Genomic DNA, 207,182 nt, shown 5'->3' with positions numbered 1-207,182 from the left:
AATAAATAAAGATGGTGTTCTTAGTTGATATATTTAGTCCTTCCTTTGCTCAGATGCAGTCTGTCATTCACCATCAAACATAGGACTAGCCGGTATTTCCCTTTATTCTTTGGATGAAAAGCAGAATGTTGATAGACACATCTATATAAATAATGAAATAGTTTTTAGCCCCAGCTTGTCACAACCGGTGTGGATTTCCACTTCCTGACTTGCAGTTGTTCATAACTTCCTTTCGCACAAAATTACAATAATAACAGAAAAAAGCGACGGCTGGAAAATGCAAAAAGTCGCCAAATCTCCGATTCTGGAGGCTCCTCCGCCAGCGATGTCTGCGCTTTGGGAATTTAATTTTTTTTTTTTTTTTCTTCTCTTTCCCTTAGAAATAGCCGGGCGCAGAGGGAAGCGAGCGCGGTGCCGGTGGGGCCGGCGGCTCCGGGAGCGCAGCGGGGCAGCGGCGATGGAGCCTCCGCCGCTCCGCGCCCGCTCAGCGCCGCCGAGCCGCCCGTGACATGGCCAGCCACGCACCGGCCCGGGGGGCGCCGGCCGCGCCGCTCCCCTTCCTCCTCCTCCTCCTCCTCCCGCTGCTGCTGCTCCTCCTCGGCGAGCGGCTCTCCGCAGGGGTGTCCGACCTTCCTCCTCCTCCTCCTCCTCCCGCTGCCGCCGCTGCCGCCGCTGCCGGGCGAGCCGGCTGTGCTCAGCCCGCGGGGCTCATGGGCGGGCTCGGCGGGGCTGCCCCGCACACGCGTGGGCCCCGCGGGGCGTCACAGCATCGCGGGGAGCCGCGCCGAGCCCCGGCCGAGCCCCGCTCCGCGCTGCGGGGGCGAGCGGCGCGGGGCGGGGGGAGCCTCCTGCTCGCGCTCTCTCTCTCTCTCTCTCTCTTTTTTTTTTTTTCTGTTGTCGGTTTTTTTGTTGGTTTTTTTTTTTTTTTTTTTCCCCCCTTCGGCTCTCTGCTGGCTGCCCGGGGAGGTGAGCGGAGCAGGATCGGTGCCTCCGCCTCCCGGCTGCCGCAGGCTTCCTCTCCCGCAACACATTCACGCACCCGCGGAGCCCCGCCGGGGGAGCGCGGGGGCGCGGGGGGGCTCCGGCTGCGCTCGCCGCCGCAGCATCAGGAACGCGACGGGGTCAAACTTTGCCGAAACTCGCTCGCAGCCCCTCGGTGCCCCCGGGCGCTCCCCGCTGCCGCCGCCGCTGCCCGGGCACGCAGCGCCGCATGCCCGTGGTGCCCGCAGCCCCCGGCGGCACCGGCTGCCGGTCCGGGCTCCCCCCGCAGCCCTGTCCTCCCTCCTTCGCCCAGTCCCATCCCTCCCCCTGTATTTCGCTTTTAAACTGCAGCTGTTGAGGCTAAACCTCCTTGGCAAAAAAACCCAGCATTTCCTCCCACATATCCGTGAATTGTGGGTAATGTAGTTTTTATTTTAATTTTAGAAAAGCCTAATTTTTTTACCTCTTTATTATTATTATCTTTTATTTCACTGCTATGTTCTTTTTCTCGGATTAAGATTTTCCTCTCCCGGCTGGAGCCTGCTGGGTAGATTCGGTGCCAACCAAAGGGCAGCAGAGGGAATGGTCTCCTTATTTGCAGAACTCATAGCCCTAGGTTGGATGGGCTGTGATTCCAGCAAGGAATAATGTACAGCTCTCCATAGCAGCAGTGGGACTGGGGAGCAGCTGGAATGGGGAGTGAGAAGTGTCTGAGGCAGCAGTGGCCTGTGGGAAAGTTGTAAACTTCTATTTACAGGCAGTTCTGGGAGTAATGCTGCCAGCTGGTCCTGCTGGCCATCACTGGCTGAGAATCTGAGTGCCAGGGAGGTGAAACTGTCTGGCTTCTCAGCAATAGCTGATGGACATCAGGCATTGGGTGAGTGTGTGCTCTGCCACTTGTTTCTAAATAAGAAACCTGGAGGAATGAGAGGTAAAAAGCTCTTTGGCAGTGCTGCTTGTGGTGTGGCACAGCAGTGCAGAGCTGCTGTAAATGCCTTTTAGACCTTCCCACCCTGCACCCTCAGCAGGCTGGGTTAGCCCCTAGCAGGTAGGAGAGACCAGAACTACCAGGTGATCCTAACAAGTGAATGTCACTGGATGAGGGAGGTAGATTTGCTCCTTTCCACCCACAGCAAGTGAGGAAAAAAAACAGTTTATTGTCATGTTTTTCCTCCTCACGTGTTTCTTGAAGCATTGAGAAGTATTTATTTTAAACTTTCCAGTTGCTGTGAAAGGCACAATTTAGTCACTAGTCCTATGACAGAAACACTAAGAACTCACTGAAGTTACAAGCCACTTACTATCACATAGTACAAGGGAGAATGAAATTAGCATCTTCCGAATGAGATATCCAGCAGCCTCCAGAAGGTGCTGAAATCCTTTGACATTTCCAAGACTCTTTCACACTTTTCAAACAAGCTTGTCACAGTTTCCCAGAGCACCATGAGTCTGGTGAAACTGCATATTCTGCAACTCCAGCTTCACTGAAGCTTCAGCCAGGTCTTGCTTCAACTTGGCTGTTTCTGGTGCTCTGGTCAGCTAGAAAATTGCATTATCTCATTCTAATGAAATCAGCTTTTCATCTTCAGCTGGAGTTTTCCTTGGGTTTTGGTCGTGCCTGTCTCCATCACGCTGCTGTGAGTGATTAAGGCACATCCCACCCAGCTTTCTTGTTTGTCCCTAGAAGAATCCCATGCAGGGTTTGCTGGGCTCACTTTGGCTGCAAGTGCTGCTGCTTTGGCCAGAGATTGGGATGCACCAGCACTGCCAGGAGAATTGCAGAGAAAGGGGATGGGGCTCTCAGTCCTGTCCCACCCCATTCCAGCGTGGTTTGCCTGGCCATGCTGGCCACTGACACCAGTGTGCTGCAGGGAATTGTGGCCACAGCCCTGGGCCAGCAGCCCTGCAGGCAGGGTGGCCAGGACAGGGCTGGGCACAGGGATTTGTCTGCCTGGGCGTTCTCCCAGGTGCTGGATGACCCCTGTGGATCATGTGTCAGGACTGGAATAGCCCCTGGAGCAGGGAGCCTGTCTGCAGGGATATTTATAAACCCCGGGGTTAGTGGCTGTTTTGCAGGATGGGTCTTTTCATGGCCTCAGTGAGATCAGGGATTTTCCCCTCCCCAGCTCAGTTTCTCCAGCTGGGACTGTCAGTGACAGCCCACCTGGCTGCTGGAGAGATCAGGCAGTTTTCCTTTCCCCCTCCACCACTGACAGGGGTTTTCTGGCACTGCATCCATCCCATGCTGCCCTTCCTCCTCCAGCCCCTTCCTGCTTAGGACTGAGCAGCAGATCAGGGAGGCTGGGACAGAGAAATTCCCTCATATCAGTGTCAGCAGAAGAGACAGGCATCAGATTAAATTCACTCCCAGGGCTTTCAGGGTATTTTTCAACCCGTGACAGCTCCCGAGGAACATGTTAAGTTGTAGTTCAGCATGCCCAGCACCAGACTGGGCAGGAGTCTCCCTGTTTTTGCAGAGTCCTGGCCACCAGTGCCTTTATCCCTCTGCCCACTGATATCTGCAGAGCCCCAGACAGCAGCAGCCTTGCACAGAGTGGGAGAACCCAGCCAAGTGGAAGCAGCTCTGATGGTTCTCTGCCTGGCCAGTGTCAGCTAGGCTGGGATTTTCCACACTCTGGGCAGTGGGATGAGGGCAGGCAGGTAGGGATGGGGGGCTGACTGCCCTGGTAGTGGCAGCACAGCCAGGGATCAGGCAGGAGTTGGTGAGGTTGGTGGTGTGGCAGCTCCTGTGTGATTTAAGGGCTGCCACAGCCCCATGTGGTACCTGAGCCAGGAGAGGTTGTGTTTATGGGCAGGGTAAGGGTGCCTGAGAAGGGAACAAGCTCTTCCTCCAGCTGGGATCATAGAATCACATGGTTTGGGTTGAAGGACCTTTAAAGGTCATTTAGTCCAACCCTCCCAGTCACTGGCAGGGACACCTTCCACTATCCCAGGCTGCTCCAAGCCCTGTCCAGCCTTGTCCTTGAAAACTCCCAGGGATGGGCAACCACAGCTTCTCTGGGAACCTGTGCCAGGGTCTCCCCACCCTCATGGTACAAACTGTACCACCTAAGCCTGCTCTCTGTCAGTGTGAAGCCAGTCCTGCCACTCCATTTCCAGCTCTCCTGGAGCCCCTTCAGGCGCTGGAAGGGGCTCTAAGGTGTCCCTGGAGCCTTCTCCAGCTGAGCTCTCCAGCCTGGCTCCAGAGCAGAGAGTCTCCAGCCCCTGGAGCATCTCCATGGCCTCTTGTGTTCTCACTCCAAGGTCCATGTCCTTCCTGTGCTGGGCACCCCAGAGCTGCATGCAGTGCTGCAGGTGGGGTCTCACCAGAGCAGAGTAGAGGGGCAGAATCACCTCCCTTGAGCAGGGATAAGTTCTGGGAGATATGAATCAGAAATAAATGGATGTGTTTTATTTTTGTGTATTATTTTCCCTTGAGGGAGGAAAATATGAACAAAGCCCAGGAGTGAGGGCTCCTCAGGACCTCAGGTATTTGCTTGTCCAAGCAGTGCTGCTACCTGGATGGTCTGTCAGTCAGATGGGCACAGTCTGGATGTACAGTTCACTGAGAGAATTTTGAGAGTTATGCATAAAAGTGCAAAGAAAATGTAAAATTTGTGTTATTATCTTTGGTAGCCAAAGAACTACATTCCATTTAGCACTTAAACTACCCAGTGCAGTTTGGACAGAACCTTTAAAGGTACCTGGGTGCCCAATTCCCAGGGTTACCTGTGCAGCCACTGACCTCTGTAACTGGACAGTTGTGTAGACAAATGTCACTGGCACCAAGAGGCGTGGCTGTTCTGCTCCTCAATGTAATATCCATCCTCTCCAGTTCTCCATCCACGGGGATTTCCAGCCTATTTGCATAGGAATAACCCTGTTCCTGGAGCCTGTGGGTGCTGTGGAGAGCCCAGTGTGCAGGGAAGGTGATGGCAGTGCAGGTGAGCTGGCTCAGGGTGCTGCAGCAGGACCAGCTGAGATGGATGGTGACTCCCAGAGGGGCTGGAGGCTCAGATCCACCCAGCTGCTGCTCAGGGACTGTGATGATCCATCAGCAGGGAGCTGGAGCTGCAGGCTCTGATGGATGCTCCCAGCGAGATGTCTCGGGCGGGGAGCTGGGAGGTGACAGCCATGGAGCACAGGTGAGTGGCAGGAGGGACAGCAGGAATTCCCTGTCCTCCTCAGGGCCTGGCACAGCCTTCCCATGCTGCTGTGGGCAGTGGCTGTGCTGCTTTTGGGGGATGTGGCAGTGGCTGTCCCTGCTTTCAGCCCGGCTGGGGACACGGCAGCGACACGTGCGCTATCGAGGCCACGCACAGTGCCAGGAAAGGAGGGTGGGAATGCATCAGCACCTCCTTCCTGGGTGAGCAGCAGGCTGGGGATGCTTCTCCTTCATCCAGGAGCGGGGTGAGTGATGGAAGCAGCTCCAGGGGCGCATCCTGAGCAGGCAGGGAGGATGGGGTTAGTGGGGATTGAAAGGTGTCCATGCCAGGAGAGGAGGGGGTGCCCAGGAAGTGGGGGAGAAGTTGAAGAACAGATTAATCTGGAAGATTTGGGGACAGCCCCGTGAGGGGAAGTGCCTGAGCAACACCTGGTCTTGGTGCTGCACAGCCAGGCAGCACAGCCCTCCATGGGGTGCCCTGGGGAGGGGATGCCATCATCTCCAGCTCTGACTCTGGTGCTGAAATGTGAATTGCAGCACACGAAGAACTACATTTCCCAGTCTCCCTTGCAGCCTAGAGGAATAAGCAATTGGAAGATTTAAATAGACCAGGCCAGAAGCAACCAACCTTTGGCACAATGTTTTTCCCTCCTCTTCTTCGTATCTATTGGCTGTCCAACCTTTTTCCCTGGCACTGGACTGGCTGCCAAGCCTGGCATTAATTTTCCTTCCAAGCTTGCTAGGCCCATGAAGTAAACAGCCATGTGCATTCCTTACTCTATATTTAACAGCTGCAGTCTGTGCTGGGGGCAACTGCAACAGAGGGGAACCTTTGTAGCTTCCCAAATTCACAGCTTGTGAGGGTGGGAGTGGGGGAAGCTTTCTGCAGGGAGAAGAGGGATTTCTCTCCTTGCCGGTATTTGCAAAGCAGGTTGCGTTAAAGAGAGACTGCAATGCCAGCATCCCAGCCACGGGCCAGGGCCAGAGACAGGAACAATGTCCTCAACAGGGCTGAGTTCCTCTCCCTGAATCAGCCCCTGAAGGGGAACCAGGAGAGCAGGAGCTCCAGCAGGAAGCAGAGTGGCCAGGCTGGGGCAGCTGGTGGCCAGGGCAGCGGCCCCAGGGAGCGGCGGCAGTCGCAGCAGCTGCCCGAGGAGGATTGCATGCAGCTCAACCCCTCCTTCAAGGGAATCGCCTTCAACTCGCTGCTGGCCATCGACATCTGCATGTCCAAGAGGCTGGGGGTGTGTGCCAGCAGAGCCTCCTCCTGGGGAGGCGCCCGCTCCATGATCAACCTGCTGGGGATAACGGGGCACGGCATCCCCTGGATCGCGGGCACGCTCATCTGCCTGGTGAAGAGCAGCACGCTGGCAGGCCAGGAGGTCCTCATGAACCTGCTGCTAGGTGAGTGCCAAACCTCCCTCCCTGCTGGGAAAGCCCAGCCCTGGTCACAAGGGACAGCGGCGCTGGGACTCCTCCTCTGGCTGCTCCCAGCATCAGAAGTGGTTGGGAAGCAGGGAGTGACCTTTAGGGTAGACGCTGCACTTGTTGGCCCTCTTGGTCCCCCTCTTAGTCCCAGGTGCTGTGGGTGATGGGTGTCACAAGAAGGTGTCTAAGAGGGATGGAGCTGGGGGCAGCCATGGAGCAGGGGCAGGCCCCTGGTCCTGCATGGGGCAGTCAGACCAGGGGAGTGTCTGTGCTGGGAGGGTGGATACCAGCACTGATGTCTTTTATTATCTGTGGTCATCTGCCTTGGAGTTTGATAAGTGGGAAAAACATAAATGTCTTTAATTTAATATCTGGATCAATTCCTGAGGATGTTGTTTCCATCCCCTTGCCACCCTCTTGACCAGACCCTGGCTCCCCATGATGGAGTCCTGTCACCTTCCCTGCTGCAGTTTGCTCACATCCTCCTTCCCTTGGGTGCCTTTCTCTCTGCTGTCCCCGTTTCCATGTGCTAATTTGACCCAGAGGCTGTGCAGACAGGCTGGGATGCCTCTGGCTCTCCTGCTAGTCCTCCCTTGCATGGTGGTGGTCAGTGTCCCTGTTTCTGGAGATTGGGATGTGTCGAAGGGTTTGGCTTCTCCACTGATGTCCCACCAGTGGCCAGGATGAGCTCTAGCTGTGACTTGCCTTAGATCCTGGCCCCAACTTGCCCAGGCCATGCATACCTGAAGACCTTGCTCTTCTTGCTCTTCTGCCTTTGGCACAGGGTCCAGTTATCCTATTTTTCCTTGTGACTAATTACCCTCTGCTCTGGCTGTGACCCACCCTGGTGTTTCACCACCCTAAAAACTCAGGAATCCCACTTTTGATTGGTAGGAGAAACTGAAAACATTGGATTTAGACACTTTCTTCTCAGGGAGCATTTTGAGAGGCTGTAGGGACACTTTTTTTTCACAGGCACCACAGGAAAGGGACGTCCTGTCTGCATGGGCTGACTGTGACGTGATACAGCTCAGCAACGTGGCCCCACTCTTGAGTTGTTTTTTTTTTTTTTCACAAGTCCATCCTTCAGAGAGGGCAAAGACTGAGCTGGACTGGTTTGAAAAGCACAGTGGTAGCTGCCTGTTCTGCCCTGTGCCTTTGGAGGAGCCTGTCCTCGTGCTGTGCCGCTCACGGGGAGGCCGTGGCAGGGAAGGAGCCAGAATAGCAGCAGATGATGCAGAGCTCAGCAGTTCCTGAGGGGCTCCTGGGGGTCAGCCCCTCACTGGGAAGGGAGGATCTGTTTAAAAGGGCACGAGGATGAAATCGGAGGTGACCAACAGCGAGGCACCGTTTCCAGATGTCCCTTGACCCAAGAGCCTCTGTCAAACCGACCGCTTTGATTCTGAAATATTTGAGGCCCTTGCAAAGAGATAATGCCCCTTTTGGCTTAAAAGCAGGGAAGATATTCTCACCCTTCTCTTGCCATATGAGGAGGCCAAATGCAAAGCCACCTCGGGGTCATGTTCTAACTTTGTGGAGTGGTGGCAGGGAGAGCTCATCCCTGCCTCACTCCCCTCATCTCCAGGTCTCCTGAGCTCCAGCGTGGTGCCCAGGGACAAACTGGGGGCTCTGGAGTCTTGCACCCCTGCCTAGATACACTACTGCCACCCCTCCTGTCCCTCTGCCCAGAAAGGAAATGGTTAATTGGTGTGAAGGACCAGTTCCATGGGTCTGGCAGCCTCTGAAAAGGCAGCACTGACTGGTGGCACTGGCCAAGGTGCCCTCAGAGCTTCTGCAGCAGGACTTGTGTCACCCCACAGAGCAGATCTCTGCTGTGAGTGGCCTTGGGCTGATATTTAAGATTGCAGTCAGAAACTGTGAGTGTCTGAGGAGCTGCTGCCATGATATCTGCAGTGCTGGTGGAGAAGGGGCCTGCTGGGAGCCTGGGGCTGCTGGACCTCAACAGGTCCCTGGAAAAGTGGGGACTTGTGTAGGCAGGAAGGTCATGGCAGCACTGCTGCATCTGGCATCCCTCTTGCTGCTGCTTTCCTGGGGTTCAAATCCACCAGGATGTGGTGAAAAGCCCTCCTGGACAGGCACAGGTCAAAGGGAAGGGAACCTCCTGGTGCTTCCCTGCTGGAAGAGGGAAGCTGGGAAGTTGGGGTGTGTGTGCACCCCTTCCACACCTCCCCAGGCTCTGCTCCCTTCCCCCTGCTTGCTGAGGGCTTGGTACATCAAGCAGAATTTCTGATGCAGTCTCTGGGCAGGGAGCCAGCCCATCACTGAGCACTTGTTTAGGATTTGCAATCAGGTTCCAAGGCGAGGAGACTGCTGAAATGGGACTGGGAACCTGCAGGAGCACCACTGCAGATGGAGGAGGAGCTCTCACCAGGGGCTTTGCCAGCACATGTGGGAGCATTTCGGGTCAGGGGTCTGACCCTGGGGTGCCCCATCCATCCCCACTGCAGATGCTGATTAGCAACCCCAAGCAATGTTTTCCCTCCGTGTTTGTCATCTGTGATGGAATTTATTGATTCCCCTTCTCACAGTAATCTTTCCCAGCAAATGCCAAACAGCCAGAGAAGCACACACAGGCTGTTACTGAAAAGATGGGAGAAGCCAGATGTCTGTGCCCACTGTAAAAATCCCTCTGCCAGGACATGCTTTCAGGAAGATTGTCTCAGCATCACCAGCCCTGGCTGAGCAAAAGTCAGGGAGAAGGTCCACAACCCCTTGGCTAAATTGAGAAAATCATAACTCAGGAAATCCCCCAGTTATAAAGTTGATTTTATTTGTCTGCCAGTGTTGGAACTTTTAGGACCGTGCAAGCTTTTCTTTGCAATCACAAGGGTTTCATGATAGCTAAGGTGCTTAGAAAATAATTTAAACTTTGCAATTGGGCTTGCAGGGGGAAAGCAGTTATAAAACTTTTCAGTAAAATGCCCAGATCTGCTTCAGAACCAGACACAAATTCCATTAAACCCTGGGGGCAGCAGCACCTCGGTTTCTGGTTCTGATCCATCTGGTGAGGACGTGGATCCAAATTTAGTGATTCATTGACTGTAGAGCCAGCAAAGAACATTTGGATCATCGATCTAACCCACGGCAAAATACAGGCTGTAGCACATCCCTTAATTTATTCCTGTTCAATTTGTTGAGGGAAAAAACCCAAACACTCAATCTGATGTACAGTTACAAGTGAGGGTGAACTTGTCAGAGCCATTTCTGTATTACTGCAGTGGCAGGGATTCTCACAAGTGCTTTTAGCTGGACTCTTCCCTTCATTGCATCCCCATACCCTTCTCTCTCCAGCTCTTTCAGCCAGCATCTCTTCTGCCTTTCAGTATTTTGGATAGTGCTCAAGTAATTTCCTCACCTCCTATTTATTAAGCTAAACAGATTGATCTTGTTAAACTGATGGTCTTTGCAGATCCAGGCACCTTCTAACTGCAGTGGAGGTGGAATGTGGTCACTGGGGATGGGATATGGTTGCCCACCCAAAGTAAGGCCCCTCTTGTGTTTACAGCCAAACCACTGCTGTGTTTGGTTATTTACTGTTGGGAGGTACCTGCTTGGGTCGTCCTTGCACACCAAATTGTGTTTGTGCTTTGTTTGGAGTGCCAGTAGCTGGTTCTACTGTGGCCATGGCTCTCTGGAACAGGTAGGAGAGAAAGCCCTTGTGCTGTCTGCTTGCTGTCTGTGACCCTGCTCCCAGTGCCATCTCCAGGATGGCTCTGTGGTGCTGTCACTAAGCATTTATCCCATTAAGTACAGCACTGCCTCAGGGCGTGGATGTATCATCCAGCAGTGTCAGGCTGGGGATGGGTGAATGCCACAGGAGGAAAGGAGGGAGCCCAGGGCTGCTTCTCCACTCCTGGAGGTCAGCAAGGAGGAAGTTCTTGCTCTGTCCAGCCTTCTTGCTGAATACTGACATAGCTTTACTCTGACTAGGAACCAGGCTGTGATATTCTGAAGCCTAGTCCCTGGAGACCCCCAAAGAAAGAAAATTACAAATACATATATATGGTCAGAACTCTCTGATCCCATCCTGGCAGCTTCTAGGCAAGACCAGATTTGCAAGAAATTGGTGGATTAGGAAGGAAAGAGAGGAAGAAATGCTTTCACCAAGCCCCTGGAGACCCCAGTGACCCTGTTCTAGCAATACAGACGTGCTTCAGGTATTGTCGTGCTGCTCTTTGGAGGATGTGTGATGAAAATCCAGACAGCACAGCCCATTGCTGGTAAAGGTCAGGGGGTAGATGAAATGCCCAGGCAGTGCAGGCAGTGATCCTGTCAGCCTCAGGGCAGCCCAGACCCAGCAGAGCCGGGGAGCTGCGTGGCAGATGGATCAGTCTGTATGCAGCACAGCTTGCTCAGCACAGAGCCCCAGAGATGGTTTGGGGCCAGATGTGTCCATTTTTTCCCCTTTCATTCTTCCACTGTGAGAGCTGTGATTTTCTGGGCCAGGCAGGGCAGAGGACATTCCATCAGGGATGGGTAGAGCAGTTTGGGAGCTGGTGCCCTGTGGAACCATCCCTCCTTGGGCAGCCTGGCACATGGAGGGGGCTCAGCCACTGTCCCACCCTCCTCCCAGCCCTGCCAGTGCCCACCAAGGTCTCACTGAGCCAGCAGCACGTCTGCCCAGTGAGGTGGAAACATTTAAATGCCAAATAACCCAACATGAGTGACCCATGGAAGGTGCCAGGCAGAGGGAACAATGCAATGCCCACCCCCTGAATCCAGCAGTTAGACACAGGCCCAGCCTGGTATTAAACATTCCTCTTCATCACTCCAGGCTGCTAATCTGCCTCTGTTCTGCCCAGATACAGCCGTGGTCCTTTGGTGGGTGCTGTGCTCAGCCTTCATCCCTTCACAGCTGATGAGCTCAGGCATCTCTGAGCAGCCAGCCCTGCCCAGCTCCCCCTGCTTCCCTGCCCCTCCTGCACAGGAGCGTGTCCTGCTCGGGTAGAGGACAAGGACAAAGGGCAGGGGGTGACAGGCTGGGATCACCTGTGTGGCTGGGGCAGGCACGGGGCGTTTCCTGGTGTGATCAGCTGCGATCTGCTCAGCTCCTGGGGATGCTGCGAGCATCCCTTGTGTGCAGCCCTGGGGAATGTGCAGCGAGCTGGAATCCAGCCCTCGCTCCGCAAACAGCGAAACGCTCCCCTGAATGCAGAGCGAAAGGGAAAAGGAGTGCGAGGGCTGCTGAATGGGAAGAGGGGGAATAAACATGGGAAATGAGTCATCCTTGTGTCTGTCACTCCGGGAACAGCTTCCCCTTGCCCCTGCCTGCACTGAGAGGGGACAGGAGTGTTTCACAGCAGGCTGGGGAGCAGAGCCAGGCTCTGCCCGAGGGACATCCCGGACACGGGTGAGTTGTTGGGCTCTAACACGCCCTGACAGCAGCAGGGCTGGGAGGAGGAAGGTGCGGACTGAGAGGAGCTTTGGGAGGAGCAGCGGGCAGGGAGAGCCCGCAGAGTCTCCTGCTCCGGGTCTGCATTGGTGGAGGGTGGGGTGGGAAAGGGCGATCAGGTGAATTCTCCTTTTTTCCTCCCCTTTGAGGAAACCTCTGTGTTTTAACCTGGAGCAGAGAACCATCAGAGCCATTTCCATCTGCACAGGGATGTGGCAGGTGTAAGCTGGGTCCACACTGTGAGGTGTGATGGTTGGAGACCCTCTGAGCATCACAGAACCAGACCCTTTTTTTCAATTTTATTTTTGTTCTTTTCCAGTTTGCCTCTCTGAAAGCAGTGGGGTGTAACTCCAAGCCCAAACAGCAAGGAGCCCAGCCTGTGTGGGGACCTGCTGGTGCTCAGCCCAAGGCACTGTTCTTCCTCCAGCTCACCCCATACAGTGCTGCTGGTGATGCTGGTGTGGTTCTGGGGTGTGCTGATGGTACCTGTGCTGCTGCCATGGGGTACAGGAGCATTTCCAGCTGTCAGAGCCCATCTGGGAGGCAGATGAGCCATCCTTGGGGCTGTTCAGCTCCTCTTCCCCAGCAGCACGAGCCCTTTTCACTGTGCTCCCCCTCTTGCCTGCATCTCCCCCCAGTGAAGCAGCCCTGCTCAGTGTTTGATGCTCAGTACAAATTTCCCAGCTGCCAGGGCACAGTGCTTCCAAGGGGAGAGCTCCAGGCAGCCTGTGTTTGCACTCAGGGCTGCTTCTAATCATCTAGAATATAGCAAAGCTATTTTTAGTTGTTGTGGGTTTTTATTTTAATTAATTGCACAATTCCGCTTTCCACCATTTTATCACCTCCCCATGACCGCTTACCCCATGCTGATGCTTGTTCAGCCAAAAAATAACCCCCCCCAAACACCAGCATGCCTGATTCATTGGCTCTTCAATGTGTCATGCCATCTGTGCTTTCTGTCAGCTCTTCCAATAGTGCCACATTTGGGGAGCAAAATGGAATGGAGGGGTTAATTTCCAGAGTGGACCTCTTCCAGATGCTGCTGACTCCACTGGAGAGAGGGTGAAGATTCTTTTGAAACCTGCATCTTTCATTAATGTCAACGAGATAAGGCTGCAAAGAGCTCATTTTCCAGGTCAGGGAGCCTAATGCCTGCAGGAGATTTGGGAAGTCCAGAAGGAGTAGGAGGGGACACACAAGTAAAAAGAAAAATGGGGGAAAAAATTATGAATTCTAATTATGGAGCTAAAGAAACTGTTTCCTGGGACTGGTTTGTCCAGAGTTCACTACTGGGTGAGGAAATCCAGGCAATACAGCATCTTCAAAGCCTCACAGCTGCAGGGGGGAGCACATGCCACCTCCAGCACGGTGAGTTTGAAGCCTGGACAATGAGTTGTCACCAGTTTGGCTCTGCTTTTGTCTGAGGAACATCTGCTCCCCCATTGGGACCCTCCTGAGCTCATGGAATGGGCTCACCCCTCATTCCTGGGCATTTTCCTCCCTGTTTTCCTCTCCCTGTGTGCTCAGCCGTGGTTCTGGGGGGCTCTGGGGGGCTGAGCCCAGCTTGTGGCTGTTTCTGGTCCCAACCTCCAGGCTGGGCTCTGGAGAGCAGCCTTGTCTCATCCAAGCAGCCCCACGTGTGTGAAGTCACGTGGATCTGCAGGAGCAGATGAGGCCAAGGGCTTTTTTGGCTTTCTCCTCTTTTCCTCCCCCCCTGCCCCTAGAACTGCACCCAGGTTGTTTTTCAGCTGTGGTTTTGATATCATGTTTATATAAACATCCCACTGGAATCTGCTGCCATCCCTGGAGACACTGCCTGGCTCCAGCCTGGAGCAGACCCAAGGGTGCTCTCACCATCCTCTGCCTCCTCCAGCCATAAGGGATGGCAGCAGAGATGCCACCTCGGGGACAGGAAGGATCTTATGGTGGCAGGGGACATCCAAAGGTGTTGATTATCTCAAATACAAGCTTTGGGGTTTGGTTTGGTTTGGTGTGGTTCTGCTGACAATTCAGTTCAGTTTGTCCTTGTGCCCTGCCTGCACAGGGCTCCTCTCTGCTCACCTCTCTGCTCCTAATGGGCTCCTAAATTTTGGTGGTAGGAGCAAGGCAGATAATTGTTTTCCTTTCCTTATTAATAGATAAAAAATGCCTGCCCAGGGGGCTCACTTTCAGCTCATTTACTGTGCATCTGATGCCAGATGTTGGCTTTTTACAATACCAAGGTGATCTCTGATGCTAAAATAGTCACAGGCAAGACAAGACTTGCTCTTTGGTTTTGTGTTTTAAGGCAGTTTTAGATGTTAATGTAGAATTTGGAGATTGGATGGTTTTGCATTGGAAATCTGAAGGATTTTTTCCCTTAACATCAGGTCAACAGGGAAATTCTGATCTTTTTCACAAAAATGTGAAAGGAGCAAGAATGGACAAGAGCTAATCCTTCTTTTGCTCTTAAATCCAGCACTACCTGGATTTTACATCCAGTGATGCCTCTGGTTTAAACCCAGTGCTACCTGGCTCTGGGGGGTAAAGCATGATGGAAAAAATGTTTCATATTAAAATTTCTTGATCCTCTCATCTCAGCCTCAGTCAGATGGCACTCTGCCATCCCTGCTGTGCTTTTGACAGCCCCCAGGGTCCCCAGAGAGCAGCCAGTGCAGGCTGGTACATCAGCACAGGCTCCTTTCCCTGGGCTCTCCTGGGGCTGTTTGCTCCAGCCTCCAGCCAGGTCAGCCTGCAGGGTCTGCAGGGCTCTGTTCAGGGAAGGTCAGAGCCAAGGTGGTGCTGCTGGTTTGCAGCTGCAAGGCTCAGGGGCTTGGGTTCAACAGCAGCAACAGTCCCCAGTGCAGAGACACCCACCTGCAGCTGGGACACCGAGGGGACCCGTGATAAAATTAACCCCTTACCTGCCTGGTGCTGTGCTCATGTGAAGAGGGAAGGCATTAAGAGATGGGCATTAAGGGCAGGAAGGAAGTGAGCCAAGGTCCAAGCTGGTATGTAGTCATGGCATTGAAAGGAATAGGGCTGGGGATGGGGCTGCTGGGCAGTATCTGTTCCTGAGGGATGGGCTGTGGCACTGAGGGATGGGCTGTGGCACTGAAGGATGGGCTATGGCACTGGAGGATGGGCTGTGGCACTGAGGGATGGGCTGTGGCACTGAAGGATGGGCTGTGGCACTGGAGGATGGGCTGTGGCACTGAGGGATGGGCTGTGGCACTGGAGGATGGGCTATGGCACTGAAGGATGGGCTGTGGCACTGGAGGATGGGCTGTGGCACTGGAGGATGGGCTGTGGCAGTGTCTGTGTCTGTTCCTGGAGGATGGGCTATGGCACTGGAGGATGGGCTAGGCACTGGAGGATGGGCTATGGCACTGGAGGATGGGCTGTGGCACTGGAGGATGGGCTAGGCACTGGAGGATGGGCTATGGCACTGGAGGATGGGCTGTGGCACTGGAGGATGGGCTGTGGCACTGGAGGATGGGCTGTGGCACTGTCTGTGTCTGTTTCTGGAGGATGGGCTGTGGCACTGAGGGATGGGCTGTGGCACTGGAGGATGGGCTGTGGCACTGAGGGATGGGCTGTGGCACTGGAGGATGAGCAGTGGCACTGAAGGATGGGCTGTGGCACTGGAGGATGGGCAGTGGCACTGTCTGTGTCTGTTCCTGGAGGATGGGCTGTGGCACTGAGGGATGGGCAGTGGCACTGTCTGTGTCTGTTCCTGGAGGATGGGCTGTGGCACTGGAGGATGGGCTGTGGCACTGGAGGATGAGCAGTGGCACTGAGGGATGGGCTGTGGCACTGTCTGTGTCTGTTCCTGGAGGATGGGCTGTGGCACTGAAGGATGGGCAGTGGCACTGTCTGTGTCTGTTCCTGGAGGTTGGGCTATGGCAGCACCAGCAGCAGTGCTGCCTGCTCATTCACCCTGCCAGAGCCAGCAGCAGCAGCAGAGGGAAGGGGAGCAGCAGAGACCCAGAGATGGGAGAAGGCAGTGGGACCCCCCATGCCTCAGGGCTGGCTGCTGGGGCTGCTTCATGAAGAAATCTCCATGAAAGGAATGGAAAGTGCAAGGGGAAGTGGCAGAAGAAGCACCAGACGGGGGATCTTTGGTGGTTTTTTTCCTTTTAATGGTAAATTAACCCCTGGTTTTAATGCTGTCATGCCTTCTGATCTTGAAATGTGGGCAAACGAGGCTTTTTGCTTTCTGTGCATCATTTGATGAAAATCAAAGCTAGCAGTACTGAAGGCCCATTTTATTCATCTTCTGAATGAAAGGATTATTAGAACTGCTCTTTGGCTTGGTCTCCATGCTCTCCATGCACACATGCCTGCATCCCTCAAGTTGCCCTGACATCACCTTTGACCATAAAAAAATATTGCCAATGCAAAATCCTGATGGGCAATGGTGAGCACCACGCATTGCTAAAGCACATGGCACTGGTGCTACTGATCCATGGGCAGGTTTGGGGGAGAATGATCTCTAGGGAATTTCCTTAACACTGTGGAGGAGACACTGGGATCTGTTGGGGTGCTCAAAATTGTTCCAGAGCTCTGGCTGGGTTTCTCAGCAATGCAATAGGTGCTGACTTCAGCAGAGCAGCTTGGGCCAGAGCCTTCCCTTGGCAGCTCTGGTGCATCATCTCTCTGATGCTTCTGGGTTCCCGAGAATTTGATGAGTCTGGGTTCCCGAGAGAGCATCGTGGAGCTTCAGTTTCACACAGTTCTTGTCCAGGGTGAGATGGGGCTGGTGGGAAATGCAGCTGATGAGCTCTGAAAATCATCTCCTGCACTTTGCTGGAGCAGGGCTGCGGAGGGGGGCACTTAGTGGGTGAGGAATTGGGCTGGGGGTGGTTTAGGAAGCCCAGATGAGCAGAGCTCTGCACAGCCCTGTAATGGTCAGCCAGGCCTGGGCTGCCAGCATTTGACCTTAACAGGGAGCCAGGGTGAGTGGCTGCTCCAGGGCTCCACAGCCTGTCTCTGAAATCCCTCCCTGCCTTTTCCTCCCAGCCAGACCATCAAAAAAAAAAAAAAAAATCAGCAAATTGCAGACAACCACTCTGCTGAGTGTGGGGGTCCTGGTGGGCTGCAGGCCTCCCCCTGCTCTCTCCCTGCTGCCAGTCACATCCAGCAGGAGCTGGGCAGTCCCTGCTTGTCCTTGTCCTCCTAAACCCGTTGCTGCTGCTCCAGACCCAGTGGTGTGAACAGCCTCCTTGCAGCCCCTTGCCACCTGCATCTTTGTTCAGGTGCCACTCATGAACCTCTACTCTATGTCAATCTCCTGCTTTTTTTGTCTACCCTGGATTCCTGCTTCTGTCCATGCCAGGGAGGATCTGGTACCCAGATATTTTCCTCTGCTCCATCCGCCCTCCCCAGCTCTGAGACCTTTGGGCAGAAGGCCCAGGGAGGTCCTGCTGTCCCACTTCCCCATGCAGGATGCTGTGTGGATGAGGGACAAAAGCAGCCTCCCATAAGGAGAGGGTTTGGCCAGGATAAATCCCAGCCCCTTCCCAAAGCAGTTTTGGGGGCTGGGGGTGGCACACAGGGAAGGTGGGTGAGCAGAGCTGCTGTGACAGCTCCTCACTTCCCAGCTCCTGCAGGTGCTGAGCAGGCAGGTGGAGCTGCCTCCGTGTGCTGTCTCATTTCCCATCCCCACCACCACCACACTCCCATCCATGCTCCTGAAGCCTTGTCAGCTCTCAAGGAATGGTCTGCACCAGGCCTGGGAACCAAACAGCTGGCCCCTGGCATTCCTGCCAAGGGAGCAGGCTGTGCTCATGATGGCAGATATGTCCTTGTCATTGCTGCAGGGAGCTGAAATCAGCACTCTGACTAATTAGGAGGGTTGGGGAGAAGCAGATGAGGGGATTAGAGAGGAATAAAATTGATGCTAGGAAATAGAAATGACAGTACCTGTCGGCTGGGACGAAGCGGGTGGGCTGAAGAGGAGGCTGATGTGGATAGGTGCTGATGGGTTTCACTGCTGCAGCTAAGGAGGAAAGGTGGTGTGTGGAGAGCTGCAGGTGCCTGGGATTGCTGGGCTGGGAGGTGTGGTACCCCCAGAGCATTGCACAGGGAAGGGGCTCTCTGGGGTGACTCTCAGGGAGAAAGAGGTGAGCAGGAACAAACGGCTCATGGGTGTCTGATGCTTTGGCAAAGGAGGAAGGGGGGTAAGGGATATCCAGGAGGATGTTGCCCACCCTCCAACACACCGTGGTGCTGTTTCTAATGGTGCTGTTTCTAACACAGGAGCACATTTTTCTTCCTTGTGTGGCTTTCCCCTTGGCTCACTGGCTCCTAATGCTCCTTTCTTAGTGAAATCTGTCAGCGTGGTGTGAAATCTGTCAGCGTGGTGTGATCCCCTGGCTGCACTGGGCAGGAGGAGGTGGTGGACTTGGGAGAGGATAAGGGACAACACTAGAAAGTGCTGTGGGATGCTTTTCTGCTGCACTTTTTTTTCTGCTTTTCTGCTCACTGCAGCCTGGTCACCCTGGCACAGACCCTAGGCAGGGACCTTGCTGCATGAGGTTTTTAAAGCACAGGGTGGAGGCAGCAAGAGCAGCACCCAGAGTGGTGGTTTGAGGGCCAAAAGAGTTTCAATTTTAGCTTTGCCAGTTGCTTTCTTCCTCCCCAGGTGTGTCCCTCGCCTCCGCGGTTTGGGGCTCTCCTCTGTCACATGGTGACAAAAGCAGTAATCAAAAGTGGTATTTGCCTCCTGTGTGGGCAAACTGGGAGGGTTGATCAACATTTGGGTGGTGACCTGAGATGGGGAAGTTGTGTGCATGTGCACCGTGGACATCTGACCAGAACCAACCCCAAATTTGTATTTAACGACAATGACAACCCTTTAATGTTACACCTTGAAATTGCCCTCAGCTCTTCTTCTGTCTCTCGCTGTTCCCTCCCTGCAGCCCTGCTCCTGGATATCATGATTGTGGCCGGTCTGCAGAAGCTGGCCAAGAGGAAGGGCCCGTACGACATCACCCCCGGCCTGCTGGACTACCTGACCATGGACACGTACGCCTTTCCCGCCGGCCACGCCAGCAGGGTGGCCATGCTCTCCAAGTTCTTCCTCAACCACCTGGTGCTGGCCATCCCCCTGCGCATCCTGCTGGTGCTCTGGGCCCTCTGCGTGGGCCTCTCGCGCGTCATGATCGGCCGGCACCACATCACCGACGTGCTCTCGGGCTTCGCTTTCGGCTACCTGCAGTTCAGGCTGGTGGAGTTGATATGGATGTCTTCCAACACGTGCCAGATGTTGATATCCATCTGGTGAACCTGGAGGACTTGGGAACTAGAAGATACTTTGAGAGTCCCCCCCCCCCCACCCTCCCAGTGTTTTCTACGTGTTGTTTGTTGGAAGCTGTTGTAGCTTCCATGAGTAGTGGTGGTTTTTAATGTCGCTTCCCCACCTTTAAAAAAAAAGTTTCTTGTAATGGATTGGGTTTTAGCAATCAAGGGCCATACCTGTGTTTTGGCCAAATTCTCAAGCTGTGTTTGGACAGCAGCCTAAATAAGCTTTACAGGTGAGAGAAATGAGCTCCATGTCTGCCTTCTTTAGGTGGTTCACCTTGAAATGTCCTCAGGATGGGCAGTGCCTGAGAGCTTCCTGAGAACACGTTCGTGAACTTTTTAGAGGATAAATTATTTTGGCCACAGTGCTTTTTTTTTTCTTTTTGTAAGCCCAGCAGTTGTGGCTTGTACAGAGTCAGGACACTGCTGGTGCTTTACAGATAATAAATAATCATAAAAATCCTGCCCTGTTTGGTTCTTATCATGAGGGAGGGGAGAAAACCAGCCCAGTGTGACAATGAGATACACATTCAGCATGTAGCAGGTCCTGCAGTCTTGCTGCCCAAGGGGATGCAAACTTTTGCTTTGGGTGGGGTGGGCATAGATGGGTGCTCAGTACACTGAAGGAAAATCTGTTCTGTGAAGGTGTGTGAGGAGTTTTTGGTCTGGTAAGGGACACACAATGCCCTGACGTGGTGCTGTTTCTTCCCGTTATTGACAAGTGGCCTCCTTGAAGCCTGGTGGATTCTTATCCAGGTGATGGCCATGCTCAACGTGCTGTCTCTGAAATGGTTCTCCCCTCACAACTGCCATAAGAAACTCCCATACTTTGAACAGAATGTGCCAGTTCTCTGTGGTTTAGCTGTCTCCAGAAGACAGTTTGATATTTGGCAGGTGATGGATACTATCAGACATAGCTAACTGGATTAATCCTGCAGAATGGAGGGATCCTATCATCCCTGTCCTCCTCTGGATCCCAAGTGAGCAAAATACACCTGGCTTGCAAGTTCAGGGAGGAGTCAGCTGGGTCCTGTGCTGTCATCCCTGCCAGCATGTTCCTCTTCCTGCAGGGGCTGGTGAGAAGAAGACATTCAGCTAATGACTTTTGCAAGCTGCTGACATTTGTTGCTCTTTGATGATTAATACGAAAAGAAGCTAAACAGAAAATCTATCCCTGGCGTGCGTCTGCAGCTGGGATGTCAGCGCAGAGCCCTGGGAGGGCATCCCTGTGCTTCCAACACCAGCCTCCCATGGAGCCCAGATATGAGCTGTGCCCTGGGAAGGGCTGTCTGAGCCTGTTGGGGAAGGGCAGGGCTCAGGGCAGGGCTCAGGGCAGTCCCTGGAGGCTGCAGCAGCAGCAGGCAGAGCAGTGGGGTGGCGGGTGCTGTCCTGCTTCCCTGCGTGTGGGAGCAGGGATGTGCTGCCCTCCCATCAGGGTTTTCCTTTGCCAGCCTCCTTCTGCTGCAGAGGTTTCTGTGAGGAAGTGAGCTGTAGTGCTTTTTCTTCCTTCCAGGCATTATTACATGTGGCAGAGTTTATCCTCATCCCTAGCAAGGATGGCAGCACATTCTGAGCTCTGATTGTGGCTGATGCACCAGTGTGTAGCTGGAGGTGCCAGGTTCCTGAAGGAGAGCAGGAGATGCCTTCTCTCCCCTGGCTTTGTGGGAAACTCTCACTTTGTAGCTCCAGCATTTACTGAACCTTTGCAAATAGATTGGATGATTCTACAACTGTGTCACCAGGTCCAGGTTTCCTTGCACTTGTGCTGTCTCCTCTTGGTATATCCAGGGTGGCAGAATGGCTTTGTAGGAGCTGCTCCTGATCTTTGCTGGTGTAATCTGGAGAGCATGGCCTGGAGAAGCTGCCAGGGTGGGTTAGATCAGCTGAGCTGGCCTCATCCCAGCACATGGTTGCAAAGCAAGGCAGGAGAGCAGGAGGAGGTGAGCTGGGGCAATTTTCAGGGGTAAATTTGGATTCACAGGCAGGGGCTTTCTCCCACACAGAGTTTCTCCAGGGACTCCTGCTCCTCAGCCCCCCTGCAGCCTGTGCCCCTTCTCTCCCACAGTACTTCAGTGCTCTGAGCAACAGAAGGGAATGTTTTGGGAGACCCCCCCACAAGAGGAGTGTGGATTTGGGCACAGAGGCACCAGGAAAGGCTGGCAGAGCCTTGCCTCAGCCATGGCTGCTCTCCCAGCAAGCCAAGATATCCCTGATGCCTCTCTCCCTGCCTGCCACACTGAGGGTACCACTCAGAAACAGCAGCATGGCTGTGAGAAAAGCAGCTTCTGTCTCTATAGCAACAGCAAGGGATGGTGGGTGCTGTGCCCCCTGTCCCTGGGAGCTGGAGCACGACACTGGGGCTGCTCTGTGCTGATGCTCACCGTGGCAGCGTGGAGACACAAAGGTCAAATGGTTTGAGCTCCTTCAGGATTGCCCAGGAGTTTTGCCTGAACCTTCAGATCCCCAAATTCAGCCACACAGGGCTCAGCCTGGGAGGCTTGGGAGGAGGAGTGGTCCTTCCAAGCCAAGACCTGTTCAACCAGAAGGAATGAAGAAGTCCTGACCATGGCATCTTCTGCCTTTCAGTTCATCTAACTCATTAATTAAGAAAAAGGCCAGGAGGAGACAAGTGCAGTGTGTGGGCTGGGGACTGCTGCCATCAGCACTCCATGGTGCCACTGGGAGAGTCCCAGGCTGCTGTAATGATGATTTCGTGTCTGATCCTGCAGGGCACAGTGAAAGGCCCCTCCTCCGCTCACCCTAATTCTGATTATGCTCAGCAGCAAAAAGAGATTTTAATTTATTAAAAGAAAAAAAAAAAAAAAAAAGCAGGGTGCCAGGGCCAGGGCAAGTAGCAAATCTGGATTATATCTCTGGGCATATGTGGCAATCACGCCTGGGGTGTTCAGTTCTCCTCTCCTCAACATAAGCTGGTGTTTTTTTCCTGACAAGCTGTTTTGTACATTTGTGGCTGGGGCTGTGCTGAAATGAAGGCAGGACAAATCCTTTCCCACATCAGCTCTGTGCTGCCCTCCCTGCCATGGCAGGGCCCCCTCTGTCCCCAGGAGGGGGTGACTCCTTGCCATGTCCTTCCCAGGATGAGGCAGCTGGCAAGGAGGGACCTGCAGAAGGTGCTGGAGGGTGGGTTGGCAGATCTGAGGACTGAAAATTAGAAAGGCTGTCACATGAGGTCTCCCAGCAGTAGCACAGGTGTGGCTGTGTTCACCCCAGGCTGGGTTTTCTTGGGCAGACACTCTCCTTTTCTTCACTCAGGATGTTTCTGAGGGGGGTGAACAGACACATGGGTTTGTCTGGCTCCCAGGAGCTCAGTGCAGCAGCCCCAGCTCGTGTCACAGCCCTGACACTGCTCCCTGCAGCACCAAGCACACAGGACATCCCTGGCAGCCACAAACTCAACTTTTGAAGCTCCAAGGTTTCATTCCATTTAGGGGCAATCACCTGCATGGTTTTCAGTTAAGATTTTTAATTAAAGTGATAATTAACCATGTAATTTCCAGGCTAAAAGTTTAATATATTGGGCAAAGCCTAAGGAAGCAGAATGGTGTCTCCACTTCACGTACATATATTCCAGAGGGTGCTGCAAAAGATACATGAACACAGATGTGCCTTTTATGTGGTTTTGGCCATCTGAATTAGAGATGTGGCCAGTTCTTGTCTCAGCACACTGGATTTAAGGCAGAGACAAAGACATGGAGGCTGCAGGGTGGGAGCAGGTGACAAAAAGGTATTTTTCTCTGGTGCTGACCCAAGTGTCTGGCTGGTGTGCCTGTGTCTGCATACAGTGCTGATTTAGGGGTGATGCTGGGGCTCTGCCCCCCAGCCAGGCAGGGATGGGGTTGTTCCATTCCGTGCCTCGCTGGGACTGGGAGCAGCAAAGATCTCTGTGCTCGTTCGCTCCCCAGGACACAGGAGTCAAAGCGGATTAAAGGTCCCTGGCTGATCACATTTATTTCATTATTTGAGTGAAATCCCTTGTAAATACCGCCTCCCTCCCTTTTCTTTTTATAAAAATAGAAGGCACGAAAGAATTGGAGATTTAGGAAAAGTTAATCACAGGAGTCGCTTGAAATCCATTAACCTCACACAGCCTGAGCGAGGCTGATCCGTGCCAGATCCCTGCTGCAGAAAGGAGATGCTGAATTGTCTGGGGGGCCCCAACCCTGCCAGAGAAGAGCTTTCCCTGGAAAATACCTGGTTCTTAGCAGGCTGGGTGGTATTATAGCCTTTGTTCACAGCCTGGACATGATGAAGTGCTAATTGCAGTGTTGGAACAAATTGGCTGAAGCTCCCAGGAGGCTGCAGAGCTCTGGAGAGCAGGATCACGTATGGGAATCCTGCAGCAGATGCTGCTGGCCAGCCTGTGGGCTCAGGGCCATTGGAAATGCCAGTGCTCTTCCCTTTACCCTGTGGTTCCTCTGAGCTTCTCTGGAGCACGGGATTTGGGCTTTGCATAGGGATCCATCCTAGTTTTTCTAACAAATTTCAAACAAATGCAGCTGGTTTCCATTCCCAGAAACTGCCCTGAGTCCCTCCAATATCCCCAAGCCCTTGGGACTCTCTCTGACTTCCTCTCTTCTCCCAGGACCAGCAGTTTTGTGCAAGACCATCAGTGCTAGTAAGCCAGACCCGCAGAAATTAATTAAATGAAAAGCAATGGGAACAGAAGCTGAGAGCTAAAATGATGTATGCCCAAAGTGCTCTGGGCATTTGGTGATGTTTGCTTCCAGCCAAGGAGCTGTGCAATAGCTAAACACACTCAATGCAGTGGTGATTAAGGAATCAGCCTCTGGTATCTGGGTGTGGTGCCCTCTCTCCATCGGGATTTGCACCTTGGAGCTGCCAGCACTGGTTTGTCATGGATTGCTTCTCCTGGTTGTGGAGGGGTTTATTTGCCTTAAATCCTAAACCTTGAGTTGTGTATTAATAGCACAGTAATGCGTCGCTTTTGTGTCCAGCACAAGCCAGGGGTTTTATAAAACACAGATTAATGGGAATCAGCAAAATGCAGGAGCATGTGGAGGGATGCCATGAGGATGCCTTGGAAGGGAGGCAGGAGGGAGGTGGCAGATCCAGAGGGTAGAGAAGGTGGCTGAGTGGGTTCAGAGCACTTCCTGGCAGGATTTGCTCCAGTAATTGTTCTGCAGCCCCCAATTCAGGCCATTTCCTGAACCAGCACATCTGTGATCAGGGGTCTTTTGTCCCTGGGTGATAACAAGAAGGCAGAATGGGGATCTGGGAATTTGAGTGGAAATAGCTGCTTTTTGCCTTTTTGGTTTTTTCCTAGCTGATATGCATCATTTCTGCAACTGCAAAAAAAGCAAACATAGTACAGGCAGGAAGATGAATGAACAAGCAATCATCCAAAGGAAAAGCACATCTTTCACTAGGGGTAAATGAACCTCCCTCCATTCACATCATGTCTCATTTCTCCTCTCCCATCTCAAAAAGCAAGGCGAATCTTGGGTTAAGAAAGGCTGGGAATCCTCAGAAACTCTTTTCTGTTCTTGCAGTGATCAGTAGAGATCAGTGCTGGTTTTCAGGAACCCCATACACAACCCAGAACAGCAGTTCCTCAGTTTTGGGCAGAAAAGCTCCCTCTTGTAGACTCCGTAGCCCAGAAACATTCAAGATGTGCTGAAGGGCCAGCAGGGACCCTGATCCAAACCCCTCCTGTGTGTTCCTCAGAGCAGGGGCAGGGCAGGAGAGAGGGAAAGCAACAGGTTTTTGGGCACCTGCCTGTGATGTGACCTTCCCTGGGAGAGCATGACCTCGGCAGCTCTGCCCTCCCCAGGAAGATTCCTCCCACCCCGGGAGGAAGGCACAGCTGGACTCCAACCATCAATCACGTTCCTCCGGGAAGGGCTTGTATGGCCTGTGGGATTCCTGGTGGGGTGACTTTTTTTTCAAAGCCTCCTGCAATAACAGCAACCGTTGCTCAGCTTCCTTTCTAGATAACCTTTTTCCTGCTGCCCAACATGCTTATCTGCTGCAGACAGGCTGGCAAGATGAACCGGAAAGCTGATACCTTATCTCTGCCTCTCAAGGAGCCTATTTAAGTGCTGGAATGTGTTGAGATGGTTAATGATTGTTAAAATCCAAGTGAGGAACATGGACCTAAGGACAGGTCCTGCTGGGAGGGAGCACTTAGTCAAAAAGGAGGCTTTCCAGGCTCTTCTATACTTTATCTGCCAAAAGATGCATCACCTAAAATATAAAATACTCATTTGAAACTAAAAGGTATAGACTGGATTTATGTCTAATCTGGAGGTTACCACTGCAGGCTGCTCCCAACTCAGTGAGGTTTGCTGTGTCCCTTGGATATGTTTTTATCTGTGTCTCAGTTTACTCTCTGCAGGAAATACACTGCTGTGGGTCTGCCCTGCAAGGGATGCAGCGTGTGATTCCTCGCTCACCCTTTAATCTGGCTGCTGTAAGAAGCAGTAAGATACTCACACATTCATAAAGGTAAATAGGATTGGAGAGCTATCGGGCTAATTGAAATGAACGGGGCTCAGCAGCTCAGACAGCCTGGTAGAATGAAATGAGACCTCTCCAGGGACTCAGGAGTCAAGCACAGCTTCAGCACTTCACTTATTTCAGCCACTGCAAGTGGCAGCTACAGCAACAGCAATTGCAGGTGCCGGGATTTGAGCGCTGTGACAGGAGAGGGATCAGGGAACACCAGCGTGGCTGGGGTGATGTCTGTAACAGCTGCTGGGGATGGGTGAGACAGGCTTATTTTGGTCCTGATCTGGGTGAAAAAATAGCTGTTGGAGATGTTGCCAGCCTGAAACTCTCTGCCAGCAAGAGCCAGAGTGCTCTCCTTCCTGATAGGCAACTGTGTTCCAGCACAACTATGGGGTAGGATGGGGAAAGGGTAGCAGGGCCAGGCAAACCCTCACAACAGTGGTTTGTGTGGCCCTGAGGAGCTCTGGGGGTGCCCAGAGCCCAGCACACAGAGCAGGAGTGATGGGAGCTCGTGTGCGTGCGAGGGGCCTGCACCCCCCTCCCTGACAGCACCCCTGAGGGCCAGGCTCAGACCTGGGGATGGTTCCTTGCCACTCCATCTGCTCTTGGACTGTGTTTGAGAGAGAAACTGCTCAGCTGCAATGCTACCATGGGCTGCTGCATCTGAAAGTTAATCTGTTCCACATCACCGACTATTTTCCATAGCGATGCATAAGGAATCACCCCAGAGCAGAGCTCAGCCTGTCTCAGCCAAGAGCTCCAGCAGAAGCTCAGGTGATCCTGTGGCAGCCAGGCTGGGACAGTGTGCTTTCTGGGAGGTCTGATCCCATCCCAGAGCTGCCCTATCCCCTGAGGCTTTTCATCCCCTGCAAAACGCTTGAAATTAAATACTGCAATGTGCATGTCTGCAAGATCCTCCAAATTCTTTTTGCATCTTATGAGGTCCTTGGCTCCATCCTGTTGGGTAGGAGCAGGATGCCAGCCTCAGTCACAGCCTTTTGGGGGGTGCAGAGAGGACTCTGCAGGGAAGCAGGGCTCATTTTCTCTCCATGATGTGATTTGATTACACTGATGAGCAATGGGGCTGTTATGCTGCTATGTCCTGACACAGCTGATCAAACCTGTGTGTCTCGGCCCCTGGCCTCTCTGTTTAATTCCTTTAGGACAGCACTTGTATTTTTGGGGTCATTGCAGCTCCAGTCCCCACCCTGCATCCCTGCTGGGTTCAGTGACTGTCAGGATGGGGGCTGAGCTGTCCTGCAGATAGAACGAGGCCACCTCAGCAGTTGTCCCTGTCAATGTAAAAAGTAGGAATGAGGGAGATCCATCTGAGCTGCTCGGCGCCTGTCTTGTGATCCTGAAACCCAAGAGCCCCCCCTGACTCAGCAGGTTATTAATAACCCCCTGGCTGTGCTCCCGCCCAAGCGCCTGCCAGCCCTGGCACCGCCTGCCTCTCCTCCCTGCTGAAGGGAGCTGCACATCCCAGGCAAGGGCAGAGCTCCTTCCTGCCAGCCCCTGCACCCCACGCTCGGCCACAGGGCTGGGCAGGAATGGTGTGAGGTTCATGGAGGGGTCTGGAGAGACCCAAGGCCTCTGCAGCTCCTGCAGCACAGGAGGGGTCCCTGCTGAAGTCAGTCTCTCTGCATCCTTGTCACACGTCCTCTGGTTTTTATGTCTAAAATCAGTCCCAGTCTGCAGGACAGGTGAGTTTGGCGTCCTGGAGTGTGGCATCAGCAGTGCCACCTACCCCCTCCCCAGGCTGGGACACACTGGGTGTCCCCAGGCTGCTGCAAACCCTGGTGGCACTTGTCCCCTGTGTCTATTTGGACAGGACAGGCTCTGCCAGCCACTGAGTTTCCATCTGTCTCTGCTGAACCTTTCCTGTGAACCTTTGCCTATGCTCCTCTTCCCAGGCTTGTGAGGGCAAAGCAGATGCCTCAGATCCCTTGGAGATGAGAATGGCACCTTCACCCAAGCTGTGGAGATGATGCAATGGGACTGCTCTGTTCCAGGGGGAGTGCCCGGGCTGCAGGCGCCCTCCTGGCGGTCCCTGGCCAGCACACACCACAGCTGCCCGGGTTGCCTCGTGCCCGGGGTGGGCTGTAGCACACCCACATCCCACCACCGTGCACAAACAGCCCTGGTCCCAGGGGCTCTGCAAAGCTGGGGGGTGATTTGGTGTGAGGGTGAGTCCGGCTGTGCTCGCCAGGGCTGCTGCTCACTAGCCCCATTCATTAGCGCTCCCTGCGTTCTAAATAGCAAAGTGGAGGTGCCCATAGCACCAAGAAAAACCCACTCCCACGTGGCAAAGCATCTCCTCGACACCTCTTAGAGCACCAGAGCGGGGTGTGAGCCCAGCGCACCGCGGGGACCCGGGGCTGTCCCCCGACACAGAGCGTGGAGGTGCGGGAACGGGGCTGGCCACGCTCCGAGCCCCCCGGCCACCGGGACTGGGGACACTGGGGACAGCGGGGCTGGCCCGCCGGCGGCTCCAGGCTGGGTTTGTCGCTCCATCTAGCGGGGACGAGGCGGGATGTCACCGCCGCCCCGGATCGCAGCCCCCGGGATGCCCTGAGACCCCCCCGCGTCCCCGGAGCTGCGCTTTGTGTCCCATCAGCAGCCAAAGTCCCGTGGAAGTTCCTCCGCGAGCCATGTGGCCGTTCCAGAAGGGAGCAGGGACACAGCTACAGAGAGGCAGGGGGTGGATGGAGCTTTTGGAGCTGATGCTGTGTTTTCCCTGAGCAGAGGTAGTTAGCACACTGAAATATTTAGGAATTGTGTTAATAGTTGGAGAAGCTGAACTCAAAACTGACCACTCAAAGCTGACCACGTGTGATCTCCTGAGACAGAAGGGACAAATCTAGTCATGAAAAAAACCACTCACTAGGGAGTTATTTCGTGAATTCCCCAAGAAAAAGGAAAAGCTGAAGCTCCAGAGGTGTTCCAAACAATGGCACTGGCTTCGGGGCAGTGGAAGTGCATCCTGCAGCCTGGTAATTGCAGCTACCATTTGTGTCTCTGCACGTGTGCAGGATTCACACGCTGGCTGGGCTGTGATCATCCTGTCACTGATCAGAGCCACGCTCGGCAGGGACAGCGAGAGCTGGCTTGTTTACAGCAGGGGCTGAAGCTCTACCAAAATCCACCCATTCTCATCAGCTCCAGCACATTCAGAAGCAGCTGATAGTTCCCTTTGTCAGGGTGAAGCAAGATATTTTTGAACTGAGAAACAGCAGCTGTCTCGCCACGCAAGGAGGGGAGGAATCAGATTGTTGTGATGGAAGGTTGGAACCATGAACCCAAATGGAACCTTGAACTCACATCCTGACCACAACTATAGTCATTATGAGAGTTTCAAGGTAGGAAAGAAAGTTACTTTGTGGTTTAAATCTGGACTGACCTTCAGATTTAGAGTGAAAGAAGTTTGATATATTTATATTATGAGTTGTCATAAGAGTTAGGTTGATCTAACACAGGAATGTTTTGCCTTCCTCAGAAATATTCCTTCTCTTTTGAGATACACTTTGTAGGACTCTATGTTAAATAACTGAATCCCCTTATTTGTCTTGGATTTTTTTTTCCCAACCTCTTTGAAGAAGGGGACTCTGATAGAGGAAACAGAGGTGCTAACTGGAAAAACCCCAGGTGCTTCTGTAAGTGTTTGTCTGTGTGTTTTGGAAGTGAGTGCTATGTTGAAAAAACACCCAAGTCTTTGCCTGACAAAACTTTAGCACTTGCACCTCCATCTCCCTGTTTCCCCCTCTTTTCTGAATGTGCTGAAAACTCAGCATGTCACCAACAATCTTTGGAGTCTTTTGAAGAACACAAGCTGTCATGTTGTAAGAAAGGTGTGTGATGTTTCTTGATTTTTTTTTTTCTTGAACCTCTTGCTATTTAAGCAACCACGGTTTTGTGAGGGCTTCCAAGTGGATGTAGCAAGAAAGGCTGGGCTTTAAAATCTGCCTAAAGAACAGCCTTGCTGTCTTCTGAACAGCCCAGCCAAAGGAAAAATCACTGAGCTGGGATGAGCAGAAGCAGTTGACTTGTTTTGCAGTTATGCACCAGGAAAAACTGAAGTCATGGCCAATGAAGTGCCTCCAAAATACTTGCACTATCAGACAACTGGTATTTGTTTTTTGTTGCAAGCAAAGCTCCGTGCTCAGGCCAGCTGAAAGCAATTCACTTCTCATTGGAAGAATAGTTTCTTCCTTTTAATCAAAATGATTTCCATTTTTAGTGCCTTAAATAGTCATTTTGGTTTGTCCTTCAGGCAGCCAGCATTTTCTCATGAAGAATGGAGTGGGTCTGCAGCCTTTAAAAGGACAAACAATAGCCTGGCAAACAAATACTTCCATGGCATCTTGTTTTCATACAGAGCCTGCAGCTCCCATGTGCTACAAAGGAATAAAAATCAACAGCCTCTACCTGTTCCAGCACTTTATAAATAACACAATTATTGCAAGTAACCCAGTTTGGAATAAAGGCCAAGATTCCTGAGTTTTCATGCTCTTTTCCCATTCCCAGTATTTCAAACTTTATTTCAGCTTAGACAGGTGACACACTCCAGCTTCCTCTCTCATCAGAACATCTTTTTCTTCTTAAAAAGCCTTTCTATTGATATTAGGTCTTAAATAAGAGGGGGAAGAAATCTTTTATATTTGAGACCCAATGTCCCTTTGTTCTACTTGAGGTCTGGCTTTCAAAACATTTCCTTATATTTGGATAACACAGCCTCATACGTGGGATTACAGAGAGCTGCCAGAGCTACTCATGTCTTCTCTCCCACCTCTCAAATATGACAGCTCAACTCTATTGATGTTCTTGCTGACTGGGTTTTGGGTCCTAAGGCCCTGCTCACTTAGTTGCATGCTTGAATTTCCCTGTAGCTGTCTCAGATGAGCTAATGAAGTCAGTGCAGGCATGAGGCATTCTTGATTTAGATGCAACTGAATTTGAAATTATTTTCATGCTTCAGGGCATGCACAGCTCCTACCTCATGGAATTGTAAAGCATATTCTCCCGTGGACAGGTTATTGCACAACTGACCATTGAGTGTTTCTCCTGCAGCAGCTGATGTTGGCTGCTGTCTGAGACAGGTGGAAAACTGGAAGGACTATGACCTGACCCACTAAGGTAAATGTGTACTCTGTGGTGCCAAATGGCCTCTGGATGGGGAACAGAGAAGAATCACTTTGCTTTTTCCAAGTGTGTTGTGGAGTTTTGTGAATGACTGTGAGGGCAGTAAGGCCCTGTCCTGTGGTGCAGGCTGCCATTTACAGCTGAACAAAGTGATAGCAAAATGGCACAAGAGCACTGAGCCTGTAAATCACCCTGCTTGGTGCAAGGCAGGGGCAGGGATTGATGGATTCAGAGCAAATTTTTGTAGAAGCTGTAGAATATAATAGAAATTCTATTATTTCCAGGAGGCTTTATACCAGAAGACATTTCTGTAGATGTATATCCTATACTAGACCTGTAAGTCCTCTGTAATAGATATTTTGTGTTTGGCAGATTTCTCACTAGTGGAAGGATGAAGCACAGCAGGATTTCTTCTCTCACTTATAATTAGTCCTGCAAGAAAGAAGCAGAACACTCCTGAGCTTGGATCTCTTGTCCAGGGGATAATTTGGTATGGACTCTGGAACAGGTGAAAAATCATAGTGGGTGAGCTGTTTTTCCAGAATAGATCCTGCATAGAGCTATGCACTGAATTTCATCCAGATGAAACCTGTTCTTCAGTCTCTGCCCAAACCACTTCTCATTGTTGACATTCCTCCCTCACAGTCTGTTGTGGGTCTAATCCTACCAGCTCTCACTTTACACCAGTAGTTTTGATTTATACACAGGCTGGTGAGAGGCGGTGCAGGTATTTTAAAGAGCACCAGAAGAAATTCCTCACCTTATGCCAAGGTCTGAGCTGTGGATGTCCCCATGGACCACTTGCAGTTGACCAGAATGTAGAGCCACACACTCCCCTGTGGTGGTAGAGACAAGCTATGTCCTCTGACTATCCAGATTGTGCCCAGCTTTGAACAGTGAGGGGGTGGAAAATCCAGCCCTAATGCAGTCCTGAAGCAGACTTGCAGATTTCCAGAGCTGGTTCTGGCACACTGCTGGGCACAGGTGGAAAAGCCAGGAGCTTGTGGGTGCTGCAGTGTACACACCTGGTAATGAATGTACAATTGTCTTTCATTTGTTTACTTTGGCCTTTTGATCGCCACAACAGTTTGCATTAATTTTTCCTTTAATTGCTGCATCTATTCCCTTGGCCTTGGATCGTTGCCTTGGAGATGCACAGGAGACCTTCAGAGAACTGCTTATTACAGCAGCAGGTGTGGATAGTGTTGACCTGGACAAACCTGTGTGAGTCACCTGCAGATGGTGGGGGTTGTAGGTGTCTGCATGAGTCACTGGAAGTGAGGGGATCCCACATTCCTGATCTCCCAAAGGGAAATGTGAATTCCTTTGGGTGGCTTCCTGTGACTGTGCACCTGTAGCTGCTCCTGTGGAGGTTTGCATGGGCAGGAAGCAGATTAGAAGAGCTGCTTGTGTGTGTACTTGTCTGACCAAAAGAGAAAGAAAGAAGTGGAACAGACTAATGCCCCAGCTGCCAGCGAGTTGGTGAGAGCAGAGTTTGGGAATGTCAGGAAGGAGGGTGGGCTGGAGTAGGAGAGAAGTGGAGGGCATTGGCCTCCTGTCTCTAGAGAGGCAAAACACTTCTAGAAAGATAAGACACCAAAGGGGCAGGAGTGGTGTAATAGTTTGATATGCAGAAAAAGACATCTGACAACCAGATGATGGTTTTCAGCAGTGCTGGTGCATCTCTTGGTAGCTCAGTGCCTGGCAACTTCAGTAGCAGTGCAGATCAACTGTAGGAACATCCCATATGGTCCAGAAAGCTGTTCATGCATTTCTTCCCTCTGCATTACTGTTCATGACTGTTTGAGCCCAGGCACATCCCCCACGAGCAGTGATCTGGGTGCCTGGCCTTACGCTGTTCCTGTAATGTGGAGAAAGGTGGGAACTGCTCCTCCTGAGGCATTGCCTGCACCAGGGAAATGTGCTGCAAAATTCCTCTAAAGCCACCTTCCCTTCATGGGCACAGGGTGTGGGGTGGCAGCATGTGACTGGTGACCCATGAATAAGCTAAAGGGTGTGTTTGCATGAGACCAGCAATTGCCCAAGTGCTTGTCCCATATATAAAAAAAAATATATATATATATATATGTGTGTGTGCACCATTTTTCTGAACTGCTGAACAGTCCCTAAGAAATAAATGCATGTGTGCAGTCTGGCCTTCTGTCACCAAATGTCACACTGACAGACACCTGTGTGTCTTACAGGACAGGGAAGGAGAGTTAAAGAGAGGCTGCTCTGTCCTTGGGTGCAAGGAGACCACATCTCCAAAGCTATAAAAGATCCACTGGGCAGAGGAACTGCAATTTGCAGTAATTTTTACAACATTATCTTTAGTGCCAATTTCTTGCCAGTGCTGCTGCTCAGGTTGTGTTGACCTGAAGCTCTTTTTGTCTGAAGCAGGGACTGTGTTTGCCAGTGAGGCTATTGGTATTTTATGGCTCTGTAGTTTTTTTTTTTTGGGAGAGAAGTGACTGCCTTGCTCTACTGCATTCATTTCCATCATCCTTAATGACAGAACAAATGAAAAGATATTTCTGGACTGAAGTCCTTCCAAGGGGCAGCTCCTCCAGGTTGCCTTTGAACCTGCTGCCCATGAAACCATGGGGGAGCAGCAAGCAGCCTTCAGTGGTGTTTTCTGGTCCCTCTCAGGCTGGACAGGAGTCCTCATGGGCCTGTCATCACCCCTGTCATTGCCCTATGGCTCTGGGGTGGTAAAAATGTGAGGGAAAATTTCCAGTACCCCCTCAGAGACATCATCCCTGGCACAGAGGGCTCAAGCTGGGCTGGCTGTAGCAATGAACCCTGCAGTGACAACCCTTGCCTCAAAGAGATGCTCCAGTTCCCCAATCATCCTTGTTTCCTTCCCCCTGGACCCACTCCAGCAGCTCTGAGGGCAGCTCAGAGAATCATGGATTGAGGTTGGAAGGGACCATTGGAGATCAAGGCAGGGTCACCTGGGGCAGGTGACACAGGAACAGGCCCAGGTGGGTTTGGAATGTCTCCAGAGGAGATTCCATGCCCTCCCAGGGCACCTGTTCCAGAGCTCTGCCACCCTCAGCATAAAGAAGTTCTTCCTCATGCTGAGGGGAAACTTTTTGTGTTTTAGCTTATGGCCATTGCTCCCCATCCTGTCACTGGGCACCACTGAAGAGAGTCTGGCACTGACCTGACACCTTGGAGACATTTACACGGATTGCTGAGATCCCTCTGAGCCTTCCCTTCTCCAGACTAACCCGGCCCAGCTCCCTCAGTGTCTCCTCATCAGAGAGATGCTCGGTGCTCTCCTCAGGCCCCTCTCCAGCCCCAAATCCCCCCTGTGCTCTCCTCAGGCCCCTCTCCAGCCCCGAATTCCCTCGGTGCTCTCCTCAGGCCCCTCTCCATCCCCAAATCCCCCCTGTGCTCTCCTCAGGCCCCTCTCCATCCCCGAATTCCCTCGGTGCTCTCCTCAGGCCCCTCTCCATCCCCGAATCTCTCGGTGCTCTCCTCAGGCCCCTCTCCATCCCCAAATCCCCTCGGTGCTCTCCTCAGGCCCCTCTCCATCCCCGAATCTCTCGGTGCTCTCCTCAGGCCCCTCTCCATCCCCAAATCCCCTCGGTGCTCTCCTCAGGCCCCTCTCCATCCCCAAATCCCCCCTGTGCTCTCCTCAGGCCCCTCTCCATCCCCGAATCTCTCGGTGCTCTCCTCAGGCCCCTCTCCATCCCCAAATCCCCTCGGTGCCCTCCTCAGGCCCCTCTCCATCCTCAAATCCCCTCGGTGCTCTCCTCAGGCCCCTCTCCAGCCCCGAATTCCCTCGGTGCTCTCCTCAGGCCTCTCTCCAGCCCCAAATCCCCTCGGTGCTCTCCTCAGGCCCCTCCCCATCCCCAAATCCCCTCGGTGCTCTCCTCAGGCCCCTCTCCATCCCCAAATCCCCCCTGTGCTCTCCTCAGGCCCCTCTCCATCCCCAAATCCCCTCGGTGCTCTCCTCAGGCCCCTCTCCATCCCCAAATCCCCCCTGTGCTCTCCTCAGGCCCCTCTCCATCCCCAAATCCCCTCGGTGCCCTCCTCAGGCCCCTCTCCAGCCGCTCCTTGTCCCCCTGAGCGAGCTCCCCTCAGCGCCGCCCCCGCGCTGCCGGCGGCGCCCTGCAGGTGGCGCTGCGCGGCGGGGCCGGGCCGGCACGGGAGGAGGGGGAGGAGGAGGAGGCAGCGAGTGCCCGGATCGGCCGCAGCCGCCGCCGCCGCCCCGCGCAATCCGCCGCCATCCGCCGCTCCCCGCGCCCATCGCCCCTCCGCACCCGGCTCCGCAGGCACCCCCGGCTCCCCGCCACCACCACAGGTGGGTATCGGGGGCCGGCGGCGGCGGCGGCCGCGGATATTCGGGGCGGTGAGTGGGGCCGGGGGGGAGGAGGAAGGGGAGGGAGAGGGAAGGTGGGACGAGGCAGCGCTAAAATGGAGCCGGAGCCAGCGGCTGCGGCACCCCGCGGCCTCCCGGCTCGGGCGGGTCCCTCGGGGGGAGACTCACCCCAATTTCGCGCTGCTGTAGCCGCCGGTGTTTATTGTGCGAAGCGCCCCCTTCTCCCTGCGGGGCCGGGGCCTGGCCGGGCCCATCCCCGGTGGCGCTGGCGGGGCCGCCCGGGCTCGGGGCCCCTTGTCCGGGCTCCGGCCCCCCGGGCCGCGCTGCCCCCGCCCCGCTGCGCTCCCCTCCGGCTGCAGCCGGGGCTGGGGGCTCCCCGCCGCAAAGGCAGGTTGTTTTTTTATCGTCGTCTGGAGTGTGACACAAAGATATTTTTGTCGCGCCGTGTGTGTGTGTGTCTCAGCAAAACAAGGGGGGGGTGGCATCCAGAAGGCTCGGCCGGTTTGTTATTGTGCGGGAGCTACAAAAGGGCCGCTGAGGCCGAAATGCGGCTGGGGCGGGGGGGAGCGAGGATGGAGTTTGTGCGCTGGGAGAGCTCGTTTGGTAGGTTTGGAAAAAATGTTATAGGGCTTTTTTTTTTTTTTTTTTTTTTTTTTTCCCCTTTTTTTTTTTTTTTTTCAAGGAGGAGTTTGTAATTTCTGTGTAGGAGCAGCTGTGCTGCAAGCTGGGGAAACCCTAATGCAGGTCCTGGGACACGTGCTGAGCATCTTCTTCGGTGGGTAGTTTTAGTCATGTTGGTTGTGAATCTTTTTTTTTTTACAAAAAAACCCCGATCTCCAGAGTCAAAGCTGCTGAATGAGCTGGGAATTGTGGGGTTTGTTAGGAAAGTTGTTTTGTTTGGTTTCTGTCTTCTGGGTGTGCAAAGGGTGAGTTACACATTGAGTAGCTAGTCATCAGATAGATATTGGTATATTGATGTTACTGGTGTTTGGGGTGATAAGGTACAATAAACATAAACTTTTAGGGATTTAGTAGTTTTGTTTCTTTCTAGGAACAGGTAGAAAGTGTAAGCACATTGCAGTGTCTGCATCATCTCCTAGGGGGAAGGCATCCCACCCTTCTAGCTTTGAATTCAGGTTTATAGTGGAAGTTTTGGTTTTGTTAAGCCTTGCCTTACAGATTCACTTGAGACCTGCACTGGAATGGGCTCTTCCATGAGAGATATCCCTGTTTGGAGAATCAACTCCCGATGAGTAGGTTTCTCAGATATAAACTGGCCAGGACATTATTTTGTATTTTCCATGTTCAGTGGTCACTGGGGTAGTGAAACCCCAGTGTTCCCAAAACCAGTGCTCTGAGCCAGGGACTGGGCTGTAGAGTCACCTGGAAGAGGTAGGGAGGCTAAGGCCATATTCTGAAAGTTGAATTTAAAGAGAGGATGGAAAGTGATGTTTTCAGGCTGATTTCTGGCTGAAAATATTGAATAAGTACAGGCATTTTTCACTCCCAATGAAGTATTGGAGTAAATGAGCCTAGGTTTTATCAGGAGCTCATCTGTGCTCCATGAAATCTTTGTGGGCCCATCATGGGTAATGCTCTTTCTTTTGGGTTTCTGGCTTAAGAAGTTTTTCCTAGTTAGCAGAATATTTTGGGGTTACAATAAACAACACTTCTCCCATAATGTTTTTCTTGTTAAATTTTAAAAGTTCAGGTAAAAATCAGAAAAATTGCATGTACTATTTGGAGTTGCTGCTTTGTTTTTGCAAGCCAGTGTATGTCTGCTGTTAGCTTTATTTTGATTTTGTGCTTAATTTATTGAGTGCCTTAAGTACAAGTTGATTCCTTTTTGTTGTTCATTAGTCTGGTATGCTTTTCTGGTTAAGTAAACTAGGTATCACACATTTGAGGATGCTTTCAGCAGTCTTCACTGTTAAGAAAACAAATTTTTACATGATTTGACAGATACCTTTCTTAAAAAAAAAAAGAAAAAAGAAACCACGTGTTTGGTGTGGGTTTCCAAATTTGTCATTATTTACTGCCTTGGTGCCTTGTTTTTTCTGAATTCGGAGAATTTTCTTTGGTCTTACTGTGCATTTTTTGGATGCACTCTGAGCTTTTTTTTCTTTTTTCTCTGTGTGCATGAGAGCTTAAAAAAGGGCAGCTCAGCCAGCTGGCTGAAACTGGAAAAGTGAGTAAATAGTCCATGAAGATGCTGGAAGAGACATGCAGGATTTAAAAGTATTTTTGTTTCAATAAGTGAGTAATATTCCTAAATATTTTGTATTAAAGTTATTTCACTTCATAGTGACATCTTAATAAAACCTTTTAATAAAGCTTTGTGTACAGCCTGACTTCAAAGGGTGATTTGTTTGAACAGCCTCCTGAAGGTAGTGCTGGCATGAGAGGCTGTTTGTGTGACGCAGCTCCCGTGGTACCTGAGTGATGGTGCAGGACAGACAGCCCTCAGTGCCCGTGTGTGTGCCCCCCTCTGTGCTGGGGTCACACCTGAGGTGTGCCTGAGCTGTGCAGTGCAGCCTGCGAGATGATCCAGAGCAGAATTACCTGCCTGTTCAAGAGTGCCTCTTGCTCAAGGCCGTCATTGTGCTTACCTGAGTAATTGGAAGTATTTAAGGGCAAGCCGTGCTAGGTTTAAGTGCTGCTGAAAAGAATAGTAAACCTTTTGTATTCCTTACTTTTTTTTCATTTATGATGGTAGTCTTCAAAGAGGTTTTGCTCTAGTGGCATTTCCATTTAAAACTGTGTTTTCATGTTGGAGGAGTAGAAGCAGTATGAGCAGGAGAAACTTAGTGATACAGGATAGTAACTTTAGGAGAGAGGGCTGGACCTCTCTGGTTCCCTGTTTCTTTTTACTACATTCCTCATTTATTCTGCATCTTGGCACTGAGCTGTTGTCTCAGTATCAGACCTTGCTCTTAAAAGCTGATCCTGCCTTCTTAAGTGGGTTTTGTTTTTCCGTGTGTCACTGACTCATTCTCCTAATAGGTCGATAATTTCACAGCTCCTTATCGCTCATTTCTCATTTGGAGCAGAAGAAATACAGCGATGGTTCTGTCAGGTATCAGACAGTGAGGTGAGAGCACAGAGAACAGGTAAAGGTTGGGGAGCTGCAGCTCTCTCCACCACAGAAGGGCCTTTTCTAACTTCTGAAATTAAGTGACTTTGTTACTAGAGGGAAAGCACCCTCTGAGGGTGGATTTTGCACACATCTGGGTTGGTTAAAGGTTTTTTCTTCCTCCACAAGGATAAAATGGGGCTAAAGGAGGACATAGCATTATATTCATCCTCAATGAAACACAGCTTGGGCTCATGTTTTGTTAGTAACTTGTACTAGAATTCAGGATGTTCCCTGCATGCACATGTACTTCTTGTGTAAAAGTAACAGAGCAGTTGGAGCTTATGAGCTGTTTATTTCAGAGCGAAACTGTTCAGCTACTGATCTGTATAGCTGTTAATTCCTGATATTTTTTTTTTATCTGGGAGCATTTGGAGTGAAGTGCACTGGGGGCTGCTTGAGTAGCCTTGTGTTGTTCTGTAATTCCCTGTAGCATTGGTGGGTTGTGAAGCTTCTTGTCTTGCCCTGCTGTGGGATGTATGGGGAGAAAAGGTGTTAAAAGGTGTGTATGCAGTTCTGCAGGGGGTAATTTAACTTGCAGCCAAAATACAGTGTCTTTGTTTTGATTCCAGCACTTAAATTTTCGGGAGATTGTTAGGCTGAGAGGGGTGAAAAGGTGAGAAGGGGGATGAGCTCATTGTTCCATCTTTAGGAGACTGCAGGTATTAATTTGTGGGGGACTGATGAAAAGTCATACCTTGGGTAAAAGGGAAGAGATAATGATTGGGTTTGAAATGGGCAGCTGAGCCAGGCTTAAGTGTGAAGAAATGTGGGGAAAATAAGCAGAAAGGAAGCAAGGACTTGCTAACAGCCCTCTAATATCTGGCCAACAGGCTCACTCTGTTGGACTGGAATATTTCAGATGTGTGCCAGGCTTTAATTGGCTGTTGGGAGCATCCTCAATAGCCTTCGGATTTCAGGTGGGTAGCACTGAAGAGGAGTAAACTGCTGAGTATTTACGCAGTTAGCACCCTTACTGAAGAGGTTTGGTGGAGGAAACCTTCCCAGATAGCCATTGAGACATTTAGATGGGAGTTGTAGTGATGGTGCTCCAAGGAATGCATAGAGACAGATTTGAAGAGCTTGCACTGGGACTTTGCCTCCCCCAGGCACTTATTGTGTGGGAATATAGTGATTTTTTTGGAAGAGTTCTGCTGCGGGGTGAGTTTTTCAGCTCTTCCTACCTGTATGTGGGCTGGGAGGCTGCACAAAAGCCTCGAGTGATCTTGTTCAGAGTTGGGAGTGGGCTGTGAGGCAGGCAGGGGAGTAGGGACATGTTCAAGAGGTGCTCCTGCTTTGGCTGCAATAATAACTATGGTTTTATCTTTTATTGAAATAACCAAGCTTCAAGAACCGTCATTCAGAACCAGATTCATGTGATCCTGAGTGTTGTTGTGGTGTTGGTGTTCTGCATCTGAGCTAAGTGTTGCCTCTGATGCCTGTGATCCTGTTGCAGTGAAAGCAGTATATGGGGTGGTTCAATTAGGAGGTGTTTGCAGCATTCCCTACCCCAGCATGCAAGGACCTGCTCCTCCCAGAACTCCTCTGGAGCAGGGCTTCATGCTGCTGCTGGCCCCACAGCATCAGGCAGGCAGTGTGATTCAGAGGGTGGTTTTCAGCCCCAGAAGGTGGGAGATGAAGCCTCTATTTCTTGCTCTGCCACTTAGCATAGCTGCAGAGTTCTGCGGTGTCGTTTTCCTATCTGGAAAATAGAAGTGATGACGCTTACACACCTTGTCAGTTATGCACTGCAAATATCTCTGTAAATTAAAGCATCTGTGAAATGTTTTCACTTCCTGTCTGGCTCAGCATAGTCCAGATGTCCTGGGCATAGGTCCGAGTTGCTTAGCTCTCCAGAAAACCTAAAGCTTCTTCAGAGTACTGAATCACAGTTAGGTGCTTTCTTACCACTTTGTACCTGTGTCTCTCTCCCATCACATTGCTGTTAACATCCTTGGCACTCGTTTGTCCTGCAAATGGCTCCCATGAATAGGCTTCCTGTAAGGAGAATTGCTGTGCAATGCTGCATTGCCCTAGTGCTGTTCAGATTGGGGAACCTGGAGGAAGACTTCCTTGGAAGCTTCAGCCTCTGCAGTGTTTATGAACTGCAGCCTTGTCCGGACTGCTTGTCATCTTATTAATGGCTTGAACCAGCTGCATCAGGCTTGATGGCTGTGGGAATTGGGAGAGATCTGATAGAGCAAGAGCTATTCAGTCCTTGCCAGGGCAGCTTTGTACCCTGCAGCATGTACCTGCCAGGGGAGCTCCCAGCAGTGCCTTGGGGAGGAGCAAGGCCAGAGGGATCTGCTCAGCAGGGGTGTAGAGGAACCTCTCCCTTGCTTGTGCAGTGAGGGGTTGACATTTGCTGCCTGCTGATCAATAGCATTGGGTTTTATCTCTTCATAAAGAAAACCTGTGCATGACCTGAGCAGGAGCTGAGGCCCTGAAGTCAGCAGACAACCTGAGAGAGTGGAGAGGTCTTACCAAATTCCAGATTTTGTTGTGAGGCTCATCAGGCACAGGGTAAACATCCACATCCCCATTCCAGTGTGATCCTTCCTGAGACCGCAGAGAAGACAGAGCAGCTTACTCAACAGCTGATGGCATTTGTGTGGAAAGAGCTGTTTCTGTTCCTGAAAAAAGGACTGTTAACCCAAAGGACTGCCAGCTTTGCTCTGATTTCATCTCTTGGAGCTGTGACATCTCTGCTTTTCTTTTTGCTTGTTTGCAGTAAAATTTATGTTCGCTGCTGAGAGGTGGAGTAAGTTGCTGAGCTTGGGACCTGCTGAAGGATTTGTGAAATGTTTGACGGAGATGCATTCTCCAGTGGCCAGTGGTGGCCTTGGATGGGTGGTGCTCTCCAAGATAAGCTACATGCAAATGTTTGGAGCCTTATGTTTGGGTTCTGGCCCTGGCAGCACAGGTGTTTAACCTATGCTGCTCTTGCTGTCTCATCTGGTTATATGGGTATTGTGGTTGTGATGACTTTTAAAAGTCTGCGTAGGCAGAAGTATCAGGACTAAGGGACTTTCACAACCTTTACTTGCAGTGGTGTTTATTTTTAGTGAAAGAAGAGTCTTTGCTTTCACCTATCACACCTAAGGTGTGATGCACTGCCTGAGAAAAGTTTGTGCTTGTGTGGGTGTGTCCTGCCCTTGTGGGCTGCTGGGGAGCAGAAGGCAGGATTGGTTGCACTTTCTGTTCCAGTGGACAGTCTTTCCCACTGGAAGGGAGTGTTCTGGACATGGCAGGTACTGCTGCAGTGCATTTCCTCCTCGTTTGAGTCTTCTTCGCAAATTACTTTTTTGGTGAAGAGCTGCATTTCTCTCTGAGGGTCTTGGCACACAGATTTGGGAGGCTAAAGTAGGCACCTGGGACTTTTTGCTGTCTACAGTCTTAATTGAGCAAACTGTTCCTCTGACTTGGACTGATAGTGCCAGTCCTGTTACCCATCAGGAGATCCCTACCACCTACTCACAATCTGTTATTGTTGCTCAGATACCTAAATGCCCAATTTACCTTACAGTTCAGCTGAACGTTGCCAGGATCTTTTTGAACAAGTTTTGCCAACAGAGCATTATGCCAGGTATTTCTTTTGTATTTGAATTTAAATTGCTTGCTTTTGATGAGCCTCCTTGTTTAGGTGTTGAGGGGGCGAGATGCTGTATCTGTGTGTTGCCCTGGACACTGAGATCTCAGAGGAACCTCAGCAGGGCAGAGTAGAAGGCAGAATCTATGTTGGAACTGGGGGTTGTGTGTTTCAACTCTGACCCTTGGTTGTAGAGGAGGCAGAGTGAAAGTACAGCTCTTAAGGGTAGAGATTTGCACTTGAATATGAGCCTTGTTGGGCAGGCAGCTTGTGGAGATCACAAGGTCACTTCCCTTTCCTCTTGTACCAGAGAGGTTGGGATCTGGATCTGTTAAGGCCACAGGTGATCCTTCTTAAACTGAGCTGCTTTGTCCTCCTTGGGTTTTGCCTCTGAAAGAAACAGGCTCTTCAATTTGTGCTGAGCCTTGTCTCCTTTGACACCTCCTGGGCCTGGCTGAGAGGGTAAGGAGTGTAATATCAGTAGCTGGTACCTCCAGGTTGTTCCACATGAGACACCTTCCTGCTTCCCTGCAGCTTGTGAAAGCCCTGCAGCACTTCCTCTTGGGTTGGAGATAAGGTTATACCTTCCTGACAAGCTGGCACCAGTGGGTCACTTCCTTCTCTGCAGCATGGTGGGGCAGATGGGTGGAACTGGCTATTGTAAACAGACACTCCTTTCAAGGGAAGAATTAACTGCACACCTTGGGTTTTCTGGTGCTTGAAAAAAAGGGGGAGTTTCATGAGCACAGGATCTCATAAGTACTTTCTGTGGGCTGTGGACCAACCTTCTGACTGGGTTTTTTTTGCTGTGTGCCATAGTCTTGCATACTCAGGATGAACTATTTCTTTGTCTGCATCCTCAATTACTGGAGGTCAGGGCTCCTTTCCAGGGTGTGGTATTGTCTGTCCAGCCTGCACAGAAAGGACCACAGAACTCATTAATGTTTTTGTGTAAATACAATTGAGCTATTCTCCAGACTCCAGTCTGTTTTATCTGTTTTGCAGTAAGTTTCAATTCCAGCCTCTCTGGCTGCCTTTGCCTTGCCTGCCTTCCCAGCACTGCAAAAGCTGTTTAGCAGAGAGGTGAACCTTCTGTATTTTAAGGCCAAACCTGACATTGTGAAGACCTGTTTTCTCTAGAATGTGCAGTGATTCACTGATGGTAGTTATGATTCTCAACCTGTTGGTACATTCAGAAGAGGGGGCAGCAGGTTAACTTGGTGAAGGCAGAACTGAGGAAATTATGTCAGGTCATCAGACAGGACATGCCCTTTCTGTTCCCTTTTCCTGTTTTCATGTTCTACCACTGTCTGTAGAGCTCCACAGTGTGGAGTTAATGATAGATCCACTGTCCAGAAGACTGCCTCTCTTCATAGTCCTGCTCTATGGTACAAATCCCAGGAGGCTTGGCTTACAGGTCTGAGGATGGGGCTGGACAGCAGGCAAGTCCTCTGGCAGACAACTTCCAATAATACTGCATGGCTAACAGCATACCTCTGCAACAAACCATGGCAGATGTGATCCTGGTCTCTCATTCCCTGAGCCAAGGTTCATGGGAGATGGAGAGAAGCTGGAATTGTGCAGGATTAAAAGAACTGGTACCACCAAATATGCCTATTGAGCTAAGCAAGGAGGGTATCTCTTGTAAATCAGGAGCTTGGTGCTGAGGTGTTATCTCTTCTCTGCACTGCAGATTCCTGACTTGCTTCTCCCTGTCTGGCAGGATTTGGTGCAATTTTCTGGCACTACATTTGGTGTTACATCCAGATCTTGGCAGGGCCTTTTTCAGGTGTACCAGCAAATCTTGGCATCTCCCTCTGGAAGTAATGCAGTAGAATGACAGTGAGGGTTTTTTTTTGTGGCTTAGGCTCCTGCTACAGCCTCTGCCTGCTGCACAGCTCTTCTGCATTGATCCCATTGACTTTGTACTTGGATGCTGATACTCTCCTGTTGCTCCCTGCCTTACTAAGCAATCTCTGCTGGGAACTGAGTGCTCATCTTGTCTCTTCCTTGCTAGGCTCATGAACCCTGCATGGCCCAAACAGGGCTTCTGCAGGATAAAAGTGGATCTGACAGCAGGTCCTGGGCAGGTGATGACAGTGTCTCAACCAAAGCCCTCCCAAGGACAGCCAGTGGTGTCTTTCATCAGTGAGGCAGGTGGTGTTTCACAAATAGGTGGTTCTTGGTGGGACATGTTCCAGAAGTAGTGGTATCTCTGTGTTGACAGATAAATGTTCAACTGTGGAAGTACGAGTAAAATTGACCTGTGTGTGTATTTAAAGAAGAGTGAACATCATTAATCTCCTGTAAAACTATACTGTGTTTTTTAAAAGGATTCACATTGCTGGTAACATTAGGAACCACAATGTATTTCAGTTTAAGGTAACTCCAGGCGCTTCTCTCATCTGAAAGTACTGTTCAGCTTTTCCAGCGTGTGTATTTCTGAACAATTTGTATAAAATGACGTGTCAGAAATCTCCCGGCTTGTGGAGAAAAATCTTTTCTCTGTTAATCTCTATCCTGTTGCTTTGTTTTGTGTTGGTGACTGCTGCTGTGAAGTGAGCAAGGAGTGAAGATCTGCAGTAGTCAAGACTGTGCTCAGTGTAGAGCTCTGTGGTGTGAGTAGCTGAAGTGATTCCTTCTAGTATGTGTGTTACCTTTCATAAATCTGTTTGCCCTGCTTAGCTAAGGCTGGCTGACTTCCAGATACTCCAGCTCCATTGAAGTCTTGTGAATAAAACACCAGCAGCCCAGCCTCCTGCATATATAGGTTTGCAAAAAGCTTTGCAGACAATCCTGTTTGTCAGGAGTCCCTATTTTGGCTGTGTTTTCAGCTCAGGGGTTTCCAGTTGTTACAAGTGCCAGTAACTCAGGGTTTTCTTGTGGGTTTTTTTGCTGGACAGGCTCGGTAGATTCTTCGTGTAGCTCCAAGACTTGCATGCTTGTAAGTCTGATGTCTTAAAAGACATTAAAATGTCACTATTCCTTTCTGGGTTAGAATTTACCCCTTTAAAAGGCAGTTAGACAGGGTCAATACCCAAAAACTGGATTCAGGGTAGTACAATGTGGACATGAGTGTGCCTGGGCAGTGGAGCTCTCTGCTCAAGTGCTCCTGGTGCAGTTATTTGTATCCTGGGATCTCTAATGGAATTGGTCATACTGCAGTGTTTTGTGATTGCTCAGACACTCAGTGTTTTGCTGTCTGGTGCTGTCCCTGGATATAGTAGGAGACATTGCAAGTTCTAAGAGCATGAGTACCCTCCATGCTGAAACTGATAGCAAACCTTCCCCTACAGACCTCTATAAACCCTGAGAGAAACCTTGCAGAAATGCTGGTGATAGATTTTTTACGATTTCTCTGTAGCAGGGGATATTGCTTTCTTCAGGGTCAGCTGTGGGGCACGGGAGCCCTGAGCACAGGTCAGAGGCTCTGCTGAGGCTGTCAGTTTTCACTTGTCAGCATCAGCATGTGCCTGCTGGTTCCAGCTCTGCTGATAATGAGCGTGCAGGCTGGCACTTCAGTTCTAAATAAACCACGATTTTTATCAGAAATGGCTTTGCTCTTCAAGACTAGAAGGCCTTTATGATCCCTGCCTGGGTTCCTGCCTAACTGTGTGATGGGAAGATAGTGCAGTGTTGTCACAGTCTCGGTAGTCTCTGTGGCCTCTTTGAAGTGCTGTGGGTGAACTGGGTGCTGAGTGTTCTCCCTGGCTGATACACCCTTGGAGTAGCTGGGATGGGCAGCAAGGTCCTGCCAGTCCAACAGCTCTGACCCAGCTCGGTGCCACTGCAGCCTCTTTGCACAGTGACTCTGGAAATTGCTTCACCTCTCCATGGTCTCATTTTCCCCTTTGGAGCACGCACATAACACAAACAAAGCTGTGCTTCACATCTTCAGAGCATTGAAGGAATTGAAAGTAAATTACATTTATCCAGACAGCAGTTTTGTCTGTCCCAGAAAGTTTGACAAGGGGCTTTATCCGGACATGTCCCCAGCTCCTCTGCTGTGAAGTGATTGTTTATTCTTCCTGAATCCTTTTAATGATAGAAGATGTAATCAAGAGGCAGCTGAGACCTGGTTACATAACTGTTGTCAGGGTTTCTCTTTGGCAGCTTTGCCCTGTGGGCTATTTGCACACTGACTTTTAGGAATTCAGGGCTTTTCTGTTAACCAGATAACTCCTGAACCTGATCTGGGTAGGTGGTTTGTTGTTGTTTGGTTATTTTTAAACACCTTCTAATTTAGTCTGGTTTGAGCTGTCTAAACTTCAAAGTAGATTTTACTGCTTTTGTTGTGAGGTTGGTACAGGTTGACAGGGTGTGGATAGGCCCTGAGCCAGGCTCCCTGTGCAAGGCTCAATATACCTGTAAAAACAGGTGGCTGTGCTCTTGCCAGCACAGCACCCTTGCTCTTTGTTGTGCTCTGGGGCTCCCCACAACTCTGCCCCTTCAAAAAGCTCATTGTTCTCAGTCCAACTTGTGCTTTCCTGCCAAGTTTATGCTAATCAGTGTGTTTTCTCCCTCTCTCTTTTATGTCTGTCCTACTAATAAAATACAGTGCAAATGGGTAAGTGAGGGAGGAGCTGTTGTTTTCTTTGGCACATGGTGACCATCTGAGCAAAGATGAACTAGGCTGGAGCCAAAGATCTGTTTGCTACTCTGCAGGAAGAGGTGCCTCAAGGCTGCCAGCCAGGCCTGTTGCCTCCACAAAGCATTCATGCTGCAGCCCTGTGTGGTGGTCCAGCAGAATTGCTGTGAGGGGTTTCTTGGGGAGCCTGGTGATTTTCCTGAGCATTTCCTGAGCTGTTATTGAGTGACAGAAGCCATTTTTCTTTCTCTCTCCCTGACCACCTAGCACAGAGTCCGTGGTTTCTTGCTCCTGACAAACCTGGTTTAAATCCTGCAGTGCAGAAACAAATGCTGTGTAGTGCCAGGCTTATTGGTCAGACACCTGCCCCCAGCAGCAGCAGCCTTTAGATGAGCTTTACTAGGCCAGTTGTAGTTGGCACTGCATTCCTAGTCTGGCTCTATCCAGCGTGTTCACAATCTGTGCTTTAATTTGTACATAATATTTGATGGACTAATCCTCTTACCTGCAAATCGTGTTTGATAAGGCATTGCTGATGGGAATTGTAGCCTTTGGTCAGATACAGTTTCTTTCAGAAAGAGTGATTGCTGTCTGTTGAAAAAAGGTTTTCAGAAAGCTGGGTGAGTTTCAGAAAGTGTGAGATGTGGGAAGATCTGAGATGTGTATGTGTGTACATATATATATATATACACACACACATGTATATAGTGTTTTGTTACTCCCAACACGGAGTTGAAACCCTAGAATGGGATCTAGCAGATGGTAAAATGAAACTGCCAGCAGTTTTGGGCTTGAACTAGAGGCTTTACAACAAGAAATCTGGAAATCTAAATTATGTGCAAAAAGGTTAGATGAAGCTCCTAGATTTGAGAAAATTTAGACCAGAATGATGCTTTTAAAAAATGAAAGATAGGTCCATTGAAAGTAAGCAGAGTGTCTTTTCTGATGAAAAGTTGATATACAGGGTGAGCATTGCATGTTTCAACTTTATCCCAGGCTCCAAGAGCCAAAGGATCAAGGTAGGGAGATTGCCTGCATGATGGGTGTTACTCACAGCATGTTGTGCCAGCAAAGTTTAGGTTAAAAAATTAACAAACCACATCCATTACAGAAAGTAAGTGTATTTCAAACTAAAAATTACGTTCAAGATGCCAACAACAGAGGCATGTCATTTTTGGTAATGTGTTTGGAGAACTCATAGTAAAACAGCTTAACTCACAGGCTTAAGAATCTGAATCTGGTATAGTTGAAGAGATCTTTTTGTGACTCCTTAACTCTCTTTCCATGGCCAGCTGATGGGAGAAGGGAATTTGGAGAAAGAGTTCTGTTGCTTTCCAGTGATGCTGTCAAAGCATTAATTGCTGGTATATCTGTGGCCAGTGTGGAACCCTAATCTAAACATTACAAACCCAGTGCTTCAGGGGAAATGCAGTGATAAATTCAGCGAGGTTTAGATACAAAGACACAGTGCTTTTCTGGCATTTATGTTTAGGAATCCTTGTGTTTAGCTGTTCATTGTCAGCCTTACTCTTTTAAAGCATGGACTTGTTGACCTCCCTCTATTGTGTTCTTGTACTTAAAGAATCTCACTTCTTTCAGCAGTGGAGTAATAGAAAAAAAGATGCCACGAAAAGTCTGTTCCTTTTTGTTCATTTTGTGAATCTTAAAGCTCAAAAGCTTCTTGTCACTAAAGAGGAGGGAGTAAAACTTGTAATTTGTTGTGTGTGCTCACTGAGTATGTTCAGTTCTTGCTGTTGTGTGTGTTCTGTGTTTTGCTTGTCTGTGGCTGAACAATCAGTTTGATGGGCTTTTCCTGGTTCTCTTGCATTAAAAGGCAGATCGGGAGCGGCGCAGAGAAATTTCCTTACTAGATGACATTTCATCGCAATGTCCGATCGTTTGGGGCAAATAACCAAGGGAAAGGATGGGAAAAGCAAGTACTCGACTCTCAGCCTGTTTGATAAGTATAAAGGAAAGTCAATAGAAGCTATCAGAACTACAGGTAAGAAACACCTCCAGAAAACTCCTTTTGATGTCTCCCAGCAGTATTGTTGCAGAGCTCATTCGGGTTGTTGACCCTTTGGGACACAGCTGGGTTGCAGTGTTGGTGCAGGTGTCAAAGTCTGTGTTTCTTTAAGACCTAGAGGAAAATGTTCATGGCTCTTTGTGCTGCTGTTATTGTGGAGGCATAGAGGAATTACACAGGACAGCTGGGGGTCTTGGCCTTTTTATTTAGCCTGTGTCCTTGCTGCAGAGGGGGTAGGTAGCAAACTTGAGTGGAAGCCTTACCAGGGCCTTAGTCTGTGCTAGGGCAGGGCACCTGAGCTGACTGAAGTGCCTTAAGCTGGTCAGACCTTGTGTGAGGTGAGAGTCAGGGACTGAAGGCCACTGGGAAAGAACCTGAGTTGGTTTTGCAGTGGAAATATGATTAAAAGTAGATAGTGGGTCAGAAAAATAACCTTACCTGGACTGGCTCTAGATTTGGTGTGAGAACAGAAAACAGAAAATAAAATACTTTCTTAATAAATGTAATCAGGTGGATAAAGCTGGAAAGTTGAGACCTCAGGATTTCCAGGTTAGGTCACCTGTTTGTCTGCTAAGAGATGGACTTGGGTGGCCATTTCCCCAAGCTGTAAAAAGGTGGTGCTGATTCTCCTTGGTGAAATGAAAGAGCTACCTGTGCAAATCCTCCTAAGAGACTCTGTGAGCACTTTGTTAGGTAGAATGATTTTTCTCCCTCCTGCTGTAGGAGCTGTTTGCCAGCTGCTGCAACAGACGGCTGCATCTGTGGTCCTGTGGGAAACAACCTGTGTGTTGACATAGCAGCAGCACTTCTGTTGGGGCTGCACCCAGCCACAGCTTCCTAATTAAGGTTACTTATCTGGCAGGATACAGCCCTCTGACCTGCTGCTGTTCCTTTCTCACCAGTTATTCCTAGACATGGCTTACAGAGTCTTGGGAAAGTTGCTGCTGCCCGGCGCATGCCACCTCCTGCAAATTTGCCTAGCTTGAAGTCTGAGAACAAAGGAAACGACCCCAACATCATTATAGTACCCAAGGACGGTACAGGATGGGCAAACAAGCAGGATCAGCCAGACCAAAAGAGGTGGGTAGAGTGAATCTTTGGTAGGTTTTATCAGGCAGGCAGCAGTGATTGTGCACTGATGTGCTTGGGTGTCAGACCTCACAGGGATTGGTACTCTGTTGTCTGTGCCAGCACAGAGCCAAGTTTTGGCTTGATCTTTAGTAACTGCCATATTACCATGAGTTGTTTTCTTGCCTTCCTTCCCCTTTGGTCTCACCTCAGTGTCTCTGCTCAGTTCCAGTGCGACGGCTGCACAGCTGCAGGAGTCGCTGCCGCAGCAGGGTTTGCAGAAATCTGTCTCCAATTTACAGAAGCCGACACAGTCAATCAGTCAGGAGGTAGGTGCCAGCAGTCTCTGACTGCCACCCTGCTCCCCCTGTCCCCAGGCAGCTTGAGGGCTTTAATTGCTTGTGTTGCCTTGTGCTTAAGAAAAAGCTTCTGTATAATCGGTTATTATGGAAGTGACGCTCTTGAGTCCAAGCTGCTGTGCACCAGGAATGTTGTGCTGCAGTTGCAGAAGTAACATACACAGAACTGTATTTCTCAGATGGGTGCAGTAAGTCTATTTGCAGTCTAGGAAAAAATGGATGGAATGTGGGATGGCTGGTTAGCACTTTTAAACTCTTCTACTTTGGTTGTAATTCAAAAGTTGCTTGGTGACAGCAGATCCAGCTCTTGCTCCCACCCTGATGAGACTTGATGAGAAGAGATTTGGTCATGTGGGAGAAGTAGCCAATGTTAGGACCTGATAAAGCTACTGGCGAGTAAGAACGTGTCCCAGAGAGTGCAAGGACCTGGCCCTGTGTGTTGCAGCTTTCACACTTCTGGTTTAAAAAAAAAATTCCCAGTCCTCGAGGTTCAGGGAAATCAGGACAGGAGTTAGGTTTTGAAGAGGAGAAGAGTGGTTAATGCATGAGAAAGTAGAGTAGCCTTCAAGCTGAGGTGTAACATGGAACAGATCTGGAAGATTAAGGAGCAGAACAAAAGGAAAGCTTGATGAGAGTACAAGTTGAGGAAATAGTTGGTGAAAATGGGCAGAGGATTTTTACTGTAGCATTGTAGTACACTGGAGTGGGGAGCAGCTGACTGTAGCCCCAGCTTGAAGCTGTAGAGACCTGTGGGAGCTGGGTGATCTGGAGGCCTGAACTATAGCAGGTGCCAGAAAGGAAATAAGAAATAATCATGAATCTTAACTGATTCATGTTGGGATTTCTTTTTGCTTTGTTTTGTTTTCAGAGTACAAATTCAGTGCCAGGTGGACCAAAGTCATGGGCACAGCTGAATGGAAAGCCAGCAGGACAAGAAGGTGGTGAGTATGATAAACAGAACTGGTATGTGGCTGCTTTTCCCAGACAGGCATGAGGTGGGGTGGACTCCATTTCTTCCTGGCCTCCCTGTCAGCCTGGTGCAGAATGGGAGTGAGGCCTTCCGAGTCCTGTTTCCAGTCTGTGGTGTGGTGGTTGGAATGATTCTGCTGAATCAGTTCAGGGCTGCCAGCACAAGACAGGGCTTGAACAGAATGTGTCTCATGGCCACATTGTACCAGAGCAAGTCATACTCTTGGGATGCAGCAGGGAGTTCTGGGAGGCGAAGGTTCTGAAGGAGAAATGAAACATTTGGCCCCTTTGTGAGCATCTTCAGTCAGCCCAGAGCAGTGTGTAACAAAGGTGCAGTAAACACAGTGAAATAGGGGAGGGATTGGTTTAGAAGAGAAGAAAGGAGAGGGGAAGTGTAGGCATCTCCATGGGCAGTAGCAAGGGGGTCTTCACCTAACTGGGTAGTCAGAAGTGAGGCTGGAATGTTGTTGTGCAGTGTCCATGATCCCAGGGAATTGTGGTGTCCGTGGGTGGAAGTGGCAGTGCAGCTGCTGCAGGGTGCTCTCGCCTACACATTGGCTCAGGCCTTGCTATTAAGTCTCCCTCAGTAACTGCTGCTAATGGCTTCTGGTTGACTGAGAATCCTGAAGCAGTGTTAACATGAATTGGGAGTTTAGCTGTCTTCAGATGCATCCATTTCCACACAGGAGGTGGTTTCCAGCTGCACTGAGTAGTGCCATTAAAACTATAGTGAGAATAACAGCTCAGTTCCACTGTTTTAATGTGAACAGACCTGGAACCATTCACTTGTCAAGTGAAATTGCAGAGAGATTTGAAAGAACTGAGACAGGTGGTGATTGCAGAAGCAGAGGGGACAAATTTACCCTAAATTAAATGAGGCCCTTATTGAGAGGGTGTTTTTCAAAGGCTAAATGTTAAAGCAGAAACTTGTACTTGCCTGATGATGGTGGCTAGTGCGAAGACTGTCTTGTTTGGTTAATTGGTACTTTCTTGAGTCTTGCTGTGTAGACCTCCTGTACAGTCATTTTGAAATCTGATCATCTAACAATGTTCTTAAAGAATTTTTTGAAAACTCATTTTGGGTCACACTTTATTATATAGAGTTCTCAACCCAAGGAAACAGTTGCCTATATGGTTAATTAGAAGGTCATTGAATTACAGAAGCCTCAGAAATCTGTCTGAAAGCATTTCTTCAGCCATCTCATGCTTGTATCTCTTCTGTAGTGGTACTGAGCAATTACTTTTCCTTCTAAACTAATTCAGATATTGTAAAGAGGAGAGTCTCTTGCTTTTTGCTCTTTTTAAGTCTTAGAGGTGTAAAATCTCTTTTGGAGGGCGTGTCCTGAAGAAACGTGGTCTAATAGGTTAATTATGGACTTTTGCATCCCTGTGTTTTCATATAAAGGACATTTGGAGGAAAAAAAGGGGGCACCAAACTTTTTCTCAGTATGATGCTGCTTAAATTGTTAATGGCTGCACATAAATAGCCCTTACATAGTGCAGCCTTACTGGGGGTGGATATCTCCCCTGCAGGACACTTACCTGTGCCATTCTAGTTCAGTAAAAATCAGAGCTCTTCAGCAAGTCTTAGTTGCTTTGTGATATATTTAGGCAATGTCCATCTCAAGTATTTTCATCTGTCTAAAATTGAAGGTGTTTCATGCAGCTGTTGCAGGATCTTTCCTGGAAATTTCTTATGGGAGGTCTTGTGCAGTGTGCCAAGTTCCAGAAAGTAAAAATTACTTATGCCAGTCCATTGTGACTCTTCGGGAAGGAGATAGATGAGACTCCTACCAAGTCTTCAGTACTCATTGCTGATACTTCTAATATAATTCTGAAATGCCCTTTTTAAGAGAGCTTCAGCCAAGTAACACTAAGAAACAGTTCTCAAAAAAAGCAGTTGTTTTAATGTATAATAGTACAGTAATGCTTGTGATTTCTATTTATTCAATGTTATCTTGCCAACAGATTTAGGAGAATTGCTGTGTTTCGTGTTCCAGTCACTGGTAGATCTTTAGAATTGACAGAGAGCTGTTGTTCTGGGGTGACTGATGACTCAGCAAGACAATTTGCCAATGACTAGAAATGAACCTGGCCTGATCTGGCCAGTGATTTGCATCTTGAAAATGCTGAAGCAGAGAGGAGAGCGTAGGACATCTGTCCCTACCTGTGGTGTTCACTGATACATCGACAGAAGTTTTAACAATAGACTTCTCTGGCAGAGTGAGGTCTGAGCAAAAAGAGTCTGAATAGAAATGTCAAATACTTGATAGCAGGATGTCATTTATGAGCGATCTTGCTGAATTTCTGTCTCTGCCTCTGCCTGAATTCTGTACTTCACAAAAATAATTGGAAGCTGAGAAGGTTCACTGACTTGGTTGAATGTGAGAATTTAAATGAAGATCCCGTGTGTGGGAGTGCTGGGTGAGGACATGTGTTGTTGTGTTGGTGACAGTGTCTGAGAGTGTTGGGAATGTGACGTGAGGTGCTGGTATGATAGTAATTTGGGTTTAAATATGCCAGAGACTCAGATTCCCAGGAAACACATTTCCAGACTGATCTCATAAGGGAGTTGAAACAGTGGAAGGATCTTCTCTGAGTCCCACACTTATTTGTCTGACAGGTTCAAGGGCCTCAAGCCGACTGTTATCCTTCTCTCCCGAGGAATTTCCGACGCTGAAAGCAGCTGGCGAGCAGGACAAGGTTGGCAAAGAAAAGGGCGCCTTAGATCCGTCGTATGGGCCAGGACCAAGCCTCCGCCCCCAGAGTGAGTCAAGGGTTGTGTCTTTCTGCCTGGTCCCCGATCAATAACCCCATTGCCTCTGTTTTGGGCAGGAGGTGCCAGTTCACAGTAGTAACAAGAGCTCCATCCTTATATTTTATTTTATCTTATTATGAGCCTACACGTGTCATGCTGCTTAGGAAATGGTCACAGATTGGCATGTGGTGCTGGTGTTATGTGGTCCAGACAGCCAAGTATGGACTGTCATCTACTACAGTGTTTAATAAAAATTGCTGTGTGGTGTTGCAAAGCAGGCCCCTTCCCAAGCTGAGTGAGCCACAGTGAAATTAGGGTGTGGTGTAGTGTGGCTTCTCTTTGAGTGTTTTTGCATCTAATTGGCCTTAATTCTGCAGGGTAATGACTGTGGAGATGGGGAGCACTCTGGTAGGAGTTAGGTTTGTTGGCAAATAAGGACACCACTGGTGCAGCAATTACTTAGTAATAGCTGATGCTTCTCCTCTCTTAAGATAATAAACACAGTTGGAAGTTTTCCTTGGTCCTTGATATTTTTTACAGCTCTGGGGTAATTAGGGCTTGACCAGAGTACTTGAAGTTCCGAGACTTTCTGTCCAAGTGGCCACCTGCATTTACAAATATTAACGTGATTATGCCTCCTTTGCAGATGTCACCAGTTGGAGGGAGGGCGGTGGGAGGAACGTCACCTCTGCCACATCTCTGACCGCCTCCCCTGCTGAGCTGGGCAGCAAGAGCTCGAGCACTGGAGACGGGGCCCCCTCCTCCGCGAGCGCCGGCGATGCCAAGGAGCCGGCACTGCGCCCAGCCCAGCCCGTCCGCAAAGGGGCCTCGCAGTTCATGGGAAACGTCTACCAGCCTCCCACCTACCATGACATGCTGCCTGCTTTTGTGAGTCACCCCTTCTCCACACCTTTGGGATGGCCTTCATTCGTAATGTCAGGCTGGGGTTGAAGTCAGCTGAGATGTGTTTTCTGGATTGTCAGTTGGCTGCTCAGGGATCCTTTGCTTGACATGTTTTTAGTTTGTGTAGCACAGCCTTGCTCAGCCCAAAGAGAAGTTGTCCCTTTTCCTCTGGAGCTAGAGAGGGAACCATCAGCATGTGGCCTGTTGGGCAGCCAGATGTGAAATGTTTGTTTGCCCTTTATGTGGGTGCAGCTGCCGTGCATGTGCTGTAACCGAATCTGGGTAAACCTTCCTGTGGCAAGGAGAAAAACCAGGTTGTTCTGCTTCTCCTCATTCCAGATGTGTCCACAACAGCCATCTGAGACCCCTGCATCACTGGACCGAGGGTCTTTCCCTGTTCCTCAGCTTCGCCTTGAGCCCCGAGTACCTTTCAGACAATTCCAGATGAATGACCAGGATGGGTAAGGCTGCCATCACTTTCCCACTTGAGAGGCGGGTTCAGGGTGTGAAGTGTTGCAAAGCTGTGAGCACTGTGTGTCTGAAGAACAGGTGGACATGGGAATTGTGGACTGGAGGGGTTGCAGCTTTGATCTGTAAGTTTTAGGAAGTGGGTGCCAGGTGGACAAAGGGAAGAAACTGCTGGACAGGGAGAGAAACTGGGATGCTTTGTATATAAGTGCGTAGTAGAAAAGGGCTGATTCAATGTTACAAACTCAGCTCTGCACTGATTTGATTTTCTTTTTGCTGTTTCTGAGCAGTTCTGTGTTTTCCTGCAGAAAAGAGAACAGGCTCAGCCTGTCTCGCCCCACACGCCCAGTCCGGCAGCCGATGGAGCGCGTGCCTCGGCCCACCATCATCAACGCGGAGAACCTGAAGGGGCTGGATGAGCTGGACAATGATGCAGATGATGGATGGGCAGGTAAAGTGCCTTCATCCTCCAGCTTTGTGTAGTTGTGACATTTCTGTTGGTGTAAATGATGACACAATGGATCCTTCTGATCCTTCCATCACATTGTGCTCAAGGAACCGGATCTGAAGACTCCTAAAATCTGAAAACACCAAGCACAGCAAGAGGGATAGCACCGTGGGTGCTGGGAAGGAGAGTTAGTCCTGCCTTTTCAGTCATGGCATCCAGTTGCACACAGTCTGGCATGGTGACTGTCCCCTCATTTGCAGTCCCCACTCCCAGGCTGTTTGCTGCTGCTCCTCTGGGACCAGCCCAGCTGTTCAGTAGCATGTGTCCACATCATTTCTTGCTTGATCTAGTTGAAGTTATCCCTGCTCATTGAGGGAGGTTGGTAGATGACATTAAAGGTCCCTTCCAACCCAAGCTATTCTGTGATTTCCATGACCAGTGCTGGACATTTGGCTTTGAGAGTAGTTCAAGCCAAGCCTGTGTGTCCTGTAATTTAGTGCTAAAGGGAGGCACAGGAGAAACAGGACAATGGACCTGTTTCTTTTCTCTCATAAATCCATTCTCCCTTGCTGCCTTTGTAGGCATTCATGATGAAGTGGATTATTCTGAGAAACTAAAGTTTAGTGAAGATGAAGAAGAGGAAGAAACTCTTAAAGATGGACGACAAAAGTGGTAAGTAGTCACTCTATTTGCACCTACAGTTGTTTCAGTAAAAATGAGCAATATCAAGATCTTTAAAAACTTGTTCTAAATGTGGAGTCTTGATCCCTCTGATTTGTTGCTGTTACTTTGTTGATTTTACTCAGCAGTGTTTTGAGTATTGTTCATGGATATGTGTAGGTCTGGCAGCTGACTGCCAGTTTACCAGGCTTTTTTCCTCTTCTTTTCTCACCTTTTTTTCTGCTACACAGTAGTGGAGTTGATCCTTATAGACCTTAGGAGAAGCACATCACTTGTTCTGGTGTTTTTCTGTGATGTTTCCTTTTTATTACAGTCAGTTGCCTTTGCCACTTGATCGGGCTGCAAGTGCTTTTTGAGCAAACACAATAATAAAGCTGTTTATGTGCCAGGAACAGCTGGGATCCCAGAAGGCAGCGACAGTTGTCCCTGAGCTCTGCAGACAGTGCAGATGTCAAGCACACCTTGGAGGAGGGAAAGAATTGGAATGATTCAGTAGGCTTGTCCCGGCCAGTCCGGAAAGCGCAGGATTCGCAGCAGCCTCCAAGGAAGCTGAATGGCTGGAGCTCTGCCTCAGAATACCAGGTGGGTGAGCTGGAAGCCCATCACTGTCCTTAAGAGGCCAATTTGACATTTTCTTGGAAATGGGATGCTGATGAATTTCTCTAGTCTTAGTTTATATCCACCTGGAGAGAAATCTATCTGCATAACACTTCCACTAGGGAAAAGAAATTGAAGCTGGTCCAGAACAGTGGGGTTGTCAGTGAGGAAATGGAGTTACTGAACCAAATAGTAGTAACTCTTCCCAGTAACAGGGGGATTTGTGCTTGAGGATGGAGGGGAGGGAGTCAGAAGGGGATATTGTCAGCATGGGATGCGGATTTCAAGATAGAGGAGCTGATTGGGTCATGCTTATGGAGGAATGTTTTTTTTCCCTCTGGCAGAAGCCAGCGCTGGGAAGTGTTCTCAGACAGCAGTCCCTCGAGGATAAAGAAGAAAAGGTGCCTGTGAGACAGAAGTTTGTGCACTCTGAGATCTCTGAGGCTGTTGAGAGAGCCAGGAGGCGACGGGAGGAGGAGGAGCGGCGAGCCAGGGAGGAGAGGCTGGCAGCCTGTGCTGCAAAGCTCAAGCAGCTTGATCAGAAATGCAAACTGGCTCAGAAGAGTGGGGAGACACAGAAACACCCAGAGAATGAAGATGTGCGACCTCCCAGCACAGAGAAAAACACTGCACCAGAGAATGGCCACGCTTTCCGTAAAGGTACAGAAACACTGCCTGCCTCACCCTGCAAAACTGCTGTTTTTTGCAGTTGTGCTGGTCTCTTACCTGGAGTGGAAGAGTTCCTGGGAGGAAATTTCTGTTGGTGTAAATGATGACACAATGGATCCTTCTGATCCTTCCATCACATTGTGCTCAAGGAACTGGATCTGAAGACTCCTAAAATCTGAAAGCACCAAGCACAGCAGGAGGGATAGATAGCACTGTGGGTGCTGGGAAGGAAAGTTAGTCCTGCCTTCCTGGGAGGGAGTGTTCAGAGGGTCCTTCAGCTGCCCTTGAGAGAACAGCTGCTGCTTGTATTCTGCAGAGTATTTTGCATTGTTCCCAAAGGTTGATTAAATTTAAAAAAGCTATTAAAATAAATGCAGACTTCTTTAGTTGCCTTTATCTGTGCTCAGTGAGCTGTGCTAGCAGAGGCCTTGTTAGAATGGGCCTCATGGGCTTCTCATGATTGGATGATAATATTAAGTGCTTGTGGCCATAGATCAGAAAACCAGTAAGTGCTGGCAAGTTTAAGGACTCACAGGGGAAAAGGACTTTCTCCCCAGTGCTTAAGCAGAAGGCTGAAAGCAAAGGAGAATCTCAGAATTTATAATTCAAACAAGATGGACAAAACTCTCTATAGGGCTGTCAAGGTAAAGGATGTGCTGTATATGATTGTAGTGAGGTTCAACCATGTATTGCAGTCAGGACATGCCCACACCTGTGTGTGTTGTGTGATGATGGTGCACTCCCATCTCTGTCCTGAGCAGGCTTTTGAGGGCTTGTTTTCTTCTCTGCAGCAACCCCTGAGTTTCACACGCAGGATGCTTCTGTTGGCTATCTGGAAGAGGAGAGTCCTGCTCCAGCAGCAGCAGCCCAAAGCAGCAGTGAAGAGGAGCTCAGAGAAGCTCCCTCACCAGCACAAGAATTCAACAAATACCAGAAGTCTCTTCCCCCACGATTCCAGAGGCAGCAGCAGCAGCAACAGCAGCAGGTAAATGGCTCACAACCCCTTTTCTGGACCCCCACTAAACCATTGTTTGCTCAGTTCTCATCACCATCAGTCTTTGGGCTGGGAGGAGATAAATGGGGTTTCACCCTGAGCTTCTTCAGTACTTCTGATAATGGAAAAATCCTGTCTGGTTGGGTAAAAAGGCTCTGTGTGGGCCATATGAGTTTTCCTGTGATGCTGGAGCTGTTGTGGGTTGGACTCAACCAGGTTTGTCACTTGCCTGGGAGAAAAATACAGTGCTGTCAGAAATGTTGACTTGACTTGCATGGTTGTCTGGGCATCTCCTGACAGTGGGAACTCTTAGGACTGTGTGGTTTGTGGTAGAGCTCTGGTTTGCAAATGTGCATGAGCAGGAGCAGCTGGGGATGTTCCCACATGCAAAACCATGAGCACATCTGTGACTGTCTTGGTGCTTGTATAGGCTTGGCCCAGGGAAGCTTCTGTTCTTGGGTTAGCTTTGAACCTGAACATCTCTGGCTGCTGTTCTTCAGCACTGCTGCAGTGCCTGAGCACACAGGACAAGGGAAGGGAAAACTCTTTGGGTTCAGCTGCTTCCATGTCACTCAGCACTTGCTGTGTCCTTACCATTGTAGGTATGGGCAGCCATTTGCTTCCAGGGTCAGACTGTGCTTAGGTTGGCAAGTTGCTGGACTGCTGCTGGAGTGGCACACTTCTCATTCCACCTCATGCCTTTGCAGAGGGCCAGTCCTTTGCTCTGCTCTCATCTAATACCTACTCAGGTCTTTTTCTGTGAGGCTCTCTCAGATCATTGTTTTCTTTGCACCATAAAAATGTTTGGTCTTAAATGTTTCATTTTTGTTGCATTGAAAATTCTTCTGGGGCACTGAGACATCAGCTGAAGTGCTTTGTGCATCTTGGCTCTTGCCTGACCTTCTGTGCTGTATGTGCCATACGTGCTGTGCAGCTCTGCTGCCAGATGCAGTGAGCCTCTGTAGGGCAGCAAAGCCAAACCAAGGGACAGAGTATTCAGGCTTCAGATAATGTGAAGTTAATTGCCATTCTTCATAAAATAACCACTTGAAATGGGATATAATCAACGCTGCTGCAGATCTTAGTGAGGAGCTCACAATTGGCTTTTGCTCAGTAATTGCTCTTTTATGGATGCTCCCCGTGCTCATTGCTCGGCAATTGACATTTTCATGATTCAGATGTACAGCAGCAAACGCTGCTTAATGTTACTCTTGAAAGAGATGCTCTTAAACTAAAAAGAATTGGATGTCTTTGTTGTCATGCTAATAATACCACAGGTCATCACTACTGGAAAAACATGAAGTTTTATTTTATTTCCTCTTACCCTCTGTGATGCTAGTATGTATGAGGCAGTGCATGTTTTGGCTGGCTTTTATTGCTGCTTTAGTAGCTCCATGAAAAGAATAAAATTGGAAAGTGTTGGTATTGTGAAGGAAATATTTTCTGCAAGGTACCAGAAGACTAGATAATGCAGATATAATCTGTATTTATCAGAGCCTTCCTTGCTGTAATGATGTCGTATTCAGATTTCAAGGTGTCTGTTTTGCTCTGCAGTTGAGGATTAGCTTTTTTAAACAATACATGACACTGTTGTAAGCTTAGCAAAAAAATACGGTGGCACATTTGACAAGTAAGTAGATGCACTTCATGTTAATTGGAGCTGTTTAGTGTTTGAGAGCTTTCTTCAGTATGCAGAACTTCCTTCAAATATATATTCTTTTTGGACCTTCAGCAAAAGTTAAATGTCAAATCAAATTAACATCATGACAGTCCTCGGCTAAGGGAAGGTGGACTGGCCATGTGTGAGATAGGGAAACAACCTGCAAGTACCATCCTGTCTCTGAAGGATGACCAGGAAACACTGTAAAATATTAATAGCTCTCTTGATGTGGTTTAGGTTGTTTTTATCTAATCTGTTAAGCTGATAGGGGTGGAACTAATACATATATATATATATATATGCACACACTAAATAAATTAGAGATGCATTTCCTGAAAAATGAAACATTTTCTAAAGTATTTGGTTCCAGTTATGAAGTGGTGTTTAAGAGGAAGCTGTCCTGTATTCATTGGTGTGTTGAGAAGATGCAAATTGTGGTCTTGAAGCTGATCCCTTGTGTTTGGCCACACAGCCTGGCCCACAGTGGTGTGATAGTCTGGCTGCTCTGGTATTTTCAGAATAACAACTGCCACATTCCCAGCTGATAGTGAAATACCCCTCTCTGCTCCACCCTCCCATCTCATCAGGGATTGAGCCCTTGATGGATGGCATGTGCTTTCCTTTGGCTGAGCAGTGTGATTCCTGGCAGCACAGCCGTGTCCAATGGCCCCTGCTGTTCCCTGCAGGAGCAGCTGTACAAGATGCAGCACTGGCAGCAGCAGGTCTATCCTGCCCCGTCGCACTCCCATCCCCAGCGGACGTTCTACCCGCCGCCCCCGCAGATGCTCGGCTTCGATCCCCGCTGGATGATGATGCCCTCCTACATGGACCCTCGCATGGCCCAGAGTCGCACCCCCGTGGATTTCTACCCCTCAGCCCTTCACCCTTCAGGTGAGCTGTTGTCAGTGTTGATCTGGGCTCTTGAGTGGTTCATAGCTGGAAATCTGCTGTGTATCTTAACCTCTGTCCAGACTTTGCATTCTGGCTGGTGTCTGTTCTCTGGGGGTGAGAAAGCTGATTTGTGGGTAGTGGTGGGAGCCTGGGACATGTCTATCCATTCTCTGCACTGTAGTGGGAGACCTTCTGTGACTGCATTGTGAACTTAGTGGGTGTGACTGATCTTGCCCCTTGGAGGAAAGGGTAGCAGATCCACTGATCTTCCCTGTTGGAGAAAGACGTGTTCTGGACTTACTGTAATCATTTGAAATCTAAATAGACGCCCTTTAGGAAATGTGATGGAGAAACCCTGTAGTTTCTGAACTATGTGCACTTTGCACCTTCGTATCTTGTTACTAATCTTCCGAGGTGTGAATGTAAGCATTAAGATGTATAAATCATTTCCTGGAGTTTGTGGATTGCTTGATCCCCAGCCGGTGGTGCTGTGTAGTGTCTGTGTGGGCTGGGCTCTGAGAGCTGTGTCATCTTCTGCATCACTCCAGGCGTATTTCCCAGCTGTGCATTTTTTAAGCACAGTCTCCCCTTTACAAGGCAGGTTTCCATGGCTGCAGTCGCCTGCTGCCCGAGAAGGAAGGGGAGTCAAGCTAGGAGATTGTTAAATTCTTCTTGTCTGTGAAATCCTAGTGCTAATGGCATGAACTCTGTTGTGAGCAGGAATTATGAAGCCCATGATTCAGCAGGACTCCATTGGTGGGAGCAGCTGTCGGTCTGAAGATCAGAACTGTCAGGCAGGGCAGGCAGAAAGGAAAACTGCTCCCTTGGATCCTGTGCCAGTGTGGGGCCAGGACAGCTACACATCCCTGCAGAGCAAAGGATATTCCCTGTCACATCAAAAACAGGCTGACAACATGAGCATGGAGGGGCTGCATGCCAGGTGAGTGCAGAATTTCCCTGTCCTCATGCATTCTGGGATGGGAGGTGCTGCTGTAAGTCTTCTGAAAAGCAGGTGTAGCACTGGCCTGGAAGATGTCTATGAACAGGCCCAGGTACTGATCTGGGAGCACCCTTCCACTCCTGAGTGTTTTAGCTGTGGAGGTGTTTATAGACTGAACTATTCAGAAGTTTCAATCTGAACAGCTTGGAGCCTGTTTGGAGGGAGAGGGGGAGTCTGATGCTTTCTAGTTTGTCTTGTACTTTTTTTGGGCATTCTAAAACCAATACTTCCTTTTCAGATCTCCACATCAAAGAAGGTTAAATCTCCCTTTATTTCTTAAGTTTGCTGCCCACTGTAGAAAGTGTTTCTTTATCATGTATTGATTTCACAAATCAGGCAGTACAGCCTGGGACTGTAGCAGCTCTGCGCCCAGCATTTTGGTATTTATAGGTTCATTGCCTCATGATTTAGCATAAGCCTCAGTTTATTTCTTTTCACCTCTTGTATCCTGCCTGGGCTCTTGAAGATGTGCTGTGCATTACCTGACTTTGCTTTGTTTGTTGTTTGTTTTGTTCTCAGGAGTGAAAGTTACTCTGCTTCTGGAAGGCCGGAGAGTCTGAGCAGTCAGCGAGATCTCTTTGAGGAAAGAGGGGAGGAGTATTTGAATGCTTTTGACAAGAAGGCCCAAGCAGACTTTGACAGCTGCCTGTCTTCTCAGAGGATAGGCCAGGATCTCTTGTTCCAGCATCAGGAGAGTGTGCAGGAAGCCTGTCCTGCTGGTAGCCGCCATGCAAACCTGAGGCGTTCACCCCTCGAGCCTGATTTTATCCAAGCAGAGAAGAAGCCTGAATATAATGGTTGGGATATCAGCCACCATCAGAAACCTGCAGAGACAGCAGCAGAAGCTGCTGAAGAAGTGCCCCGGGATGAGCAGTCGTTCAGTGCTGACCCATGGAAGAAAGAGGGAGCCAGTACCAAACAGGCCACTGAAGAGACACCAGAGTGGGCTCCTGAGAGCCGCAGCACCAGCGGGCAGCACCAGGAGCAGATGGGCAGGACACGGCGGTCAGGCCCCATTAAAAAACCAGTCCTGAAAGCCCTCAAGGTGGAAGAGAAGGAAAAGGAGATGGAGAAGGTTAAACTGGAGGGAGAGGACAGCTCACGGCCGCTGAAGGAGAAGGCAGCTGCTCAGAAGGTAGAAAATGAGTCAGATGACTCTGCTGCCTTGCTGAACTCCACACGTTACCTGCTGGATGACAAAGGTTCTTCCCAAACCAGCCTTGCACGAGAGGCTGAGAAATCCCAGGAGGAAGAAGAGGAGGAGGAGGAAGAAGAGAAGCCAGAAAGAACCTGGGAGAGCAAACTATCCAGAGAGAGCAGTGATCTCCCTCCCACAAAAAGAAACAACTGGATCTTCATTGATGAGGAGCAAGCCTTCGGTGGCAGAGGCCAAGGGCGTGGGCGAGGGAGAGGCTTCAGAGAGTTCACTTTCAGAGGCCGAGGCACGGTGGTGAGCAGCAGGGGGGTCTACAACAACAACAACCAGAGGAGCAGCCGGGGCCGAGGGCTCCGGGAGTTCAACCAGCCAGAGGACTTCCCCAGAGGCAAGCCCCGGCGCCGGATTGCCAGCGAGACACACAGTGAGGGGTCGGAGTACGAGGAGCTCCCCAAGCGTCGCCGGCAGAGGGGCTCGGAGAACGGCAATGAAGGCTCTGTGCTGGACAGGGAGGACAGTGATTTGAAAAAGGGAGACTTCAAAGAGTCTTGGAGGTCCAACAAAATCTATTCAGATGATCACAATAGCCTGGATCCTAAGATGAGGGCTCCAAGAGCCTTTGGGAGATCACTGCCACCAAGGCTGAGCAACTCTGGCTATGGGCGAAGGGGGTTCATGGGTAAGGAGCCCACCCAGTGGCAAGGCAGGAGTGGGGGAGGAGGCTGGCAGGAGTACAGCCACACGTCTCCATCAGACACTTTTGGGAGCAGGCAGCAGTCTGACAGGGACTACATTCAGGATTCTTACAAACACACGGATTCCTTCTCCAGCCGGGTTTTTGATGAGAGTCATCTGGATGACAAAAGGCACTTTTTCCAGGAGGATTACTCAGCAGATCAGGAGAACATCGAGAACAGGCCCTTCAGGAGGCGACGTCCTCCCCGCCAGGACAAGCCCCCGCGCTTCAGGCGCCTCAGGCAGGAGAGGGAATCAGTTGGGCAGTGGAACCCCGAGGAGGGAGGCCCTAATCTGCTGCCCAGCCAGTGGCCAGGCAGAACCAAGCTGAGCAGTGCAGAGAAGAGCAGCATCTCGGGCAGACGCTCTCCTGAGCTGTCCTACCAGAACTCTTCAGACCATGCCAACGAGGAGTGGGAGACGGCGTCTGAGAGCAGTGACTTCAGCGAGCGGCGGGACAGAAGAGATGGAGCTCCAGAGAGTGAGGGCCAGCTGGAAGGTGGCCTTGGCACTGGGAGCTTGGGAGAGAAGAGAGAACTGGCAAAGAGGAGCTTCTCAAGCCAGAGGCCACTGGTGGACAGGCAGAGCCGCAAGGCTGAGCCGGCAGGGTTTGCAGAACAGTCTGTCAGGACTGGTGTGGGAGCAGCTTCCAGATATGAGAGCCAGCAGAATGGGACCCTGATAAAGAGCAAAAGGTAAAGTTGTTTTCTTATCTGTGATACCTGCAGATAAGGAGAGGACATAAACCCCATGTATTTTCTTGTTGTCACTTTTATTCACATTCTAGTGACAAAACTAAATCCTTTCCCTTCTTTCTGTGTAGGTCTCCAGAGGAAGGAGGAGGCCTTGGCAACACCAGTGGTGGGAGCAGCCACTCCATTTATAGCTTGGATAGGGCCTCCCACGTGAACTCAGAGAATGCAGAGGGGCCAGGTAAAAAGCCAGAGAAGGAGCACAAATCCACTGCACAAAGAGCAAGTGAGAAGGGAGAGGCCTTGTCACAGTTTGAACTGAGTTATGGAAGTGAGTGTCTTGATTCATTTGTTTAAGAGAGTAACATACTATGGCTGACTTAAAGCCAGACTGATTGAATCCAATGCAATTTTTAATACCAGGTTAGGAACTTTTTTCCATTTATTTACAGAAACAAGAAAATTCTTGTGCATCTAAATAGAAAAACATGGAAGGTAAAATTGCTAAATTTTAAACACAAGCTTTTCAGCCAGATCTGACAGTGTCTCTAATGTTACTTGTCTAGAAAATTTGTGTTTAGGGAGAATATTTCTGTATTTCTCTCTAAGATGCTAGCGTATTTTTAGGCTTGAAATTCATATTGTGTGAAGGAAGTGCTTAGAGGCTGAACTAATGGCAGGGAGGCAAGAAATTAATATCTCTGAAAAGAGAATTACTTGAATTATCACATAGCTCCCTTTCCCAAGCTTTCTAGCTGAAGTGTGCTCTTCTTGAAACACAGGAGACAGCAAAGTCCTGCAAGATAAAGTGTCTGGTAGATGTCAGCAGTCTACATGATTTTATTTTCAAAATGTAGCTGTGATGTTGCTGGTGAACTTACTGTGGCATGGATCCTCTTTGGAACACACTGTTTAAATTATTGCAATTATAAAGCTCTGTGTGCACACACATGAGTGCTGTATTCTTCCCTGTGTGCTTTGTACAGGTACCATTATTGATAATCGGGTGTCAAACACAGCAGAAGAGAATGAAGTTGGTTCCATGACAGGGGAAGGCTTCATTGAGGTTCTTACTAAAAAGCAGCGTCGTCTGCTGGAAGAGGAGCGAAGGAAGAAGGAGCAGGCTGCTCAGGTGAGGAATGGGAGGAAGAAAAGTTGGACCTCTTACATGGTTTGGATTGCAGTCAGAGAAACAGGGCCCCAGAAGGTGTTTGTATGAACAGAAAACACAGTTGACAGTGCCAAAAAGTAGTACAGATCCTGGGCCCCAGAAACATACCTAGGGCTGCTGGTCTGAAAAGGAGAGTTTGATTTCTGACTATTCTTGGCTTGCAGCAGAATTGTTAATTGGGAGTTAAGTTTCTAGAGTGGTCTTTAGCCAAAGCAGCTTGGCTCTCTAAGCCAGCTGCTGTCTGTGGTTGGTGGGATATTAGGCAGCAGGAGCACTCTGTGTTGTTGCCAGAAGAAAATCTCACACTGCAGAGGGCAGCTCTTTCCAGTCTGGTTAGACTGGGACCCTCCCAGTCTGACACCTGTGCCTTTGCTGTCACAGGCACCAGCCAAGGCCCGCGTCCTTCAGTCGCGCATCCCGCCGCGATTCGCTAAGAAGCAGAACAGCCTGTGCTTGGAGCAGAGCGATGTGACAGTGGCTGGAAACAGCCTGGGTACAGAGATCTGGGAGAGCAACAGCCCAGGTAGGCTTGGTTCCTTTTGTTCCAAAGGGTTTCACAGAGCTGGAGTCCTCTGGGATGTGCAGCAAGGATGGGGTCCGTGGTTCAGAGGAGACAATCCTCTCTTGTCCGCTGGGACTGGGAGGGGAGCTGGTGGAGGTGTGGAGTAGCCTCTGTTCTAAGATCCACTGTTCAGCCATCCTGCTCCTATTTCTTGGGTCTTTGTTTCATGTCAAAATCCTACTATACAGCATTTTATGGCTAGTGGGGCTGGATCTACTTGAGACTTTTTGTTATTTTGCTTTCCTCATTTTCTCATCTCTAGCCCTGAACAGCTAATGCCTCCCTTGTTTCTCTCTGACCGTTCTCCCTTTATTATGTTCCCTGAGAAATCTCCTCCCTGTTCTCTACTCATTCCTCATACCCTGTGTTCTCTGCTGCATCATGTCTCAGATGTCTGGGCAACACTTAACTTCCTGAGGTGGTGAAAATACCCTTTCTCATGTCTAGAAATGGAAAGTTGATGGTGTAATGTGTACAGGGTGTGCTCATAGCTGTGTTTCAAGCAGCTGAACCCTGCCCTCCATTCTCTTCCAGCACTTTCTGTTCAGTCTCCTGGCAGTGATTCCTGGAGCAAGCCTGTAAATACCTTTAATGGTACTGAGTCTAGCACCGAGGTAAGTGGCACCTAAGGTGCCCCTCAGGTATTGTGTGTATAAAGTATTAATGCAGGTGGCTTTTATGCTTCCCATTGCTCCATCTGTGCTTAGTGACTCTCAACTCTGCTTGTGCCATTTTAAAGTCTTTGCAGTTTTAATTTAAGCTTGATGCTGTTCAGATCTTGACCTAGAGAGCTGAGCACTGCTTGGTGGTGTTGTGGGTATAAATCTGGATTAACTGTGTGATAGAGCTATTCCAGAGTTATGCTCATCACTGGGTGCAGACTATGGTTGAAGAGGGTGGAATCCCATAGGTCCTGTTTGTGTCTTATGCCTGTGAGCAGCGTGTAGCTTTAGCCTTGATGCAGGGAGGGCAGATGAGTTCCTGAACACCTCTGGAGACCAAGGGTTCAGATTTGGTTTGGGTCACATATGAAGCAAGTTTGGCAATCTCAGCCTAGTTGTTCTGTGGGACACATTTCCTTACTCTGAAGCCATGGTCTGGCTGCTGCCTCAGTTCATCTGTCTCGGGGCTGGGTAGAGCTGAAGGAGCAGCCAAGGGGTGCTGCAGGTCAGGCACAACTCCTTTGCAGTTAACCAGGATAGTGATTTGAAAAAGTGACATGATCTTGCTATTTTCTGGGGTGTTTTTTCCTTGGTGGTTGGAGTCTGGGACTTTAACACATTTTGTGCTTTGCATAGCAGGGATTTAAGGGCAGCCAGGGGGACAGTGGCATTGACTTGAGCGCGGAGTCTCGGGAATCCTCTGCCACCTCCTCTCAGCGCAGTTCTCCATATGGCACCCTCAAACCAGAGGAGATCAGTGGGGCTGGCCTGGTGGACCCAAAGCCTGACTGCCAGAAGGAGCAAGTGCAGAAGCAAACTGATAAAAAGGTAATCTGGATTGGCAGCCAAACCAGAGTGCAGAGTGAGAGACCTTGTGAAGTGGTTGTGTTGTTCTTGATAGTGTTTTTAAGGCTTGAGGTTGGGTTATTTGGTCTTTGTGTCTCAGCCTCTTTGCTTTCCTGTTAAGGATTCAGATCAAGGCTCAGGACAGAACAAGGAACACAAGCCTGGACCAATCGGCAACGAACGCTCCCTGAAAAACAGAAAGGGTTCGGAGGGAACGGAACGGCTGGAAGGGAATATTCCCCCTGTCAATGGGGTGGAAATTCACGTGGATTCTGTGCTTCCTGTGCCACCCATTGAATTTGGAGTAAATCCTAAAGTGAGGATTGAATTTCATTTTATCTTCTTGGTGATTTGATCTTGTTGAGATATGAAAGGTGGTTTGAGGCAGAAGGATTGTTTAGAGGAAGCTTCCAGCTGTAGGTTTGCCTTAGATTTCATTACTGACACAGACCAGGATGTCCTGGCAGGCATGTAGTATCCACTTGGAGATACTGTCCCAAGGACCAACTGGGGTGGTAACAGAGGTGAGGGACAAAATCACAGCCAAGCTGTTGTGTGCCTCTGGGGATTGCCTGCTGCTGAGTACTGAGAAGTGTTTTCTGTTTCCAGGAAGGCTTACTGGAGATCAGACTTTAGTTTGTAGTGTCATAATTCAGGCTACAGTCATTAACCATGAAGAGCAGAGGGGGTGGCCCATGGACCTGGATTTGAATTTTATATGTTTTGCTTTTTTCAGGACTCTGACTTCAGCTTGCCACCTGGTTCTGCCTCTGGCACTGCAGCTAACCCTGTCACCAAACTGCAGGATGCCTTGGCCAGTAATGTAAGTATTTTTTTTCTTTTGAATTGATTCATTGGACATACTCTTTCGGTAAACCTCAGATGCCTCCAAAGAGAACCAAGCATGTTTGCATCTGGTCTGGTCTCATATTTCATGCTTAGGCAACATGTCGCTGAAATCCAAAATGGGAATCTCATGATACCTTGGTGAAATGAGTGTCACAGCCTCAGATGTAGAAATCAACTTTATTATTATTGTGACCTGTGTAAAGCCATCTCTGGGATCACCAGTCTTCCCCTGAGATGCACAAGTGCTAGACATGGTCATGATTCAGAAAGCGATATGTTTAGACCCAGACTGCTCAGCTTCCTCAGAAGGTTTCATCTGCCCCAGCAAGGCAGAGAACTGTAACATGGTGGACAGGCCTTTTTGGAGGTTTCCCAGCTTATTCCAGCCATCTGGGTATTTCATCATTCTGTATGAAAGAGTGAGCACACTGAAAGCTCAGCTGGTAGCTCAGCTGTAGGTAACAGTGTGGGACACAAACAAAGCTGCTTTTGAAATGTCTTCAAGTTTGTAGGCTGTTTGGTTTTGATTTTGGAGATTTGCCTTAAAGAGTGTTTCTTTTCAGAAACAGGTTATGTCTGAAACTTAGGTAGTTTCTAAATATGGGACAGGAAGAACTCTTCTGCAAATGAAAGTTACTGGATCAAACTGATGTTTGAATGGAGGCTGGTATAGTCCAGCATAGAGGAGTGTCTTTGCACATAACCAAAGCTTCCTTTATTGCAAGAGCTGAATGGATCCCAGTTGAACGTGGTACTTGGCTCCTGCAGTACCACTGGGGACTGAATTCTTAGACATGCAGTTACTGGAGCTGCCCAGCTGAACCTCTGTCAGCCTTGGTGGCTCATAATGTTTTCCTGAGAGTTCCAAATACTCACCTTCTATGACTCTCCCCTCAGGCAGGGTTAACACAGTCCATTCCCATCCTGCGAAGGGATCATCACCTCCAGCGCTGCATCGGCCTGAACCCCATGTCCTTCCCCACTGCAGACCTTACTCTTAAGGTAAGGAAGCTCAGGGTGTGTGGATACCATGTCTCTCTGAGCAGATAGTGAGGGTGGGGAGATCTTTACCAGAGTATTTTGCTGGGTATTGCTAAACTTTATTTAGCTTTTGTAAAAGTTGTGCATATATGGGCTATTCAACATGAGTGCATTCAGGTTTTAAATCCTGAATGCAGGAAGTCCTTGCCAATTGTGGAACCTATGCAACAGAGCTTTCCTATTTCAGTACTGGGTAAGGTGGCTGCTCAGGGATCCTGGGAAGCCTGATGGTGTAAAGAGAGGGGAAAAACCAAACAAAGCTCAAGTATACAAACAAGAACAGCAACAAAACCAAATAAGCCAAAACAAAAACCACCTTGACCCCAAACCTGAGAAGCTCAGCAAATACTAAGGGGTTGGAGTGTTTGTGAAGGATTCTTGTCCATTAGAAATGGTTATAGAATCCCCTAACCTCAGACCTGTTAGCTTTCCACTATGTGCAGTGAATTTGAGCTCACAGGAACAGAGGAGCAGCTGTAGGCTTTGGTAATGCCCTCCCCATTTGAACTGTCTGTAGTTAATGTTCCTTGTTTCCATAGATGGAGTCTGCTCGTAAAGCTTGGGAAAACTCTCCGAGTTTACCAGAACAGAACTCCCCAGGAGGTGCAGGCTCAGGCATCCAACCTCCTTCCAGTGTTGGAGCTTCCAACGGTGTCAGCTACAGCTCTTTTGGTGGAGTTTCTATGCCTCCTATGCCTGTGGCATCTGTAGCACCTTCTGCATCTATTCCAGGTACCTGCAAACTGCAGCAGCATTTGCATTGTCTGATGGTTATCTGGAAGTCATCCTCTGGTTCTAATAGATGAGAGCATGGAGAGCTTCTGTGTAGAGTAACTGGCTGCCTGGTGTTTGACAGATTGTTAACTCAGGCAAGACAGAAAGAGGGAGTGTTCCCTCTTTCAAGAATGTGAGTGGTGAAAGCTTAATACAAAGACAGCTTTCCCTGTGTAGTGGCAAGTCTCTGATGTCTCAATAGATCTTGCTTACCTTTTACTGTGTGCCCAGTAGAATAGAAAGAAAGAGACTGTGGGGCTTCAACAGTCCCAATGTCATTATCAGCCATTCCTCTGCTTGCTTTATCATTGAAGTCACAGGTTCTGGGCACCTTTTGCTTATAGCAGAACAGCAACTGGCTTATAGCTCATAGAACTCTGGGAGGGGGGAAGGTGTTGCTGTATTTTAGTTAAAGAAAAAGCTTAACTCAGTCATGTTAGTGTGTGTCATTAGGGTGAGCATCTGGAAAGAGGAAATATACTGGGATTCTCTCCATGGGATGACTCTTGGGTCCCAAAGGGCTTCTCATGTATGCACTGTTTTTCTCCTGTCTCAGTTCAAGAACAGAGTGAAATGTGTAGTGACTGTGTTATTAGCTTTCACTTGATAAACAGATTGTTCCAAGTCAGGTGATTTCCTTCCTCACCCACCCCTAATCTTTCTGCTTAATCCTGTGGTTCAGATCTGCACAAAGGCACAGGAGTGGCACAGCAGTTAGTAATTGGTGCCACCCTTGGGGTGAATATGGCTTCTAGATCTCATGTGTCAAGGCCTTAAACACCGTGTTTGCTCTTAGCTGCAAAGATGAGATGATTGCAGAGCAGATTTCTGGCATTTAGTTCAGAGTACAGGTTACCAACTTCTGAACTGCTAGTGTCTGACTCTTCTGTGGAGGTGGGAAACCTGGGTTTACATTTAGCCTCTTACAGAAAGGTATGATTAATTCTCAGCAATCCTGCTACTGCTGATGTTGGTATGTGGATTTAGGAGCTTTACAGACTCTTCTGAATGGGTGCTATGTTTGTGTTAACTTGCTGAGAGGTAGGAAATAGTCCTGACCTGAAGATCTGTGCAGTCTACTGTGCCTGTACCTTGAATTTACAGCCTGCCTTTTCTGATGTCCAGGTAACCATATTCCACCCCTGTATCTGGATGGCCACGTGTTTGCCAGTCAGCCCCGCCTGGTCCCTCAGACGATACCTCAGCAGCAGAGCTACCAACAGGTAAGGGAGCAATTCAGCTTGCAAGTGGTATTTCAAGGATTCTTCATGGTGACATTTAAGAAACAAGGAGTAATTTTTCACTTTCATAGCCCAAAGGAACCTAGATGTGGCTCCCTTTAGGTTCTTTGAATGCTACTTCCCAGTGGGTGTCAGAGTTTAGTGAAACTGAAGGGAGGGAATTGAGTTCTTCCCCTTCTGTACCAGAGCCCTCAGACTGGTTTTAGCTGAGGCCTGTGTGGGACTTGATAGGGCTGGGGGGAGCTCCTTCAAGGTAGAGTACAGGCAGATGAGAGCTGGGATTGTCACTGTCTGCTCTGTGTGAGGAGCAGGTTGGTTCTCTCATGTCCATCAAATGCCTCTTGCAGGCATAAACCTCCGGGTGCCTTTGCAGTGTCTTCTCTGGCAGTGCTGCTGTTCTGGGGAATGATGCAGGGCTGGGTAAAGGCCCAGTGTTGGTAATTGTCACTGCAGATTGACTCATGCAGGAAACTGATGGGTTTTTAACAGCCATGGAGAGTTTTTTGCTCCATTGTACCTCTCATTAATATTAATTTCTTCTACAGGCTGCTGCTGCTCAACAGATTCCCATCTCCCTCCACACATCCTTACAGGCCCAAGCTCAGCTTGGACTGAGGGGTGGTCTGCCTGTTTCCCAGTCCCAGGACATGTACAGCTCCATACAGCCCTTCAGGTAACTGCTTCCTGTTTTCCTTTTCTTGTGGCTTGCTCTCTTATGTTCCTGATGTCTGATCAGATCAGATACCCCACACTCATCTTCCCTTTCCCCTTTGTTCAAATGCTGTTTCCTTCCCCTTGTAACAGTGCCAGTGTAGGGAGCATGAGACTGAAAAATCTGAATTAGCACTTAGTGCCTCAAAAGCCTAAACACTGAGGTTTAAAAAATAAAATCTTTATTTGCTAGAGCTGTTGGAATATTTAACGTCTGATTTTTTTCCTGCTATGCAAAACTGCTGCAGACTTTAGGTAACCTGAATCTTCCCTTAACTGCGAATCCACAGATTGTTGTATGGGATATTGAAACATAAATGTTAGATACTACACAATGTTGTTCTGTTGAATATTCTGGCAACACAAGGACATGTTTGTAAAAGCTTAAGAGTGGATGTAAAAAATCCTGGTAACTAAAATGGAAAGTGGTATCACAGCTTGTATCCAAGCTGTCAGTTTAGTTGTCTGAGAGCTGATGGCAGGCCAGATATGGCTTGGCAGGGTGTGTTTGTACAGTCTCCAAAGGTTTTGTGCATAATGACTGAAGCATGTTTTTATTCCTGCAGGTCTCAGGTGTACATGCACCCCAGTCTGTCCCAGCCCAGCACCATGGTCCTGACAGGAGGCACTGCTCTGAAGCCTCCATATTCCGCCTTCCCAGGCATGCAGCCCTTGGAGGTGGTGAAAACCCAGTCTGGGTCCCCCTATCAGCCCATGAACGGCAGCCAGGCACTGGTTTATGAGGGGCAGATAAACCAGGCTGGTATGGGAGCCTCCCAGATGATGGACTCTCAGCTCACACAGGTTAGGAGCAGGACTGGCGAGCCACTCCTTTGGTCCAGGCTAATTCACAGCCACTTGTTTCTGAGAATGGGTTGTAACATGTCTGTCTGAACTAAACTCTTGGTAAAGAGGCGGAAGAATTCCCGAGACACTGTTCTGTGAACCATGGTTTCACATATGCAGCACCTTATTTGATGAGATGGTTGCTAATACCTTGTCTGTCCCTGCTGAGATGTCGTTTTGTCACTTGGAAGTCAAACCTTCCAGTGCTGCATGCATAGGAGGCCATGATGCAATGGTTGTCCTAAAAGCACCTCTTCTGAGAGCCAAATCCCAATCATCTCTCCCATCACCTCAGCTTCCAGGGCAACTAGGAACTTGTATTAAAGGCTCATCCGTCTTCTCAGTTCATTTGTCGTCCAACTCTTATTTACAACTTCAGCTGATCTGTTTGGCAGAATCCTAACAGGAATTTCAATGTGTGAAAATGTTTTAATAAAGCATGGTTCACATAAAAACATTGAATTCTACTGTGAGCATAGCTGTGTTTGTGGGCATGTGCTCTGATTTTCTGGACAAATTTGATAATTTTATTAAACTCATCTTACGTTTATCTTGTGCAACTTGTTAAGGTTTATTTTTTGTTTCAGAGGGATTTTTATGTTGTGACTGACGTAAAGAGTTAATCCTGAAAGTAACTTAGGTGAGGAAAATACAGAGAACCCCTGGCAAAGTAAATATTTGAAGAAATGCTTTATCCATCATAAGCAAGTAACTTGGTTTCTTTTGCCAGCCTTAGATCGGTTATTTATTTATTCTAAACTGTTGATGGAACCTCCCAAATCCAGCAATTGTGAGAAAATCAGAGGGAACAGGAGGTGCCTCAGCACCTCAGAGCTACAACAGTTTTTGTAATTGCTCTTGATTATGTCCATCATTGGTTTGAAGCTGCCTGTGAAACATGGGGCTGAGGTCCAATCCTCAACAAGTTTTGGTGTAAGAGTGTAGGAGATTTTCAAAGGTGAAAACAAAGCACCTGACACTGCACTGTCTGACACTGCCATTGTATGAAGGGAAAACAGACCCATGAAGTGACCAAGAGGAAGACTGGGAAACTGGGCTCTAGCAATGGAGGAAAGCCCCCATCCACGGGCAGTTAGGTTAACTTGATGTCATGTTAAAAACCCAGCTGGTAAGGGTGTTGGCAGCACTGCCAGAACATCCATTTCAGGGTGAAAGTCCCTCTGCTACGGTCATGTGTGTTTATTCCGTGCCAGGCTGCGCTGTTTGGGAGCTTCCTTTTGGCAAGGCTGTGCTTTCAGGGTATTGGGAGGCAGCATGTCAAACACGAGACTGTTACTGCCATTGAGGTAACCACATGTCCTTGTCACACAGCTGACAATGCCTGTGCCTGGCTCCCAGCTGCCTCTGCCCCGCTACGGCTCTGGCCAGCAGCCCCTGCTTCTGCCACAGTCCATCCAGCTTCCTCAGGGGCAAAACCTGCCTGTAGGAGCTCCCCGAAGAATCCTCCCTCCTGGATCCCAGCCTTCTGTTCTTGCTGCCAGCAGGGAGGTAAGGATTAACTCCTGGTGCTGCTCATGGCATTCAGTAACCCCTCCTGCGTTGAAGTTTTACTCCTTGCTTGTCAAAGGGGAGAATGGCTTGTTTGGGATCCTTAAATATCCAAGCCAAGGATTGCTGTTAAAATGAGGGAATCCTTTTTCCCTCATCTCCAAAGTGCAAGCCAGCAGTTTTCAGGGTTTGTTGCTGGTCATCATTCTGTTTCCAGGGAGCCACATCCTGCTTTGATCCAGTTTGGAGTCTCCAGTTTTATTACATGTTTACACAGGTTTCCCCAGAGTGCTTGAGGGGTGGTGAGCTCCAGACACAGTTGGAATACTGCCCAGATATTTCACTCTGTTGTGAAGCTTGTCCATTTGAGTAGGTATATTAATGTCATGTCTGGTTTGATGGATTCATATCATAAGTTTGTCTTACTATAGGGGAGAGAGAGCACAGCAGTTAAATTCCAGGTTCTGTATTTGCTTGTGCTGCTGGCTTGGTGCTTTAATACAAACAGATTATTTCACTTTCTTCACCTGAAAAAATATTTCTTCTTTTAATGGGCATGATGGGGAGAAGGGCAAAGATTTGGCTTAAGTGTTTATATGAAGTAAAGAGTGATTTGTGAATGCAAAGATGATACTCTCTCTCACTCATTTTCCTCTGTAGTCCTCCCAGATGGAAATGAAAGGGTTTCATTTCTCCGATGGTAAACAGAGCATGTCCTCCGGAGGGTCTGTACCATCCCCACACACGTACAGGTGAGACATTCACAGAACTTGTGCTCCTTAGGATGGGAGAGAAATGTGTGGTGCACCCATCATGCCTGTACAAGATCCACCTGGGTTTTCATGCCTCACTTCAGTCCAAATACTCATATCTAAGTGCATGGTCATGGCTTTCATTTTGGGTGTGGGCCAGTGTGTGTATTCGACCTGGTGCTTTGTGGGAAGTGCATGAAGTTACTTGTTCACTGAATCTGAGAGACAGGTTGGAATTGGTGTGTGCTTTTGTTCCTCGTGGAGGTGGCAAATGTGAGGATCATTGAATAAATGTTTATGGTCCTGAAGATGGAGTGCTCATATCTACACACATCAGGTCATTGAGGCTTTTGAGACACTAATTTATTTTTTTTCTCCTAACCGACCCGTGTGTTGTCATTTGGAATGTGGAGCTCACTGATCTGCACAGCACAGATTTGTGCCCTGTCTATTGCTGCTTTGCTGTCTTTTTTTTTCTTTCACACATGAATAAGGCTCTCATTCCATTGTAGAATTTACTCCATGAATGTTGTCGACTCTTCGATTTCCAGGCCTAGCTCTGCCAGCCCCAGCGGGAAGCCGTCGGGACCAGCAGTGAGCATGGGCTCTGTGCAAGGACACTACGTACAACAGGTAGTGCACCCGAGTTCTTTGTGCAGCCCAAAAATACCTGCTCTTCTGCACTGTTGTGCTCATGCCTTGGGCTGCAGAGGAAAGGCAGAAAGGCCTGTGTAAATGAAGCTCCATGTGGGAGCTGGTATTTTCCCCTGGGTAGGTAGGTGTTTTACTGAGTCCAGGAGTAATCCTGTATGATTTGAAAGTCAGGAGAGATTAGTTCTGCTAAGTTCTACTGTGGAATTTTTATAAGTTACTTGCATTGCCAAATATGTGAGACACTGAGATTCTTAAATGTGAGGTGGTACAGGAGCAAATCTGATGTCTTGCATGAATGCTGGTCACAGTCTGCTTGTTCTGCCTGCCTAGAGGTGTCTGTCCTAGCTAATGCTTTGGTTTTTGTGTCACAAGGCAAAGCAGCGGGTGGATGATAACAAAGCCAGTCTGGGAGCAGTGAAGCTGCAAGAAACAGCCTCCACAAACCAGATGAAGCCAGTGCGCACAGGAGCGATCAAACCTCAGGCAGTCAAAGTGGAGGAGAGCAAGGCCTAGGAGCACCTCTGATGCCCAGCTGGTCCTGCTGCCTGAGAGGCACCACAGCTTAGACTGGACCCCACTGGATCTCCTGAAAATCTCACCAGATCTATCCCCACCCCACACTGACTGACTACAGCGACATCATTCAAGCCCCTCTCCCAACAAAGCAGTTTGAAACAGTGGATGTGACATTGACCTGCTTGCTTTAAAACAAACCGATCATGTGACTTTTAAGTGGCTTTAGCCATTTTTTTTTTTTTTTTTATTTTTCCCCTGCCCCATCCACAGGTAGCTGTGATTGCTCACTTGGCAAAGCCCGTCCTTCTCCTTCCCTACTTCTGTCTCAGCAGAGTGGCAACTGGGGGAGAGGGGTTTAGTTTGAGGTTTTTCATTTTAAAGGCAGCTGAGGTTTTTACAAAAAAGCTGTATCTTTGTTTATAGCAGAACTTTTATATGTTCTCTCATTCCCCCCTTCTTTCTGCTTTCCTCATTCCTTTCAGAAAATAATTCCTTTCAGCTAAAATGATGTTCTGACAAAACTCCGCTCAGTTTTGTATATGGTTCTGTTGAGAGTTCAAGTTTGTTTGGGTGTATTTCCCCAGATGATTTAGCCTTTCAGACTATTTGATTAAAAAAAACAGGATAGTTATGACATTTGTCACTTTTTCCAGTATTTTTGTTTTAAGCTAGAAGTATTGCTTGCATTAGGAGGAAATGTGTACTAAAGACATGTAGTGCGTCAGTGCATAAATCCTGAAACTTGCACCACTTCAACACAGCTTTGGGGTGCTTCGTGCACAACAAAATTTGACATTTTCATTTTAAGGAAAAAAACTCAAACCACCAGATTTCTGTTGCATACAGATCTAGGTGTTTAATTTTTCCTTTTTGTGTGTTTCGGATTTTTTTAGTGACTGCAAAACTCACACCAATATGTAAATCATAGATTTACAAAATGTAACATTTGTTAGGAAAAAAAAAATTCTCCTCACAGCACATGGGTCAGAAGAGTTGGCTCTAGAGCCAACGGGTCTGTATGGACTACTTTTTGTAGTTGTGATGCTCTCTCATGCTCCCTGCCTTGGCTGCTCGAATTCTTTGTGTCTCCTGAGACTTGTCCTATATTGTTCATCCCTCGGGGCTGCTCCCCTAAGCTTTGCTCTTTTCCCTGAGTCTTGCTTTCTGTTCCTCTATTCCACGGCCTTTTGTAAAATTTGCATAGAAATACGTTGGTAAGGGAGCCCCTCTGCAAGGCACACTTGGAACCTCCTGTTTTGGGTTGGAAGCGCGTGGTTACAGAGGCAGGTTGGAATCATCCTTCTCCTCTCCTTCCCCAGGTGAACAGCAAAGGGTTCTTTACTCTGATGCAGTTGCATATAGTGTGTGTACAGCATTGTCACCTCACCACTCCTCTCCAGTATTTGATGATCTACACAAGGAAGATCCCAGTGGGAGAGGTTGGGTTTTATTTCTTTGGCTGTTTGGTTTTGGTTTGTGTGTGTGTGTGTGCGCGTGTGTACGTAGATTTTTTAGGATGGACTTAAAAGTTCCTGAAAGGGCTTGGAGTCCTTCACCTGATGGTAGTCTAAAGTAAAAACTACTTTCAGCTAACTTGGTTTGTGTTGTTTAGCTCTTTCAAAATGTAAAGTAGGCTGGTCACTCTGAAGTGAGGGACAGAACCATTTTTGGAGATGGTAGCTTGCTGACGGGCTGTGTGTCGGCCTCTGCTGGGTGGCAGAAAGTCATTTGGTGGTGGTTCCAAAGAAGATATTTTGAACAAAGAATGTATTGGGGAAGGGATCTGAAAGGTGTTCTTGTTTCTTTGTTTGCTTTTTTTTTTTTCCCCCCTCTTCCCTTTCTGGAAAAAGATCCTTTGTAACTTTGTAAGGATGCATTTGAAGTTTTAAGCTAGGCATAAATATGATTTTTATACAGTAGCTTTAAAGAGCTTAGAGACCTAAACTAGCTTAGGCATAGTAATGTCCCCTCTCCACAGGTGTCCCCATGGATCATGGCAGAGAACCCGAAGGGAAAGGGATAGGATGGTACTTTAAGAAAATATAAGAGCTCTTTTTTTCTTAGGTTTTATTGATTTTAATTTCAGAGCAGAGTGTGCCAGCATCTCTCTAGCATCCTCCTTAAAGTACAGGGTTTGAGATTTAGTGACAAATATTTCCCCAACCTTCAGACATCTCTCAGATCTGCATCCTCATCTGCTAGTCCTGCTCCCATTGTTTTCCAAAGATTGCACCTCCAGTAAGTCATCCCAACCTCGTTTCTGTTTTCTCCCTTGAAATACCATTAACAGCAGAATTGTCTGTTTGGGATTTTTTTTATTATCCTTCTGCCCAGCTGGCCCTAGCTAATATGAGCCCAGAATCTAACTAATGGCTAAAGAGACTTACCTGAGCCCCCCTCTTCTCATCTCTTCCCTACTCTAGACACACTACTTCAGCTTTACAAAGACACTAACCTCCTTCCTCCCACCTGTGTGACTTCAAAATGGTCAAACGTGTTGGAGAAACTGGGTTATTGCAAGATCCAAGTTACTGCAGTCCCTCTGGTGTAAATGCCATCAGAACTACAAAACTTCCTGTTGAAAAAGGTCACCCTTGTTTCTCTTTTAATCCCTCCATTCCTTCCCCCAACAGAATAAAACACTAGAATTTATTTATACGTATTTGATGTTGTAGGTCTAGGTGAAAAAGTAATTGTTTCACTGCTCTATTTATATATTATGTCTGAATTATTCTGTGCAGGAAAGGCCAAGAAATGCATGTGAGCTTCATTCCATTTCTCAACTTTGCGTGACTGTCAGCTGCAGTTGGCAAGACTCTCTCTCACTTAGTGGAGTTTTGTGTGATGGAAAGCAGTTTTAGAGCCCAAATTTCTACGGTGCAATATCCTTCTCTGGCATATATTTTTGCTTGTTTGTTTGTTTGTTTGTTTAAAGCTAGTCCAAGGTTAGTGCAGTTTGTGGTGCTCTGGAGTCAAAAGGAAAAGCCTCTGATCCTCAAAGGAGCAGAAATGCCAAGGGAGCTGGAATGCTGATAAAAATCCAGCGTGGAGAGGAGGATGGAGATGCACAGAACGTACCAATATGGTTGCAGAGGGTCCTTTAGCTTGCTGTCTGCACTGCTGATGGGTTGATTCATTGCTGATTTATTCCTTTGTGAGTTGCTTTTGCTTTGACTGGAAGTCAGCTACCAAATTGCAGGCTCCTGCTGGGAAAGGTGGAGCCCATCTTTCCAGCAGCAGCAGTGGGTGAAGCAGGAATGTTCAGAGGCTGACTGCTGCTCGTGTTCAGCAGAGGGTCTGAAGCACCTGTGTGCTCAGTTCCCTGTCACACAGTGAGTCATGGCCAGCTCCAGTCAGTGCTGCTTTCCTCACCACTTCTGCTGTTAACTCTTGATTTAAAAACAAATCAACATTGAAGTCTGGGAAGAAAAAAAAAAAAAAAAAAAAGTGGGGGAAAAAAAGGCACTCCAGTATATTTTAAATATACAAGCAGAAGCAGCACAGTCACCAGTGCCACAGGTATTGCTGTTGATGTTCCATAGCTTGCTCCTGGCTGTGCCAGCTGTGCAGTGTCAGCACCTCTGGATGTGTTTGCTGCCCGTTGCACTCCCGTGTGTGTGGCATTCACTCCATCAGCACCTTCCTTGCAGGAATGCTGCAAAGCCACAAGCTGCCTTGTGGTTCCTGTGTATTTATAGATAGGTATTCAAATTGAGCCCAGTGTTTTTGCTGTGTCTCACCTCTTGGCTACTCCAGTCACGTTGCAGCCAGCACCCCTGCATGCCAGGACCTCCTTCTGTTGCATTTTCTTAGACCTCCTTTTTGCTCCAGGCTGGTTAAGCACAGGTTAATTCCTTGTAGCACTGGTTATTTTTTATGCAGCAACCCAGTTTCTTCATAAGAAAGTTGCATTTGTGAATAAAATTTAATTTAGGACAGCCACCAGCGTGCTTAGTTGTGGCCCATGGACAGAAAAGGTGCATTTTGCTGAAGCTTAAAAGAGACAGTAGAGTCCAGCTGTTCTTGTTTATTTTAATTCAAAAACCACTGGGTTTTCCAGTGGCCATAGACACTCCCTTGGTTTAGTGGCTTGTTCTGGCTGCTCCAGATGTCCCCAGGAATCACAGCTGCAGCAGTGAGGCGCTCACCCTTTAGCATGTCTCGAGGCATTGTCCTTAGCTGGAATCCTCCCTCTGGTTCTGTATAAATTGCATTTGTTGTTTCTCAAGGGGATATTGTCCTCCTTAAAGCTTTTAACTCCCATGACCTGTATAGTAAATTTTTTTTGGCCTTTCCTCTCTTTGTCTTTTCATGTAGACCAGATATTTGAAAGGGCAGACGATGGATAATTGTGTAACGTGCAACCTTGTTTATATTTTTTGGAAACTTTTACTCGGACCGGAATTCGAATCACGGAATCACCAGGCCAGTTGCGGCACACTCTTTATTGCCCTTCTCCTCGTTTCAGTACCTATTGTTTCTCCTTTCAAATATGTGATTGTATTAGCTCTTTCCATATGAAAGAATTCTCCTTATTTAAATAAAAAAAAAATTAAAAAATAAAGCAGATTATGCTTTTCTCAAATCCCCCAGTCCCTTGTCTGGTTCTTTTAGTTAATAAAAATAATAATAAAAAATAAAACACCAAAACAAAACCAAAAAATACCAAAATAAACAAAACACAAAACAAAAAAGCCCAAGGTTGTTAAAGGTTATGTGAATGTCCCAGAGTAGGGATGGGGAGGGAGGGACACTGTGGTGCCAGGTAGGTGGGTCCCTCACAGCCGCCATGGCGGGCGCGCCGGGCCCGTTCGCCACACACGGCGTAACCATGGCAACACAGCCGTGTTTCCGGGTTCCGCCCCGTGCGACGCGCGCGTCTGACGTCACATCCGGTGTCACCAGGTAGGGGGCGGGTGGGGCACGGCGCGCGGAACGGCCACGCCCCCCCCGGCGCGCGGGCCCGTGTGGGGCGGGGGGGTCCCACTCGTAGTCCCGATTCCGATCCCACTCCTAGGCTGGGTCCCGCTCTTAGTCCTGATCCTAGTCATGATCCCACTCCTAGTCTTCCTCGTCGTGGTCCTGCTCCCGAGCCTGATTCCGGTCCTAGTTCTGGTTCCCGTCCGCGGTGCCGCTGCGCCCCCGTCACCCCTGTACCGCTGAGGGGGGCTGGGTTAGATGCTCCCCAAGAGCACTCCAGGGTTGGATGCAGGGTGTGTGGGGGGGCTCAGTGACCCTCTGAGGGCCGTGTGTGGGGTCAGGGCTCCTGCTGCCCCCCGAGAGCCTCACGGGGGAACAAGGCGGGGTGGGGCACGGCGGCCCTGCTTCCCTCCCCTCATAAGGGGTGCGGAGCCTGGCAGAGGTCTGAGGGTGCCCTGAGGAGGAGCCGGAGGTGGTGCTGCCCACCTGAGCCCTCCATCAGCTGCTGCCGGGGTTCCCAGCGCCTGCCAGGGGCTGCCAGGGCTCGGGTGGGAGCGCAGCTCTGCCAGGGGCTCCTGAAAACCTCTGCTCCACGCAGCGCTTGTGCTCTGTAGGCGGAGAGAAACCGGGCCAGTGGCACCGCTCTGGATGGTGGTGATGAGCTCGCACCTCGCTTTCTTCTCCCCCGATCTAAGCCACGCAGATGGACTTGTTCTGGTAACTTCCCCTTGTGTTGAGGTGAGCAGGCACGGCACCGATTCTCTGCTTTTTTCTGACCTAGCTTTTAACACTTCTGCTTAAACAACACCTAGACCTGTGCTCCAGTAACCAGCTTTCTAATGCAGAGGGTGTTTGGGGGATTTGCCCCTCCCTTCCCCACTCCCAAAAAAATACCTCTGTTTGCAAGGAAACTTGTTTGAGGGGTTTTTTTTAAAGCTACCTGAACAGTTCAGTTAGTGAGGTCATCTGGTACCTGAGCACATCGGTTGTCCATCAGTAGCATCAGAATTTGGGCTGTGAGGCTGGCTTTGCACAAAGCAGTATAGTCTGAAGACTTAAGCTGCTGTGTTTCTGCAGAGCCAGTGTAAGAGTAAACAAGGTTTCTAGTTTACTACTGCAGGCAGAAACAGGGCAGATGAAAACTGTGTCAGTCCAGTAACTTTATTTTTACAATTAGTTCCGTAGATAGAATAGAAACACAGAAACATGAAAAGCAAGAGAATTTTGGGAAATTAATTACCATGAGCTGTAGCAGAAATTAGGCCTGATGCTTTCTGTGAAGTGTTCAGCTCTCTGTGAGCCTAAGGGTGACTGCTGTTCTCTTCTGCTCTCGAAGGCTCAGACAAACCTTTGACAGGATGTTGGGATTTCTGAAGGAGCCAGTTGTGGTCACTGCAGAGATCAATGTGAACCTTGTGGCACTGACTGTGATGGGATTAATAAGTCGTCTCTGGGGACTTTGCTATCCACGGGCTGTGGTGTGAGTAATGAGTTTCTTTTCTACCTGAATGATGCAGACTTGTTTCTCAAACATTTGTGAGCAGAAATGCAGGAGGAGAAGAGCACAGCCTGACTGATGTCAGCCTCTGTAAATCATAGAATCACCAAATCCCAGCCTGGTTTGGGTTGGAAGGGATCTTAAAGCTCGTCTTATTCTGCCCCCTGCCGTGGGCAGGGACACCTTCCCCTATCCCAACCCTGTCCAACCTGGCCTTGGACACTTCCAGGATCCAGGGGCAGCCACAGCTTCTCTGGGCAATGTGTGCCAGGTTCACCACCCTCACAGGGAAGAATTTTTTCCTAAAAAATCAATCTCAAACCACTTTCTGTGAGTGTGAAGCCATTCCCCCTTGTCCTGCCACTCCAGGCTTGTCTTACCTTTCCTGTAGGCTCCCTTCAGGTACCAGGAAGCCACAGTTTGGCCACCCCTGTGGGCCTTTTCCAGGCTGAATAATCCCAGTACAGAGATAGAATTTCCCTAATAAAACCCCCTGAGGAGAAGGGGCAAAGCCTTCATTGCATTCTTAGCTTTATGCCAACAAATCAGAGTTTGCTTTCCAATTATCCCTGCAGGATAATTACAGTTAGATTTGACATATTTCTGCCTCTGGTGTTTCAGTTTCGATGAAGTTTATTATGGCCAATTCGTTTCACTCTACATGAAGAGGATCTTCTTTGTGGATGACAGTGGCCCACCCTTTGGCCACATGCTGCTGGCCTTGGGAGGTAGGGTCTCCTGGAATTGGGAAGTGCCTGTTGCATGTTGCTGTAGAAGGAAGAGCTGCTGGTTAAAAATGAATCATCAGATCCACTAAAGGGAAAAAACACAAGGCAGATGAGAAACTGATGTAGAAAGAAATGAGTTTCCCTTTATTTAGGATTGTTAGGGGGCTGTTGCATGAGTAGAGGGGGGATGATGAAGTCATGTATCCATCACCTCACTGTTTTCCAACCCTTTGGATAAAGAGAAAGGTAAGATGAGAACTGCTAGTGACAAGAAATAGGCAACAAGCCTCAGTTCCTTTCTGTAGCTGAGATACCACAACATGAAAGTGCCTGTATGGGAGGGAGGGATTAAATATACATCTGACTTTGTCACTGAAAATCCCTTGTTCCAATTTATATTCTTTGTGCCTCTGCACATTCTCAAGCATTGCTGCAAGACAGAACAGTATCAAAGAGGACCCTTTTGGGAAAGAGGGCCTTCATGGAAGGGAAAGCTGTGTGTTTGGGAAATGGTTCCCAATTTAGCACCAGGTTTTATATGTGCTGTGAGACTGGGATAATCTCTTGTTTATGTTGTAGGTTACTTAGGAGGATTTGATGGAAACTTTCTATGGAACAGGATTGGAGCTGGTAAGAGCTGTTTTTAACTGTCTCATTCTTTAGAGAAAATAAGCAGAATTTCAGCAACTGACAGATTCCTTTTTGCTTGGCTAATGGAAATAACACTTTATCCAATACCTTCATTTCTCTTTTTAAATAAGTCTTCTGCAGGTCTCTAGCGCAAGTTAAAAGCACTATGAATTCATAGCACAAGTTTTCTAAATCAGCTGAACAGTTTAACCAATGCAAGATGGACAAATTAGTGCAAGTAGGAGTTAGATTCCTCTAACAATTAAGAAATTCTTTATTGGTCTGTCCTCTCTGCAGTTAAGTCTCCAAACTGGAGGATCACTGTTTCCTGTTTTCTGTTTCAGAATACAGCATGAATGTTCCTGTGTGGTCCCTGCGACTCCTGCCAGCCCTGGCTGGTGCTCTCTGTGTGCCTTTAGCATTACCAGATTTTGGTTGAACTGCACTTCTCCCACTGTTCTGCACTTGGAGCTGCTCTTCTGATTCTCTTGGGTAAGATTGTTCAACTGAGCCCCATTCTTTATATATGGGGAGAAGAGTTTCTTTTTCCCTTAGGAATGTTTAGGGTGGAGCAGCATCTCCCCTGAAAACTTTACCAGCACATCAGGCCTGGCCTGTGTCAGTCTGTGCTGAGCCTCCCTGGTCTCCTCCATCCTCTCAGGTCTGCAGGGCTGCCCTTCTGGGAAGTTCATTTCAGTATTAAGCAAAGCAGGCAGCCTCAACAGCCTCACATTTCTTGCATCCAAGGAGGCCTGTACTCCCTTCCTCAGAGGTTTACAGGATGAGTTACAACATACTGGCTTTTAACAGCAGGACAACTCACCTTGCAGTCAGAGCTCATCAAATTTCTTCATCTCCAAACTGCAGCAAACCAGCCTGTGTCCTTAGCACTGTGAATTGACACTGTTCTGGTGTGTACAACTCAGCTGGTTTTGTTTTCTCTGAGGGGGTGCTGGCAGCTTCCTGAAAGGGAAAGAGCCTCTCAGCAACCCTTTAGCAGCCTGATAGGAGAAACCTCTCCCAGCTACCAGCTGCTCTGATTCTGGCTCATTGCAGCACCCTTTCTGTTATGGTGCTCATTGCTCACTGCCTGGACTCTTTGCTTTGAGAAGCACCTCTCTGGATTTCCCAGGATTGATTTTTTTTGCCTGTGTAGGAGGTGCAGCAGCTTTATCTGCCTCCTGATAGACTTCACTGCTTGCCTACCTCTTTGTCTTGGGAACAGTTATGGCCATGTAATTTGCACTTGTTGGAAGGTTTTTGTCCCTCTAAACCCAGCACTTGCCCATTGCAGCCAGTAGGAACTGTCTGTCCCTAAAAGGGCAGGTCCTTTCTTGGATAACAGTGGGATTGTCTGAGGCAGCACTTGCTTATAGATGAGTTACTCTAATTTTGTGTCTGTCTCTCTTTTCCAACAGAGAACTCTCTGATCACTCAATCAAGGTTCATGCTTCTGGAATCAATACTGATTTTTTTTATCCTGCTTGCAGTTTTGTCCTACCTGAAGTTCTACAATTTGCAAAAGCACAGGTAAAGCTGGATTGTCTCTCACCCTGTTGGATATTCTCATGGTGACTTTTTATTTTTTGGTCACAGACTGTGTTTTTCTGTGCCTCTTAACTATTCTGTAACTCACTTCACCTGTCTGTAAAATCCAATGCTTTGACCTCTCATATGGCGGCCCCAGAATTTTTCTCCTGAGCACTGTTAAAGACTATTTTTAATGTTAGCAGAGTTGTCTTTTTAAATTTTAAAATAGAAATGAAATCCCTTGGGGGCACTTCTTTGCTCACACAGATTTTTTACTGAAAGGTTTCCTTCTGTGCACAGAAACAGTGATGATAACAGGTCATTTAATGCTCCTTTGTAACTGTTTACAGGAACTGAATTTAGAGATATTTATCTCTTTTGTTCTCTGATCCTTGCAGAGGATGGTAAAGTAAAGTTTAGTAAAGTAAAATTATCTTTAACTTGAGCCTAGCAAGTGATTTAATACATTTATCTTTAAGTGCCTTCTCTGGAAGCTGGTGGTTTTGGCTCCTGCTGACTGGAGTAGCCTGTTCTTGTGCAGTTGGGTAAGTGATGATGTCTTACCTGGGCTTTAATGTCCACTGTTCCAGAGAATATTTGGATATTTATATCTTGTGTTAAATAATTGTGTAGTTTTTAGCCATGTTCATTTTTTATGCACTTTCTTCTCAGAGTGAAATATATGGGCCTGTTTACCTATATGCTGCTCTTGGCCACTGCAGGACTTCACTTCTGGAACATGATAGGGGACCAGAACTTGTCAAATGTACGTAGCACAGCATGAAAAATATGTTATTTGTCACTTTTCATTGCAGGAGCCTTTCAAGCCCACAGATAATGCAGTCTGTAGCTGGCTTTTGTACTGAAATTCCTTGTCTGGAAACCCTCCTAGCACAGTTCCCAGCTCACTTGCTGGGGAAGATGGAATTAAATTTAAGAGAACTATGTGTGTGTGACTGTCTTTTGTGCTGTTATCCATGTCTTGGTGATGTGTGACTCAGAACATGCACTTGTCTCACACACTCCTGCCAGATCCACTTCAAATCCTTGCTGGAAGTTACCCAGTTGTCCACAAAGTTACAGCTGAATGAGAGCAGTGGGGAAACTTTGAAAAGACCAACAAAACAAGCTAAGTGCTCCAGAATTTTCAATATCTAGAGCATGAAACCAGTGAGTTTTCTCTGTTCTTCCAGATTTCCTTGCTGTGCCATTTTCTAGCCCGGGGTCTGGCCCTCATCATCATCCCCATGGGGCTGTACCTCTCCTTCTTCTACGTTCACTTGGCTTTGCTGTATCGCTCTGGGCCTCATGACCAGATCATGACAAGTGCTTTCCAAGCCAGCTTGGAGGTAAAGGAAATGTGGTCTTGGACCTGATTTATGAGAGAGAGGAGGGGGAAATGTTCACTATTAGGTGGTGTTTAATCCTGTCCCTTTGATCCTGCTTATTTTTCCCTTTTATGTCATTTAACTATTTTGCTGCTGTAGTACTGCTTTAAGGTGAAGCAATAATGACTGAAATCCTAATAACAGATGAAAAGCTTTTCCTGGTGAAGCAAGAACAATATATTCACTCTTCTGCTGAAGGATTGTCCCTTCCTGCAGGAAACTCCCCAGAAGTAGATACAGTACTGAACTCTCAAATGGTGTACTATAGGACTGCTCAGCCTGTTTTTTAGAACATGGCTTTAGGGATATTTCCTGAGACCCTGTAATCTTTTAGTTTTGTAGGTGTTAGTATATTTACTGTCTATTGATTATGGTGCTGCAAGGCTTGATTTTGGTAGATAAAACCAAATGAGAAGGCACTGTGTGAAGATACTGCTGTGTTGAAGTGGCATGTGACTCAACAGGATCTAAACAGCCTCTGAGTTGTTCCTTCTCTGTACTTACCCTGTCCTTGCCCCTCTCAGGGTGGGCTGGCTCGAATCACTCAGGGCCAGCCCTTGGAGGTGGCCTACGGCTCTCAGATCACGCTGCGGAACGTGCTGGGCAAGCCCGTGCAGTGCTGGCTGCACTCTCACACCAACACTTACCCCATCAGGTGAGGAACCTGCCTGGCTCTGTGGGGAGGGTGGAAGTCAGCTCTGCTTCTTCACCTGCCAGTCCCAGTATAGCAGTTTGGGTCCTGGAAATGTCTCCATTAATCCTTGAGTCCCTGTGCTCTGTGGGAATGATCAGTGGTGTGGTGCTGGTTTGCACTGGACTGATGAGCACAGAGATGCACCTTTACACCTGTGCAGGTATGAGAATGGCCGAGGGAGTTCCCATCAGCAGCAGGTGACCTGCTATCCCTTCAAGGATGTGAACAACTGGTGGATTGTCAAAGACCCTGGAATGTGAGTATGCAAGAGTTTTAAATTCAACCTGTATGCTTCCAGAACCCCACCAGGGCTTGGATTGGATTGGGTGTAACTCTTCTCTACTTATGGGTGCAGAAGCCTGGTGTGATCTGAGTAAGTGATTGCAGCTCTTTACAAAATCCTTCTCTATGTGGTGAAAGCATTACTGAGAACTCTGAAATTCTGTCTGAGCTGCTCCTGGCAGAATGTGGGCTGTGCTGTGCACAAGGGGAACTTGAAAGACTCACAATACCAGTGGAGATTTTTCAGGTGTTTTGCATGAAAGGGAAGCTCTGCTTTTTGAAGTGTGAACCATGGTGTTAGAGTGTCTTGACAAGTTTTATCAAACTCGAATGAGTCTCACAAAAGAGTAGAAAACGCTTCTGAAAAATGAGTAGTTCTTTGTATTAGAAGCATGGAATGAGTAAGATCTACCACATAGGGAAGGATTCCAAGTGGTGCCTGTACCTGAGAGACCTGGTTAATGCTGAAGTGTTACGCCATTTTCACTGTCAGTGCAGAGCAGGACTCTCTGTCCTTGTTTTGCCAGTAAAAGCCTTTAAGTGATAATTCCATACTGATCAAAAAGTTGCTTTTGTAGGTTTCTTACATTGTTCTGGGAACTGTGTAGAGTCCTATCAGAAGGAGTGTGTACCATTATAAGTTATATCCATGTTGGGAAAGTTTGTCCATGGTGCAAACCTTTCAAGTAGGGACTCTAACAGGACCACAGACCACAAATATATTCTTAAAATTCTTCAAACTCAAAAGACTCCTATTAGTATTGGAGGATGTCAAGTCCTCCTGTGGAACAGTAAAATACAGGCAGCAGTTCAGTGAACTGCAGTGTTCCCCCTTGCCATGGCCCTGACCAGAAGCAAGGTGAGAGTTTACATGGTGTAAAAGCCACTGATCTCTCCTGTAATTCTGCCAAAGTGACACCAGCTGTAGTGCAGCAGCCATCAGGCTCAGTGAAGCACTCGGTGTTTCACACAAGCTCCAAACAGCTGTGTGGCAGTAATAATCTTAATTCACTCCAGACTGACCTGGATTCAGACCACTGACCTAATGCCTGGAGTGCCAGTATCCCATTACTGATCCTCTGACTCATTCTGCCCTTAACTCACCTTTGCCTTGATGAGCTTTGTTTCCATTCTGGTACAACCTATATATTGCTTGAATTTCTCATTTTCCTGCCTAAATGTCTGTCCCTTCCTGCAGCTTCTTGACCTAACAACTTGTTCATGACAAAGTTGTGTTCTATATAAAGGTGCATATAATGTAACCATTTCCCATTTAACCATTTGCTCTTGGGTGTCCCTTCACCAGGCAGCAGCTGGTGGTGAGTAACCCACCACGGCCTGTCAGGCACGGGCACATCGTGCAGCTGGTCCACGGCATCACAACTCGCTACCTCAACACGTAAGTCCTTCCCTCCTGCTCTGCTCTGCCAAACCTGCTGCCTCAGTCTGCTGGGCTGGCTCTCAGAATAACCACTTAGTCACCTTGCATTCAGATATGCCATGAACTGCCTGTTATTTGTGGATTTTACACCAGTGAGCCTTGGAGGGACCTTGTGGTTAGTTCCATATGCCATCCCTGTGGCCAGAGGAAGGATGCTGTATGCTTATTAATTTTTTCTGATTGACTTGGTTGTGGGATTTGATCCTAATCACAAATTTCTTAATGGTTGCTTACTGCTTCTGTTCTTCCCTACCAGTGGCCTTTAGAGGATTTCACAGTTGTTCACATTTCATGGTAGTTCTGCAGGTTCCTAAATACAAAGTCCCCTCTGTGAGCCTTCATCCTCACCCCTTCATTACCCCCACTCTGGATAGGTGCAGGTATTTAGTATTTTGTGTGACTTAACCCAAATCCAGCTCCACTGACTTTAATGGCTTGCTCCTACCTGAAGGATGTGCTCTGGAATTTAGGAAGATGTGCTGGAGAATCCGGTGTGCTGTGGCTGATTGCCAGAGATTCTTGCCTATTTTGAAAGCCTGCAGTATGAAGTTGCCTCCTGACTGCTTCCCAAAGGGCATCTGTGTGTACTTGAATATCACTCAGATTAGGAAGGGGCTTGTTCTGAGCTTGGGTTTTTGCTATGTCCCTTCCAAATCTAATTTGTTCATTATTGGAAACCCCAGTGAACAGTGTCTCTGTTTGTCACAATCAGTGCTTGTTCTTCAGCCTGGCATCGCAGCCATCTGCATTGGCTTCCTCTGAGCCTGTTCCTGGCAGCTCTTGGTTGTGGGGAATGCTCTCTCTCAGAGTAAACAGTGCAATCTCTATAAGCAAGTTACTTTTTGCTTTATTACTGAATCCAGTATAAGCCAATTCCATATGGGTTTGCTTTTTATATGTATTTGGGAAATGGTGGTGGAGGATTTTCCTTTTTTTTTCTTCTAGGCATGATGTTGCTGCTCCTCTTAGCCCACACTCCCAAGAAGTTTCCTGCTATATTGACTATAACATCTCCATGCCAGCACAGAACCTCTGGAGAGTGGTGAGTGGTGGAGGGGAGGAGCTGATTATGCTTCAGCAGAAACAGCTGAGACAACATGGACCAAAACCATCTTTCTGTTGTAGGAAATTGTAAATCGTGAGTCTGACACTGATGTGTGGAAGACAATTCTGTCAGAAGTGAGGTTTGTTCACGTGAACACCTCTGCAGTGCTGAAGGCAAGTGGGGTTATGTTTATGTGCCTGTAGCTTTTGCTTCATGCAGTTCTTGTAATCTCAAAAGCTCTGCTCCAAATTAGCTACACCACTATAATGAATAACCAAGTAAATTAAAGGAAACAAAAGGGGTTGTGACCACTCTACACAACTTGGGCTTAGAAACTGATGCTGATTCTGTATGTCTGTGAGAGCAACTGGAATAATTAAGGTTCTTTTTCTTCACAAAGTTTGCCACAATCACTGATTTTATGGCTGTAGCATTTATTGAGACAGTTTTGCATGGTGACTGCTCACACATTTTCTGGCAGTCAGTCCCTTGCTGTCATCCAGTGCTCAGGCAGAGCCTGGGAACTTCTTCCATCCTGAAGTTTAGAGTGGTAGAACTTTCCTTTTAAAAGTTCACAGCTGTCTTTCTCTTTTAGCTCAGTGGAGCATCTCTGCCTGAGTGGGGGTACCGGCAGCTGGAGGTGGTTGGAGAGAAGCTGTCCAAAGGCTACCACCAGAGCATGGTGTGGAATGTGGAGGAGCACAGATATGGGAAAAGTATGTCTCAGCCATGATCCTGAAGCAGGTTTCACTTCATGGTGATGGGAAGTGCTGTGTGTGTGTTCAGTTGTCTCTACCATGATGTCAGAATCCTTACAAAGTCCCTTCAAGTGCTGCTGCAGTTGATGATGTATTGGAGAAGGGCTCCTGGGAGAGTGAGGAGCCTGTGTGCTCTCTCTCTCCGTTGTAGCTTTCTGCCTGTTACGTGGTTATTTCTGAGCTTTGCTGTTTTCTTCCAGGCCAAGAACAAAAAGAGAGGGAGGTAGAACTCCACTCTCCCACACAGATGGACATCAGTAAAAACCTCAGCTTCATGGCAAAATTCACAGAATTGCAGGTGAGTGTCTTCTTATTGCCTTTATTTTTCCTTCTGCTGCAGAGCAGGAACCTGAGCATTTCTGCAGACTCTGAGCCTGAGGATTCTTTGTTTAATCTTTGCTGATAGTTTGGCTTCCTCATTGTAAAAAAATGTTTCTGAATGCACTTATAAGGGCATTAAAGACCTGGGCTGTCCAGTAATGAATACCCAAGTGATTGTGTAACAAAAAAGGGGGAGGAAAATTGGTTGGGCACCCAGAAGCTGCCTGAAACTGAACTGTAATATGTGGTACATGCAGTGAGCAGTGTTGATGCCCCTTACTATCTTTGTAGAAATTCATTAAGGAAAGTGCATTATTTGATAACAAAATAAAACCATTGTAGTGATCAGTATCCATATGAGATATGTAAAATACTTCTCCACTCCCAGCTTAGGAACTTGACATCTTACATCTGGAGCTGTTCACCCACGGCTGCTGTCCCACCTGTTGTTCCAATTCTGAAAGCCTTCTGCTTACCTTTTTTCTTTCTAGTGGAAAATACTCACATTAAAAAATGAAGACACAGAACATAAGTACAGCTCCTCTGCCCTGGACTGGATCACAATGGACACCAATATTGCCTACTGGCTCCACCCCACCTCGGGGGTAAGTACTAGAGGTAGAAGTAGCTGTGAAGCTGTTGAGAAAGAACAGCTCAGATGGGATCTCCAGGAGTGGGAGTCAGAGCAGGGCTGCAGCTTCCAGCCAAGGACTTTTCCTGTATTAATACATTTTCCATGAGGGCTGAGGTGTTTGTTTTAGCCTGAGATACAGCTTTGACAGTAGTTGCTTTTAATTAAATCATGTTTGCTTGTGCTTTTTTTTTTTAAAGGTAGATTGCAGTTTAATAGTTTCCATTATTGATTTCATGTAGAAGATGAGTTCATCTCCAATAACATCCTTTAAATGCCTTTCATTACACAAGAGTTTTAAAGCAGCAAATTTATCAACCAGCTTTGTTCCAGGTTACTAAGCAGGCACATTCTGGAGCTTAATTTAGCAAGTTTGTGTAGGTAATATTTAAACTTACCTAAAGGAACCACAGCATGTTCCTGCTTCTGGCTTAGACCATCATCTATCCTGCAGGCCCAGATCCACCTCCTTGGGAATGTTGCCACCTGGGCTTCAGCTAATGCTGCTGCTCTGGTCTACCTGTGTCTGTCCCTGTGGTACTTGCTACGGCGAAGGAGGAAGATTTACGACATCCCTGAAGGTCTGGCTGCACTCTGTGTGTGTCTCCAGCTGGAGGCTTGTGGCTTGCTCTGCTCTGAGATGCCATCTCCTGTCTCCTGCAGATGCCTGGCAGCTCTGGATGTCAGCAGGAGGTGTCTGTGCTGGAGGCTGGGCTGTGAATTATCTGCCCTTCTTCCTCATGGAGAAAACACTTTTCCTGTACCACTACCTGCCTGCTGTCACATTCCAGATTCTCCTGATTCCTGTGGTACTGCAGCATCTGGGTGATCATCTCTGCAGGTATTTGGCTTCAGCAGAATAGTTCTGTTGAACAGGAGGAGTGGCACAGCTCTTTCTCCAGGGCTGTCGCCTGGGCAAGCTGCTGCAGTGGCCAAACTCTGTAATTTGCCTTTAGGGAAGCCAGGCCAGGCACAAATCTTTTGGATGAAGTGTTTGGCCAGCCTTGATGTAACTGGAGTGCTCTTTCCCTGTCTCATCCCAGATCTGTGCTGCTCAAGAGCATGCTGAGTGCCCTGACTGTGGCCTGGCTCTCCTCAGTGTACTTTGTGTACTGCACCTTCAGCCCCCTGAGCTACGGGCAGCCCGCGCTGTCCCCCACGGAGCTCAGGGCCCTGCGCTGGAAGGACACCTGGAACATCCTGATCAGAAAGCAGTGAGCACTGCAGCTTGGGACAAAGGAAACACCTTTTGTGCAAAGCCAAGAATTTATTGTTAGTATCATGGAAATCTTAACAGTCGGTTCAGCTATTTTGTAGTAGTCCAGATCTAATGATTACAGAAGAAAATAAAGGAACACTGTTACAGGAAAGGTCTCAACAGTAATAGAGCTGTCATGGGCACAGTTCCCAGCTTCTGCCCCTCTTACATTCACCCTTCACTTCCTCTCAGGGTGTGAAGGTTGCTGACTTCAGTCCACACCATCCCAGGCTCCTTTGCTGGGAAGAGCTGCAACAATTTCTTCTCTTTCCTGGGAGTACAATGGTGGTTTCCTCCTTCTGGCACTCCATTGCACTTAGGGCTATTTCATGTGTTTCCTGTCACTGGGGTCTGCAATCCCTTGATATACTTACTATAAATGGACTCTTTCCAGCACATCAGATACTTTTTTCTGTTTTCTTTGTTATGCCTGAAACCCAGGTTTTCCCTCTGTAAAGCTTACCCATTTTTAACAATCAGTAACTGGCCCTGCAGCCTTACAGCATCATTCCATGACTCCATTCCTCAACAATGCATTATTTGCCCCCAACTTCCAATGCTCTGCTATCATTTCTATTTATGTAAACACAGCATTAAGTTACATTTATAAATAGCTCATTCTGCATAGAATAATGACTTGTTACTATTATCTATTTATAATCATCTGACATAAGCATCACTTTTAGGAAGATAAGCAAAATAAAGAGACATTAAAAATTGCTGTTGCAGCTGAAGAAGGCTTCAGGCAAGCCAGGAATTGAGCCAAAGCCAGAAGGATCCTTTGGCCTTGTGGCACTGATGTGAAGCCTGAGGCCTGTTACCAGCAGTGGCATTATTGCCATTACACCTCAGATCCCATGGGAAAAGGAACTCTGGGCAAGGTAGGACTGATCCTGCTGACAAGGAAACCTGTTCCAACTTGTGCACATGGGTTCAGGGTGAAAACACTGAAACCCAGCCCATGGCCTGGCCTGCACCAGCAGAGAATTCACAGAGCAGAAGGCAGAGGAGAAGGACTGAGGACTCAGTGGGGAATTTGTAATGGCTCTGTCCAGGTGTCTGAGCAGGACTGTAGTACCTGGGCCACATTCCATTCCTGTATCCACGTGGCTGCAGCAGGTCCTGCAGGACAGCCAGAGCTGCCAGAGCAGCATTCCCACTCCCAGGGGCTCTTGGCTGTGCAGTTCCTCACTGCTCTAACAAATTCTATTCAAGGCTCCCCAGGAAGGTATGATCCCATACCACAGTCATTCAAAGAAGGTTTTAGTGACTATTTTGCTCCTACTGTAATCAGCCCTGAGAGCTAATGCTTCAGTGCAGTAGCTCATACTCTAAGTCTGTCACCCTGAGCTAAACAGCACCCAGCAGCAGTCAGGAACTGCTCTACCTTCTCCTGGGCACTGCAGAAGTACCACTGAACTATCACTGAGACACCAAACCTTCAACCCTTTCCAGGGCTGAAAAGACTATAGGGATGAAAGTGCAGACTGCATTTCTTAAGTTTGGGGTTTTTTCTTTAAATTTTCAGCCACAAACAGAACTAAAGGTAACAATTCTGAGTTAAGGGGAGAAAGAACTGTTGAGTATAAGAACCCCTCCAGCAGTGTTCCCTTCTGTGCCTTTGTGCTGGCATAATGCAAGTACCAGAATTACCTTTTATAAAAATGGTCATTTCTGATCACTGTTGATTTATTTATTAGCCAAACTAACACACCCACAATCAACACAACCAAACCCTGCATTTAGAAAATCAGCAAATATGAAAAAGTTCCTCTTAATAACATTTCCCTCCCACCCTCATTCTCTAAACTACACCGTAAGTCCAGACTCAAGAACAGTATCACAAGGACATTTTCAAAGGTCCAACCAGCACTTCATTGCAGATTTTTTTTCCCAGACAGACACTTCATGCTGCTGCAGTATCACTTATCTGGGGTAAACTACAGAAACTGGGATATCACTGTTTGTAATTCTTGTCTGCTCTTTTTAGAAAGCCAGACATTCTTGAAGCTGCTGGAGTGCAAGGCAAGTGCTCTGACCCTGTCTGAGGGTACAACATGTCCAGGCAGCTGCTTGTGCCAGCAGGAGGGTCCTGCAGTTCCCAGTTTCCCCCCTTGCTGACCTCACCAGCCACCTCTGGAAGTGGACGGATTCTGCCCAGCAGAATTTGCAACCAGCAGTACAGAAATGCACTAAAAGACACTAATACTGACAAGGTCAGGTTTCTGTTTCCATGAGCAACTCAATCCAGTTGGAGCTCACACATTCAATAACTGTGGTAAAGCACACTGGGTACAAAAAATATTCATACAGTGTAGCAAGATTCAGGAGCTTGGAAAAGAATAAATTAGGAATCACTAATTAGGAATTAGAACCACTAAACTTCTTGGGCCTGTCCCCTGGTGAACTGCAAGTTCCCATTTGCCCCAGACAGTCTCTGCCTCACCCCACCTCAAGGGAGAGCTGCCTCTACAGGCCAGTTCCTCTAACCCCACAGGACAGGAGGCTGGCCAGCAGCAGAGCATGGCCACAACTCAAGGTGCCAACAAGGTGGAGAAGAGTAAAAGACTGTTAAAATTAACAGCATGTGAGCTAGTCTTGGACAGAGAAAAACACCCAAGAGGCAAATGATTTTCCTGTGACAGATGACCATCAACAGGGAAATGGGGTATCTTGCTAGCGACCCGATAGTGCTTAAATTTCAGGGGAATCTCCAGCATTAGATGTCATTTTGAAAATTAAAAAAAGGCAAGTAGCACTGCCTTTAACCAGTTCATCAAGTAACAACTCCAGACATCTCAGGGAGAGCAGGGAGAGCTTTGGAGGGAAGAGGGATGGATGGCCAACCCCTTCCTCTCCCCTCTGTGAGAAGATTGCCACCAGGATCCCCTCTGCTGCTAGGACAGCTTAAGGGGCACTTCACCAACCATTCTGTGCAAGTCCTTTCCCAGAGTTGCCTTCAGCGCGGCCCGGGGCCGCGCGGGGTTAGTGCGGGCGGCTGCTGGACTCGAGGTGGGAGCGCTTGCCGGCCGCCAGGACCCCGCCCTCCGCCTGCTCCGGGAACGGCCGCTTGTAGGTGCGGCCGTGCCCGTTCAGCGCCCCCCGCTGCCACTTGCAGATGTCTCCGTTCAGGATGTCCTGGATGTGCTGCACGATGAGGTTTATGGCAACTGCGGAGAGGAACGGCCAATGCAGGGCATGAAGGCTCTCCTGGCTATCTAGAAAATGTGGAGCATCCAGCCCTGCTCAACTCGAGTTTTAACAAGCCCTTAAATGAAACTCTGCCTGCTGTCTGCAGTGAGGTCACACCTCAACAGGTCACTTTTCCAGCCCTCCACAGGCTGAGCAGGTCCCTCCCCTCCAGCAAAAACCCCTTCCTCAGGAGCAGGCACTCAAGGCAGCAGTGTGCTCCTGCTCTCTTCCCAACCCCAGAGGTGTCTCCCAGGGAAATCAGGGAACCCAACTCCCTTTTTTACCCATGTTGTCAACTCCTCGAGGGATGATCACATCCGCATACTTCTTTGTCTGTAAGACAGAAACAGAGGTGGAGGAGGCTGTTAATGGGAAAAGCCAGCTTCATTCCAGGAAGAAGCAACCAGAAAGGCCAGAAAACTGGGCAAAGATGGAAGGTGCTGGTGCTCCAGGGCTATAAGTTAAAGCTCTCTCTCATGGTAACAACCTAAAATGAATTACAATATCACACTGGCAAATGTGCACTGGATTTAAGCCCAGGGATTCTTCTTACTGTCCCTTTGCAGTGAATCACCAGGTAGAAGCAGCAGGTCATGTGTAGAGTCCTTTGCTTTTACCCTTCTGAGCTGCCTTCAAACACTGCCCATTTCAGGGAAGGCCTGTTTGCTAAGAGCTGCTTTTAATCAGCATTTCACAAGCTATTGCTAAATCTCTGCTGAGAGCCAAGGTATCCAATGTGCATGTGAAATTCCTGCCTGCCTCTCATAACATTTTATTGATCTTTGCCGCCATAGCACTCCATTTTCTTTCCCTTCCACAGCTGGAAAAAAGCTGACAAATTCAGCATTTCTAATGAGTAGTTTTAGAATCACAGAATTCCTTTGATCTAGAGCAAGAGGCAACTGAGTTAGCCTTTTCCAACTTATTTAGTCCACATACTGGATTTTGTTCTCATAGGTTTTTTTAAAATTTACATATTAATTTGATTAAGTGAGCACCTAAACTGGCCTCACACTACATGGTGTAACAAGTACATCTAGAATGATCTGCCCCAGGTTTCCACCAGTGTTCCCTCTGAGAGAGGCTGCAGGAAACCAAGCTTTTCTGTCTTCCTACAAGATTTAAGAATAAACTGAGAGTGGGAGTGCTTCATTCAGACAGACCCATACTTAAATAGCCCCAGCAGCCAGTGAGAAAACGTGCTTGAGGCATTTCAATGGTGCTTCACCAGCAGAAGGGACCATTTCAGTTCCTTAACAACCAGCTCGAAATGGCTGAAGACATGAAACAGAGGGGAGAGTGTGGGATTTGTAAAATACAAATACCAAAAGCCACCACTGCTGCACCTACAGCAGCTAACTCCCAGACACCCCTGCTCCTCTATCCCTCCCCAAAAAAAGAAGACCCCACAAATAAAATTAGTGAAAGGCTCATACCGGCAAGCAGAACTCCTCAAAGGCAGGCTTGACAAACGTGGTGTACTGGGTGAGGATCTGCTCCAGGTCCCTCCCACGCTTCATATCTCGCAGAACTGGGATGGGGAGATAAAAGGCCTGAGTGCTGTCCCACGGTGGGGATGGATAAGAACAGGGGCACAGCAGGGCTCTACCTCTGCGGGACAGCCGCACGTCAGAGTCCGTGTCCACAAACAGACGCAGGTGGAACATGTCCCGAATGTCCTGGTTGTAGAAAACCAGGATCCCCTCAAAGAGCACGACATCAGCAGGATACACCACCGTGGTCTCTGCCAGCCTGCCAGGAGAGAGCACCCAGAGCTCACTGTTAAACAGGCCTTGTGCCACTGCCGAGTGATCTGTGCCAGGCTGGGGACAGCCCACACAGCCAGCACTCCAGACAAAGCCAGAGCCCACCTCGAATGTGTCACGAAGTCGTACGTCGGTACCTCAACCGTTTTGCCCTCAACAATATTTTTCAGGGTTGAATGCATCAAATCGTTATCGAAGGCATCTGCGAGAGGAAAGTTTAAAGAGAAAGACTTTCAGATGCTGTTGTATCAAATGTTCTCCTCAGATTTTTCCAGACCCAAATGAAAAACCTTCTGCCCAGTACTGCACCAGGAAAAAAGGAACTTGTAGCTTATTCTTTCCTACCATTCTTAATGCAGCTTATTCTTTTCTGCACAACACTCTCTGCCCAACTGACAATGGCTGTGTTTGGTTTCAGAGATAAGGAAGAGACAGTTTGCCATATATGAGCAACTACAACACAAATTAAGAGCTCAGAAGTGAAGCTGGTCATTGTATAATTTTATCAACCAATTACTAATTGTGTAATTTTGTGCAACTTTGTTCATCTGTTAGTCCAGAAACAATTGGAAAACCCCAGGCATCTTTCATGGTTTCCATTACTCACCCTACAGGCACCAGACTCCAGCCAAGGGCAGTTCCCTGTCCCGCCTACAATCCACAGCACTCCCCCGGGCAAGGGGAGCAGCTGTTTGTACGGACAAGAAGCAACAGGGAAGGATTTGGGGCATGATGAGGTTCATTACGGAGCCTCTCACGAGCAGGGAGGGGAGCAGGGAGCAGGCTGGGATGCTCTGCACCTCTGCACGGCTCCAGAAGGGCCGTCAGTAACAACGGGCACAAGGGAAGGACAAATGGATGTTCTGCTGGGGAAAAGCACATTTCTGTTCTCCAGCACTTCCTAGAGGCGCTCCCAGCACCGAGCGAGCCGTGCCGGGGCCGGGGCCGGGGCCGGGCGGAGAGCGGCTCACCCGGGTGGTCGAAGTTGTACTGTCCCTTGAGCGCCTTGGCCTGCTGCTCGGCCGTCAGCACCTTGTAGAAGCTGTCCTGGCTGAGGATCAGCACCTTGCGCTGCCGCTGCTCCACCTCGTTCTGCCCCAGCAGCTCCATGATCTTCTCGCACACTGTGGACTGAGCGGGACGGGGGCTCAGGCGGGGCGGGGGGACCCCGACCCTTCCCGCGGCGCCCGGCCCGGCCCGGCCCGACCCCAGCCCGAGCCCTCCCGGGGCCGGGGCGCGGGGGGAGCCCGGGGCCGGCAGCGGCGATGGCCCCGCGCCGCGCGGGCTGCCCGGCCGGGGGTGAGCCCGGCACGGCCCCGCACGGCCCCGCACGGCCCCGCACGGCGGGCTCACCTTGCCGCTGGCGGTGCCGCCGCTGACGCCGATGAGGAAGGGCTTGGGGTGCGGCCGCTCCGCGTCCGGGCCGCCGGCGGACGCCATGGCGGGATGGACGGCGGGGGGCGGGGCCCGGGGCGGGGCGGGGTTTAGGGTGGGCGGAGCGTGAGGGGGCGGAGCGTGAGGGGCGTGGTCACGTGAGCGGAGAGCGGGCCCCTGTCAGCGGGGCCGGAGCGTCGGCACGGACAGATGGACACACGGACAGATGGACACACGGACAGATGGACACACGGATGGACACAGGGATGGATGGACACACGGATGGACACACGGACAGATGGACACACGGACAGATGGACACACGGACAGATGGACGCACGGACGGATGGACACACAGATGGACGGACACACGGATGGATGGACACACGGACAGATGGACAGAAAGGATGGACACACCGGCAGATGGACAGATGGACACACATATGGATGGACACACGGATGGATGGACAGATGGACGAACGGAGGGATGGACAGACAGATGGAGCGCCGGACGGCTCTGCCTTATTACAGACAACTCGGGCCCTTGTGTGAGCGTGTGTGAGCGCACGCCTGTCCCTGTGTGTGTGTGACTCCTGTTCCCGCGTGTTTTACCCCTGTTCCCGCGTGTTCTACACCTGCAGCCGTGTCCATGCTCACACCTGGTCCCGTGCGTGCTCTACCCCGTTCCCCAGCGCACACCAGGTGCGTGCAGAGCGCGGTACACGGCAACTGTGAAGAAACACCAGAGGGTACAACACAGAGACAGCAGGACATAAAAATACACATGTGGGTAAGACACCACACGCTGTGTGTGCACACATCCTGTGCGTGGGGTGCGATGGAGATATCTACACACACACGTGTTAAATAGCTATAGCTACAATATACAGAATTTTATATACATTTTGCGTATAAATAGAGCGAGAACACACACCACATACTACATGTAAATGTAATACTCTAAAATAAAACCTAAGCACATGTTGCTGTGAAGCTCTTGGGCTGCCCTGAGCTGGCCACCCCCGTTTGCCTCCCGATGGACCCGGTGCCGGGGCTGGGCTGGCCCCGCCCGCGGGGCCCGGGCAAACAGCGGGTCAATGATTAACCGGGCCCGGCCGCGCTCCCGCCGCCCGCGCGGGGCCACGCGGGGCTCGGGGCCGGACGGGCCGGACGGGGCCGCGCCCCGAGCCGCGGCCGTTGGGACCCGCGGGCACCGGCGTGAGTGGGGCCGGGCTGGGCGTGCAGGGGTTCGGGCGGCCGCGGGCCCGGAGGGGGCACAAGGGCAGCCCCAGCGCACCCGAACCGGGGGTGACCGCTCGGGTGGGTGCTCCGGGCCCGTCAGAGCCTCCCTGTCCCCGCAGGCGTCCCGGCGGATGGACGGTGACCCCAGGGCCCCGCCGGGCCCCGCAGCGCGGGCAGCGGAGCCGGGGGATGGCGGCGGCGCGGCCGGGGCGCTGCCCACCCCCGGCGAGCCCCCCCAGGGCCGCGGGGACAGGCCCGTGGCCGTGTCGGTGGTCACCAACTCGGCCTTCGAGGGTGCCCCTCCACCCTACTCGCCCCCGGACCCCAAGAGCTTTCACCTCCTCTACCCGCCGTTCCCAGCCGCCTTCCCGCAGCAAGGACCCAACATCTACCAGGCGGGACCGGTGCCGCGACCGGGGCCAGCCTCGGGCTTCCCACCCGGGCCCCTGCCCTACCCCTCGGTACGTATCCCCCACCCCGATGTGCTCCTGCAGCGCGGGTCACCCCTGACCTCCCCTGCCGGGTTTGTGGGGTTCGGTGCGGTGCCCCCAGTGACGTGTGAGCAGCACAGGCGGGAGGGGAGCACAGACTGGGGAGCACAGCTGGGAGGGCAGCACAGGTCAGGAGGGGAGGATACCCGGGAGGGGAGCACACCTGAGATGGGAGCACAGCCGGGCTCTCGCCGCTCTCACCGCCCTGTCCCGCAGTACCACCCGCAGCCGGGCCCGGGGCCGTTGCCCGCCGGCAGCGGGCGGCAGCTGCCCAAGGACTACATGGTGGAGTCATTGCTGGTGACCGTCTTCTGCTGCCTGCTGACCGGGGTCATAGCCCTCATCTACTCGTATGAGGTACGGAAGGACTCACCGGGCAGCCTCGAAGCCCCTGCTGGTGCTGCGGGTCCGCTCTAACCCTCCCTTCTCGCCCCGTGCCAGACCCGGGCCGCGCTCGCCCGGGGGGACGTGGCCCAGGCGTACGTGGCATCCAGAAAGGCGCAGTTACTGATCCTCCTCAGCCTCCTCTTCGGGCTCTTCGCCTCCATCAGCTGGATCGTCTACGTCCTGGTGTCCCTATACATGTGACAAGGACCTGAGCCCCAGGGACTGCGGCTCGCCTCCTGGGGGGGACACGGGCAGGTGAAGCTGCCACAGCCTTGGTGGAACAGGTGACAAGGAAGAGTCACTGGGGCTGCGGGGCAGCGTCCGTCCCTCCTGGCCAGGAGCTGCCCCGGAGCCTCCAGCCCTGCGAGCCCCGGGCCGGGCAGGAGAGCCCGGGGCTGGATCCAGCTCCGGGCAGGGAGCTGCGGGGGATCCCTGGGCGGGATCGGGCTCTGCTCAGGATGCTGCATCCCATTGCTGTAGGCTCTCACCTGGAGCTGCCAGTGGGACTCTGGTGCAGAGGGAGCACCTTGTGGGACTGGGGGTGGAGATGGAGCAGAAGGAACAGGTGTGTGGGAAGCCCTCAGTGGTCATTAATGAGAAGATACAAACCCATGTGTGCAGTTCTACAGTAATTCTGCACACACACACACACTGTATTGCCACCTTCTTGCTGCTTCCAGATTGAAATAAAACACAGCTGTAGCAAAAGCTTCTGTTTTCTCTGCACACCAAGAGCCTACATCTCCCCTTGCCAAGGCCTTTGTCCACAAAATTCAGGGTAAGTTCTCCTGCAACAGCTGAAATTGGGGTTTTCCCAAAAGCAGAGAAAGGGCACCAGGGTTCCAGCCCACACAGGACCCCAGGGAAGGGGAATCTCCACATGGGCCTGGGGGTGCCCCTGGCCCCCTGCCTGGAGGGACAGACAGACAGACCCTCCTGCTGTGCCTGTGGGATGCAGCCCCACATTCCAGCCCTGGCACGTGCTCGGTCAGTGTCTGGGCACTCTCCTCCTGAGCTGGCCTGTGACAATGATTTCCAGAGGAATTTTGAACCGTGTCCAGGACTGAAATAGCAGCGTGGAGCAGCTTGGCCACTGCAGGGGTTATTTATAGCCCTTGGCTGGCAGCACACGGGCACTGCACGGGCTGGGCAGCAAAACCCCCGACACGGGGACACTGAGAAGGTGACAGGACTGGATTTCCCCTCCCAGGTGTGGCTTGTGTTGGTGCAAAGCCATCTTGGCAGAGAGAGGGAAGAAATTTATAGAGAAAAAATAAAGGGAAAAAGAGGAAGGGGAGAGGAAAAGCACCACATGAGAAAACACGAGGCCACAGCAGCGCCAGAGGCGGATTCGATTGTCACTTTAATCCACAGACTGTGCATGCACTGTAAACAGGATCAACAGGCAGGTTCGTTATTGGTGTTTTATTTGTCTTTAATATAAAAGTTACAGGTCTGAAATGTTGGCAGGGAGATGCTGCCATGGGGGTCAGTGGTATCTATAATACAACAGAACTGCTCGGGGGAGAGGGCAGGGAGGGGCAGGGGCTGGTGACTGGGGCTTCTCCCCACTCCCTGCCCCGCCTGGAGAGGGGACTCACACTCTTCCCTCTCCCCAAAAAGAGGTGATGGCCTTGAGGATGCTGCCTGCAAGATGGGGACACACCCACAGCCAGTCTTGCACAAGGATATTCCGGGTTTCTGGAGAAGGGGAGGGGGAGTGTCTCTGGTCAGCAAACCTGGAGCTGCTCCAGGCAAGGGGACCCTTCTCCAGGAGCTGTGGCTGGGACACTGCTCAGCTGGGGAGGACAGCAGAGGAAGGGGTGAAGGGGAGGAAAGCACCACAGGAAAAGCCTCCCATCCCCACACCATGGGCTGAGCCTCTGGCTCTGGGGGCTGGCAGAGGGCAGAGGGTGAGACCTCCTTTGGTGCTAACTGGGCTCGTGGGCTCAGGTGCAGGGAAGAACCTGGTGGGGATCCCAGAATCACAGGACACAATCACAGGACACAACTGCCTTCAGAGGGACCCATCAAGGCCACCGAGTCCAACTCCTGGCCCTGCACAGGACAGCCCAAGAATCCCACCAGGTGAGAGCACTGTCCAAATGCTTCTTGATCTCAGGCTTGGTGCTGTGACCACTGCCCTCGGGATCCTGTTAACAGTGCCCCACCACCCTCTAGGGGAAGAACTTTTTCCAGATTTCCAACCTAAACCTCCCCTGACACAGCTCCAGCCCTTCCCTGGGTCCTGTCACTGGTCACAAGTGAAGAGATTTGCACCTGGCCCTCGTGAGGCTGCTGAAGAACACAGTGTGTCACCTCAGCCTCCTCCAGGCTGAACAAACCAAGTGCCCTCAGCTGCTCCTCACACAGCCCCTCCAGACCCCCATCCTTACAGCCTCCTCTGGACACTCTCTAATGGCTTAATACCTTTTTATATTGTGCCCAAATTTAGTGTTGTCAGCAAAGTTCCTTAGCATCCCTTCCAGTCCTGTGTCCAGGTTGTTCATGCAGATGTTGAAGAGCACAGGGAGCCCTGTGGAACCCCAGTCACTGCCATTTTTGGGGTGTCCAGAGCCCTCCCAGCACAGCCTGGCCATGCACCCAGGGGCTGCTCAGAGCCACATCCTGGGTGTATTCACTGCCCTTTTCACCACCTCACCATGCTGGGCTTTTTCAAGATCTTATTTACAAAGAAAACATGGACATTACTTCCTGGGAAGCCTCTGGGGATTGCAAAGCCTTGGCTGGACAGAACACACAGCTCCAGTGCCCTCAGTGCCATGAAAATAAACCACTTTTGAAGTGTCCTGGCTCAGACACTGTGGTTCAGCATGGAAGATTCCTGCTCCTTCTGCCCTGGGGCTGCACACAGCTGTGCTGGACCCCACAGTGCCCTCCCCCAGAAGACGCCCTGATGGGCAGGGGGTCTCTCTGTGTGTGAGTCTCATGCCTGAGTCTTCAGGAAAATAACTAAGCTGGGTAAAACCCTGGGCTGTCACTCCCTCCTGAGAGCCAGGCAGAGCTGGCCAAGGCTTTGCAATCTGTTTGGAGAAGGAAAGGAGTGCAGCTCTGATTCACCCAGAACAAACAGAGGCTTTAGCAGGCACAGAGCTGCTATTGAGAAATAAATTAAGGATGCTCTGTGAAACTCCTTGGCTGTATTCCTTGGGAGCTGCTGCCCTAAACCTGCAGGATTTTGTCAGAACCCTGTAAAAACCTGTGACCACGTGAGAGGGAGTTGAGGAGAGTCATACAAGGCTGCTGAAACCTGCAGGGGACACTCACACCCACAGCCCAACTGCAAACCCCTGGAGCAGGACAGAGAGCACAGGTGTGGAATGGCCTGGCTGGGGCTGTGCTGGGTGGGACACAGAGGGGGGACAGAGGGGCTGAATAAGGCACACTGAACAGATTGGGGTTAACACTGTGTGTGTGGGAAATGACACCCCTGCCTCGCCCCTCCATGCTGGGCTGTGCCTGCCCTGCTGGCACCAGCACAGAGGGACTGGGGACAGGGACCTGCTGGGGTCCTGCCAAACACAGCTCTCAAAGCACAGCACTGGGGGTCCCCAAGGGGACCTCTGGAGAAAAACATTTGGCAACAGAGAGAGGAGTGGGTGGGAGGACAGGGTGGCCCAGCTGGGCACAGGGCTCCTTCCTGGCTCCTTCCAACCCAGAAATGGCTCCTTCCCGAGGCTCCTGCCCCTGCCCTGAGCCTCCTTTATCCAGCACTTGGAACAACATTGTCAATGTGGATTTTATACAGACTGGTTTGCGCTTTTGATTTTTTTCCTATAAATTCATCAGTATTCAGACATGCATCAAAATCCCCAGGGGGCTCTAAACTCTAGGTATGTACAGTCTGTGTCCTACAGCATTTCCTGTGCAAAGCTAAGTACCATCGCTAAGAGACACGGGGTCACAGGAGGGTGACCCCCAGTACCTGGGCAGTCCACAGTTCCAGGTCCAGAGGGATTTCCTGTTGCTTAAATAACGAGATGTGAGAGGAGGAGGGGTGTGCTGGCCGGAGATGGCGGCTCCCTGCCCACACCTTCAGTGCCTCTTCCTACGACCGGTGCCTTCCTCCCGCGGGGAAGGCGCCAGAGATCTGGGGTGAGCCAGGACCCCTGTAAACACAAGCAGCTCTCTGAAAGCAGAGCTCCTCTGGCAGGCAGAGCTCCTCTGGCAGGCAGCTCCCATCCTCACCAACACCTTGGGAAGGTGGCATTGCAGGGGAGACTCCAACCCTCGGCTCCCTTTGCTGCCCGACGCCGCTCCGGAGGTGAGTCAGGGTGCCGAGCTCCTGCTGCCCCTGCTCCGAGCCAGGGCACACCTGGGCACTGCACGGGGCCAGCAAAGCAGCAAACACTCCTTCCACACAGCTCTGCCCCCGGGGTTGAGGCTGGTTCATGGCACGGAGGGACGGGAGGAGGAGGCCGATCTCTGCCCCCGGCGCGCCTCTGGCACTGCCACCCCCAGGGCTGGCTGCCAGCTGGGAGGGAGGGAGTGTGTCATCCAGTGACAGGTACAAACATGGAACTCCAGTCTCACAGCTGCCCACAGTGCAGAGCCATTCTCCTCGCACCACCCCTCCTCCTAGGTTTTCTCCTCCCGATCTGTTTTCCGCCTGGTGATGTTGCGAGGTTTGATTTTCAGGGACAGTTCCCACAGGGCCTCCTCAGCCAGGTGGTCGCTGAAGTCGTTGAAGAATGACACGATGTCGTCGTTCCTCTTGATGTCGTAATGGCTGGGAAAGCACAGGGAGCTGCAGTTAAACAAGGGCTACCTGGGGTCCCCTCCTGGCTTTGGGCCTCCCTGCCCTGCTCTGAGGACAGCCAGCACTGGGTGTACTCATCACAGGGGTGTCACACCACAAAAGGGAAAAACCTGTCACTGAATTAAGGGGAAAAAGGAACTTAACACACAGAAATCAGCAGCTAGTTCTGCTGCCTCTGCTGCAAGACAGCACTGAAGAAAACCCTGAATATCCCAGAGAACACAGGAACCAGCACCAGTAAAACCTGAAGGCAAAACTCGTCTGCGTCTCAAAGCTAGTATCAGAAAAATGTCCTCAGCATTTTAGATAAAACAAGTTTTATCTAACCTAGAGAGGGAAGGAGACTGATTAGAGCTCTGTTGCTCCCAGCTTTCCTTCCACCTCCCTTCTCCTTGCACAGGGCCTTCCATGCCCAAGCCCCTGCCCCAGTCCCACCTCTGAGCCCACTGCTGCACTTACACTTGCTGGAAGCACCTCATGCTGTCCAGGATGTTAAACTGCTGCCAGCGCTTGGAAAAGTTCACTTTGCTGTCAATGTAATCAGGGTTTCCCAGATGGACAAAGGTCAGGTCCTGCAGAATCAGGCCTCTGAAAGAGGGAAAGGGGCAGCAGGCCAAGGGAGTAGGCAAACAGACACAGAGGTTAGTCACAAAGGGCAGGGTGGCCAGCCAAAAGGCAGCCCAACAAAACCCAACAGCCTCCCACTGCCACCAGAATGACAACCCTTCCCAGAGGGAAACCCTCCCCAGCAGCAGATCCAAAGGGGTTTAGATGCAAACACCCCCAGCTGGCCACCCTGCCCCAGACAGGGCTCATGGGCTGATGGGGCACGGTGCTGCCTTACCCCAGATGCTGGGCAAAAGGCAAGGGCTGAGCTCAGCAGCAGCTGCTGAGGAATCTGGCAGGGCCATTTGCACGTGCAGAGGGAGGAGCTGGGCACTCACAGGTAGGGGATGCAGGGGGGCTCCACGTCGGCCAGGGCAGCTCGGTAGGCGCGGAAGGACGAGGAGCTGTCGATCAGGGTGCAGTACTCAGCCAGGCCCTGCAGGGCACAGACACACAAACCCCTGGTGACACCCCTGCTGCAAACACAGCTGCTCTGTCAGCTCCCCCAGGGAGCCACACAGAGCAGGAGTTAACACCATCCTGCAAACGGCTCCAGCTGATTCACTCAGCCTGACCCTGGGCTGTTCATGTGGAATGTTGCTGCCTTCAGCCTCGCCAAGCCTTGGGCTGCAGCAGCAGGAGGAGGAGGAGGAGGAGGCTGCTCTCCCCTGTGGCTGTGCTGGCACTCCTGCAGCTGTCAGAATGCCCAGCCACACTGAAGGCTTCCAGCACTGTGGCATTTTACCCACTGGAGAGGAATTATCCACCATCCCTCCACCCTGGGACACTGCTGAGATGTAAAACCACTCAGCTGTTTCATACATATCCACACTTATCCTTCCCCAAGGATCACAGGCCCCACTGCTCCTCACCTCTGAGGTTTGCTTCTGCCACTCCAGCCTTCGGATGGGGGCAGAATCCAGTGCAGAAAGAATGGCCAGATAGGAATTAAAATTATTCAGCTTTCGTAAGTGCTGTGAAGAGGGAGAATATTCCAGTTACTCGAGAGCTCTGAAAAGCCTTCCAGCATCAAACAGCTCTACAAGCAAAGGGCCCCATTCCCCTGCTCCTTTAAGCAGCAGTGTGTGGGATTCACAGGAAAAAACAAGCTGGTACCTTCATAATCTTTATAAATTTAAGGAGCAGCCTCTCTCGGTCCTGGGCTTTCTCTTGTAGCATAATTATTGAACGGACCCTGGAAGAACAGACAGAATAAAAGATAAACCTACTTAAGCAGAGATCAGATTTCCTCTGCTTTCATTAACAAAACTGATCACTAATAGGATGGACCAACACTAAAAAGTTCACAATACCTCCAGCCTAAATGGAGCACTCTAACCCACAACAAATAATTTCACAGAGTGCATTTATTTGCAAGGAGAATGTTTGTTTGAAGAGCTCAGTAATACCAATAATTAATTCCTCTGGATTACAAAGCCCTCCCTAACCCTCCTGGTTTTATTCCTGCTGTGCTCTGGGGTCTTAGATGAGTGCTTTGCATTTACTTCCTGGCTAAAAATATATATTATCCCATTTGTAACAAAGGAACCCAAGTCTATGAGGAATACTTGGAATATTTGCACTGGAGGTTAGGCACAGTTCAGTGCCATGGCTGTTCTGAGCTCCTTACCAGTAGGACATGTTATTAAAGTGCTCTGTGAACTGTGTCAGATTGGGACTCTTCTCTTCATTTTGTTCCTTTGCCCAAAGCAAAACTTCTGGGATCTGCCAAGGAAGGAGAGGAGAGGGATGGGAAAATACCACACATTAAAATGGGATTTCTACCCCAAGATTCCCAGTTGCAGCCTTTGCTCACAGCCACTTGCTGGCACAAGATCAGCTGTGTCCTGCAGCAGGTGTCTGGGAGAGCTGGCAGGGAATACCAGACATTGCAGAAGGTCCAAACCCTCCCACTGCCCTCAGCCCACCCTTATCTCTGTACCTCGATTTTATAGAAGAGTTCAGCATCCAGCAGGGTCAGCTGCTCAGCTATTTCATGACTGTGGAAATCATGCAGTGTCCCTGGCCTGTGGAAAACAATGAGGAAGTACAAAGGCTCAGAAAGTGTGACCTGTTTTCTTATCTTTCTTTTATTTTGAACTGAGGAAGGGATGCCCTGGCTCTCAGAGGAGCCAGCTGTGCTGTGTGCACCTCCCCTCACCTGGCTGCCACCCCTCTGGCAGCGAGAGGTTTGATGGAGTTGGCGTAGCTCAGCATTTTCTTCTGATCCACCTTATCCAGGATGTTCTTGCGCAGCACTCTGGCCAGGCTGAGCTCCCCACTGCACACCAGCCTGAACACCAGGTCCATCAGCAGCTTGAGGATTTCCTCTGTCAATTCCACCAGGCTGAGAGGAAGATGGAAAAGGCAGAGAAGGCATCAGAGCTGACACTGAGCCCTGGGGTTTGTATCTGTACTGTCTCAGTGCTCTTTCCTACAACCAGAATTGGGTGACTGAAATTCCTCTTCTTCCCAACTCTTCCTTTCCCAGAGATTCCCCTTTTACTTGTTATTTTAAAACCACTGGCCCAGTTAGGACACACAGGAGGAATCTGCTCTTCCAACACAAGAGTTCAGCACTACAGGTGTCTCGCTGGTCAGGCTGGGGGATTTCAGCTGTCATTACAGATGGGGTTAAAAATACATCTTCCCTAAAAACCACATTTTCCCAGATTTCTGTGAGGGACTGACCCTGCATCCCAGAATGAAGAAGGCACTCACCAGAGCTCGTCCACCACTCGCACCAGCACGAAGAAGGTGTTCTTGCTGACCCGCTTCTTGAACGTGTCCGGGAAGTGGCAAAACTTCTCATATGTTGGTTGTAAATTAAAGAATCAATCAGTGCAGCCAGACCATCATCAGTACAATTCCCAACTGCCTCCAGGCAGCTCATTCATAAAATCATTGACTGATTTGGGGTGGAAGGGACCTTAATAATCATCCAGTCCCACTCCCCACCGTGGGCAGGGACACCTTCCACGGTGCCAGGAGCTCAGAGCCCCATCCAGCCTGGCCCTGGTCACCTCCAGGGAAGGGGCAGCCACACTGAACACCACCCTGTTCTGTCCTGGTGGAAACTGGTGTTCCATTTCCAGCAGATGAGGGACACTGATATGGCTCTAAGATGGCATTAAGCTGACACCAGCTGGCAGCAGGGGTGTGAGGAGGTACTTACACCTCAGAATTGGGAGCAGGTGTACCCTGGAATTGTTCTCTCTAAGGTGGATTTTAATGAGTAGCACTTCCCTGCAGTGATCTCCCCCACTGGTCTGTGACATCTGGTCTCAACAGATCTCAGGTGTCACCTCCACCTTCCTGACTGCCCAATCTGCTGCAAGGTGGAGAGTGACAGAGGCAGAAGCACAGGCTGAAAAACCTTCTGCCAGGTGGCTGCAGGGACAGAGAGCAAGGTTACCAGTGAGCAGCACTGGCAGGGCCTGCAGGGATCCCCCAGCCAGGACTGTCACCTGGGCTGAGCCCTGCTGATCCCAGCTCTGCTGCAGATGGCACTGATGAGCTGCAGCAGGACATGGTGACACACGGTGACATGTGGTGACGTCAGGTCCCTCTGATGTGGGTGCACAGCACCAGAGCCACGAGGCCCTGGAGCCAGACCTGCTCTGCTGCAGGGAACAGAGCCAGGGGCAGGGAATGGCAGCAGGGTGCTCAGGGAGAGCCTTTCTCCATCCTCTGCCAGGAATGGCCACAGAACCCCAGAACCCTGCCTTGTTTCCAGTTACAAGCTCAGTTCAGGACTGGGAAGCCCAGAGCTCAGCATCTGCAGGGCTCAGTTTACTGCAGAAGAGAGATAAAATCTTAATGGTTTTATTATCTCTAATATTAAACTACACCTGCCCATCCAGGCAATGCCCATGGCCCCTCTGGAAGGCAGAAGGTTCTCTGGTCCTCACTTTACAAAAAATATGTCCCAAATAAAAGACCAGTTCCCCAGTGACATCCAAAAAATCTGAATTGCTCCTCTACTCTGCCAGGACCCTTAACTCTCAGGTCCAGTATCCACTGTGACTGTGATCCCTGCAGCAAATCCCACTGGGGAGAGTGGAGGTGAAGGAATTCCTGCCTGGGACACCATCAGGGCCAGCACATCCCTGACCATGCTGCCAGCAGGATTTGACCAAAAAACTTGCCCCCAGCTCCCTCCATGATGACCATCCAGCTCTGACTCCTGCTGGGAGTGAACTGCCACTCATAAAAGGATATCTGTACTGCAGCTTCTTGATGAGCTCTTCTGGGGTAATGAATGTCCTGTATGTAGTCAGAAATGCTTCACAGTACAGCACCAGATCTAGGCAAAAAAGCAAGAAAACCTCAGAAAACCCTGCTGTCAGAAAAAGCAGCTTCTTTGTAAGGTTGAATCCAGATGTACAGAGGAGGACATGGACACATTTTGGCAGTGAACTTCCCAGAAATGCTGTGCTGTTGGTCCTCACCAGCAGATGGACCCTTTGGCACAAGAGCAGCAGTGACACTGCCCTGTCCCCCTGGCCTGGCCCTGGCTCCCCTTGCAGCACTGGGGCTTGTGCCTCATGAAAGGGTCAGTGAAAAACACCTGCTTGTGGGACAGCAGCTATCAATCATGTGTCAAGGAAAAACACAGCTTAGACCCTGGGGATGCTTTAAAAAGATGTGATGGCAAGAGGTGATGCTGCTCTGCCTCTGGTGCTCAGGCAGGTCACTCTGCCCTCCCAATGAGGAACACACACATTTCAACACATGCTGTGGTGCTGCAGATCCTCTGCCCTTGCTCAGTTCCAGGAAATCCAGCCCAGGACAGTGTAAATAGAAGATTATTTCCAGCCAAAAGAAAAGCAAATTGCAAAAACTGATGCTGCCCCAACAGAGACTTGGTGGACACTGCCTGTGCTAATTCATCTGCAGGACCAGGTGCTGTAGGGCTGGAATTGCAAAGGTTCTGGGCAGTATCATGGGCACAGAGGATGGAGTATGAAGAAGCACAAATTGTAAACAGGAATGCAGATGTCAGGTGAAGACTGCAGAACACTTGCAGTCCCAGTGCCTGTCCCTGTGAACAGCAGTGCCAATGGGAGCACCCAGCACCAGTCCCAGCAGAGGGCAGGGGCACAGCAGCAGGGTGTGCAGAGGCTGGCACCCTGCCCCTGCCTGGAGCTCTGCACCAAGGGCACACAGGCAGGAGAAGCTCCTGCTGTGCCTGCCCAGGCTGGGCTGTACAAGCAGAGCTGCTTCCACCAGCACAGCATCACCCCACATCCACCCAGTGACACCCAACACTGCTGGGAGCTGGGAAGGAGCACAGAGGGAGAGCTGTGCCTCTCTACCTGCAGTGCTTCTCTTGGCAGGAGCCTCACCTTCCTCCTGCTCTTACATCAGGGGTGAGCCCCAGGCTTTGTCCAGCTCTAATCCTGCTCTCACAGCAAGTGTGTGTGACTTAACTGACCATGGATTTTATTCCTGGAGACCACAGGTCTCTCTTTATTCCTTATGCCATTTAGCTTTTTCAGAAAACTCAAAAGGACAAGAAGCATCATGCAACAGGGCGTGGAGTTACATTTATTCTGGGTTCCCATCTGCCCAAAAGGCAATGTGAGGTAATACAGCTGGTCTGCTCTGGCACTTGAAGCTGCCAAGAAATTCATCTTTAAAGGAAAGCCTCTTAAATCTACCCCTCTGTGCTGTTTGGCTGATTGATTTACAAGCCCTGAATTCTTCTCATTGTAAGCTTAATTCATTAACCCTCTCAGTCACCCCAGCAGTGGGTTAGCATAGCACAGATTCCTCTGCTCCATTCAGCTCCTGCCTTGGCAGTGCCTGTGAGGCTGAGCTCCCTCCACCCAGCTCTCCACAGCTGCACCACTGGGCACATCAAACCCTGCTCTGGCTTCTCCCAGCTCTGAAAGCCTCTCCCCAGCTCTCACCCCACTGCCTGCAGAACCCTCAGAGCCCTGTCCATGAACTGGAGGTCCAGCACTCACCCCCTTGCCTTTCAACAGGAACAGCAGGGAAGTTCTTTGTTGTGATGCTTGTTCCAGAGAACAGAGCAGTTTCTCTATCCCACTTTTAGCATATTTATAAGGGGTATTTCCACCATCTCATTTAAACTATTTTCTTTAATACACATTTCCAGCCTTGGCACAATCAGCTGCCTCCTCCTCCCTGGTGTGTTCCTGACTTTGGTCCTTTCTGCCTGGATTTGATGCCCAGTGCAGACTGGAAACACAGCTGTCAGGGGAAGGATTTTCCTGCTGGCTGAATGGTGCTGGTAAGTAATTGCAAACACCTTATGCTACAGTAAAACCCCTGTCATTTAAAAACGTACATGAAAGATATTTCCCCTTTGACTATCAGGCTCTAAACTAGAGTGCTGAGTGATTCACAGGGTTAGTGTTCTGCCTCCCAGGAGATAAGGAGATCAATCCTGGTTAAGGCCATCAGCACAAATGTGTTTGGCAGGTTCAAATCACTCCCTGGAAACACAGCAAAGGCTGTCTTTGCCACAGGTCCTGGAAAGGAGCTGCTTCATGTGTGTGGTGATGGGATTTGGACAGATGAAGAGGGGTTTTAACAAATCTAGAGCTAAGGGTCCTTTCTCCTCCCCCACATCCCTTCTTCTGTACTGTGGATTCCCTCTCTGAACTGGTCTGGGACACAAGTGGTACAGAGTGGGACAGGAGGTGGCACAGTAAATTGAAAATATGGGGTGTCAGCAGAGCAGCACCTGACCAGCTCCCCAGTGCCCAAGGGTACTGCACTGGACCCAAACCAACATCCTTTTTTCCCCACTTTGATGCAACAACCATTCCAGTAACTCCTACATCACTGCCCTGAAATCCAAAGGACAAGGAGCACCAGGGGAAGCAGGATCTGTGCACAACAGGCTGGTGACACCTGCTGTCACAGAAGGCAGCTCAGCAGGTACAGGGACACAGCACAGCACTGTCACTGCTGTGCCTCATCCCCAGATCCAGGCAAGGGCTGTGAGGAGTTAATCCCATCCCTGCTGCTAAATGGGACCACCAGGGGCTTATCCAGCTTACCTCCATCTCCCACAGATGAGCACAACCCCCCAGGCTCAGGGATCCCTGCAGACTGTCCCCCAGCCCAGCCCAGCTGTCTGTGGCCATGGGGCAGAGGCCATGCTGTACCAGATCATGCCAGGCTGTACCAGGCTGTACCAGGCTGTGCCAGGCTGTACCAGATCATGCCAGGCCGTGCCAGGCTGTGCCAGGCTGTGCCAGACCATGCCAGGCTGTACCAGGCTGTGCCAGGCTGTGCCAGGCTGTGCCAGGCCATGCCAGGCTGTACCAGGCCATGCCAGGCTGTACCAGGCTGTACCAGGCTGTGCCAGGCTGTACCAGGCTGTACCAGGCTGTACCAGACCATGCCAGGCTGTACCAGGCTGTGCCAGGCTGTGCCAGGCTGTGCCAGGCCATGCCAGGCTGTACCAGGCCATGCCAGGCTGTACCAGGCTGTACCAGGCTGTGCCAGGCTGTACCAGACCATGCCAGGCTGTACCAGGCTGTGCCAGGCTGTGCCAGGCCATGCCAGGCCGTGCCAGGCTGTGCCCCCAGCCCCTCTTACCTTTCCTGTCTGTCTCTGTGGCATGCACCAGCAGAATGTCTCCAGACCCACCACGGACATCTGGCCCATCGTCCCCCTGCAATGGGAACACAGCCAGGTTAGGCACAGCCCAAGCTCCCTTAGGCCTGGTTTAACATGGCTGGGGTTCCAGCTCAGCAGCTCCTGGCACTGCTCACAGCACAAGCTGGGACATGGACTTCAGTGCTGGGATAATCCTGGAATTTAAAAAGAGCATTTGGTGTCCCAGATGAAGAGCTGGCTGATCCTCTCTGACTCCTTAAGGCCAGTTTGTGAAGCTCAGTGAAGGCTGAACCTTCTGGCCACAGGAGAATGAGCAGAAATGCCACAAACACTCCCAGGAGAGCATTACCAGGGCAGCAGCACTGTGTGAGCTGTCCCAGAGTGCAGGATCACGTAGCACAGTGGCTGTGGGCTGGGAGGTCATGCATTCAGTTCCTGGAACACCAAAACCCAGGGAGTTAATTCCCTAATCTGGAGCCATTTGGCCAGAGGTCACCTGAAATGATCCCATAACTGGCAGAAGAAAACAGCCCTGCTAATTGCTTGACCCCTGCCTTACCACTCTCTAAAACACATCTTTCTTCTAGCTGCTGCATTTCACAACTCACAATATGCAAAACTGATCCACCACTCAGCCAGCAGTTCCCACACTGCAGGAAGCAGCTCACAGTGACAGTTCTACACTGCTTCAAACACGTAGATCATAAAGAAAAGAAAGAAAGAAGACATGAAGACACAGATCTGCTAGTCCCAAATGTTCAGAAATCACTGATTTTTAAATGTTTTTTAAAGGAAACAATCCATCAGAGGAGACTGGAGCTGTATCTGGCTTCCCTTAGGAATGTCTTTATCATTTCAACATGCAGAACAGTGAAACAATAATGGATTACAGCCATGGAGCAGCTCTAAGATGTGAATTTTTCAGGTGGCCCTCTGGCAAGACTCACAAAATACTACTTATAGAACAAGTAAAAGCTCCTCACTCTCCCCTGCACATCTCAGCTGACCAAAGAACACTCCTGAAGTGGCAGTAAATGATCCAACCTCTCTGTTTTTCAGCCAAGCCCCCTGACAGTCTGAGAGCTTCCAAAGCCTGCATGTTCCCTCCAGCTGCATGTCAAAGAGCACAGTGAGCAAAGCTGGGAGTGCACCCAAGGCTAGACACAGAACTCAAACACAGAACAGCTCCTTTGGCTGCTCCTCCACACCAGTAACATCATGTCCTGCTCACTCACCTGCTGAACCTGCCCCCAGAGAGAAGGGCCAGCACCACACCACACCTGGGTTTACTGTGCTCAGGCTCTCAGGTGACTCATTTCAGACTGTCAGAGGCTGAAGAGGTGGAAGGGGCAGATTGGGAAAGGGGCACAGAATGTGCTGGTTTTTAGGGAGACATCTCACCTTTTGTTAAACCCTCACTCATTGCTGGTGCTCCCAGCCTGTACCAGCATCTCATGCTTGAACAGCAGCCTCCACACACACCCCACTTCTGCTGCAACCTAGTTCTTCCTATCAAATAAAAGGTGATGCCTTGTTTGTGCACACAGAGAATCAGATTTCAACTGAGTAAACCAAAGAGCATGAAAACAAACCCTGAGAGCACCTACCTCTTGCTTCAGTGTTAATCTAGACATGATTTCACTGTGGTCAATAAGGGACAGCTCATCTACCTCTTCCTCCAGCTGTGATGACTCCAAAGTATCTGGTGACTGTGGCTGCCTATGGAAAAAAAGGGAAATAACCTTCATCAATTGACTGTAAGTACACAGACACTCTGGAGGTAAATCTTTTGCAAACAAGCTCGAATGTCTGGATCTAACTCTGTTGCTTTGTGCATCTCTTGAAAAAGAGAAAGATAAACCCTTAGGACCTGAACAGTTGTCTGTCTGCATTTCTGGCAGGCAGGATTTTACTAAAAGTACACACTTCCATGTCTCCTTAATCCAGCAAATTTTTAGTGCACACAAATCTAAGCCCTTCCTCAAGTGTATAGAGACTGAGCACACTCTACACATGCACATCTCAGTCAGCTCATGACCTGTTGTGCTGAGACAAGGGGACATGACAGGCTCTGTTCTGCAGGAAAACAGAGCAGAAAATCATCACCATTTTTTTGGTGTACATCCCCCTCTAGAATTCCTACCCCCAAAGGCTGGTACTCTCGTGCCAGGACATGTGTCCTCTCTGTGCCTCTATTTCTGAAGAAAAAATTAAAAATGAAGTACTTGTGCTCCTCATAGCTTTCCCTAAGCACAGGCCAAAATCCTGTGCACCAGTCAGTACTTTGGGCAGCTAGTGAGCTTTGCAGAGCACTCTGGTGCTATCTCCTGCACTGCAGGGATTAAAACCCTCAAACCAAGTGCAGGAAAATGGGGGAGGGAAGTTGACTGTCACACACAAATCAATGCTGTTCTCTGTTTTTGCTTTAGAAATGCAATTGCAGAGCAGCAGGGAAGCACTCACTCCACTCCTCCTGAAGCCCATCTGTTACAGCTTGCACCTCTTCATTTACATAGGCAAATGACAGCTAAGAGCATTAGAAGGGATATAAATCCTCCTGCTCCAGGGCCTCAGCCAGCCTCTAACTAGCAGGGTTAAGAAGAAATTTCCCTCTGGAAGATGATTCCCAACAGCAATGCAGACTCTTTTCACAGGTTTCCCTGGAAGCAGGAGGGAGCAGCCAGTGCCAGCACTGCCACTGAGATGGGCTGAGCATGGCCAGCACAGGCTGCATTCACCCCCAGGAGCTCATCTGGCCAGGATTCTCCTCGCTCAGCAGGATCCCACCACGTGCAAAAAGTGGGCTTAGGAGTTTAAACATCACAGAGGAGGTTTAGGGCAGAGCAGGCAGCCCCAGGGAGGGTTTGGCAGAGGGGATGTTGGGGCTCTGCACCCTGGGGTCAAGGCTCACCTTTCAGCACCATCTTTGCCCTCCTTCCCCATGGCACTGCTGCTCAAAGCCGAGTCTTTGGAGTGGCCATCTTTGACAGGGGGAGATTCCTGCCAAGAGAAAGGAGTTTTTCATCATTACACGGGGTCCTTGAGCCCAGCCAGCCTTGCATTTACAGTCTGCCTGCCTCTAAAGGGCCCTTTACTGTAAATTCCTACAGAGCAGTTAAAGATTGATGCAAGTTAATGCCAAATGCCAGGAAAACACAGAAGTTAATCAGACAGGAAATTTGGGACCATCTCTGGAGACCAGTGTAATTAGTAGTGTTTGCTTTTAACATTGTGAAATGATGCTGAAAGTTACAACACAACTCAGCTGTTGTCTTGGATTTTAACCCACTCATGACCTTTTATTTCTCCTCCAGCTCTTCCTGCTGAAACACACTTTGCCTCCTGCTTTAATCCAAACAGACACAATCAGTTCTAAGCTCTCCAGTTTCAGTGCCCCTCCCGACCACAGCCCCCTGCCTCAGGGGCTGGATGCTCACTGCTTCCTACCTCCCTTCTCTCCCATCACAAGAGGTTTTGCAATGATGCAAGGTTTCCACTCCACGACTCAGGGCTGTGGAAATGAGGCTAATGCAGAAAAGCAGAACCAGCTGAACCCACAGCATGGAACAGCAGGTAGAGAGCTCAGAGCAAAGATACAGCATTTTAAATTAGCCATTTATTAAGGAGACAAATAGCCATGAATGGCAAATGGGAATATTAATTCAACAGTGTCAGAGTTCAGAATTATTTAACATCATGCAGAGTGAAGCTTGGAAATGCAACCTAGTGAACAGACAGGACTGAAACCTTCATGCTACCCACTCAGCACAGAAACACCCTGCTGAGCCTGGGGTTCTTGGTATCTGCAGGATTTTTCCAGACTCTATCTGCAAAGCCCTTTGCTTCAAAGTTGAGAACTCACTCACAGCTGCCCAAAAAGATGGGCCTGGCCAGATGTGTCTCCTGAGGGGAAGTGATGGGAGCACTATCTCTTGGTGTATTTAACTCCACCATGGATAAAGGTCCTGGAGACATCCTGCAGGAGATATGCCTTCCAAGAGGAGGGCAGGCAAAAGGATCACCATGGATTTCTGCCAGTTTCCTATGACCCAACAGGAAGATGGGACCTCCCTGGAATGGAAAATGCCCTGGCTCCTCTAGGAAATATCTGAGATACAAGGCTTGAGCAAAGGAAGAAACTGCGTGTGAGTCCAATGCTAAATCAATCATTTACTTTGCAACCAAACAGCGAAGGAAAAAAGAAGTATTTAGTGCAGAAGGCTTTCTGTATTAAAACAGGGGAGGCAAAGCAGTTACAAGATGTGGCCCAGGGTGCAGCTCTCTGGGAGGGAACTTCACACAGGCAGCTCCAAACAGCCAGCGAAGCGCAGAGGAAACAGTGCGGTGGAGAAGCCAGCCCTGACTCCGTGACCCCAAAAGCACCTCCTGCACCAAGAGGGCCCCAAACCTGCAGGCAGGATGGGCAAGCAGAGGGTGAGTGGGAGCTGGGGCAGCAGGAGGGGCAGGGGCTGCAGGGCTGCAGCGGAGCTCGGCATGCACCAGGCAGCGCCGCCCGGCTCCGGGCTCTTACTTACTCCTTCAGACACAGGGAGTTCCCCGTTGCTCTGGCCAGAGGAATACAGATTGACATATTCACCCTCACCAGCCTCCTCACTGGCGTTTTCACTCTGAGGGAGACAGGATGAAAGGAAATACGTGATGGTGCTCCCCACCAGCGCTTCATGGCAGACACAACCTGGGAGCAGAAGTGCTCTCGGCAGCTGCTGTCACCTCCCTCTGCCCCTGAGGCTGCTTCGTCCTGGGGTCACTATTCCTGCCTCTGGAGCACTATCCTGAAGGCCCTGGGCAGCAGCAGGCACTGCTTTGCAAGAGCTGTGGACTCCAGGTGAGGCTGCCAAGGTGCAGCTGGCAGATTTCAAGGTGCTGGAAGCAGAATGTGCAGAGCTGGACACAGCTCCTGTCCTAGCCAGGGCAGTCCTGCTGAGTGCAGACCCCACGGGCACCAAAGGTATCCGCCAAACTAGGCTGCAAGCATGGGCTAGACCCACCACACCAGAACAAACCAAACTCCAGGCCTTCTGGGATATAACAAGAGCCAGTGCAAGGAAGATGCAAAGCAAGGTCACGTCCAAAGCGTGAAAAGCTGCACATTCACTCTGTAATCAGTGACCCTCTTCCAAACTTGGCAGAGAGGCAGCACTAGCATGCCCTGTGCTGACAGCTCTAATCCCATCAGCTCTTGGCTTCACAGCAGACGAAAGAGGAACTGTCTTGAAAATGAGGCGTTCAAAAAAGTATCTGTAATGGACAGACCTGCTCAGTGATGTGCAAAGTGATGTGGGACCTCAGAGTAGCAGAGTGGGAACAGTGTTAGCCTAACTTCACCAGCATGTGACAACCTGCCACCCAGCACACAGCTGGGGCTGCTGGGAAGAGCAGAACCTGGAGAGAACAATAGGTTTTATGCATGGAGAGACAGAGCTGGACTTCACCCACTGCTCCTGGTGACTTAGGAGGGAGCAGGATGTGAACTGCTGCTAGGAGCATGCATTTAATAACTACTAACCTCACAAAACACTACTTTACCTCCCTCAGCTTTGTCTTACAATTGCAGGAAGCTACAGCCAACTCTCCCCTTCGCCAGCATTTGACATTTTGTGTTTTCAACATACATCTAACATTTTCTAAAACCTGCTGAGGTTATCCACTTTTTTCTAGCCATTTTTATATGCAATTTCCTCTCTGCAATTCACACACATTTGTAAACCAGACTAGACCACGATTTACCATGTATTAACACAAGAGACATTTTCTTTAAAGAAAAAAAAAAAAAAACCCAACAAAATAAAGGCAGCCTCGCGTCACAGGTGTGTTATCATCGCTTTGGAGAGTCTCACCGAAGGCGTCTGGAGAGAATCAGTGAGAGAGGTTTCAGAAGGAAGGCAGACAGGAGCATTCCCATTAAAGCTGCTCTCCTGAGAAGAGGAGTTTGGCACATCCACAGTGCTGGGGGGCTGGCTGGCTGCAGCGGGCACCGCTAGGTCGGGGCTCTGGGATGCGTGGACGGGCGGGAAAGGCGGGGTGGAGCAGGAGGAGGAGGTAGAAGAGAGGAAAGGAGGTATGGAGACTTGGTTGTGAGGCACAAAGTCCTGGGAGTAGGACCTAAACACAGATTTGTACTGCAGGATGCAGAGAGACAACACGAAAACAAGGAGGATGGGGAAAGGAAAGAGACAGACAAAAGAAAAAGTGATTAGATTGGCAGCAGCGTAGCAGTGACAGCACAAGGCATTTCTAACACAGGCAGCACTATTTCACCATCCACATATAGAGCAGGAGTTGCTACCTGGGATACATTCCTGGAGAGGTGTGTTCTTGCCCCACCAGCAGCTCATCTCACACAGGGAAAGTGAGAGCAAGGTGTGACCTGCAGGTTTGCTAGGCAGGGGAAAACCTGGAAATCTCAGAACTGCTAATGCAGGGACCCTGAAAATCACCTGAGTGGAGGACAGGATGTGAAGGCACAGAAAGCAGAACTCTGAGCATGCTGGAAGTATCTACGTAGAGAAAACTACTTCAAGTGCTCATTGCTTTTCTGGGATTTTCCACAGCATCCAAATTTAAGATGTTTTTTTGCTCCAGCCCTGTAATTTAACAGCTACTGTGTCAAGTCTGTTCCAGAACACACAGCTCCCAGGGAGGAGTGGCTGGATACTGCCTTCAAAGTTACACTGAAGGATAAAGGAGATTATGCTGCTACTCCTTCCCATTCGTGAAAAACAGGGAGCAAAAATGGTAATTGCCCTCCAGAGTGATGAATTCCTTATCAAACCAATCCTTTAATGCAGTGCCTTGAAGAGTCAGCTGAAGAGATGAAAAGAGATCATCTGAGTAAAGCTTTATTTCACTATCTCTCCTAATCATCAGATTACTCTTCAGATAATATTAAACAGGGTGCAGTGGGAATATATTGTGCCAAGAAAAACAAGAGCAACCCTCTGTCTTTTAACATCTGGTGCTAGTAAGATTTGCCATGGGGGTAAGTCCAAAACAAAGCTGACAACCATTAAAAAAAAAAAAAAAGACAATAATGCTAAATCTGCTGGGGTGCTGGAAGGGAGTTTATTTTAAAACCTGCAGATCATAGTCAGGTGGACTGAAAGAAGAATCACAACATCCAGAAAACCCCAGGCTGGATTGCAGCTGTGGAGCTGCTCCACTGAGGATGGAGCAGTACAGAGCTCCCAAGAAGCACTGACACAACTTGCTCAAACCAGGCTGAAAAGTGACACCACTGTGATGGAAAAAGAGAGCAAATCAAAGGCAGGAATTGGAGAATTTAGGCTACATTTTCTCAGGAGATTTGAGTGGGTAAGAAAAGAAACAAAGCTCAGTCCATCACCCAGCAGCAGCACCCAACTCAGCAGTGGTATTTTTGTTTCTACCTAGGAAAGATGTAGGCTTAGAAATCTAAACTGAGAACAGCCTCAGGCCAGAAGCCTGGTCAAAAAAGCTTTTCCACTACAAAGGAAAGGAAATGTAAAGGTCAATGACTAGATTTTACCTTCCACCACCTTAATCCTTGAGTGGCTGTGCCTTGTGCCTTGCATGGAGTCCAGCAGTGCTCTGGGTGTACTCTCAGGGCCCAAAGCAAATTGCAGGTCACAATACAGAGGAGAGGAGGGGGAAAGAGAGCTTAAAAGACTACTGAAAAATAATTAAAATGCAAATCCCCACCATGTGCCTGTGGCTAAAAGGAGACTGGCTGTAGGACAGGCTCCTCTCTCTTCCTGCCCATTGCTTTCCAGATGAGCAGTGCTGGCTCCAGGGACACTATCAGCTTTTGGAGCTGCCTCAGTAACAATGACAAGTCTAATCTCTGTATTTACTTTCTGCCTGGATAAATGCTCTACATTTATTCATTTTCACTTGCATGGCACAAACCACTAAATCCCTCGTAAGACGCCAGGCTCATGACATCACCTTGGCTCAGCACATTCATTATGCCTGCCTGGTATTTCATGATCTCACAGGCACTAACACACCAACAATCACCCCAAGTCCTAGCCTAGACCCCAAACCACAGCTCAAGAAAGCACTAAAAAAACTGCTGTGCTGATAACAAGACCCTTTGCTCCTGCAGAGGAAATAATGAGCTCCAGCAGAAGCTCTGTGCCAGCTCCCCCATTGCTGCATTTCCTGCACCCACACCACACACACTGTCCTTCACTTTGTGGTTGATGGACATCTTCCACCCAGGAGGTCCAAGGGGTTTTGTCCCTGACCTGCTGAACCCAGAGGAAAAGCCAGGCTTTTGCAGAGCAGCACTGGAAGGAAGTGACTGTGCTCAGCCAAGTCACTCTGGGACACGCAGAGCCCTGCGTGAGGCACTGGCAGGGTTAGCTCAGGGCAGCTCTGCAGCCTGCACCAGCAGCTCAGGGACATGAGTTACTGCTGCTGGGCAGGGACATCCACACAGCTCCTGCCTCGAGGGGTTTTACACACATTAATCCTCATTTGAAGGCAATTCAGACCTAAATATAACACAACATTGCAGAAATTTTAGAAGTTTGAGTGCAGGTAAGTCAGTATTGACAATCACTGTATGTTTCTCTCTCCCTGGTCTCATAAAACACCTTCAGAACAACCTCTTGGCATGAGATACATCGAAAATGCCAGTTTAAGGCCCAGGTACCCATAAAAATGCATTAATCTCCATTATGTGACCCGTGAACAATCATTTAAGGATGCAGACAGGCTCTCAGCATGCTGCTAACAAAGGGAACAGTGCAGAGGAGCCTTTGGTGTGCTGGCATTAATTAGTCAGCCTGCTCTCAACTTCCAATCTTGTTGTAAAGTTGCATCTTGTAGAAAGAGAGCCAGGGAGCCCCCTCCTTCCTCCGGAGCCTGCAAGCAGCTCTGGAATTCCAGTTATGCAGCCGTGCTGGGACAGGAGCCAAGAGAGAAGCATAGTTCTGAAAGGGCAAAAAAAACCCACCCTGCAGTGGAGATGATGTCCATATGTCACCCATTCCTGCTCCCCAGTCTGACCCAGCCCAGCCAGCAGCTGTCCCAGGAATGGCTGCAATGGCTTCCATGGGATCTGGGTGTTGCCCATCTCCTGGAAGCCCTGTCATCCTCTAAAACAAATACTTTTCTGGGGAGGGGACAGTCCATTCAACACAACTGTCACAAGGAAACAAGCCATCCTTTAGTGCTCCCCCCAAGAGGCAACAGTTTATCTTGGAAACAAATCAGGGCTTGTTTTAATCAGCTTCTCAGAGGTTTCCTGCAGGATCAGTAAGGCTCAGTTATGGCTGCACGGACACAACCTCCTACTCCATTAAGTAGTTCCAAATAATTTCTGGGAAAGCTACAGAACAGGGTGCAGCAGGAATCTTTGGGAAAGGATGCTCTCCTGCATCCAAACTCTGGCCACACTGCCAGCTCCCAGCACAGGACCAGAAGAGGGGCTCCCAACATGAGTGACCCTGACATGACAGCAAACAGCCAAGATAGGGAGAATAGAGAGCTCCTCTCCTCTCAGTGGTTTTTAAAAAGACCTCTCTGCCACTTGGGAAGTGCTTGCACAAAACAAGCTTTGAGCTGGGAGCAGCCTTGTCTCCTGGGAACAGCAGGAAGCCAACGTGTCCAGCCCTGAACATTTACCACACACCGTGGCACACAGAGCTCTCCCTGAGACAGCATCTTTCAACCTTCTCAATTTGCTGCCTTTGATTTTTTTTGCAACAGTGAATATTTCAAACAGCTTTCCATCATTAGAAGCCGTGTTCCAGGATGTCCCAAAGGTCAGTGACATTCTGGCTGTTTATTTGGAATAGATGGCAGGAGATAAGCACTCTAATAGAAAACTTATTTCAGGAGTGATGCTTCTTCACACTCACCAGGCATGGCTGACCACAGCTAACAGGGAGACAGGGATATATATGCAGAGAGTCAGGGGTTGCAAGTTACAGCAGTCTCCAGCCCAAATCCAAAGTTGAATTCAATTATATGGCTGACAGAGCATCTGCAGCATCAGCAGACACAGTCTTTACCTTTTAAGCACAGCCTTCTCAGTTACCCTATGGACTTCTGCCAAATTAATCTGCCATCCTGCCAGGCACTCCCAGATCAGGTAGAGCATCAGACTCCCAAGTATGAAGCTATCAGAGGAAAATCAATCTTTGAGATCTCCTCTGCTAATGCTATTAAGGGAACTACGTGGGCAAGATGCCAGAACTGGATGCCCAAATTGTAACAGTACAGAATTATGTTCACAGAATACTGGGTGTTGCAAAGTCGTTAGACCCTAAGAATATAATTGCACAGACAGCTATTGGAAAAGACTTCCTATCTCATGACACAATGCTGGGCTTCCAGGTACTTTTGCTAATGAGGAAGGAAATGCTCCTGCAATGAATGGCTGGAAACACAAGCTGCCAACAGAATGGCTTCAAGCACTGCCACAGGAAAGGCAGCAACTCCTCAGGCTGGAATGTTTCTCAGCAAGGCCTCTGACCTGGCTGCAGAGCTGACCTCCCTGGTTTTAACTCATGGCTAGCACAGTACAGGGATGGATGGGGCTTGTTGTGTCTCCTGGCTTCTGCATGAGAAAACACAAAATCCAAACTTTTCCTTGCAGAGGAGAGATTCCTGCACATCTTTGCAACAAAACAAATGAGGGGGCAGCAGGGGAAGAAAACATTTGTAAGATTTATTAACCATGCTGTCATGCATCCCTCTTTGGAAAATATCAGCAATCAGTTCAGTTGCACCTACAGCATCAACTCTTTAGCTTGTGGACAAAGCCCTCAGATCAAGATGGCAGATCTGGAAAAGCCAGTCTGGAGACCAAGACAAGACTTCTAAAAAATCAGTCACATGAAAAACACAGGGTTTGTGGCCTATGAAGTGAACATGGGACTGGTTAGAAAGACCTACAGAAACCTGCAGTGTTCCAACTGCAGGGGAAATGTATAAACCCCCAGAGGAAGTGGTTTTCAGCAGCAGGATCCAGTGATGCCAGCAGGCAACAGCACTATTAATACCAGTGTCCAGGCCTGCCATGGGCAGTGGAAATGAACACAAACACTGAAGGAATGCTAAACAGGAAGGGCAAAACAATACCTAAGTCAGAGCAGCTGGTTAAAGTGATGCAAATCTTTTCAATCCCCCTTCCCTCTGCTCCAAATTAAGGAGCCAAAACCTTAGGACAGTAATGAACAAACACACTGTGACTTCCCAGCCGTGGTTTGAGTGAGGTTTCCACCATATGAATGGAAAGTCTCTGCTGAGGGCCAGAGCCTGGTGTGTGCTGCAGGCTGGAAGTGAGCTCCAGGAATGGGAACAAGGCAGGGAAACATGGGAAGCACATGTCTGCGTGGTGCACGTCTTTAATCACTTATCTGACCCCCCTTTTCCTGAACATACGTTAGCATGCACACAAGAAAGAGAAACAGTTGCTGTGAATTTTCTGTGCACTTGCTCAATTTGCTGAAGAATGGTGAGAACAAGTGAGAACAGAAGTGCTGAACTGGAGCTTGCATAAGGAAATCACTTGCGCCTTCTGCTGGAATCTGACAGCCAATTGGTTTCTGGAAAATTACTGCAAATGTTCCTTAATTAAAAAGAAAACATAAGAAAAAACCCAATATTTTGAGAAAGGCAACTTATTTATCCACAGTGAAGGATGCAGCCAAATTTCCACTAATGGCATGTACATGCCTTGGAGATACAACTGTTCCTTGTTTCAGCAAGGAAAAGCTTCCACAAGAGATTCTGCAGCCCTTGGTGGAAAATGTGTGGATGGGCAGCAGTGGAGCTCTCACAGATGATTTCCTCTATCAGTGCAGAGTTCTCCAGCTGCCAGGAAGTAACGAGGTTTCAAGATCTGATTATTCCTGCTGCTCGGATACCTGCCCACCCATTTCCAGGCAAACAGCACAAGGATTGATTAAACCAAGGGACAGCAGCTCTGTGCTCACAAAAGAAGGGAGGGAGGTGATCAGCTGGAGAGAAACTACTGCCAACCATAGCCAAGGATGATGCCTTCTCCTTGCAAACCTTTCCCTTCTCCTTGCAGACCTTTCCCACTGCTTAGAACTTTCAAAAGAGGTGGCAATCCCTTGAATGATTCTTGTCAGTACAATCCAGCTCTCCCTCCAGTGTGAGATTTCATGGCTCAGCTGTCCATGGGATGGGGAACATGATGCAGTTCCTTAAAACACCAGCCCACACTACCAACACAACCCCTGCTGGCACAGGGGCCAGACACGAGTCAGACTTGGTTAAAAAACAGCTCAGCTTGCCAAACCTATGAGGTCTGATCCAGTTGCTCAAGATCTGCCTCTCTCCAGTAAAAGCTATTACCTCTGACACAATTTCCTGCAAAGGAGGGAAAAGCACAATTAGTGGGCTGACAGAGCAGCAGTGGCAGCTGGGCTGCAACAGCCCCTGCAGTGCTGATTGGAGGGAAAGGAGTCAGGGCTCCAGAAAAATTCATCCATTAAAGATTAAAAGATGCTCTGAACAACTTCACCTCTTTTCTGCTGTCTGCAAACAGTCTTGTTAAGCCATGTACATCAGGAGTAAAGCACTAATCCTTCACCTGGAGCAGAGCTAAGGGGATAACAGGCAGAATGTGGTGCAGGCTCAGCCTCCCTGCTGCTGGCACCTGAAGAGAGGGGGACAGGGACAGGTCCTGCCTGGGAGTGACTCCTGTGGCTTCCCTAGGAAAGGAAAAAAAGCACAGTGCACTCTGAAATCTGGCTACACTTGCAGGGCCTTGCTGACACTGGACAGCCACTGAGTTTAGCAGCTCGGACTTCCTGCTATTGATCCAAGGAGGTTTTTGCTTCCTGTGCAGAATGAATAACAATTTATGTAGGAGACACATAATTTTAGAAGATCTGATAGCCATGCTGCTATCTGGGTACACAAGAGGCCAGCTGCTCAGCTGGCAGGGTCTGCAAGGTGTGCTCTCCCTGCTGACTCCTCCCTGGGGCTGGGGGCAGCTAATGCTGGTTTTTGCCAGGTTTATTGTTCACCAGTGCTCACCTGAGCCTTTCTCTAGGGACAGGGGAGAAATGAAGGCAAGAGAATATGAGGAGCAGAGCAGCATCCCCAAGTGCTGCTGGTGAAGCCCCAGGGAGCAGATTGCAGGAGGGGCTCTGGTCCTTCCAGAGATGGAGGGTGTCACCCTGGGAGGGAGCCAAACCTCCACAGCTGCTCCACATCTCTGTCTTCTTAGGGATAGGGGAAATGGGATAAACCATGGTTATGGTATTACATGGGTCAGCTATGATGCATGTAAGGACATTGCTATTTTGCAGCTCAGACACTCTCATTTTGTGAAAAAAATAGACTAGATAGAGTAATGAGAAACTATGAAATTATCCTAATTTAAAGGCACTAATGGAAAAATCACCATTTTTAATTCAGCTTATTTCCTTTGTGCATTTGACAGTGCACTGCCTCATTGTTGTCATTGTTCCTCATACTCCAGCCATTTATTTTATCCCTCACCAAATCACTGCAAAAATGAGTAAGGATTTTTTAATGAAGTTTTAACATTTCTTAAAATAATATATTCACAGTAATGTAGTCCAAAGTAAGATGAGAACGTGTCAGAGCAATTTAATAGGTAGTAACCATTTAATCCAACAAGGACACTTTTTAAAATCAAAGTGCCCACCTATTTTTAGAACATTATAGAACCATATTTATAGCCTCTCAATTAAATCAAAAATAGTCAAGTACTTTTATCTAGTCCTACAGTTCCATGTTTTGCTTGCAAGGTCCACTAAGTAAGGTCTTACTAGGTAAGAGAGTTGTACAATTCAGGACTTTTATTTCAAATTTTAGAACTGTTTACCACACATTGATGCAAGCACTAACCCTGCCACCCTTTTCATCTGTGCAGCAAAGCTGTGATGCTGCTCTCTCTCACACAAGTGGAAGCCAAAAGCTTCCATCCATGGCTTGTGAAGTAGTTCTACTTGTAAAGCACTTGAATACTTTCTTCTTCTTCAGCCCAGTGATTATCACTAATTTTTAAAGAATGAGTAAGTGCTGAAATGGGAAGATAGCAGTGGCACAGTGGGAGGATACTGTTTTCAAACATTTAACATTAAACTAATGGAACACTTCTGAATCTTCTCAAGTCTTGTCTGATAATTTCTTCTCCAGAAGAAGCCTAATTTACTAAACATCCAGGTCACTGTCAAAAAATAGTGTATTCTCAGTTGTCATCACATGGCAATCAGAGCATAACCACATAGTTTTACATGCAAACGAGCCCCACACTGATGAGCTGGTGGAATCCCATGGTTGAGTTTAATTTCATTATCTTAACACTTTGTTATTACTACCATTTAATTTAAGCAGCTGATCAGAGATTTAAGCAGTGCTCTAATACTATTTTGATTTCAATGATTTCCAGCTCCTCCTGCCATTCTCTCTTCAGGCTGCTCACAAGTGCTGTAGGAGAGAAAACCCTGCTCATCCATCAGCAAATCATACAGAAAAACTGAGCTTGTTTGGGACCATGGAGACGTGAAGGGAAGCAGACAGGCAAAAATGAGATGGAAGATCTAGTAGAAATTATTTTCTAGAAAAAAAAATTAAGGAGCTGCAGCCCCTGTTCCACATGTTTGACTAAACCCACGGATTTTGGGGACAGCATCTTGTTATCTCTCCTGAGGCCAGGCTCAGAGAGCAGCCTTTAATTGACTCATCCACATCACTGGCATTATGCAATGGGACAAAAAGACTTTGCAGCTCCAATGTGCAGCCTGGGGCACACAGAGCTCACAGTGTGTGAGCCAGCTCTCCTTCCTCAGTGCCCCAGCAGGAATGTCAGCATGGACAGTAATGTAGAGAAAGCTACACCTCCCCTGGCTCCATTTAGTGGGGCTTGCACTTGGGGAGGTTTGCACACCATTTCTCACACCTGGCTGGTGGCTGCAGGAGTTCAAAAGCCCCCAGAGCAACCTCCACCTTGAGGGGGGCAAGCAGAGAATTTGCACCCCAGTGCTGAGCAGTGAGACAAAGCAGGGAACTCACCCAGTGCTGAGCAGGAGGACAAAGCAGGGAACTCACCCAGTGCTGAGCAGTGAGACAAAGCAGGGAACTCACCCAGTGCTGAGCAGGAGGACAAAGCAGGGAACTCACCGAGTGCACAGGGAAGGAGCTGTGCCGGCTGAGAAAGGAGTTAGAGACTGACATAGTGAGGCCCTGAGTGGCACTGCAGTCCTCGGGGGTGAAGGGCACTTTGGGCTGCTGGACACAGTAGGAGACAGAGGAGAAAGAAGAGGCAGCATAGGAGGCCTGCTGAGGAGGGGGGAGAAAGCAGGAGACACAAGACACAGAGAAAGAGAGCACAGAAAAGGAGATGAATAAAGGGCAAGAAATGCTAACTGTAAAACAATGCATATAATGGCTGGCTAAACAAACAGCTATTCATCCAGCTCATCACAGCCAGACACACCAATATGCCTCTCCTGAGCTCAAGAGGCACGGCAAAAATCACAATTCAAATCGTCTTTGTTTCACAAATCCCTTCAAAAACGAGCTCCTGCCTCCCCCTCCCTGCTCACTGTGGACAGCTGCTGCTGGCACACACAAGGTGTTCCTCACTGCCCTTTTCTCCCTGTGCCACGGGGCAGATCCCCAAAGGAGGAACTGGCTCTAAGCACACAATTCTTGCACACTAATAGTTTTTTTTGGCACCCTGCAGGTTGGGAACTTGGCCTCTCCAGTGTGAGCTGTGGACCCTCACTGGTGCTGCTGTGACACTGGGTGACACTGACATCCTGCTATTTCCCTGCCCAATCCAAGATTTTATTCATTTGCACAGGAGGCAGCTATTACACTGTAAGTGGCAAATCCTGGCAAGGAATTTCTCCTGAATTCCCCTATGGTAAGGAGACAGAGAGGATAAGGTATATTCAGGTTTTCTCAGACTTTTTGAATAAAACATACAATGTAAACATGCAATCTTTGATTGTACAATTTTTGATTAAGATCTGAAGCTGACAAGAAAGGACTTTCTCATTATTATATTATAGAGGAGTCCATCCAGCAAAACTTGCTGCTGCTAGAGCAGCTGAAGCCCATTTGATTTGCCAAATCAAAAGCTCCCAGGGCAGCAGGAGCAGAGGAACAAGAGTCTGGTGGTTTTTAAAGGCATTGTTGAATAAGCCATCACCTGCTTGCACCTCTTTCCCAATAGAGGGATGAGGGGTGGGAGGCTGCACTTGAAGAAACCTTTGCTTCAGGGGAACTGCAAGCAACACCTTGATGGTATCAGCTTGTAAAATGACAAGAATGGCCAGCAGGCAAAGCAGTGACATCTTGTCTGTCCAGATCATGATTAAAGGGAAGCCAAGAAATGCTTTGCTTCAGCCAACAAATTGAGGGCAGGAGCAGAATTTCCCTTCTGCACAATGGCTGCAGTAAATCTGTGCTCTGCAAACTCTGATCATGACTGTGCAGCCCAAGGCACCTCTGGGAACATCACTGGAGTCACCTCCAGGAGGGGAAGGCAGGCAAGGGGCTCACACTGATGGGGACCACAGACCCTGGAGAAGGGCCTGATCCTCCAGAGATGAGTCCTGCAGATTCTTTAGTATCCCTGCAAAGCAAGTGGGAGGCCAGCATTGAAGGTCTTGTCCCCACAAAGAATTAATGCATGATACCCAGTTCAGCTTAGCCAAAAATGTCACTTTATCTTTTTAGGACTCCTACTTGCATCACAGGAATGTAGTTATGCAAATCCCACATCTAAAGTAACACTCTGGGACAGTCAAACTTTAGCACATACAACATGAAGAAATATTGCAAGAGTCACCCCCACCATGGTAAGACTATGGCTCTGTTCCCACATTTCCTCCCATTTTGTTAATGCCATAGCTAATGTAAGTAAGCTACATCAAAACAAAAGAATTTTTTTTTAAACAGAACAAATAAGATAATTAATATAAACAAAATACCTTAGGTTGGAATTGGGAAAAAAAAAAAAAAAGAGAGAGAAAAGAAAGGAAAGGGGACAAAATCCCACCCTCCACTGAGGCTGGAAACAAAACTGCTGCTGCCATCAGTGAGGTCAGGATTTCATCCCCCACATGGAAAATGGTCCTTTCTGTGCTGACAAACCCACCACCCACACACATGGGGATGTTCCTTTCTGTGCAGAACACTGAGAAACAGGTAAAATCCTGACTCACACGAGGGGACTAACATGAAGGAAACATGCACCAGTGGCCATACCACAGGTCTGCATAATAACATAAAAGCAATTATTATGTTTAAACAGTTATTATTGGTGGCATCTCTGACAACAGTGCAGCAATCTCTTGAAAATAGTGCTGCTCAGGGTGTCAAAATCTTCCAAGCAGCTGTTGTTACACAAGCCTGGCACAGATTCACCCTGCCATGTGGAAGATGAACATTTCATTTTTAGGGCATTTTAGGACTTTTGAAGCTTATGGGGAACGGTCAGAAAGCAGAAAAAGTGCACATGGTGCCAAATGCCTAAAAGCACTTTCACAAGTGCCAGGGAGCACGATGTGGTAACACCATGAGACATCCTCCCACCAGCTCTGCCTGGGCAGAGCTGCCCCAGGTGTCCCTGAGGGTCACTCACCAGCTGCCTCTGCTTTGGAGGGAGGGCAGGAGGAGGTGCCAGCTCTTGAGAGGGGTCCAAGCTGATAAAGGAGTCATTGATCCCATAGACTTCCCTGAGGTACTTGTTCTTCTTCTGGTAGATGTGCTCGTTCTGAGGGGTCTGGTAGAACATGGAGGGCTGTGGCTCTGAGTAATCTTCCACAAACTGCATGTAGGCCATCACTGCAAGGCAAGGAGAGGTGACACTCAGTGCCCTGCTCTGCTCACACAGACACCATCCACCCTGCAAATCCAAATATCCATCCTGGAGCCAGCACACAGCAAACACATCCCAGGCCACAAACACAGCTGGTCATGCTCTGGAACCAGTGATGTCTCCAAACTGCAACTTGAGAAGTCTCATTTACTGATGCTTAACCCATATCCTCACATAATCTGTGGCAATTCTGAGAATATTCCTCAACAACTAATGTCCAAAGTCACAAAAAAAAAAAAAAAAGCAGAATAGAATCAGTCTGCTTTTTAACAGTGCAACCTTGGCAATAAATCTGCAATAACTCTTGTGCCTACAGTAAGTCTCAGATCTGCAGTCAGCAAGATTCCTGGAACCAGGAGGTGTTCAGTGTTCCTCCATTCTGGCAAGCTGGTAAAACTGTGATCAGAGAACACCTACCTGTCAGACTGGGTGTGCCTCTCCCTCAGCTCTTCAAATGCCACTGCCAATCCTGCTACAAAATACTTCTAAAAGTGCCAGTGCCCACGTGTTCCTACCTCCTTAGCTCCAATCCAACAGCCTTTGCTCCTGTCCCTTTTTTAAAGCAACTTACCACCTCCAATTTTCAAATCCAACTGATTCACAAGCTTTTGTGAGATGTGGCTCGATAGAAATGTTAAATGGGATCAAACCTTGTCTAGAGGACTTTTCCATCTGTACAATTTTCCTTCCAAAATCTATAAGAAAATCCACACAGGTCAGCCTAGGCAGCTCTGGATTAGTTACTGCTGCAATATTTTAGTGTTGGAGGGGGAAGATGACATTTAGTGCAATAAGAAGACTACAACAAACCCACCCCCATTATTAAGGAACAGAAGTCTGATGAATAATGTAAAACAAAGACAGAACCCCCTTCTCTACACCTGAGAGCAGCAGAAACAGATGTATTTAAGTGTCATGGGAAGGACTAACCAAGGGCTTCTTGTAATCATGCACAAAGCACTGTGATCATCCCTCCCTTCCTCCTGATAAACAAGCAGGTGTCACTTTTTGTAAATCTGGTCATTTGGTGGCAATTATTCAGCTTTTGCTGGCATTTCAGTTGTACAGCTGAAAGGAGTGGATGACTTCAGTGAAAGCTATAAATACAAGAAGCACAATGCAGGATTTGCACATCATGAAGCTGGTTCCCACACTGGTTACAAGGCAAAGTCCTCTGTTCACCTGCCAAGGAGATCCCAGTCCAGCCTTCAAACAGGATGCAGCCCTGCAAATGTGTCAGCAGGAAGGAGCTGCTTTGCACCTGTCTTAGGCACCCTTTTTCAGATTTCCTCTAATATTTTAAACTCCATTTAGAAATGGAGCTAATGCAGCTGCCCTTCCCCAAAAGAATTATAGGCCTCTTCCAAAAAACAGAATAAAGAAAAAAATAAATAATTTTTAAAAAATAAAAAAACAGGTGGAGGCAATGGGAGTAGAGGAAATGGAGCTGCTGGATTTCAACCCTGACTGGTAACAGCTGCTGTCCCCATCCTGTGACCCCTCTGTCCTGCCACTGGACAACCTGCTCATGTCCTGCAGTACAGCCAGTCCTGCACAGCCCTGCCAAAGCTGCTGGATTCTGACCTCCAGCTCTCCCTGCCACCTGAGCCTTGCCCCTCTTCCTGCCTCACACTCCCTGCTCCTTTCCCTCACACTGAAAAGAAGCACGTTCTGGAAATACTTATTTAGAATCATGGTGAAGTTTAGGAAATGCAGAATTGCTAAAATAGTGTTTTCAAGTATCAGTGATTCAGTTGGCTAAGGTGCTCCTGTGCCCTGGAAAATGCCCTGGTATCATACAACAACTTCAGGGGACAAGATCTAAAGAAGGCCTATGAAAGGTATTTCTCTAGCAGCAACACAACCAAGGATCAGGAGTCCTTGTAGTGTAGAGGACAAGAGCTTGAGGGAATGGCCACATTTTGAGAGCTCATCAACTGAGCAGGACAAAAGCCAAGAAGGCAGTGCTGGCACAATGCAGCAGCCACTGGATCCAGACCAACCCTTCATGAGTCACCTACAAGCAGTGCCTCAGTGAGCACCCAGATGTGCAGACACCACTGGGATTGAGAGCTGGGAGCTCCTGGAGCAGCACCAAACACTGGAATGACACCACAGAAGTGTTGTGAAAAGGGCATCACATGACACACTTGTGCAAAATTAAATCACTGTAATTCAGGCACTGAGCCTGAATGCTGTTGGGAGCTTTAACTCAATCTGCAAGGGAATAATGAAGAGCTCTTTTATCTCAGCTCTTTATGGGGCTAATGCATCCCATTGTCATGGCAGCTCCCCTGCCTGGCTTGTTACAACTGGTCCTGGGCAGGTGGGCATGTCTCTGCCCCTACTTTATCATCTTTGTTTTTAGGCAAAGTGAAAAACAGTTGGGATGGTGAAATACAAACCTGGCACTGCAGAGTGCAAATCAAAACAGGCATCATTAAAATCCTGCCAATCTTGAACAGGAGAGTAAGGCAGCAAGAGCACTCCCATGACTCTGTGTTTGCAAAGGGTCTTCTCTGCCCCTCTCCACTGTGGTTTTTAACAAGGCAGAAATTTAAAAGCAGATGGGAAATTACATCAGCAGCTCAGCTCAGCTCAGCCTGCACGCCCTGCAGCAACTGCAGAGGGAGGGATGGGGGCTGCAGGCCCCAGGGAGCAGCTGGGGTGGAGTGACAGTCTCAAGGCAGCACCCGGGAGAGGAGGGAGGCGTGAGAGAGAAACCTCTCCCACCACATGCCCAGTTTATGTCAGCTCTTAACCCAGACAGAAAACATGAGAAATTTAAAAAACCATGAAATCTCAGACTGAGGCTAGGAACACCTTCCCAGCAATCTGCTTGCAGTGCCTTGGCTGTCATTTCTGAAGGAGCTAAAGGTGCTCAGGGATTCCCAGCACACACCAGGTCTGCCCACATGGCAGAAGCCACAGGTACTGCTCTGGAAGCAACACTCAGCTGCAGGAGAGGATCAGTGGTTGCTGGAGTCTGAAGGGGTTATTAGGAGATGATCAGCACTAAGGAACACCTGCAATAAGGTCAGGCACTCCAGCATCCCCCCTGGGCTCCCTGACAGCCCAGCCCAGGCACAACAGATCTGTGGGCATGGGCAAGAGCCAAAATAAAGGACATTCTTAAGCTACACCACACAGCAACTCACTGGAGGAGTCAAGGTCAATGAGGCAGTCATTGCTGTCACCTCTGGGAGGGGAGCTGTTCCTCACAGAGCTGGCATTATCCACTGGCTAAGCCCAGCCTGCCCTCAGCATGGTTCCTGCAGTTAAATACCAGCTGCTCACTGGGCACCAGGCTGGGTTTTGTTCCCACTGACAGGGAGGGAAACATGAATAAGTGCCTCACCAGTAGTTTCCAAGCTGCTTGGGGAAAGGATCTTGTTATTTCTGACTCTGGGCTCTGAATGGCAGAAGCTGTTCTGTTTCTGTCTCTTGTTCAGCAGGAGCAAGATGCTGGTGCTCAAGCAGAAGTCTGGAGTAATTTGCCCTTAGCACAGTAACATGTGCTGTTACAGCACAGTAAAATAACCATAACTCATGCCAGACTAAAAGCCCTATCACTGCTCTGTTTAAATTATACAGAAGTCAACTCTTGGAGGTCCCTCTGAGCACAGCTCACAGCAATACACAAGGTTAACTCAAACACATCTTCTGTATATTACCAATGGAAAGACCCTCAGTGTCTCTGCTGCAACTCTTACTGCCAGCTACCAAACACAACCAAGTCCCATCTGTGTGAGCTCTGCATCTTTTTAACAAATCCATGCATCTCCTCCACATCCCAGGAGCTTGCTGAGGTTGTGGAAGCAGCCCTGTGTGATTACACAAAAATACAAGCATCAGCCTCTGGGCAAAAAATATCCTGGGTGTCACCACAGAGCCTGAGTAATGTTTGACTGGCCTTTTAAATGCTGAAAAAGTAGAACTAGCAACCACAAATCCATGGTGTGATATACTGTGGAGTAAAATCAGTCTAAAACAAGTTCTCAGTGTCACATGAATGCAAATAAAAAATCTGCAGCAGGACTACCAACAAGTTTTGCAGCAAGGATGCTTTATCAAATCATCAGAGTTGACAACACACTAGGCAACAGCTCCTACCTCTCCTAACAATGCAATCTGATCAATACTCCCAAAATTTCTGATAAGTGCCAGATTACAATTAACTCTAATCCAACATCAAAGAAAATTCACACAAGGCCTTGGTGCTGAGGTTAAAGTTATACTTAGGCAATAATGCAGATTGCTTTTAAACTTGTTTTCCAGTAACTCTTTAGCATCTTGTGTGATACCAGAAAACAAAGACATGGGGCTTAAAGACACAAGCAAACAGCTCAGGTGTCCCTTGCAAATGTCAAAGTGCCTGTTAGCCAAGATTCACCCAGGATCTCCCCTCCACTGGAGCTGCCTACGTGCACAGAGGTGCATTCCCTGCACCCATCCCAGCCTGAGCAGCAGCTCCACAAGGATGTGATCCTGCAGTAATGTGCTCTGTATCACAGCCCCTGGCAGCTCACACTTCAGCTGAGGATCTTGAACAGCTCAAGCTGTAAAAACCACCTTTGGCTGTGCCCATTTACTTCCTTTCTGTTGTCCACAAACCAGCCCATCCTCTTTTTTTAGCTGACTTTAGTGTCTTTAACTGCTTGATTACCAGAGAGGAACAAAAGAGATTTCCTGCATATGGGGACACTTGGATGACTCTCACTTTCAGGTAGGTCAAGCCTTGTGCTCTGAGTAAAATCCCTGAAGGTTATTCACGTGAATTGATCACTTAGTGATAATAGAAATGTTTTAGACAAAGCATTTTTTAAAGAAGTGACTGGCAGAGTGCACTACACAGGAATGGAGAGAATACACCCTGACACCACACACCTCTCTTACTCCCACCTTATCCATAGAATTTCAGCATCTTAGACTGGTTTGGGTTGGCAGAGACCTTAAAGAATCCAGTTTCAACCCCCCTGCCATGGACAGGGACACCTTCCTCTAGGCCAGGTTGCTCAGAGTCCCACCCAGCTTGTCCTGGAACACCTCCAGGGACAGGGAGTCCACAACCTCTCTGGGCAAAACTTATTCTCAGTGAGAAGTCCATAAACTGCAGAAAGGAGCCAGAAGGCCAACTCAGAGCTTTGAAATGAACTCTTCTCTTGGGCTGCCAGCTGCAATGTAAAGCTCTTCCTCCAGATCTTGTATACATTACCTCCTCATGCAACACACAGCTGCAAAGCCAGCCAGTGACCTGCAAACCAGCAACTGCTGGATCCCACTGTGCAGTCCACAGCCTTCCCTGGCAGAGCACTGTGGCTGCCTGTTTGGCAAGAGGTTTCACATTTTTCAACCATGAACATTAAGGAAATCAGAAGAAGGTTGTGAGCTTGAGATGTGGTTGGCCCTGGTGTGCCAGGAGTCTGGCTGGGGACAGGAGCCTTTGCTTTTAGAGGCTGCTTGTTTTAATGATGTGGGAAACTCTCAGGCATCCAAAGGAAATGAGATCCTGTAGCAAAACAGCACAACTGGACTCCAGTTAATAGTGTTGTCTTGCACAGCTATGTGGGTGACTGTGCTCCTATTGCCAAGGAACTGCTCTGGCCAGGCTGGGTTTTGGATGGAAAAGCAGTCCTTTCTCCAAGCTCTTGGAGAGGACCCAACTCTCCTCTGCAGTGGGAAAACAAAGTTGGGGAAGGGGGGAGGGAATGGACTTAAAAAGGGAGAACAGACCAGAATAATTTGCAAAGCAGAGTGCCTCAAGGATTGACATTCAGGTAAATGAGAAGTAACACGGTCTCAACTACAGTCATGAAGATGCTGATTCCAGATCCCTTGGGCCTGGATTGATCTTGGTCCCAGAAATCACTCCTTGCCCACCACAGCACTGATATTTCCCTTCCATCTGTTTGACACTGTCTGCTTTTGACACTCAGACTCAAGCAAGAGCACTGCCACGATCACTACTCCTTACTGACCATCAGAAGCGTGACAGCTGCAAGGTAAAAGCAAAACCCAAACACAAGGAACTTGCTTACTGTGTTTGTTTTTCTTCTCTGGCAGAGGTGGAGGCTTTTCTGGGTCACTGTTCGAATCTGGAGCAGCAAAATCTGCAATGAATTCCACTGGTGCTGAAGAGTTTCCTTGCTGGAAAGGCAGAACAGCAGCGAAGGGCGTGAAGGGCACTGACGGGGCGACGCTCTGCAGGTCGTCCTCGGAGATGTTGTCGTACTGGGAGGGGTGCCTCTCGTAGGACACCCTGCAGCCCGAGTTCTCTGAGGTCTGGGAGGCTGCACTCCTCCTCTTCTTCTCTGGCAAAGCTGGGGGAGTCTCTGTTGGCTGTGCTGCTCCCGAGGGGCTGCAGAATTCCAGCGGAGGAGAGCTGCCCTGCGGGAGCTGGAAAGTCTGTCCGTGGAAAGGGGAGCCAGACTCACCCAAGGACTCTGGCAATGGGCTGAGGACACTGGACCCCTGCTGAGGGATCTGATCAGCGTTGGAGAGGTCCTGCTGCAGGAATTCATAGTCTGGGTCATAGTGATCCGATTGATCTGGGTAAGTAGAGAATCATGTATTAGTTTCTCTCTCCTACTGTTTAGCCCTTCTCAGTTCTGTCCCTCCCATTCTATCAGTTAATTAATCAGTTCATTTTAATCAGAGTGGAACTTCCTTGCAGCTGCAACCATCTTTTTACACCTTCTGTAACATCCAGACTTCATCTAACTCATCATTAATTCTTTACACTAGCAAACAAATAACAAAATTCAACAGGTAGATGAGTGCAGACATAATCTGTGTCATATTGATATTTTTATCTTCTTTCCTAGCATGTAGAGACAACACTGCTTTAGTCTACCAGGACTGCCATTTCTGCAGACAGGGCTGAAATGAAGAAAACATTCCATGTGAGAGCTGAACTGAGTTTGAGAATCATCACCTACAGCACGGGAAACATTCCCCTGAGCATTTTCCTTTTCGACAGAACACTGTGCACTGAACAGCCTGCAGCACCTCCAAGGCAGCAGCTGCAAGTGCATTTCCTGCAATTCTGCAGCTGAGCTCCCCAGGAGAGGGCAGGGCCCCAGACCCCTCTTACCCAGGGTTTCACAGCTTGTGTTGCGGGAGCACTGGCCGCTGTCGCGGTCCAGGGACGAGAGCTGCTCGTCAGACTTGCTCAGTTTGCCGATGCTGCTGCACGGGGACAGGCGAGGAGACTCCCCCCCGTAGGAGTGGCTTCCACCTGACAACCTCCTCTGGGCATAGCAGTCAACATCAAAGTCCTTCAGGACAAAAAAATAAACAATATCAATTCACCATCACTCCTGGCAGCTCAAGGAGCAAAGATCCCACAGGAGGGGAGAGGATGCCCTGCTGGCCCTCTCAGAGCTCATGGAGACCACAGAAACCCTCTGACCTGGCAAACAGCCCGTGCCAGGGAGCTCTGGGTGTCCCTGATTTCAAGCAGGGGTTGTTGTGGCCCACACTGGACTTTACACCAAGTTCTTCACAGCTATGTGTGTCTGATGACTGCTTGTCATGACACTGAGACAAGGGAATGACACTGCAAGATTTCTCATTACATACCTGGGGCTTTAGCAAATACTTGGTTACCTCAGGTGCATGCAAAGGGAAAACAAACTACAGTGAGATACAACTTTCAGTGCCTATGGCTATAGTGCATTTCAGAAATTATCTCAACCTGTGAGTGAACCCCTCAACCATTCCCACTCCATCAGAACAACCTTAATGTGACTGTAGTTTTAACTGAAGAGTGGCCACAGCTTTATCTGAGTCAACCAAATTACTGTAGAGGCTCCCTAAGGCAGAGCTGAGGCTTTGGGGATGAGGATAAGATTTGATTTTTGTGCAATTTGACATGATTCAGGTCCTCACTGCTGAGCTAGTAAGTTCCTGAATGGGTAAAGCAAACCCAACCATTTACAACCTCATAAACCCCAGACAAGCACAAGAAATGGAACGTGATTAACACACACACAACTTTCCCATTTTTCTACCAGAAAACGTACAAATTTCCCCAAAGCACCAGCAGCAGTCAGAGCAGTAGCTCAAACTACTGCTGGAGTTAAAAGATGTTTTAAATTGTGACAAAATGAAGACAGACGTCTGATCTCACTCAGCCACGTGGCCCGTGAGTAAACCCTGGTGAGATCCCAGGGAGCCCAGCCAGCTGCTGTCCCCTGATCTATTGGACATGGCAACACTCAGCCACTCCCATCCCCACACTCTGCTACAGCTCAAGGCAACAAAGTTTAGAGCAATTTGTTAATTAAACACAACAACACTGTAAAAAAATATAAAATTAAACTGTTCACATGATTTATGACACTGCTGTTCGTGCCACTGCCACTCCCACTGGCTGGGATGAGCAGGGACGTGCAGGGATCTGTGTGGCTGCAGGTGACAGCATCTCCCTGGGCTTCTCCTCCAGGTCACAGCAGGTTTCCCTTGGCTTTCACAGAGGGGTTATGCCATTACCTGTCTGTTGATCCCAACAGGTAAACTGGACCCACTGGTAGCTCGGCTCATGGGGGCCACAACAGCCACTCTGGTTGGGGAAGGCGCCGACTGACGTTTTTTAGGGGGCAGTGCTGGTGGAGGGCTGCAAGACACAACAGGAATTGATGCTTCCATCACTCTTCCAGAAAAAAAATAAAAATTCAGAGGCTTCACAAGCTGTTTTCCAGAAAGTCTTTGTCAGCTAGGAGCTATTCAGCAAAATGTACCCACCAAAAATATCAATTTAAGAATACTCAAGTTTTCCTGTTAAGTGATTTATTTCTTAAGGTTGGTATTTCTCAAACAAAAACAAATGCTATTCTAAAAAGTATTTTTAATGGAGCTAATTAGCATGGTAATTATTTCTTATTAAAAGCGGTGAAAAGCCAAATTAAATGTTTTGGTTGACCCAAATATTGTTTCCATTCACAGAAGTTCCTCCCCCCTCCTCAAACCTTCCAGATCTGAAAAACACCCAAAATTTCACAAATTTACAGGATAGGAAAATTCTCTTTTTTGGTCTTTGCTTTCTTGGTGACCTTCAGGGAACAAAGGGGCAGAGCTGCTCTCACCATGTGCAGTGTGAGGGCCCCATGGATTTGTGTCAGACCCACACATTTGCAGTAACTTGTGAGAGTTTAACCCTTTGACTTTTAGTTTTTCTAATGACACATAATTCCTGTAGTCATCAAGCCTGAGAAGTTCCCAAGAGCACACAGAGTTCTTAGAACATACCAGGAAATTTTTATATAACCTTTGAGAATTCATAAAATACACAGAAATGTGATTCTTTTTGTCAACCACAGCCCTTGATGCCACATTTTCAAATTAACACAACACATTTTTCACAGCATTAGCACCAGTACTAGAGAAGAAAAACAACACACACACACACACAAACCTGCAAATTGGGGGTTTTCTCTTCCTTCTCAAAATAGAACATAGAAACTTTCATGTGGTTACTCATAGAATAGGGTAAGAACAACCAAGCACAAGGGTTTTTTCTCACACTCTTGGCTTTCACTCTTAAGCTGATAGGCAAAGCAGAACAACCTGGCTGTGCAGGACAGATTGGTAACTGCCTCTGAGGTTAAAGGAACATTTCCCATCAGATACAGCAACCCAAGACACTTGTACAGAGTGGGATTCACAGAGTTTTATGTAATTATGTTATTACTGATTTATGTGATGCCTCTCATGTGTGGATGTCAGGGCATGGTACTATCCTCACACAAAAAGAAGGAAAGGAAAAGACACAAAAAATAATAAGAGAGACAACACAAAGCAGAGTCCAGGAGCAGGGAGGAATTATTCTGGAGGACTGGAAATCCAAATGCAACACTAACCCTCCTCTCTTGTGCACATGTTGCAAGATAGTTTAAAAACCAGCAGGCTGGTAAGAGGCACTGGTGCTGCTCAGCCAGCTGGCTGGTCAGGGTTACCTGTTCTCTGCCACACGAATGCTGGGCAGAGGGGGTTTAGGAGGTGCAACTTCTTCATCCATGGAGTCAGTCAGCAGCTCGTTGGATTGAGTCAAATTGGTTGTTTTGTTGAGGATCTCCATTTCCCGGTCGGTAAGGGGAAGTTCTGATGGGCTGCACATGCAAAACACAGACTGTAGGTTATAAACCACAGCTGGAACACAGCCTGCTGACAGATTCTAACCTTTCTGAAATCATGTGCTATCAGACAGACACCTAGAGCATCTGCAGGTGGAATTCCATGTATATGCTCAGTGTGCATGTGACACAAAGGGATGTTTCACTGCCAGATTTTGGTGTCTTTTTTATCACAGCATATTCTCTTTTACTGAAATGAGTGGGGGGGCCACATAAAGAACATTACACCACCTCTATGAAGAACAGCTTCAGGAGTCAGGAGTCAGAAGTTACCCCTTCTGTATCAGTCACAGAAGAAATCAGTGACCCACCTGTCAGATTTACATGCTGGCAAACTGGGTTTAACTGGGCTTGTGGGGGAGGGATGCTCCTGCTTCTCAATCGTGAGTCTGACCAGCTCCTGGTGGATGGAGAGAAGAAAAAGAGAATAATCACTATTTGCTGAATGCTGCACTCAAACATCCCAGAACACAAAGGGATGCTGCTGCAGTAAACTCTAGGTTATGGTTTAATGGTGTGGACACAGAGAGAGCTGAGCTGGGTTTAAGTCTGGTGCAGAACCACACAAATGATGCAGAACAGCTGCTAAGGAACAGCCTGCACCCAGAGGAAGTTTTGGCAGTGTTTGAGTGAAGTTCATTACCCCTGACTGCATGGGGATTCTGCACAGACCCACATGTGTCTCTTTGCTGTGCTTCCTCTTTCCTCTTTCTCACAAATGTGTTCCAATCCACATAACACCCTAGATAATGGTAAATTGGATTTACATACATAGATGTAAGTACCAGACAGTCTTACCCAGTGGAGTACTTCATCTAGCCAAAAACAACATTAGATAATTGCTTTATATTTTATAAATAAGAATGTTCTTGTTTCAAAAAGCAAGTTTTCTGTAAGATGCCCAACCAAAAATTGACCAGTGAACATCTTTATTAAAAGGCCTGCTTCCCCTGAAGCCACCTTTTAACACATTACCAATAGAAGACTTAATCATTCAAGGAGCTACTGTAGTGGATCTGTTACAGGCAGATAAGGCTCTGGATAAAGAGATAAGGGCATGATAATCCTGAACTCTAAGCCTGCCAGCAGTCAAAGCAACAATCATTCACACCAGAAAGATGGAGAGAACATTTTATGGATGTCTGAGGCTGACAAATCCTGCTCCCAGATACAAACACATGCCCCTCTTACAGGCAGGCTGGAAAACTGGCAGTGCTTCCTGCCACTATTGGCTCCCACAAAGGAAACTGTAAGGATCAATTTTAATTATATTTTTTTTCAAAGCAGCCTGAAGTACAGTGTCATCATTGCAGTATCATCTTTGTGTCCTTGTCTGTGGAGCTTGGAAACAACTGGCATTGTTCTCCCAGTGCAGTAGCTGCAACTGGAATGTCATTGCCATCACCCCTCTGAGGAAGGAAAACTCCAGTTCTGCTACTTTTACATAAGGCTGCACTGAAAGCTGGAACTCCATGGGTTAACACACACACACAAGAGGAGAAAGCTGCAAACACCATCCAAGTGTCCACCACAGCTGACTCTGGGCTCCATGCTCCACTTACACTGTGTCACCAAAACCAGGACAAACCCTCAGCTTTCCAAAGCTGTCCTGGAACATCCCACACAGGGGGAAGGAAGAGGGAGCACAAACAGATGTCCATGGGCACCAAAAGTGTGAAGATGTCCTTGCTGGGACAGAGAGCCCCGGTGGGGAACAGTGTGTTCTGAGAAGTGTCCTGATGAGTAACATCTCTTGATTCTTTTGGCTGCATTTGGCATCATGGGGCTGAGTGATGACACAATGGATTGCCACCTTTCTGCCCTCTGGACAAATTTCCACTGCTGAAAAGGTTTTTGAAGATTCTCATGACTCAGGGTTGGACCCTGTGGGCCTTTGGGGTGGTGGCCAGCGAGGACTGCAAATGTACAGGAGCACAATCAGGGAAATAAAATGTATGTGCATTCAAACCAAAAGCCAAAATCCTCCTTAAACATGGCCCTGAAAAGGCTATGGAAGGGAAAGTGTAATGAATCTTTTTCCTGACCTTTCCTCACCACCTAAAACCAAAGCCAGGCCAACACTGCAGATGTGGTGGTGGCTGTGCTGCAGCAGTGCTGAGGAGCCCCAGACACTCAGGGCTGAAGATTTCCTATTTTGCCAGCCATAATGGACACACAGTTGTCTACCACATGGGAATGGAGAAAACCAACCCAGTTAGGCTCAAAAGTATCTTCAGAATTATTCAAACCATTGGGACTGGGGGAAAAAATCCAAAGCACCTTCCAGCAGAGGCACCAAGGCAATGAATGATTGCAATTGCCTGAGAGGATCACCTTCCCTTCCACCTTTGACAAGTATCACCAGACCCTGAATGTTTCTCCTCTCTGCTATCCCCAAATGAGAGCTAGCATTTGGAAATCAAGCCAAAATCTTTAGCATACACACAGAGGTAATCTGCACACAACTGAGCCAGATGCACATTATGCTATTCCTTATCAGCAAGGAAAGAGATTCCTGCAGCAGTAATTAGACATAATTACAGCCTCTCTACAAACTATGCTACTTCAGCAAGCTGAAAATTCCACAATGAGATGGATTTTTGAGAAGTTATGTAATCAAACTAAGGATTTTCTTCCTGCCTAGCAAAGCCCTAAAACTTGAGATCAAAATATCAAGTAACAAAGGTGAGCAAGAGTCTCCTTTATGCTTAATTCTGAAAATAAAGAAGTAAGCACTGAAATGTGGAAGTGGATCTTGTGTGATCTGCCAGAAAAACAAAATAGGCTCTGCTTGGAGAGAAGTGTCCATCTTCTCAGTTCTGCTTCCAGATGTGAAATGTGGCTTGGCCTTTCTAAAATAAACCTTGTTCCTTGCTGAGCAGGAGGTGAAAGCATGCTGCTTCCAAATGCTGACCTCTTGATGGGCAAACACTCTCCCACCTCCCCAGACAGCCACACATCTGCTCTAAGGCTGACCAGACATGAGACACCCAAAACCTTCCCCAGTGCCAGATCTTCCCCCAGTCCACAGAGGACACAGCTCTGCCTGAAAGGCAACAGTACCAAGGGTTTAAATACAGTTGGAAGTCAAAAACAATGTGTGTCCAAGTCTCCTGCCATGAGACCACACAGCTCTGCTCCAGGTCTGGGGGTAACACATCTCTCCCTGGGATTGTGCACATTCAGTCAGTGATAACTCACCATTTGCTGGGGAATTACAGCTCAGACACCACAGCACAGATTTTCACATCCTGCAAATTGCTGCTGATTCCAGTGCTAACAGCAGCTGAGATTTTAGGCTAAACTCTTTTCCTGTCTCCTGCTGTGCAAATTTAAGACCAGCTTTACTTTTAAAATGTGTAGCTTAAAGTTAAAGAGCATATTGTGAAAATAATCCTAGAAAATCCATCTTCTTTAAGTGATAAACATGATTTGTTTCAAAGATATTTATTTAAAAGGCTCATAAAGTAATAGCAGATTTTAGTAACTGTGTTTGAGTAACATTAAAGAGATATCCAGATGATGCAGACACCAAATCAAGAGGCCTGAAAAGGTGACAGTCAAAGCTTGGGAGATCCAATTCATTTTTATATTTGGCTACATTTAATAAAACTGAGTCTGAGTTCAGTGAAAGATACCTGTTCCTGATACAAAACCTGCAGGTGAAACAGCTGCTGCAGTTCTTCAAACTCTATCCCACCTTTCCTTGTGTAGTTTGATTCAAACATTCCCCTTTAGATTCAGCCCTGCTCTTGAAAGAGATCAAACTCCCTCTACAGTCTCCAAAATAAGATTCCCAGGAGATCTTACATCTGTCCACTGCTGCCCAGGTCAACCAAACTTTTACCAAGTGCCAGGACAGGTGAGTGATCAGCCCAGAGACAAGCCTGGGACACAGAAATCATTTCCAGGAGGTAGAAGGAAAGCCAACAGCTTTTCCAGGGTGGAACAGGGAGGGAATGCTACAAGCAGGTCTGACAATGGATACAAAGGTTTCTGTTAAACATTTCCATTAGCAATGTAAAACTAATCTCCAGAAAACTGAGTTTAGCTCATCACCTGTTCCACACCCTAATCCAGCTGCTTAGAGTGGTGATGTATCACTGACAAATCCCTTGAAATTTCTCTTAAAAAATGGAGCTGGAGTCTTTCATTCTCTGTGGGCATTGAAAGGGAGCATTTTCATTTTATTTTGCTGAGACAGAAAATGTGCAAACCACGTCTTGTAATCTGCCTGGGAGACTGGGAATGAAAATTTAATACAATGCTGAATAAAGATCCATTGCTTCTTCCAATTCATCCAAATGCCAGGGTGAGCATGCCAGAAGTTCACATGCAGAGCCAAACTGTGCTAGTCTTCAACCAGCACTCCAAGAAGGAACATTCATCTTATGGAACAGTTGATTTAAGGGGTAGTTTATTGAAGGCAGAAATAGGATTTTCATATTTTACGTGGTTTACATAGATCTCCTCTACAATACATTACTATATGCTCTTTATAATAAAATTTACAGTATTTGTCTCACGTACCTTGACTCCATCCAGAACAGCTTTGATGACATCCTTCACTGTTGTCACCATCTCCTTGTCCTCTGAGTTGAGCCCCTCCAGCATCACCTGGTCAGACCAGCGGATGAGGTTGGCCAGGCTCTGGTACACTCGGCTGTAGCAGGATGAGATGGCAGAGCTGCACAGCAGGAGAGGCAGCAGGTGACAAAAAAAGAGCAAAAAGAAATTTTGGAGATGTTATCAAACGTTAAGAGAGTGAGTTTCACACTGTGCATTTCACTGCTTTGCTCTCTGACACCCAGAATTTGTGCTGAGCAGGTGACAAAGCTCAGGCTTCTCCTCCAGTGCAGCTGCTCTCTGCTCTCCAGCACCAAATGATGACAGTTTGAAGGTACAAACCATCAACAGCTCATTCCCAGGTATCACAAGGAATTATCTGGGATGCAGGTTAACACAGCAATGCTAAAAATAACATTCTTTCCATCTTAATTTACAGCTCCATCCTATGCCTTGACTTTAAAGGTAAGTATTTAAGCCCTACATTTCAGTTTAAGCTATGTTATTTCAGCATTATCCTCCTTCCTTATTAGCTCTCCCCAAAACCACCTTGGATCAGTGAGAGCTGACTCTATTCATTCCTTTACAAATCACTGTCTCATTGTTTATAATGCCTGAAAACACGTAATTAAAATGACTTCTTTAGAGAAACCCAACTGAATGAATTTCAGGTTTGAAAGAGGAAGGGTGTTGCTTTGTTTTGTTTTTAATGAGAAACAGAATTGAAGCTATTGTTCTGAAAGGCAAAAAAAAAAAAAAAAAAAAAAAAGTTTTGGAAGGATGACAACTTTAAATAAAAGTTAACTGTAACAACAGTGCTCCCAGGCATTTTCCTGGCCATTCTGAAAACACTGACTTCATTACTAAACAAGGTGTGTTAACAGTACTGCTGATGGCAACGCTTCAGCAATTCTTTGTCATGTTAAATCAATTTCAAGCTGCATCAAAACCATAAACAGATAAGAGAAGGTGTAATCTTGCAATCATTACTGATACAACTTGTTCCAAATCTTCCTATTTCTCTCTGGTATCCATTCTACATTGGCTTAACTCCAGTAACTTCATTATCTGTGAGAGAAGAATCGAGCCCATGAGCTCCAATGAGTTTATTTAGGTGAATGAGGTTTGCAGAACTGGGGGAAGAACTATTGTCAAGTTACAACCAGGGGATACAAACAATGGCAAGGACTTGATTGTTTGGTTGTTGTTTGGGTTTTTTTTTAGGGTTTGCTGCTTGCCATTTGTTCTCATTTCAAATGAAATTAGCTTGGTAGGAGATATTTCCTAAGCAGGGCCCTCCCCCATCTCTTTCTAAGGCTTTGATTTCTCTGCCATTAATCTTCAGTCTGCTTCCTTCTAAGGAGGCAGTAATTGAAAGCCCATTTTGTGCAAGATTTATTTACTTTTTTCCTCGATGCACATGCTTCCCCTGAAGTAAAAAGAAGTCCAACAATAAGTGTAGGGCTTTCTTTGTCACTGGCACAAGTCTTGCTCACTTTTCTTGAGGGGGATTTGCCAGAATCACTCCTTGGTGTCCTGCCCCTGAAGTACACAGGTAGGGAGAGAAGCTTTTTCAGAAAGGCAGATCCCCTTCTGGGTTTTTTGGGAGGCAGGGCATGGACATGGGATCATACTGTTTCCAGAAAGAGAGACTTATCACAGTCTAGAGACACTCCCATTCTAACAGATTTGCTCATTATGGTTCAACAGATCCAACCTCAACTGGATCTTACCTGTCCCAGCCACAGGTGTGAGACTGACCCATTTCCTCCTTCCTTTTGCCAGAGGCAGCCCTGGCCTCAGCACTGGGGCCAAACACAACTGAGCATCTCTGTTTGCAAAGTATTTGGCACCCCAGTGCTATCTCAACTACATTATAAACATACCCTGTGCCAGCACTGAAATAAGGATCTTGAAAGGAAAAAAGTCTGGAGATATTGAATGGGAAAACAAACAGGAACAGCACAAAAACTGGCAGGATTTCAGGAACCAAACACCTGCATTTCTCTGCTTAGTTCTGTGCTTTTCTCTATGTTAATTTTGCTCTTTTTGTATTATTCAACAATGTTTGTTTGTTTTCTGTATATCAATTGCTCCAGCATCCATCAGATGAACACCAGCAATATCTCCATGGCTTGGCAACACCACAAATTCTTATAAACCATGCTGAGCTTGGCTTTGGCAAATTTCTACTTCTTTCCTGGCTTCAAACTGGTAAAAACATAATACACATAATCTGTTAAAACATAAAGCAATAATCTGTTGAGTGCAGCAGGAATGAACTTGGAACTGGTTAATCTGCTGAAGTACATCTATTTACTTCTGTATCTGATCCAGTAAAATCCAAAAAAAGCAGTTAAGAGTGCAGGCTCAGACTTCTGTAAGATCAGGGTGGATAAACTGAGCACAAAAAAGGATTACTCTGAAGATAAACTCCTTTTTCAGGTGAAGTTATTGGATTTGTTAGCTTTTAGGACACCACCATGGACTGCAGAAACAGGAATAGCATCTGAAGAGAATCTCCCTGTAGAAAACGATGAATTTCCAAGCTTATGCTAAGAACCATCCCTTCCTCCACTATGAATGCAGCCTGATTTGCTTTATCTTTCCACAGCATGAGCTTCTTCACAGCAGGGAATCTGCTTTAAAATGATGTCTGAAAACCACCATGCAATTAGTAAAAACAGCAGTCACTTCACCAGCATCTCCTGCAGGCAGTTCCTCAGATAAAGCAGGAGCCTGTTGCTCTGTCAGGATCCCTAAATCCAGGAGGGAAACTCACCTTTGCTGGATTCGTGGGTCAGTTTGCACCAAGGGCAGGATGGCTTCCAGCACTTTGCTTGCTGAGCCTGGCAGCATCTCTAACACTTTGTTATCAATTGCCATTTTGTCCACAATTGTCTTAAAGTAGCGCAATGCACTGACAACCTCCTTCTCCTTTTCCTCCAGCCATGATACATTCTGAAGAGGGAAGAAAAGGAGAGGTATGTTAAAACTTCAGTATTTTTAAGGGCAGGGTTCCTTTAACAAACCCAAAGTATGGTGACACTGAGGTGTATTCCAGGAGGAGTGGAAAAAAAACCCTTTTACCACAAATACTTTTAAATTGAATTACTGCTCTTTCAAAGGAATAGTCAGTGCAAGATTACACCCACGTTTTAACCTTCAGAATTACCTGCATTCCAAACTGAAGGCTGATCTTGATCAGTTTTGGGCTAAGATTAGCACCACTGATGACATCAAGGACATTGCTTTTAAACCCACACCCTAAACAGGGACAGTGAAAGAAAAAGCAATTCACAGAATGGTTTGGGTTGGAAGGGACATTAAAGCCCATCTCCACCCCCTGCCATGGGCAGGGACACCTTCCACTGTCCCAGGCTGTCCAACCCCATCCAACCTGGCCTTGGACACTTCCAGGGATGGGGCAGCCAAAACTGCTCTGGGCAATCTGTGCCAGGGTCTCACCACCCTCACAGGGAAGAATTTCTTCTTAATATCTAAAACCTAAACCTGCCCTCTGCCACTTCAAAGGCAACACTCCCTGTCCAATTACGTCCTTGTAAAACACATGAAAACATCCAAATAAACTCCACTCTGATGAGCCTCCAACCTCAATAATTTTGTGATGCTGCTGGAACAAGAGAACTCAGACAATTTCCATGAGGACCAACTGCAAGTTATGTTTTGGCACTGATGAATGAATGTTGCAGAAAGGAACAATTCATTGGAAAAAAGCTGAGTTGTGGTCACCAATTTCTGTGCCACCACCAACACTAGAGAGGGAAATTCAGAAGTGACACATGATGCCTCAATGGAATTCTGGACAGGGATAATTTTTAAAAGTTTACAACAGCATGCCTGGAGGACTTTTAATGCCACAAGCAGTTTCTAAGTGAGATTTAAATTAACTACTGAACACTGCTAGAAAAGGAGCAGAGTTTAGCAGAGTCAGATTTCATCCATCATCTCCTCAGTAAATTCAGCTTCAAGAATTAATGTCCTATGGGCATTGTGTGCTCCCCATATTCCTGTCAGCTGTTAAACTGCTGCTTTTCTGTAAAATCAGGCCAGCAGCCCAAAAGGTTTTAGGAAGAACAATTTATAGGCAGCACTGGTTAGTAATTTAGGGCCAGTTGCATAAAAGGATTAAAATCCCAAGTTCCATTTAGCTCCAACTTCAGAAGTCTCAGTCCCAACCCAAGAACTGCAAACCACTCTGTCATTTTCCATCTCATCTGGGCAGTGCCCAAAATCTGCTGCTGCTTCCCCTTTGGACAACCCTTCCTGCCAGGAACCTCAAGTTCTGATCTACAGCCCACAGTGCTCTGAACTCCCTTGCTGAGGAGCATCCTGGCAACTCACTGGGATAAAAAATGACATTTCCCATTTTGCAGTGATATGCCCTCACCACTGCACAGTTTATTCCAGGATATAGAATCATAAAAACATTTAGGTTGGAAACAACCTCGAGGATCACTGAGTTAATCTATGGAGAGCCTCAGCCTCTCCCAAGAAGGTTTTGCAGTTCATATGAAATGTTCACACATTTTGGGGATCAGAGAGTCTGTAAATTCCCTGGGTAAGTATGACCATGGTCCAGCAGTCAAAGTTCTTAAACAGAAGTGAAAAAATGTGGACTGCAGTTCCTGCTCTGATGGCTGTTTATGGGTTTCATTCAATAACTGTTTCCTGTAGAAAGGCTTGTGACTTAATGGCTTAAACACTCTCCTGGTGCACAGGAGGGATGGGCCTGACAGAGCTCAGGGCTGAGAATGACAACTGGAAACACAGATCCTTCCTCTGAGCACAGCAAGGGATGTGAATCCAGCCACCAGCCACTGTCTGGGACACAGCCCTTTTCTTTCTTTTTTTTTTTTTTTTTTTTTTTTTTTTTTTTTAATTTTTATTTTTAAAATTTTTAAAATTTTATTTATTTTTAAAAAAATATTATTTTTATTTTTTCCCCTTCTAGTGCCCTGGGTGACAGTCCCCAGGAGCACTTTTTTATGAATCCTCTTCCAAGGTCCAAAGGTATCATATGTAGGTGTGTGTAGGTGTGCACAGAACCATGGAATGGTTTGGGTTGGAAGATTGGAAGGGACCTTAAATCTCATCTCACTGCACCCCCTGCCACAGCTTCCAGCAGACCAGACTGCTCCAAGCCCTGTCCAACCTGCCCTGGAACACTTCCAGGGATGGGGCAGCCACCCATTTCTCTTCTGGGCATTAAATAAGTTACAACTCAGGCAAAACAGCATCTCCTCTCCACCCCCTGACACATACAGATACTTTTGGATGATTTCTGAAATTTTCCCTTAATAATCAAGTTGCAAATGCATCATGGATGAGACATAGCTGACCCAAAAAGGGTCACAGTGAGCTGTACAGAATACACCCAATTACAAAAGCAGGAATCATCCCTTTTTTCCTTACATTTTGGCAGTGGAAAACCTACAATAAGTCTGTATATAGCAAGGAAGGACACTCCTGTTCCTGCAATAGGGTGAGAATCACAGACAGGGCTCAGGGGACAAAAGGAGCTTCTGAAAAGAACTCCCCCAATGCTGCCTCTATCCAGATATAAAGGGGAACAGGAGATGATGATGTTTGCTTGAGCTGAGCATGTCCTTCAGCTTACACATCATGATTTTACATTGATTTTTAGTATTGCTATTTCTGCTCTACAGTGATTATCTACTTCAAGAGCACAAAAATAGCATCTTAAGCACTTAAGAGGGAGAAAAGGATGATATTTGGTTTATCAAGTGAGCCTTCTGACAGAAGATCTCCTGTTTGTCAACTGATGTCTATATTCCAGTGAGAAAACCTGGCCACAATCCAGGCACATCTTCTTCTCTCCACACAAAGCTAATGAGCTGACTACATCCAACTAATTGATTAGTTGGACAGTAGCTATTGAAAAAGGAATGAGCCAGAAATCAACAGTATTTTGCAGTATAAAAATGAATGCAGCTTAAATAATCATGTACAGTAATAAAAAATGTTGCAAGTGTTTTGTTTTCCAATTAAAAAAATCTCAATGTGTACACAAAAATTGGTTTTAATGTCCAGAATGGCTTATTAGTAAATCCTCTTGCACTGTTTTTAGAGGAAAAATAGAAAAGCAAAAACTTCATCGATTATTAATATGCATTTTCTATAGACCACATTTTGCAAATGGCTCTTCATTTTCTAATGTATTTAATGTGGTCACACACCAATTTAAAGGAAGCCCTCAAAATTATCTCAAGATACCATCCTGAAACATCACTGGAATTAAAAGCCTTCAAAGAGTACTCTCACTGTTGGTTTGGGGTTTTGTAAATTTTATTTTTAAACAGCACTCAGCAATGCAGGGTGTTTGGCTCCCTAGACAGTCCTTCCACAACCTCCTGGGGAAAAAACCCTCATCATCTTCCACATGATGGTGCAGAACAGGATGAGGATGTGCTGCAGAGATTTCTCTGGGTGTTGAGCAAGTCACACAGCCCAAGGAAACTTTATCTTGCTGGCTGCTCTCAGTAACTCTACAACAACTCTCAGCAGAGATAATCTGAAAAATTCAGCATATCTGGTGCTGCACACTGGATGAGACTTTAACAGCTGAGAATGATGTTTGATTATCCTAAACAACCTCCACTGTTCTTCTGGCTTCAATTTGTACTTGAAAACTGACTGCAAGAGTGTTGTCACAGAGATTGTCTCCAGCTGCACAATCAGGTCACAGCAGGAGGGGAGATAACACAGACCAGTTTGTGACCTCATTTCTTAGAGGACCTGCAGTGCATCTGGTCTGAGGAACCTTGTGCTGGATCAGCAGCTGCTCGAACACTTCTGTGTGACTCTCCCTAGATTGAGCACATCTTTGGCCCAACTTCAAGGATATGCTTGCCTGGGTCTGGGGTTTTTCAAAGGATCACACCCCAAAACCAGGCAGCTCTTTGGGAGCTGTGAGCATAACCCACAGGGTGTGCATGTGGGGATGTGTCAGGCCATACACCACGTCCCATAATGAGATGTTTAAATGCTTGTGGAAGGAGGTCTCATCATGTTTTCCCAAAGGGAAGCACATGCCTTGATTTAATACCACACAGTGCTGTCTATAGGTACCCAGAAAGTAACCCTGAGGATCCCTGAGCTGCAGAATTATGCAGAGGACAAATTCACACACCAGACTATGATACACTGAGTGCTAGGAAGCAAGAAACCATCAGGACAACAGAACATGGCCTTTGCTTACTTTGTTCACTGACTTCTCTGGTGTTTTCACTGTCAGCTCAGCTTGCTTCCCTTTCTTTGAGGGTGTTCTCTTTATTTTTGGTGAATGAAACTTGCCCTTCAACTTCATCGTGAACGAGGAGAGATGGGAACGCTCAGAATCTAGAAAGACACAGAAAAGCATTACTGGATTAGGGCAGATATGTTGAAAACAGGGATGTGTTACAGCATTATTTGGAAGACACTTGCACCACTTGTAAATTTATTGGGTGGAACACAATAAAGAAAATTAATAAACTGTGGCTCTGTGTTATGCTTCAAACCACAACACCACCATAATTTCCTGCCTTCCTCAACCACAATATCACCATCATTTCCTGCTTTCCCTTGGAGGCAGGAACACTGCAGAGCAGAGGCAGGGACAGTGGGACTGCTACTGCTCTGTGCCTTGGAGAGAAGAGGAAAACCACCTCTCTACAAAGCACTTGTCTCCAGCAGGTCCCAAAGTACTGTACAAAGGAGGCTCTCACCGTGCAGCTGAGCCAAGGGGATGAAATGAGTGGCTCAGAGCTCTGGCAGAGCAGAGCCCTTGGCTGGGGGTCAGGGCTCTGCTGCTACAGGGATGGAGAACAGCCCCAGGTAATAATGCCCTTCCCAGGATGCTGATCTCCACCCACTCTGCAGCATCAATTTTGAATGTGGCCCCATGGATGATCTGAACAAAAATGCCAGCCCTTGTCATCTGCAATGGATTTCACTTCTAGTGCACCAGAAAAAACAGAACAGAGAAACCACTTCTATACCAGGAGCTGAACTGCAGAAGTGCTCAGCCCTTCTAACAATTGTCTTTTCATTGTTTTTTGAATACCTAAAAGCAGAAATCTCAAAGGCCTGCAATCATGCCATATGCAGACTTACTGTTGAAATACATTTTTATCTCTTTAACCATGAAGCTAAATAAAACTAAGCTGCCTTGCAGAGAGCAATTTAGGAAGTATTTTGAGCAAAGAGCACTCTAATAAATGAAAGTGAGTTGCTCTCTAGCAACCCAAATAATTCAACAGAAGTTACCCAACTTGTCTCTAACTCGATTATCAAGAAAAGTGCACAGTTTTGCTGCATGCTTCATTTTTTTTTTTTGATTCTTTGAGCATTGACTGCACTGTCTGTGAGGAGCCCAGAGGACAGCCCTGTGCATGCAGCACTGCAGCACCTTGTTAGCATGCAGGCTGCAAACAGCAAAGGCTGCTGAGTCAAATCCAGCACCCAGCAGCTAAATACCACAGAGCAGTGCTGCTCCTCGCACTCAGAAACCACCTAACCACAGCTCAAGGAAAGGAACCTGGCTCCCTTTAACCTGGTTTCCTGGCAGCATGTAACGACCCTCTGTGAGCACACTCACCAGCACTCTGCTTAGCTTTGTCCTCTAGATTTTGCAGGTATCCTACAAATGGGAGCTGTGTGAAGCCTGGTCTGGCTGCACACCTGTTCTCCACTTACTGAAGTAAATGTTTTCTCAGTTTTTCTTTGTATGCTAAAGTCCTGTTAAATGCACTGAGGAGGGAGGCACTAAAAACCTTGGCAGATAAATCCAGGAGTATCAGTTGGCCTCTGAAGAATCACTTACAGCAGCTGGCACCCCAACTTAGCAACAATTTACGTCAGTGCTTTACATCCACAAGAGGATCTCCAAACCTTTAAAACCTCTCTGTCTCCACAGGGTGCTGAAGGTCACCACTGAAGAGAGTTCCTGGCTGCTGTGATAAAACTCTTGAACTCCTCCCCAGAAAATAATTTGTATTTATTCCATACACCATATGAGAATTTCCATATTTGCACGCATATGCGTGCTCGCCATGAAAAATCATGGCTCTGAATTAATTTTTCTAGAACTGGCAGACAATTACAATAATTAATCTACAGGGAAGTAATGGTGACAGCAACAAATTGTCTGGCTCCTCCACAGGCTGCAGTGAGATCCAAACTGCTGGTCTCAGTAAGGAAACACTCAATGCCTACAAAACCCTTGGTCACCTATTGTGATAATTTTGCATTGTAGGGATAAGATATTTGAAAGGGAGAAAGATTTCAGAAGATTACCATTTCCTTTTCTCCTTGCCACCAGACATCTCTACCCACCTCCATGGGTAGAACCAATGTACCTGCATGGTCAGGAACCTCCAAGAGGAGATGTCACCAGAGAAAGTTCTTTTTCTGCTGACAGCACATCCTCTTCACCACCAGCAGCAGCCAAACACTTTTCCTTTGCTCTTTTCACCCTCTGGTCACAGCAAACACAAATCATGTGTGTGCCACACTCTGAGGGGAGACAGACACACAGAGCAAGGACAGAAGCAAGTGGCTGGAGCAGAATAGAAACTGCTTAAAATAGTAGTGGTGAAGTAAAGCAGCTGACATTTGCAAAAATAATAAAGTTTATTGTTTGAACAGCCCTGCTAAGTCCTGCTTTGAAGATCACAAATTAATGCAGCTTTTTACTGCCATGGCTTTCTGTCTGCACCAAGCACTTTCCAGCTCTCATCTGCTCACAAGTTTCTGATGCATTTGCAGTTAAACAAATGAGTCACAAACCAATATTCTCTCACACTCAATTACACTTAGCACTTAAAATAGCACTTTTCTTGTTCCAAGCACATTACAAACACATCCTTCTCATCCTTAAACAGCCAGGCCTCAACCTCACTCTGCAGATGGGAAGCAGGCACAGAGGTGAAGCAACTTGTCTGAACAGAGCAGGGCTGAGTCAGTGACTCTGCTACAGCATCTCCATCACTCTGCAGGCCCTCAGCCCTCCCCCTGCTCATGGATCACTGTTCACTCCATGTTCAGGGAATGCCATCAGGATTACTGGGCACTCTGGACTTTACAGTTTGCAAGCTGGTACATCATTCAAGCATTATAAACAGAATTTGCTTTGTAATGAATCTGGATGAAGTGTTATAAAGGAGAAGTGACACTCGAGCAGGAAGGATTCTAGATCACAGGTGTAAGGGACCTAAGCTTTTACATAAGCCTGAAACTCTCCTCCTAAGAGCACAGCTGAGCAAGACTTCCTAGACTGGTTACCACAGCACTGGCCTTGAAAAAGTAACTGACATTGAAAAAGTAACTTTTTTTAATACTATATCCTAATTTAAATATCTTACAGGTCCTGTGTGTCTGTCCAGTTAAAAAGCTCAAACAGCACAGCATGCCTTTACAGATTAAATAATTTGATAACATACACAGGGGCAGAAAGCAGAGCCATGGCAGTGCTCAAACCACTTCTGTCCCTCTGCTCTTTCCTGCCTATCTATAGTAACCAAACCCCTTAATGCAGCATTGAGGTTGTTCTGAGCTTGGGAGTTTGCCCACTGGAAATTATTCTATCATATTACCCTCCCCTCTTGTTGATGAATAGCCAGCAGTGTTTAGCTGGAGTCTCAGAGCTGGCTTTCTCCTCTCTGGTGTGCAGAACAAGGGTACCCTGCACTTATTTCCATGCAGTGTCCAAATATTTGTGAGATGAATGGGAAAAGTCAGAGTAATAAACTCAATGAAGTGATTTCAACTAGAAGGAGGGAAAAAAAAAGTTGTATCAAAGTGTTTCTGTCTCAAAGGAACAACTGACTTTCCATCGCCTCATATTCCATGTGTCTGGATGCTCTGCTGCTGCACACAACTGGAAAAAAAAGCCCTTCAAAATGAGTTTATTACAGATCTGAGTTTCTTATTTCTGCCTGGCAGCTTCACTACGTCACTGGTGTCAGAGCTGACTCCATCCCGCTCCCCTGAACCTGCTCCAGCTGTTGAGTCACTGCTCAGCTCCAGGCTCCTCTCCCCGCACGTGCCTGGGCTCTGACCACACACACAGCACCCCAGGCTCTCCTGAATCCCTGCTCCAGCCAGCCCTGCTGCCAGGAGTGGCCACAGGGCCTTGCAGCATCCTCCAGCCCCCACACCATGGCTAGGGAGCCATGGGCAACCAGCAGCCACCAGCTCCAGCCACTGCTGCTGCAGTTTGCCAAGAGACAGCTGAGGAAAGAGCTGCAGGTTTGAAACAACACTGCATTAGAAGGGAAGGGAGATAAACCAGCTTATGTGCTTGTGGGGGAAGAAACTAAGGCTGCTTAGGAGAAAGCTGGCAAGTCAAAGCCCAACATCCACCTCTGCCATAGGCAAATGGCCACTCTCCACTTGGGTTCAAACAAAGGCCAGAATAAGTCAGAACACACACAAGCTGGTGAATTCCACCAAGCTAAGCCAGTAGCAAATGATTTGCTTTAAAGTCAAAGTGAAAGTTCAGCCTTTTACAGAGCTGAGTCACAGCAGAGTTTCCATCTGCTGGGTCCCACTCACCAGCAGCACATCAGAGCCTTGAGAAATGGGAAATAATGCCCTGCCTGCTTCTGCACCTCCTGCTCCTGGTTCTGTCACTGCTGCTCCATGGCAGGGAGGCTCCAGCAGCTGGGACAGGCTGCTCAACTCGTCTATATAAAACTAATTGAAAATAGATTTGTTTTAAATTAAAACCCCACAAGCTTCAGAATGCAGTACCTTCTCTTCACCTGAAAAACTAAACCCTCCGTTTTCTCTCACTCTGTGTTGAGACACCAAAACCTTGCAGCTTTAGAGGAGACAGAACCTTAAAAAAGGGTTATAGTTCATTTTCCAGCTTATCCTGACTGTTGTGGCTTGTTAGAAAGAATGAAGTGGACTCTAAAAATCTTTTTCCACAAATGGCCCCATTTTCAAAGGCCATTTGGGTCTCTGCTGGATGCCCATATTTAAAAGCTATCAGATTAAAAATAACAGCAGACATCTCTCCCCATGCCATAATGAAGCCATTGTGCACATTTTTAATCAACTGCTCCTGCCACTTTTGCCACGAGTCCTTTGAAGGCAGCAGTGACTTATGTAATGAGTTACACAACGATGCCCATTAAAATGGCATTTGTTCCCTTGGGCTCAGCTCCATCATTTCAGAAGACAAAAAAGAAGTTGCAAGGCTTCAGCTAAACCCTAGCTGACAGGGACTTTAAGGGTTCTGAAGCAAAAGGCAAAAATAACGAGCTGGAGTCAGAAACGACCTTTCTGCTGAGGGTGTCTGTGCTGTGATGCAGCACCCAGCAAGAGCCTCTGGGGCTGGGGTTACTCCAGATGCAAATTCAGCTTTCAGAAACACAGGAAAACAGGTGATTCAGGATGGGCAGAGAGGCACATGAGAGCTTACCACAGAACAGCTAATCACAGAACATTCTGCAAAGCACAGGTCTTCCCAGATTTTATATGAATATCACTAGAATTTTTATATGAATATTACCAGAATTCCCTTCCACTCTTAGGGCAAGAGCTTTATCTGGTACATACCTGTAAGCTCACAGACCTGGGGGTCTTTGCCCTGGCTAAAGCTTTTGGACTCTCTTGTAATGTAAATATTAAAATCAGTGACTGACAGAAAATCCAAGCCTTTGAGCTTTGCAGGAAACAGCTGAGCTCCTCTGCAGAAGAGCTGGCACAGGAGGCACAGTGTGATGCTCACCAGTGAGCTGTGGGCAACAGAAAACTACTGCAGGGGCATCTGTAAAAATAAATTTTAATAATCCTGTCTTGTGACAAAATGTTCTAGTTTGCCAAAGTGTAACTATGACGTGGAGAGAAAGCACGAGGTTTCAAGGAGTGTTGAAGAAACAGATGAGGAGGACCCCAAATAAATTCTCCATCCTTTCACACCTGCAGTGTGTCACTAGCTCTCCCATTACACTGCAAACAGCCTTCAACTGCTTTTCACACCCTCTTTCTCCAGAAATCCTGAGGATGTTTAGCAGCCTAAAAATGCTGATATGCAGCACTTGTGCAATGCTGCATGTTCCCAAAAGGATGAGCTGCGATCCTGAGTACAGAAAAGACAGAATGTGACAGAACAGAATTAAAATATCCCTTTTATATGCATCAGCATCTCTCTGCTGCATCATGGGTGCTCAAAAGCCTCAGACCTACTCCCAGCTCTGAGCTTACTTTCTTCAACTTTGCCATTATCCCCAGAGACTGAAGCAAAGAGAATTAATGCAGAAACAAAAGAAGACCTGGAAAGGAAAAAAAAAAAAAGGGAGGGTCCAGTGTCAATCAGGAAGTTTGCCCACCCTAACCTTTGTACCTTAGGTGGAGTTGTTTGTAAGCTGCTCCAAGTCCCTCTCCAGGGAATCCAACTGCTAGGAGAGCAGCCAGGTTTGAGAGGAAAACCACAGAGGAAGGGCAACAGAGAATCAAACAATCGTTCTGGAGTGCTAAAGCAACTTTTCCTCTAACATCACGTCACCTTGGAAGCAGCCAGCTTTTGGGAGCAGAAAGACCGACTGCCCTTCTCATTTCTGGCAACATGACAGTGAATGAGCATAAACCAGTGAGCATTAATGATGTGCAATGACAGCACACAAACTTCTCTGGAAAAGGGAGGCTCAGTTCCCTCTCAGCTGGCCAGGCAGTGCTCACTGACTCACAGGCTTCATTATTTTTATGCCGCCCTCTGGGGCCTCCAGAGGAAGCAAAACATTTTTATTTGTCAGAGAGCACATTTTTATTTTGATTTTTTTTTTCTGTCTAAGCAACCATGAATGAGGGATCTCCAGCTGCAGCAAGCTCATTGGAAAGGGTTTGCAGTGTTTGGAAGGGAACTGGAAGGCAGAGAGGGTAACTTATCAATTCAGCCACGTCTCCCAATTGCAGTGAAAAGGACTGGGTTAGTCAATAACATTAATTTTATAGTGCATTAACACCACAGCTCTTCTTCCTTCCAGTACCATAACTGGAAGCAAATCTTCAGGTTGCAAGGAAGAGAAGATGCACATGATCAAGTAGCAAGTTCAGAGCAGCTGACCAGATTCCCTTCTACTTTTTGCCTGGTATTTCAGAATAGAGAAATCTCCTTGTATGCAGATACATAAACCAGGAATACTTTACCTGCTGAAAACTGCAGCAGTATTGCTCAACTGATTTACAGGGGAACAAGAAAAGAAAAAGGCAAAAAGCTAAAATAAATCAAACAAGGAGGGATTTAAGGAAGTAAAACTGCTACCCAAGTTCAGTTTCCTGCAGCACACCAAAGCTGGCTTTGAGATTTCTTTTCAAACAAGATTCTGTAATTTATTGATAAGCAGCAGACAGGACTTTTGCTGTGGTTTATCGAAAGCTGCTCCAGCAGACTGGTGCCATATCAACCCCCAGGCAGAAACACCAGCAATCACCAGCAAACCTTTGTGCAGCATCTGGTGAGTCTATGGCAATTTCCCATCTAAGGAGTGATTTTGCACAGCCCTGCAAGCCCCAGAGAACTGATGGGATTACAACACTGGTAATGTGACTCGTAACTCCCCCAGTGCCAACAGCACTAGAACAAGAGACTCAAGTAGCCTCCAACACCAACATGAACAATGTGGTCCTTGCTCACCCTGTTCTACCCATGAAAGCCATCAAAGATGTTAACTAAACATTTCATTGCAAATGAAAAAAATAAACCAGCTACCAGGCATAACATCTGCATTACTTCAGCAAAGAGCTCCTAACACAGAACGGTCGAGAGGGAATCTGCTGAATTTCACTCTTCACCAAACATGACTTAATATGGGGGTCCGTGGGCATCCCCACTTGTCTAGCAGCTTTTGGAGGATATGGTCATGACAGTGATTCAGACATCTAAAAATAAAGCCCTGCAGGCACAAGTGTGCGTGCGCAGCACCTGAGTCACTGCGGGGACCCGGGAGCCAAAGCTCATCCATTTCACTGACACCACTGCCATGGCCAAGCAGAAAACCTCATCACCCAGCTCTGCCTCAGCTCCTTCTCTCATTTCCCCAAGCACATTTAAGTCCTTCCTGAAAAACCGTGGGTTTCAGTCCTACGGCTGTCAGCTTTGAAACTCAGAGCTGGAAGATTATAAGCCAATGTTGCTGAAGCTGTTTATCCATCTCCAAGGTGACAGGATGTCGTCACAGGCACTCGGCAGGACACCAAGCAGAAAGGAATTATTTCAGATGCTTTAGGGAAAAGCCTAATTGCTCACAACCTGGCCACAGGTTCAACAGCCCAACAAACAAGGTTGTAAATGGAGCCTTGGCTTCTTGTCTGCCCCACAGCACCGGCTCTGAATGGGAAAAACTCAGCCCTCTTTCATCCTTGGAGAGTAACCTCCACTAACCTCCACTCTCATTCATTAGGCAATGGAAAAAAAAAAAAAAAAAAAAAAAAAAAAGAAAAAGAGAAGCTGGCTCAGATCTGCCTGACACAATTTCCAGTTGCTTTGGACATTACTAATTATAGTCATCTTTATTTTTGACCTCTGATTACAGACTCTCTGCACATTCAGTCTGAATGGCAAAGATAACCCCTCTTTTCTAGTGGGCTTGGGAGGAACCTCATACCCTGCCCAAAAGCCACCACCCACACTCACCAAGCTGAGCACAAGAAATAAGATGAAAACATGGAAAGCATTTGCTTAAACATGCTCAGTTTTACTTCCTTCTTTAGCAAGTGCCACAGATGAAGGGCAGCAGTCCAGGTGAGAGTGTGATGTAAGCTCTTTTCCATGCATGTTCTGAGATGAGCTAACTGCACACAGGAGCCTCATTTCTCACTGTTCTGACTAGCACTGTGTCCTCGGGGCTCAGATGCTGAAAAGCAGATATTCACTTCAGTAAGATTAAACATGTCTGCACAACTCCAGTGCACCATGCTGGGGGCTCACATCTCTGCACAAGAGAGAAAAATGAATTTCAGGAACCAGGCCAGCACTATCTCCTAGAGGCACTGCAATACCAGTGTAAACTTCCCTAATATTGCTTACTCAATAAAACAAGGCATCACAGGAGGGCTATGCAAATCCCTCAGCTTTGAAGTACTGCTCTCCTGTTGCCCCAAAGGACCAGCTCTGTATCTCCACACACCCAGACAAGTGTGTGTGTGAAGGATACAGCAGCACTGCAGGTGTGAAATTTCTGATGTAATCAGGTCAGAAACTGCTCTGACATTATTGTTGTGCTGCTCCATAATGGGTTAAGAAGCTGCAGGCCATATCCTCAATTCCACACTCTGTTCTATACCTGATAGGATCTGCAACCAAACCACCAGCTTTATTGCCTGCCTACAGGCAGGAGAAAATATTAGTCTTCTATAAGCATGATTTGAAACATCAGTGCCTCCAGCAAGGGGAAACTGAGATGTTAATTGAACTGAACAGCCCAGGAGGGAGCTCCCTCCTCCCTTCCACAGCTGTAGGATTAGCACATCCCTACACCAGCATGGCAGCAAACATGAGGTACCTTAGGGAGTCCAGGTGGGATGTCTGTCTTTCACTCTGCTGCACACAAACATTAAAGTTACTTTAGCAGTAAACAATTATTTGTGACAACTTTCTATTTTATCCCATCTCCTCATGCCTGTATTAAAATCTCCTGGTTTATGGACAAGAGGTTTCAAGGTAAAGGCATAGTGACACCAATACCTGCAGTTCTCCCCACTCTTACTGGCAAACCCTGACTTTGAAAGATGGAGAAGACTGAACTTCTGCAGCAGCAAACCCCAGCAGATTTGTACAAACATCAACAATAACATGAAGGGAGTCTGAAGGAATCCATCCCATCTCTAACTCATCTGAGCCTACTGAAGACTTGAGGTTTCAGCAGCTGGAAAAAGCCACTAGAATTTTACTCATTAATTCAGTTTTGAAGAAAAAACAGCTATTCCCCAGCTGCTTCAGAATATTACTGAGCCTAATGCAGTGACAAGTCTGAAAACCCACTTAACAAAGGGATACCTGAGCCTGATTTCTTTGCACATCACTCTTTGCTGGCATGCAACCTTGTATCTTGTATCACCCTATCTGTATTTAACAGTTACTGTCACCTTTAATGGGAATTCCCAAAAGGGGGCCCTACTAAAAATCAGTTTCAATTTTTCGATGAACTTTCAGTTTGCTCACACAAGAAGCTGGCCTGAATTTTAAGAAGAAATACCTTCAACACTCATATACAACAACCCAACAGCCAAAGGGAACCTTATCTCAGCATCTCTTTACAATCTTGCTGAAACTGTTCTGTTATCACAGAATAAATCTCGGTGAATTAATAGCTGCTTGTGTGATGTTTTTATCAAGAGCCCATTTCCTGATCATATCCCATCCAATTCAGGGCATGGCATGAGGTTTCAAAAGTGAGATCTTGCTCACAAGCCTGCCAAACCTGCCAGGAAGACACACAAATGCATTCAAAGACCATGACCCACTCCAAGAAAAAAAAGCATGTTTTAAAATCCAGTGCCCAGATTCTGTGGTAGAGAGACCTTTGGATTCTATAAATAAGAAATAATTTTGTACAGTGTTTCTATTTAATTTGGTTTTGACAAAACAGCAAACCCACAACTGCCAGAGCTATTTAAGTCTGTGCAACACAACGTGTGACTGTGGCTGTCCTGCCATCAGCCCTGAAAGGTGAATCAATACTAATTTCAGTTTGTGGTCTGTTGAGCAATACTTTGGAGCTTTAGGAGGTCTGTTTGGAAAACAGCAGCCAGTTTGTAACAGGAAACTTCAGCTCCACGAGCCTGGAGCCGTGTGGTGCAGGGTCAGGCTCTGCTTCATCACAGCCCTTGGGTCAGGCTGAGCCTGGTGCCTTGTCAAAGCTTCACTGTGATTAACTTTATGCTCCTTCACTGTGAAAAACAAGAAATAACCACTGATTTCTGCAGTATGTCACACAGGTTCACACAGACATCAAGAGATTTTTATAACATCTTATAACAATACCTGTGGTGCTGTTACTGGGAGGGTTACTGGCTCAATATTATCAACTGGTAATGCTCAACCCCAACTGGATTTTGAGTCTTCACCTGGATCCAGCCAACGAGTACAAAAAAGCAACAACACTATAAACCATCTTTCAACCAGAAAACAACCACCTATAATGCTGCAAGCACTGAACTGACTTTGTATATATGATCCATGTTTATTAATATCACTTTGCAGTATAAGAATCTAGCACTAAGCTTTGTGTCAGTCCAGTAAAAAAGCATCTTTTTTTTTTTTTTTCCTGCTCAGCAGAAACAACCTTGTGTTGTGGGGAAGGGGATTAGGGGAATCAAACACTGCAGGACCTCCACAAACATCTGCTCCACACAAGGACCACTCTCCCACAACCCTGCATGACTTCACAAGATTTGCAATCTGAGCTTGGACTTCATTTATTTTAGCACATGTTTTCAGGAAACTTCCCTTTCCTTTCTACCCCGTTTACAAATTTACACAGCAAACTCACTTTGCCTCCCTACCCAAACAAACACATAAATTTTGCCTTTTTTCTCTTCTATGTACTCATGAACTCTGAAGCTCATCAAATAAACTCTCAGCTACATCCACTTCTAAACTGCTGCTTTCTGTAGAGGGATGACAGATGGAAGAGAGTTCTCCTGCTTCATTTTTGGCAGCCCTACAGCCAGAAGTCTGAATACCCTCAATGTGCCCTCATTCCTCATTAACCTGACAGCCACTTATGTATCTACTGCAAAAAGTGCAGAACTGGAAGATGGCTCAAACAAATCTTGAAAAAGGTGGTTGGTTTGGGAAAAGCTGCTTCATTAAAATGTATTGAAACTCTTAAGTCCATCTGCAAAAGGCTCCTACAGCTTTGTATGACTTTAACCAGTACCATTTCCTATCCTGATATGTCACACCAGCCATAGGTATAAAACACCCCTAAAGGCTTGACTGCTGCTATTTGATAAAAAAATCAACACTATACACAGCAGTCACAATCATAATTATGAAACTGAACCCATACGGGAACTTTGAAAAATGGCCCTCACAGAAGATACTTTCAACAGGAATTCAAATCACTTATAAAAATAGAGAATTTAAAAATATATAGAAAATACTTCTTCAAGCAGAGTCAAGTAAATTTGCTATTTTTTTGGCAGAAAACAGAGCAGGTGAAGAGCTGAGCTGGTTTTCTGGCAATTGTACAAATCTACTTTTAGGGAAATCGCTTCACACTGTAACACACCAGAATTTATCATGATAAAACAGGCAACATTCAAAACCACAAGAACCCTGTAGCTCAGGCTTTATTATGAGAGGGCTTCTCCATCCTAGAAAGGTAGCTTAGATCAAGGTGAAAGTTGGAAACTCACACATATTTTTCCCAATTAACTCCCTACACAGTTTTACTTTGGAATATGACTGTCCACTTGCAGAATAAATTTATCTAATTAGAAGGCAAAAGGGCAATATTCAGAGATAGTTCTCATATATATGGGAAGTTGTTTCTCAAAGATAAAGTCTAGCTTTGTTGAACAGAAGCAGATAACAAACCTCAAAGGAAGAGATTTTTCTTGTACGAACTGTCATTTTTTTATTTAAACGACACTCTTGTTATAAGAAATCAGGACAACATAACCTCAACATTTTCAATTGTAAAGCAGAAATCCCTGTTTTGTGCTCTCCTGTTAAGAACTGGGTCTGCATTTGCAAAACAACCCAAAAAAGAAGTGCCAGCTCCACTGAAAGAGTTTTCAATTCAGGAACTCAGGGAGGGAAAGTCAGCTCCAGACCCAGCAGCAAAGCTCTAGGCTTGCATTTGATCAACAGTCTGAACAAAGCCTGACCTAGCACCAAACAGGCAGTGGTTTGACACAGAAATTTGTAGAATGTTACTTTTGTCCCTTCAATGAGAAAACTGACATCTCTGTGCCCCCAAAATGGTATTTCATTTTACAAACCAGAGATTGATGGCACAAATGGATGAGGTGGGGATTGAGAGCAGGTGACACCAACAGCCACATGAAAAGCTCACACAGAACAGACACAAAACCACAGCACACTGCCTGGGTGAGTGGCTTTAAAGGACAAATGGAATAACCATCAAAATATAACCATAACAGAATATTCCTACAATGGGCTTGAAACATGCTGCCAGTCACAGAGAACACAGTAACCAATCTGGCAAAGCTGCCCAAGCAATAAGCAGGTTACAGGGACAGAAATGACCAATCCTCAGAGCAAATGACCCAGCAGAACCATTCTCACCACCCCTAACCAGCTCTGACCTAGCAGTTCCAATGCTTACAGTCATTTTCAATATTTCAAACCAAGAAACCACTCCCTCATATTCTTAATTACCTCCCACAGCAAGACAGACAGGGATGTGGAGCCTCCATAAATTCTCAGCAGTAGAGAAATCAACCCATTAATTTTCTAACATTAAGGCTACTAGGTTTATTTTATAAAATTACTAGCCAAATCAGAGTTCAATAATGAGATGATCTATTTGGAAATAACATTTTGCTTGGAGGAAAGAAAGAAACACAGTTTTCATCTCTAATACCCATAAATCACTGTATTTACAAAGTACAGCTTGGGGACTCAGGGCCAATCTACTGATAGGATTTCTCTTCTATTTGCACTATGTCAGCATCTGCTCTCTTCATGTGAAAACAAAAAGCTGTCCAAGGAGATTATGGCATTTTCACACCCTGGATCACCCAGGTCCCAAAGAGTCTGCCTGGCTCAGCTCATTAGGAGCACACCACACATTTCCTACTAATTTAATATTTTAGTGAATACAGGATAACACTGGTAAAGCAGCTCTTGTTCAACTTCAAACAAATATAAAATACTTCTTTATGACAAAAGCTGAAGTCACATGCTCCAAGGCTCTTTTCACAAAGTGATCATGGGCATACCAAGGTGAACACCAATAAGTACAATCAAATGTACATCCTCCTCTCCCTAGACATGTTCCCACTGTTCCATTACACTGTGGTAGACATGGCTTATTAAAGGATTTTCACACACCTAAGGAGCCATGTCTGGCAGTGATTTCTTTATTTATTTAAATAAACATTTTACACGTATATTTACATAATGCTTTAAAAGAGAGCCTTCAAAAAACATCAAAAACCATTAACTCCATGGTAAAAGGTAACAGCCAAACATGAGGAAAATCACAAGGAAACAAAAGAAATTAAATTCCAGGAAAAAAAGAGCAAATGACATGGATTTGAAAGCATGCTAGGGGCTATTCAGGGCTATACAGAGCCCACTTATCACAGATAGGAATTCAGATTTAGTTTTGGAGGTCTAATCTGAAATACAGAGAGTGATAATATTGCTTGGGGTAAGCAGCTCCAGAGAGCATCAGCATTACAGGAGGCTTCTTCTGGCAAATTACCACCACTCTTACTTGAATTCACACCTCCTGGTTGTGTATTAACACAACAATCTTGTATTTTATTAACCTCAGTCAATCATTTTACCTCCACAGAGGCACAGGCCAGGAAGGGGATTTCAGAGTTCAAGCCCATTCTCTTGCTGGATCATAAAAATCCCAGCATTACTGTATCACACAAAAGGCTTCCCACTGGGACTTGATGCAAAACAAGGAAAGCCAAAACAAGGGAAACAAAGCAAACAAGGAAAAAATAGTAAACAAAGAAAGAAAATAATTGAAATCACTGGTCCATCCACTTAAGTGCTGTTAATTCATAATAATCTTGATTCCTATAGCTAGTTCAAATCTTCAACATAGTATGTGTAATTTTATTTAAAAAGCACGACCTACATTTGAATTTCTGAGTAAGAGCACAGACATACACAACGCTTTGCATGCTAAAGATGTGGCTTTGGAGCAGCTCAGATTTCACAGTTCCCATCTTTTGAACAGCAAATCTGCTCTGAGGCTGCCCATTGTTAGGGGATCTAAAAAATCCAGAGACACAGAGAGCACCTGACCTGGGAGCTGTGATAAAAACCAGGCTATTGCAGAGACAGCAGGAGAAAAGAGGCCGCCCAGTTGTCAGTCAGATGCTCTTTAATCAGGCTGAAACGCTGGGCTGTGGAGAGGGGGGTTCAATCTCTCCAATCCACATTCCCATCGCTCATGCTGCTTTCTTAATTAGCAGCAAGTGGACAACAGCTGTCAGTAGCCTGGAGGCCAGAAAGTTTATCAGTAAAAAGGGGGATATGTTCAGAGAGACACAGAATGGGGCTGTTAAATGCACCAGTGGTCAACCCAGGCAAGAGATCCATCCACAGCCAACATGGGATGCTCTGGGTTGGGATGGATCTTAAATATCATCTCATTCCAACCCCTGCCATGGTCTCATCCACTGACACTGAGAGGATAGCTCTTCCTGCTGGCTTTAAGTCTGGTTATTTTAACATATGACTAACTGTAATTCAGTTTTTTGGTTGTTTTTTTTTTTTTGTTTGTTTGGTTTTTTTTTAGTATTCCCGTAACAGGAAAATTTAAACTGAGAATAGAAGGAAATGCGAAGGCATCCTAATGTCTAGATGAAAATACATGGGGGTCAATTCAAAGGCACAGTAGAATAAAAGCCTCAAGATTGTTCCAGAGATTTTAAGTATAAAAGGTGAAGCATGAGAGAGAGGGGGGGAGAAAGGATGTTTAACTTAAACAATAGAGAGAAACTCTGGCAGAAGATAGAAGCTTCATCTAGAAGCCCTAACCTCAAATAGCACAAAAGAAAAAGACTCTACTCAGTCATTACTGGCTGTCTCTTAAATCCTGTGAGCCCAAGTCATTGGTCTTGACCTTACTGTACCACATATTAGACTAAAGTGGGTCAAAAAGAAAATTCATTCCCAAAGAGGTGACACCCTCTGGTCAAACCATGTGCTTATCTCGTAACACAACTCGCTGTCTGGATGATCAAGAAATAAAGTAATTGCTTCCCTGTTGGATGTCCTGATTACTGTCATTTGAGGCAATAGGGAACTCAGTGCAACTGCAAGCAATAAAATCTATTATTAAAATTCCCCACTGCCCATTTGTTACTGATAAATTGTCATCACCCCAACTTCTTCAGAAAAGCCAGGCTTCTTTTGAATTTGACTTTAACCTACCCAGGAAGCAGAGATTTGGAGCAATTTTCTGGGGCCTGGCTGGCAGTTCTGCCAGTTCTAAATATATCCCAGTTTTCTGAGCTTGAACCCATGCAAGGGAAGCTGGGAGGAAGATGGAAGTATTTCCCCAAGCTGCCAGTAGACTAGCAAGACATCTAAAAGCCCTCATCAAATTAAGTGCTTAATTACAATTCAGACTTTGAGACTCTGGAAATTAGGATAATCTTCTGGGAAATTTAGCAGTCTCCCACAAAAGGCATTGCAACATACCAGCCAAAAAAAGCAAGAGAGCTTGGAGAATGTTATCCCATCAAATCACACCTTGTGCTAGATTCCTCACCCTAATTCCTGGAGAATATGAAGTGAGATCCACAACTTAATTTCAGGTTCTTGAGCCATTGGGGAAGATGAGGATCAACATTTAAAAGGTGAAATTGTCTTGTGTAAAAAGCTGAGAAATGTTTGAGTTGATGGAGAGCTGCCTGTGAAGGGACCTTCTCACACTTGAATTCGTGACAGATTTGAGGTGAGGCCACAAAGGACACAGTGTGGAGAAGGTCTGGACACAGCCACGGGCACAGCCACCAAAATTTTGGCAGCAAGGCAATGTCTGCAGGCTTGCCAGCTCCATTCCTCTAGGTGGCATGATGTGTGCATGCATCACCTGCATCTCCCCACGCTGAGAGATGTCACCACTACTCTGCCACTCTCACTACCTAATGACATCCCTAAAAACATGAACTTACAGCCCCCTCACAGGCTACACAGCTCCAGTGATGACTGAAAAGCTCACAGAAGCTCATGGAGAAGTAGAGATCATCTGACCACAGCACCAAGTGAAACCACAGCAGTAAATGAAAGGAGGGCAGAAGTTGTACTCACTGCCTTATCTCACTACAGACAGCACTTTCCACCACCACTCATCATGAAGTCAGGAATACAGAAGAAATGTTTGCACAATGCTCTAAAAATGTAAAGCTTTAAGTGAACACCAAGCATTACACATTTTCCCTTTTGATTCATGAAATTATTGCAAGGGAAATGAAATCTTGATCTCAAAATAAGCCAAACATCCCACACTTCCTATTGCCACCACTCTCATGAGCCATGACCTCAGAGTCCATTCAGCAGCAAGAGGAGCTGTGCTGCTTGGGCAGGACGTGTGAGGATGTTCTTTTGCTGTGATACACGCACCACTGCTTGCTGGCACATCCCTGCACATCTCCAGGACAATGCTGCTGAGTCAAAACCTTGTGACACAGAGGATGCACTACAAGCAACATGAGTGTTACCATCCAAAAAAACTGCAAACTAAGAGAAACAAAGGGCAGGGAGAGCTGACAGAGAAGAAATCATATCCTGATACCAAAGACAACACAAAATGAAAAGTAATTCAAACCCAGAGCTCGAATGGAGAATGAAGGAAGCGACTGAACTTGGGCTGGAGGTATCTCAGGTACCTCAGATATCTCCAGAGCTGTGACACTGGACCCACTTGGATAGTGCACAGTCTGCAGGTGAGAGGGTGTTTCCCATCAAAAGTTTATCTCTGCACACTCAGCTTCCAGACAGGTTCACATCTGGAGCACTGGACTCCTTGCTCACTGTTTTCTCCGTGAGCCAAAGGTCAGCAGTGCTGCTACAACCTCCCAAACCTTGGATGAGCCCACTGGAGCCTGCTGCTCACACCTGGCACTGATCAGAGGAGTCTGGACCAAAATCATAATTTATTTTTCCAGAAAACATCAACAACAGAAATTCACAAAAATTTTCATTAATTCAAAACAAACCTTCTGGCGGAAAGCTATGGAAATCTATATATAATCTCATCAGAAGTCAGCTCTGTGATTAAAAACAGAGAATATAACAAAAAAACTCCCAACTTGCTCATTAGGAAGCTCAGGTCAGTTGTCTGCATTCCCAGTGTGTGCCTGGCCTGGCACAGGTGCTGGCAGAAACCCAGGCTAGGTCACAGGGTGCTACAATGCAGAGAATGCCCAAAGCCATGCAGATACACCCACCTGAAGAAACAGAAACTGCTGCATTAACTCTAACATACTGCTGCATAACACTAACATGGAATAAATCAATTAAATTTGTACCCTGGAGCAGGAGTCTGGGGAGTGACCAGACAAGCCTTAACAAATATTAACTAGCCTGAAGTTAAATACCTCTCTGTAAACTATCCTATAGACTTTGATACCCTAAGAACCAATATTTTTTCCCCAATATGAAAATCCAGGCAAGTGAAAATATGAAAGCAGTTCTTTGTACAGCTTAACTAGACTGATCATTTAAGCTTGAGCTGCTTCCTAGAGATATTAAGGCTTTCTCAAGATTTCTTCTTTGTCTTACTCATAGTGAACAGCTGCTCTGGCAACTGCTGGAGTCAGCAGGTACTGCCTTGAAAAACAGTCATCAATATATCTCAGTACAGAAAATCACACTCTCTTTAAAACAATTCATGATAGGGTTTAGATATCAACTGGCTCCATGCCACAGACACTCCCTTAAACAATGGTTACACCCTCTATACAGCTAAAATTGAAATAGCTGAAAAGGAAGACGTTTTACACAAGTTCCCAGGGTAAAACACATCTGAGAAGTACTGGTCTGGGACTGACATTGTTCTACTGAAAGAATAAATATCTGAGTCCAAATCGTATTTCCTTCACCACCTTCCCAGCCTTGCACAAGGAGAAAATCCCTCTGAGCTTTCCTTTTATACTCCTGGTGCTCTCCAACAGCATGAAAACCCAAGGTTTTATAAGACTGTAAATAAATTAGAAGTGCTGCAGATTATGATTTGCCCTTTTGTTAACATCACTGGTAGCACCAGTGAGCCTGTTTGCCAGCTTAGGAGAGGTCTGAAACTCTTTCAGTGTTGACTTTAAGCTGAATACAAATATTGAGTGAGCTGCCTGTACATGGAGTCTTCAACCACAGCAAGCTCCTCACACTTACAATGCTGCCAGTGAGCCAGGGTGTCAAAACAAACATCATTGTATTAATTGCATCTGTTGATGAACCAGCCCAAGAACAGCCTCGTTTCAATCCCAGGCTTTATAAGCCAGCACTGAAATGTTACTGTGAGTGTTGAGATGGATGAGTCAACAGACAAAATACAAAAGCATTTGTAAAGAGAGTCTTGCTGGAGTAATTTGAAAAGCTGCACAGCTCCACAAAATGATGGCTTTTATTGACACAGCTTGTTCATAATAGTCCTTAACCTAGTTTTAAGTTTCAGTTTTGTTTTCTGCACCCTTTCCAGTCAAGGACAGGCAAACACACAAGTACTTTTACCTTTGCAAAGGTGAAAGATCACTGGATGTGTAATCAATCTGAAAATGGCTCAAGAAGTCATGTCAGATACTAATCCTCACTTGGTGAGCAACAACTGGCTCCCCCCTGTATTTTGGAAGCTTTCTTTGACCTTGTGGAGTGGAAGACCTCTCAAACTACCAGGTAAATATAGCACTGGGGCTCAGGGTCAGCCCAAGGCACGAAGCCCTGGCCACACATCCCCAGCCAGCCTCTCCTCCTGGTCTTACTCGGCTGAAATCATCTCTGCAGGGTCACATAAGGTCAGCAGATTCAGGTTACTGAAAGAATGACATTTTAAACCTGATCTCTCTCCCTCTCTCATCCAAAACCATCTGCAACTCATCTTTTAAGGCAGAGATTATTCATTACGGGGGAATTATCCACTAATCAGTTTTTATCTCCAGACTAGGTCCTCATGCTTGCAGCCAGGTCTGGCAGAGGTTTTGGCTCCTTCCACTCTCAGAGCACTGTCTCACTGGACAGACTTTACAATGCAGTGGATGGCAGCTCCATGTGCTCAGGAAAGCAGCCCAAATTCACCAGCCAACACATCATGTGCCAAGGCAGGCACTGAGGTATAAAGCAAGGCTCCAGTTTTGAGTCACCTTTATTGGGCTGGGGTTAGTTCTTTACATCTTCATGCCCAGGGAACTGCTGTGGGAGGTTTCACACCACCCTGATTTTCTGAAGTGGGATAAAAGTAAGCAAAACCACACTGCACAACAGGAGAAGGAGACAAGGACTCCAGTATTTCCCCCCAAACCACACTCAGAGAGAGAGGTCAGCACAGACCTCTGGCTCCCAGCACACTTGCTCACTAGCCTGGCTGCTATTCCGTTTGATATTTGTCACAGTCAAGTGTGAAACTCAAGAGAAGCACGTGGCCAAGTGAGTCAGACCCCTGAATTCTGCAAGTGCTTCTCCCCTACTTATTATAGCTCATCCTTTAGCTCTGCCCTGTGACACCACAGCATTTTCTATTCTGCTCAATCACACAGCAGCTCCTCCAGTTCCTTCCACTCACCAGCACGAAATTCATGTCCATCACTTCCCAGAGGTGACATCCCTGTTCTGTAGGGCCTTCCAAATAAGATGTGCTCTCCATCTGCAATTACCATGCAAGAATACCCCCACAAAAACCCAGGCAGATAAACTGCCTCCTGCATTTCACCCAGAGGCCAAGGCAATTACTGCAGAACTTGCAGTTTGCATCAGTAAACACAGCAATGTAATAGTTTTGGGTTATCTGATTTTCAATTTTGAGGACTAACCAAATTTCAATTTTGTTAAAACCAAACTCACCTGGATTTCTCCTGACAAGCAAATTGTTAAACTGGCCCAAAATCATATTTTACCAACTGCAAAAGAGAAATTCTGGAGATTCTTCAGCTGGTATGAATCAGGATAAAAGGCATTTCACAGCTGCAGAAGTGAGAATATTTTGGGGAAAAGAGATGCTTTTAATTCCCTCTAGTTCATTTAATAAATTCTAAACATCATAGCTTAAAATAATCCTGACAGACAAAGCAGGCCAGACCTCCCTATTCAATAGAGCACAACTATGCATTCACTGCATCAAAACTATTCTCTACCCTCTCCTTATGTAAAATAGCAGGGATGGAGAGAAAGAAACTATTTAGACTGAAGAGCAGAAACCTCTACTCAGACCCATTTGTTTTACTCTGCAAGAATTGACAGATGAGTAATGAAAACTTTGCTGCAGACATAGGCTGTTCTTCAAGGCAGCATCAGTTAATAAACCACAACCACAGCTGCAAAAATATTAAGGAATTTAACTAAATGACTCCTTCAAGGGCAAAGGATTGCAGGAGGATCCAGTTTTTGTGCTTTGTTATCATCCCAAAGGTTAAGATCAGAGCATGCAGCATCAACACAAACTAGTGTTATTGTTTTAGACATAAAAACTTTGAATAACAATTCCATTAAATGTATACAGCTGGGTACTAATATTTCTAGCATGACTCTTTTCCATTATGATAATATTTGAAACTTAGTATACTGTGTTGCCAAAGCTTTTAAATATGAATTATCTCATCTGAAAAGAATTAAATGGTAAAAACAAATTAACAGTAACAATAAAACTTACAGCCTGTTAGCTCTCAGAACCACAGAACCATCAAGGCTGGAAGAGACCTTCAAGATAATCTGTCAGCCATAATCACCCCAAAACCATATTCCCAAGAACCACATCCAGAGGCAGTGACTCCACCACTTCTCTGGGCAACTTATTCCAAGCCTGACCTTTCTTTCAGTGAAAAATCTGAGCCTTCTCACAGGAGCCACAGCCCTGGTATGGCTGAGAAGTGTTCTGCAGGCATTACTTGGATCAGGATGTTGATCCACAGCCACATGAACAGCTCATGCACACTGGAATGATTTCTGAAGCTGCCCACAGCTGATGGGGGAATTTTTTGGTGACATTACCAGTGGAGCTCCAACAGAGTGGATAACCAATGGCTCTAACCTTAGGTACAATTATTTATACCAGCCCCAAGTCCTTACAGAACTTGAGAAGTATCCAAACAATGACATGGGCAATCAACCACCTTCCAACACCCTTTTTATTGCTAATAACACTCTTACACACTTTGCTGCCAAAAGACCCTCAGGATTTACAGATAAATTCCTCTGCCCAGGGCAACAGAGGGTCTGGATCCCTTGGAGCTTGGCAATCACCAGGCTGGCAAGCCAAATTCTCCTGGGTATCACCTGTGGTGCACCTGATTTCTCCAGGGCCCCCTGAGTGCTACACACACCTCACATTTGAGGTCTAATGAAGCAGGTTGTATTTCAGGATAAAACCCAAGAATAAGTGCTGCCAATGAGTATTTAGGGAATTATACAAGTGCTTTCACCCAAGAAACACAGGAACAAAACCAGCTTTGTTTAAAGCCTACCTGGAAATAGGCACAGAGAGTAACAAGAACCAAATTTTCTCCTGGCATGGTTTTAAAGTGTTTCTTTGCCCTGCAATTGCTATCAGTGTTTTATTGGCAACCCACCCTTCACTGTCCCCAGCTGGCTCCTCAGAACAGTCCCCAAAACAAACATATTTGCTTTTTTCCCCAAATATTTTGCTTTTCCTTGCTATTCCCCATTCCAGGCCGTTCACAAGTCAGGTTTGCCAAATGGTACAAACATGGGACAGCTACATTTTCAATTTTGCCATAATGAAGCCTCTTTGCAGCTTCTCAGATCTCCCCAGCCTGCTCCAGAAAACGTGCAGAAATTGAAATAAATTTTAATATCCATTCCTCTGTGAAGTCTGACAGAAATTGGCCAGCAAGTCCAAGAGTAACAGAGGATGGATGAGGTATCACAACTGCCTCATATAAGGATGTTACAGATTAAGGGAGAGAGGTGCAGACAAGGAGCAAACTTATCTCTGAGAGATGTGCCAAGTTATGCATGAAGACTCACTGGTTCATCTTTAAAGGGATTTTGTGCACCTGAATATCACAAAACTGGCCAGAGCTGGGAGTGCCAGCTCATTTCAAACACCATTCCTTAAATTCACTCCATCATTTTAACAGGATAGTTCCACAATGCTCCAAAGTGCTTCTGTAAAACATCCCAGGCAGAGCAGGTGACAGAAGTGCCACTGATTCCAATGGCAAAGAGCAACAGCTACACATTTAAAAAGAACAGAAAAACTCAGCTGAAAACAGAGAAACTCCCCACCTCAGTTAGTCAGTTATGTTCTAGGTATTGCTCATGAAGATATAACATTATGGGGTTTTTTTAAGTCCTGTGAGTTTCAGATGCACAATGTTTTTGGGTGCTGCAAATTTTTCCCACACAGCAGCCCTGGAGAAGCAATTCCAAGCAGTAAAAGTTAAACTCAACCCTGCACTGCTCTTACCATGCTCTGTCAAAAATCCAGCATTAGCCTCAACATCTGATTTCATGTGACCTTTCAAGGGTATTTATCCAGACAAACCACCTCCTGCACAAACCAGTGCTCTACATTTTCTGCAAATCCCTGTCAATTCATAGATGAGTTCTAAATAAACCTTTTGGCAGAATTCCCTAGTTCCTCAAATGTATTATTCTTATATATATAATTCTAGTAAGAAGAATAGAAAATGCAGATGGGAAATATATATCCAAAGAGGGATATTCCATTTTCTTGTATATGAAAGCTGCAGCACACATCACTCTGAACTATGAAATGCAAGGCTGTATTAAGCATTAAAAAGGAAAAAAAAAAAAAAAAGGCAAAATGCTCAAATTGACAAAGTTAATATAGTTAGAGCACAGCTGAAAGGATCATAAAACACCCAAGAAAAACTGTGTTTAAACAGTATTGTCCTGCTAACTGAAGCCATTGTCAGATGGATTCACTGAGCTCTGCTCTCCAGAATTGATTGGAATGGGCTCTACAGCCAGAACTACAATATTGATCTCCCTGGGTGCCCTTTGTGATGTTTGGTTGGTAAAGGAAACTTTCTAAATATGGAATTAATTCCTGAGGCTACTGTAGCACCTCTTGGGCAGCCCAGACAGGACAGATTTGTAGACAGGACCCAAACAAACCCATCAAAAGGTAAGGGATAAAACAATGTGGGCTGTGTATTTGGAACACACTTGTTTTGGTTCCCTTTTCAATTATTAAAGACTCCCTGCAAACTACAGCTGAATGGATACAGAACTATTTATTCAGTCTTCCAGTAAAATTCTATCAAGGTTTAATCAAGCTGCAGTATCTGCTTCCTCCAACCTGTCCAGCTGTAACTATTCTTTGATTTTTAAACTCTACTGATTTTTTTCCTTTGTTTCCAGAAGCCTAAAAAAGAAAACTCTCATGAATTTTCTTTCAAGCCCCAAGATTTTGTACACGTCAGGGATGAAATTAAAGATCTTGTTTAGAATATAAATGGGACTGGTTCAGTGAATATGTTAAGTACTCAACAAAGGGCATCCCCCCATGAAGCCTTCAGAGAGAAAGAATGAGAGCATGAGAGTGCAAGCAAGCTTTAACCTCTCTCCCTGGGCAGAATAATGGATTAGGATTTCCTCAGAGGCACTGATGGCCATGCCAGGATGTTAACTTACATCACAAAATGCACAGGATTTTCATGGCACTAGAAAAACTCTACCCAAAGCAGCAGACACTGTCACCCAGGTAAAGCAAGACAATGCAAAATGTGTTTTTTTCAATTCAAAAAGCCTCAGTTCTATAATTAAGAAACTTCTTCAGTGCCACCCAGGCTCATTCGATCAGAGTGGTTATAAAATGGGAACAAAAAAATTATTTAGAATATAGCTCTTATCAATTCACAGATCTTTTAGATCCTTTCCTAAATATGATACAGTAGAAAGGAGGTGTAGGAGAAGCTGTCCTCCCAAATATTGTGAATATTGTACCTCCCACAGCACCAAGTGAACGCTGATACAGGCTTTTCCTCTGCTTGTTTCTATTCACTTCTCCCTTACTCTCACAGGGAAACATTATCTTACAAACTCCACAGAAGGTGAGCTGAGCTAGCAGCTCAAGCAGCAAAGAGATTTAATGTGAAGAGGCTGTTTCAAAGCTGGAGAGCTCTCACTGAAATATGCAACCCAAATAAAAGCAGATCAATAACGTGATCCATCTCAGGCTGCTGCACAGAACATGGGAGCACATCATTTCTCTCTCACAGATGAAACTGTTTGCTCTGTCACTGCCAGTGTCAGCCACCTTAAGAAGAGACTGGAAATGCATTTTTAGGAGTGGATGCTGTGGGTCAGGGAATGAAGCTGTAATTTGTCAGGCTGCAGCAAAACGTGAACAGCACAACTGCAGAACATTCCTTTGGCAGCACGTCCCAACCTGCAGGATTCCTGCAGCTTCTCTGGATTGCTGAAATTCATCTTGTGCCTCTGTGCCTTGGAACAGGCTCCATGAAAGCCATGGGGAACTCCTCCTTGCCTGATCCCCCCCTGCATCCCTCTTGTCTTCTCCTCTCTGCTCTCCTCGCACGCAACTCAGCCCCTGCTCCTGCTCTCCCATCACTGTGGTTGGGCATCCTCTCATTGTCTCATCTTCCAACCCATTCCACCAACATGTGATGCCCCCTTTTTCCTTCTCTGGCCACCTTTTTATACACCTTGGAGTTCTGGGGCTGCAAATTCAAATTTGCAAAGACAATAAATCTAATTTTCCTTTGACCTGTTCTCCCTTTTCCTCTAATTTCAAGCCCTGAGAATGACACACTGTTCTCCCTTACCATCCCCTCAACCCATTATGTCCTACAGTATTTCATCTGTAGCCAAACTTTAGTTATTAAGATAAAAAATACAAATAACAAAGCTAATCCTTGCAATAGCTACGTGATCTTAATACTCTTTCCATGATACTGGCTGAATCCCATAGTCATAGCTAACAAACAAAAAGGAAAAATGTAACTCTAAAGTAAAATTTTCCAAGTAGTCAGGCACTTACAGCATAATAAATTTTCAATTCTTTTCACAGAGAAAAGCCTATTCTGTCACAAATCAGAGAAGCTGAAGGACCCCTCTCCATGCACAGGATTTTTCTCCAGATAATGTAATGTCTCTATAGGCAGAATCAAAGCTGGAAGGATTCATTTCATGCTAAGCAACAGAACACAGAGGACAAGAGCTTCCCAAACTAGCAAAAGATCCCAAGTCTTGAGTTCCAGCAGAAAAATGTTGTGATTATATGCTTTGGAAAACTGAACAAGTTATATCCACTACATGTATTCAAACTATGCAAAATGATGGGTGTGGTGAGGAGGGGGAGAGAGGAAGGAGGCTATTAAATCACCTTACCTGTAGTTCTGACATGTAATTTGTTATTTTTAATATACAACATAGTTTCAGGTGTTTTATCTGGCACAAAGACAGAAAATCTTCTTTATCATCTCACCTTTGCTGGGGTACAAGGGATCTTCCAAACTGGGTGCTACAGTAACAAACAACTCCAGCTCCCACTAGCTCAACTGAGAGCTACCTATAATACACATAAATGATTGAGTGATTGAATTAAACCTGATTAGCCACCAAATGCCTCTGCCAAGGAAAGTACAGCATCTCTCCAGCTTCTTTAAAATGAAGTCCAGAAAGTTAACTCCTCATGCTCCTCCACTTGCAGTTCAAATGCTGTTAAAATTCTGGATGGAATGCTCTCCTTCCAAAGGATTCCAAAGTCAACAGCAAAGCTCATTTTGCCAATTCTACCCTCAGGCTTTCCACTTTGGAATAAATAAGGTCTTAATGTATATTTCTTTTAAAAAAAACAAAAAACCACACCTTTGCATTAGAATCTATCTGCACTTACAATAGAGTTACTAGAGCATCAATTGCAATTTAGAACTTCCAAAAACATGAGCAAAACCCCAAGGAAACCTGAAAGAGGAGTTACAGATTGACTCTCTTCCCTAGAAACAAACAACCAGGTTTCTTCCACTCAGGCAATTGCAGCAAGCAACGCCATGCAAGTGAACCAAGAGACCTAAATGAGGGGTATTTGTTTTACTGCCTTGACTGACAGTGAGCTCTCACTCCTCCCTGCCTGCCAGGAGGTCAGCAAGAGCCAGTGACTTACCACCACATAAAAATCACAATCAAGAGATATATTTAGTCACTGTGGTTCAAGGAAAACGATTGCTTACACTGAAAATAAATTTAGCAATTGTTTCCAGTTTCTGATTTTCACTGACTAAGGCACAAGCCAGCTGCTTCACATTCCAGTAGCCTTCAGCTGTCTTTTTGCTCCACTCCTTGCCCACTTCCCTCTTACAACTCAACCATCTCAACCCTGCAGCAGTTATCCCACAGGCTACATTTGGGAGCACACCACCTGTCAACCTACAGTGGCTTACAAAAGATGCCAAATTCTGCTCCTTGTGCCATTCTGTAGCAATCAGCAATCACCTCTTACCTGTATTTTACCTCTACACAAAACCAGCCTGAATGGCTGATGCTGTTCAAACAAGTTACAGTAAAAACACACCTGGGATGTCACTATGGGAGCAGCACACAACAGTAGGTGCTAAAAGCCTAAGGAAAAATTGGAACTGAACTGCCTTTGGGGTTGAGAGGTAAGGTTTGGGAAGGGTCTTATTTTCAGATTTGCAGATAACTCCTACTTAGCTTGAAAACCACCAGCAGAGAAGCATTTAAGCTGGTCAGCTGCAAAATTTTCTAACCTGAAAGCACTCATTTAATATTGAGGAACATGGTACAGCTGTGAATGCACAAGAGAACTGAGAGAGTCCTGCCTAGTAACCCACCTAAGCATGACAGACAGAGAAACTGCATAAACTGTACAGGTATATAATAAAGCAGGCAGGCTGATTTCCATAAAATGATCCAAGACATGATGACAAGTTCAAAATATACCCTCTGCAAAAACAAAATCTCCAGGAAACTTCACGTTAGTATAAAAACATTTGCAGATGAACAACTCAGAATCACATAAACTGGCATGAAGGGCTACAGATAGAACATTAAATTTCTACAAAGATGGGAATAATGTGACCTCCTGAATTGTTTCTTCAATTCTGTCATTTTCTCATGAAGAGTTCTCCTGGGGTTACCCCTAGGTGTTTATCTCACCAAAGGGTGAGAATTTGAGGTGAATTTGCTCATCAGGCAAGTGCTTATGAGTAAAAGGTAAAGCCAACAGTGGTTTTGGTGTTCTGGGAATAAACACATCCCACTGGGTCCTGAGCAGAGCAGAGATGACTGCCAGCACTCCAGGTAGCTAACAGCTCTCTCAAACAACCTTTAGAAGGCAGCTGCTGGAAAACCAAGTTCACAAGGGAAAAGAAAACCCTGAAAGAAATAAGACTAAGAGCGAAAAAACCAAGCAGAACAAACCTTCAAAATATGGCACCCATATGTTCTTTGGTTTTAATAAAAGGGCATTTTTGAATTGACTTTTTTCATGACAAGGTTTTCAGAGCTGATGGTGTCTAATTCCTCCCTTACTCTCCCTGAATGATGCAGAGTAGCTGAATTCCCTGCAGCACGTAATCCATCAGGTAAATAAAAACAGGAATTCGTGCATCACCATGGTAACAGGAAACCCAAGCAGAATCTGTGACCTTCTCTGCTCTTTCTTGGCATCCCTATTTTGGATTTCACATCAAAAAGGGAGAGAGCAAATATTTTCTGAAAGTGAAGACAAAAAGTCACAGTTCTGGAGTAGAGAGAAGCCAGTGGCCATTCCTTCTCTTCAAGGCAAGGAGGGCTCTGCTTTGGAAAAGTGTCTGGAATTCTCCTGGTGGGAGCCTACCAAAGCCCCTAGCAAACCCCAAATATACCATCTTCTTCTCCACTACCAGATGGCTGCCCTTCACTCCAAAGCAGAGCTCTGAATTGCTCTACAGTGACCCTTCTGTTGATTAAACAGCAGCACTGAGAGGCTCCAGAGGGAGCCTTGTCTGCTCTTCCTTCATGGACAGGATGGAAGCTGTTATCTCTAATCATTTATTATTGTTTTTTATTGAGTGCCAACAAGGTGTTTCAGTTAAGGATGCAGGCAGCAGATGTGTGAGGGTCTCTGGGGGTCTAACCCTGTCAGGGGTAACACATTTTTTTCCAGCAGCCTGTCTAGATGGAGACATGAGTCAAACCAAAGCCCACCCAAAGTTTGTCACCATGGCTTGTGACCAGGCAATAGTCTATTTTATTTATAATATAATGCATGAATTTCTGTCCCTGTAAGAAAAATAAATTCAAATGTACATGAATGTACAGACCTTGGACCTCACAGCATTTTTTTCATGAGTCTGTATCCTTTGTTCTGCTACTGTGCACATTCTGACAAACATTACCCCCAGTGGCTGTGGTATTAGAGGCTGTGTTTATTTGGTGACACTATTAACCAAACTGTTTGTGTCAATCAGAAGTTCAAACACTCAGAAACAGCAATGGAGACAATCCTGCTTTGGAACAGCTGGTTCCCAACCCTCCTGCCCTGCCTCTTCTCCTCCCATTTATATCTGGACCGGATTTTTTTTTTTAACATCCTTTCTAAAGAAATGAAAGTACAAGCAGTTGAAAGGATAGATTCCCAGATTTACAGTTTCTCTTGTTCAGCAAATCATCACTGTGATAGACTTCCACTGGAATAAATGTCTCTGCATCAGGGCTTCTCCCACTGCATCTTCCAACTGCACACTCACAGCACCCATCTGGATATGGATCCTGCAAGATCCTTCAATTCTTCAGTGGCAGCTCAGTGTGGCTGGTCTCTAGGTTGTGCAGGGTATGATTTTTATATGGTATTTTATTGCTATTATATGGCATTTTATATGGTATTTATATTTATATGGTATTTCTTGGCCTCTCTGTTCTATTGTTTATGGAGCCATGCTGGGTTTGTGTGTGTCTCCAGAGTTATCTTCCTGTGCTTGAACTCCTCACACTGCCTCTCTGGTGTGGAGCTCTATTTACTCTCCTCCCAGGGTTATTTACTGCACGCGAATAAACAAAACGTGATCACTTATTTATACGTCTGTAATTACTGTCTACAGTTACTAAATCCCAAGCCAAATTCACCTCCAAGCATAAACAAGTGGCAATTATTCCGGAGCTGGCCCGAGGTCTGTGTACTCTGCTAACACCTTCCTTGCTCGCTGGAGTAAGGGACGAGCATGGAAAAGCTCAGCAGGAGCAAAGCCACGTTGTGAAATCCCTGGTGCAGGGATTAACCTGCCGTATTTCTGGAGTAACATTTGTCCCCCGGTGCTGCACACACTTGTCAGACAGTAGCCCGGCGCAGAGCTGGAAGCACCCGAGGAGGAGCCGGCTCATCCCCCGGGCTGCTCGGAGCGCTCCGGGGTGGGATGAGCACAGCCAGAGAGCGATGTTACTGCCTTCACTGCTCGGAACCAGCATCCTTCCTGCATCCCTGGCAAACCTGCATGCTCCGACAGCCCGACCCGGGCTCTGCCCTGCGCTCCCCAGGAGGAGACAGCCCAGCTACTCCCCAAATGAAACACGCAAAACAGCATCGATCTCTCTCTCTGCTAATTAAATGCAACATAATTAAACTACGTAACTTCGCTGCTTGATTTGCACAACGCTAATTGAATCTTTGAGCGTACTACTCCCACTACAGAGAAAAACAGGGTCATTCAACCATCTAAAGTGACAACTGAGAACCAGGCACGGCTCCAGCAGCACAGACAGACAATATGATCCGTGCTTGAGCGTTCCCTTGCAGAGCAGGAGGAACCTCAGCAGCCTCCCCTGGCTCTCATGAGCACCCCAGGCAGAGAAAAACCCTGCAAGTTCCCTCTGACATTTGCCCACGGACTCATCTTTTCTCACCCTGCACCAACACCAATAGAGGAAAGTTGGGAGAAGTTGAAATTAATCATTGAGCGTAGGCCCCAAAGCGCTGCAGCGCCGGCTGCGCTGATGCTCCGCTGCACGGCAAGGACGGAACGGGTGCAAGAACGGAAAAATTAAAATAAAGGGAAAAAGAGGAAAACAGCGAGGAAGAAGGGAAGCGCGGAGGAGACACAAAGCCCGAGGCAAAGAGCAGCGCAGGACCAGCCCCGGGGGACGGGCAGAGCATCCATCCCCCGCGGCCCCGGGCCCGGCCCGGCCCCGCCGGCCGCCCGCGCTGTCAGGAGCCCCCGCGGAACCTCTCGGGGCTCGGGGGGCCCTGCCCGGCTCCCCCCGCCCCGCCGGGCCGCGCCAGGCCCGCGGCACCGCCGCAGCTCCCGCAGCTCCCGCAGCCCCGGCGGCTCCGCTCCCCCGGCGGCTCCGCGGGCGGGCGGCGAGCGCGGCGCGTCCCCTCCCGCGCTGCCCGCGGGCCTGCCGGCGCTCACCTGCTTTCTCGATCTTGCCGGACATGTCGGAGCCGGCGCTCGGCGCTCAGGCCCGGCGGCGCACGGAGCCGGCCGAGGGGCTGCCGGGCTCCCGCTGCTGCCGGGCGCGATGCGGGAGCGGCTCCAGCGGCGGCCGTGGAGCAGCGCCCGCCCCCTGCCCGCTCCGCTCCGCTCCGCGGGGCCGCGACGGGAAGGGGCGGCCCGGGGCTCCCGCCGCGCACGCCCAGCGCCCAGCGCCGCCTCCCGGCCGCAGAAGGAACCGCGGGGCGGGGCCGGCGGCGGGGCGGGCACGGAACCTCCGCGGAGGGGTGGGATCGGGATGGGATCGGGATAGGAACTGGGGGGATCGGGGTGGGATCGGGATGGGATCGGGATGGGATCGGGATGGGATCGGGGTAGGATCGGGGTGGGATCGGGATGGGATCGGGATAGGAACGGGGTGGGATCGGGATGGGATCGGGGTCGAATCGGAATAGGATCGGGGTGGGATCGGGATAGGAACGGGGTGGGATCGGGATGGGATCGGGATAGGAACGGGGGGGATCGGGGTGGGATCGGGATAGGAACGGGGTGGGATCGGGATGGGATCGGGATAGGATCGGGATGGGCACCGGGATAGGATCGGGGTGGGATCGGGATAGGATCGGGGTGGGCATCGGGATAGCATCGGGATAGGATCGGGATGGGCATCGGGATAGGATCGGGATGGGATCGGGATAGGATCGGGATGGGCATCGGGATAGTATCGGGATAGGAACGGGGTAGGATAGGGATGGGATCGGGGTGGGATCGGGATAGGAACGGGGTAGGATCGGGATGGGATCGGGGTCGAATCGGAATAGGATCGGGGTGGGATCGGGATAGGAACGGGGTGGGATCGGGATGGGATCGGGGTGGGATCGGGGTGGGATCGGGATAGGATCGGGATGGGATCGGGATGGGATCGGGGTGGGATCGGGATGGGATCGGGATGGGCACCGGGATAGGATCGGGGTAGGATCGGGGTGGGATCGGGATGGGATCGGGATGGGCACCGGGATAGGATCGGGGTGGGATCGGGATGGGATAGGGGTGGGATAGGGATGGGATCGGGGCGGGATAGGATCGGGGTGGGATCGGGATGGGATCGGGGTGGGATCGGGACGGGATCGGGATGGGATAGGGGTGGGAGCGGGATGGGCACCGGGATAGGATCGGGATGGGGTCGGGATAGGATCGGGGTGGACATCGGGATAGGATCGGGGTGGGATCGGGATAGGATCGGGATAGGATCGGGATGGGATCGGGATAGGATCGGGATGGGATCGGGATAGGATCGGGGTGGGATCGGGATAGGATCGGGATGGGAGCGGGATGGGCACCGGGATAGGATCGGGGTAGGATCGGGATCGCAGGATGGGTATCAGGATCCCGGCATGGGCATCAGGATCATCGGGATGGGATCGGGATCATCGGGATGGAATCGGGATGGAATTGGGATCATCAGGATGGCATCGGTATAGCATTGGGATGGGATCGCGATGGGATTGGGATGGGCATCAGGATGGGCATTGGTATGGGATCAGGATCATCGGGATGGTAGGATACGATCGGGATGGGATCAGGATCATCGAGATCATGGGATGGGATCGGGATCCTGGCATGGGCATCGGGATCATCGGGATCATCGGGATCACGGGATGGGATCGAAGTGCCGGAACGGATGGATCAGGATCCCAGGATGAGGATCAGAAGGGGGATGGATGCCAGGATGAGGGATGGGCATCAGAATCCTGAAATGAGGATCAGAATATGGGGGTGGGGATCAGGTTCCCAGGATGGGATCAGAATAATGGGATGGGCATCAGGATCCAGGTCTGGCTGGGAGGGACCGCAGCAGATCAGTCAGTCTGACCTCCTGCCTCTGCCCTGCTCCTGTTTCTGCCCCTATTCCTGCCCCTGCTCCTGCTCCTGCTCCTGCTCCTGCCCCTGCCCCTCCCCCTGCTCCTGCTCCTGCCCCTGCTCCTATCCCTGCCCCTAGTCCTGCCCCTGCCCCTGCCCCTGCCCCTATTCCTGCCCCTATTCCTGCCCCTGCTCCTGCTCCTGCTCCTGCCCCTGCTCCTGCCCCTGCCCCTGCTCCTGCCCCTGCTCCTATCCCTGCCCCTGCCCTGCTCCTGCCCCTGCCCCTGCCCCTATTCCTGCCCCTATTCCTGCCCCTGCTCCTGCCCCTGCTCCTGCTCCTGCTCCTGCCCCTGCCCCTGCCCCTGCTCCTGCCCCTGCCCCTGCTCCTGCTCCTGCTCCTATTCCTGCCCCTGCCCCTGCTCCTGCTCCTGCTCCTGCTCCTGCCCCTGCCCCTATTCCTGCCCCTGCCCCTGCCCCTGCTCCTGCTCCTGCTCCTGCCCCTGCCCCTGCTCCTGCCCCTGCCCCTATTCCTGCCCCTGCCCCTGCCCCTGCCCCTGTCCCTGCCCCTGCTCCTGCTCCTGCCCCTGCTCCTGCCCCTGCCCCTGCCCCTGCTCCAGCTCCTGCTCCTATTCCTGCCCCTGCCCCTGCTCCTGCCCCTGCCCTTATTCCTGCCCCTGCTCCTGCTCCTGCTCCTGCCCCTGCCCCTGCCCCTGCCCCTGCCCCTATTCCTGCCCCTGCCCCTGCCCCTGCCCCTGCTCCTGCCCCTGCCCCTATTCCTGCTCCTGCTCCTGCCCCTGCCCCTATTCCTGCCCCTGCCCCTATTCCTGCCCCTGCTCCTGTTCCAGCTCCCTGGCTGCCACCCCAACCCACACACTCACTTTAATCTGAGCCCGGGGAGCAGTGGCAGCTCCCTGGGGTCAAGTGGCTTCACTCCAGAGGGAAGTGACAGCAGAGCCCGGGGCGGGCAGGGCTCCAAGCAATAATAAAATAATTATGGTCTTATTTGAAAATTAACTCATTTCTACAACCTAATTAGGGACAAACATCACAACAATGACTTGCAGGTAGCCCTGTGCTATGGGCCAATAAATCTGAAGCCTGGTGAGCTGTCAGAGACTGTTTATTTCCCTTATCAAATAAATCATTCACGAGGCTGCTATTTCTGTACGCTTTCCACACAACTTTGAAAGTGACTTCATGAGCCTGTTTAAACATCTCACACACCCAGGGCTCAGCAGAAGGTATAGGAGGAAATACCTAAGAGGCAGAGTATGCATTTTTCACTCATTAATTTTTTCGTTGAGAGGCTTGTGGGGAGTTCCTGAGCACATTTGCTTAATAAATCCAATAAAAAAAAAAAAAAAAAAAAAAAAAAGGTTCTGGTAGAGGTTTTTCTCTGGCTCCCACAGATGTGGATGGTGGCTGTTGTAGCCACGCTGAGCTGTGCTGACTCACTCGTATTAGTGAGCAGTAGTAACGAGGAGCTGCGGCGGGTGATGCTAATGAGAGCAGACCCGACTGGGAGCACGCACAGGAAGCAGACAGATGAAGTAACAAGCTGCTATTCTTACACCCTCCCGTTTTCAGGCTCAGGCAAGGGAGAAGCGTGTGTGCAATAATGTGAGATATGAGCAGAACAGCTACTAAATTGGAAGGTCTTTTCATAGTCTCTGATATAAAAAGCCCCGTTGTGCCCATGATGTGTTGCCTTCCGGGGGATGCTGGAGTTTCTCTTGTGGTTTCTGCATTAAGATGTAACTCGCAGCGCTGGGAAAACCTGATGTTTCTAAATATCCCCTGGAGTCAGCTGGGGAAAAAACACCTCCGAGCTGATTGTGTCCATCTGAGTGTGTTGTTAAGGGCAGAGCTGTGGCCAGGGGAGCAGGAGATCTCTGAAGAGAGATGTCATTTTTCAGGCTGTTACGGAGCAGTGTGAGATCCCACAGGGATGGATCCTGCAGCACATTTGGACAGACAGAAAGGATGGCAGCAGCTGGTTGCCTTCAAGAGGGAGCAAAGCTGGAATACCCTACAAAGAGCCAAATTTTCAGGTGCTGATGCTACATCAGGAAAAAGAAATTAAGAATATGTTTGGTACCTGCTTTGTTATCAGATGTGAGCGCAGTGCTAAAGTTCACCTTACAGGCGAGTTGTGCCAGATGTGGGGGCAACATCTGGAGCCTCCTCCCCCAAACATTTCTTTGCTGGGAGAAATTCCCTGGCAGCAAAACCTGCCAGGAGCTCTCGGCAGATGGTGGAACCCCCGCTGGAGGCTGCCCGGGCGGGCTGACAGCACCTGGGGAGGGCAGCAGACATCAAATGCATCTCCACAGGGTCATTTCCTGCAGTGAGTCACCGGCGTGCACACTGACCCACTGAACGGGGAAATTGGGCAAGAGCCGAGGGCTGGAGCAGCGCAGCTGAAGAGCGCTCCTGCCCTCTAGTGAGGGCTCGGTCCTGAGCTCCCAGCCCAGCTCTCCCCATCCCCTCTAGTTTGTGCCATCAGGGCTCAGGTCCTGCTGCGCTGTCCCTGCAGAAATCCCAGGAGGTGGCGGCCGTTCACCCCAAACTACGCTGAGTGGGCTTTAGCAGCAGGGTATAAATGGGATTATTTAGGGGAATGCAGTTTAGCCAGCTCCTGCTGCCTTCTGAACCAGCACTGGCCTTGATAACATCGCTGCTCAGGATTGTTGCAGTGTGATTAAGATTCCAAAACTCACTGAAAAGCATTATCCGATGTGCATGAGGACCCTCAAGTGACAAACACACCGCAGAGACCCCATGTGCCTCATCCCTGCTCAGCCTGCAGGGTGGAAAGTTTTGCCACAGGGAAGAGGTGAAAAAAAAAAAATGTATGGGAAGCAACTAAAGCAGAAGGGCGAGATTCTCACTTCCTGTTAATGGCTGCAATTCCTCTGAGGTCTTCAGAGGTGGAAAAAATAGGAGTGGGGTACCAGTATGTGGTGGAGAGGAATTTTTGGTGGAAGAAGAAGACAGCACAATCATGGGGGACACACTCTGGGTGAGAGATCCAGAGGAGAGATGCAGGAAGGGACAGAGCTCTGTGTCAGTCCCCTGGAAAATATACATGGTGTGAGCTGCATCAGAGTTCATGTGAGCAAAAAAAAGGCAAATGGGAGACACTGATTTTGGGCAAATCTCCACTTTCACCTGGAGGAAGGGTCAGTGTTCAGGTTTTTTCTGCACAGCAGCTGACGGTACCTGACTGGAGCTGTGTGACCCCAGTGCTGTGTGTGAGAGTGAGAGATAAGTTATTTTTATTTTTATTTTTATTTTTATTTTTAATTTTTATTTTTATTTTTATTTTTAGAGCTGATGGTCTGGGCACATTGTCGGGGCTCCCCCTGTGCATCCCCCGTGCCCCTGGGGCTGGTCCCCCCGAGGGGTCTCACCCTGCAGAGCCTCGGGGGGGTTTCCCCTGATTCTCCCATTCCTGTCAGGACTTTTTCGCAGCTTTTTCCTTTAAAAAAGGCGAGATTTGGGTGCTGGCTCTAGAGGGCAGCATATGCCGGCACATGGGGCTGGGGGCACCGCCGGCTCCCCAGTGCTTATCCCGAGGATGCTCCCCAAAGGCAGCTGTCCTCTGTCTGCAGCGGGACAAGGAGCTGTAGAATCATAGAATGGTCCGGGTTGGAAGGGACCCTTAGAGGTTATTTAGTTCCAAACTCCCTGAAACCAGCAGGGACACCTTCCCCTGTCCCAGGCTGCTCCAAGCCCCATCCAGCCTGGCCTTGGACACTGCCAGGGATCCAGGGGCAGCCACAGCTGCTCTGGGAACCTGTGCCAGGGCCTGCCCATCCTCATTGTAAAGAATTCCTTCCTCATATGTAATCTAAATTAACCATCTTTCAGTTTAAAGCCATTACCCCTTGTCCTATTGCAACACCCCAACCTTGAGATACCTTGATCCCTTCCCTGCTTGGTCACAGACTTCTGGTTTGTTGTTTTATTTTGTTCTCCAGACACATCTCCACTCCAAGATCAACAAACCCATTGGGTATCTGGGGTGGGTCACTCAATATTTCAGGGCTCCCCATCTGTAAAACACCAACAGCCAGGTGGGCAGGGGGGCAGAGCCTCTGGTCCCTGGGACTAGGGGATTAATCAAAAAATAAGTAAATTGCACTTTCACATCTGTCTGTTAAAGTGGCAGCTTAAAGTAAAGCTTTTTGATGTCTTTTTCTTAGTCTTTTGTGAAAAGAAGTAAATAGAGAAAAAAATGGTTGGCTTCATGCTGCCACAAGAGGATGAGGTAGATCTGAGGAGGGACTCTGAGAAGAACCCCAGGCCCTGGGATTATTAAAAAGAAAAACTGGGAGAGAGATTAAACAGCTTATGACAAACCCTTTGTACATTTAAAGTAATTAGGGAGGTGAGGGTGGAAGGAGAAAAGGCTCTAAAGGTTCTTTCTCTGGTTTAATCTTTTCCCTCTACTGGGGACTATATTTCACAGTGGAAACACAAGCATGTGAATCACCAGCACAATACATCCTGGCTAACAAGGTGTCTGGCACTCCAAGGTGTTTCTGTCAGCACTTCCTCAGTGGTCTGGCTGTCCTTCCACCTCCCCACACCTGAGGCTTCACATCCATGGCTCATCCTCCTGGGGGTTATTGGGATGGTGGCAGGTGACTGAATAAAGATCTTTGCTGTGCATGGCTGGAGCTCGGCTGCTGACTTTGCTGACCACATCCTGGTCCATCTGTGCTGCCTCTAACAGCAAAAGCAGCTCTGAGCAGGGTCTCTGAAGCCTGCCCTGACCCTTCTGTGAGGACAGAACTGGTGGGAAGATGGGAAGCCCCCTCTCCTTTCAGAGGAAGGGTACCTTGGGCAGTCCTTTCCTTGCAGATAATGAGGGCATCTTCCTGGGACACAGATGGCCCCAAGCCCATCCCCTTTGGATGGCTTGGACATCCCCCAGTGCCACCCTGCCACAGACCTTGGCCAGCCTCTGGGCACTGAGCAGGCAGAGGAGAGGAGGGTTTGCTGTCCCCTGGCACAGCTGCTGGACAACCAGGACTGTGGGAATAGACTCTGCCTGCTGCACCTGAGCTCTTCCTCCACCTGAAGCATCATTACCAGTCACTGCTGAAGATGGAACTCCAGGAGATAGACACATTTCTGTGGCAAACTCTCCCTTTCAATCAGAAGATGTCCTGCTGCTCCTGCTGCCAGCAAGGACTGGAGGAGCTCCACATCCAGAGCTGCTTCATTGCAATGCAGTTCCCATCCACCTCTGGATGAGGGAGACAGCTCACCACAAAGCCAAGGGGTGTTCAGGAAGGACAGGTTGGAGAGGCCCAATTTAGAGCACCAGAAGCAAGCCCAGCTCATACACAAGCCCTCTTTAAAACCTTGCTTTTCTTTCAGGTCATTCTCCATGGACAAATGACCCTTCCTGCCTCACACTACAGAGCGAGCAGATGCTGAAGGTGAACCAAGTCACTCCCTGCAGGAAAGAGAGAAACGAAAATGAATCAAAAAAGGAAATCAAAATCAATATTACAAAGTCAAATAATAAAAATTGTGTTATGGAAACAAAGGTCACCCAGGGAAAAATGTAATTGGACGTGACAGCCTAGATTTCCCCTCCCTGCCAGTCCCAGGTGGGGAGACCTTGTGCCCAAGCCAAAGTGTCACCTGGCCATGATGCTGAGGCTCCAAACGCTCTGCACAGCTGACAGCAGCTGCAGGAAGGGTGGGGGAGAGAAACCTGGGGGAGCTACAGGCAGCTGTGTCTGAAATAGCAGAGGTCCTGCAGGGCTGGAATGAGCTGTGCTGGCAAATCCACCTGGGGAGCCCAGCAGCGAACACAGGAGCCTGTGGCAGGTCAGGAGGGATGTGCTGAGTCCTGAAGGCTGCAGGAGATCCAGAACTGGGAAAGGCAGCACTGCCTCTCAGCAGAGAGGGGCACAGCACAGCACAGAGGGAATGTGTTTGCTGCCAGGGCTAAAGGGAACGTGGGGCAGGCTGGCCCCTCTGTGCCTCAGTTTCCCTGTCTGTAAAACGACCCTTTCACCTTTGCAATTAGGCAGGAAAGGCACAGACACCTCTGGATCTCATAAATGAGCACAGCAACCACCCTGGCAGCTGGAATGAACATCAACCAGCAATTCTCACCCAGCTCCTCCAAGGTCCCTCTCATGCAGGGTGACAAACTTCAATGTCTCATGCAAATCTTCATTTTGGCCCTCCTGGCCTTGAAGGAGGGACTGACTGACCCTCACGTTGCTCCCATTTTGCTGCACAAGCCCTGACACATTTCAGATAAAATTGTAAATGTGGGACACATCCCTCTGATAAACTTCAAACCATTATTCCTCAGCCCACAGCACTTCATCATCAAGCTGCTGCTGATGGGTTGTTTGGTGTAGTTTATTTTCTTCCTTCCTTTATTTTATTCTATTTTTAAACTTGACCTCCTGATTCCTCCTGGGAATTTATGTTGGATTCTTTTTATTATTACTTTCTGTCTTTCTTTCTTATTTTGTTTTTGTTTTGTTTTGCACAAAGTCAGCAGCAGGGAGATAAACTTCCCATGAAGTCCATTTGCCAACAAAGCTTTCTTTAGCACAGCAGATAATAGGAAAGCAAAATGAATGCTCTGGCTGGACATGACATTTCCAGCACCATGGTGACCATGGCATTGCTCTCTGTCCCCCTGCAGCTGGCCCAAGGGTGAGATTCAGCCCCATGAAATGCTGATTTCTTTATCAGCTCAGAGCCTGCCCACCTGCAGGAGCTGGAGCTTCTCCATTCTCTGGCAGCCCCATCTCAGCAATCTCCTCTCCAGCTGCTTTCCCCAGCTTTGTTACCTTGTTTTTGGCCTTCAGAGCTTCCCTGCAGGCTGTGGCATTTGGGGGATGTTTCCTGCATGCTTAGGGGGCAGCTGGGTTTAACCAAGGAATAAGAAGAGAGCAAAAAATTCACCCAGCTTTCAGTACAATTAGCACGGGATCAAATAATGTTTTCTCCCCAGCTTAAAGGGGGACAGGTTTTAGCTCAGTTTCTGATAAAATTGACACTGCTGTGGTCAGGATGGCAGAAAACCCAGCATGCAGCACATTTCAGATGGACATCAAGACTCATCTCCTTGTGGCTGAAAGGGTTGGGCAGAGCAGGGAGAGGCAGCAGAGCTGCTGTGACTTCATAAACTTCACCTTCAGCAGAGTCTGCTCATCACCCCATCATCACAGCCAGGATGGAGCAGAAATGGAAAAGATCCAAAGAATTGCAACAAATAGCATCAATAATCCATGAGAAGAGATTAAAAAGACTTAGGGCTATTTCGTTTAGGAGAAGAGGGGATGGGATAGAGGTGAAGGAAGGCAGGGCAGAGGCACACAGAGCACTGACTGAGGTACAGGAGGGGGCTGGAGCACAAGTTTGGCCCTGCAGCACCAGAAGAGGAGCCATGCAATGCAGTCAGAGGAGGGAACCTCCCAAACCAAGAACAGAGCTGCAGGGTGCCCTGCATGAAGAGCCACAGGAACGTGGAGCTCAGCAGGACCTACAACGCCAGTGGGCATAAACTGGAACAGCAGCAGGGCTTGCCAGGATTAAATTTAATATCTACACACTGTCTTGACGGGATTTTGTACCTCTGGGGTCTCTGGCATGGACTCTGCTGAAGGCAGGACAGTGGGGTGGGGATGTAAACCCCTGGGGTAATTCCTGTGCCTTCAATGTTAAATAGCCCCAGGACTGGCCTAGAGCTACTGATGGAGAAACAGGAGCTGGATGTCAGCATCTGCCTGGAACAGATCCCATAAGCATCCTTGAGGGACTGGGCTGTGAGATGAGAGAAACTCTTCTGAGGACCTATAAAAAAGGAACAGTGAATAATCACTGTCATCTACGAGCTGTCCTTCATCTTGGACCCGAGGGTGAGAGCCTGTGCCTGGGGACACTGAGGCACCAACAGCTCTCCCTCCAGAGCTGCACATCTCCAGGGATGCAGGGCATGTCAGCAGGGGCACAGCACAGAAAGGAAAGCAGGTTCTGAATTCAGGGTGAGGTGGGTGCTCAGGGAGGGCCAGGGGATGGAGGAAGGATGCTGGGGGCTCCTGCAGCCCCTGCTGTGCTGGCTTGTCCCCCTGCCCCTGCCAGCACCCCCAGGGCTGGGGTCAGCACAGCCTGGGTGACACTGGTGGCACCAGAAGGAGCAGGGACAGTCACCCCTGGCTGGGTGATGGACAACAGGAGCAGCTGAGATCCACATGGTTGGTTTGGAGGGTTTTGCTGGTTTGCTGTAAGAGGCCCAAAGCAGAGGAGCTGTCAGGAGGCTGGTGACATTTATGAAGAATTAATCCCTGTGTGTCACTCCCCAGCCTGCTGGACAGTGCCTCTGTGCTGCTCAGGACAGTGTTTGCTTCAGGGACTTGCTGGATATTTTGTTCCACAGTCACTTTTTCCACTTTCTCCTCCCCCTCCTGTCCCACAGCTGCTCTCCCCTCCCAAATTTTCCACATGGTTTGCTTTGATCATCCTCTCCCTCCCTGCTACCCCAAGCCCCCAGCCTTTCCCCAGACACAATCCCCAGTGCTGTCTCTGCCAGCTCAGCCCTATTTCATCTTTAAATGAGGCTTTAAAGACTCTTTGCAGGGGAAGAAACAAACATTCCTCCTCACAGCGCCCCGCGGATTCCCTGCCAGCCCAGCCCAGCCCGGAGGCTCCTGGCCACACCACAGTGACAACTTCTGCTGCTCAGCCGCCCTCAGGGAAGAGAAAATGAGCAACTGTAGCTTTAAAACAAAGATTAGATGCAATTTTTTCCCTTCTCTCCCTCCCTTTCTCTCTCCTTTTTTTAAAGGGAACTTGTCAAGGTTTCCATCAATAATAGATAATGGTGCATCACTCTGGCAGGTTACACCCTCCGGCTGTTTTGATATTTTCCAGAGAATTTGTCAGCAATCTTACAGCAAAGGAGGGCTGGGGGAAGGGTGCAGGGGGGGGGGGAGAGGCCTCATTAATTTTTTGTCATTTGCATTCCTGCTGCTAAATAATGTATTGATTGCTCTTTCTCTCTCCCTCTTTAATTCTCTCTTCTGCAGTGTCTCAGCCCGTGGCCCTCACTCGGTGACAGATGAGTTTGTCAGAGGCACCAGACAGCTCCTGCTGCCCAGGACCGGGCTGGGAGAGCTCAATGTGACCCTGGCACACGAGTCACAGGCCTGGTGACACCGGGGGACACCGAGGTGGCACATCCCAAGGACAGCAGCACAGAGCTCCCAGCACGCCTGGATGTCCCCAGAGGAGGGACTGCCAAAAATCTGAGGTGTGGTAGCAATGCACAGACAGGGAAACCATCACCCTGCCCTGCCCTGCTCCAGGGGAGTCAGGGATCTGCAGGAAGGAGCTGCTGGAAAAGCCAACATGGGCAGCTCTGAGAGCAAATGCTGAGAGGATTTTGGTCTCCTAACTCCAGGAATCTGCTCCTCTGTCCCTTCCACAGACCTTGGAGACAATCAAGGTCCTTTGAGTTGGCAGCTGAGCTAAAGGAGAGCTTGCACATGATTTGGGCTTTGCTTATCTTAATGCTTGGCTTCTCTTTTAATTAATAAATACTTAATTACATAGTTAATATTTTAATATTTCCTTTTAAAAACATCTGATTTAATGGAATTACTGCCAGCTATTTGTTTTGTATGACTTTTATGTTTATTTTCCTCTTTCACTTCTCGTTTTCCCCTCCAGCCCATTGCTCTAATCCCTGAAGCTCCCATTGATCTTTGATACTGGAAATTAGGAGGAAATTCACTAAAATTGCTTCTGGAAATTTCCAGGCTTTCGGGTGAGATGCAGTGTTCCCCTTGGTGTTGATGTTATTGGTACTCAGGTACCTCTCTGCAAATGTACCAGCCCCTGGGGAGAGGAGGAGTGGGGATGGGAGGTTGTGGGGAGGTGCCCAGGGAGGGGAGGTGGGACAATGGGACACCCCCAAGGTCATCCCCAAGGAAGGGGAGAACCCTGAGCCTGTGTTTGCCTTCCAAACCTGCACAGGCTGTGTCAGGAGCAGCTCACCTGCAGCCAGGTGAGGATGGAGAAGCTGTGGGCTGACAGGAGGATGTGACCTGCAGCAGTGACAGCTCCTCTCTCTTCCCTCAGCCCTTGGCTCCTTGCTCCAGGGTGCTGCCCACGCCCAGCCCTGCACACGGTGGGTGGATGCACTGAGAGTCACTGAATTAAAGCAGAATTCCTGAATTCCTGCATCCCCTTCCTTTTTCTTTCCTCCCTCCCTGCCCGGGCAGCCCTTCTACCTCTCAACCAGCACACCTGATGCCCCAGGTGCAGCTAAAAGCAGCATTCCCCCAGCACAGGTGAGCTGTGCCTCACCTGGGGTGGGACATCCCCAGCCCCTCTGGGGCAGCCCACAGTGTTCCCACTGTGATCTCCAGCCTGTTGGGATAATAAAACAAATAAACACAGGAGTTACAGCCAAGGCACTTGGGGCACCATAAAACAGGCTAAAAGCAAATACAGCATTGTTAATCCATCACAAAATAACAGCCTCTCACCATCCTGAATGCATCAAAAACGAACGAGGGACTGGCAGGGTCACAATTCACTGGGGGCTGTGTGCAGTGTGGAGCAGGGCTGGGAAACAAAGCCCAGGGGCTGAATCAGGACTCCAGGGACTCCAGCCTTCCTGCCCAGGTGTGTCTGGAGCCAGTAACACCAGGCAGGGAGCTGTGCTGGTGGGACGTGCACACGGTGAAGCTGGAGGTGGTGTCCTTGTCAGGAAAGGAGGGGATGAAACAAACCGGGATGAAAACTTCACGGGACTCTTTAGTGCTCCATCTTCCCACTAATGAGGGCTCTGCATGTGAGGACAAGAGGAAAAAAAACCCACCAGGAGCTAATAAAGCCCCGTGCCTTTGCTGACTGGAGGCAGCGGCGCTAATGAAGTCACCAGAGAGATGGGATTCCTCTGGCAGCTCTGACACTGCTCTGTGGAGCTGTTATTTTAATTCAGTCTGAGGAAACAACAATACAAACGGAAAAAAGGCACAGAGTGGTGTGACATGCCCAGGCAGCAGCCAGTGCCAGGTTTGCCTGGGTGGGAGATGGGTTTGGGATGGGTGTGATGGACTCACAGAGGGATGGGATGCTCAGGGCACTCAGAGCTGGGTGTGAGCCCCCCTGTGTGAAAAACCAGGTTCGCTTTCCTGGTGGATCTTAAAAGGTTTAATAAAAGACAATAAGAGACAAACAATAAAGGAAAAGGTTATAATGGCTGGGTGGGTGCTCAGCATTGAGCCAAGAGCACCCTGCTGTTTTGGAGACACCCCTTAAATCCATCAGCCCTGTTGTATGTTCATAGACTTATTATAGATTTTAAAACTTTTTTATAAACTTTTTTTTTTTTCATATGTCAGGAACTGTTTTAAGTGGCCACTTCCTGAGTCCACTTTTTTAGAGCATGTGTGTTTTTTAAATTTATTTTTCTTATCAGTCCTCATTTGGTCTTCAATTTCTACAGATGGTAACTGGTGTACCAGCAGCAGGTGTCTTTATTGGGTGGTATCTAACTGAGCGGGTAGTTCACTTACTACAAAGACACTTTATCAGCCTAGGTTACTTCTAAATAAAACTCTATCTTAAGAACACTTTCAACACCACACAGATAGTATCCACCCTAATATTTGCAGAAAGCCAATACCATAATACCCATTTATAACATCCTGGATGGTCCAGGTCTGTGCCAGGAGCCCTGGGGGCACACAGATCAAATCTTGGAGAGGAAGGCAAGGACAGAGATGAGCATTTTTACCACCCTGGACTTCAAATCTATCCTTGGAACAAACACCCAGCAAGGGGCAGTTGGTAGCCCTGGAGGAAGAAGATTGTTTCCTGGAAACAATGGCTTCATACATACAGATATATATTTAAATATATTATTACATATTGATATATTAACATATTTATATCTAACATATCAATAATAATAGCAAAATAAGATCCCTAAATGTTCCCCCCATATACATTTGCATACAAAAGCTCTGCAGTCTGGCACTGACAGCTGTTTTTTTTGGAAGCCTCACAATGTCCCCTGAACCCCCCATTTCAGCAGCTTTTATTTGAGCTTTACTGAAGTTAAGGAGGAGCTGCTTCACCATCAGGGACCCACAGTGCCCAGTGTCCTCATTGTCATCTCGTGGAGCAGGGAGGAGCAGACAGAACCCCCCGGGCTTCTTCAGTGCCTCTTTTTAATTAGAATCCTCGTCTCTGAGTCTTACATGCCCTTCCACAGGGTTAGTTGCTCTCACCTGCTTAATCCTGGGAGATTATTTTCTGGCCTCTTTTAAAAAATAACCCAACCACCCCAAACTCTTTGGTCTCTTTCAATTCTTTTCATTTCATCTCATTTAATTCCTTGCCAGCTTAATGACTTGGTAGTAATGAATAAGATGAAAATTAGGGCTTAATAAGTGTTAGGAAAAGACAGTTTTCTTGCTGATGAAGGGAGGCTGGTGGTGGGAAAGTGGAGCTTGGGGAGAGCACAGAGATCACCCCAAAGCTCCTCCTGACCTTGTGAGGGGTGATGCCATCTCCAGCTGCAGTGACACCAACACCACCACTGCTTTCTGGCCAGGGCAGGGGCTGCTCTGTGCAAAGCTCAGTGGCTGCACTGCCCCCCATGTGGGGAAACCCACTGCCCCACCCCGGGATGGGTTTGGCCCAAAAAGTCCTTCAGCTTCTGCTGGGGCAGAGCCCACTCGGTCTGTGCTGGGGGAGCTCAGAGCCCAGCACGGTAAATCCAGTCCTGGGGTGACTGTGGGACCAAAACTGCTGTAACATCACCTGAAACATCACCTGAAACATCACCTGTATCACCTGTAACATCACCTGAAACATCACCTGAAACATCACCTGTAACATCACCTGTAACATCACCTGTATCACCTGAAACATCACCTGAAACATCACCTGTAACATCACCTGAAACATCACCTGTAACATCACCTGTATCACCTGTAACATCACCTGAAACATCACCTGAATCACCTGTATCACCTGTAACATCACCTGAAACATCACCTGAAACATCACCTGAAACATCACCTGTAACATCACCTGTAACATCACCTGTAACATCACCTGAAACATCACCTGTATCACCTGTCACCTCACCTGTAACATCACCTGTATCACCTGAAACATCACCTGAAACATCACCTGTAACATCACCTGTAACATCACCTGAAACATCACCTGAAACATCACCTGTAACATCACCTGTATCACCTGTAACATCACCTGTAACATCACCTGTATCACCTGAAACATCACCTGTATCATCTGTAACATCACCTGAAACATCACCTGTAACATCACCTGTATCACCTGTCACCTCACCTGTAACATCACCTGTAACATCACTTGTGTCACCTGTAACTTCACCTGTAACATCACCTGTAACCTCACCTGTATCACCTGTAACCTCACCTGTATCACCTGTCACCTCACCTGTAACATCACCTGTAACATCACTTGTGTCACCTGTAACCTCATCTGTCACCTCACCTGTATCACCTGTCACCTCACCTGTAACATCACCTGTAGCATCACCTGTATCACCTGTAACTTCACCTGTAACATCACCTGTAACCTCACCTGTATCACCTGTCACCTCACCTGTAACATCACCTGTAACATCACTTGTGTCACCTGTAACCTCCCCTGTAACCTCACCTGTAACATCACCTGTATCACCTGTCACCTCACCTGAAACATCACCTGAAACATCACCTGTAACATCACCTGAAACATCACCTGTATCACCTGTCACCTCACCTGTCACCTCACCTGTAACATCACCTGTAACCTCACCTGTAACATCACCTGTAACCTCACCTGTATCACCTGTCACCTCACCTGTCACCTCACCTGTAACTTCACCTGTAACATCACCTGTAACCTCACCTGTACCACCTGTCACCTCACCTGTCACCGACTCCTGCAGGGCCAGATCCATCTCTGGTCCCCCCCGTGCTGGGGTCACTGTCTGGCCACAGAAGCCTTTGGGCTGGCAGAAACCCCTCATTGCTGCCCTGCCTCGTGTGCCAGGGCTCGTTTGTGGCTGTTCCCCCGGACGCTGCTCCCCCTTTCCACTGAAACCCAAGGAGTGGGAAGCAGAGTCACCTTCCCCACAGCTCCTCCTTTTCCAGGGGCACACGGGACCATTCAGGGGACACCAGGGGATTTTAATTCCCCTTTCCCACTGCAAGGACTAGAAGGGGTTAAATGGGTTTTCCCTCATGTCATTTGAGCTGCTGAAATTCTTATCCAAGGGTGGAAAAAACCTGAAGGGGAGAGTGAATGAGGAGCTCTGTGAGATGGGGCAAACAACACCAGGCTCAGGAAATTCCCTGAGACAAAAATAGTTGACACTAAAATCTATTAGAGGGCTCAAACATATTACAGGGGATCAAAAATCCTGCTCCTGCTTGCTCCTGTGCATTTGCTTGTGGGTACCACAGCAGTCAGGAGACCAGAACCCCACTAAAACCCCAATATTTTGTAGCAGACAGCTCTTGGATTCAAAAGGATGCTTCAGTCCCCAACCTTCTTTTTAATTTTTTTAAATTATTTTTCTATTATAAGCTTTTTAAGTCTTGTCCAAGCCTGTTTCTGCTGTGGCAAACAGCTTGCAAGGACCCCTCAATAATAAAATCAGATGCTGCTCACACAGCCCAGGATCAGATGCACCTGCAGTGGGGATCGATTCCCTGATTAGGGGAATTGATTGCCTGCCTCATTAGCATGTCATTAGCACTGACCCCATGGCTGGCCCCACTCAAGCAGGCCACGACCTGGATGGATTAAAAAACTCAGTGACAGGGGAGGGAAACCAGCACACAGGAGAGGGGAGGTGATGCTGTGGACAATCCCATCACTGCCCTGCTGGGGCCTGGGGTGCCCAGCACCCATCCCTGGAGCATCCCTGTGGGATGAGCTCCAGGAGCACAGCCCTGCCCAGAGCAGGGCCAGGGCAGCATCCCCTGGGCACACAGAGGGTTTCTTCAGGAGCTCCAGCCCTCCTGAACGTTGACTAACAGGTTTATTTTAGTGCCATGAGTCAGGAGCCCCAGATAGGATTCCCATCTGTGCCAGAGTCTGTTTTGGGCCTCCATCCAAACAAAGCTGAAGAACTGGTTGGGTTTGATTTGGTTTTATGGTTGGGGTTTGTTTCTTTTCTTTCTTTATCAGTTTTGCACACAAAAGGAGGGGAGAAGGGCTGTTCCAGAGGCTCTGTCCAGCCTGAATTTCCTGGGGACCACCTTGTGAGTGACTTTAGCTGAGCTCAGGGGACAGCCTGGTATCCCAGAGTGACCTGGGCTTGTCCTGGGCTCTGGCACACCCCAGCTCTGCTGTCAGCATGTGGGGACACAGAATTTCACTGTTGGATCCAGCTGATCCAAGGAGCAGCTTCTGGAGAGCTGGGATAGCTGCTGCCCACTGCCCCCAGGTGACACTCACCCCAAACCAAGCTCCCCTCCCATCCCTGGGAGCACCCAGCTCCTTCTCTGGGCTGATCCACACGGGAGCATCCTCTGCTTTTGGTGGAGAAGCAACCCCCAGGCCCAGGGAGGGCAGCAGCACCACAAACACCATCAGACAAGCACAGCAGCCCTGGTGCCTGTGAGCTGATGAGATCCTGGCTCTGGGCAGGAGCAGCCTGGGACTGTCCAAGGGCTCAGGAGGAGTCAGAGCCAGCAGCCAGCTGCTCCCAGCCAGGACAGGAGCCCCTGAGAGGTCATGGCCAGGCATGCAAGGGCAGTGTCTGCTCCCAGGCATCCAGGGAGCATCCAGGATCAGCTCTCTCCTGTTTTGTTTAATTTGTGTTTAATTTCTTTTTTTTTGTGTGTTTTTACTTGTTTTGTTTGGTTGGGTTTTGTTTGGTTTTTGGTGGGTTTTTTTTTGCTTTTGTTTTTGGATTTTTTTTTTTAATATCTCATGTGAGCTGCAAGGAGCTGGGATGCTCAAGGATCAGGGTCTGCACAGGTGACCTTGCACAGGTCAGGTGACATTCAGGACACCCTGTTCCCACCTCTGCTGACCCCATCAGAAACCAGCACAGCCTGGACAACATCAAGAGGACACAGGGTCCCCCAGAGGCCCTCGTTGGGTGGTGGGATGTGAGGATACCACCCTCAGCATCCTTCCTTCTCACCTGCAGGGTGGAGGTGTCCGTGTGACACCTGTGCTGTGGGTGTTGTTCAGCACAGATTTGAAAAAAAAAAAAGAAAAAAAAAGGTTTCCTTTTTTCCTTCCTTCCACACCGGTGTCTGTGCCAGTGGAAAGCTTCAGGGATATTCCCACTCGGGATGAAGCCCTGCTGTCCATCAGCTCTCATCATGGCTCGTTTTCTCGCTGGGTGAATTACCGCAGCCCTTTGCCAGGCGCTGTAACGCAGCGGATTCATTAGAGCGATGCGCTAACGACCCGCGAACCGCCGCGCCGGGACTGGAGCGCCTGGTGGTCCTATCGATCATATCCTATCGATCATATCCTGTCGATCATAGTGATCATATCCTATCGATCATAGTGATCATATCCTATCGATCATATCCTATTGGTCATATTGATCATATTGATCATATCCTATTGGTAATATTGATCATATCCTATTGGTAATATTGATCCATCTGATCTCCTATCGATCATATTGATCATATCCTATCGATCATATCCTATTGGTCATATTGATCATATTGATCATATCCTATTGGTAATATTGATCATATCCTATTGGTAATATTGATCCATCTGATCTCCTATCGATCATATTGATCATATCCTATTGATCATATCCTATTGGTCATACTGATCATATTGATCATATCCTATTAGTAATATTGATCCATCTGATCTCCTATCGATCATATTGATCATATCCTATCGATCATATCCTATTGGTCATATTGATCATATTGATCATATCCTATTGGTCATATCCTACTGATCATATTGATCATATCCTATTGATTATATTGATCATATTGATCATATCCTATTGGTCATATTGATCCATCTGATCTCCTATTGATCATATTGATCATATCCTATTGACCATACCGATCATATCCTATTGATCATATCCTATTGGTCATATTGATCCATCTGATCTCCTATTGATCCTATTGATCATATCCTATTGATCATATTGATCCATCTGATCTCCTGTTGATCGTGTTGATCATATCCTATTGATTATATTGATCATATTGATCATATTCTATTGGTCATATTGATCCATCTGATCTCCTGTTGATCATATTGATCATATCCTATTGATCATATCCTATTGGTCCTATTGATCCATCTGATCTCCTATTGATCCTATTGATCATATCCTATTGATCCATCTGATCTCCTGTTGATCGTGTTGATCATATCCTATTGGTCATATCCTATTGATCATATTGATCATATCCTATTGATCATATCCTATTGGTCATATTGATCCATCTGATCGCCTGTTGATCATGTTGATCATATCCTATTGGTCATATCCTATTCATCATATTGATCATATCCTATTGGTCATATTGATCCATCTGATCTCCTGTTGATCATATTGATCATATCCTATTGATCATATCGATCATATCCTATTGATCATATCCTATTGGTCATATTGATCCATCTGATCTATTGATCCTATTGATCATATCCTATTGATCATATTGATCCATCTGATCTCCTGTTGATCGTGTTGATCATATCCTATTGGTCATATCCTATTGATCATATTGATCATATCCTATGTGTCTGGCATCTTGGAGATAACTTACTGCTGCTGAGGTGTCCTCCTCCTCCTCTCTGTAACAGGCCCAGAGTTAAATAACAAATTAAATAACAAATATTGCTTTGCTGCTCCTGAGCACCTCCACCCACCCAGCAAAAGGCAGGGATATAAAAACTGCTGTGGCCTTCAGGAAGAAAAACACTCAAGCCAAATCCCCCCAAGCTTCCCTTTTCCCTCCCTTGTCAAAATAAGCAAATGAAAAAAAAAATACAGAGAATGTTTTGCCACCAAACCTAATGCTCCACGCTGTGTAGGTGTTCTCCTTCTTTATGGAATTAGTGTTGGCCAAATTTAGTTATTTTCACATCATTTCAAAACAAAGAGTCAAGATACTCCATCTTTTAAGGATTATGAAGAAACATTTTGACACAAAACCCAACCCCCCCATTCATCAAGTCCTCATCTAATTCAGCACAAGTTCATGAATAATTTTCATCAGCCTGAAGCTGCTGGTGGCTGATGAGGCTGAGCCCAAAGTGCCCATCAGGGTGGCATCCTCTGCTCTCAGGAGCCGCACAGGGAGATGCCCAGCAGCTTCTGGGAGCCCAGGACCTGCAGGACCTGCTGGGAATGGTGACCCCAAAGTCCCTGAGGATTTCCTCTCAGGCCCAATGTTTGCAAACAGAAAACAGCAATCCTGCAGGAGGTGCTGTGGTGAGAACCCTCCAACACACCATCCCCCCTCCCTGGGACATGGCCACATCCCCACAAACATTTTGCACCAGTTTTGCTGCTCTGGCCAGCAAGAGCTGTTTGGATGGAAAAACAAAAGCCCATGCTGGAGTGAAACCATTAAACCAGGCCTGTGGAGCCACCAAGGGTCCAGCCCCAGCCCTTCCCAGGGCAGGCGGAGGGTCTGTCCCTGCACCCTGCAGAAGATCTCAGCACCAGGGGCTCGTGTCCTACCCAGCTCTCCTCTCCCCAAGGGCTGCAGAAGCCCCCCAGCAGCTCCCTGCAGACCCTGCATCCCAGGAAAGGCTTTCTGGGCTCACACAGCAGCACCTGGGGGGTTTGGGGGGCAGGAAGGTGAGGAGCTCCTGCCTCACCTCCCTCCTCCCCTCCGTGGCAGGGCGGTGGCAGCAGCAGTGCCTGCTGCTCTCAGGGGCTCCCAGGCAGCCTCACAGAGCTCTCAGCACTGCAGGGGCTGCCTCTCCTTCTTGTTTTCCTAAATAAACTTCTCTACAGCAAAGATTTTTCCACACTGACTTGTACTGGCATTGGCAGATCCCCCCAGATGTGGCTGCAGCTGCCTCCCTCTGCTGGGAACCCAGCTACAAAACTTCTGCCTGACTTGCAAGAGAATATTTTTATCATTAATTTTGCCTTAGGAAATCTTTTGAACCCCATT

General features: G+C 48.2%; 7 protein-coding genes across 21 annotated transcripts in view; 4 read left to right on the top strand and 3 right to left on the bottom strand.

Moving 5' to 3' along the window:
- Positions 1-620, bottom strand: part of FAM78A (family with sequence similarity 78 member A) — a 9,397-nt gene extending 8,777 nt beyond the window's left edge. The window contains exon 1 of the mRNA XM_056505408.1: positions 1-620. This exon is cut by the window's left edge and continues 580 nt beyond it. The gene's annotated coding sequence lies outside the window, so the exon portion shown is untranslated.
- Positions 621-5,595: 4,975 nt separating this feature from the next.
- Positions 5,596-19,734, top strand: PLPP7 (phospholipid phosphatase 7 (inactive)). The gene is made up of 2 exons (XM_056505407.1): positions 5,596-6,550; positions 18,890-19,734. The coding sequence occupies exons 1-2, from the start codon at positions 6,100-6,102 to the stop codon at positions 19,252-19,254; spliced, it is 816 nt and encodes a 271-aa protein (XP_056361382.1). The 5' UTR covers positions 5,596-6,099; the 3' UTR covers positions 19,255-19,734.
- A 15,326-nt stretch (positions 19,735-35,060) lies between these two features.
- On the top strand, positions 35,061-81,332 carry PRRC2B (proline rich coiled-coil 2B). 13 transcript variants are annotated; one of them, XM_056504899.1, is made up of 32 exons: positions 35,061-35,211; positions 48,374-48,541; positions 49,468-49,645; positions 49,860-49,962; positions 50,861-50,933; positions 53,585-53,728; positions 54,366-54,607; positions 54,962-55,083; positions 55,399-55,541; positions 56,120-56,210; positions 56,609-56,801; positions 57,161-57,476; positions 58,277-58,470; positions 60,826-61,030; positions 61,751-61,970; positions 62,550-64,616; positions 64,745-64,944; positions 65,600-65,745; positions 66,166-66,307; positions 66,881-66,960; positions 67,645-67,836; positions 67,976-68,170; positions 68,591-68,677; positions 69,601-69,705; positions 70,284-70,476; positions 71,644-71,741; positions 72,305-72,432; positions 73,037-73,274; positions 74,649-74,825; positions 75,486-75,577; positions 76,090-76,210; positions 76,604-81,332. In XM_056504899.1, exons 2-32 carry the CDS (start codon positions 48,427-48,429, stop codon positions 76,742-76,744), a joined length of 6,741 nt encoding a protein of 2,246 aa, XP_056360874.1. In that variant the 5' UTR covers positions 35,061-35,211; positions 48,374-48,426; the 3' UTR covers positions 76,745-81,332. The 13 variants fall into 13 exon arrangements, with proteins under 13 accessions (XP_056360874.1, XP_056360885.1, XP_056360873.1 ...); XM_056504898.1 differs by having other exon boundaries at positions 35,062-35,259; XM_056504900.1 differs by having other exon boundaries at positions 35,068-35,259; positions 48,378-48,541.
- Positions 81,333-81,679: 347 nt separating this feature from the next.
- POMT1 (protein O-mannosyltransferase 1) lies at positions 81,680-93,983 on the top strand. Its single transcript, XM_056505364.1, is given in 22 exon segments — positions 81,680-81,960; positions 82,282-82,405; positions 83,004-83,147; positions 83,787-83,893; positions 84,473-84,523; positions 84,868-84,944; positions 84,946-85,015; positions 85,942-86,053; positions 86,533-86,598; positions 86,726-86,819; positions 87,247-87,402; positions 87,966-88,096; positions 88,296-88,391; positions 89,724-89,816; positions 90,804-90,900; positions 90,984-91,076; positions 91,499-91,619; positions 91,862-91,959; positions 92,474-92,587; positions 93,068-93,194; positions 93,277-93,454; positions 93,657-93,983. Coding segments are annotated over 20 exon segments (2,178 nt in total). The 5' UTR covers positions 81,680-81,960; positions 82,282-82,405; positions 83,004-83,025; the 3' UTR covers positions 93,832-93,983.
- Positions 93,984-96,579: 2,596 nt separating this feature from the next.
- Positions 96,580-100,302, bottom strand: UCK1 (uridine-cytidine kinase 1). Its single transcript, XM_056505371.1, has 7 exons — positions 100,183-100,302; positions 99,801-99,960; positions 98,935-99,031; positions 98,673-98,815; positions 98,500-98,594; positions 97,348-97,396; positions 96,580-97,041 (listed from the first exon to the last, which is right to left on the bottom strand). Exons 1-7 carry the CDS (start codon positions 100,267-100,269, stop codon positions 96,857-96,859), a joined length of 816 nt encoding a protein of 271 aa, XP_056361346.1. The 5' UTR covers positions 100,270-100,302; the 3' UTR covers positions 96,580-96,856.
- A 1,020-nt stretch (positions 100,303-101,322) lies between these two features.
- PRRT1B (proline rich transmembrane protein 1B) lies at positions 101,323-103,052 on the top strand. Its single transcript, XM_056505372.1, has 4 exons — positions 101,323-101,421; positions 101,565-101,906; positions 102,153-102,293; positions 102,378-103,052. Exons 2-4 carry the CDS (start codon positions 101,577-101,579, stop codon positions 102,522-102,524), a joined length of 618 nt encoding a protein of 205 aa, XP_056361347.1. The 5' UTR covers positions 101,323-101,421; positions 101,565-101,576; the 3' UTR covers positions 102,525-103,052.
- A 615-nt stretch (positions 103,053-103,667) lies between these two features.
- Positions 103,668-186,286, bottom strand: RAPGEF1 (Rap guanine nucleotide exchange factor 1). 3 transcript variants are annotated; one of them, XM_056505361.1, is made up of 26 exons: positions 186,118-186,286; positions 155,096-155,235; positions 150,635-150,813; positions 147,817-147,973; positions 143,598-143,686; positions 143,110-143,262; positions 141,647-141,770; positions 140,247-140,430; positions 139,192-139,701; positions 132,917-133,119; positions 130,444-130,602; positions 121,167-121,448; positions 119,844-119,936; positions 118,220-118,308; positions 116,916-117,027; positions 115,288-115,363; positions 111,931-112,015; positions 110,431-110,523; positions 109,871-110,056; positions 109,652-109,736; positions 109,340-109,434; positions 108,826-108,904; positions 108,582-108,683; positions 108,048-108,145; positions 107,563-107,691; positions 103,668-107,073 (listed from the first exon to the last, which is right to left on the bottom strand). In XM_056505361.1, the coding sequence occupies exons 1-26, from the start codon at positions 186,140-186,142 to the stop codon at positions 106,923-106,925; spliced, it is 3,678 nt and encodes a 1,225-aa protein (XP_056361336.1). In that variant the 5' UTR covers positions 186,143-186,286; the 3' UTR covers positions 103,668-106,922. The 3 variants fall into 3 exon arrangements, with proteins under 3 accessions (XP_056361336.1, XP_056361337.1, XP_056361338.1); XM_056505362.1 differs by lacking the exons at positions 121,167-121,448; positions 130,444-130,602 and having other exon boundaries at positions 186,118-186,231; XM_056505363.1 differs by lacking the exons at positions 119,844-119,936; positions 121,167-121,448; positions 130,444-130,602 and having other exon boundaries at positions 186,118-186,231.
- Positions 186,287-207,182: the final 20,896 nt, after the last annotated feature.

Source organism: Oenanthe melanoleuca, chromosome 17, assembly GCF_029582105.1.
Source record: "Oenanthe melanoleuca isolate GR-GAL-2019-014 chromosome 17, OMel1.0, whole genome shotgun sequence".
Taxonomy (NCBI): domain Eukaryota; kingdom Metazoa; phylum Chordata; class Aves; order Passeriformes; family Muscicapidae; genus Oenanthe; species Oenanthe melanoleuca.
This window is presented reverse-complemented; position numbering and strand designations above follow the sequence as displayed.

Coding starts and splice junctions, on each gene's coding strand:
- RAPGEF1 (XM_056505361.1), bottom strand. CDS start 186,142: ATGTCCGGCAAGATCGAGAAAGCAG. Junction 130,603..132,916: donor CTCCAAAGCAGAGGCAGCTG/GTGAGTGACCCT, acceptor CCCCCTCCTCAG/CAGGCCTCCTATGCTGCCTC. Junction 121,449..130,443: donor GCTCCTTCCCTGTGCACTCG/GTGAGTTCCCTG, acceptor TGCATCCTGCAG/TACAAATCTGTGTTTAGGTC.
- PRRT1B (XM_056505372.1), top strand. CDS start 101,577: ATGGACGGTGACCCCAGGGCCCCGCCGGGCCCCGCAGCGCGGGCAGCG. Junction 101,907..102,152: donor GGCCCCTGCCCTACCCCTCG/GTACGTATCCCC, acceptor CCTGTCCCGCAG/TACCACCCGCAGCCGGGCCC. Junction 102,294..102,377: donor CCCTCATCTACTCGTATGAG/GTACGGAAGGAC, acceptor GCCCCGTGCCAG/ACCCGGGCCGCGCTCGCCCG.
- PRRC2B (XM_056504899.1), top strand. CDS start 48,427: ATGTCCGATCGTTTGGGGCAAATAACCAAGGGAAAGGATGGGAAAAGC. Junction 50,934..53,584: donor GCCAGCAGGACAAGAAGGTG/GTGAGTATGATA, acceptor TTTGTCTGACAG/GTTCAAGGGCCTCAAGCCGA. Junction 68,678..69,600: donor AGGATGCCTTGGCCAGTAAT/GTAAGTATTTTT, acceptor CTCTCCCCTCAG/GCAGGGTTAACACAGTCCAT.
- UCK1 (XM_056505371.1), bottom strand. CDS start 100,269: ATGGCGTCCGCCGGCGGCCCGGACGCGGAGCGGCCGCACCCCAAGCCC. Junction 98,816..98,934: donor GACTTCGTGACACATTCGAG/GTGGGCTCTGGC, acceptor CTCTCCTGGCAG/GCTGGCAGAGACCACGGTGG. Junction 97,397..98,499: donor TTGAGGAGTTCTGCTTGCCG/GTATGAGCCTTT, acceptor TCTGTCTTACAG/ACAAAGAAGTATGCGGATGT.
- PLPP7 (XM_056505407.1), top strand. CDS start 6,100: ATGCCAGCATCCCAGCCACGGGCCAGGGCCAGAGACAGGAACAATGTC. Junction 6,551..18,889: donor CCTCATGAACCTGCTGCTAG/GTGAGTGCCAAA, acceptor CCCTCCCTGCAG/CCCTGCTCCTGGATATCATG.